This window comes from Tachysurus fulvidraco, chromosome 8, assembly GCF_022655615.1.
Source record: "Tachysurus fulvidraco isolate hzauxx_2018 chromosome 8, HZAU_PFXX_2.0, whole genome shotgun sequence".
Lineage (NCBI taxonomy): Eukaryota > Metazoa > Chordata > Actinopteri > Siluriformes > Bagridae > Tachysurus > Tachysurus fulvidraco.
In genome coordinates, this window is record NC_062525.1 from 19,714,915 (window position 1) to 20,003,272 (window position 288,358).

General features: G+C 39.1%; 10 protein-coding genes, 3 long non-coding RNA genes and 2 pseudogenes across 28 annotated transcripts; 3 read left to right on the plus strand and 12 right to left on the minus strand.

Annotated features, from left to right (window-relative positions):
• The first annotated feature begins 4,980 nt into the window (after positions 1–4,980).
• LOC113662193 lies at positions 4,981–140,171 on the plus strand (annotated as a pseudogene).
• On the minus strand, positions 37,472–49,423 carry LOC113662156 (kelch-like protein 10). Of its 2 annotated transcripts, XM_027176845.2 has the most exons (7): positions 49,140–49,419; positions 47,995–48,484; positions 47,034–47,630; positions 38,993–39,142; positions 38,578–38,694; positions 38,373–38,464; positions 37,472–38,178 (listed from the first exon to the last, which is right to left on the minus strand). In XM_027176845.2, exons 1-7 carry the CDS (start codon positions 49,289–49,291, stop codon positions 38,070–38,072), a joined length of 1,707 nt encoding a protein of 568 aa, XP_027032646.2. In that variant the 5' UTR covers positions 49,292–49,419; the 3' UTR covers positions 37,472–38,069. The 2 variants fall into 2 exon arrangements, with proteins under 2 accessions (XP_027032646.2, XP_047672921.1); XM_047816965.1 differs by lacking the exon at positions 38,993–39,142 and having other exon boundaries at positions 49,140–49,423.
• On the minus strand, positions 54,420–60,926 carry LOC113662205 (annotated as a pseudogene).
• Positions 85,728–91,744, minus strand: LOC113662203 (kelch-like protein 10). Of its 2 annotated transcripts, none has more exons than XM_047816962.1 (7): positions 91,472–91,744; positions 88,760–89,249; positions 87,523–88,134; positions 87,175–87,324; positions 86,774–86,890; positions 86,560–86,668; positions 85,728–86,417 (listed from the first exon to the last, which is right to left on the minus strand). In XM_047816962.1, exons 1-6 carry the CDS (start codon positions 91,621–91,623, stop codon positions 86,573–86,575), a joined length of 1,617 nt encoding a protein of 538 aa, XP_047672918.1. In that variant the 5' UTR covers positions 91,624–91,744; the 3' UTR covers positions 85,728–86,417; positions 86,560–86,572. The 2 variants fall into 2 exon arrangements, with proteins under 2 accessions (XP_047672918.1, XP_027032745.2); XM_027176944.2 differs by having other exon boundaries at positions 85,730–86,417; positions 86,577–86,668.
• Positions 108,044–112,216, minus strand: LOC113662204 (kelch-like protein 10). The gene is made up of 7 exons (XM_027176945.2): positions 111,934–112,216; positions 111,082–111,571; positions 110,119–110,715; positions 109,768–109,917; positions 109,340–109,456; positions 109,132–109,223; positions 108,044–108,934 (listed from the first exon to the last, which is right to left on the minus strand). The coding sequence occupies exons 1-7, from the start codon at positions 112,083–112,085 to the stop codon at positions 108,826–108,828; spliced, it is 1,707 nt and encodes a 568-aa protein (XP_027032746.2). The 5' UTR covers positions 112,086–112,216; the 3' UTR covers positions 108,044–108,825.
• Positions 122,364–123,997, minus strand: LOC125145294. Its single transcript, XR_007143638.1, has 3 exons — positions 123,651–123,997; positions 123,084–123,383; positions 122,364–122,860 (listed from the first exon to the last, which is right to left on the minus strand). It is a non-coding gene; the product is annotated as an uncharacterized LOC125145294 (long non-coding RNA).
• On the minus strand, positions 124,525–129,686 carry LOC113662202 (kelch-like protein 10). Of its 2 annotated transcripts, XM_027176943.2 has the most exons (7): positions 129,313–129,682; positions 127,686–128,175; positions 126,412–127,026; positions 126,066–126,215; positions 125,576–125,692; positions 125,364–125,455; positions 124,540–125,216 (listed from the first exon to the last, which is right to left on the minus strand). In XM_027176943.2, the coding sequence occupies exons 1-7, from the start codon at positions 129,462–129,464 to the stop codon at positions 125,108–125,110; spliced, it is 1,725 nt and encodes a 574-aa protein (XP_027032744.2). In that variant the 5' UTR covers positions 129,465–129,682; the 3' UTR covers positions 124,540–125,107. The 2 variants fall into 2 exon arrangements, with proteins under 2 accessions (XP_047672916.1, XP_027032744.2); XM_047816960.1 differs by lacking the exon at positions 126,066–126,215 and having other exon boundaries at positions 124,525–125,216; positions 129,313–129,686.
• A 5,946-nt stretch (positions 140,172–146,117) lies between the features above and the next one.
• LOC113662217 lies at positions 146,118–150,035 on the minus strand. The gene is made up of 3 exons (XR_007143637.1): positions 149,492–150,035; positions 147,590–149,286; positions 146,118–147,197 (listed from the first exon to the last, which is right to left on the minus strand). It is a non-coding gene; the product is annotated as an uncharacterized LOC113662217 (long non-coding RNA).
• Positions 150,036–151,062: 1,027 nt separating this feature from the next.
• On the minus strand, positions 151,063–169,707 carry LOC113648549 (kelch-like protein 10). The gene is made up of 8 exons (XM_047816961.1): positions 169,583–169,707; positions 155,680–155,933; positions 154,064–154,553; positions 152,817–153,431; positions 152,470–152,619; positions 151,968–152,084; positions 151,756–151,847; positions 151,063–151,608 (listed from the first exon to the last, which is right to left on the minus strand). Exons 2-8 carry the CDS (start codon positions 155,829–155,831, stop codon positions 151,500–151,502), a joined length of 1,725 nt encoding a protein of 574 aa, XP_047672917.1. The 5' UTR covers positions 155,832–155,933; positions 169,583–169,707; the 3' UTR covers positions 151,063–151,499.
• Positions 164,440–169,721, minus strand: LOC113648517 (kelch-like protein 10). The gene is made up of 8 exons (XM_047816964.1): positions 169,583–169,721; positions 168,146–168,399; positions 167,296–167,785; positions 166,328–166,924; positions 165,972–166,121; positions 165,583–165,699; positions 165,378–165,469; positions 164,440–165,182 (listed from the first exon to the last, which is right to left on the minus strand). The coding sequence occupies exons 2-8, from the start codon at positions 168,295–168,297 to the stop codon at positions 165,074–165,076; spliced, it is 1,707 nt and encodes a 568-aa protein (XP_047672920.1). The 5' UTR covers positions 168,298–168,399; positions 169,583–169,721; the 3' UTR covers positions 164,440–165,073.
• Positions 169,722–171,479: 1,758 nt separating this feature from the next.
• klhl11 (kelch-like family member 11) lies at positions 171,480–179,451 on the minus strand. 7 transcript variants are annotated; one of them, XR_003445208.2, is made up of 4 exons: positions 178,574–179,451; positions 175,753–177,485; positions 174,943–175,017; positions 171,480–174,760 (listed from the first exon to the last, which is right to left on the minus strand). XR_003445208.2 is itself a non-coding variant. In XM_027176908.2 (2 exons), the coding sequence occupies exons 1-2, from the start codon at positions 179,197–179,199 to the stop codon at positions 175,904–175,906; spliced, it is 2,208 nt and encodes a 735-aa protein (XP_027032709.2). In that variant the 5' UTR covers positions 179,200–179,451; the 3' UTR covers positions 171,480–175,903. The 7 variants fall into 7 exon arrangements, 1 of the variants encoding a protein (XP_027032709.2); XR_003445206.2 differs by having other exon boundaries at positions 175,646–177,485; XR_007143632.1 differs by lacking the exon at positions 174,943–175,017.
• A 2,642-nt stretch (positions 179,452–182,093) lies between these two features.
• LOC113662180 (ATP-citrate synthase-like) lies at positions 182,094–201,632 on the minus strand. 5 transcript variants are annotated; one of them, XM_047817434.1, is made up of 30 exons: positions 201,432–201,632; positions 197,319–197,485; positions 197,126–197,248; positions 196,937–196,999; positions 196,625–196,815; positions 196,305–196,384; positions 195,992–196,122; positions 195,795–195,913; positions 195,316–195,452; positions 195,116–195,177; positions 194,918–195,035; positions 194,609–194,763; positions 194,405–194,498; positions 193,572–193,628; positions 191,842–191,871; positions 190,679–190,820; positions 190,190–190,358; positions 188,269–188,373; positions 187,843–188,039; positions 187,328–187,409; positions 186,999–187,109; positions 186,779–186,906; positions 186,062–186,155; positions 185,780–185,934; positions 185,445–185,595; positions 184,899–185,042; positions 184,603–184,716; positions 184,287–184,369; positions 184,096–184,172; positions 182,094–183,880 (listed from the first exon to the last, which is right to left on the minus strand). In XM_047817434.1, exons 2-30 carry the CDS (start codon positions 197,475–197,477, stop codon positions 183,786–183,788), a joined length of 3,366 nt encoding a protein of 1,121 aa, XP_047673390.1. In that variant the 5' UTR covers positions 197,478–197,485; positions 201,432–201,632; the 3' UTR covers positions 182,094–183,785. The 5 variants fall into 5 exon arrangements, with proteins under 5 accessions (XP_047673390.1, XP_047673391.1, XP_027032705.1 ...); XM_047817435.1 differs by lacking the exon at positions 201,432–201,632 and adding an exon at positions 201,210–201,298; XM_027176904.2 differs by lacking the exon at positions 193,572–193,628.
• A 29,490-nt stretch (positions 201,633–231,122) lies between these two features.
• LOC113658478 lies at positions 231,123–235,844 on the minus strand. The gene is made up of 3 exons (XR_003444404.2): positions 235,733–235,844; positions 232,077–232,105; positions 231,123–231,744 (listed from the first exon to the last, which is right to left on the minus strand). It is a non-coding gene; the product is annotated as an uncharacterized LOC113658478 (long non-coding RNA).
• A 122-nt stretch (positions 235,845–235,966) lies between these two features.
• On the plus strand, positions 235,967–238,126 carry LOC113658482. Its single transcript, XM_027170984.2, has 4 exons — positions 235,967–236,233; positions 236,639–236,694; positions 236,874–236,918; positions 237,091–238,126. The coding sequence occupies exons 1-4, from the start codon at positions 235,988–235,990 to the stop codon at positions 238,088–238,090; spliced, it is 1,347 nt and encodes a 448-aa protein (XP_027026785.2). The 5' UTR covers positions 235,967–235,987; the 3' UTR covers positions 238,091–238,126.
• Positions 238,127–269,695: 31,569 nt separating this feature from the next.
• Positions 269,696–281,526, plus strand: LOC125145356. 3 transcript variants are annotated; one of them, XM_047817642.1, is made up of 4 exons: positions 269,696–270,802; positions 270,989–271,144; positions 272,465–272,560; positions 280,428–281,361. In XM_047817642.1, the coding sequence occupies exons 1-4, from the start codon at positions 270,659–270,661 to the stop codon at positions 280,473–280,475; spliced, it is 444 nt and encodes a 147-aa protein (XP_047673598.1). In that variant the 5' UTR covers positions 269,696–270,658; the 3' UTR covers positions 280,476–281,361. The 3 variants fall into 3 exon arrangements, with proteins under 3 accessions (XP_047673598.1, XP_047673597.1, XP_047673596.1); XM_047817640.1 differs by having other exon boundaries at positions 269,727–270,802; positions 280,428–281,526; XM_047817641.1 differs by lacking the exon at positions 280,428–281,361 and having other exon boundaries at positions 272,465–272,710.
• The last annotated feature ends 6,832 nt before the right edge of the window (positions 281,527–288,358 follow it).

Sequence of the window (288,358 nt, forward strand, 5' to 3'; positions counted from 1 at the left end):
AACCCACCACAAATCATTAATAATGCACCCTCAATATCAATACATCACACAATTAAGCACACAAAACCTGTTGGGGCTCTATCAATCCTCGTCTCTGATTCCCAAAGGGTACAGGAAGACACAGAAAATCAAATGTACTTAAAAAGAGAAAGGAAAAATAAAAATAAAAACAAAATCTCCTAGCCAACCATTAAACCAAATTACACAAACTTAATAATTCGAAAAGAAACAAAAACACCAGCTGGCTAGGGATTTACCATACATTCACCACAGGGAGCAGTCAATTTTACAAAAAAGAAAACCCAAAAGAGAACAGCGACTAGTCACTATCATCCAACAACCTTAACGAAACGAAACCAACCAGCCAACTGCACGGTGGTCCCGAACATCAAACCCACATTCTTGGCAAAACAAATCCACAATGATCCTGAGTTTCAAACTATCACATGCTAAAAACAGTAAAATACTTATACCGGGGGAAATATACCGGGACTAATGGTCCCACACAGCTACAAGCCGAGCACCGGGTAATTGCTAACAGGACCCCAGCCGCCCTTCGCTTTCGCCTGTCCTTTAAATAAGCGTGGCTTATTGGCAAACCGTAATAGGGTTAGAGACCCCGCCCCTCTTTGTTACCTTGCTACATATATATATATATATATATATATATATATATATATATATATATATGTATATATATATATACATATATATATATATATATATATATATATATATATATATATATATATATATATATATATAAACACCGTTGCCCTTGGGCGTTTATTCACGCAAATGTTCACACAATTTATTGCTTACACAAATACAGCATTTCATGTTGCTTGTTTTACTTTTATTTATTATTGTTACAAAAGATCATGTACTGGATCTATAATATATTCAGCCATATGAGTGTGGAGCTTCCTGGTTTGTTAGAATAATAATGAAACACAAATAAATTCATTAATATTGTCATCATCACTGTCTTTTTATCATTTTTGACTACATATATTTGTGTTTTGTTGTTCTACATTTATTCTGATTACAACCATGTTTTCTCTAAAGAAGGCCTCTAACACACTGATATTAGATTTATATTCAAATAATTCAGAAATATTTTTCTACATTTTTTTAAATTCTGAACAAAAACAATATTTTAGTGTGTCCTGTCTCCTGTGTCCCACAACACTCTTCTTTAGTCAGAAACCAGCTAAAGTGAAAGACAATAATCTTTAATGCAATTCTTTATGTATCAGAGACTACACTGAAGCTGAGAGTAGAAATAAAACTAAACACATGGATAATTATTTTCAGTACCTGAGCTTAGTTCTACTTTACAGTGTGATTTGTTTTGCTCACAGAAAACACTTTCTACATGGATCAACCTTAAGAAAACACGCAAACAAACAAATACAACAATAAAAATATAGCTGCAAGCAGCGATGGTGGGCCTTCGTATGTTTTTTTATCGCTATACGGTGCCTCCCAGAAAACAATGCACGGTGGGCAAGTGCATGAAGTTGGTAAATATCAGTGGACTATTTTATGTTGTTACTGACCCATTTGGGGACTGTAGTTAAATGAAACCCCACATTTTAGACAAATGGTGAAGCTATTGAGACACTTAAGAGACACACCTTTGTCTGACCTTTTTGTCCACACTTAACAGCCGACAAATGTGAAGTATTTGTCAAATTTCAAGTTAATCTAAGCACGCCAAAAGCCTTAAATATGCCTGAAATAAAAGTAAACTTTGACACGATGCCATGGCAACAGTGCTTGAGATATCAAAAATCCGTTCGCAATTTCACATTAGATTCAATTGCATGAATCCTGTAGGAGGAGTATTTAAAAGTTCATTGCATGCAACTGTGAAAAAATCCACCTTTGTGACTGACACATTTTCTGGTGCCTTTTGGTGGCGCTATACCCGGGACTCATAATAAGCACATCGATGTGATCGGAATCCTTGGCCGAACATACACACCGAGTGTCATCACAATAAGACATTTTTTGCTTTAGATATTAGACATTTCCTGTTTCTCTGAATGTGCCATAACTTAGTCTCCTCGCCATGGCAGCACTGTTCGAGATATCAAAAATCCCTTCGCAATTTAGCAAGTGCAATGTCTCGGCATCATGTTGACCACTTTCGGTGTCAATCGCATGTATTCCCGAGGAGGAGTATTTAAAACTTCACCACATGCAACTGTTGTGACTGACACACTTCCTGTCGCCTGTTGGTGGCGCTATACCCGGGACTCACATTAAGTACATCGATGCGATCGGAATCCTTGGGCGAACATACACACAGCGTGTCATCACAATAAGACATTATTTGCCCTAGATAGAAGACACTTCTTGTTTCTCTGAATTCACCATAACTTAGTCGCCTCACCATGGCAGCACCGTTCGAGATATCAAAAAGCCCTTCGCAATTTAGCAAGTGCAACGTCTCAGCATCATGTTCACCACGTTTGGTGTCAATCGCATGAATGTCCTAGGAGGAGTATTTAAAAGTTCACACATGCAACTGTTGGGACTGACACACTTCCTGGTGCCTGTTGGTGGCGCTATGTCCGAGATTCACATTAAGCACATCAATGCGACCGGAATCCTTGGCCGAACATAGCCACCGCGTGTCATCACAATAAGACATTTTTTGCTTTAGATATTAGACATTTAATGTTTCTCTGAATTCGCAATAACTTAGTCGCCTCGCCATGGCAGCACCGTTCGAGATATCAAAAATCCCTTCGCAATTTAGCAAGTGCAATGTCTCGGCATCATGTTCACCACGTTTGATGTCAATCGCATGAATTCCCTAGGAGGAGTATTTAAAAGTTCACCGCATGCACTTATAAAACAATCCAAAATGGCCGACTTCCTGTTGGGCGGAGCTCATAGTTTAGAGTGCAAAAGTTGTTCGGGTCGATGAGATCTATATGCGTACCAACTCTTGTACATGTGCGTACATAATTGCCCGATCTGTGCACAAATGTTTGTTTTTTCATTACATGGGGCGCAAGAGTTTTCGAGCATGTTAAGGGACCCCAATTGGCCAATGTGTGGAAAAAAATGTAAAGAAAAGAGTAGTTTCAATAACCAATATAGCTGCAAGCAGCGATGGTGGGCCCTCGTACGTTTTTTTATCGCTATACGGTGCCTCCCAGAAAACAATGCACGGTGGGCAAGTGCATGAAGTTGGTAAATATCAGTGGACTATTTTATGTTGTTACTGACCCATTTGGGGACTGTAGTTAAATGAAACCCCACATTTTAGACAAATGGTGAAGCTATTGAGACACTTAAGAGACACACCTTTGTCTGACCTTTTTGTCCACACTTAACAGCCGACAAATGTGAAGTATTTGTCAAATTTCAAGTTAATCTAAGCACGCCAAAAGCCTTAAATATGCCTGAAATAAAAGTAAACTTTGACACGATGCCATGGCAACAGTGTTTGAGATATCAAAAATCCGTTCGCAATTTCACATTAGATTCAATTGCATGAATCCTGTAGGAGGAGTATTTAAAAGTTCATTGCATGCAACTGTGAAAAAATCCACCTCTGTGACTGACACACTTCCTGGGACCTTTTGGTGGCGCTATACCCGGGACTCATAATAAGCACATCGATGCGATCGGAATCCTTGGCCGAACATACACACCGCGTGTCATCACAATTAGACATTTTTTGCCTTAGATAGAAGACACATCCTGTTTCTCTGAATGCGCCATAACTTTCGTCGCCTCGCCATGGCAGCACCGTTCGAGATATCAATAACCCCTTCGGAATTTAGCAAGTGCAATGTCTCGGCATCATGTTCACCACGTTTGATGTCAATCGCATGAATTCCCTAGGAGGACTACTTAAAAGTTCACCGCATGAAATTATGAAATAATCCAAAATGGCCGACTTCCTGTTGGGCGGAGCTCATAGTTTAGAGCACGAAAGTTGTTCGGTCGATGAGATCTATATGCGTACCAACTCTCGTACATGTGCGTACATAATTGCCCGATCTGTGCACAAATGTTTGTTTTTTCATTTCAGGGGGCGCTACAGAGCCCCCCTGCCACGCCCGTATTCCAGCCTTTGCCTGAGCCTGGCGTCATATGACTTTGACGTGTGTGTCAAATTTCAAGAGTTTTCGAGCATGTTAAGGGATCCCAATTGGCCAATGTGTGCTAATAAATAAATAAATAAATAAATAAATAAATAAATAAATAAATAAATAAAAAAACCCGAGCAAAAACAATAGGGCTTTGCACCATCGGTGCTCGGGCCCTAATAAATGCTGTAATGGATATTCATTTCTTTTTGTAACCAGACATACAGGAAGTGATTACTTCTGTGGAGGACGTTACTGTAGGCCTGTTTAGGTTCTTGAAATCACTTTGGAAAGGAAAAACAATGTTATTAAATAGTTAAGGACATTTTAAACAAAATAATACAAATTTTGCTTGAGCAATTTTAGTTGATTTTATTCAAATTAAAGTTTTCATTTTTGTTTCCTGTAGAGATTCTAATCCCTGATTCTAATCAAACAATAATTAACTTTATTAAGGCAGGGGAACAGGTTCCTGATCACTAAATTATGTCAATGTGATTGAATTGTGGAAACCAGATTATTAACTCAAAGCTAAGGTTTATTAATCCGAGGAAACGAGGTGATGTTGTTTGAGGCCAAAGCTTAGTGAAGTCATTTGGGGTTTATTTCCCATAGGTCTTAGATAAAAATAAAAAGCACAACAGTGCTATAAACATATACACACTGTTAAAAATATTTTTTTAAATCACACACTCTGAATTGCCATTTCTGCACATTTAGTGTTTTAAAAAGTGTTAAAACATATACAGCATGTCCAAGACCTTGCAATGAGCTGTTGTGATCTCAATCCGGACAACTGCTTAAGGATTTGGCAGTACGCTGTCACTGAATCAGGCCTACATGTACACCTTGCATCATTTGAAGGATGTCATCTGGAAGGGTCCTCGGGCTGACCGCGGAGCAGCTCAGTGACATCCAAGAGACTGATGAGCTGAACACCAATAAGGAGCAAACAACATTCCAGCTGTATTCCTGTGGATCAGGCATGAGCCCACCTTCTGAAAGCAGCACATAGTGAACCTGCTGCCAACACTGTAAGAAATGATTCTATGGTCATGTAGATTTGAATTAATGTTTTTGGTTAAAATGTATTCAATATAATTGTGTTTTTGATTTTGAGGTAAATATTTAATTTAATTTCAAATAAAAATGTTTTGAATAAAATCTACCCATTGCAGTTAAATACAACTTAAGCATTATATTTATCTAATCCCAAATAGAGAGAATATTGAGTGAATTCAAATGAATGTAATCAGGCAAATTTTAATTGAAAAGCACTTCCTGTCAAAATGCGCCTTTTTAAAAAAAAAAAAAAATGCAGCAGGCCTACAAGACATTTGAAGCGAGTAGGCTAGAGACAGTGAATATTCATTTTCTTCCACATTGCTCATCTTGCAAAATTTAACTGGTTGACAGGTAAGAAAACTTATTTTGTTATCACTGGGCTAAGAAGAACGCATGTAGTGGTATATTACAATATAAAATGAGTTATCACAGAAAAAGAGACTCAGCAGCAACACAAAGTTAGCTTGTGTTGGAAGGCTATAGTGTGATGTTGTTGCGCTATAATATGAACACAGCATCATACATTTTGGAAGAATTCTTATGTATCGAAGTCAAACTTTTATTTTGAAGGATGTCGGTTAGCATTTTCACTATCGTGGTTCCTAGGTTTTTTGCGTGTTTATATCATATCCTCAGTATGTTTTTATGAAATTACATAAATGAGTACATTGGGTTTTATTTTAAGGTTCCATAAAGAGCAATATTTGGGGTTATAGCTGGAAAAGCATCTTATATTTCAGACGGCACTTGACGCACTTTCGCTGGCTTTACTTCTCGTGTGTGGAGATCGTCTTCCCGAAACAGGTAATGTAACTTCTCTCTGTTGTTTCACTGTATTATTGCAACTTGCAAATGTGAAGTTAACTTAGCTAAATCGACGTGAAGTCAGTCTATTAGCAGCTAGCACTTTAAGTTAGTTAGCTTAACTTTAGCAGGAGGGGAGGAATTCAAATTCAAATGGAACAAACACTCTCATTTTACAGCTAAACAGTATACTAAAAGTATCTGAAAACATTTTAGTAACAGAATACTGTTTCATATCTGATTAGCGGTGTTTAGTTTGATATTTGGAGTTTTGTGAGGTGGTGTTGTGCCGAAGTCTGTTCCCCTATGTTTCCCTTTAGTTTAATGTTTCTTATAGCGTTTAAGAGGCTAAGAACCGATGTGATACCTTTGTCTCTTTTGTTGCCTTTGTGTTTCAGATCAATGCAGCATTTCAAAGAACAACTACTGTACTTCTGGAACCAAAATTTATGTCTGCGTTAGACTGTCACACTCCCAAGCTACTGCTATTTCGTGCCAAAGGTGGAGCACTTGGAAGAGACTGGAGATCATAATGGAACTGCTGCAGGTACAGTAATTTTCAAAATTAGAAGTAGCTTTGTTCCATAAGATTTCCAAATTATATGAATAAGGACATCAAACTGAATGATAGACAATTGTCCTCCAGAACTGCTGCCCTATTTTAGAAAAGGAAAAACTAATAACAGCTCATGCCTTTAAGATGCTGTTTTTTGTTTTGTTTTTTTGTTTTACAAATTAATCAGTGGCAAGGCAATTTTATTTGCATAGCCCAATTTACAAATATTTTGTCTCAAAGGGCTTTACATAGCATCATGACAACATCCTCTGCACTTAGACCCTCACATTGACTGAGGAAAAACTCCCAAGAAAACACTTTTTAACAGGGTTTACCCTTTTTAATACCTCCAATCGCTCACTCTGAATCCTCCGGATAATTCACTGTTGTATTCACACATTGGGTAATTCAGAAATGACACAGACTTTGTACTATAGAGCTGTCCAGGTTAAATCCATTTAATGTCAGATTCGAACATTTGTGTTCACACATTTATCTTCTTCAGGTGATGTCTTTAAAATTTCAGGCTTGCAGTGCTTGTGTGGAAGGGGTTAATGGATTATCACAAAATCATACATTTAATCGTACATTTTCTACTTTAAAGCCATTAAGAAGCTCTGCCTTGTGGTCTGACGAAGCTTTATACATTAAGTAAAGCAGGCATGTAAAGTACGATCAGAATTGATAGGTGTCGTGTGTTTACATTTCTAAATTACAGAAACATCCACCTTTTTTGTTTTTTTTTAGTGATTGACTTATCAGTTGTTGCATTCCTCCCCAGGACTCCGTGCACTCTTCGATTGAGAGGACCAGAAAGGTTGTTATTCTGTGTATTATAGAATACCTTGGAGAACAAGGGGGATAACATCAAAGAATTCAACGTAGGTGAACTTAATTTACATTAACTTAATTCAAGGACCAAATTTCCTTAATTCCTCAAGTAGGTGCTTGATCTAGATATGTGACTTTTATCTGTAAATTGAATTAATGATGACTTTTTTCAGAATTTCTTATATCTGAATATTTTTTGGAAATGCATCATGTAGGTCTTAAATTTACATCTTTATGGTCTTAAAATGTCTTAAAAAGGTGTTAAATTTGACTTATTGTAACCTGCATGAACCCTGTACAAAAACATCAAAATAGAGAAGAAAACAAAACAAAGAACAAGACAGGAAGCTGTGCAGTTTACTGAACGAGATGCGATCGGACGGGTCGCTGTGTGACGCGGTGTTCGGAGTGGACGAGGTGGACTTCGACGTCCACAAGAACATCCTCTCGGCGTACAGCCAGCACTTCAGGTAAAAAAAAAAAAAAAACTTTTCATCTTAAAATGTTATCTAAAGAGCAAAAAAAAAGGAGAGTATGTTAACCCTGAAATGAGGGAAACTCTGGGTTTTCCATTTCAGAAAGGGAGGTATGTTAAACCCGAGAAAGCAGGTTAAATTAAGCCCGTTTCTGAAAGAGAGCTAACTTATACTCAGAGTCAGTTACCATGGTAACCATAGTTACCATGGTAACTTACTCTATGAACCTAACCTGTCCAAGAGCAGGTTTTCTTCAGTAAACTCAGAGTTTCTGTCGGTCTCCTCCCCTTTTTTACACCTCATTCAATGCACACATTTCAGTTATGCAGAGAGCATCAAATGGAATGAAATGTCCTTTTATGGATGATCCTGTTGATGAAGATTCTGCATTGATTCGTAGGGAGTTACCTTTACATCAGGAGGATCTTGAGGCCCAGAGTGGATTTTTTGTCATATCCCTATGCATTTTTATTTTAAATAAAAAATAGCAGTTTTTCTTTACAGTTAATAAGATACATCCATAATCTCATCCAACCTTACATCAGAAATATCAGCCATGCTCTTACATTCGAGCAGATGCTTTGCGTTGCCTTACGTTTCTTTGCAAATTGTAGTTTTGTGTAGAACATCGGGGATGCAGAACATATTAGTAAGGCTACTGATTGCAGAGCGGTCAGGAAAGTGTGCCTCACGCTTGCTGACAATTTTTGTGTTGTTTCCTGATAAAGTAAAATACTGTTCTTCCGGTTTCACCTCTGATATTATAACCATTGGGAATTTACTCAAATAGTTCTTAATTACTAACGACAAATTACATCTTCAACAAGTCTAATTAGATTAATGTAATAATTACTATATCTAGAAAGTATTGGTCTACTTACTAATTTGGTCTACTTACTTATTAATTACTTTCTAAATCCCAAATCAACCTAAACCACTTGAACAATAAGGAGAGGCAAGAAGCTGCACTTCTACTGCTTTCAAATAAACAATATATATATATATATATATATATATATATATATATATATATATATATATATATATATATATATATATATATATATATTGCATGAATTATCCCTGAATTGACAAGTGTGTAACTATAGGGAGAATTTTACATTAAAAATATACATTTTAAATATATATATATATATATATATATATATATATATATATATATATATATATATATATATATATATATAATTTTTTTTTAATACACCTTTTAAATTTTGATGTTAAATCCACTATTGTTTTATACAGCAGTGTTGTTTTTTGTTTTTGTTTTTGTTTTTTTAAATACATGTTCAAATTCTCCATAAGCACTTCCAGTTCTGCTGGTGAGAAATATGCAGACTTTTTTTATATGACGCTGTTGCCATGGTGACTCGTTATATCTGCGCTCCATTGATAATGACTTTTTATAGTGGTGTACCTGCTTAACTCAGAGTTAGTCAATTTAGAGTTGATAAAACTAACTCTTTTCAGCTGTTCTGTAACCGAAAGCTCAGAGTTTCCCATCTCAGGGTTTGTCAACTCAGAGTTCAAGTTTAAACTCAGAGTTGGTTAAACCTCCTTTCTGAAAAAGGCCCATGATTTATTACTGGGCTTGTCTACATGTTACATGAGCTACACGTTTGATTGGCTAGCGTCACTCTCATTGACAGGCTAGAGGAACGCCCTCCGTTTAAATTCTAACTTCTGACTGAAAGATTCGAGTCTGTAGTAAAGTGAGTTATGGTTCACTTATCCACTACGTGGCAGCAGTAGGTAATTGTAATGTTATTTGTTATCTTTGGATATTGATATCTTCGTGTGTGTCAATAAAGACAAAAGTTGCAGAACTATCTGTTCGACATTATGGCGACGAGGATGGGATAACATAACTAGAATTATAATAAATATCAGTATATACCGATATTGCAAGAGTTACTTAGACAACATTAAGAGGTGTTTAAAAAGGAACTAGGCAGACTGAAAGGACTGCTAGCAAAGATCTATTTGGATAAAGAAGCAACACCATGATATTTTAAACCAAGACCAGTTCCAACCTTAAGAAATCGAATAATTATGTTCACTTCACATCACACAATCTGTACTGGCTGTTCACTTACAAGGATTTGCCTTTCGGGGTCTCTTCAAGTCCTGCTATATTTCCATGTACAATAATGGGAGTTGTGAATGTAATTCCAAATGTGGGCATTTATCTGGATGACATTTTAATAATGGGCAGTAATGACCAGGAGCATTTATAAACATTGGGAGTGGTGTTGCAGAGAATGCAGGGTGCTGGACTGTGGCAAATGCATGGGAGGTGAAGTGACATTCCTGGGTCACAAAGTGGACTTTACAGGTTTACATCCTGTATCGGAGAAGGTAAGAAAATGCACCAACTTCAAAAGTGACTGAGCACAATGATTATTTGAGACTTTTAACTTATTCTACTTTCTGCCTAACCTGGCAACTGTTTTAGCTCCTCTACATAAACTGCGTAAGGACACAAAGTGGAAATGGAAACAAGATCAAGATGCTGCATTCACATGTTCCAAGAGACTGTTGCAAGCTGCAGAAGTCTTAACCCATTATGGTGTGGGAGCAGTGCTATCTCACAAAAAACCTAAATAGAGAAGAGAGACCTATAGGTTTCATATCCCACACTCGAGTAAAGCAGCGAGAGGGCTTAGCGGTAATATTTGGAATTCAGAGGTTCCACAAGTATATATATGGTGGTAGATTAACCATTGTAATGGACCATAAACCACTGTTGTCTTTGTTTCTTGAATTGAAAGCAGTGCCACAGATCCATGTGAGTCCAGAGGTAGGCAGTGTTCCTGCGGGCATATGAATATGAGATAATCTACAAACCAGAGAGACATCATGAAAATACAGATGCTCTTAGTAGACTGCTTTTACCAGAGACTGAGGACAGAGGAAACAGAGGAGAGAGTGCTCATTATGGAGTATGCAGACATAACTGCAGGTGCGGGCATGTACAAACAAAGATTCAAGTTCTTCGACATCAAACACCACAATTGATTGTCAAGGGATTAGTTTCAGTAACCATGGTTTACCAGAACTTATAGCTTCAGATACTGGCACTTGTTTCAAGAGTGAGAGATTTGAGGTTTTTCTAAAAAGAAATGGAATACTTCATGTTACATCCGCTCCTTACCACACCTCTAGCAATGTCTTAGCAGAAAGGTAAAGACTTTTAAGGATATGTTGAGAAAATGCCCAGAGGTATCACTGAAAGCTAAAGTAGCCAGGATTTTATTCAGCTACAGACAGGCTTATCTCCAGCAGAGATGGCGGATGGCAGAGTAGTCAGGCAGAGTAGTCAGATGGCATGTGGACCAAATCCATTGGAATGGAATGGTTACAACGAGTTGTAGTTAATGTTAGATAATTGTTGTGGCTCAGTGGAGTACTTTGTGAAGGATGAGATGTATTAAAGTTAGTTTATGGTTCACCTATCCATTTGTCAGTGTGATCGCATGTTAAGAAGAGAGCACAAATTAAGCAGTGGATGTGGCAGAAAAAGGCTCGTTCTTTGTTATATTTGGTTAGTTGTTAATATCTTTGTGTGTGTCAATAAAGACATACGTTGCAGGACTGTCGGTTCGGTGTTTCTATAAGTCTATAGCACAGAGTCTATAACTCTCTGCTGTAAAGCCTAGATATTTTTCCTTATAGTCTTCTGTTCCTGATCTGCAGAGCTCTATTCACAAGATGGAGAAATCTGGATAAGAGAGTGTACAATATCACTGTTGTATCTCCAGAAATCATGGATCTTATAATCCATTACATGTACACACAGGACATTCAAATCACCACCGATAATGTGGAGACTCTCTTGGCCGCAGCCAGTTACCTGCTCATCCCAGACCTTGTACTGAGTTGCTGTGAATTTCTACAGGATCATCTCAGCCCGGATAACTGCTTAAGAATTTGCAGTATGCAGATGCTCAGTATGCAGATGCAACTTGCAAAACGAGCTGGGAGATCAGGCCTACATGTACACGTTGCATCACTTCGAGGATGTAATTTTTTCACCGTCCGTACAGGAGAAAACAGGGAGGAGAAAAGAGCGTTCCAGGCTATATTCCTGTGGATCAGGCATGAGCTCAGCATCAAAAAGCAGCACATACTGAACCTGCTGCCGAAGGTGAGTGTCAATACACACCAATACACTCAATAGACCATTTGTACAATACAAGTTTGAACGGAATTGAAACCAGACTAACAGTTAGGGTTCCAGTGATAGCTAGAATTAAGCTAATTTTGTTGTTGCGGGGAAAAAAATGCACAAGAAGATTCTTTGGTCACAACATAATCTGAGCAATTTAGTAGTGTTAAAATTGAAGAGAAAGTTTGATTAAATATTCACTTGTCTAAAATAATCAATAAGGCAGCAAACTCACTGGATAGCTATAAACACATAGTGGTGATGGTAATAAACAATACATGCTAATGGGCAGAAAAACCTCATTATTCTGATAACTTCTTGTTTTATAACAGGTATATATTTTATAACAGTCTGCTGTATAAATCAATTAGTATTTGGATTACGTTCAGCTTTAGGTGTGAAAAACAGTGAAAGAATTCCATTTCCATATTATTATATAACCATTCATAATTTTGACCTAGTTTCTATCGAAAACTTCTGACCTTTCAGGTGCGGCTGGCTCTGGTGACTATGGAATACTTCCTGGAATATATAAAGAAAAACCAGTTGGTCCGCAGCATGTGTGAGTGTCAACCCATCATCGCCCACGCCATGAAGGCCATGTACTACTCCGTATACCTGTCTACGGCTCCCATATTCCATCTTGTTTGCCATCGGCGACTTCAGTGGCCCAACTACAACAAACGTCGTGGAAGCATACAACTCGAGGCTGGACAACTGGATTTGCATCTCCAGTAGAGAAGAGCGAGCACAAGCATATCATGGCATAGTGTTCCTGTATGGTTTGGTGTATCTTATTGGTGGTTTAACAGCATGGAGTACTACAACACCATGTGCATATTTGATCACCTGGATGGGACGTGGAATGAGGCAGCGCCCATGCACTCGCACCGCTGCTATGTTAGCGTTGCTGTACTGGACGGATTCATCTATGCCATGGGAGGCTTCAACGGGACTGTGAGGCTTAACACAGCTGAGCGTTATAATCCAAGCACCAATCAGTGGAGTCTCATCCCATCCATGCACGAGAAGCGAAATGACGCCAGTGCTGCCACTTTAAATGGCAAGGAAAGTCTTCAATTCTCACATACACTACAGCACAGTGAATTGGGGTCAGAGGTCAGGATCACTCCCGATACAGAACACTAGTACAAAGAGGGTTGAGGTCCTTTGGTTAAAAAATAAATTCAAACCCTTATATTATTTAATGTTCCTGTCCCTAATGAGACCTGAAATCTGAACCTGGAGACACCAAGAACCTTGATTTATGTTTGTCTTTTTTGGTTCCTTTAGATCTACATCTGTGGAGGCTTCAATGGAAACGAGTGTCATTTCACAGCTGAGTGTTTTGACCCTCATCATGATCAGTGGACACTGATCGTGCGGATGCACATGCACAGGAGTGGCGTTGGCGTTATTGCGCTGAACAACCAATTATTTGCTGTAAGAATTGAAACACAAACACACACAACTACAAATTTAAAACGTGACCTATGTACTGATCTTAGGAGAGAAATTTTAAACGTAAACATAAATGACGTCTTAAAATGAGACTGTGGTAAATGTGAAATTACTTCTATGAAAACTTGAATGAAATGACATTTATGTCATTGTTCTGTAAGTGATGGGATGGAGACGTTTTCCTTTTTGTACTGTTTATGTTCATTTACTGCTTCATACTCACAGAAGGAAATCTGATGTTTTGTAGATCGGTGGTTTTGATAGAGACAGTCGTACGCAGAGCATCGAGGCCTTTAACCCTCGTACCAACTCCTGGAGGTTTCTTTCCCCCATGTTTAACCCACGCAGCAACTTTGGCATTAAGGTACCTGCCATTAATACAAGACCCAACTCCAAACTCTGGAGTAAATGAACTATAACACATCTACTGTCTACCTCTTCACCTTCTCTTTCTTCTTTCAGGTGATGGACGATCGCGTGTACGTGATTGGTGGCTACAGCGGTGAAGGCACAACCTCCAGATGCGAATACTACGACGTGTATAAAGACGAGTGGTATGAGACTCTTACTGTCAATTCCAGAGATCTGGGGTTCCGTAATTAAGCTTTTTATAGGAGAAACTAAACAAGTTGTGTGTGTATATCTTGTAATTCTTCAGTGTCTTAAACTGAACCCCAGGATAAATGTGATGTTGTGATGATAATTAAACACTGAAACATCACAAACGCGTTGATTTCCAGCAGCGCAGTCAGAACGTGAAGTTTTTCTCTAGATGCACAGCTTTTATCATTCACCTCTTCCACCGTAGCCCTTTTTTTAAGCCTCTTTTTTGAAAACGACATGCTCAATTATGAATGAATAATTTCAGTGTGTATTTGAATAATTCTGATACTAAAATAAAAGGAACACCTGAGATTAAAATAATTGTATATATTACCAGGTCAGAGTAAGAGAAGCTGGAATACAGCAAAAATTTTATTCTGCCTGACCACATTTTCCAATTCTAAAGAGAATATCTCTATGAATTCATTTATCTGAAGGCCTAAACACTCAATAAATCTATTTTATAGCATCTATTTTGTATCAGAGATATTATAGAGAGGTTTTTGTAGAAGGATGTCTAGCCAGACTCTCCTGTGTGCCATGATGGCACGTTGAAATTTTTGGTAACGCTTTATAATAACTGCACACTATTAAGCATTAGTAAATAATTCATAAATATTTCATGAGTCAGTAGTGAGTAATAGTTTATGATTAATTCAGCTAGTTAAAAACCAGCTCATCTAAAGCAAGGGCTATCTATGCATTGTAAAGCGTTTGTAAAGGAGTTTTAAAGGCTTAGTTAACTTCTCAACAACAAAAAAAGGAAACAAACACAGCACAGAGTGATACAGTACATAGAAACATTTATTCCAAGATAAAAACATGGAACTGTACTACTTTACATTTTAGATAAAAATGCAAAAATAAACCTCTTGTATAAAAATCTCATATAAAAATGAACAAAAATGAAATAAATAAGCTACACAAAAAAGAATATTAGCAAAATATCAGTACAGTGAATCACAAAAAGTACCTTAATGCAAACTTTTAAACAGTAAAGAACAGCACGGCATATTATGCATGAGTTTTAGTTCATTGTACACTTCAGATACAGTGCGAAAACCGTTCACTTTTGTTTTAATGGCAGCAGCTTTCCATAAGCCTTAAGGGCTGAGATTTTATCTGCTATAGCTGGATCCTCCTGAATTGCAGTAGCACATTGTATAGCAAATGCACTAATTTTAATTTGACTACTGTGGTTTTTGAGCAGTTCCTTATACTTAAAAGGTAAAGAAAAGAACAGCTCTGCGATTGGAGCATTAACTGCCACTGACTACCGAAGTGGTGAAGAATTTTTTTTGTATCGGACCACCACCTGTTGTGGGTGCTGAGCTGTAATTCAGAGAAAATAGAATGTGTTAGTATTTGCTTTTATTATTCTCATACCCATCTTTGACTTACATAAATGCTTAAGTTAAGCCATTAAGTAGGGGATTTTTACACCTATTCACTTCATGCATTGTCTGTGATCGGATAGCTATCTGATTGTAAAAAGACCAGGTCTAAATGCCCTCCGAAACATGTTCGAGACATATAAATCCGATTGTTCAGACCACTTCAGGAGGTGGTCTGGGACGCATTTCAGATGAAACTGGACAGGTGTAAATGAATGAGGTTGTTCAGAGAAACCACATGAAGTGACCAGGTATAAAAAGGCCCTTGGACATATATGCAACAGAGTTATGCAAATATAAATGTTTAATAATGTGATATATACTTTTCTTATATTTTGCTGACAGTTGTCTACAACTACAACCGTGAATTAATTAAGTAATCAGCAGTTTATGAAGTTACGATTTGAAACATAAAATTATCATTCTTACCTCTCATGTCTTTGCTTCAATATTCTTTGACGTCTTCCCATACTTTTCCCTTTCCCTTCCTTTTCATCCTCTTATTCTTTCTGTTCCCTTTTGATGAGGATGTCGTAGAGGAGGATTTAGACATAGTATCAGAGAATGATTCATCTGAGCTGTCACTAGAGGGATTTGAAGACAAGGGTGTCACCTGGACTAAACTTGTGCCCCCTCTGTTAAGAGCTGTTAAAATAGATACAAATACATACATAAGACCTGCAGCTAGCAGCACATGGCACACCGGAACACAAAGCTAAACTCACATATAATAAGGACACTGTATTCTAATTTCAATGCATGTTGTCTGTAGGTAGACTTATATGATGCCAATTGCTCTTTTAGATAGTCTCTCTCTTTGGTCAGCTCATCGATCTCCTTTTACCACTCTACTCTGAGCTTACACATCTCTAACTGGGATTTGCAATCAATTTTAGTTCAGAACTGAATTTCAAAACTGAAATGTGTTTAGAATCATGTAAATTAGTGAAAATTGTAAATTCAGTAGAATGTCTAGCTATATCGTCTGGTTAACTCAACAGTTTAAGCCTGGATATAGCGCGCATATAATTTTTAATTAATTTTTTTTGTCATGGACAGCACACAAGGATTGTAAAAATGTTTAGGAATTTGTTTTAGGTTGTGTAATACATTATTAACTGTTGTGTAATATCATTACATGTTATCCACCTGCATGGATTTTAAATTATCCTACTTTTTGTGGACTCAAAATATAATCATATGGTCATGAATTCTCACTCACTCACTCATTTTCTACCACTTATCCGAACTACCTCGGGTCACGGGGAGCCTGTGCCTATCTCAGGCATCATTGGGCATCAAGGCTGGTCATGAATTTATATTCATAATTTAATTTATAGGAGGCACGGTGGCTTAGTGGTTAGCACGTTCGACTCACACCTCCAGGGTTGTGGGTTCGATTCCCGCCACCGCCTTGTGTGTGTGTGTGTGGAGTCCAAAGACATGCGTGGTAGTTTGATTGGTATCTCTGGAAAATTTTCCGTAGTGTGTGAGTGAATGAGAGTGTGTGTGTGCCCTGCGACAGGTTGGCACTCCGTCCAGGGTGTATCCTGCCTTGATGCCCGATGACGCCTGAGGTAGGCACAGGCTCCCCGTGACCCGAGGTAGTCCGGATAAGCGGTAGAAAATGAATGAATGAATTTAATTTATAATGTAAAATAGGTAAGTATTATGTATTACGGCATGATGTACGAGAACAAAAATACAAATCAATGCTAAGAGTGGAAACACTAACACAGTCAAATTAACTGGAAGACAGAGAATAATTCCAGAAATATAGAACTTTTGCTTGCAAAGTTTCAGTTTTCAAGCTAAAAATAATTATTTTGTTTGTAATTATGTTATTGAAGCTAATATCGTTGATTGTAGACACACTTCCAACTCAGCACACATATACACAACTAAAACTGTATTATCACATGATTAATCTGATTATATGGTATGTAATTTAGTAGGTCTGCACATGAGGCTACAAAATATGAAAATATCTTTAAAATACTTAAAATTATGTTAAATAAAATACTGTATGCATGCATTCAAAACGTTAAATAAACATTAAATAACCTCCAATACTGGGGGAAATATATTACATTTAATAATTACATTAAAGTACATAAATCAAGTGTAACATAATGTGCAAAAAGCTTTTGCAGATTCTGTAGCTCTGTAACTGTCTGAAAGATTTTATTTACAGCAATATCTTTCTGGAAAACAAAAGATATATTAAAAGGTTATTTCAGAGGTTTAAAAGAAAATGTAATAAAGCCCATGGCTATTTTTATGCTGCAGTTCCCTTATTTTAGCAAAGGGACCTTTATAACTGTGATGTGTTAATACACAGCAAATTTTAAGATTCTTTTACATCTGATTAATTATTACAGAACTGAACCATTACCTTAAATAAAAAATAATGTATAATGTTGTCCACAACACTAGAGCTGATTCAGTAGGACTGAGAAACAGAAAATAACAGGAATTCATACAGGCGAGGATAACAGTTTTACAGGATTAATTATATACTATTTCATGTTGTTTAAACTTCAATAACTGCTATTAAAGTCAATTTATTTCAAAATAAAAAAGTTGTAATGAAAGTGAAATTTCAAAAAGGGCATTTTCACTTATTCAGTACTTTTATTATTATTATTACATATTGTCACGCTGTGACACGGTGAGACAAAAGGCGAGCGGGGATCCAAATGCAGTTATCCGTTTAATGAACAAAACACAGATGAACAGGCAGACAACACAAGGCAGAACACGGAACAAAAAATGAACAGGCGGGCAACCAGGTCAGAACAGAGAACAGGAGCAGAGAACAGAGAACTGGAACAGAGAACAGCATAAACCAAACACCAACAACGACCAACCCCAGGGAAGTGAACAGACAGAGTAAATGTAGTAGACAGGAGCCAATCACAAAGCAGAGACAATCAGAGACAAAGACAAGACACCTGGGGAAGAGATGGAATGTAATTAGTGTCCATGGTGAGCAATGAGTGGGCGGAGCAAACAATTAACATCAGGGGGAGACGGCAGACCGAAACAAGGGGAAAACACAGACAGACACGTTACATATATAATAATGCATATAAAGCCAAATAAAGAACATATATAACATCCCTTTGCTTTTTAATTTATAATTATAAAGGCAGTATTTTTTAATTGACTAATACTTTAAACAGTACTGACTATTTTTCTGTAGTTAAAGTCAAGTCAAGTCCAGAAGCTTTTATTGTCAATTCAACCATATATAGCTGTTGCAGTACATAGTGAAGTGAGACAACTTTTCTCCAGGATCGGGGTGCTACATAAAACAAAGACAGGGCTAAGGACTCAGTAAGTAAGTCCTAGCCACATAAAGTGCAACTGTGCAACCTGGTGCAAACAGTGCAGGACAAGACAGGCAAGACAGTGCAAGACAAAAATTACAAGACAATACAAAAAAAATACACAAAAGACAATAAACAGAAACAGTGCCGACCAGTGTAAATACTGTATGTTCAACAATATTGTGTGCAGTCATACTATAATGAACACAGTTTCATAGCAGCAGTTCCCTGAGATAATGTAAAGAATTGTGCAAAACAGCAAACAGCTGAAATGTTAGACAGTATGTGCAAAAAGCAAAAAAGTGTGCAAAAACAGCATGTAAACAGGTTGATGGATATAAACAGCATGTAAACAGAAGGATTTATATTGGAAGTGTGTGTATTTGGTGTAGGTCTATGCAGTCCATACAGGTGATGTGCGTGTGTATGTTGTGCTCAGTACAGTTCCGTTTCAGTTATTGAGGAGTCCGATGGCTTGTGGAAAGAAACTGTTACACAGACTGGTCGTGAGGGCCTGAATGCTTCGGTACCTTTTCCTAGACGGCAGTAGAATGAAGAGTGTGTGTGAGGGGTGTGTGGGGAAGTAGAGATGCTGCTGGGCTCTCTTGGTGATGGAGCTGGTGTTGAGTGACCAGGTGAAGTTCTCCGCTAGATGAACAAAAATAAATTTTGTGCTCTTGATGATCTCTACAGATGATCTGTCGATGGTAAGAGGAGAGTGGTCGCTCTGTGCTCTTCTGAAGTCAACAACCATCTCTTGTTGAGACAGGTTGTTGGCTCTACACCAGCTGTTGCACCTCCTCCCTGTATGCTGACTTGTCGTTCTTGCTGATGAGACCCACCATGATTGTGTCATTGGCGAACTTGATGATATGGTTCGATCTGTGCATTGCACCAACTTAAAGTGCCCTTAAGGCAGACATTGAGTCATACCTTACAGGCCGCACTCAACTGAAAAGATGAAGGCAGAACTCTCTCTCAATATATTGCTGGGGCTAACACTCAAACTGTCCTCCACAACCATTCTCATTCTTTAAGAGAGACTTATCTATGCCCTACCCTCCTGAAACCATACAACTTGAGAATTACCCGTTTGTCTCCAGAAAAACAGGGACACTGCATGCGCCCACAGGTCTGCTTCTACTGCTGGTCCTACAACTGTCTCAAGAGGAGGTTTAACCTGCCCTGTCTCACCATGAAGTTAGAGAACCCTGAACCTACCTAGACTGTTCATGTTTTGCCAAATTACCATGAGGTTTTTTGTAAAGAACATCCCTCCAGGCTACCCCTTAACCATCACATTATCCTAAATTCTTAGCTCAAAAAAGCATAAATAAAGCTGATGCCCTCACCCAGACCCTGTAAGCCAAGATACAGACCCATATCCCATTCTAACCTCAATGGCTCTTCTGGACACTGTGGAAGCACAGACACAGAGAGGTCTGTGACCACAACAGTGCTGGGCTCTGTGAGGCTTTCATTTCTTCCTCTGGTTCTGCTAGAAAGAAAGCCACTAGGAGGCATTCATGGATATGACAGATATGACCACTTCTTTGTAGCATTTCTTAGTCATAGAGAACTGAAGACAATTGACTTTGGATGGAAGGATAGAGCACCCCACAGTCATGGAGGGTCACACACACACACACACACACACACACACACACACACACACACACACACACACACACACACACACACACACACACACACACTTACATACATACAGCCATGAGAAATAATTAGGACATGACAATAAATATTAAGTGTTTTATTAAGAAATGTCAACATGTCAATTTCTTATCTTGTTTTAATTTTAAACCATAAATGAAAGTGATGTAATTGTTTGTAAACAACAAAAAATGCACTTTATTTTCAATTATTAAACAACAGTAATCAACAAAAATTAATATTTTAACTAAAGAAAAAGTTAGGACTTTCAGGACATTGTTTGGACATTCTCTTCCAGAACATTAGGGGCATTTAGGCAGCAGGTTGTGTCATGTATGTTCTCATTTTTACTCACCTGTTCCTAACTGACTGTTGATTACCATTGTAAGAAAAAAATGTGTAGTGTAAAAATAAGACGATGATGTTGAAATCTTAATAAAGAACAAGAAGTTTATTCCAGCATAGCAGTGACAAAATACATGGCGTACTTTGGGTTCGTCGGAGTCGGTCAGAACACGAACCCAGAGCAAATTCTGCTCAAACCTTATATACAGTTTTCCCTTTTGGTAATTTAAATGAAGTTTCGCTTTGAATGTGTATTGAGGGTAAGAATGGAATGTCTCCCGAATGGCTGGGCTACACCTTGTTGCCTAGCTGATGTCTTTAAATGTTAATCATGGTCACGTACACCTTGTCTTGGTATTGTTACAATTGCTAGCACCCAAGTGGTTACTTTAAATGGTAATCGTGGCCACATAGACCTTGGCTTGGTATTATCATCAACCAAGTGGTCACTTCAAATGGTAATCGCGGTCACGTAGACCCTTTGTTCGTGGTGATCCCTAATATCCTGCCGCCGTCCCCATATTTATAATTGAATCACATTTATTTATTTATTTATTTATTACCTTATGATACTTCTTAGGAATGAGCTCTTTTTAGATGTGTACCTTGGAGTGGAATTTGGGTGCCATTTCTGTAATTTCTTACAGTCCCCCCCTTTGATGCTTTTGGCCCTCAAGCATCACATCACTTCCTTAATACAGATCACACCTCCCATTTTTTTGGGCCGGTGCCCAGTGTCGGCGAAGCCCTGCCTTAGGTCGTTCCCCTTCGTCCCTCAGAGAATCTTACCCGTCATCGGAACTTCACCTCACGCACACTGGTTTTAGCTCCATTCCATAAGGCAAACATATCATAGGTTTTCTTCTTAAAATTTGGTTCTATGTAAAATATTACTTGGGTTTGGAGCAGAGACATTCAGAAACCATCACAGCCAACGGGAACGTCCCACATTGATCATTGAATTATCTGCAATTTGCCGTTTCAATATGGTACACATACAGCATAACATAATGCATTGACAAAGAATGAGAAAGATGCATACAACAACAGCAGTTTTGAAAGTTATATCCCAAATCAGATCAGAATAGGCAATAACCAAATCACCACCATGCATTTGTTTAGTCAAGACATTATCTTTTCCCACAAGACCTTGTTGAGCTTTAACAATATGGTCGTCTTTTCTCTGCATTAGCGACATTAGCATATTATCCAACTTTGGTAACTCAAAATCAAATTCTGGTATATCCTCCACAAAACCTAGTTGTTCCTCTGGATTCAATGACAGCGTTTGTTGGGTGATATTCACATATGGGAAGTAATACTGTCCTGTTGACCAAGCTGTATCTGGTGTTATACAAAATGAGGTATCGTTAATCTGACAAAGTGTCTGGTTATCATTAACAAAGACAGAGAAGTGATCAAGACACGTTTTCCTGTTTGAAACTATTACTCTTGTAAAATTATTGTGGACATGTGTTAGATTGATTTCACAAGCCTCATAATTAGTTTGGGGTGCCCCACATAATGGTTGTTTTTCCAAGGCATCACACTCACAAATAAAACCAAATGGAGTTTTGTCACAACACTCTGTGTTCAATCCTCGCCATTCTCCTGATGGTAACTGTGTGATAAACCTAAAAGTCCTTAAAGTCCATTCTTTAATACATTCTTCTGTAATATTCCCAAATTGTCCATGCTTAGAATCCTTTCAAACAATTCTTCAAATCCTTTCCAATCCTTGAGATTATTTACTTGAAGATGTTCTCTGAGGAGGTGATGAACTGTTCCAACTTCACTCCGATACCTCAGGAACACTGTTGTCAAGAAGACCTAATACATTCCTGTTACACTGTTCATGTGGGTCTGGAGATCATGCTGTAAGGTTCACCAAGACCCAAAACCTGGATCCATTGTAGATAAGCACTTTAGGACAGCGTTGGGCACTGCTGTCACGATAGCTGCCTTCCTAGTCCATCCCTCACATCTATTTCTTTTTGACCTGAAAAACACTTGAAAAACATAATGAATTTATACCCCCCCCCCCTTTTTTTAACACAGCACACAAAAAAAAACATTACAAACACATACAACATAAACTTGCCTATTTACATGGCCCTGATGACTGCCATCAGCTTTTTATGATATTAATGGATCTATGTGGAATGATCTCTTACCAGGTTGATGATTTTTAGTTTTTTGATGTGAACCTCTGCATGGTCTCTCCCGGTGAGCAGACCATGGGCCCTCATTTTGGTAATTCTTTACCACAACGTCATCACTACTTTCAAATTTGTGATGGTACACATTCTGACCAGAATGCATTTTGTTTTTCTGACTTTGCCAAATTTGTTGAGTAGTTTGGTGAAAAATACCAGGCAAGGAGTTCCACAGATTTTTGAGCTCCTTTCTCAGTCTGTTTACTGTAGCCTGTAACTGGTGTAAATCTGTTTTGGGGCCTGATCTCTTAAGGGAAAATTTGCATTCCCTTGAAATATGTCCCTCTTTGCCACATGAATAACACACCAGGGGGTTATCAGGGTTACGAGGGGGTAGTCTTTCCTTTCTATCTCCAGTAGTGTAGGTCTCTTTTTTCCAGGAAACATTGCTGGATCTATTCTTATTGAGATTTTTAAACACCTACTGCGGATACAGGATGGGACCTCTTTGAGTTAGCATTGTTAGCATCTTTGAGTGTCATTTTAGCAATGATGTCGTTATAATCAGAAAGATGGGTTACAAACATCGACACAGCAGAACGGGTGAGTGAGTCACATTTGTTAATCAAAGCAGATTTAAAACTGACATCATTCGGTGTGATGTTAGGATTGCCACTGAAAGTTTTAAATGTCTCCAATAATCGCTCTGAAAATGCCATGGGGTGCTCCCCTGTCCTCATGTGCACATCCGACATTTTATCCCAGTCAACTGACATTACACCTAGGACTTCAAGCAGTGCTCGTTTCCTCTCTAACTTATTGGCTGTTCTAGTTTTGACTTTCTCATTTAATGCTCCAGACAAAGTGTCAGGCGCAAACACACAGTTAACAACACACACGCATCACCATCTGTGAATTTGTAAATGTCAGCATATAGCTCGAAAACCTTTAGAAAGTCTAATGGATCTTGTTTGGCAGGATTAAATTTACCAATACTTTTAATCACAGCTTCTAGCTCATTGGGTTTAAACCCTCTGACCATAGTAGAGGTCATTGGTTCCTCCGCTCTTTCACTAGCACACATAGTTGTAGTCAAGTGAACTGGAGCCATGGGGAACTTAACTGTACAGTCACAGTATTGATTCCTGACTGACTGAGAATCTCTTTCTGAGTTCTCATCACTGTCTAAAATTTCAGGAACCTCATTACTCCACATGCCACATACAGATGTCTTACTGCTGCTAGTTTCAGATGTGCCATTTTTTTATCAGGAATTGACAAGCAGACTTTGCTTCCTCTAAATCATTGAACAATGTTTCCACAGATGAACTAAGCATGCTGTTGTTAGTTTTAAGGCATGCAATCTCACTCTGCATCCTAATCTTTTCTTCTTTCCAGAGTATTTCACTCATCTAGTTATCTCTTTTAGACATTATCCCATCATCTAGTCTAGATTGCAGTTGCTCGTTTTCAGCCTTCAATGCATTTAAAGCCTTTCTAGTGACTTTGTACGATGCAAGAACTGCTTGCAGTGCATTGGCAATCTGTCCTTTTTTGTTCTTGGCCAATTTAGGGTCATTTTCAAACTTAGAAATATCCCACTCATACGGTTTATCAACAATGTTCTCTATTCCATCAAACATTCCCTGAGAACCGTGTTTAGCGATGTACTTAACAATCAGCTGTTCCATTTTTACAGACTCACAGCTTTCCTTAAATCTGAGTATTTAAACTTTACACAGTTTGTGACTATAAGCTATCTAGTTAACCATTAGTCTATTTATTCACAGCCAGCTCCAGTACTTCGGACGCAAATGAACAAAACAGCCACAATACGTCGGGCTTTTAAACTCAAAGGTCTCACTGCTTCGGACACAGACACACTCTGTCTGGCCTCGAGGTCAACTACAGTAACACTTAACACTCACAAACAGTCACAAACAGTCACAAACAGTAACTCTCACAAACTCACAAACAGTTTAAAACATAACACAGTCACAGTACGTCAGAGAAAAACCACAGTACGTCGGGTTTTTGTTATATTTTAAAACAGTCTTCTTAGCCACAGCACTTTTGGACTTAAAACGTTAGTTTAACACTGTCACAGTACGTCGGACAAAACCACCGTACGTCGGGTTTCTTTGCGGTAAAGCCTAACCGTTTACTTAACCACAGTATATGGACTTAAAACGTAAGTTTAAAACACTGTTACAGTCTGTCAGACAACACCACACTACCTCGGGTTATTGCTTTAAACTCTACAGAGCCGCGGTGCGTCGGGCTCTTTACACTATTACTGTTTCAGTTACTTTAGAAACACTTTTAGCTATAATTCAACTGCCACACTGCTTCGGGCTGATTCAGTTACTTTAGAATCTTATCAGAATTATAGCAAACACACAAGAAGTTTCAGTTACTTTAGAAACCTATCAGCTTAAGCACTTTGCTTCAGTTACTTTAGAAACAACAATTCACAAACAACTCTGTCACCACACTGCGTCGGGTTAATTCAGTTTCGTTAGAATCTTAAACAGAAATGTACAGAATAGGCTTAACAATAATAACTCCTCCTGCTTATAATCAGTAAACTATACTCTATGTTCTATTCTACACTAAAACATTTCTTTTCTAGGTTTTTAAACGAGGGGGTTCCCTGAATAAAAAAAAAAACAGTGTAAAAGAAGAAAATACCGCTTTTATCACCTTTTCCCCACTTTTTTGCTGGGTGGCTCGCCAATGTAAGAAATAAAAATGCGTAGTGTAAAAATAAGACGATGATGTTGAAGATCTTAATGAAGAACAAGAAGTTTATTCCAGCAAAGCAGTGACAAAATACATGACATACTTTGGGTTCATCGGAGTCAGTAAGAACCCCGAGCAAATTCTGCTCAAGCATTTTATACAGTTTTCCCTTAAATGAAGTTCCACTTTGAATGTATATTGAGTGTAAGAACTGAATGTCTCCCAAATGGCTGGGCTACACCTTGTTGACTAGCTGATTGTCTTTAAATGTTAATCATGGTCACGTACACCTTGTCTTGGTATTGTTACAGTTGTTATCAACCAAGTGATCACTTTAAATGGTAATCGCGTTCACGTAGACCCTTTGTTCATGGTGATCCTTAATATCCTGCTGCCGCTCCCATATTTATTATTGAATCAAGTTTATATGTTTAGAGTCCTAAATGTATTACCTTATGATACTAAATGTATTACTTTATGATACTAAAGGAATGAGCTCTTTTAGATGTGTACCTTGGAGTAGAATTTGGGTGCAATTTCTGTAATTTCTTGCACGGATGAACACTTGTCACATGAGACCCCTACTGGACAGACAGAACAGACTTCCTTCTCCTGGAGTGACTCCTTGTCATCTCTGTTATGGTAGGCTTTCAACATATTAATATGACATACCCGTTTTTGACGTTTTCTGACTTACGCAATACATAATCTGTCTCTCCCTTCTTCTCCAAGATCTCATAAGGTCCCAAAAAACGTGCCGTTAATGCAGACCCCGGAACAGGAAGTAGAAACTGTAAAACTGTAAAAGACCTGTTGACAGCAGATTTATCATACCAAGTTTTCATCTTTCCCTGAGTCTTAGACAATGACATCATGGAATTTACTGACATAGTCTAACACCTTTGTTTTCTTCGAGACCTCCATGCCTAATGTTCTCTCTTTTAGAACTTTCAATGGTCCTCTCAATGTAATGCCAAAGACCAGGTCTGATGGGCTGAACTTAAGGGACTCCTGCACAGTTTCACGGATTGAAAATTACAGCAAGGGAACACCTTCATCCCACTCAGACCCTGTCTCAATGTATTTTCAAAGCATTGCTTTCAATGGACTCTATATTACCAAGAGGAGATCTGAACTCCATGTGATCATTACACTGTATATTTGTAATCACACCCTCCAGTTTTTTCCAGCTCTATGATAACTTCAGTACCTGTATGTCCTGCAGGAGTCTGCGATGTTGCTCAGGCAATGGTGCTAGAAACTGATGGAATCTGATGGAATCTTTCCAATGACCCCTGACTCTCTGGGTGATAAGCACTGGATATACGATGTGTGATATGGAGTGATTTAAAAAATCTTCAAGTAACACGAGCTCTCTAAGTGACGTAAAATCCTCTGCTCTACTCGAAGCACTCCATCGATCAAAAAGAATTCCCTTATCTCGGGCGAATTCAATGTATGTTTGGCTTGAGATTTTCCTACGAGCACGAAACTGCTGCCAATAGACCTCTGCGGCTAACTTATAAGCTTTGAGTACTGCTAGCTTAACCACATCATACTTTAGACTGTCCTCCAAAGACAGGGTTGAATAAACCTCTAAAGCTTTCCCAGCTAATTTGCACTGCAACAACAAGGACCATACGTCTTTAGGCCAACCCAAAGAAGTTGAAATTCTTTCAAAAGCGTTAAAATAGCTATCCACTTCTGATTCACAAAAACTTGGCACTAAAGCAATGTGCTTGCCCACATCAAAAGTGGCTGAACTCGAATTAGCTGAATTGTCACTTACCACTGAGGAGTTCTGAGGGACAGCGGAAACAGCTGCAGCCTTCGCCGCCTTGATGTCCAACTGTCGAAGCTTAACTTCCTTATCGGCTTCAATTTCGAACTTGCGCACCTGTAGATGCAGATTTAAATCTGCCTAGCGGATTTGTGCCCTCTCATGAGCCTCCATCCGGAGCCGTGCGATCCAAACTCTCAACTGTGACTCCTGACCTGGGAGTGCTTGGTGAAAAGGGTACGAAAGGTGGAAGAGTTGCCCCAGCTTTACCCTCAGCCTCTGCTGTGACTAACTCGCCCTCACCTTCACCAAATTCCCCAGCATCCTGCTCCTCACCAGCAAGATCCGCCAATCTGTCTACATTAGGCAAGCTTAAAACTCCGGAATTAACTAAGCAGTCAATTAATTTAGTTTTAATATTCTTTTTAAAAGTTTGTTTTGGGATCGCAATTTGGAAGTGTTTAGCTATTATTAACAACTCATCCTTCCTGCATTTATCAATCACCTCTTACGAGGGATTATCAACAAAACTCTGCAAAAAAGAGCAAGTCTTTATACCTGGCCAGTAACACCGGATTGGCTCTTGGAGTGGTTTGTGAAATGATGACTGGCGGACGAATCGTCCAATCACAGGACCTGCAAGGTGGTACAGTGGAAAGAGAGAGAGAAAACAATAGGGGACGTAAAAAGAGACAAAAAAAGGAGAATAATTAAAACTAGTACAGTAGTTGATGATAGTGTGATGACTCAATATCAGTCTGTGTGTCCCACTGACCTTTGACCCTTAGCTTATTCCTGTTTGGGCAGTGGCTGGGATGCTGGTGTCCCTTTAGCTGAGGAACATTTCTGACAGTGAGACGTCTCAACACGCGTGTCCTCGGGCAGGTGATGTTTCTGACAGTGAGATGTCTCAACACGTGTGTCCTCGGGCAGGTCAAGTTTCTGACAGTGAGTTATTTTAATTAGTTATATATTCATTCGTTCACTACCACTTTATCCGAACTTCTCGGGTCACGGGGAGCCTTCACAGGGCAACCCATCACAGGGCAGACACACACACTCTCATTCACTCACACAATCACACACTACGGACAATTTTCCAGAGATGCCGATCAACCTACCATGCATGTCTTTGGACCGGGGGAGGAAACCGGAGTACCCGGAGGAAACCCCCGAGGCACGGCACACAAGGCGGAGGCGGGAATCGAACCCCGACCCTGGCGGTGTGAGGCGAATGTGCTAACCACTAAGCCACCGTGCCCCCTAGTTATATATTTATTTGTTTAATTTAACATAGTTACAAAATAGAACGTTTTTGTTCATAACACAACAAAATTAAAAAGTGGTTCCTTTTTATGCCTTTTTTTTTTAATTTTGCTTTGTAAGTTTTTAATAAACACTGATTTGGTCATGATGAGTTTCAATGTTTTGTGGGCATGTCCTGTGGGCCTGTCACCTTGTCATTGAGGTAGCTGATGCACAGGAGGTTTTTGAGGTCCTGCACGCCGTCAGCCATGTCTAGGTCTCACAGTGAGTCTCACAGCAGCAGCACATTGTACAAACTGGTGTGTGCTCTGCAGAGCTCCCTCTCTTTTATTAAACGCGTGGATCAACTCACCCTTAAATGCACATGCAAAACCCTGACACACACACACGCACACACAAGTGTCTGAGCTGAAGAGTGATTACGTCTTTGTCGTAGTCCATGTAGTTGGAGAAGACGCGCACGTTCGGGGAGAAGACACCATGTCCGATTATCACTTCCTCTAAAATATCTCCGACTCCAGCCGAGAAGATCAGCAGAGTGGGGTAAGATGCTTGGTGCAGTGGCTAACTGGCAGCAAAAGAAATGGCAAAACTCTGGAAAAATCCAAGAAAGTGTCTTTTTTATTTATGTGAGCCACCATTCTCAAACAGGTGTGAAAGAAGCCAATCTCCATTGAAAATTCAAAATTTACCAAAAAAATGAAGAAATAAAAAAAAACTATTCAAAGTACAACTCAACACTTAACAAAACACAAAAGGGAATAAATAAATTGTTGGTTACTGTTCCAACAAACACCCCTCTCTCCCTCTGCAACATTTCCTTTCTTCTTTATCATCCTGGTCCCCTCCCTTCAGATTGAAAAGGACCAATCATAACACTCCATTTGTTAGCAACACTATATTTTACACTTCACAGATCACACCACAATAATGTCTACCTGTAATCAAAGTCATTATCCTTTAACAAATCACCGAAATATCTACATACAAGAGATTTTTAATCTTTGCATGCTTGATCAGACGACTCCTCCCCTTCAGGATGCTATAAAACTGGCTTCCTGTTCACGGGACACTCCCTTTTAGGCCTTTCCTGAATCGGTAAGACAAACATTCACATTAATACAAACATTTATTGATTTCGCCATACTTTGGATGTTACTAGCAGTCACCATGGAATGTGCACCTTTCATGTAACTGCTTCAAAAGTAAAACAAACAAAATAAAGAACTTACCGAACTGTATTGTGTCTTTATTTAACCTGAACTGTGTGTGCCACATCACACAAAGGGACAGAGTTCTCCTTCAGCATGTCAAAGAAAAACCTTTAGCCTTCTCTAATACAGACACACACAGAGCATGATGTGAAGACGTAAACACACAGAGAAGTGCACTAACTATATTATATGGAACATGGTGCATTGTGGGTAAAATACCTCAACATGGCACCCGAATCTCTAACAGCCTGAGCCAGCTGGTCTTTCCTAATTCGCTGCTTGATAAACAAAGCGTGAGCTTACATCCACCTGACACACACACAGTTTTTCAAAGGCTGGTGTGTCACAATTCTGTTGAATGAGTAAGAAATAAAATGTAGCAGACTGAATCTGAGTGTTAATGATGGCATGATCACTGACCACTCATCCATGTGAGGAATTTTCTCCTCCACAGACTTCGAGCTGTCGATCTCAATGGGATAATTGTAAGCCACCAAATCTGACATCTGCGGAGTGAAAAATTAATGAATTTTCAGTGAAGGAAATCAGGTCTCAAACAGTATCACTTAAGCAACATAAAAAAAATCTGATTCCTCTTCTGTCTGCTTTTCTCTGTCAATGTTTTGTATTGAAACATCATACACGTCATGAACACTGGTGGGTTTTTATCTTTACTTTACACTTCTCACTAATCAGAGTGGTGTTGTGAAGAAGAATATCTGAGGAGGAAAAATAAAAATAATAAACCATATGAACAGCTGATTTAAGAGGCGTGCTGGTGGCCGCAGGTTTGCCTGAAAGACACCCATGAAGTTACAGTAACAGGGTGGAGCTTTGTATTAATTGGCAGCAACTAAAGGGCAAGCTCAAGGAGTAAAACAAAAAATACTTCTAAAATTCTTTAAAATCGCACCCAATGCATCTGTAAGTAATTAACAAGAATTTTAATCTATTAGGAATGGAAGCAGGTGTGTCTGTGTATGTTTGTGAGTGTGTGACAGTTCTGAGCTTTGTCTTGGTGAGACTCACGAGGTGAACAGCAGAGTGCCGTCCAACAGTGTGCAGTTGCAGTGATACTGAATGTAGGCTGGTCTCATTACACACCTGCGGCCTGAACATTATGTCCACCTGCACCGAGTTTTTCGGTTTGTGGAAGTCTATCACCTGAATATCAAACACCAGCACGGCTGAGATGGGGATTTTCTTTACTTGAAAAAAGATAACAGGAATAGATCATAAGAAACAATAAGACAGAAAGGTAATCTAGTCTGGCAGGAATGTCTGACAGATGTGTAAGTGTTATTAGGTGTGTGTACGTGTTGTACCTACTGTTATGATTGTAACTAGAAAATAAAACATTTACAGCAAATGTTTTGCTACAATGTGGGAAACAAATACATTAATAAAATACATAATCCTGACTTTCTTCAGAAGCAGCATAAATATACACAGCTTTAGAAAACATCTAATGTACAGTATTTTCCGCACTATAAGGCGCACCGGATTATAAGGCGCAGTCTCAATTACGGGTCTATTTCTGTACTTAACCCATGCATAAGGCGCACCGTATTATAAGGCGCATGCTAAAACATACGGTCTACAAAAATGGTAACGGAAGCAAAACAGTGAGTTTAGTTTAACTTTATTCTACTATTTAACAACACACACACGTTATTTTTTTAATCAATCTTCTCCCACAAATCCCACAAAAAAAAGAATAAAAGATTGAACAGTCTTTGGCACCTCAACTATATAACTTTCACATTATGTTCCTCTCAAATTTGTGATTTGTTTCCACCCTCAAATTGCTTTGTGTATCATATTTAATAAACCAACACAATTTAAATGATTAAATTAACATGTATAGTCACACCACTGTAGCAGTGTTACATGCAGTAGGCTATAAGGTAAGGTAATATATATGTGTGTGTGTGTTTATATATGTGTGTGTATACACACACACCATTGTAGCAGTGTTACATGCAGTAAGCTATAAGGTAAGTAGTGATTGTTCATTTGAAGTTTACACAAGTGGAAGAATGTAAGTAAAACTTACACCTACCAGCACTATGCATTATATTGTGAAAAAGTAGATTATCTTAATATCAAAACCTTAAATTTTCTCTGGACTTAATGATAAATACATGTCTGACCTTTGGAACGAACCAAAAAAACTAGAAATCGCATTCATGACGATTTATGGTGATTTTATTTCTTTGCCTATTGACGCATTAAGAGGAGGGGGTCCCCCGTAAGAAGATGGCGGGTCATTCGTTCCAATGTACTGCCCTATGCAAGGCGACATCTAGTGTGTATATCTATGAGGAAGAAACAAATGTTTTGCAACATACCGGTAGTATACCTACCGGAGGCGTGGTGGAGGTAAGCGTACGTACTGTTTATCGCTTTTGGTTTATCGCTGCCAGCGTACGTAGTGTACGTATTACGTCCCTGTGTCAGCGGGAAATAGTCCGACAGTCAATCAAGCGGAGCGCTTACCAAAGTCACACAACATTTTTACAGATTTTTGGAACTCGGTGCACACATAAGGCGCACCGGATTATAAGGCGCACGGCCGATTTTTGAGAAAATTTAAGGCTTTTAGGTGCGCCTTATAGTGCGGAAAATACTGTATTTACAATTAGTATCTACACAAATTAATTATTTAATGTGTGAATATTTTTTATAACAAATGCTATGTTTTCAGTTTTTGATTCATTTAACATATACAATATCTAGAATACTGATTTGTATCAATTATAATTTTATTATAATATGTAATTATTAATTTTGAATAAATAATTCATTCCAGTTTATAATGATTTTTTGTAATTACTCACTAATATTGTAGTAAAATCTGGAAATTTGCTTTTATTCTTTGTTATACTGTTTATTTATTATAAAACTATTTTCACTTTTAAAAATTCATGAATTTAATGAAAGGTTTCAGTGCTTATTTAAAAACAATTATAAAAATTTTCAATGTGATCACAAATAATGTTTATAAATATTATAAACATAAAATATTGTATTAATAAATAATTAATGAATCCATACTTTATCTGTAAACCTTAGTGATTAAAATATGTTTCATATAAATATGCAAACTTTTAGTTTCTAGTAATTTCATTATTTTTGAGAAAAAAGAAAACTAAATGAAAAAGTAAAATGTTTAGAACAACAGATATTATACTTTTTACAGAAATTGAAGTGAATTTTTTTCTGTTTTTATACTTCTGTAAAACTGCTTTGAGGCAATGTGAATTGTTAAAAACCTATGCTGTAGAAATAAACTGAATTGAATTGAATTAAAGCTGAAAGATTGATTGATTTCTACAGCAGACTGTGAGATAACATTAAAGATCCTTGAACAACAACAGCATCAGCTTCCATCATGAATCAGCAAAAACAGACTGCTATAATACAAGAGGTTCACCATTATGTATTTTTAGTTGTCCAATGAGTTTGCTGCCTTCCTATTTCTTAATTTAGTCAAGTGAGAATTTAATCAAACTTTCCCTTCAGTTTTAACGCCACTAAATTTCTTAGATTATGTGTCTAAAATCTAAAGTCATGACCAAAGAATCTTTTTTAAACAACAAAATCAGCTTAACTTAACTCAGAGCTATCACTGGAACTATGCCTTTTAGTCAGCTTTCAATTCAGTTCAAACTCTACTGGAGGAACGATCAGGAGGGTCTGAGTCTAGTGTATTGACACACCCTTTTCAGCAGATTCAGTATGTGCTGCTTTCGGACGCTGGACTTATGTCTGATCCACAGGAATACAGCTGAACATCAAGGAGGAGATGCAAAGTGTACATGTAGGCATGATACCGCAGCTCGTAGTCTGAGTGAGTGACAGCGTACTACGTAGGAATTCACAACAGCTCAATGCAAGGTCTCGGACATGGTGTATATGTTTTAAAACTTTTTAAAACACCTTTTTTTCTGGAGGAACCTAAATGTGCAGAAATGGCAACTCAGAGTGTGTGATTCATAAAAATCTTGTTAACAGTGTGTATATGTTTATGACACTGTTGTGCTGTTTATTTATTAAAGACTTTTGGGAAATAAACCCCCGTGGCCCCAAACCACATCACCTCGTTTCCTCAGATTAATAAATCAAAACTTTAAGTTAATAATCTGGTTTCAACAATTCAATCACATTGACATAATTTAGTGATTAGGAACCTGTTCCCCTGTCTTAATAAAGTTTATTATTGTTTGATTAGAATCAGGGATTAGAATCTCTACAGGGAACAAAAATTAAAACTTATTAAATTAAATTAAAATTAATTTGAATAAAATCAACTAAAATTGTTCAAGCTAAGTTTTAATTATTTTGTTAAAAATGTCCTTAACTGTTTAATCTGTCCACTTGCAGGAGGAACCGTAAGGGGCTGATGCAATGTGGATTGGGTGGCAATCGAAGGTGGGGGCCTCAGCGACCCAGGCCCCGGACACGGAATCTGGCTCTAGGGACATGGAATGTCTAGAGATATTTGGGCTCGCCTCCACGCACAGCTTGGGCTCTGGAACCCAACTCCTTGAGAGAGGCTGGACTCTCTACTACTCTGGAGTTACCCGCGATGAGAGGCGGCGGGCTGGTTTTGGCTTGCTCATAACCGCCCAGCTCAGCAACCATGTGTTGGAGTTCACCCCGGTGAATGAGAGGGTCGTTTCCCTGCGCCTTCGGGTCAGGGAAAGGTCTCTCACTGTTATTTGCGATTACGGGCCCAATGGTAGTGTAGAGTACCCGACCTTCTTGTCGTCTCTGGAAGGGGTGCTGGAAAGTGCTCCGACTGGGGACTCCGTCATTCTACTGGGGGACTTCAATGCTCACGTGGGCAGTGACAGTGACACCTGGAAAGGAATGCCCCCCACACCCCCCTCCCCGACCAGAACCCGAGTGGTGTTCTGTTATTGGACTTCTGTGTTAGTCACAGTTTGTCCATAATGAACACCATGTTCAAGCATAAGGGTGTCCATCAGTACATGTGGCACCAGGACACCCTAGGTCAGAGGTCGATGATCGACTTGGTGGTTGTTTCATCTGACCTCCGGCCGTAAGTCTTGGACACTCGGGTAAAGAGAGGGGCGGAGCTGTCAACTGATCACCACCTGGTGGTGAGTTGGATCCGATGGCGGGGGAGGAAGTTGGACAGACTTGGCAGACCCAAACATACTGTGAGGGTCTGCTGGGAACTTTTGACAGAGTCGCCGGTCAGAGAGATCTTCAACTCCCACCTTCGGCAGAGCTTCAACCAGATTGGGAAGGGAGGTTGGGGACATTGAGTCCGAGTGGACCATGTTCTACACCTCCATTGTTGACGCGACCGTTCAGAGCTGTGGCCGTAAGGTCTCCGGTGCCTGTCGTAGCGGCAATCCCCGAACCCGGTGGTGGACCCCGGAAGTAAGGGATGCCTTCAAGCTGAAGGAGTCCTATCCAGCCTGGTTGGCTCGGGGGACTCTGGAGGCAGCTGATAGGTACCGGAGGGCCAAGCGAGCTTCAGCCCGGGTGGATGCGGAGGCAAAAACTCGGGTCTGGGAGGAGTTCGGTGATGCCATGCAGAAGGACTATTGGTTGGCCTCAAAGAAATTCTGGCAAACCGTCCGGCACCTCAGGAAGGGGAAGCAGTGCCTGGCCACACTGTTTACAGTGGGAGTGGGAATCTGCTGACTGGGGACATCCTAGGATGGTGGAAGAAGTACTTTGAGGTTCGACACAACCCCACAGACATGTTTTACACTGAGGAAGCAGAGGCCGAGGGCTCAGTTGTGGACTCTTTGATCCTCCAAGCTGAGGTCACTGAGGTAGTTGAGGAGCTCCTCAGTGGCAAGGCACCGGGGGTGGATGAGATCCTCCCTGAGTACCTCAAGTCTCTGGATGTTGTGGGGCTGTCTTGGTTGACACGCCTCGGCAACATCACGTGGAGGTTGGGGACAGTGCCTCTGGACTGGCAGACTGGGGTGGTGGTCCCTCAGCCTCCCCGGAAAAGTCTATGCCAGGGTACTGGAGAGGAGAATTCGGCCGATAGTCGAACCTCGGATTCAGGAGGAACAATGCGGGTTTTGTCCCGGTCGTGGAACACTGGACCATCTCTATACCCTCGCTAGGTTGCTGGAGGGTTCATGGGAGTTTGCCCAACCAGTTCACATGTGCTTTGTGGATCTGGAGAAGGCATTCAACTGTGTCCCTCGTGGTGACCTGTGGGGGGTGCTCTAGGAGTATGGGGTCTGGGGCCCTCTGTTAAGGGCCGTCTGGTCCCTATATGACCGGAGCAGGAGTTTGGTTCGCATTTCCGGCAGTAAGTCAGACTTGTTCCCAGTGCATATTGGACTCCGACAGGGCTGCCCTTTGTCACCGGTCCTGTTCATTATTTATATGGTCAGGATTTCTAGGCGCAGTCTGGGGCCAGAGGGAATCCGAGACCATGTTTTCCTGTTGGCTTCCACAAATCAGGACCTTCAGCGTGCACTGGGATGGTTTGCAGCCGAGTGTGAAGCGGCGGGGATGAGAATCAGCACCTCCAAGTCCGAGGCCATGGTTCTCAGTCGGAAAAGGGTTGCTTCAGGTTGGTGGAGAGCTCCTGCCTCAAGTGGAGGAGTTTAAGTATCTTGGGGAGTGAGGGAAGGATGGAGCGGGAGATCGACAGGTGGATCGGTGTATCTTCTGCAGTGATGCGGTTGATATACCGGTCTGTTGTGGTGAAGAAAGAGCTGAGCGAAGCTCTCTATTTACAGTCGACCTACGTTCCTACCCTCACCTATGGTCATGAGCTTTGGGTCATGACTGAAAGGACAAGATCCCGGATACAAAAGGACAAGATCCCGGATAATTTGCTCCGCAGAGTGGCTGGGCGCTCCCTTAGAGATAGGATGAGGAGCTCAGTCACTCGGGAGGAGCTAAGAGTAGAGCTGCTGCTCCTCCACATCGAGAGGAGTCAGCTGAGGTGGGTCGGGCATCTGTTCCGGATGCCTCCTGCACGCCTCCCAGAGGAAGTGTTCCGGGCATGTCCAACTGGGAGAAGGCCCCGGGGAAGACCTAGGACACGCTGGAGGGACTATGTATCTCGGCTGGCCTGGGAATGCCTCGGTATTCCCCCAGAAGAGCTGGAGGAAGTGTCTGGGGAGAGGGAAGTCTGGGTGTCCCTGCTCAGACTGCTGCCCCCACGACCCAGCCCCGGATAAGCGGTAGAAGATGGATGGATGGATGGATGTTTAATAACATTATTTTTCTTTTCCAAAGTGATTTCAAGAACCTAAACAGGCCTAACGTCCTGCATAGAAGTAATCACTTCCTGTATGTCTGGTTACAAAAAAAAAAAGAATATCCATTACAGCATTTTTTTATTGTTGTATTTGTTTCTTTGTTGTTGTTTTTTAAGGTTGATCCATGTAGAAAGTGTTTTCTGTGAGCAAAACATATCACACTGTAAAGTAGAACTAAGCTCAGGTACTGAAAATAATTATCCATGTGTTTGGTTTTATTTCTACTCTCAGCTTCAGTGTAGTCTCTGATACATAAAGAATTGTATTAAACATTATATTATATATAACATGTATTAAAAATATACAATAAGAACAGATCCTGCTTCAAATCAATGCATTGTTATATTCATGTATATTCATTTTAAAATATTTAATATTTATTGACACACACCTGAGTAGTTTAAAAGGTATAAAGTAACATTTCCTGTAATGAACGTTATGCACAATTATAGAAATAAGATTTTTTTTTACTTTTCGTGTCTTTTACTCATCAGTCTAACATACTTCATACGTAATCTGGTTGATTTGTTCTGTATATAAATATAAACTCTGAGCTCCAAAGATGCAATAAATAAAAAAACATTGTTATCCCTGAATATTTATTTACAGATTTCTGATAGCAGTCAAACATACTGTAGGTGAATTAGGCAGATGATTAAACAATAAAATAAATGTTTTAAATGACAGATAGAGTTTTAATCCTAATCTGTATTCAATGTCTTAAAATAGGCAATTAATTAATAATACCATGACATATAATAATAAAATATAATAAAAATAATAAAAGCTGTGCATCTAGAGTAAACCATCACGTTCTGTGATGTAGTCTGTGATGTTGGGAAGCCCTGAAACCACACAGCAGCCGACTGCACTGCGGGAAATGTTTGTGTTCTGGACATGGAACCTGCAGGAAATCAAATTTTTGTCATGTTTGTAATGTTTCTGTGTTTAATTATCAACATAACATCACATTTACCCTAAGGTTCAGTTTAACACAGTAAAAAATTACAAGATACACACACACACTGTACGAGTTTCTAAGATAAATTTAACTACATAACCCCAGATCTCTGGAAGTGACAGTAACCCTGCTCTTACCACTCATCTTTATACACATCGTAGTACTCGCATCTGGAGGTTGTGCCTTCATCATTGCAGCCACCAATCACATACAAGCGACCGTCCATCACCTAGAAGAAGAAGATGATCACATGGTGAAGAGGTAGACAATAGATGGATTATAGTTCATTCACTCCAGGTTTTGGAGTTGGGTCTAATCTTGTATTAACACCAGGTTCGTTACCTCGATGCCAAAGTTGCTGCGTGGGTTAAGCATGGGGGAAAGAAACCTCCAGGAGTTGGTACGTGGGTTAAAGGCCTCGATGCTCTGCATCCGACTGAATCCACCAAAACCTCCGATCTATAAAACATCAGATTTCTCTGTGTGAGTGAACATAAACAGTGCGAATAGAAACATGTTTCCATACTGCCACTTACAATACAATGATATGATCTTCAAAAATTAAGTTTTCATAGAATTATTTTCACATTTGCCACATAGTCTCATTTTAAGATGTCATTTTTGTTTAAAGTTTGAAATTTCTATCCTTATATCAGTCCATATTCATATGGTTTAAATTTCATATGGTTCATATGGTGTGTTTGTGTGTGTGTGTGTGTGTGTGTGTGTTTGTGTGTGTGTTACTTTCAGTTCTTACAGCAAACAATTGGTTGTTCAGCACAATGACACCTAGGCCACTCCTGGGCATGAGCATCCGCTTCATCAGTGTCCACTGATTAGAATAAGGGTCAAAACACTCAGCCGTGAAATGATGCTTGTTGTCATTGAAGCCTCCACAGATGTAGATCTAAAGGAACCAAAAAAAAAAGACAAAAAGAAATCAAGGTTCTGAGTGTCTCTAGGTTCCGCTTTAAGGCCCTCGACCCTTTTTGTACCAGGGCACTGTATCAGGAGTGATCCTGACCTCTGACCTAGGGCTGGGCGATAAGACGATAACAATATGTATCGCGATAGACACGTGAACGATAGCGATTAAAGAATGTGCTCGATAAAACGTTTGATATTTTTTATCCTTCGTCGAAAGAAAACAGAGGTTGCAAAGCAAGTTTGGTCGCATTAACAAAGTCAATCACTCTCTGGTAACCTAGCAATGTAGGGAGCGAAACGGTAACAGCCAATCAGGTAACAGTAGCATGTTTGGTTGCTCCATATTGTTGTCTCGTGCTGGTCTGCTAGATTCCGCTTCAGTAACCGGCGACTGACAAGCAGAAAATGAGCGCCGGAGCCAGCGAGGAAATTGTAAATAAAAGAATGTCAGCTATTTTTTCATATTTCTGCAGGTTTTATATTTCAAACAATGTTACTGTGCTGTTTCAGGTTTGTTATTTATATTACAGATGTATCTTAGTTAGAGCAGAAACGATTCCTCGAGTAACTCGATTACAAAAATTTATCGGGCCAAATTCATCTGCCTCGAAGCCTCTTTTAATTCATTTTAAAGCTCACGTCACATGCTTGTGCAATTATTGTGTGTGTGTGTGTGTGTGTGTGTGTGTGTGTGTGTGTGTGTGAGCGTGTGACAACGCGCTTACGTCAAAGCGGAAGGAGATGCGAGGAGTGAGGGGTCTTTTGATTTCAGGGCATGGGGGCGTGCTAGTGCGGGCTGCAAATGGAAGGGCGTTATAACAATGGCAATGAGCATAGAGAAGAAACAAACAAGTGAAAATGACAGAAAATGTCCAGGGTTTGGGATCATTTTAAATTGAAAAGTAAAAGAAAACGCCATTTTTGTTTTGTTATTATTATTATTATTATTATTATTATTATTATTATTATTATTATTATTTATTTTAATGTATGCCTTAATTTTGATACTTTAAAAAGTAATTTGAAAATATTTTTTTTGTTTTTGCGTCTCAGAAAAGGGTTCATTTAAAACCCAGAATGTATGGCACTTAGACCCCTTTTCCACCGGAAAGAACCGGGTGCTGGTTCAGAGCTAGCACTGGTGCTGGTTCAAAGTTGGTTCCACTGCCTTTCCGCCGGCTAGAGAGCCATCACAGCGCAGAGTGTGAAGTCACTGTATAGGTGTCACATGTCCCAGCAACATTAGCGCAGCAGCAGCAAACACAAACACATCAACAATGGCGGATGTTGCTTTACTGTTAATGCTCATGGCTTTGCAAACCTACATTGGCATACAAACGCGGCGAATAAAACGTGTGCGTGCAGCTCCGTGTAATCTGTACAAATGGAGGTTGTAATCGATTAAGTACATAACGTTATTTTATCATTAACACAGAAAAAAAGTTAGCCTTATCATGTAGCTACCTACTATCATGTGTGCTGATAATGTATCATATTGCGGTAAAGTAAAAGTGTATTAAACACTAGTAAACTTAAGGTACATTATCAAATGCGCTAACAGTAGCCCCGCCCACAGCCCCGGACTCAAGCGGTTCTTAAGTCTAGACCAGCAACGTTTTGGTGCTACTTAAGAACCACTTTTCCTGGTTCAGAGCCAGTGCTTTGGCTGTCGAAACAGAAAGAACTGGTTCTAAATTAGGCTCTGGCTCCGAACCAGCACTCAAACCAACTGCCTCGGTGGAAAAGGGGCATGAATCCATCCAGCATGGTAACACTAACATAGCCACGGCGCGAGTGCATGGGCATTAAATGTATTAAATGCATGGGCATTAAATGTACTTAATTCTTCTCAGTCAACTTTGTCATTGTTCACAGTACAAGTACAGACAGAGAAACAATGGGTAATATCTAAATGTTTATTTGTGATAGAAAATTTTTTGTATGCATTGCATACTATGCATTTAAAAAATAAAAGTTAATTTTTCAAAAAAAAGGAAACTGTCATGAGCAACGAACCACCGCGGGAGCGTCGCCCTAGAGACGCGTCTCCGGAGTACTAGCGCACTTCCGCACTACACTCCCCATCAGCCACCTCGCCTCCTGATTACTCCACCACCTGTCTCTCATTCCCATTCACATAAATACCACGCTTCTAGTCCATACCGGTGCGAGGTCTCGACTTGTGTTACTACAGTCATTCTGAGCGTTTTCTGTGTTCTGTTTTTCCGGTTATTACTTCTGCTCTCTCTTCCTGACTCTTCTGACTGTTTGCCGCCTCCCCCGACCTTTTGCCTGTCCCCGATTCAGATTCTGCTCTCTCTTTGCTATTGTGTTTTGCCGGTTCTGACCCCCGCCTGTTTGACTCCGATCTGTGTTTGTACTTAAATAAACTCTGCTGCAAATGGATCCCCAACAGTACGCCTCCTCGTCATTACAGGAGACCTCGCCAATCGAGGATCTAGCAGCCGTCGCTCAGCTCGCCACTCAGATCACCGGACAGGCCCAGCAGCTCGCCGGTCATCACCAGCAGCTGACACGCCTCACTCAGCTTACACAGGAGCTTGCCGCGGCTCTACAAGGGCTACAAGGAGCCGCAGCCGCACCAACTCCCCCAACCCCAGCAGCGGCTCCCCAGGCCGTGCCGTATCCCGCTCCTGCTGTCACCGGACCCCGTCTCGCCTTCCCGGAGAAGTTTAGCGGCGAACCCGGAGGGTGCCGGGGCTTTCTGATGCAGTGCTCGCTGTTCGTTGCGCAGTAACCAACCCTGTACGCTACAGAAAACAGCCGTATAGCCTTCGTCTGCTCCCTGCTCACGGGTAAGGCCTTGGATTGGGCCACCGCGGTGTGGAGAGAGAACGCCTTCCCCTCGTTCGCGGCATTCCTCACCCAGTTTCGCACGGTCTTTGACCACTCCGCCTCTGGGGAGAGCGCGGAGGAACGCCTGCTGGCCGTGTCACAGGGCGATCGCACCGCTGCGGAGTATGCCCTAGCGTTTCGCACCCTCGCCGCCGAAGCAGGCTGGGAGGAACGCCCACTGCGACTGCTCTACCGCAAGGGTTTAAATCCCAACCTCCAAGCTGAACTGGCCTGTCGAGATGAGGGACGGAGCCTATCTGAGTTCGTGGATCTCTCCATCCAACTGGATAATCTCATGCGCTCCCGGCAAGCCTGAACCCCTCTGCGCACCGTCACACGCCCCGCGCGCACCGAATACCCCGAGCCCATGCTGGTCGACTACAGGCGCCTCACGCCGGAGGAACGAGAGCGCCGCTTCCGCCTCCGCCTCCACCTCTGCCTCTACTGCGGAGCACCGGGACACCGACTGCCAACCTGCCCAACCCGACCACCGCGACGACGGGATAACCCGGTGAGTTCACACTCCGTCACCCCCCGATCGTCGAACTGCGCGCAAATTAGTGTACGGCTCGAGATTCACGGGCAGAGTGTCGAAGCCCTTGCACTCGTTGACTCAGGTGCAGCATGTCTTGGGATTTTGTTCATACTCACAACGTTCCGATAGTTCCTTCTGTGTTTCCCTTAGCAGTGGAGGCGATAGACGGACGACCATTAAAAGAAGGACGCATCACACACCGCACCAAAAATCTCATCCTGCAGGTGGGGGACCAGCATCATGAGCGTCTCTTCTTCCACCTCATCCACTCCCCCCGGCACGCCCTCATTCTCGGCCTACCATGGCTTCGACTCCACAACCCGACCATCTCCTGGACCGATCTGCGCATCACCGGCTGGAGCAGCACTTGTGACACACACCGCCGGGACCCAATGGAGCCGTGCCAGCTTAACACCACAGGCACCACGCCAATCACCTCTGACATCTCCAATCTCCCCGACGAGTTCCTAGACCTTGCGGAGGCGTTTAGTAAAGTCAAGGCCACGGAGCTGCCCCCACATCGCACCTGTGACTGCGCCATCGACCTACTGCCAGGAGCTACACCACCCAGGGGAAGAATTTTCCCCCTTTCACAAACGGAGTCTGCGGCCATGAACGAATATATCCAGGAAGAACTAAAGAAGGGTTTCATTCGCACTTCCGTGTGCCCGGCGTCATCAGGGTACTTCTTGGTTAAGAAAAAAGACGGGGGGCTCCGACCCTGCATTGACTACAGAGCCCTCAACGACATGACCGTGAAGTTTCGGTACCCCCTGCCGCTCGTGCCGTCAGCTCTGGAGCAACTCCGCCGCGTGCGGTATTTCACCAAGCTCGACCTCCGCTGCGCGTATAACCTCATCCGCATCAGACAGGGGGACGAGTGGAAAACCACCTTCTTGACCCAATCAGCCCACTATGAATATTTGGTCATGCCGTTCGACCTATCGAACAGCCCAGCGGTCTTCCAATCATTCATTAACGATGTGTTCCGGGACATGCTCGACCGCTGGGTAATTGTCTACATCGACGACATTCTCATCTACTCGGAAAGCAAAGAGGAACACATCAGACACGTGAGGCAGTATTGCAGCGTCTCATTTAGCACCATCTGTACGCCAAGGCGGAGAAGTGTGAGTTCCATCAGACCTCAACATCCTTCCTGGGGTACATCATCTCGGCAGAGGGGGTCGCCATGGATGACACTAAAGTGCAAGCAGTGCTGCGGTGGCCCAAGCCACGGACGATCAAGGAACTACAACACTTCCTAGGGTTCGCCAATTTCTACCGCGGCTTTATCCGTGGCTTCAGCACCATCGCGGCACCTCTCACCTTGATGACAAGACAAGGACCCGCTCAACTCACCTGGTCACCCGAGGCGCACTTGGCATTCAGGCAGCTGAAGAAGAGTTTCACCTTAGCCCCAATCCTCCACCACCCGGATCCGAACCGGCCATTCACCGTCGAGTTGGACGCCTCCAACACGGGAATCGGCACCATCCTTTCCCAGCGTCAGGGACCCACCGACAAAATGTTCCCATGCGCCTACTTCTCCCGTAAACTGACCCCAGCAGAACGGAACTACGACGTGGGAGATTGCGAACTTCTGGCAATAAAAGCAGCGTTTAAGGAGTGGCGGCATTGGCTGGAAGGCGCACAGCACCCATTCACAGTCCTCACGGATCATCGTAATCTGGAGTACCTGTGTTCTGTCAAATGCATGAACACACGCCAGGCCCGGTGGGCTATGTTCTTCACCCGGTTCCAATTCACCGTGACGTACCGACCGGGGAGTAAGAATGTCAAAGCCGACGCCCTGTCACGCATGCACCGAGAGTCGGTCCAACACAACCCCACCGAACCGATCCTACCCGAGACTCGCATCCTAGCAACCGTTCAGTGGGACATTATGACCGAGATCACCGACACCAACGCCCAAACGCAACCTCCGATCGAATGCCGGCCGGCAAAACGTACGTGCCGGAGCACCTGCGTACTCCGCTCCTGACCCTACTACACACGAGTCCGGCCACCCCGGCGTAACCGCAACAACCCACCTGGTCCAGAATGAGTTCTGGTGGCCTTCGCTAAACGCAGACACACGCAATTATGTTCACGGCTGCGCGGCGTGCCACGCCTCCAAGGCTTTTCATCAGTTACCTGCGGGCTTGCTGCAACCTCTGCCCATCCCCCAGCATCCCTGGTCCCACATCGCGTTGGACTTTATCACAGATCTGCCTCGATCCAACAACTACACCACCATTCTGACCGTTATCGACCGATTCTCGAAAGCCTGCCGGTTAATCCCACTAACCAAACTTCCCACCGCCTTCGAGACCGCGGAGCTGCTATTTAACCAAGTCTTCCGCTTTTATGGCCTTCCAGAAGACATCGTCTCGGACCGAGGTCCTCAGTTCACCTCACGGGTCTGGAGGGCCTTCTTCAAGCGACTCGACATTAACATCAGTCTCACTTCGGGGTACCACCCCCAATCTAACGGTCAGACGGAGCGCCTCAACCAGGAGATCGTCCGTTTTCTCCGAACGTACTGTCACCACAGTCAGAACGAGTGGAGCCGGTATCTGATGTGGGCAGAATACGCGCAAAACTCCCTCATTAAACCCACCACCGGCCTGACACCCTTTCAGTGCGTCCTCAGGTACCAACCTCCCTTATTCCCCTGGTCCGACACGCCTACCGACCTACCAGCTGTGAACGACTGGTTCCGACGGAGCGAAGAAACGTGGGCTGCGGCCCACCGACAACTACGGAGAGCCGTCCGAACTCAAAAAGCCCAGGCTGACAGACACCGCCGGGAACACCCTGAGTACCAACCCGGCCGGTGGGTTTGGCTCTCGACCCGCGACATCCGGCTCCGTCTACCCTGCCGTAAGCTCAGTCCCAGGTACGTGGGCCCGTTCCGAGTCCTCAAACGCATTAACCCCGTCGCATACCGCCTCTCACTACCAACCTCCTACCGCATCTCACCCACCTTCCATGTTTCGCTGCTGAAACCGGCCGTTGAGCCGAGGGAGGATCCGGAATCCACCACTGCTCCGCCCGCGCCGCCACCGCTGATGGTTGATGGCGAAGAAGCGTATCAGGTCCGCGAACTGCTCGACTCCAGACGCTGAGGGGGCCACTTAGAATACCTGGTCGATTGGGAGGGGTTCGGCCCGGAGGAACGCTCATGGGAGAAGGCGAGGGACATGTTGGACCCGTCGCTCGCCACCGAATTCCACCAACGGCACCCAGAGAAACCAGCGCCCCGTCCACGGGGCCGACCCCAGCGTCCCGAACGTTTTCGCGTCGGGAGCCGTTCGCAGGGGAGGGGCTCTGTCATGAGCAACGAACCACCACGGGAGCGTCGCCCTAGAGACGCGTCTCCGGAGTACTAGCGCACTTCCGCACTACACTCCCCATCAGCCACCTCGCCTCCTGATTACTCCACCACCTGTCTCTCATTCCCATTCACATAAATACCACGCTTCTACTCCATACCGGTGCGAGGTCTCGACTTGTGTTACTACAGTCATTCTGAGCGTTTTCTGTGTTCTGTTTTTCTGGTTATTACTTCTGCTCTCTCTTCCTGACTCTTCTGACTGTTTGCCGCCTGCCCCGACCTTTTGCCTGTCCCCGATTCAGATTCTGCTCTCTCTTTGCTATTGTGTTTTGCCGGTTCTGACCCCCGCCTGTTTGACTCCGATCTGTGTTTGTACTTAAATAAACTCTGCTGCAAATGGATCCCCAACAGTACGCCTCCTCGTCATTACAGAAACCAATTAGTTGTTCATTTTAAGAGACCTGTCATATTTTTTTCTTGTATATTTAATATTGCTCTTTAATTGAGCAAAAATACATTTTGTCCGATTACTCGATTAATCGAATAAATTTTTGGTGGAATACTCGATTACAAAAATATTCGATAGCTACAGCCCTAATCTCAGTCTACCTCAGTTTTATTTATGTTTACAAAACACTGCACGTATTTTAAAACACTTTATTCACCAGAAGGTGGACAGCTAGTGAACTTCCGAGCACTAAACTTGCACTAAATTCTCAGGTTTCTCGATGTTTATATTTAACACTTTGCACTATTTTATTACACTTTATTAAGCATTTCTTACATTTTCTTTCATTTTGCACCTTAAATGTTAAGAGATAATTGTTAAGTGTTCATTGTGACTTTAGACTTATGTTTACATTTTAATTATTTGAGTTTTCCATGGTTGTTGCCATTTCTGTCTTAATAACTGAGGGGATTATGATCAGAGGAAGGTTAAGTTTAAAATAAAAATGTTTAAATGTAATATATTTTTCTCCTGGTCCTTATTTTAATAAGGTCATAAAAAATATCAATAATTATCGATATCGACCGATATGAAACACTGATATAGTGATACAGTTTTCAGCCATATCACCCAGCCATACTCTTACCCCAATTCACTGTGCTGAAGAGTGTGTGTAAGAATTGAAATCTTACCTTGCCATTTAAAGTGGCAGCGCTGGCGTCACTTCGCTGCTCGAGCATGGATGGGATGAGGCTCCACTGGTTGGTGCTTGGTTGATAACGCTCAGCTGTGTTAAGACTCATGGTGCCATCGAAGCCTCCCATGGCATAGATGAATCCATCCAGCATGGTAACGCTAACATAGCCACGGCGTGAGTGCATGGGCGCTGCCTCGTTCCACGTTCCATCCAGGGGATCAAATTTGCACATGGTGTTTAAGTACTTCACAATGTTAGAGCCACCAATAACATACAACAAACCATCCAAGAACACTGTGCCGTGATATACTCGAACTTGCTCTTCTCTACTGGAGATGCACATCCAGCTGTCCAGCCTCGAGTCGTACGTTTCCACTATGTTCTTAGAAGATTCCGCGCTGAAGCCGATGGCAAACAAGATGGAATACGGGAGCCGTGGACGGGTAAACAGATGTGAGTGTCTGGTGTTGGAGATGTACATGGCCTTCATGGCGTTGGCGATGATGGGTTGACACTCACACACACTGCTGACCACCGGGTTTTTCTTTATATTTTCCAGGAAGTATTCCTGAGTCACCAGAGCCAGCCGCACCTGACCTCACAGCACAGACAACACAATATGAAAGGTCAGAACTTTTGGTTAGAAAGTGAAGCAAAAATGTGGAAGGTTGTAGGATAATATGGAAATGGATATCTGACTGATTTCTACAGGAGACTGTGAGATAATTGTTGTACATTTAAGATCGTATTATATAACAAAAAAGACTTATTATTAAACAAGAAGTTCTCAGAATAATGAGTTTTTTCCTGCCCATTAGCATGTATTGTTTATTACCATCATTACCTAATTAAATTAATTCAGAGCTATCACTGGAACCCTAACTTAATCTACTGTCTGGTTTCTGTCCCAATCAAACTCATAAGGTAGGAACAATCATGAGGGTCTTGACACTCACCTTCGGAAGCAGGTTGACTATGTGCTGCGTTCGGACACTGGGATCATACCTGATCCACAGGATTACAGCTTGGAAGGCTGTTTTCTCCTCCTTGATGTTCAGCTCATCCTTCTCCAGGATGTCACTGAGCTGCTCCACGGTCAGCTCTAGGAATTTTCCAGACTGTGAAAAAACAACGTCCTCGAAGTGATGCAACGTGTACATGTAGGCCTGATCCCGTAGCTCGTAGCACGAGTGAGTGTCAGCGTACTGCCAAATCCTTAAGCAGTTATGCGGGTTTAAATGTTCCTGTATGAATTCACAGCAGCTCATTACAAGGTCTTGGATAAGCAGGTAATTGGCCGTGGCCAAGAGGGTCGCCACTTCATCAGTGGTGACTTGAATGTCCTGCGTGTACATGTAGTGGATTATAAGATCCATGATTTCTGGAGACACACCATTGATGTTGTACACTCTCTGATCCAGATTGCTCCACCTTGTGAATAGAGCTCTGCAGATCAGGAAGAGAAGAACATGTATTAGGAAAAATATCTCCACACAATAGACTGGAGTCCTGATGATGTGGAAGCTACAGTCAGGAATAGAGAGTTTAAACGGAGGGCGTTCCTCTAACCTGTCAATCAGAGCGACGCTAGCCAATCAAACGTGTAGCTCATGTAACATGTAGACAAGTCCAGTAATAAATACATTTTAATTGACACTATAATGAATCATTCAGCATATCTAGAATATTAAAAATAAATAAATCTATCACTATATAAATATTCTTCCATGAAGATAAGATGAAGACGGTGTAGACAAAGAAAACTAAACTCGAGCTAAATATCAGCGAAAAAAACAAACACTTCACAGTTTATTTACAGCCCAGTTGTCACCTCATGTGTTTTACACAGTACACACACTGGACATGCGCTCCTTAACATTCTGACACTTGTTTTATTACAATATCGTGTAACAGGGTAGATTTCAGTCAGATGGCTGTGAGGAAACGTCGGCGTTAAGAAATCATCATTAAATCAGACTCGCGGAGTTGTGACTATGGATCTGTTCATTTAATACTAATGTAAATACCATTTCATCTTCGGTATAGTTTTTGCTCATTATGAAACATTTTAAGATGAAAAGTTGTGTTTGTTTTTTTTTACCTGAAATGCAGACTGTACGCCGAGAGGATGTTCTTGTGGACCTTGAAGTCCACCTCGTCCACTCTGAGCACCGCGTCACACAGCGACCCGTCCAATCGCATCTCGTTCAGTAAACCGCACAGCTTCCTGTCTTTACTCATCTCTCTCTCCATACTCGTAAACAAGTCGTGTAATTCCTACTTTTCCGTGTTATAGGGCGTGATAAGAGCGCTGATAGTGAGTTTGTACAGAAGCGTCTTTTAAATCGCAGTTTTCTGGAACAGCGCCGAATTTGAGGCGCCGCGTCATAGTGACGCCATGACGTCATTAATCTGTGGCCTCAAACCATATCACGTCTTTCCTGCCACTAATAAACTATAGTTTTAATTTAATGATCAATTAATTAATTATAAATGTGTAGTCAGAAATGAGAAAAAAAATAAAACAAACCAAAGAAAAGTAATGAATTTTTCAGTCACTTCAGTCTCATACACGGGTCTAGTTTTAAAGAAACACAAAATGTTTTAACTAATAGCAATGTACAATATTACACAAAACCTTTTCAGCATCACTCACATAAAATGTGTCATAATATGTAACTTTATTTAAATGCAAAGTTTATAAATATAAACGATAAGCTCCAAAACATTAATTAAAATAATTAATTAAAAATTAAAAATAAAAATCTTTCCTGAATAGTTCAGACTTCAACCTCACTGGAATGCTGTGCCGTGAATTAAAGCCATGTTGTAAAGAAGACTGGACAATAGTTTCCCAAAATGATGTAAGAGATTGATGAACTCCTGCAGAAAACATTTACTTCATATTAGTGTTGATTTAAAGGTGTTTGTAACTGGTACTGAATTATCAGATGCACTTTATTCCCTCCTGGTATAAGAATGCTGGTTCATTTTCAGTGACAAAATGACTACATATTTAAATCTCTGGTGTTCTCCCCTGAGTTTGTTTATAGAGGTTGTTGATGATCAAACAATTGTTCCTTACTTAATTCCTGATAAATAAAAAGACTTTGTGGACTTTTGTCTTTCCTGATGACTGCCTATCACAACAAGAAAACGGATATTTTTATCTTCAGAGTTGCATATACTAATCAATTAATACACTCACTAATGGCTTCTGTCGAGATGTCAGCTATAGTCAGGTGACAGTGCAGAAGCAGGAAATTTTGCTAAAATCATAAGGATAACGTTTATTCTGGAGTAAAGAATATAGGAAACTTTATAGGAAAATGTATCACTGTCTATTCTTATGAACATACGGAGATACTGTATACAGCTGAACATAAGCATAAATAAATAAAATGTGGATCAGATTTTATTGTTTTCAATTCAATTCAATTCAAGTTTATTTGTATAGTGCTTTTTACAATTGACATTGTCTCAAAGCAGCTTTACAGAACATAAACATAGAACGAAGGGTTATTATAAGACTAATATAAAGCTTAATAGAATACAAAATTCAAGATTAATATTAGATAGATTTAGTTCACAATGTGTATGTATATATCCCTAATGAGCAAGTCTGAGGTGACTCAGGCAGCAGTGGCAAGGAAAAACTCCCTTAGATGGTAAGGAAGAAACCTTGAGAGGAACCAGGCTCAAGGGGAACCCATCCTCATATGGGTGACACTAGAGGGTGTGATTATAAATATACAGTCTAACAAATGTTGTATAGATGCAAAATATCACATGGAGTTCACATCTTTTTATAGCAGAATCTGTAGTGTAGCTGGTAGATCTCTGGATGCCTCAGGGTTTGCTGGGTCGGCCTCATCTCACTGGTCCAAAATCTTCATCGCACGGACGACGTTCAGGGCTGGAATAAATTCTGGATGCCTCAGGATGGGTAGAAGAGAGAAGCAATTGAGAGGGATTAACATATCTGCTGTTCACAAAATTTGCAATTCTGATACAATAGTGCACAGTATTATGGGATGTATTATGTGTACGCCTGACTAAAGAGGTGAGTTTTTAATCTACATTTAAACTGGGAAAGTGTGTCTGAGCCCCGAACACTATCAGGAAGACTATTCCAAAGTTTGGGAGCTAAATAAGAAAACGCTCTACCACCTTTAGTGGACTTTGATATTCTGGGAACTACCAGAAGTCCTGAGTTTTGTGATCTCAGAGAGCGTGAAGGATTGTAACGTGTTAGAAGACTAGTTAGATACATGGGAGCTAAACCATTAAGAGCCTTGTACATAAGTAGCAGCAGTTTGTATTCAAAAAACACATAGTGATAGAAGCAAAAGTTTCATGTCATTATCTCTACACAAGGTGGAATATCAGTGCAGCTGCTTCTGAATTGGGGACGTCGCTACTCAAGAGGATTAAATTCCCTCTTATTTGTCAGAATTACAGATTAATTCAAAATGAATTTCTAAATGTAACTTGTTTCTACAATATTAACATATCAGCAGTGGTGTAGTCTAGTTTTTTGTAGTGAGTATACTGTGATTTTTTTCCCTACCATCCTAGAGCGACACCCCATAGGCACCACCACACTCACTAATGCATAAAATAAGCATCTACATGTCATTTAGAACATTATTAAAGACTGCTTATGTGTTATCAACATTCCAATTTATTATAAGCAACAATTATAAGCTGGAATTGCTCACCAGTTCAGCACTGAACAGGGTAAGGATCTGTCTTGTCATACAGTGTCTCGACGTTTAAGAGCATTTGGACTGAAAGCCCACTCTGCAGTGATCAAACCTCTCATTAGCAGAAAGAATCAAAAGGCTAGACTAAGATTTGCTGAGGAACATGTTGTGTGGACAGAGGAGAACTGGTCCAAAGTTCACTTCAGTGATGAAAGCAAGTTTCATTTATTTGGGTCCGATGGGAAACATTATGTTCGGCGACAAACTGGAGAAAGACTGAACCCAAAGTGTGTAAAGAAGCCAGTGAAAAGTGGAGGAGGAAGTGTCATTTTTTGGGGCATGTTTTCTGCAGCAGGAGTTGGGCCTCTTATACAGCTACATGGCAGAGTGAATGCAAATGTTTATCAGAACCTTCTTCAACAACATATGGTTCCTTCCCTGCGTTCATCACCCAATCAGCCCGCAGTGCAGGACAACACTCCATGTCATACAGCAAAATGGGTAAAGCAGTTCCTTGAAATTGAAAACATTGAAATAATGACATGGCCTGCCCAGAGTCCTGATCTCAACCCAATGGAGAACCTCCGGAAAATCCTTGGCAACAAAGTTATGGCCAAGAAACACACTACAGTCACCGAACTGTGGAGGAGACTGGAAGAAGAGTGGACCAAAATCACACCAGAGCAGTGTGAGAGACTAGTGCTCTCCTGTGGCCGCAGATGTGCTGAAGTCATTCAGAGCAGAGGCCTGTACACTTACTGATTTCTAATTGCTGACTGTTGTAACCTTCAGAAAATTTTGTTGTAATCTTTTTCCATGCTATAGTCATTGTTGTTCTCTAATTTTGATCAGTGTGTTTTCTGCAAAATAAGGGTTTTTGTTGAAATGCCTTAGTTATTTAGTGGAAAAGGTGTTCTGGTAGCATGGTATACAGTGGTGTAGTCTAGTTTTTTGTAGTTAGTATACTGTGAATTTTTTTTTTCCCCTCCCATCCTCATATGCACCCATCCTAGAGCGACACCCCATAGGCACCACCACACTCACTAATGCATAAAATATGCATCTATGTGTAATTTAGAGCATTATTAAAGACTGCTTATGTGTTATCAACATTCCAATTTATTATAAGCAACAAAAGACAGTCAGCTGATAAAACCTGTGCTCCAGGTCCCATATTCATATAACATTTAAGGCTAAATGTAAAGGTATAGTTCACCCAAAAATGAAAATTGTGTTATTTCCTCACCCTCAATTTGTTCCAAAACTATGAGTTTCTTTCTTCTGTTTAACACAAAAGATGATATTTAGAAAAATAACACAATTTTAATTTTTTGGTTAACTATACCTTTAAGAGCTACATTTAGCATTAAATTTTATATGAATATGGGACCTGGAGCACAGGTTTTATCAGCTGTCAATTTTCAATGTACATTTAAGAGTGAACAATAAACATTTGTTCAGTTTTATCACCAACACTCTTTCATTGCAGAATATTTTGAACTGAATGAACTGGTAGTTTACAAAGCTTTCCAAATACATTTGTACTCGGGCTGTATGTGAAATGTCACCCGAAGCTGCTGTAGCTTTATGCGCAGGCTTCCGAACTACAAAGAGTGTAGTTTGAGTCTGCTTTCATTTCATATCTTCTTTTACATTAGTTAGTTAATTTCAAATTTGCACCAAAAAAACGCCAAGCAACTGATTTTCCTCCTTGGTGGGTGACGTCAGATCAATCACTGCTGATTGGCCAAGGCCCGGGTTAACAACAACTGCCAGCAGCACTGTTGACCTAGACGGTGCAGGTGGAAATTGGGCTACTGTTGTTCGAGGAAGAAGAGGAGGAAGAAAGGAGAGAGCAAAGTGGAAAGGTGGGAGTATAGGACTGAGAATAGGAACGGAGATAGATACAATGACAGAGAAACTGGTGGACATGATGGAGAAATTAAAGGAGGATATACTGTGTGCGCAGGAGATCAGGTGGAAGGGGAGCAAAGTATGTAGTATTGGAAGGGGATACAAACTGTTTTATTATTGTGTAGCTAGAAAGAGAAATGGGCCAGGAATAATCCTGATGCAGGAGTTTATCCATTACAGCATTTTTTATTGTTGTATTTGTTGTTTTTTTAAGGTTGATCCATGTAGAAAGTGTGAGCAAAACATATCACACTGTAAAGTAAAACTACCTCAGGTACCGAAAATAATTATCCATGTGTTTGGATTTATTTCTACTCTCAGCTTCAGTGTAGTCTCTGATACATAAAGAATTGTATTAAACATTAATGTCTTTCACTTTAGCTGGTTTCTGACTAAAGATGAGTGTTGTGGGACACAGGAGACAGGAAACAATAAAAATGTAGAAAAATCTTTCTTGATTATTTTAATATAAATCTAATCTCAGATTTATTGTTAGAAGCCTTCTTTACATGGTTTTAATCAAAATAATTATAAAACAATAAAAGACTAACATATGTAGTCAAAAATGATTAATAAAAAAATATTAAAGAATTTGTGTTTCATTATTATTATTATCACAAACCAGGAAGCTCCACACTCATATGGCTGAATATATTATAGATCCAGTACATGAGATTTAGTGACAATAAAATAAAGTGAGACAATTTTTTTATTCTGTACACTTTGATTCATATAGAAAGTAAAAAAACAACAACTCTATATACATATAATACACATTTTATATTAAACAGTGTGTCTTAACACCCAGCACATTACAATTTTTTTTTTTTTGAAATTTTTGGAAATGCAAAACAACCAAAAACAAAATTAAAAATACAATTAGAACATATCCTGCTTCTATCAATGCACTGTTATATTAATGTATATTCATTTTAAAACATTTGATATTCATTGACACACACCTGAGTAGTTTTAAAGGTATAAAGTAACATTTCCTTTAATGAACGTTACATACAATTATAGAAATAGATTTTTTTTACTTTTTGTACCTTTCACTCATTACACTTACATGAAACACTTCATACGTAATCTGATTGATTTGTTCTGTATATAAATATAAACTCTAAGCTCCCAAAGATGCATTAAATAAATAAAAACATTGTTATCCCTGAATATTTATACACAGATTTCCGATAACAGACTATTGTGTTATAAACATAGGTGAATAAGGCAGATGATTAAAACAATAAAATAAATGTTTTAAATAACAGATAGTTTAAATCCTTACAATATGTCAATAAATAGGCAATTAATTAATAAATCCATTCACAATGCCTGCCAATTAAATAATACAAATGATTCTATGTGAGAAGCAAATATGAAGACAGATGAAGAAAGAGCTAGAGAGCAGAGGTTCTGCCAATGACTTGTGCTTAAATAGTTGATAATAAAAGCTGTGCATCTAGTGAAAAAGATCACGTTTTGTGGTGTAGTCTGTGATGTTGGGAAGCCCAGAAACCACACAGCAGCTGACTGCACTGTGGCAAATGTTCATGTTCTGGACCTTGAACCTGCAGGAAATCAAACTTTTGTGGTGTTTCTGTGTTTAATTATCATCATAACATCACATTTATCCTGGGGTTGAGTTTAATACAATAAATACACACAAACAAGTTTCTAGGATAAACTTAACTACATACAGTAACCCTGCTCTTACCACTCATCTTTATACACATCGTAGTACTCGCATCTGTAGGTTGTGCCTTCATCATTGCAGCCACCAATCACATACAAGCAACCGTCCATCACCTGGAAAAAGAAGAAAATGATCACATGGTGAAGTCAGACAGTACATGGATTATAGTTCATTCACTTCAGGTTTTGGAGTTGGACAACACAATATAAAAAGGTCAGAACTTTTGGTTAGAAAGTGGACAAAAATTTGGACAGTTGTAGGATGATGTGGAAATGGACACGTATTATTTCCTATTTTTCCACACTGTGTGATTTCACTGTACTTTGACATTATTACATGTAAAGCTAAACGAGATCCCAATAAAATTCTAACTGATTTCTACAGCAGACTGTGAGATAATATGATTTTTCAATAAAGATCCTCCAACAATAACTGCATCAGATAAAGTCATAAATCAGCAAAAAAGACTTGTTATAAAACAAGAAGTTTTGGAATAACAAGGTTTTTCTGCCCATCACCACTATGTATTTATAGTTGTCCAGTGAGTTTGCTGCCTTGTTTAGTTTACACAAGTGAGAATTTAACCAATCTTTCCCTTCAGTTTTAACACTATTAAATTGCTCAGATTACGTTGTGTCTAAAAATTTATGAGCAAAGAATCTTCTACAACATGTTTTTTTTCCTGCAACAATATAATTAGCTTAAATTAAGTCAGAGCTATCACTGGAACCCTAACTGTTATTCTACTGTCTGGGTTCAGTTCCATTCAAACTTGTACTGTAGGAATGGTCTGGTTGAGTGTATTGACACTCACATTTGGCATTATGTTCACTATTTGCTGCGTTCGGACGCTCGGATCATGCCTGATCCACAGGAATACAGCTTGGAAGTCTGTTTTCTCCTCCTTGATGTTCAGCTCATCATTCTCCAGGATGTCACTGAGCTATTCCACAGTCAGCTCTAGGAATTTTCCAGACTGTGAAAAAACAACGTCCTCAAATTGATGCAACGTGTACATGTAGGCCTGATCCTGCAGCTCATAGTACGCATTAGCGTCAGCGCACTGCCAAATCCTTACCCAGTCTGGGTTTAGATGATCCTTTAGGAATTCACAGCAGCTCAAGTGCAAGGTCATGGATGAGCAGGTGATTGGCTGCGTGCAAGAGAGTCTCCACTTTATCGGTGGTGACTTGAATGTCCTGCGTGTACATGTATTGGATTATAAGATCCATGATTTCTGGAGATACACCAGTGATGCTGTACACTCTTTGATCCAGATTGCTACATCTTGTGAATAGAGCTCTGCAGATCAGGAAGAGAAGAACATATATTAGGACCAAGGTTTTTCCTACAATGAAAATTTGTTGTCCTGCCAAAGCCTTAATTGATGTGTAATTGGGTTTTGTGAGTGAAGCAGGCTACTGACGGAGTGCACAGCGCCCCCTCCCCCGTGCGCGCACTCTCCGTCTTCAGTTCTGTTTTTGCTCTCTCCCTCGCATCAAAATCAACTGATCCTAAAGGTCGGAAGACAGAATCCATGTTTCACGTGGTGCATTCGGAGAATATTTTTTGCTGAATTACCGCTGGGTGTAAACTGCAGTCAAAAAAAAAGTTGCTTTATCTTCTCTTACAACTTGTGACAAGCATTTCGCACATGACATAACTTTAAATAAACTCAAAAAAAAAAACTATCTAGTTATGAAGTTTTTGTGTGTGTGTGTGTGTGTGTGTGTGTGTGTGTGTGTGTGTGTGTGTGTGTGTGTGTGTGTGTGTGTGTGTGTGTGTTTTGACAAATCTTTCGCGATTTGTCAGCCAGGATTCCCACACAACACGTCCGCTAAAGTCCGATTCGCGACCTAATGATTCATTTGAGCCGATTCATTATAATGATCAGTTAAAGCAATTGGTCTGCCCGTCAGTGTCTGAATAGGTGTATAACAAATCATTACTTCTTAGAAGAACTTACACATTTGAAATGAGAAAGTAAGTGTGCTTACCCCATTTAGCAAGAGTGTTTAGTAACATTTAGCCTTAATAATCCACAGTATGTATAAGGCCTATGACAATGTGTAGTAAATTACCTATAAAATCATTTAGTTTAAAGTTAGACTGGAGTGAGATGAAACTAGATCAAAGCATAAAGCAAGCTGTTGCTAGCTAGCTGCTAATTTTATTACATTTTATATGGTAAAAAAATTACACTATTACACCCTTTAACACTACGTTTTTAATCCTACTTTTTAATTGATATGATTATACTAAAATAATTATCAGGTGTATCAAAAAAGGATTTTATCTTTCAAAACTATGAAACCCAGTTGTGAAAAAATCACAGCTTTTTTTTGCAAAGAGGGCAAGAAAGGATGACAGTGAGAGTGACAGGTAATATCTGTGTCTGATAATTACATAGTCTATATATAATTTGGAATTTATAATTTTGACATTTCAAATATACTTTGGTATCGATGATGTTTACAAGTAAAATAAGTAGTGATGCTCCGATTGATCGGCCACCAATCCTGATCGGCCGATATTGGCTAAAAATAGCTTGATTGGCGAACCCCAAAAGCGCAGATCAAAAAAGCCGATCATGTGACGTAAATTACTCGCGCGACTTTTTCACCGTGCATGCATGGCGCATAGGTAAACAACAGCAGAGCGGAGCTTAACACTGGCAACGAGTTCTCCCGTCTGGAAGTTTTTCAAAGTGTCCGATCAAGACGTAAAATTAGCCGTTTGCAATGTATGTTGTGATGAAATCCCTCGAGGTGGAAGCAAGCAACGGCATTTTAATACCACTAACATGATTAGGCATCTTAGAACACGCCATACAACTGAATATGCCGAGTATAAGAAACTAAACCAGCCGAAGCCAACATCCCCATCCCTCAACCAGCCGACTGTGAGTGATGCATTTAAACAACATGAACCATACAGCAGGGATAGTACGAGGTGGAAAGACATCACGTTAAAAATTATGGAATTCATTTGCCTCGACGAACAACCTCTATCCGTTGTGGAGGATAAAGGGTTCCGTCACCTGATAAGCTGCCTTGATCCTCATTACGATCCCCCAGGCAGGAAATACCTAACTGATGTGTGTCTCCCCACACTGTACCAAACAGTGAACACAAACATTGACAGGCTTCTGAAGGATAGTGTATATATTAGCTTCACAAAAATATATATATTAAAATAAATTTAATATAAATATATTTTATATTTATAAAAAATTACACATTAATAAATATATAAAAAATTGTATTTACATTTTACAAGTAGCCTGGGCCTATGTAACCTCATACCATCCCAAGTTCCATCTGGTTGATATCTGCTTGTCCTCCTTGTTTCTCTGCCTTGTTATTTAGAAAGGATGGCATTGGCTTACGGTAGCTCCAAAAATGCTGATCGGAGCATCTCTAAAAATAAGTTGTAATTGCTTTCTTTTACTATCTGACAGTGATCGTTTTTTCATGAATAAATAGGATAAGGAAAAAATTACAAACTGTTTCTTTGTATTTATTTTAAATTTAACATTTATTGTCAATATTGGGCTTGCGGATCATGTGGGTACTAGGGTACTCTTTGCTGTGTGTGGATGACAGCCACCACCGAATCAGCCACCACTGAAGGCCAATTTTGACCCAGGAAAAACCCTGAGGACAAATATCTCCACACAATAGACTGGAGTCCTGATGATGTGGAAGCTGCAGTCAGGAGTTAGAGAGAGTAGTGATGGCCAGTTTGTGAATGAAATCGTTCTTTTGAACCCGTTATTTTTAGTGAACTGGATTAACCGGTTCACCAAATCGGACTGATTCGTTCTAAACAGTTCGCGTCTTGAGTCAGCGCTGATCCACAAGTTACTAAAGTTACTCACTTTCGGTCATGCCTGACAGTCGGTCCGACTCTAAATAAACTAATATCCCGGAGTATATGTAACTCCTGTACACTGAGACATGTTGTGCTGAGAGAACTGTGAGCTCGAGCTGTTGATACTGCGCATGCTTGAATCACTGAACTGATACAGCGAATCATCAGTACACTGAACTAAAAACTGTTTCTTTCCGAGAACAAATGAGCTGTTGATACTTCGCATGCTTGAAACACTGAATTGATACAGCGAAGCATCAGTACGCTGAACTGAGAACTGTTTCTTTCGGACGCGTCTGACATACTGAGAACGGATTAGCTGTTGATACTGCGCATGCGTGAACCTTCAGAGCAAATTATACATATTGGGATATGCATAGTAAGTAGTCATAAGCTATTAAACATTTTTATAAAAAAAAAAAATCATACAACTGTTCACTCAATATATGTCAGTAAATTTTACTATTGACTATTGTGCAGGTCAGTCTGTATTTTTATATGCCGCTTTTTGATGAAGATTAGTTTATTAACTTTATATCTTTAAGACATGTAAAAGATCCACGATTGCACATCAATGCCTGTACTGAGTGTTTTAGTTGCAAAACTTAAATGTAAGAAACGTATTCAACTAAAGTTATGATTACAAAGAACTTTTCGAATGTGATAAATAGATTGTATTAATATCTGCCGGCAGCGGGATGATGGAATTTGCGTCATTACGTCATTGTGAATGACTTCATTACGTCAGGACGTAAAAGAACTGGTGAACTGGCTTTTTGAACTGGTACATTAAATCTGAGAGTGTTTAAACGGAGGGCGTTCCTCCAACCTGTCAATCAGAGCGACGCTAGCCAATCAAACGTGTAGCTCATGTAAAGTGTAGACAATTCCAGTAATAAATACATTTTAATTGTACTTCAGACACTATAATGAAACATTCAGCAAACCCAGAATATTAAAAAGAAATAAATCTATCACTATATAAATATTCTTCCATGAAGATAAGATGAAGACGGTGTAGACGAAGAAAACTAAACTCGAGTTAGTTTTAATTATCATACTAAATATCAGCGAAAAAAAAACAAATACTTCACAGTTTATTTACAGCCCAGTTGTCACCTCATGTGTTTTACACAGTACACACACTGGACATGCGCTCCTTAACATCCTGACACTTGTTTTATTACAATATCGTGTAACAGGGTAGATTTCAGTCAGATGGCTGTGAGGAAACGTCGGCGTTAAGAAATCATCATTAAATCAGACTCGCGTAGTTGTGACTATGGATCTGTTTATTTAATACTAATGTAAATACCATTTCATCTTCGGTATAGTTTTTGCTCATTAGGTAACATTTTAAGATGAAAAGTTGTGTTTGGTTTTTTACCTGAAATACGGGCTGTACGCCGAGAGGATGTTCTTGTGGACCTTGAAGTCCACCTCGTCCACTCTGAGCACCGCGTCACACAGCGACCCGTCCAATCGCATCTCGTTCAGTAAACCGCACAGCTTCCTGTCTTCACTCATCTCTCTCTCCATACTCGTAAACAAGTCGTCTAATTCCTACTTTTCCGTGTTACAGGGAGTGATAAGAGCGCTGATAGCGAGTTTGTACAGAAACGTCTTTTAAATCGCAGCTCTTCTGGAACAGTGCCGAATTCGAGGCGCCGCGTCATAGTGACACCATGACGTCAATAAGCTGTGGCCGCAAACCATAGATATATACACTAGATGTCGCCTTGGGTACGGCGGTACATTGGAATGAATGCGTCGATAGAGCCGCCATCTTGGTAAAGGGGACCCCCTCCTCTTAATGCATCTGCATCAATGTAGGCAAAGAAATAAAATCACCATAAATCGTCATGAATGCGATTTTCTAGTTTTTTTGGTTCGTTCCAAAAGGTCAGACATGTATTTGTCATTAAGTCCAGAAAAAAAATAAGGTTTTGATATTAAGATAATCTACTTTTTCAAAATATAATGCATAGTGTTAGTAGGTCTAAGTTTATTACTTACATTCTTCCATTTGAGTAAACTTCAAATGAACAATCACTACTTACCTTATAGCATACTGCATGCAACACTGCTACAATGGTGTGACTAAAGGTTTACTAAAGTCACATAAACCAAAAAAAAGAAGTTTTACTTTGAGGCTGGGCTTGTGAGTTACACTGCCAAACTAACTGGTGACATTCTTTCCAGGACTGAGTTAACCATTTTTAAAACTAAGTGTTTAGTATTCCTGCAACAACAACATGACCTTACACAGTTTCTTCCTGACACTTTTGCTCTGCAGTTGCAGACTATGAACCTTTGCGACACGGTGTTGTCTTAACTTATGAAAGACATAGACAACTAGTGAAATTAAGCTAAAGCGATGGTTGGTTGTCTATGCTATCTTGAGTCTCATGTGATCACAAAGACCAAATATGTCATATTATACTATTTTTTTGATTAACATTAGGCATAATGTCATTAAATATGTCCTTAAGTGAAGTAACTTGATAAAAGAGCATTCTGCTTGTGTTAAATACAAGACAACCTAATAAAATGTGTTTGACAGATAAGGGAATCTTACAAAACATACATAAAGTAGGGTCTTCACCTTTAAGCAAAAAAAAGCATGGGTCAATTTTTAATTTTCTTATTAAGAGCTTCGGAATCTACAAACATTGTCGGTTTAACTAACTGTCAAAAACGAATGGGTACAGGTAACTAGCATGGATTACCTGCAGTCGTTAACCAAGGACTGAAACAAACCAATGTAACCAGAAATATAATTTCCTAACATTCAATATCATAAAAAATCCCTTGCTGTCTGGTTTTTAGATTTTGTTTGTTTGAACAACCAAATGCAGCACAGAAGTCCGGCATCGCCCATGAATTTGAAGTACAAGACACCTGTGCAAAGATGGTGGCAGTTTTGACGCATTTTTAGGACCCCAAGGCAACATCTAGTATAGATATCCATGGCATCAAACCACATCACCTCGTTTCCTAGCACTAATAAACCATAGTTTTAATTTAATGATCAATTAATTCATTATAATACACAGAAATTTGTAGTCGGAAATGGAAAAAAAATAAGAAAAGAAAAGAAAAAGTAATGCATTTTATATACACTGCTCAAAAAAATAAAGGGAACACTTAAACAACACAATGTAACTCCAAGTCAATTGAAGGCATTGATGCTATGGACTGGCCCGCCCGTTCCCCAGACCTGAATCCAATTGAGCACATCTGGGACATCATGTCTCGCTCCATCCACCAATGTCTGAGAGGAAATCCCTCAGGAGACCATCTGCCACCTCATCAGGAGCATGCCCAGGCGTTGTAGGGAGGTCATACAGGCATGTGGTGGCCACACACACTACTGAGCCTCATTTTGACTTGTTTTACGTACATTACATCAAAGTTGGATCAGTCGGGTCTAGTTTTATAGATACACAAAATGTTTTACAAAAAGCAATGTACAATGTTATACAAAACCTTTTAAGCATCACTTATTATGTGTCATAATATGTAATCTTATTTAAATGCACAGTTTATAAATATAAACAATGAGCTCCAAAAGATGCAAAAATTTAAAATAATTTTTTTCCCTGAATAGTTTTATACAGAATACGGTCAGAGTTTAAATCCTAAACGTTATCCTACAATAAGACTGTTTACATGTGGGGAAAACCTTCAATACAGTTGCTCTGTACTTTCATAAGTGAGTGTCCCAGCAAATTCAGTCCAAGGTCAGATTGTAATGTTCAGACTTATAAACCCAAGTGAGACAGTGAAAACCCAGGTGAGACATGAAATCCTCATTATTACTAGAATATTACTGAGACAAATGTGAGACTTTCTGTCCAAAGGTTAATCTGAGCTGGAATCAGGTCATACATCAAGACAATGATGCTGGACATCAACACCAAAATGGCAAAGAAGAAAATATGAAGCTGCTGTAATAGCAGATTTAAAGTCCAGACCTCAACATCATTTGAATGCTGTGCTGTGAATTAAAGTCATGTTGTAAATAAGACTGGACAATAGTTTCCCAAAATGATGCAAGAGATTGATGAACTACTGCACAAAACATTTTATTGTTGCTAAAGGTGTTTGTAACTGGTACTGAATTATCGGATGCACTTTTTCCCCCCACCTGGCATCAGAATGCTGGTTCATTTTTAGCGAAAAAATGACTACATATTTAAATCTCTGGTGTTCTCACCTGAGTTTGTTTATAGAGGCTGTTGAGGATCAAACAATTGTTACTTAATTAATCCCTTATAGATAAAAAGGACAGCTTATGTACTGTGGACTTGTCTTTACTGATGACTTCATATCACAGCAAGAAAACAGATCTTTTTATCTTCAGAGTTGCATATATTAATCAACTAATACAATCACTAATGGCTTCTGTGGAGATGTCAGCTAGTCAGGTGACTGCAGATACCAAGAAATTTTGCTAAAAACATAAGGAGGAAGTTTATTCTGGAGTAAAAATATATGATAAGAGCAACGTAATAAGAAAATGTATCACTCTCTCTATTCTTATTAACATAGAGAGGTACTGTATACAGCTGAACATATAAGTATAAATATTATTTTTCCATTCAAAGACAGGTCTTTTATACAGATTTTAACTTCGATACATGTTGATTGAGACGTGGAAGTGTAGTGTGACAATAAAATAATTTCACACTCACATCAGTGTGTTCCTGAGTTCCAGAACTGTGAATAATAAAGCAAAAATCACTGAGTTTATATAAAAAGGTACCAAATCTGTATGTCAGGAAACGGGGTGTCTTCTTGGATTTGTTGGGTTTAAGGGGGGGGGGGGGGCAAACGGCTAGAAACACAAGGACACTAAAGACAACAAACAAAGAGACAAAGACTCAGCAAAGAATAAACACAAGACAACTGGTATAGAACAATCATTGAAACACAAGGACAGGTGTGCAGAATCAGGGATAAGGATATTGTGGGGCAAACACATGATAGACAAAACAAAAACAAAAGGAAATAGTCCAGACAGAAACTCTAAAACCTTTTCTACTGAAACCTTGTAAAATAGCTCTTTAAATTAATTGGCCTCATAAAATAACCTTCTGTGGTCATTAGGCGCAGGACAGTCCAGCAAACCATGCTTGACAGTAAGGGGAATGCTGCAGTACAAGCACAGAATGGGGTCTTCTCCTTTCAGCAAGTATTCATGTGTGTCAGGACTCAACCCGGACTTTTGGCCACGTGCTGTTTTTGTTTACCTTCTTCGTCACGTGTCTGCCCCGCCTTCGTCTGCCCCTCCCTGTCTCCACAGCTGATCCTTATTGTGTCATCGTGTCTTTTTATTTAAGTGAGCCGCGTTGCCGAGTGCAACGCGGAATCATTAGTTACGTTTACCCCTCGTCATGTCTAGTCTATGTTACGTGTCTTCATTTGTATTGCTTTTGTTATCGTCTTTATGTCGTGGTCTTTATTATTTATTAAACCCCTTTCCTTTGAAGCTATCCTGCATACGGGTCTGTCTCTTTCCGCTTCCGGTTGTGACAGAATGATTCCGCCTAAGAACTGTGACCCAGCAGGATAGCTTCCAGCTCGGACCGGTTTTTTTTCTTCTCCCCCTGGACTGTTCCGGCAGTCCTTCTGACCCTTTTTTCTTTTTTCGGTGGCATCGCTCCGCACTTTTTCCGGTAGTTTTTTAAAGCTAGTCGTAACCCTTGATGATGCACTGTATCAATTATTTGTTTATATGACTTCCTGGCAGAGTCATAAATTATACTGCCATAGTCCAAACGAGATCGAATGAGAACTCTATACAGTCTCAGAAGAACGATGTAATCTGCAATCCATTTTATTTTGGCCAGGACTTTGATAATATTCATAGCTTTCAGGCACTTGATATTTAACCATTTTAAATGTGGGATAAAAGTCATTTTGTTATCAAGAAGAACACCTAAATACTTGATTTCCTTAACAACTTCAATCTGATCTTCCTTGATAAAAAGTTCTGGGTCATGATGCCGAGTTCGCTGAAGACAGAAATGAATATAAACAAACAGTTTTGGTTTTGGAGAACTTAAAACCATTTACAATGGTCCACTGGCTAAGTTTGTTAATACATAATTGCAAATGTCTTTCGATCATACTCATATTTCTCCCTCTATAACAGATGCTCAAATCATCCACATAAAGGCTGCAGAATATGTCCGATCCAGTAACTTCCACAATGCTATTAATCTTGACACTGAACAGAGTGACAGAGAGAATGCTTCCTTGAGGAAATCTAAGTTCTTGTCTGTGAATATTTGATAGAAAGTTTCCTACTTGGACTTTGAAGTACCTACTGGTTAAAAAGTTTGAAATGAAGATAGGTAGTCTTCCTCTAAAGCCCATACGATGAAGATCTCTCAAAATCCTATACCTCCATGCTGTATCATATGCTTTTTCTAGATAAAAAACATACAGCAACAACATGCTCTTTCCTGATGAAACCATCCCTGATGTACGTCTCCAGTCGATTTAGTTGGTCCAGTGTGCCCTTACCACGCCTAAATCCACACTGGTAGTCAGTTAATTGTTTCTTTGATTCCAGTATCCAAACAAGGCGGTTGTTAATCATTCTCTCCATGGTTTTGCATAAGCAACTGGTCAGGGCAATGGGTCTATAGTTATTTGGGTCAGTGTGATCTTTCTCTGGTTTAGGTATAGGAATCACTGTTGCTTCCTTCCAAGAATCCGGTAGTTTCCCAGAGATCCATACAGTGTTGAAATTATCTAATAAAAGAGATAAAGCACAGTAAGGTAAGTGCTTTAAAAATTGGTAGTGAATCATATCTGGGCCAAGAGCAGTATCATGTGAACATTTTAATGAGTTTATTAATTCTTCCATCTTGAAGGGTTGATTATATACTTCCATGTTATCAGAACAAAAATTCAGTTCTTTACATTAGTTGAAATTCAGGGAGGCAATTCTCCATTGATGAGTTCAGAAGTATTCAGCTAATGTATTTGCTATATCCATCTCCCTTGTCCGAAGTGTCCCCTGTTCTTTAATATGCTGTACTGTATATAAGATTCACTCTCCATGCCCTTCATTCTACGAATCATATTCCAAATCCTCTTCGCGGGAGTATAACAGGTTAAACTTGACACAAATTGTCTCCAACTTTTTTTCCAACTTTGCTTGATTTATGACTCTACCAGCTTGAGCTCTGCAAATCTTGAAACGTAACAAGTTAGTTTCTGATGGGTGTTTATTAAAAGAGCGCTCTGCCTTTTTCCGTGTTTTAATAGCATTCTTACATTGCTCAGTGAACCATGGATTAGCTTTATTGTGAGACTTTGCTGATGTTTTCGGAACTGTCTCATTTGCAATTTCAGTTAACTGTTGGGAGAAGGATTCTATGGAGCATTGATTGTACCGGTTTGCAAGAACCAATTTTTCCCAGCACATAGTCTGAAACGAAGGCCAGTCTGCATGCTTAAGTTGCGACCATGAAGGCCTAATTTGGATACTTACTTGTGGAAATGTGATGATAACTGGAAAGTGAGCACTTCCGCAGAGGTCATCCCAGACCCTCCATGAGCAGTCAAGGTAGATATCGGCACTGCATATTGTCAAATCAATGGCTGAATAGGTACCAAGACCTGGGTGAAGATGTTTTTGTCCCGTCATTTAGCAAACACAAATCATTATTCTCTATAAAAGTTTCCAATCTTTTCCCTTTAACATCACATCGGTCTTCTCCCCATAAAGTATTATGACTGTTAAAGTCACCCATGAGTATATATGGCATTGGCAGTTGTGAAACAAGCTTATCCATTTCCTGCGGTAAAATACTTTCATACGGGGGAAATGTAAATAGAGCATACTGTTACTACTCTGTGGAGAGTAATTTGAACCGCTACTGTGTGAAATTGGGTATCCAACGCTATATGACTGTGAATTAAATTGTTTTTTCACCAAGACCGCTGCTCCTCCCGAAGGCCGGTGCAGATTCGGTCCATAAGCACTGTACATTTTTAAATTTTTAAACCTCCATGCATCTTCTGGAGATAAGTGGGTCTCTTGAATACAACAGACAAGTGGATTCAAATCCGCAGTTAATTGTTGTAATTCCGCAGCATTAGATTTTATCCCTCGACAATTCCACTGGATTATAAGGTTACTTATCCTGAAGTGGGGAAGAAGGGAGCAGGTCCTTTGTCTTTACACTTAGGGGAGAGACTGCGGCTGCGACTAAGCATAGTCTCAGTCATTTCGATGTCTTTCGGATTATCATTCTCCTGAGATTGACGTACGTCTTGACTTGAATGTGGAGCTACTGTGCTTTGGGATTTTTTCTTCACTTTTGAACCGCTTTGTTTCAGTTGTACAACTTGAAATTGCTTGGTTTGAATGTAAATGTTCCTTGTTTTTTGAGAATTCAACTTCTTTGTGCTGCTTACGTCTTTGGGCTTATCTGTGGATATCCAAGTTAGATCTGGCTGACAACTACTGGTATGTGTCTTCGGTATAACAGGAGCAGAATAAGACTCCTTCATAGTAAAAGAAGGGAGTCCTTCAACCAATTTGTGAGCTTCAACATAGCTTACCTTCCTTGTGTGTTTCATTCTTTGCATTTCCTTCTCTATAACCCACATGGGACAATTCTTTGATGAAGCTGCATGATCTCCAAGTCAGTTTTTGCATTTAGAGGGTTTTGTACAGTCTACTTCCTGATGCTCTTCACCACAATCCCTGCAAACCGGCTTATTCCTACATCCTGCAGAACCATGACCGAATTTCTGACATTTAAAGCATCTCAGTGGATTTGGTATAAATATATCCACAATGACACTTAGATATCCAAGTTTGATTCTTTCGGGTGGTTGATTTTTGTTTAAAATTAGGATGTACAGTATGTTCCTGTTTTGATCATTTGTCCATCCTTTTTGATAATAATTCTTTTGGTATCAAACTTTCCGAGGTTATATCAGCTTCATCCATGTCCTGCAGCTCTCTGGTGCAGATAACACCTTTGCTATTGTTCAAAGAAGGATGACAGAAGGCTTTCATATCTATACCAGCCAAGGTCGCAGTAAATTGTCTGAGTTTGCTTTCCTAGCACAATCCACCAAGATCTGTCCAGACCGCAGCTTCTTGATATCTCTGACTGCTCCCACAATTCCAGTTATTCCTTTTTGGATTGCAAAAGGAGACAATTTGGTAAGGGGCATGTCTTTAGTCAGTGACTCCAGTAAAATAAATCTTTGCCAGTTTTCATTGTCAGAGGAGAAAATAAGATCACTCTTTAGTTCAACCTCCAAATCCTGGTCCAGTAATCGTTTTTTGGTGTTTTGTTTGTTCGCCATGTTAGAAGAATATTTGTTCATCATCTCTGCTCCTCACCCACCTCGGAGACCTACAAGGGGATGTTCAGAGCCACGGACATCCACCGGATGTACATCAAGGATATAGAAATGGTATACTTGAGCATATAGACACTAGGTCCACAATACCCTTTGCCAGCGTCTTCTGGAAGAAGTGAGTTTTACAGATGTTTGCGAGTCCTGGCAAGCCGATTGATTGTGCCTTCCCAACCTCTCGTCTGGTTGAAGTAGAAAGTGATGTGTTGGTTAAGTGGAATTCACAACTAACCACAATCCTCAAGCACCAGGACCTCTTCCCCCAACAACACGAGTCGCAACTCATGGCCAACGATTCGCCCCATTTGTCGCCTCTTACGATCAGCAAGGGGGTGCTGACTTATTCTACCCCGGGTCCCCACGGGGCCGTAGAGCAAACAAAGCCAAATCATAATCCAAATAACAAGGTCAAGAACAGGCAATAACACATACACGTAGCAAACAAGGCAGGATGTAGGAAAGTGCTCGGTAAAGAGAGTGGTAAGCTGGCAATACTTCGCAACATGTTACACACTTCAGATGGCTTTTATCAGGTGGCTACAGGAAGTAGAGAGAGAGGAAGAGCAAAGTCCTCTTGCGCCCTCTTGGGGTCGGATGAATGGATGGCCGATGTTACAGTTACTGAGGTAACATCCTATATCTTGATTCACTTTCTCCACTCACCCCTTAGCTTGGGGATGGTAGCCTGATGTTAAGCTTACATTGATATCCAGCTGTTTACAAAAAGCTTGCCATACTCAAGACATGATTTGTGGGCCCCTGCCTGAAACTATATCTTCGGGTATACCATAGACTTGAAACACTTGATGAAACAGGACTTGTGCAGTCTCCATAGCAGTGGGTAACCCCTTTAGTGGAACCAGACGACAGGCTTTAGAAAATCGATTCACTATTACCAGAATTGTGGTGTAACCCTCAGAGCTATGAAGATCAGTGATGAAATCCACCACCAGATGGGACCAAGGTCACTGAGGGGTAGGTAGAGGTTCCAACAGACCAGCAGGGAGTTTGTGGTGTCTTGGATTGAGCACACACACTGCAAAACTTAACATACATAGAGACATCATTAGACAAATTTGGCCACCAGAAAGAATTATGCATTAGTTACTCCATTCGGTGAATACCTGGGTGTTCCGAGCTCAGAGACATATGCACCCATTGCATTATGCGTTGACAAAGAGATTCAGGAACATATTGGTGTGATAGGGGACATTCTGGTGGCGTTGGTTCAGTTTGCTGCTCTCTTTGTATCTCTTCCATCATGTCCCAGCGAATGGGTGCCACAATTACTGATGAAGGTAAAATTGATCCTTGGCAACAGGAATTTTCCTCAGACTCGTATCTTTTTGACATTGAATCCGCTTTACCATTTTTACATTGCCTGGGCAATATGTGACTGTAAACTGAAATCTTGTAAAAAAAAAAAAAAAAAAAAAAAAATAGTGATCATCTTGCTTGTCTTTGATTCAGACGTTTGCACTCTTAATATATTCCAAGTTTTTGTGATCAGTAATCACCTGAAATGGACAACCAGCTACCTCCAACCAGTGTCTCCATTCTGACAGTGCTTCCTTAATGAATAGTTCCATGTTCCCCACATCATAGTTTTTCTCAGCCGTGGATAATTTTCTAGAAAAGAAAGCACATGGATAGAGTTTACCAGGGTTACCATGCCTCTGAGACAGAACTGCTCCGATGCCCACATCATAAGCAACTACTTCCACTATGAATGGTTGGTCTGGATCTGGGTGTTTCAGAATTGGAGCAGTAGTAAAGCTGGTCTTCAAGCTATCAAATGTGGTCTGGGCTTGTGGTGTCCATAATGGAGCTGTAGTTTCTGATGAATCGCTTTTAGAAATTTGCGTATCCCAGGAATGTCTGTAATTCTTTGATCGTAGTTGGATGGGGCCACTCTGTAACTGCTTTGACCTTCCTAGTGTACATCTCCACTCCATGATGACTGATTCTGTAGCCTAGGAAAGTGCTACTTGAAACATGAAATTCACATTTCTCTGCTTTAACATACAACTGATTAGCCAATAGGCGGGAAAGAACTTCCTTCACAAGATGGATGTGTTGCTCATGTGCCTTTGGATGTCATCAATGTAAGCAATAACATGATGGTTTATAATGTCTCTGAAGATCTCATTGATGAATGACTGAAATACAGATGGTGCATTAGAAAGGCCATACGACATCACTAAGTATTCATAGTGCCCCCTAGTGGTAACAAATGCAGTCTTCCACTCATCACCCTCTCTGATCCTGATTAAGTTATATGCATTACAAAGATCAAGTTTGGTAAAAATGGTAGCTTCACATAATTGTTCTAATGCTGAAGGAACTAATGGAAGTGGGTACCTGTTCTTTATTGTCACAGAATTAAGACCACGATAATCAATGCAAGGGCGGTGACCACCATCCTTTTTTTCGATGAAAAAGAATCCTGATGCTGCTGGTGATGTTGATGGACGGATGAAACCAGATTCCAAAGCCTCTTCAATGTACTGTTCCATGACGTGTGTTTCTGGTATGGATAGACCTTACTTTTGGGAGGTGCAGTGTTGGGTAGAAGGTCTATGGCACAGTCCCAAGGGCAATGTGGCAGTAACTTAGCAGACTTCCTTGAATTCTAGGTACTCTGTGGGAATATTAAATGATTCGTTAGTGATCGGGCTCTCAATACTCGTAGATAAACATGGAAGTGGTACATGACTTTGTAAACATTTGTTATAGCAGTATGGTGACCATTTGGTAATTTCCCTGAAACCCCAAGAGATTTGCAGGTTGTGGATGGTTAGCCATTGATTTCCTAGAACCACTGGATGCTGAGATGTAGTTGTGACATAAAATTATATGGTTTCTGAGTGGAACAGACCGATCTTGACTGAAATGTGAATAGTTTGATTTATGATACCCTTGCCAAATCCAGTAACTGCATAGAAACATCGTGCCCCCCTGCGGGGTACTCAAAAACTTCACGAATTTGCTTGCGGAAATACGTGAATGATGTACGTAACAGATCGTCTTGATCCCACACAGCAGAGGCCCATTCGAGAGCTTTCCCAGTACACAAAGATATCATGAAAGAATATTTGATGGTCTCGTGATCAAAGGCCTCAGGTTGGTGATCAAAATAGATGTTTTAAAATAGACATATAAACCCTTTGCATTTTTCAGCTGTACCATCAAATTTATCAGGTAATGAAAATCTTACCACCTCAGGTCAAGTGGAGGGAAGAGATTGTATATACCGGGTGAGATTTACGAACCGTAATGACAAGAGCTGTGCATGGAAATCCGAAATCATCTCGTTCTGGGAAGCAAATGCGGCCTGCAGTTGAGAAATCTCCGCTGAATTCTGATCAGGCTTAGTATTCTGTAATGGAGACTGACTTGGTTGTTTGTTAGAATCCATATGCAGAGATTTATTAAGAAGCAGCAGTACAAACAAAGGGGTAGGCTGAGAATCGTGGTCAGATAAACAGGCAGTGGTTCAATAACAGGTTGGTGTTCCGTAGAGCAAACAAATCCAAAAAAAAAAAAAAAAGTGAAATATATGGAGAATATGAAGAAATAATGTATAAAACTTTCATTATTTTTGAGAAAAAAGAAAACTAAATGAAAAATTAAAATGTTTAGAACAACAGATATTATACTTTAACTGCTTTGTGGCAATGTGAATTGTTAAAAACTTATGCTGTACAAAATAAACTGAAGGGAAGTGAATTGAATTAAAGCTGAATGAGATCCCAATAAAATCCTGATTGATTTCTACAGCAGACTGTGAGATAACATTAAAGATCCTTGAACAACAACAGCATCAGCTTCCATCATGAATCAGCAAAAACAGACTGCTATAATACAAGAGGTTCACCATTATGTATTTTTAGTTGTCCAATGAGTTTGCTGCCCTCCAATTTCTTAACTTAGTCAAGCGAGAATTTAATCAAACTTTCCTTCAGTTTTCACACCACTAAATTTCTCAGATTATGTGTCTAAAATCATGACAAAAATATCTTTTTTTTAACCTTCCTGTTTTCCTCAGGACAATTTTGACCTCTGCTGGAAACTTAATTTGTTATAACTTGGGTTTTCTTACACATATTTGCCTGAAATTTACCAGGATTGTTCCAAATGATGAACTTTGCAAGTAAAATGAATTTGGCCTATTTTCGTTTAACTATGTGTTCGTAAAATAAAAACTTTCCTTCTCAATAGCACTGGGTCAACTTGACCCAGCCATAGGGCAATAGGTCAAACTTTTGCTGTTTTCAGCACAATGGACATAAAGACACAAAAATGCACACATAAAATGTCCATTAACACACGCACCCAAAACACACACTCACACACCACGCACACACACACGCACACACACACACACACACACACACACACACACACACACACACACACACACACACACACACACAAGCAGTGGGCATTGCTTTTCATTGGGTCTCCAAAAAAAAAACAATCATTTATAAATATTTCACACTTGACACGTGACATCCTGGAGAAGTATGAGCTGAACATCAAGGAGGAGATGCACAGTGTTCATGTAGTCCTGATCCCGCAGCTTTTGAAGTCTGAGTGAGTGACAGTGTACTACGTAGGAATTCACAACAGCTCAATGCAAGGTCTAGGACATGGTGTATATGTTTTAACACTTTTTAAAACACCTTTTTTTTCTAGAGGAATCTAAATGTGCAGAAATGGCAACTCAGAGTATGTGATTTATAAAAAATTTTGTTAACAATGTTGTAAGAGCCATTTGTCTTTGTAAAGGTGTCCACTATTAATGAGTGTATATAGGTAGGAACCTTCCTTCTGGTGGCAGGTGTTGCTGGAGGAAGGTGTGCACACAGCTTTTGACCGTATCACGAGGCAGTGCTGTTACCAACCATGCAACCCATTAAATATATAAATAAAACGTTAAATAAAATGAAAGGATTCAATGGTGAGTGGACATTGATTTAATGAAAGTTGATGAAAACCAAGTGAGAGCACACAAACATACACCATCCAGGAACCCTCAGCTGCGTCAAGTGTAGACTTAGCTGCTTACAATTAGTCAAAAACTTTGTTTACCTAAAAGAACTGTGTTATTTGGAGTTCATCATTTGTTGAGCAAGATTAAGTGGATTAACTGTGCATCGACCTAATTTACATCTGAAATCAGCTGAAAATACGATAAGAGGACAATGCAGATATGTGGAGTATACACGAATGTCTTTTTATCTGGAATAAGGACCATCTAACAGCGCAAGGACATCGGCAGGGGCGGTTCTAGAGGCGTGGCCACAGGGGCGTTGGCCCCTGATGAAATCTGATTTGCCCCTGATTGGCCCCCGTTCCATCAATTGTCGACGAGAAGAGCAAGCAGAGAATTTTTCATAACGATCACAGATGCAATTCCACCCCGAAACAATTGGCGGCACTTGCGGCAGTAATGTGTCGATGCAACTTGGGAGAAGAAGCAGAAGTCTTGGCCAGTGGCAGAGCCAGAGGGGTGTTCGGGGATTTTTTATTTGATAGCATTGGAAGTTTGGCGCTGATTTGACATCTCATTTCACCTATCAAAAGAAGTCTTCTTTTGATGTTTCAAATTAATCAATCAATGACAAGAAAGAGTTGAGAGGTAGAGAGGAATACTGTGACATCAAATTTTGGTTGGTTTTGAGATTAAATATCAGGATTAAGTTTTAAAGAAAAATATTTTCGCTATATAAATTGACGTTAGACGCTATTAACAGATTAATCAGACAAGAGAGATCGGTTCGTTTCCCAGTTTAGCCATAATATACATAATATACATAAAATACATAATATACATAATATACCTAAAGTTGCCTTTGCCACCCCCTTGCCACCCCATGTATAAAACTCTACTTTCCCCACTGGTCTTGGCTTGGCTATGGGGGTGTGTACAGTATGTGTGAATAAGCAGGTGAAAGAAATTGAGTGAGAGAAAGATAAAGAGAGAGAGATGTTTAAGCTGGGAGGTGCAAGTTGTTGCTCCTACAGAAATCACAACTTGATGCAGATCTTGATTTTTACCGAACACTTCTTGTCAAGTTCTCCTCAGATGTGACTTCTGCCAAGACTTCCTTCTACAAGGAAAAGTTTGAAGCTTCCTCACATGACCCTCGGAAATTCCACAACATCATCTCTTCTCTGCTCAACCCCCCGGCTCCACCTTCTTCATCATCCCTGACTGCAGAAGACTTTGCTTCTTTCTACCAGGAGAAGATTGAGGAAATCTGCCAGACCTTCACTTCAGCCACGAGTGCACTTACATCTCAGAGTATGCATTCCCCTACACCTTCGTTGTCACATTTCTCAACTGTGGCAGCAGAAGAGATTTTACAACTCATCCAGTCCTGCAATCCTACCACCTGCCCATTAGATCCACTCCCTACCACTATGATCCAGACCATCTCACAAGACCTCTTGCCCTTCATTTCCACTATCGTCAATAGATCCATAGCATCTGGTCAGGTACCAACTAGTTTCAAGAGAGCAAGGGTTATTCCCATCCTAAAGAAACCTGCTCTGGATCCATCAGACATCAGTAACTACAGACCGGTATCACTTCTCTCATTTCTTTCAAAAATTCTTGAACGCATTGTCTATAATCAACTGTCTGTCTATCTCTCACAGAACAACCTCCAAGATCCCAACCAGTCTGGCTTTAAAGCAGCTCACTCTACAGAGACAGCCCTTTTGGATGTCTCTGAGAAACTACATGCTGCTAGATCAGCCAAACTGTCATCCGTCCTTATCCTCCTTGACCTCTCAGCAGCGTTTGATACAGTCAACCACAAGACTTTCTTATCCACCCTCAAGAGTCTTGGGATTTGCGGATCAGCTTGGGAATGGTTTGCTTCCTACCTGGAAGGACGCTCGTATCAGGTAACATGGACGGGAGTGACATCTGCTCCACGCAGACTCTCCACTGGCGTCCCACAGGGCTCAGTACTCAGTCCTCTTCTTTTCTCCCTGTATACTCACTCTCTTGGTGAAGTTATTTCATCACATGGGTTCTCTTACCACTGCTATGCTGATGATACACAACTTATCTTCTCTTTCCCACCCTCAGATGCCACAGCTTCTGCTCGACTGGTTCCACCATCTCTCAGGGTAAGAGGCAAGTATACTACAAGACTCTTCTCTGTTCTGGCACCAAGGTGGTGGAATGAACTTCCCCTAAAGGTCCGGACAGCTGAGTCACTGGCTATTTTCAAGCGGCGGTTGAAGACCTACTTATTCAGGAAACACTTCAACTAGCACTTCTTTCATTATCTTTTGCATTTAAAAAAAAAAAAAAAAACTTTGACACTTTTTCATTGTAACTTTGAACAAATGTTTTAAACTCATGGTATCTTAAGTATGTAACCTAGTGAACCAGCATTAATGCATTCAATGTTAGAGATTTAAGCACTTATGTACGTCGCTCTGGATATGCTGTAAATGTAAATATAAATGTATGTTAATGCTGCTTTGCATGTTCAAAATTGTTTATCTCCTCAAAAAAGTGCTTAAATTGCAATTTGTTTTTCTGACAATATGTGAAAAAGATGAGAAATAAGAAATAAATGTTTAGGTAAATATATCCACACTGTAAATTATCTTGTATTTGGAAACAGTGTTATGGTAACATACACACATGTTAAAATACCTCTTTGTTTGATCTGAATTTGCTCTGCTGCACTTTACCTTATTAGAGTGTACTGTACAGTATGAGATGTTTAAGCTGGGAGGTATAAATATATCCACACTGTAAATTGTATTGTTTAATTGTATTAATTGACTAATTAATCGCTGTGCTGTACTTTAGTTTGTGTGTGTGTGATGCATTGTGTCCTTTATGCAGAGTATAAATAAATGAAATAAATCATTAAGAATTTTACTGGCTCATAATTTTTTATCAGAGAAAGGAATGACTGCCGAAATGTATTTGCACCGTGCTGAATAAATTACTTTGTGTGCTTGAATGTACCCTGTACTTGGCCTCTGAATGTAACATGTGGCCCCGTTACAGAAAAATCCTAAAGAACCGCCACTGGATATCAGAGTAGATATAGCAAACAGGAAACAATCACTAAGCGGAGACAATCAGAGACTAAGACAACACACCTGGAGGAAAGCTTGAGTTCAGTTAGTGTCCATGGTAACAAATGAGTGGGTGGAGCAACAATTAACAGCAGGGCAAGACAGCAGACAGAAACAGGGCAAAACACAGACAGACTCATTACAAGAGGTATGTCTAGTAGTGCTACTTATTGTTGACAGCCCATTTAACTATGTGTATACATTATGGGACATAAATCCATTGCATTGGTTGTCAAAGAAAATAATTAACTTTACAAACTATAGTTGTTAATTGTTTACATCATGTTTTGAACATTCTGTGGATTATGGAGACAGCTGAAGCTGAGCATGGGCAAATGGAAGCGCTTCAGTTGAACAATAGTGTTTGTATTGACATTGATGTTCCAATGGACAAACAAAAACGTGTTGTTTAAAAACGTGTTGAATTAACTCCTAAAGAATTTGCTGAAAAGGTTGAAAGGTTGTACAGTAATAGAAAATCTGTACTAATTAAAATTGCTAATTTAAGAAAAAAGGTACAGTACAAGGTCTGATGCAACAAAGACATACAAAGTGGGTGCAAAGTGTTTTTGATGATTTCTTAAAATTGTGTGATGAAGCAAAATGTATTCATCATTCTTTGTTGGGTATTTTACCTGAAAGTGAAGGAGAAAAACATGACATATGGTTTAAAGCCAAAATGATTGTAACCATGATTTTATTTCTGAGGTCAAATTGTGGGTATCATGTAATGAAAATGATGAACTTACTATGAATGAGGTAATGAATGATAAGGTTGATGGTGTTAATCCAGAAGATAGTATTACAAATGTTGGAAGTAAACATTCAAGTAAAGCAAGTACATGCAAGAGTGTTTCTTCTGCCAGAATCATAGCTGAGGCAAATAAGGCTGCACTGCACGCTCATATGGCAGCATTAAAGGAGAGGCATGCCTTGGAGGAGCAAGAGCAGATAATTAAGAGGAAAAAGGAGCAACTGGAGCTAAAAGATATGCTAGCAGAATCCACTGCCAAACTCACCGTTCTACAGGCCTCTGACAATCGCAGTGTTTTGCAAGTCTCAATTCACAAATGGAAAAGGAACAAAGAAATACATCCACAACTATCCTAAATCCAATGGCAGAAGAGTTTGAACTTGATGTTCATTGCAAAACTGCATATCAAACAGTAGCAGTGGATCTGCCTTTGGTATCTTCTGAGCCATATCAGGAAATATGGCAGCAGCCTTGGCAGGAATGTACAGACTCAGGAAGGCAGAATTCACAGCATATACCAGGACACACATCAGTGCAACCTCATGGACCTCTTACATCGGATAGGATTTCTCGGCCAAACGTTGAAAGTCAGTATGGTGACATTGTCACTGTAATGCAAAAACAAAATGAAATAACAGCAACTCTTGTTAAACATGTAAGAAATAAAAAATATGTAGTGTAAAAATCAGATGATGATGTTGAAGATCTTAATAAAGAACAAGAAGTTTATTCCAGCATAGCAGTGACAAAATACATGGCGTACTTTGCGTTCGTCGGAGTCGGTAAGAACCCAGAGCAAATCCTGCTCACGCATTTTATACTGTTTTCCTCTTTGTAGTTTAAATGAGGTTCTGCTTAGAATGTGTATTGAGTGTAAGATCTGAGTGTCTCCTGTGGGAAAATAATTTTTAAGTCATTGTTTTATTTCCTTTTAGTTCTAGCATATGTCTGTGGATAATATAGAAGCCCAATCAAGTTACAATGCTAGTTAAATTCAAACTTTACATTAGACTTGTGGTTCCTGTATTTCATTAATATGAAAGGAAAAGGGGCAAGGTAACTCAGGTTATCATTTGTCTCTTTGTGCCATTTGTCCCGTTGTTTAAGGTGGCCATTTGATTCAAGGTCCGAGTCAAGAAGGAATGCCAAGCATTAGAGGTGAACTTGTTTCTATGTTAATGAAGGGGTCTGAGAAAGACTGTTATGTTAATGGGATTAAGGGTGAAAGTCCAGGATCTGGTGTGAGGGCTGTTACATCCTTTCATGTTTTGATTGTCACCCGAGTGTTTTGTCGCTATCTGATTGGACTGCCCCCTAAAATGTGTATATTTACCATGTATTACAACTGTAAGTCAGACTTGATGACTGCAGTGCCCGTGCCAGTACGCTCTGACTTGCAGACTCGTTTCATCGTGTATCTACAATAAAGACTACTGCACAAGGATATCCAAGTCTCCTGGTCTTCTCTGGAAAAAGTTTACAACACTCCCAAATGGCTGGGTCACACCTTGTTATTTAGCCAGATGTGTTTAAATGTTAATCACGGTCACGTATACCTTGTCTTGTTATTGTTACAACTGATATCGGTCAAATAGTCCCTTTAAATGGTAATCGCGGTCACGTAAACCCTTTGTTCCTGGTGATCCTTGATGTCCTGCTGCCGTTCCCATATTTATTATTGAATCAGGTTTAGAGTCCTAAACGTATTACCTTACAGTATGATACTTAAACCTTTTTAGGAATGAGCTCTTTTAGATGTGTACCTTGGAGTGGAATTTGTGTGCAATTTCTGTAATTTCTTACAAACAGCAATGTTCTGCATCTTTACCATCAAGAGAGATCCCTTTATTTGATAGAGATCCTCTTCAGTATGTTTCATTCATCAGGACATTTGAAAAGGGAATTGAGGAAAAGGCAAGCAATAGTGATTGCTTATACTATTTGGAACAGTTCACTAGGGGGCAGCCAAGGGAGCCAAAAGGCATCTAGAAGGCAGAGCTAAAGGAAACATCTTCGCCACTAATATTGCACCTGTGAAGTCTCTAGAATTGTCTAATAATATAAGAACAGAATTGCCAGAAAACAATCCCAAAGTGAATTCATTATGTGTGTATTGTGCTAAGCATCATGTATTGGAGACCTGTATGCATTTTAAGAAGAAGAAACATACGGAAAGGATTGACTTTCTAAAGGAGAAAGAGCTTTGCTTTGGTTGCTTAAGTGCTGGGCACATGAGTCTCAACTGTGGTAAGTGGTTGACTTGTAAGATACAGTATGTAATCAGCCCCATCGCACTGTGCTTCATATTGACAGAAATTCAGACATAATTTCCAATGAGTCAGGTGCATGAAGACCTTAGGAACTACTGAAACATGTGGTCATACAGGGGCCAGAAAAGATTGCTGTCTACTTTCTAGCTTACCAAATCAAGTTAAAGTAAAGGAGATCAGATAATACAGACATATGCATTCCTAGATCCTGGCAGCTCAGCAACATTTTGTTCTGAAAGCCTTATGCAGCACCTTAATCTTCCTGGGAGAAAAACTGTTTTTGCTACAGAACAAACTATGGGACAGGAAAGGGTTGTACCAGCCTATGTACTCTCAAGTTTGGAAGTCTCTGCTATTGATGGTAACATCTTCTATCAGCTTCCACAAACACTTACACATAAACAAATGCCGGTAAGTTCTGACAACATTGTGTCTAAGGAAGACTTGTATACTTGGGAAGTCATAAACAGCCATGGAGATGGCCCTTATGCCTTAAGAGCAGCTTTGGGTTGGGTCGTTAATGGTCCTTTGCATGCAGGCAACTTTGAGGATGAAGACTGTTCTGCAGTGGTCAACAGGATTTCTGTGTGTAGATTGGAGGAGATGTTGTCTAAACAATACAACCATGATTTCATCGAGCAAGTTGCAGAAGAGCAAGCATTATCAAGAGAGGATATTAGATTCTTGGAGATTGCAGAAAGTTATGCCAAGCTTGAGGATAATCATTACACCTTGAAGTTGCCATTGAAAAGGGAAAATGTGCATCTTCCTAACAACTTTTCTGTTGCAAAACAACATATACTTGGCTTGATGAGGAGATTCCAGAGAGTTGAGCAATTGTATCACGAGTATGTAGCATTTGTCAATGAGATGCTCAACAATGGATATGCAGAGCAAGTTCCCACTCAACAGCTAAAAGGTGAAAATGGCAAGGTGTGGTACTGTACATTCCTCACCACGGTGTACGTCATCCCAGGAAGAGAAACCTTAGAGTAAAGAATAACAACAATGACATCCATGTTGCCTTTCTTTTGGGAAAAGCTAGAGTAACACCTTTAAATGCCACCACTGTTCCCCATTTAAAGCTAACTGCTGCTGTGCTTGCTGTCCGTGTAGACCTAATGTTAAAGAATAAGCTGAGGCTCCAGCTGCAAGAATCTGTTTTCTCGACAGACAACACGTCTGTGCTCATGTATGTCATGAATGAAGACAAGCGTTTTCATACCTTTGTTGCAAACCGTGTTTCCATCATCAGGGAGGCCACAAAGACGGCACAATGGTGATATGTTGGCACAAAGGAGAATCCAGCGGATGATGCATCCAGAGGAAAGAGGGCTGGAGATTTTATTAAGGAGACAGATGGATAGAAGACCACAAGTTCCTGTATAAACCAGAAGAGGATTGGCCCGAAAACATTGTGCATACTTCAGTATTGGTTGCTGACATCGAGGTCAAGAAAGAAACCTTTGTGAATGCGGTAAATACCCAAGATGCAATGGAGCACAAATCTGCTGGTGGAGACTTCGAGTGGCAGTTGCCTGGTTGCTTAGGTTGAAAAGAATATTATTAACAAGGACTCACATGAGGAGGGAGTCTGATGCCATTGATATTAATAAGCAGAATGCCTTGGCACAAGAAAATCTGATAGCTAAAGGTACAACAGGAGGACAAATCCTGTCGGTAGAGGATCTTATGGAAGCAGAGTTGGCTATAATCTGCTACTGCCAACAGCAAAGATTTCCTGAGGATATTGCTGATTTGTCTTCCTGAAAGAATACAGTAAGCAAACACAATACCATCTATAAGCTGGACCCATGGTTGGATAATGGGTTTCTCAGAGTTGGAGGGAGGATGGCAGAAGACACAAAGTATCCACTACTCCTCACTAAAGGTCAGCATGTGGCTACCCTTTTATTGAAGGATTTATATCAACGGCTTGGCCATAGTGGGCGTAACCATATGTTGTCAACATTAAGGAAAAAATATTGGATTACAGGTGCTACCACATCTGTAAGGAAGATCAGAGCAGAGTGCTGATTCTGTAAAAAATATAATGTGAGGATGATGGGGCAGAAAATGGCTGACTTGCCCAAGGAGAGAATCCTGCCAGACCATCCGCCATTCACTAATACAGGTGTTGACTATTTTGGACCAGTAGAGGTGAAGTGAGGAAGAGGCACAGTAAAACCTTATGGTGTCATATTTACCTGCTTAGCCAGCAGAGCAGTTCACCTTGAAATGGCCAATTCCCTTGACACAGATGTTTGTATTAATGCTCTGTGCCGATTTATCAGTAGAAGAGGGCAGGTGGAATGTCTTCTATCATATAATGCCTCGAATTTCATAGGGGCTGAGAGAGAGCTCAGGGTGGCTCTTTCGTCACTGATTCAAGTTAAGATTCAAGGAGCTTTATGTCAGAAGGGCATTAAGTTTCAATCCTCCAGCTGGATCCCATTAAGGTGGGGTTTGAGAGCGAGTCATCCGGATGCTGAGAAAGTCCTCACTGCAGTTCTTCAACAGCAGACACTTGATGACGATAGTTTACATGCAATCTTCTGTGAAGCTGAAGCCATCTTGAATGTTCGACCAATCACCAAGTTGTCTGATGTTCCAATGGATCTTGAAGCTTTTCAAGAGAGTTTTTCCTGGGTCAAAATTGGTCTTCGGTGGTGGCTGACCGGCATGGTCATCCACACACAGCATAATTTTAGTGTAATTTTTTATCATATAAAATTTAATAAAATTAGCAGCTAGCTAGCAAAAGCTTGCTTTGTGCTTTGATCTAGTTTCATCTCACTCCAGTCTAACTTTTAACTAAATGATTTTATACTGTAGGTAATTTACTACACATTGTCATAGGCCTACACATACTGTGGATTATTAAGGCTAAATTTTACTAAACACTCTTGCTAAATGGGGTAAGCACACTTACTGTCTCATTTCAGATGTGTATGTTCCTCTAAGAAGTAATGATTTGACATACTGTACACCGATTCAGACACTGACAGGCACTAACTGCTTTAACAATTCATTATAATGAATCGGCTCAAAGGAGTTATTAGGTCACGAATTAGACTTTAGCGGACGTGTTGTGTGGGAATCCTGGCTGATAGGACATCAGGAAAGCTGTGCTCATTCTCTCCATCACTCCTTCAGTAGCCTGCTTCACTCACAAAACCCAATTACAGATCAAATAAGGCTTTGGCGGGACAAAAAATCATTTTGGCGGCCACCAAAAATTTTCAATGTAGGAAAAACCCTGGACTCTCAATCATATCTTGTTGCTGAAAGGAAAACCTTCCTTATGTCCTGGATTATTCGATGTGCATAATTTGTACATAAAGAGCAGGTTCAATACATTTCAGACCTATTTTGGAAGAGATGAATGAGAGAATATCTACCTTTGCCCCAGGAGAGGCATAACCTTAAGCCTGGGGACATTGTGGTCATTATGGATCCAATGGCTCCTAGAGGCTCCTGGACACTTGGAAGAATTTTGGAAACATTCCCTGATAAGAAAGGGCTGGTGCGCTCTGTGCGTTTACAAACGACCAATGTTATTGACAGGCCAATAGCAAAGCTTTGTTTCTTGCATGAGTCTATGGGCTAAGAGATTTCATTATACATGTTTATTGTGCTCACAATTTGTATTTATTTTATGGTTCTTTTGTATGTGTTGAGAATTGGTATGTGTCCCAATTAGGGGCCGGTATGTAAGAGACATTTGTCTTTGTAAAGGTGTCCACTAGGGGTCACTGTTCTATTAATGAGAGTATATAGATAGGAACCTTCCTTCAGGTGACAGGTGTTGCTGGAGGAAGGTGCGCACACAGTTTTTGGCCGTATCATGAGGCATTGCTGTTACCAACCATGCAACCCAACACATTAAATAAAATAAATACTATGAGCATTCAATGGTGAGTGGACATTGATTTAATGAAAGTTAATGAAAGCCAAGTGAGCGCATACAAACATACACCGTCCAGCAACCCTCAGCTGCTTCAAGTGTAGACTTAGCTGCTTACAAATGTGTATATGTTTATGCCACTGTTATGCTGTTTATTTATTAAAGAGTTCTGGGAAATAAACCCCACATGACATGTCCTGTATGTCTGGTTACAAAAAGAAATTAATATCCATTACAGCATTTTTTTTATTGTTCTATTTGTTTGATTGATTTTTTAAGGTTGATCCATGCAGAAAGTGTTTTCTGTGAGCAAAACATATCACACTGTAAAGTAGAACTAAGCTCAGGTACTGAAAATAATTATCCATATGTTTAGTTTTATTTCTACTCTCAGCTTCAGTGCAGTCTCTGATACATAAAGAATTGTATTAAACATTAATGTCTTTCACTTTAGCTCGTTTCTGACTAAAGATGAGTGTTGTGGGACACAGGAGACAGGAAACACTAAAATATTGTTTCTGTTCAGAATTAAATCCTTCTGAATGATTTAAATATAAATCTCAGATTTATTGTGTTAGAAGCCTTCTTTACATGGTTTTAATCAAAATAACTGTAAAACAGTAAAATACATGTAGTCAAAAATGATTAAAAAAAAGACTGTGATGAAACAATATTAATTAATTTAGAAAGATGAGTCTAGAGAAACGGAGCACGACTACGCGATGGAGGTTACTGTGTTAAATAAAAGAGAATGAGGTGCTGGCTCCCTTTCTTCGAAGCCATGTAAAACTCCGGCGGAAAAAGAGTGAAGTCAACAGTCGAAAGAGAGAAGGTTGAGAGTTCTAACGAAACTATTCTGGAGGCAGTTTTAAATTTGGAAAAGAGGGTGGATGAGAAGTTGGCGAATTTATGTGAAGAAGCCAAGCAGAGTAGCGCCATGATTGTAAGCTTAACGAAGGTGATTCAGTTCAACACGGAAGAGGTAAATGAGTGCAAGAAAAGAGTTAAGGACTTGGAGACACAGAATGAACGTCTGTGCAAGGACAATTGTGTTCTTAAGGAGAGAGTGAGAGAATAAGAAAGATATAGAATGAAGTGGTGTCTCCGTATCAAAGGCATAGAAGAGAAAAAGACGAAGATATCAGGTCACATGTCATCCCGTTACTCAGTAAAATTGCAACTGAGATGAACGTGAAAATGGATGAGGCTGTTGACATTGTCCATAGGCTGGGCAGAAGGATAGACAATAAAAACAGAAATGACATTGTGCTGTTCACTAAAAGTGGGTAAAAGATGAAATATATATATTTACTAATTAGTATTATTTTGTTTTATTTATTTATTTATTTATTTTGTCAGTTTGTTTTATTGTGATCTGTTATACGTTTGTTATTGGCTATGCTCAACCTATGGCTGATTATTGTAATGTTCCTTGTGATTTGATTATGTACCTTGTTTGTTTGTTTGCTTATGTTTGGTTACAATAAAAAAAAAACTTAAACAAAAACAAATTAGCATATCGTGATGTCACAGACTGGGTCCTCAACCCATGCCTTCGGGCGCATCATTGCAAACCTTATTTTGATGCTGCACAGTTTTTCAGTACTTCGTGCCATATTAAAGCGGTATCGAGCTGTTTTAATGAATTTTTTAGATATATTATGGTGCCCAAACCCATTAATATTATTTTATTGCTTTTGTATTAGTTGTTTGAAGAGTAAAAAAAATAGGGTCGGTCTTACGCAAATTTACAACCGGCAAGTCGGTCGGACTTAAAGCAAAAAATAAAAAATTGTCGGTGCTAAATTGACAGGGTCGGTCGGGTTATGGCAAACAAGAATATTTTTAAGGATGGCTCGAGATTTAGTAACAATAATAAAGGGAGACATTTTTTTATTCTGTACATTTATTCATAAAGAAAGTTAAAAAAAAAAACTCTATATACATATAAGAAACATTTTATATTAAACAGTGTGTTTTAACACCCAGCACATTATGATTTATTTTTTATTTTTTTGAAATGCAAAAGAACAAAAAAATATATAGATACAATGAGAACATATCCTGCTTCTATCAATGCACTGTTATATTAATGTATATTCATTTTAAAACATTTAATATTCATTGACACACACCTGAGTAGTTTTAAAGGTATAAAGTAACATTTCCTGTAATGAACATGATACAAAATTATAGAAATAGATTTTTTTACTTTTCGTGTCTTTCACTCATCACACTTAAATGAAATACTTCATACGTAATCTGATTAATTTGTTCTATATATAAATATAAACTCTGAGCTCCCAAAGATGCAATAAATAAATAAAAACATTGTTATCCCTGAATATTTATACACAGATTTCTGATTAAAAAAACTATTGAGTCATAAACATAGGTGAATTAGGCAGATGATTAAAACAATAAAATAAATGTTTAAAATGACAGAGTTTAAATCCTTACAATATTTCAATAAATAGGCAATTGATTAATAAATCCATTCATAATACCTGGCAATTAAATAATACAAATGATTCTATATGAGAAGCAAATATGAAGACAGATGAAGAAAGAGCTAGAGACAGAGGTTCTGCCAATGACTTGTGCTTAAATAGTTGATAATAAAAGCTATGCATCTAGCGAAAAAGATCACGTTTTGTGGTGTAGTCTGTGATGTTGGGAAGCCCAGAAACCACACAGCAGCTGACCGCACTGTGGCAAATGTTCATGTTCTGGATCTTGAACCTGCAGAAAATCAAACTTTTGTCATGTTTGTTGTGTTTCTGTGTTTAATTATCATCATAATATCACATTTATCCTGGGGTTGAGTTTAATACAATAAATACTCACAAACAAACAAGTTTATAGGATAAACTTAACTACATACAGTAACCCTGCTCTTACCACTCATCTTTATACACATCGTAGTACTCGCATCTGGAGGTTGTGCCTTCATCATTGCAGCCACCAATCACGTACAAGTGACCGTCCATCACCTGGAAGAAGAAGACGATCACATGGTGAAGTCAGACAATAGATGGATTATAGTTCATTCACTCCAGGTTTTGTTGTTAATCTTGTATTAACACCAGGTTCATTACCTCGATGCCAAAGTTGCTGCGTGGGTTAAGCATGGGGGAAAGAAACCTCCAGGAGTTGGTATGAGGGTTAAAGGCCTCGATGCTCCGCATCGGAGTGACTCCATCAAAACCTCCGATCTATAAAATATCATAGAATTCATAGAATTATTTTCACATTTGCCACCTCATTTTTGTTTAACCTTTGAAATTTCTATCCTAATATCAGTACAAAGGGTTCTTACAGCAAACACTAAACCACACCTACCACACTAAACCAAACGACTAAACCACACCTACGCATATGCATCGGTTCGATCAGTATCCACTGACCATGATGAAATTTCTATCCTTATATCAGTACATAGGTCATATGGTTTAAATTTTTAGTGTGTGTGAGAGTGTATGTGACTTTGAGTTCTTACAGCAAACAATTGGTTGTTCAGCGCAATGACACCTAGGCCACTCCTGGGCATGTGCATCGGCTCAATCAGAGTCCACTGATTAGAAGAAGGGTCAAAACACTCAGCCGTGAAATGACACTCATTTCTATGGCAACCTCCACAGATGTAGATCTAAAGGAACCAAAAAAAAGACAAAAATATATCAAGGCTCTGGGTGTCTCCAGTTTCAGCTTCAAGGTCTCTTCAGGGTCAGGAACATTAAATAATGATCGGGTTTGTTTTTATATTCTAACCAAAAGCAATCAACCCTCTTTGTACCACTGCACTGTATCAAGGCTGACTCTCTGTGTGTGAAAATTGAAGCCTTACCTTGCCATTTAAAGTGGCAGCGCTGGCATCACTTCGCCGCTCGTGCATGGATGGGATGAGGCTCCACTGGTTGGTGTTTGGTTGATAACACTCAGCTGTTTTAAGACTCCTGGTGCCGTCAAAGCCTCCCATGGCATAGATGAATCCGTCAAGCACAGTAACGCTAACATAGCCACGGGGCGAGTGCATGGGCGCCACATCTTTCCACGTTCCATCTAGAGGATTGAATGTGCACGTGGAGTTAACGTACATGATGTCATATCCACCAATGACGTACACCAAACCGTCCAGGAACACTGTGCCATGATATGCTCGAGCACGCTCTGCTCTGCTGGAGATGCACATCCAGCTGTCCAGCTTCGAGTCGTATGTTTCCATGATGTTCGTAGGAGATTCGTCACTGAAGCCACCGATGGCAAACAAGACGGAATACGGGAGACGTGGACGGGTAAAAGGATCCAAGAGTCTGGTGTTTGGTTCAGCCATTTTGGAGTCGTTCATGGCCTTCATGGCGTGAGTGATGATGGGTTGACACTCACATACACTGCTGACCACCGGGTTTTTCTTTATATTTTCCAGGAAGTATTCCCGAGTCAACAGAGCCAGCCGCACCTGACATCACAGCACAAACAACACAATATAAAAGGTCAGAACTTTTGGTTAGAAAGTGGACAAAAATTTGGACGGTTGTAGGATGATGTGGAAATGGACACGGATTATTATCACTGAACTTTGACATTATTACATGTAAAGCTGAATGAGATCCCAATAAAATCCTAACTGATTTCTACAGCAGACTGTGAGATAATATGTTTTTTTCAATAAAGATCCTCCAACAATAACAGCATCAGATTACATCATAAATCAGCAAAAGAGACTTGTTATAAAACAAGAAGTTTTGGAATAACAAGATTTTTCTGCCCATCACCACTATGTATTTATAGTTGTCCAGTGAGTTTGCTGCCTTGTTGTTTATTTTACACAAGTGAGAATTTAATCAAACTTTCCCTTCAGTTTTAACACTACTAAATTGCTCAGATTAGGTTGTGTCTAAAAATTTATGAGCAAAGAATCTTCTACAACGTGTGTTTTTTTCCTACAACAACATAAATAGCTTAAATTAAGTCAGAGCTATCACTGGAACCCTAACTGTTATTCTACTGTCTGGGTTCAGTTCCATTCAAACTTGTATTGTAGGAATGGTCTGGATGGTCTGGTCGAGTGTATTGACACTCACCTTTGGCAGCAGGTTGACTATGTGCTGCGTTCGGACGCTGGGTTCATGCCTGATCCACAGGAATACAGCTTGGAAGGCTGTTTTCTCCTCCTTGATGTTCAGCTCATCATTCTCCAGGATGTCACTGAGCTGCTCCATTGTCAGCTCTAGGAATTTCCCAGATTGTGAAAAAACGACGTCCTCGAAGTGATGCAACGTGTACATGTAGGCCTGATCCCGCAGCTCGTAGTATGCATTAGCGTCAGCATACTGCCAAATCCTTACACAGTTATCTGGGTTTAGATGATCCTTTAGGAATTCACAGCAGCTCATTACAAGGTCATGGATGAGCAGGTGATTGGCTGCATCCAAGAGAGTCTCCACTTTATCGGTGGTGACTTGAATGTCCTGCGTGTACATGTAGTGGATCATAAGATCCATGATTTCTGGAGATACACCATTGATGTTGTACACTCTCTGATCCAGATTGCTACATCTTCTGAATAGATCTCTGCAGATCAGGAAGAGAAGAACATGTATTGGGAAAAATATCTCCACACAATAGAGTCCTGATGATGGAAGCTGCAGTCAGGAGTTAGAGAGAGTTTAAACGGAGGGCGTTCCTCCAACCTGTCAATCAGAGCGACGCTAGCCAATCAGACGTATATCTCATGTAACGTATAGACAAGTCCAGTAATAAATACATTTTAATTGTACTTCAGACACTATAATGAATCATTCAGCAAATCCAGAATATTTATTATAATATAATATAATTTAAATTAAATTAAATTTAAGATGAAGACGGTGTAGCCGAAGAAAACTAAACTCGAGCTAAATATCAGCGAAAAAAACAAACACTTCATAGTTTATTTACAGCCCAGTTGTCACCTCATGTGTTTTACACAGTACACACACCGGACATGTGCTCCTTAACATCCTGACACTTGTTTTATTACAATATCGTGTAACAGGGTAGATTTCAGTCAGATGGCTGTGAGGAAACGTCGGCGTTAAGAAATCATCATTAAATCAGACTTGTGGAGTTGTGACTATGGATCTGTTCATTTAATACCAGAGGTGGCAAAAGTACACCCATCCTTTACTCAAGTAGAAGTACAGATACTCACTTTTTAAAAGACTCCAGTAAAAGTAGAAGTAGTGACTACACTCTTTTACTCAAGTTAAAGTAAAGAAGCATGGGCTCTGACATATACTTAAGTAAAAAGCCGCCGACACTACTACCTGTTTAGTGTCATGCTGGTAACTGGACGTCATGTGCGCGCGCGTGTGTGTGTGTGTGTGTGTGTGTGTATGTGTATGTATATATATTTTGGAGTGTGCTGATGGCTATTTGTTTTCATCAGCCACAAGAGTGTTACGAAAGGCAGGCAATGATGTAGGTGATGTAGGGTGGAGTCAGCGTTCACATTCATCCCAAAGGTGTTCAGTAGGGATGAGATCAGAAAACAACCACATATAGCAGGAAAGGTCAGGTGACCCAATACTTTTGGAAATATAATGTATACCGTGTATCACCAAGGCCATATCCCAAACTGTAGGGAGATTCCAGCTCTGTCCTTAAAAACAACTCAAAATTATTGTGATGTTTTAAAAATGACAAAATTTATGTTAATTAAATTAAGCACTTCGTGTTTTTTGGGTTGACACCTGGGGCGGTTCTAGGGTTTCATCTTTAGGTGGGGTTTAGCCCTCAGTGAGAATTTAAAACAAGAAGAGTTTCATATATTATATGACAACTCTGGTAATAAGAATAGTGAAATTTCACTGCTTTTGGTTGCCGTCTTTGCGTCTTTCCGCCGATTAACGTTATAGATAAACGAGCTCCAGCTCTGACTGCGCGTGCACGCTGCGCGTACCTGTGCTTTTCAGTTCAAATAAAGCAGACAGCTGAAGACGCACTTTTGAAAGACTACAACACACGCGTGTAAAAGCAAAGTAAAAAAAAATCGCTTTTGGTTCAAACTGATAAATAATTTTCTTTCCCATCGACGACATGTCCTGCATTTTAATGTAACTTTTATTGTTTATTTACGAAAGTAAAAATTATACTTAAAGTTTTAGGGTGGCTGGGATTACAGACAGGGGGCTGAAGCCACCCTATAAAAAAGGACTAAAGGACACAAAAGGACTAAAAGGACAAAATTCGCAACGCATTCGCCAGGAATCCTTTTGACCCCGATTAATTCAAACATCTCCCTCATATATGGCCATGTGTGTTCAGGAAGGTCCTCGTTGTTAGTTATTTTAACATCGGTGACTCCCTCTGAATTAACATTAGCCATTCCTTGTAGGCGTGCTGCTCATTGTTAGCTCCGCTATCCTTAGTCTATGTCTGATAGCCAGTAAATAATACAGTACACCAGTCACATGGGGAAAAAGCCGCACAATGATAGGATGATAGGCTGGAAACAGCGCTCAATGAGAAGAAATAATACTAAAAGTAACGAGTCCGTTTTGAAAATGTAAGAAGTAAAAAGTACATATATTTGTGTAAAAATGTAATGAGTAAAAGTAAAAAGTTGTCCGAAAAATAAATAGTGGAGTAAAGTACTGATACCAGAAAAATGTACTTAAGTACAGTAACGAAGTATTTTTACTCCCTTACTTCGCACCTCTGTTTAATACAAATGTAAATACCGTTTCATCTTCGGTATAGTTTTTGCTCATTAGGTAACATTTTAAGATGAAAAGTTGTGTTTGGTTTTTTACCTGAAATACGGGCTGTACGCCGAGAGGATGTTCTTGTGGACCTTGAAGTCCACCTCGTCCACTCTGAGCACCGCGTCACACAGCGACCCGTCCAATCGCATCTCGTTCAGTAAACCGCACAGCTTCCTGTCTTCACTCATCTCTCTCTCCATACTCGTAAACAAGTCGTCTAATTCCTACTTTTCCGTGTTATAGGGAGTGATAAGAGCGCTGATAGCGAGTTTGTACAAAAGCGTCTTTTAAATCGCAGTTTTCTGGAACAGCGCCGAATTTGACGCCGTGACGTCATTAATCTGTGGCCTCAAACCACATCACGTCGTTTTCTGCCACTAATAAATCATAGTTTTAATTTAATAATCAATTAATTAATCATAATACACCGAAATTTGTAGTCAGAAATGAAAAAAAAGAAAGAAACGTATTGAATTTTATATAATCAATACATGAGATTTAGCAACAATAAGAAAGTAAAACAAAACATTTTAACATGCAGCATGCCATCATTCTTTGTTCTGTCTTAACTTATGAAAGGCAAAAGTAACAAAATACAGATTAGCTGTCCTGCTGATTCCCCACCTGGTGTCAGAATGGTGGTTCATTTATTGTGAAAAAAAAAAAGACTACATATTTAAATCTCTGATGTTCTCACCTGAGTTTGTTTATAGATGTTGTTCAGGATCAAAAAATTGTCATTTAATTAATCCCTGATCAATAAAAAAGACAGTTTATGGACTGTGGACTTTTGTCTTTCCTGATGACTTCATATCACAGCAAGAAAACAGATCTTTTTATCTTTAGAGTTACTAATAGAATCACTAATGGTTTTTGTGGAGATGTCAGCTAGTCTGGTGTCAGTGCATAAACCAGGTAAATGTAGTTTGTCAATCTTCTGGCTTTTTGTTTGAGAATTTTGCTAAAAACAAAAGGAGTAAGTTTATTCTGGAGTAGAAATATATGATAAGCTTAACGTAATAAGAAAATGTATCTATTCTTATTAACATAGGAAGATACTGTATACACCTGAACATATCATAAGTCTTAATAAACTGTGGATCAGATTTTATTGTTTTCTTATTTTTCAATCTCTATGTAGTTATATACACAATTACTGTAGAATAAAAGTATGTGAGATTTCTCTTACCTACAGAAGAGTATTGCATTCACTTGAGGAAAAAAATCTACTCTGTTTTTCTGAATTAATGAATTAATTATCTCAGAATTGTGAGAATAATCTTCATGAAAAAAATTATTTTGCTGTGTTTTTCTGAGTTATCGAGATCCCACAAAAATCCTGCGAGAAGCTCTCACCTGCACAAAGTAACGTCAGGCCACAGTTGGTGATGCTAATCAACCTGATCCTCCAACAACAACAACAGTGCCAGGCCTACATGGGTTCAGTGCAGGTAAGATAGTTAAGTTATTATAGTTAGGCTACATGTTAATGCCAAATAATGTCTGCTTACTTTTCACGTTACGACATGTAAAACGAGGTTAGAATAGCTGTTTATAAACGTATGTTAACGATAATGTTACGGGCATATTTTTTTACTAACTACGTTACATTAAGTTACACCATCAACTGCAGTTGATAGGCTAACTTATGTAATGTTAAGCTAATATTTACCATTAGTCAGCCAATGGAACCTTAACTTTTAAGGTCGAGGGGATAATAACGTGTGATTTTTAGGAGGAATATTACGTTAACCACCTTTCTTTCTGTTTGTTGGCTAAGATACATAAACCACGCTATTTGCTGTAACTTTAGTGCTTAATTTGTAAATCAAGAGGTCCTCGAACACAGTGAGGCTGCTGTCAGGGGGAGTGAAAAAGTCACGTCAGAAATCCCCAGTGCATGCAACACGTTGGACATCGTGACATTACATAACAGTAAACAAACATTAGAACTTTGCCAGTTTCAAAGCTAGCAGGGATACTATTTCGATTAAGTTTTGCACGGACGTTTAGCATAGTGTTCAGCGTGCTACACCAATAATAATGTTGAATATATTCTGACTGCTTCGGTTTCTTTAGTTGTGCCCTCTCTTTTGGTTTATCACTATGCCATGAGTGTCCTGTAACTGTTTTATTTTTGATATTCTTCTAAACTGTGTACTTGATGCATTTAATAATTTAGAAACAAAGCTAGCTTTTTGAAGCTTTCCAAAGCAAGTTGTATATATTTTTCAGAAACTAGATTCCAGTTGTGCAGTGAATCACAAATAAATGAGTACATATAGCCTGTGTCTCAACACTATTGACCTTGAGTCTAGCCTTCTCTACGATTTGAGTAATGTCACTGTTAAAGGTGATCACATTCAAATGCTTAAGCCAGTTTGACTTCCAAGTGATAAGAAAGGCCTATATTTGCCTACCTATACAGTTGATACATGAAACATCCATTTTTAACGTTATCACACTCTTGGCTGAAAGACATTTTTGAGATATTTAAAGCAATTACACTTTTGAGGGTACAGTCCTAAATCTGTTTACATTTGTGGGGCAACACATATTTACATAAATGCTGCCTTTTTCCGACATTTGTTCAGGGCCAGCTATGGCTACGTCTTCAAATACCCCCGTCCCACAAGACGATGGTATGTGGATGTTTCCTCAGAGCCGAGGGATTCCTGAGAAAAATATTCAGAAAATGCAGCAAGATCATGTAGGTGACAGCACATTCATTCCTGCAATATATTAATTTTAATTGTTTTACATTTTCCTGAATCTCTGAAGATTATACAAGTAATCATCATAAATTGTAACCCTATCACATTTGGTGCCAGTGCTTCCGATTTCTTTTTTATGCCAAGCACACCTGTCTCTCCCAACAATGCATTCATGTCTTCCCTATTTTAGCCCTGTAAAATAAGGTTTATATGTATCTTTAGGAGTCAATTCACACTATATTTTGGTCTCTACCCTACATAAATAGTAGTTGTGCAGTAGCATCACCATTATACATTCAGGCAAAGTGCTGACTTATATGTTTGAAATTATAAATAAATACACAAAATAAATATTTTGCCCTTTTTGAAAATGGAATTACTGCTTTCCATTTTGTTGTGATTTGATACTGTTTTAAAAGGATGGAGTAATGTTTAGATGCCAGCACAGGCCTTGGTTGGGAGCTGAAGTATGGAATCAATATGGAATAGCAATATTATGGAGTACATAATAGCAGTAATATAAGGGAGGAGTGCTTTTTTTGTAATTGAGGTAAATAGTTATGTAATTAAAGAGGAATACATGAAAGTAATCAGTCCCCTGATTAACTTTGATGTCAAGGATTTTCACTGTTAATACACTTTATTTTCAGCATCATTATGTCACTCAAACTTCATTGTTATGGTTACAACCATTTTTTAGACAGCAGTTTTTGTGTTAAATTACTTAATATTTTAGCTCCTTTTTATTCCAATGCGAAAAGAAAAACAAGCAAGTGAAGAGAAATAGAAATAAATTGCTGATTTGTAGCTACTGCTAAGAAATTAATTTTCACTCATATGGAAATATAGCCATCTCTTAGATTTAAGATAACCAATATATCTTACTGTATTGTTTTGTTTTTATTACAGATTGACAGCTCGGTAGTTGGAGAAATAGATGATGCCACTTTGACTGCTTACATTCCAGCATATGGTGATAGGATTGCTACAGTACAAGGTGTTTCTGTATGGAAAACCAGAAAAGGTGGTGATGATCTAAAAAGACAGTCCTTATTTGAAAAACTTAAAAGAAAGATGGGCACATTGACAAGCAATAATGACACAGATCAAGATTTTGAGGAGGAGCGTTCTATGCAGCCACAAAGATACATCTGAGAAATAACAAAAGGGCCGTGAAGATGACAAGGAAAATAGAACCAGGATGGATACACAACAAGAAACAAGTGAGAAAACGCAATGGTGGAGGAACCAGAGTTCTTGATATTTCCAAGAAAGGCACAAAAACAGAGATTCTATCACAAGCTAAAAAGCTATTTTTCCTCAATGAGAAATCAAGAAAGGGAAATTGGGAAGAGTTCAGTCACAACATTGTTGACTTTCAGGAAGCATACCTTGATGAGGGTGTTAGTGTGAGAGAGACCATTTTTAGAAGATCTTGATGAAGATCTATAGAAGAGGCACAGATAAACATCAACGCCTACAGCTCAACTCCTGTCCATTCTGACACAGTGCCCGCTGGCCCATTAAGTCCTACTTCTGAATCTTTGCATGTGACAGTGAAACTCCACAGAGTCAATCTCTTGGAGGAACTGATTACCCAATTCAAGGATGAAGTGATTATGTCCTACTCTGTGAAATACAGCTTCATTCATGAAATGGGGGCAGATGCTGGTGGCGTGTCCAGGGATGTATATGCTGCCTTCTGGACAGAGTTTTTAGACTGTGCAGCAGGGGGTGCAGATGTGAGAGTGCCATCACTATCCCCAAAATGGCAAGAGGAAGAATGGAAATCTGTTGGTAGGATCTTGGTCAAGGGATTAAAGGAACATGGATATTTTCCTTCTCGGCTGGCTCAAGCCTTTACAGCAGCAATCACATTTGGTGAACACACTGGCTCACCTGATTTATTGTTTGACTCACTCATGTTGTATCTTAGTCAGACTGAGTGCGATCTCTTGTCCACTGCTATGCTCTTGATGCTGATGATAAAGATGAGCTTCTTGATCTTATGGATCGCATGGGAGTAAGAACAATACCAACACAAGAGAACTTGAAAGCTGTGCTTCTCCAAGTGGCCCACAAGCAAATAATCCAGCAACCAAAATATTCACTGGATAACATTGCAGCAGTCGCAGGACCAACTCTCAGGGAGTTCTTCCCCAGTGTGCTGGATATGCAGAAGATGTATGAGAACATTAAACCATCCGGAAGGTTTTAAAGTCGATCACGGCCTCTCCAGCTACTCCAGCAGAGAACCAAAATTTGCAATTTTTACATCAGTACATCAGGGGATTGGATGAGATAGGCCTCCGTAAGATGTTGAGATTCATGACAGGGTCTGATGTCATCTGTGTTAAAGACATTCAAGTCATCTTCACCCCTTTGGAAGTGTTATCAAGAGTGTTATCACACTCTTCCCTCTGGCCAAGTTATAGCCTTATCAGTGCCATCTGTTTACCTTTAGATAGTGTGTGAATGTAAGACAGAGCACATAGGGGAAGTAATTAACTCAGGTGGTGCATTATGAGCGCAGGGTGATTTATTTTTTATTTAGTTTTTCAGTTTCAGTTTTATCCAAAATGTCATTACCAAACTTACTGTGGAAACATGTTTACTAGCTGATGAGCATTTTGTTGATGGACTCCGAATATATCCAGCCCATAGAAACATTTACACATGATAAGTTTTAATAAAAAGTTTGATTTATTGATAATGATACAGGACCATTTAAATGCCATTTAGGTTGCCCTGTTTGCAGTGGGCCCAAAGTGTGTCAAATCACATTTTGACAATCGCAACATGTTTTGCAACGTTTCATATGCAGTTGCTGTTATTACCAGACTTAAAGTGTCTGTAGAAACATATTGAGTGGCTGAACATTTTGTTAGTATACTTTAAGGTCCATTTATCCAAAAAACAATTATAAGCCTTTTACACAATGTATGTTATAAATGCAATTTCATTTTTAAGTGATTTAGATACATGTACCAATATTTGAAATGTACTTTTATGTAAGCCATCATTTCTGTTAGCAGTTTAGGAGCATACGTTTTGGGACAATTTAAAAGAAATGTTGCCCTGTTTACAATGAGCCCAAAGTGTGTCAGGCCACATCTGGTGACGCGAAATAGTTCCACCATAAGGACAAATGTGCCATTTTTGACAATGGCAGCATGTGATACCTTTCATTTGCAGGTACAGGATTGTTCCCAGTTCTGTGGATGAGATGTACTTTTTACATAATGATGAATAAAAAGAGATGATATGGAGCTCAGTTGGGAGATGTCCATTATGAAAGAGTTGTCTATTATCGATTGCTTAAACACAGTACTTCTGTCAAACATTTACAGTGAACGTCATGGTATATATCCTTTTCCGTCCAAACTGCAATTCTGTTGTTTTTTTTTGGCTATGAGTGGGTGCTCACATTCAGTCATTTGATCCAGTAGAACAACTTGTGATTATTAAATTTGTGTACATATGTAAGCATGTAAGAACATGTAAAGATCAATGGCTTCCTCTGGTGAGGTTGGTGGATGAAGACTGTTTTCTGCCATGGCAAGGCAACAAATGTCAAACACTGTATTATCACAGGGATATGGTTCTCTCTCACGACATTCCTCCCTACAAACCTGTATCTTCTGTTGGGATGCCTCTTTAAGGTACTCCCTAGCACCAAAAGGTTCATCACTGGACGTCCACATTGAGACACAACATTTCTGGATGGGAGAATTCTGTGTGTGTTCCAGAGGTGACCAGCATCCTGCAGTTCTCTCTAAATATAAAGAAAAGGAGTGGGAAAATTAGTACACACCGTTGCAATACCACCTGCAGGCAAAATAAATGCTTATGGTCCAATATGATACAGTAGAGCCATTTCTCAAACAGATTCATGCATGTTAAATTCTATATTTGAAAACAATAAATCTCTGTATGTTAAGATTTGTGTTATATGATCAGGGTCAGATAAGTCATATATGTACATAAAAGTACCAGAATGAAATTAATAAAAGTAGGCTACTCATAGTGCGGTAAATTTTCTTTGTCAGTGTTTTATATTATGATGTTTTTGGGTTAATATTAGATAGCAGTTTGTCTAACATACACATAACAGGATTAATATTACAGCTGCATTAATGTTTGTGTTGCATTTTGTTGTTGTAGATGTAGGCTGCTGCTAATTCTAACTACTTATACTGAGATCCATCTCTTAAAAAGTCTATATGGGAAAAAGTGAAAAATTGTGATCTACAAATTAATTTAATAATCTAATTAAATAACTAATGGTTATCACCCATTTGCTTCTGTTATGGAACAGTTGTTAGACCTATGAAATGACATAATTATGCTGCATGTCACAACATTTTGGCGTATTGACAAAATCTATAGCTGAATAACATATCACAATTTACATGTCTAAAGCACATTTCTTACCTCTATTATTTCAAGAGAACTGTATTAGACTTTTGTCTAGGAAGTCACCGGAGAAGTCGTCAGAATCTTTTAGATCTTGAAATAGGTTGATCCAGAACTGTGCATGCTGTTTCCTCAAAAATCCGCACCAATGTTCTATCCATTGGTTATGATTGCTTGAACCATACAAATAGCAATTTCTCAAAAAGTCGTCCGTATGATCATGTCTCATGCGCATCTGTTCCATGTTACAGTTCTCTGTCCCTAAGAAAGAGCAAATTCGGGTGGCTGTCCCATTCCTTGATAACACCACATCAATAAAGTATCCAGCGATGACCTTGGGATCACTACTTGTAGAGTATGCATGTAGCCATATGAAAACCTGTCGATTGCACCATTGATGCAGATCCCATATGGTTTGAGTTTATCATATGAATCAACATGCCATAAAAAGTTCGGGCTGGGATTATGATACAAACGTCGCCGGAGATGATTCCGGCGCCTCAGTTGCACTCCAGGGGGATCCAGTATTTTCAACAATTGCCTGAATGTCTCTTGTGTCACCACATAGCCAGCCTGAATGCATTTCAGGGGCATCATCTTACAGTATATCCGTGAAGCATACCATATCGGTTCAAGCAAACGTCAAGCAGATCAGAATGTTCTTTTCGTCTGAACAGGCGCAAAGTCTTGAGGTGTCTGCGCAAAGTTGACGCACTAATAACAATACCACTTATATTACTTAAAGACAGCAGTATCTCCCAATGTCTCAAACCCAAAGTAAAATAAAACCGGATTAAACTCGAAAGCCAGGACATGTTTACTTCCATGCAATCCACCTAAAATAGAGCTCCTAGCAGGATTTTGAGGGATCTCATTAATTCAGAAAAACAGAACAATTAATTTTTTTTGTGAAAAATGATCTCATAATTCTGAGAAAATTAACTCAATAAATCAGAAAAACAGCAAATACATTTAATTTCAAGAAAAAATTATCTCATAATTCTGAGATTATTAAGTTTAAGTTGTTAATTCAGAAAAACAGAGTAGATTTTTTTTCCTCAGGCCACGGGCTGCCTCCACACCATGGGTGTGTTGCAGGCATACCAGGCTGACCTGCTACGTGATTTGGATGAGGGACTTAGCTCCGGGACGGCTGATATTGAGGAGTTGCGTCGCACTGCCAACTTGGCTCTTCGGGCCCTGGTGGCCACAGAAAGGCATCTGTGGCTCACCTTGTCCGACCTCCCGGACAAGGACCGAGCTGTGCTACTGGACACACCGATGGCTCCTCCTGGACTGTTTGGCGACGCTGTAACGGCAGTCATACACAAGTTCCAGGAGTCTAAAAAGCAGTCGGCTGCGTTTCAGCAGTACCTCCCTCGGCGATCTCATGGGGCTGTTCGGCGGCAGCTCCAGCCTGGTCCTTCCAGGCACCGCGAAGCCTAGAGAGAGAGCGTGGCCACCCGATCTCCACGGGCGGGGCCTAAGGGCTCAAGGCGATGCTCTAGGCCCAGGAAGGAGCAGGGTGACCTGAGGGTCACCCTCACGTCCGACAAACGGGCAGTGGTGCATAGATCCTGATGATCTATGGTTGGGGGGATGGGGCACACCTCACGTGACGGTGCCCATCCCTCCCCTGCACCACTGGGGCGCTAGGCCGTTGGCTCTACCACAGGATGTGCTTCAGAGCACGGCCCCCCTCCAGCGGGCACCTCCCTCCACTTCCGCCCAAAGTCTTTGTACGGATGGGGGAGGCCCGCCGCCTCTCAGGAGGTCTCAACGTCCGCAGCACGTGGCTCCGGCCGTTCGGGTCATGGAGGCTGGTCTGTCTGCCCTGCCAGAAGATGTGCTTCAGGGCGCGGCTTCCCTCCAGCGGTTCGCTCCCCACCTTTCCAGCCGAAGGTTCGTTGTGGAGTGGGAGGGTCCGCCGCCTCTCGCGAGGCGCCATCAGCTGCAGGGCTTAGCCCCAGCTGCTCTGAATGGGTCAGAGGCCAGCCCTGAGGGGCTGGTTCTCCTGAGGAACTTTCTGACAGCTTGGGAGGAGCTGCCAGGAGTCTCCCGGTGGATCCTGCGGACCATAGAGGACAGCTACACGGTTCAGTTCGCGTCCTCTCTTCCCTGTTTCAACGGGATGTGTCCCACCCTGGTGGGACCCGAGCAGGCTCTGGTCCTGTAACAAGAAGTGCACACACTCCTGAGAAAAGGAGCCATCGAGGTGGTCCCCCCTTCGGTTCGAGAGTCAGGCTTTTCAGGCCGTACTTTGTCGTTCCGAAGAAGGATGGCGGGTTGCGTCCCATTCTAGATCTACGCTCCCAGGTTCATGATGCTCACCCTCAGGGAGGTCGTGACTCAGATCAGGTCACTGGACTGGTTCGTCACAATTGATTCGGAAGACGCGTACTTTCACGTTTCCATCCTTCCTGCACACAGGAGGTTCCTGAGGTTTGCTTTCAGGGGCAAAGCTTACCAATATCGGGTCCTCCTGTTCGGCCTAGCACTCTCGCCCCGCACCTTCACAAAATGCGTCGACGTGGCACTGACCCCGCTGCGGCTCCAGGGCATCCGCATTTTAAACTACCTCGATGACTGGTTGATTCTGGCTCAGTCGGAGCACCAGGCATTGCGTCATCGAGATGTCGTTCTCGCCTGCATTAAGGTGCTTGGGTTTCGGCTAAACGCTCTCTCCAGCATAATGAACCACCTTTTTGGGCGTGATATGGGACTCGGCCAGGATGCAGGCACGGTTGTCACCTGCTCGGGTCGTAGTAATCCTCACCTCGGTCAGCAGAGTGCGGGAAGGCCAGCCACTCACTGTGAAGCAGTTCCAGAGGCTGCTAGGGCTCATGGCTGTGGCGTCCAGCGTAATCCCGCTCGGCCCTCTGCACATGAGGCCCCTCCAGTGGTGGCTCCGGGGCAGGGGGTTTTCTCTCAGGGAAAACCCATATCGTTCCATCAAGGTCTCGTGGCGTGCCATTCGAGCCTTGGATGTTTGGAAAGACCGAACGTTTCTGTCCCAAGGCCCCGTGTTGGGGGCTCCTTGTCACCGCGTGACGCTAACGATGGACGCCTCCCTCACGGGGTGGGGTGCGGTCATGAGTGGCCACTCCGCCCAAGGTCTGTGGAGCGGCCCACGTCTCTCGTAGCACATAAATTGCCTGGAGATGATGGCGGTGTTTTTGGGGTTAAAACACTTCCTCCCAGACATGAGAGATCGCCATGTATTGGTCCGCACGGACAACACTGCGGTGGTCTCCTACATCAACCACCAAGGGGGCCTCCAATCTCGCCCTTTGTACAAGTTAGCACGAGCAGTCCTCTTGTGGTCTTGGGACAGACTCCTCTTTTTGAGGGCCATTTATATCCCAGGATGGTTGAATGTCAGAGCAGATGCCCTGTCGAGGCAGGGGCCGAGGCCTGGGGAATGGCGTCTCCACCCCGCGGAGGTTCTACAGAGCCCAGGTGGATCTGTTTCCGACCCGGGAATCCTCGCACTGTCCCCTCTGGTTCTCTCTCTCTCACATAGCCCCGTTAGGTCTGGATGCCATGGTGCAGACATGGCCGAGGCTACGCCTGTACGCCTTTCCTCCGATTGCACTGCTCCCTGGAGTTCTGGAGAGAGTTCGCCGGGATGGAGTCCGTCTCCTCCTAGTAGCACCTCGATGGCTGGGCAAGCCATGGTTTGCGGATCTGGTGTCCCTACTCGAGGGCCCTCCGTGGGAAATTCCTCCCAGGAGGGATCTCCTCTCACAGGCGGGCGGAACCCTGGTGCACTCCCGCCCAGAGGAGGCTGTGGCCCCTGAGGGGGCAAAGTTCATAGCGGCTGGTCTCTCTAACGAGGTAGGAGAGACCCTTCTCCGCTCCAGAGCTTCCTCCATTTACAGCCCCCGAACAGACGCGACAGAACCGACTGTGTCCAGTGCAAGCACTGGTCACTTACCTCCGCAGGACGAGTCCGTGGATCGGTGCAGCTGCTCGTCTGCTTCGGCCCTAACAGGAAGGGTTTCCTGGCCGCATTGCAGATGTTGAGCAGATGGGTAGTGGATGCGATTGTCGGCTCACAAGCCCTCTGGCTTCCCCGCACCGTTCGGGGTCCGAGCTCACTCCACCCGGAGTGTGGCGGCCTTTACGGCCTGGTCCGCTGGAGTGGCACTCCAAGACATCTGTGACGCTGCGGGTTGGTCCACCCCGCTGACCTTTGTCAGGTTCTATGACCTTGACCTCAGAGCCACCCCGGGCTCCTCTGTCCTACGTGCAGGTGCCGAGGCCCTCACTCTCTAAGCAGGGTCTGGTCAGTGTGGTGTGATTGGACACTCGTTCCCATAGCGTTTCGACGCAGCTCGAGTTCCGAAAGGGAACGTCTCTAGGTTACCACCGTAACCCTAGTTCCCTGAGGAACGAGACGCTGCATCGAAACGCTATGGGAACACCCTCTGCGTGACCCTCTGAACCACGTGTGTAATCTGACCAATAGGCGTTGGGACGTGACGTCGTTGGCGGGTGATGTCGCGTAAACAGGAAGCTACAAATGGCTGCGAGATGGACAAGACGCTAGCTCCTGTGAGAGAAGGTAAGCGCCGCAGGGATGCAGGGAGTGTGGCACGGAGACGCAGCGTCTCGTTCCTCAGGGAACTAGGGTTACGGTCGTAACCTAGAGATGTTCCCTTTCGGAACTCGAGCTGCTCAACCTATTCCCACAGAGGGAAATGAGAATTTTTTAGGCTAGTAAGATAGAAATGAACATAGATCAAAATAAACAATATTCATGCACTAAAGAAGAAAACTATTGGTGTAACGGTTTGGACATTGGACTCTCACTACAAAAACCCTAGTTCAATTCCCACAGAGGGAAATGAGAAAATTCTTTGAGGCTAATAACAGAGAAATAAACATAGATCAAAATGAACTTAATATCCATGCACTAAAGAAGTAAACTACTGGTGTAATGGTTAGGTTAGTTTAATTTTAAGTCTATAATAGCAAAGTGTAGTAATCTACTGTTTAAGGATTGGGACATTAACTTTAAAATTAAAATGACATTAAATTAAAATGACATTAAAATGTTTTTGCACATTCAGTCTTGGATGTCCAATTAAGAACATACACCTTTAGTGTTTACATAAATACTTGTAGTCCTGTCTCTTTTTAGGCTAATAGATTGGGACAATTAAATCATTCATCTTTCTGTGTTCGGAGTAACAAGCAGTGAAAATCAATACTGCATGTGCCCAGAGAAAGGAGAAGTTACAATCACTATAGAATAGACTGCATCCTATATGGTATTTAATTTTAAAATTATAAAATTACAAATAAAAAAATAATTGATATTACATTTCAGAAAACACACAGTGACTGATTATGTTTATGTTTATGATCAAATATGTGCTCTTCTCTGATATCTATACTCATATCAAGACAAGTCAAATCAAGAAGCTTTTATTGTCATTTCAACTAAATTAAGGTGATGCAGAAAATGTTTAATGAAACAGTATTTCTCCATACAAACTTACTCTCTCTCTCTCTCTTTCTCTCTCTCTCTCTCTCTCTCTCTCTCTCTCTCTCTCTCTCTCTCTCTCTCTCTCACACACACACACACACACACACACACACATACACACACTCACACACACATACAGAAAGGAATAATATGCAGCAGTAGCCATATTATCACAGCCACTTTCAGTGTACAGAAGTGTGCTCTATAAAATAATGTTGGTGGCATGAGTATGGAGTGTTTGCACTGTCCCTTAAAAGCAATATTCCATTACATCTGGGACTCACTGGCAAGATGATGTGTGCATCATGGACAACCTCTAACTTAACCCTGCAACATCTATTTAAGGGAAGTATGCATCAAAACACGTCTCTGTTCTGGCTCTAGTAGTGTAGTTTTTGACAGAGCTGCAGATCAATGCAAGGGCTTTCTACAGCAATTTAAGATTTTCTCCCTGGCATGAGGTTTACCACAACAATTCAACAATTCAATGTGCATTCATCATGATACTGATCTTTATGGACTGTGGGAGCTGAAGGCGATGAGCCACAGGGTCACAGTAATTCCCTTGGAGCAAAGCAGGCCGATGATGATGTTGGAAATGTGTGACCATGGGCGGGACGGTATAGGAAAAGGCCTAATCAACCCCTGTGGGTGTGTCTGGGGCTTTTAGTTTCAGGCGCACGTCTCGATTCAAAGCGGGCCACCAGAAACTCCAAGGTTCTCACGGCTCATGAGTGCCCCGTGAAATGTGAGGAGTGGCCCCAGGCAAGAACCTGTGGTCGGAAGCAGCTCTGGGTGCACTGAGAGCCCCAGACTGTCACTGACTACATGGCCTAGTCTATTTGTGGATTATGCAGCCGCAACCAGGGGAAGCCTAAGATAAGCCGAGTGACATACAGTAGCTACAGACGCTCTGTATGAGGGACAATGCACAAGGTGAGCCTATATGTCTGCATGTTTATGGGCCCTGCAGCCAATGGGTGCCCGTCAAGGGCACGAACTGGTATGGGTTGTGGGAGTGCCTCCAAACGCTTCAATCTGTGGGCCAAACTTTCATCAATAAAATCACACACACACACACACACACACACCCACCTTAGGGTAGTCAGCTAGGTGGCCCTGCCAAATGGCCATAGCCCAAGCCAGTGCTCTGCCTGATAAAAGGGGCAATCACATTGGAAATATGATAAATGTGATAAATGCATTGCGTGTTCCACAAACTTGCTGAACATTGTTGAAACACTGGGCCAATGCCTGCTCATGATTGACCAGCACTAAGCCCTATGGCTGGCTGACGGTCTGGCGTGGACATACTGTTATGGGTGTTACTATTCCCATTCCACTCAATATAATATAAATAATGGGAAAGTGCAGGTGGTTAGCTTATGATTGTAAATATATTTATTTATACATATATTTGTGACCAGAAAATAATGAGGGAAGATAAAATGCCTAAAGCGGGTTCGATCTGCAGAGGCTAAGCTCCCTGAATTGTGCGACTGAAGCTCTACCACTACACGGTGTGATATGTATTCCCGCTCTACTCTCACAGACTAGGCGCAAATAACGGCATGCACAGGTGTTGCTAGTTTGTCTGAAAGGCACTCGCGACGTTTCAGTAACAGGTGGAGCTTTGTATAAATTGGCATCAAGATAAAACAAAAATACCTCTAAAATTCTAAAATCCTAAAACTTTTTCAAATCGTACCCAATGTATCTGTAAGTCATTAAAAAGAATATAAATCTATTATCTATCTAAATCAAACATCTATGAATGTTTGTGAGTGTGTGAGACAGTTCTGAGCTCTGTCCTGGTGAGACTCATGACGGCCTGAACGTCATGTCCACCTGCACCGAGTCTTTCGGTTTGTGGAAGTCGATCACGTGAATCTCAAACACCAGCATGGCTGAGACAGGGATTTTCTTACAACAAGAATAGATACATAACAGAATAGATAACAGATAGATAAAAGAATAGATAACAAGAATAGATCATAAGAAACAATAAAACTGAAGGATTATGTAGTCAGGCAGGAATGTCTGACAGATGTTTAAGTGTGATTAGGTGTGTATTGGGGTTCGAGCATTAGCACTATGTCCTTAAATTCATCAAACAATTACATTAATAGAATACATAAATCTGAGTTTCTTCAGAAGCAGCACAAATAATGTGCATGCCGGGGATTGGTCTGCATGGTCAGCCAGTGACTTATGGGATCATTAGTGACGTGACGTATGGCTAAGTATGGTGACCCATACTCAGAATTTGTTGTCTGCATTTAACCCATCCAAAGTGCACACACACAGCAGGGAACACACACACACCCTGAACACATACCCGGTGCAGTGGGCAGCCATTTATGCTGTGGCGCCCGGGAAGCAGTTGGGGGGTTTGGTGCCTTACTCAAGGGCACCTCAGTCGCGGCCGGCCCGAGACTCGAACCCACAACCTTTTGGGTTACGAATCAGACTAACCATTAGGCCACGACTGCCCAATTATGGCTGGGGCCGTCTGGACACGTCATGCTTTGTACCATTGTTGCATCAGTCAGCGGTATTTTCTGGTCTTTATCAGCACCTATTTGAATACTTTGGCAGGAAGGAATTAGTGTTGGGTTTATGGTGTACTCAGAGTTTGCACTAACCCATTAGTGTTTTCGTGCCACCGTCTTCTCTGGCTTCCTAATTATTTATTTATTTTAAAGATAAATAGTAACTCAACTTAATCTTCACATGTATTAAATTATTAATTGTTTTTATTCTTATTTTTATAGATTTTTCTATTTCTATAAATCTGTAAAACAGTGTTTGAGACAATATGAATCCTTAAAAAACCTATTCTATAGAAATAAATTGAATTTAATTGAATTTAATTAAAGCTGAACAAGATCACAATAAAATCCTGATGATATCCACAATCCTTAGACAACAACGGCGTCAGCTTCCGTCATGAATCAGCGGAGGAACGGTCAGGAAGTTCTGAGTCAAGTTTATGGACACATCCTTGGCAGCAGGTTCACTATGTGCTGCTTTCGGACGCTGGGCTCGTGCCTGATCCACAGGAATACAGCTGGAATTCTGTTTTCTGTATCCCGCAGCACATAGTCTGAGTGAGTGTCAGCGTACTGCCAAATCTTAAGCACTTATCCGGGTTGAAAGTTCCTGTAGGAATTCACAACAGTGTGTGATTTATAAGAACCTTTTTAACAGTGTGTATATGTTTATAGCACTGTTGTGCTTTTTATTTATTAAAGACTTCTGGGAAATAAACCCCACAACACATCATTAAGCTGCATCACATCACCTTGTTTCCTGGGATTAATAAATCATAGCTTTGATTTAATAATCTGGTTTCCACAATTCAATCACATTGACATAATTTAGTGATTAGGAACGTGTTCCCCTGCCTTAATAAAGTTAATTATTGTTTGATTAGAATCAGGGAATAGAATCTCAACTGAGAATGAAAATTTAATTTGAATAAAATCAACTAAAATTGCTCAAGCTACAAATAATCACTTTCTGTATGTCTGGTTACAAAAAGGAAACGAATATCCATTACAGCATTTTTTTTTTTATTGTATTTGTTTTGGTTTTAAGGTTGATCCATGTAGAAAGTGTTTTCTGTGAGCAAAACATATCACACTGTAAAATAGAACTAAGCTCGGGTACTGAAAATAATTATCCATGTGTTTGGTTTTATTTCTACTCTCAGTTTCAGTGTAGTCTCTGATACATAAAGAATTGTATTAAACATTAATATCTTTCACTTTAGCTGGCTTCTGACTACAGAGGTGTGTTGTGGGACACAGGAGATAGGAAACACTAAAATATTGTTTCTGTTCAGAATTTTAAAAAATTTGAAAAATCTTTCTAAATTATTTTAATATAAATCTCAGATTTATTGTGTTAGAAGCCTTCTTTACATGGTTTTAATCAAAATAATTATAAAACAATAAAATATATGTAGTCAAAAATGATAGAAAAAGACAGTGATGAAGCAATATTAATGAATTTATTTGTGTTTCATTATTATTATAACAAACCAGGAAGCTCCACATTCATATGGCTGAATATATTATAGATCCACTACATGAGATTTAGTAACAATAATAAAGTGAGACAATTTTTGTATTCTGTACACTTTGATTCATATAAAAAGGGAAAAAAACAAACTCGGTATACATATAAGACACATTTTATATTAAACAGTGTGTTTTGACACCCAGCACATTATGATTTTTTTATTTATTTGAAATGCAAAAGAACCAAAAAAAAAACACAATTATAACAGATTCTGCTTCTATCAATGCACTTTTATATGAATGTATATTCATTTTAAAACATTTAATATTCATTGACACACACCTGAGTAGATTTAAAGGTATAAAGTTACATTTCCTGTAATGAACATTACACACAATTCTAGAATTTTTTTTTTTTTATCTTTCACTCATCACTCTTACATGAAATACTTTATACGTAATCTGATTGATTTGTTCTGTATATAAATATAAACTCTGAGCTCACAAAAATGCAATAAATGAATAAAAAATGAATGAATTATTCCTGAATATTTATACACAGATTTCCAATAACAGACTATTGTGTCCTAAACACAGGTGAATTAGGCAGATGATTAAAACACTAAAAAATATGTTAAAAATGACAGATAGAGTTCAAATCATTATCTGTACTCTATGTCTTAAAACAGGCAATTAATTAATAATACGATGACATATAATAAAATATAATAAAAAATAATAAAAGCTGTGCATCTAGAGTAAACCATCACGTTCTGTGGTGTAGTCAGTGACGTTGGGAAGCCCAGAAACCACACAGCAGCCGACTGCACTGCGGGAAATGTTCATGTTCTGGACATGGAACCTGCAGGAAATCAAATTTTTGTCAAGTTTGTAATGTTTCTGTTTTTAATTATCATCATAACATCACATTTACCCTAAGGTTCAGTTTAATACAGTAAAGAATGACAAGATACTCACACTCCCTACAGTACGAGTTTCTAGGATAAACTTAACTACATAACCCCAGATCTCTGGAAGTGACAGTAACCCTGCTCTTACCACTCATCTTTATACACATCGTAGTACTCGCATCTGGAGGTTGTGCCTTTATTATTGCAGCCACCAATCACATACAAGTGACCGTCCATCACCTGGAAGAAGAAGAAGACGATCACATGGTGAAGAGGTAGACAATAGATGGATTATAGTTCATTCACTCCAGGTTTTGGAGTTGGGTCTAATCTTGTATTAACACCAGGTTCGTTACCTCGATGCCAAAGTTGCTGCGTGGGTTAAACATGGGGGAAAGAAACCTCCAGGAGTTGGTACGAGGGTTAAAGACCTCGATGCTCTGCATCCGACTGAATCCACCAAAACCTCCGATCTATAAAACATCAGATTTCTCTGTGTGAATGAACAAAAACAGTGCGAATAGAAACATGTTTCCATACTGCCACTTACAATACAATGATATGATCTTCAAAAATTAAGTTTTCATAGAATTATTTTCACATCTATCACATAGTCTCATTTTAAGATGTCATTTTTGTTTAAAGTTTTAAATTTCTATCCTTATACAGAGGTCATATGGTTTAAATTTTGAGTGTGTGCGTGTGTGTGTGTGTGTGTGTGTGTGTGTGTGTGTGTGTGTGTGTGTGTGTGTGTGTGTGTGTGTGTGTTACTTTCAGTTCTTACAGCAAACAATTGGTTGTTCAGCGCAATGACGCCTAGGCCACTCCTGGGCATGAGCATCCGCTCAATCAGAGTCCACTGCTTAGAATAAGGGTCAAAACACTCAGCCGTGAAATGATGCTTGTTGTCATTGAAGCCTCCACAGATGTAGATCTAAAGGAATCAAAAAAAAGACAAAAGGAAATCAAGCTTCTGGGTGTCTCCAAGCAGGTCTCATCAGGCACAGGAACATTAAATAAGGGTTAAATTTATTTTTTAGCCAAAGGCCCTCGACCCTTTTTGTATCAGAAGTGATAATGACCTCTAACCCTAATTCACTGTGCTGAAGTGTGTGTGTGAGAATTGAAGGCTTACCTTTCCATTTAAAGTGGCAGCGCTGGCGTCACTTCGCCGCACGTGCATGGGTGGGATGAGGCTCCACTGGTTGGTGCTTGGTTGATAACGCTCAGCTGTGTTAAGACTCACGTTGCCGTCAAAGCCTCCCATGGCATAGATGAATCCGTCCAGCACGGTAACGCTAACATAGCCACGGCGCAAGTGCATGGGCGCTGCCTTGTTCCACGTTCCATCCAGGGGATCAAATGTGCACATGGTGTTTAAGTACTTTACAAGGTCAGAGCCACCAATAACGTACACCAAACCATCCAAGAACACTGTGCCGTGGTAGACTCGAACTTGCTCTTCTCTACTGGAGATGCTCATCCAGCTGTCCAGCCTCGAGTCGTACGTTTCCACTATGTTCTTAGAAGATTCCTCATTGAAGCCGATGGCAAACAGGATGGAATACGGGAGCCGTGGACGGGTAAACAGATGTGAGTGTCTGGTGTTGGAGATGTACATGGCCTTCATGGCATGGGCGATGATGGGTTGACACTCACACACACTGCTGACCACCGGGTTTTTCTTTATATTTTCCAGGAAGTATTCCTGAGTCACCAGAGCCAGCCGCACCTGACCTCACAGCACAGACAACACAATATGAAAGGTCAGAACTTTTGGTTAGAAAGTGGAGCAAAAATGTGGAAGGTTGTAGGATAATATGGAAATGGATATCTGACTGATTTCTACAGGAGACCGTGAGATAAGTGTTGTACGATTAAGATCGTATTATAAAACAAAAAAGACTTATTAATAAACAAGAAGTTCACAAAATAAAGAGATTTTTCCTGCCCATTAGCATGTATTGTTTATTACCATCACTACCTAATTCAATTAATTCAGAGCTATCACTGGAGCCCTAACTGTTAGTCTATTGTCTGGTTTCTGGTCCATTCAAATTCATTAGGTAGGAACAATCATGAGGGTCTTGACACTCACCTTCGGCAGCAGGTTGACTATGTGCTGCGTTCGGACGCTGGGATCATACCTGATCCACAGGAATACAGCTTGGAAGGCTGTTTTCTCCTCCTTGATGTTCAGCTCATCCTGCTCCAGGATGTCACTGAGCTGCTCCATGGTCAGCTCTAGGAATTTTCCAGACTGTGAAAAAACAACGTCCTCGAAGTGATGCAACGTATACATGTAGGCCTGATCCCGCAGCTCGTAGCACGAGTGAGTGTCAGCGTACTGCCAAACCCTTAAGCAGTTATCTGGGTTTAGATGTTCCTGTATGAATTCACAGCAGCTCATTACAAGGTCTTGGATAAGCAGGTAATTTGCTGTCACCAAGAGGGTCTCCACTTCATCAGTGCTGACTTGAATGTCCTGCGTGTACATGTAGTGGATTATAAAATCCATGATTTCTGGAGATACACCATTGATGTTGTATATGCTCTGATCCAGATTGCTCCATCTTGTGAATAGAGCTCTGCAGATCAGGAAGAGAAGAACATGTATTAGTTAAAACATACAGTATATTAAAAATATCTCCACACAACAGACTGGAGTCCTGATGATGTGGAAGCTGCAGTTACACAGTACACACACTGGACATGCGCTCCTTAACATCCTGACACTTGTTTTATTACAATACCGTGTAACAGGGTAGATTTCAGTCAGATGGCTGTGAGGAAACGTCGGCGTTAAGAAATCATCATTAAATCAGACTCGCGGAGTTGTGACTATGGATCTGTTTATTTAATACTAATGTAAATACCGTTTCATCTTCGGTATAGTTTTTGCTCATTAGGTAACATTTTAAGATGAAAAGTTGTGTTTGTTTTTTTTTACCTGAAATACGGGCTGTACGCCGAGAGGATGTTCTTGTGGACCTTGAAGTCCACCTCGTCCACTCTGAGCACCGCGTCACACAGCGACCCGTCCAATCGCATCTCGTTCAGTAAACCGCACAGCTTCCTGTCTTCACTCATCTCTCTCTCCATACTCGTAAACAAGTCGTCTAATTCCTACTTTTCCGTGTTATAGGGAGTGATAAGAGCGCTGATAGCGAGTTTGTACAGAAACGTCTTTTAAATCGCAGCTTTCTGGAACAGCGCCAAATTCAAAAGAGGCGCCGCGTCATAGTGACGCCGTGACGTCATTAATCTGTGGCCTCAAACCACATCACGTCGTTTTCTGCCATTAATAAATCATAGTTTTAATTTAATAATCAATCAATTAATCATAATATACCGAAATTTGTAGTCAGAAATGAGAAGAAAAAAAATAACAAGAAAAAAAAACAAAGAAAATTAATGAATTTTTCAGTCACTTCAGTCTCACACACGGGTCTAGTTTTAAAGATACACAAAATGTTTTACAAAAAGCAATGTACAATGTTATACAAAGCATCACTCACATAAAATGTATCATAATATGTAACATTATTTAAATGCACAGTTTATAAATATAAACAAAGCTCCAAAAGATGCAAAATTAAAAATAAAAAGTTTTACTGAATAGTTTAATACAGATTTCTGCCATAGTTTAAATCCTAGACTTTATCCTACAATAGCACAGTTTACATGTGGGGAAAACCTTCAATACAGCTGCTCTGTACATTTCATTAGTGAGCGTCACAGCAAATTCAGTCCAAGGTCAGACTGTAATGTTCAGACTTATAAACCTATGTGAGACAGTCGATGAAATCCACTTTATTACTAGAATAATCCTGACACAAATGTGAGACTCTGTCCAGAGGTTAATCTGAGCTGGAATCAGGTCATAAAACAGGACGATGATGCTGGACATCATTACCAGAATGGCAAAGAAGAAAATATGAAGGTGTCGGAATAGCAGATTTAAAGTCCAGACCTCAACCTCACTGGAATGCTGTGCTGTGAATTAAAGCCATGTTGTAAAGAAGACTGGACAATAGTTTCCCAAAATGATGTAAGAGACTGATGAAATCCTGCACAAAACATTTAATTCATATTATTGTTGCTAAAGGTGTTTAACTGGTACTGAATTATCAGATGCACTTTTTTCCCCACCTGGTGTCAGAATGCTGGTTCATTTTTTGTGAAAAAATGACTACATATTTAAGTCTCTGGTGTTCTCACCTGAGTTTGTTTATAGAGGGTGTTGAGGATCAAACAATTGTTATTTAATTAATGCCTGATAAATAAAAAGACTTTGTGGGCTTTTGTCTTTCCTCATGACTTCATATCACAGCAAGACAGCAGATTGTTTTATCTTCAGAGTTGCATATACTAATCAACTAATACAATCACTAATGGCTTCTGTGGAGATGTCAACTAGTCAGGTGTCAGTGCAGAAACCAGGAAATGTTGGTAAAAACATAAGTAGGAAGTTTATTCTGGAAAAAAAAAATATATGATAAGCTCAACATAATATAAAAATGTATCACTCTGTCTATTCTTATTAACATACAGAGATACTGTATCTAGCTGAACATATAATAAGTATAAGTAAATAAAATGTGGATCAGATTTTATTGTTTCCTTATTTTTCAATTAAAAGACAAGAGAATTCAATTTCAGTTATTGTTTTTAGTATAGTATAAAGGACTTTTATGGTCTGATTTTAACTCAGATACATACACGTGGCAGTGTAGTGTGACAATAAAATTATTTCACACTCACATCACTGTGTTCCTGAGTTTTTGTACTGTAAATAATAAAGCAAAATAGAAACACAAGGACACTAAAGACAACAAACAAAGGGACAAAGATTCAGCAAAAAACAAACACTATACAACTGGTATAAATGAGGAGAACAATCATTGAAACACAAGGAACAGGTGTGCAGAGGCGGGATTAAGGATATTGTGGGGCAAACACATGATAGACAAAACAAAAAAAAAGCACAATGTGCAAATCACAAAAAATGCTTAAATGTCCATCTAGTGTCCAGGTAGGAAATAGTCCCAGCCATTCCTGACACTGTAATCATAGAAAAAAATCTCTTCCCTGTTCACTTCAAAATGATGAAATATTTATGTATGTTAAGTATTTCATTAGTAACCTGCCTGCTAATGTCTCTTGTATTGACTGTGGATGTAGGAAGGGTCTGCTTATTTTTAAATCTATTTCCTGAATGTTGGTTAATGTTTAGGGGAAAAAATGTGTACATATTAAAATCTGCGAGGGTTTTTTTGTTGTTGTTGTTGTTGTTGTTGTTGTTGTTTTCACCTGAGGTAATTTTTATTTTAGTGAAGTCGAAGAAAACAACTGTTATGTAGGCCCTGATAAATAAAAACATACAGTCTATTTAGTGGAAGTAGTCTATTTATTGTTACTATAATTTCTTATAAAATAAAAAATATTATTTATTACTAATTATTTCTATATTATTGTTATTTATTACTAATAGTTAACAGTGCACTCTGTATGTATGTCTTAATATTCCAACACTCCAAAAGTGTTGTGTCCAAAAGTGCTATGTTTATAGTCCAAACGGTTAACAGAGCAGTTTTTTGAAGATAGTACAGCATGACCTATAATGGTATTTTGTGGGCTAAATGCAAGTCAGTAGCAGAGAGTTTAAACGTGGTAATTTAATGGGCGATCAGAAAATTTGTGTTTCTTTACTGTACTGTAAGTAATGTTAGCGCAGTGTTAGCAAACTACTTTGCTATTAATCAAATACCCAAATCTGACAGAATGTATGGAATGATTTTGTTCATCATTAACATTAAGGTACTCAGGCAATAGAAAGTTACCTTTCAGTTAACCTTTGGTTAACCTTTTACACTGTGCTTTGTGTTTACGTGTATGTTTAAGAAATTCAATTTAAACTAAATTTGCAATCAATTTAAGTTTAGTATATCATGAGTTTTTGAAATGGAATCAAAACTGAAATGTATTTAGAGTCAGGTAAATTTGTGAAAATTGCATATTCAATATAATGTCTAGTTCTAGCCTCTGTTTTACTCAACAGTTTAAGTCTGAATATAGCATGCATACAATTTCTACTTTTTTTTCATGGCCAGCACACACGGATTGTAAAAATGTTTAAGAATTGTTTTTAGATTGTGTAATGCATTATTAATTGTTGTGTAATATCATTGTGTTTTCTAAGTGCATTTATGTTTAATTAACCTCATTTCTGTGGACTCACTATAATCATATGCTTATGAATTTATATTGAATTAAATGTAACCTAATGTTTGTTTTACATAAATAAATAATGTAAAATAAGTAAGTATTACATGATGTACATGATCGAATATATAAATCAGTGCCAAGAGTGGAAACACTAACACAGCCAAATTAACTGGAAGACAGAGAATAATTCTAGAAAATATAGAACTTTGCTTGCAACGGTTCAGTTTTTAAGCTAATAATAATTATAATTTTGTTTGTAATTATATTATTGAAGCTAATATGGTTTATTGTATACAAACTCAGCACACACATACACAACTGAATCTGAAATATCACATGATTAATCTGATTATATGAAAATATTTTTAAAAATACTTGAAATGATATGAAATTTCAATATGCATGCATTCTAAACTTTATATAAACTTTAAATAACCCTCAGTGCTGGGGAAAATATATTTTATTTAATACATAAATCCAAAGTAACATAACCTGCAAAAAATGGGCAATTGGACTATGTCCATATTCCAGTATAGTAACAAACATGTGTGGTATATTGCTGGATTCTGTAGCTCTGTAATTGTCTTGAAGATTTTTTACAGCAATCTCTTTTAAAAGAAAACGTAATAAAGCCCATGGTCATTTTTATGCTGCAAAATGACCTATTTAATGCAGTACTCTTTCAGCTGTGTAATGTTTGAGGGGCTTCATGCATGCACAGTCTGTTACAAAGCACTCCACAGAATCTCAATAGGATTTAGATTTGATTTAGATCTAAAAAGCTGTATATGGTTAACACCAAATATGCCCTGTGTTATGGTCTCCAAATAATTACATTTTAGACTCATTTGTCCAAAGCACATTAGGTTGATCTGAAGTTTTCAAAAACCAAACAAAAAACGCTGCATTTTTACTCCATTTTAGCTTTTATAAATAAAAGCAAATTCACAGAGCATCAACAAGCAAAAAAAAAAAATATTTACATTACCGTCACAGATATAAACTAACACCAACAAATAAAAGTAAAAAAAAAAAAAATTCAGAGCAGTCTCCAATTCTGTGAAGAAAACACCTTTATCTTTCACTTTTCGGATCACGTGTATCTCTGTGAACCCTCCCACACCCACCTCACCCTCTGATATACTGTATATATATAATTAAATAAAATAATGTACAGAACTTGACCTTGTGTATTTAGGAATTATCTAAGCTTTAATGTTAGAACTCGAGTAGTAGATAGAAAATCAGACAATCAGAAAATCAAAAAATCAGAAAATCAGATGCTATGCGCTCTGATACATATAACCACGCTGGAACTCAATCGGAAACTCTTTTCCTAACTCCTGTGGTATATATGTTACCTCTCAGAGTGCTACGCGCTCTGATAAGTATTACAGCTGTACTCTGGCACATAAAGGCCGGGCTCCATCGACGAGATGGGGTGGGGGTGGGGCCTGGTCAACAGGGGGCGCTAGAGGGCTACAGAGGACCGGTTTCAGTCTGGCAACATGGAATGTAGGGTTGATCCTCATGGTCTGGGGGAGTTGCAGGTGTTAAACCATGGGATTAATCAGCCGCAGGATCTTGAACGGCCCGATGTAGCGTGGCGCCAACTTCTTGGACTCAATGCACAACAATGGACAGATCTTTGTCACCAGCCAGACCCTCTGACCTTGGCGCGGGATTGGAGGTGGAGGATTGGAGGTTTTCTACAGCACACTGTGAGATAATATTAAAGATCCTTGAACAACAACAGCATCAGCTTCCATCATGAATCAGCAGAAACAGACTGCTATAATACAAGAGGTTCACCATTATGTATTTATACAGTAGCTGTCCAGTGAGATTGCTGCTTTCCAACTTCTTAATTTAGTCAAGTGAGAAGTTAATCAAACTTTCCCTTCAGTTTTAACACCACTACATTTCTCAGATTACTGTATGTGTATAAAATCTAAAGTCATAACCAAATAATCATTTTTAAGCAACAAAATCAGCTTAACTTAACTCAGAGCTATCACTGGAACTATGCTTTTTAGTCTGCTTTCAATTCAGTTCAAACTCGTACTGGAGGAACGGTCAGGAGGGTCTGAGTCAAGTGTATTGACACTCACCCTTGGGAGCAGGTTCACTATGTGCTGCTTTCGGACACTGGGCACATGTCTGATCCACAGGAATACAGCAGGAATGCTGTTTTCTCCTCCCTGATGAGCAACTCAGTGAAATCCTAGAGAAGTATGAGCTGAACATCAAGAAGGAGATGCAAAGTGTTTATGTAGGCCTGATCCCTCAGCTCGTAGTCTGAGTGAGCGACAGCGTACTACGTAGGAATTCACAACAGCTCAATGCACGGTCTCTGACATGGTTTATATGTTTTAACCCTTTTTAAAACACCTTTTTTCTAGAGGAACCTAAATGTGCAGAAATGGCAACCTGTTCCCCTGCTGTCAGGGAGCTCTCTGACTCTTCTCCCGTGCGTGCCCTGCCCGCATGGAGCGGCTCGCCTGCTTACTAATTGCTCACACCTGACTCTCATCAACCACCATATACAATCCCCTCTCTCACTCCCACTCACCGTCAGGCTAGGGGCAGTCCTCTCACAAGAGCAACATGGTAAGGTGCGTCCCATAGCTTATGGTAGCCGAGGTCTGAGGCCCACTGAGCGCAATACTTCAAACTACAGTTCTATGAAGCTGGAGTTTCTTGCGCTCAAGTGGGCCATGACCAAGAAGTTCCGGGAGTACCTGCTGGGACACAAGTGTGTAGTCTACACCGATAATAATCCTCTTAGCTACCTGACCTCTGCTAAGCTGGGTGCCATGGAACAGCGCTGGGCTGCCCAGTTGGCGGCCTTTGATTTTGAGCTCAAGTATAGATCAGGCAAGAGCAACCGCAATGCTGATGCCTTATCATGCCAGAATCCATCTGTGGTGGAGGTTCAGGATTTGTGCCCAGGGGTAGCTGTTCCTGCTGCGTTGCGTCAAGTCGACCAGGGCAGATTGGTGACAGGGGTAAACCAGATCGTATCCTTTCCTGGTTATTCCATCAGTTATATGTCTGCTCAGCAGCAGGCCGATCCAGTTATTGGAGAGCTGCTGGTGTTTTGGAGGTGGAAATCGCCACCTAGCTCTGAGGAGCGTAAGAAATTCTCTAGGTCTGCTGTGCTTTTGTTTTGGCAGTGGGATCGCCTGGTGGAGAAGGAGGGGGTGCTTTATCGTCGGGTGTTTCGCCCGGATGGTGGAGAGGAGGTTCTCCAAGTGTTATTGCCGGTGGCCATGAAGCCTGAGGTGTTGACACAATTACACCAACTGCACGGGCACCAGGGGTGGAGCGCACCTCTCAGCTGGTGTGGCAACGATGTTATTGGCCAGGGATGTCTGCTGACATTGCCCAGTGATGCCATGAGTGTGAGAGGTGCCAGTGTGCCAAGGGTGTCCAGCCTGCCCCTGTTAGTTTCATGGGACACCTGCTGGCCGCACGGCCAAATGAGATTCTGGCCTTGGACTTTACTGTGTTAGAACCCTCAAGTTCAGGTCTGGAGAATGTGTTGGTCATGACTGATATTTTCACCAAATACACCTTGGCTGTACTCACTAGAAATCAACAAGCTGAGACTGTGGCACAGGTTCTGGTTGTCGAGTGGTTCTGTAAATTTGGGGTGCCTGGCCGTATCCATTCGGACCAAGGTCGTAACTTTGAGTCGGCTCTTATCCATCAGTTGTGTTGCTTATATGGAGTTGAAAAGTCACGCACTACTCCATATCACCCTGCTGGAAACGGCCAGTGCGACCGTTTCAACAGGACATTGCACAACCTCTTGCGCACCTAGCCTGTGTCAAGGAAGAGGGACTGGCCATCTGGTCTCCCTCAGGTACTGTTCGCCTACAACACTACCCCTCACCAAGCTACAGGGGAATGCCCGTATTTTTTGATGTTTGGGCAGGAGCCTAGACTTCCAGTTGACTTCTTGCTTGGTAGAGTTGAAGAACCATGGCTGGTAGTGTTCATCGTTGGGTTATGGAACATCAGGATCGGTTGCAGGTGGCTTTTGAGGGCGCTCGTGAGTGGTTGGGGGCCGCTGCTGATCGCCGAAAGGCCAGGCATGATCTGCAGGTCCGAGAGTCACCACTGAAGGAGGGTCAGTTGGTATATCTCCGTGATTATAGCGTGAGAGGTCGACATAAAATACATGACCTGTGGAGCTCAGTGGTGTACCGGATTGTGAAGGCACTTAAGGAAGGAGGTGTGGTGTATACAATTGCCCCCACCACAGATCTAAGTAAGTTAAAGCATGTGCACCGATCTTTGCTGAAACCTCAGATTGGTAGGAAATCCCCCCCCCATATTGCAGGACACTTCAATAGCGGAACCGGTGCAGCCTCGGGAAGAGGAGTTGGACGAGGGAGATTTGTTTGTCCTGGTACCTGAAACATCACAGGTTAATAGTAGGCAATCACCTCGGGGTACTGTTCAGTCGGAACCTTCAGGTTCCGGTGAGGACCAAGGATTAGAAGTCCCTGAGGCAGGAGTGAATGTGCAGCCAGCAGTGAACCTTCCTTTATCCTCTGCTTCTGTGGGTGAGAGTGTGGTGAGAAGGACCGGAAGGAGTACTGCTGGGCAGCACTCTAATGTACATCATCTTCCACGATCACTGGGGCCAGGTACGGTGTCTAGTACAGTGGATAGTACAGCTGGGGCCTTGTTCCGTTCTTGGGACTGAAGGTTAAGAGTGTGGGCTTTTGGGTTAGTTCACCGTCGGGGCGACGATGCAGAAGCTGGGGGTGGATTGTGACCGTATGAACGAGGTACGAGTGGTGATTGACACTCATGACCACCAATCAGTGTCGAGCAGGCACTATTTAGAGCGGGTTGGTTTTGAGCTTGGGATGCGTCACGTCCGTATCCTCCCAGTTTTCGTTTACTCTAGCGATTTCAGGTATGTGCGGTTAGCATGTAGCGTTGGCTAATTTGTTTTTAGTTATCTTGTTGCATTAATGGCTCGTTTATTGCACCCTTAGCCTGTCTTTTCATCACTGTGTGTGTCCCTGTCGGATGCTGTTCGGATCTGTTTACTGCCCACCTTTCAGGTATGAGGAAGTTGCATTATAGATCATGTCTAGCTTTAATGAGGGTCGGGTGGCGTGAGTAATGTGCAGTCCTTGTACTTCGGTTTAACAGGGGGTTATTTGAGGGTTGCGTATCCTGAGCGGCGAATTGATCCTCGTGAACTCCTTTATCCGCACTTGGTAAGTTGTCGGTTTTGGTAAGGGGAATTTCGGCGTGTAATTGTGCAATTACTATTAATTCTGTTTTTGTACTATTTGTTATAGGATTCTCCCTCTCGTTTCGTCCTGGCTATTATCACTGCAGTTGACTTTTTCCTCCACTGCGCGCCAAGTGACCTAATATTGGCCTACAATCATTTAAAGGGACTTCTGCTGCTACCATCTGGTTTCTGGGATAGTTTTAACTGACCTGCTCTGGTCTACTTTGGGGTGGACGATCGGGTATTTCTTTGGGTCGGCCTAAGAACGACGTGGCCGCCCCTTTTTGAGTCCTGTCTCCCTCAAACTTTTTATAAAGTTTTCGGTTGCATTGAATCGTGACTTCTATTTGCTTTTCATTCATTCTGTTTCTGTTTTATATGTATTTATTTTGGTTTTGATTTCTTTCAGGAGCTTTCCCACGGGTGAAAGACCTATTGGTGGTGGTGCTATTCCAACGTGTGCTGTGCGACATTCTTGAAGTGTACGAGTGCGTGCTCTGAGTTCATGGTGAGGTGTGTGTGTGTGTGTGGAAGTGTGCGGTTGGATAACTAACCCTGGTGATCGCCTCGGTGGATAACCCCAGCCCTGGATTTAATTGTGATATTTTGTTTTGTCTGTTTAGAAGTTGCGTAAAGTGGTTGTTTATTATTTCTTTCCTTTGATCGTCGTTATTTGTGTATTTGTATGTCACTGCACCTTTTTTAACAGTGAAGACATCTTTCTTTTTGTTGTTTTTGTAATGTTGGTTTGGGCCGTTATTAAGGGCTCTTTAGATTGAGCATAATAAGGGAGTTTTTATTTTAACTGTAAGTATTTAATAAACGTTGTACTTTTTATGATGCCCATGTTTTCTTGCCTACACTTATTTTAAGAGAACCGAACTTGTGTGATCTGATAACAAACACTGAGTTTTACTTCTATTTCCTGGGTTTAACCCTCCGAGGTGGCGTAGTCAAACTGGTTCCAAATAGATAAACTTGGGTTTGTGTGTGATAAGCTGTACGGCTCTCACGCGTACCTCCTAACACACCACACGGCTCCCGCCACACATGGTTTGGCTGTTCATGTTCAGCTCCGTGCTTCTCCTAAGCGCTCACCTGGTTAGTACACCGACTGCCTTGCAGCACCAATACTCTGGATTTTGTTGGCCGCGCTTCCACCGTGCATCACCGGTATACACAGACTGCATTTTTTACTCTGGACCTTTGTGGGCCGCGCTTTCCCGCGCACCACCGAATTACTCTACTTCCGTGTTTTTGCAAATAAACTCTGTTTGCTAACACTCCGGCTTCCTCCTCTGTGTCTCGCATAACACCTGCCTTAATAAAGTAAATTATTGTTTGATTAGAATCAGGGATTAGAATCTCTACAGGGAATGAAATGAAAACTTTAATTTGAATAAAATAAACTAAAATTGCTCAAGCTAAGTTTTTCTTACTTTGTTTAAAATGTCATTAACTGTTTAATAACATTATTAAAGTGATTTCAAGAACCTAAACAGGCCAGAAGTAAACACTTCCTGTATGTCTGGTTACAAAAAAAAAATAAAAATCAAGGCCATCCTTAAAAATATTTTGGTTTGCAGTAACAGTAAAAAAAAAAAAAAAAGAGTCAGTAGGTAGGTCTATATTTTTTTCAAGTTTCAATATAAAAAAAAAAAAGTACAATTTTGGTGATGGTGATTACGTAGGTATGACTTTAAATAAATTAGCATATCGTGACGTCACGGACTGGGTCTTCAACCCGTGCCTTCGGGCGCATCGTTGCAAACCTTATGTTGATGCTGCACACAGTTTTTCCAGAACTTCGTGCCAAATTAAAGCGGTGTCGAGCTGTTTTAATGAACCCGTTAATATTAGGGGAGACCGGGTATGATTGTAACACTTTTTTCTTCAGCACCTAAAACTACCTTTTTTTTAGGCTACACGTCTGAAACATTTAGGCAAAGTACCCACATTTGTCTACTACAAATGGCAACAATTTAAATTTATTCAACTGTGTCACAGACTTTGTGAGATGATGACAAATACAAGGTGGTCCTTTGTTACAACCTATCCCACTACTGGGGTAGGTTGTAACACATACTGGGGTAAGTTGTAACAGGTAGACAAAATGCACAAAAACTAAGGGTTTCGTCGACATTCCATATGTCACTGCCATCAAACCCATTTTTATCAATCACCTCTCCCAGTCGACTGAAGAAGAGTTCCACATTAGCATGATTAAAACTGGTAGCTCTTGAAAGGCTAGTCACTGAAAGTCTGGGGTTCCGATTCATAAACAAGCCAAAACAATCAGGCCCCGCCATTTTCTTCTCATCCCAGGTTTGTGGATGCTGTACTGTATGTTGAATTCCACCACGAGTTGATAGGCAAACTTTCTGACCTAAAAGAAATCATAACATGATGTCTGAGTAGGGACACACATTTTTTAGAAATTGTCTAAATGTATGTGTTGGTATTTATTTTACTTTTACTTGATTTTAAATATTTTATTCATCATTCACAAACATTCAATTGAGTTTGCATGAAAGGTCTAATACACATTAAGAGGTCTTGAATCTTGCCTTTTCTACACTGTTCTCAAGACGCTTATCCATCATGCTCACCTCATGTGGAGTTAGCCCATAGTATATATCGGCTGCCTGGCTTATATACTGTGACAAAGTCTCCTCCTTCTCCCTGGTGAAGACCTGGTGAGGACTGTAGTATCCTACACAAGGAAGGTCCCTCGATCCCTGATCTTTCAGTTCTTTATATTTCTGCCAATATCTGTTCAAGGTTACATGGCAGATTCCATGGGATTTTGCCTCTGCCCTAACAGACTTTACTTTCCTACCTTCCTCTGCTGCTCTTTTTAAAAGACTGGCATCGACTCCACGATCTGTTTTTCTCAAGTTCTAGGCATTCTGTAAAATGATCACAAAAATGTTCTTAGTTGTATATAAGGGGATGATTGTAACACTTTTAAAACACATGTTACAACCTACCCCACCACTGTCACCCATTGTTTAGCTAGCTGTATTAGCATGGTGCTTTGAAATTGGCAGGAGGTTGATACACGATTCTTTACTAGAGAAACTAGAGTTTGACCTGATATAACTCGTACAACATTATCTACAACGGTAGAAGTACTAAACAAAATATTATCTTGTTTTTTTTTTTTACTTTCTTACCTCAGAATTAGATTTTCTGCTGTAGCTTCAGGAGTTAGCAGCACAGACTGGAAAACCTCCATGTGGGATCGTAAAGGAAGCCTGATGAGACTGAAACTGTCACATGACTCCTATGTTATCCTTGATTCGTGGAATTGGTAGTGTTACAACTATAATCGGTCTCCCCAATTTTACTGCTTTTGTATTAGTTGTTTGAAGAGTAAAAAAAAAAAAAAAAGTCGGTCTTAACGCAAATTTACAACCGGCAAGTCGGTCGGATATCACGCTGTAAAGTAGAACTAAGCTCAGGTACTGAAAATAATTATCCATGTGTTTGGTTTTATTTCTACTCTCAGTTTCAGTGTAGTCTCTAATACATAAAGAATTGTATTAAACATTATTGCCTTTCACTTTAGCTGGTTTCTGACTAAAGATGAGTGTTGTGGGACACAGGAGACAGGAGACACTAAAATATTGTTTCTGTTCAGAATGTAAAAAAAATGTAGAAAAATCTTTCTGAATTATTTTAATATAAATCTAATATCCGATTTATTGTGTTAGAAGCCTTCTTTACATGGTTTTAGTCAAAATAAGTATAAAACAATAAAAGACCAACATATGTATTCGAAAAGGATGAAAAATAGACAGTGATGAAACAATATTGAAGAATTTATGTTTCATTATTATTCTAACAAACCAGGAAGCTCCACACTCATATGGCTGAATATATTATAGCTCCAGTACGTGAGATTTAGTAACAATAATAAAGTGAGACAAGTTTTTTATTCTGTACACATTGATTCATATAGAAAGTAAAAAAAACAACAACTCTATATACATATAAGATACATTTTATTTTAAACATTGTCTTTTAACACTCAGCACATTATGTTTTTTTTTGTTTGTTTTTTGGAAATGCAAAAGAACCAAAAAAAAGAAAAGAATTACAATTAGAACAGATCCTGCTTCTATCAATGCACTACATTATAATATATACATTAATACATAAGTAATACATTATATTAATGTATATTAATTTTAAAACATTTAATATTCATAGATAGGTTTAAAGGTATAGGTATAGATTTTTTTACTTTTTGTACCTTTCACTCATCACTCTTACATGAAATACTTCATACATAATCTGATTGGTTCTGTATAAAAATATAAACTCTGAGCTCCCAAAGATGCAATAAAAAAATAAAAACACTATTGTGTCATAAACATAGGTGAATTAGGCAGATGATTAAGAATAAAAATAAATGTTTAAAATGACAGAGTTTGAATCCTAATCTGTAATCTATAATAGGTCAATAAACAGGCAATTATTTAATAAATCCATTCATAATACCTGGCAATTAAATAATACAAATGATTCTATATGAGAAGCAAATATGAAGACAGATGAAGAAAGAGCTAGAGAGCAGAGGTTCTGCCAATGACTTGTGCTTAAATAGTTGATAATAAAAGCTGTGCATCTAGCGAAAAAGATCACGTTTTGTGGTGTAGTCTGTGACGTTGGGAAGCCCAGAAACCACACAGCAGCTGACCGCACTGTGGCAAATATTCATGTTCTGGATCTTGAACCTGCAAGAAATCAAACTGTTTGTGGTGTTTCTTTGTTTAATTATCATCATAACATCACATTTATCCTGGGGTTGAGTTTAATACAATAAATACTCACAAACAAGTTTCTAGGATAAAATTAACTACATACAGGAATCCTGCTCTTACCACTCATCTTTATACACATCGTAGTACTCGCATCTGGAGGTTGTGCCTTCATCATTGCAGCCACCAATCACATACAAGTGACCGTCCATCACCTGGAAGAAGAAGAAGAAGAAGACGATCACATGGTGAAGTCAGACAATAGATGGATTATAGTTCATTAACTCCAGGTTTTGGAGTTGGGCCTAATCTTGTATTAACACCAGGTTCGTTACCTCGATGCCAAAGTTGCTGCGTGGGTTAAACATGGGTGAAAGAAACCTCCAGGAGTTGGTACGAGGGTTAAAGGCCTCGATGCTCTGCATCGGAGTGACTCCATCAAAACCTCCGATCTATAAAACATCATAGAATTCATAGAATTATTTTCACATTTACCACTTTCACATTTATCATTTTTGTTTAACGTTTGAAATTTCTATCCTAATATCAGTACAAAGGTCACATGGTTTCATTTGTGTGTGTGTGTGTGTGTGTGAGAGAGAGTGTATGTGACTTTCAGTTCTCACAGCAAACAATTGGTTGATAAGCGCAATGGCGATTAGACCTCACCTACTGTACGCATGTGCATCGGCTCGATCAGTGTCCACTGATCAGGATGAAATTTCTATCCTTATCAGTACATAGGTCATATGGTTTAAAATTGTTTACATGTTCAGTGTGTGTGTGTGTGTGTGTGTGTGTGTGTGTGTTATTTTCAGTTCTTACAGCAAACAATTGGTTGTTCAGCGCAACGACACCTAGGCCACTCCTGGACATGTGCATCGGCTCAATCAGAGTCCACTGATTAGAATACGGGTCAAAACACTCAGCTGTGAAATGACACTCATTTTCATTGCAACCTCCACAGATGTAGATCTAAAGGAACCAAAAGAGACAAAAATAAATCAAGGCCCTGGGTGTCTCCAGTTTCAGTTTCAAGGTCTCTTCGGGGACTGAAACATTAAATAATGTTTGGGTTTGTTATTATATTCTAACCAAAAGCAATCAACCCTCTTTGTACCACTGCACTGTATCAAGGCTGACTCTCTGTGTGTGAGAATTGAAGCCTTACCTTGCCATTTAAAGTGGCAGCGCTGGCATCACTTCGCCGCTCGTGCATGGATGGGATGAGGCTCCATTGGTTGGTGCTTGGTTGATAACACTCAGCTGAGTTAAGACTCACGGTGCCGTCGAAGCCTCCCATGGCATAGATGTATCCGTCAAGCACGGTAACGCTAACATAGCCACGGGGCGAGTGCATGGGCGCCACATCTTTCCACGTTCCATCCAGAGGATTGAATGTGCACGTGGAGTTAAAGTACTCAATGATGTCATATCCACCAATAACGTACACCAAACCGTCCAGGAACACTGTGCCATGATATGCTCGAGCACGCTCTGCTCTGCTGGAGATGCACATCCAGCTGTCCAGTTTCGAGTCGTACGTTTCCACGATGTTCGTAGGAGATGTGCCACTGAAGCCGCCGATGGCAAACAAGATGGAATACGGGAGACGTGGACGGGTAAAAGGATCCAAGAGTCTGGTGTTTGGTTCAGCCATTTTGGAGTCTTTCATGGCCTTCATGGCATGGGCGATGATGGGTTGACACTCACACACACTGCTGACCACCGGGTTTTTCTTTATATTTTCCAGGAAGTATTCCCGAGTCACCAGAGCCAGCCGCACCTGACATCACAGCACAGACAACACAATATAAAAAGGTGAGAAAGTTTTGGTAGATAGTGGACAAAAATTTGGACGGTTGTAGGATGATGTGGAAATGGACACGGATTAATTTTCCTGTTTTTCACACTATGTGATTTCACTGAACTTTGACATTATTACATGTAAAGCTGAATGAGATCCCAATAAAATCCTAACTGATTTCTACAGCAGACTGTGAAATAATATGATTTTTCGATAAAGATCCTCCAACAATAACTGCATCAGATTATGTCATAAATCAGCAAAAGAGACTTGTTATAAAACAAGAAGTTTTGGAATAACAAGGTTTTTCTGCCCATCACCACTATATATTTATAGTTGTCCATTGAGTTTGCTGCCTTGTTGTTTATTTTACACAAGTGAGAATTTAATCAAACTTTCCCTTCAGTTTTTTCCCAACAAATTGCTAAATTGCTCAGATTAGGTTGTGTCTAAAAATTTATGAGCAAAGAATCTTCTACAACGTGTGTTTTTTTTTTCTACAACAACATAATTAGCTTAAATTAAGTCAGAAGTATCACTGGTACCCTAACTGTTATTCTACTGTCTGGGTTCAGTTCCATTCAAACTTGTATTGTAGGAATGGTCTGGATGGTCTGGTCGAGTGTATTGACACTCACCTTTGGCAGCAGGTTGACTATGTGCTGCGTTCGGACGCTGGGTTCATGCCTGATCCACAGGAATACAGCTTGGAAGGCTGTTTTCTCCTCCTTGATGTTCAGCTCATCATTCTCCAGGATGTCACTGAGCTGCTCCACGGTCAGCTCTAGGAATTTTCCAGATTGTGAAAAAACGACGTCCTCGAAGTGATGCAACGTGTACATGTAGGCCCGATCCCGCAGCTCGTAGTACGCATTAGCGTCAGCATACTGCCAAATCCTTACGCAGTTATCCGGTTTTAGGTTATCCTTTAGGAATTCACAGCAGCTCATTACAAGGTCATGGATGAGCAGGTGATTGGCTGCATCCAAGAGAGTCTCCACTTTATCGGTGGTGACTTGAATGTCCTGCGTGTACATGTAGTGGATCATAAGATCCATTATTTTTGGAGATACACCAGTGATGTTGTACACTCTCTGATCCAGATTGCTACATCTTCTGAATAGATCTCTGCAGATCAGGAAGAGAAAAACATGTATTAGGAAAAATATCTCCACACAATAGAGTCCTGATGATGGAAGCTACAGTCAGGAGTTAGAGAGTTTAAATGGAGGGCGTTCCTCCAACCTGTCAATCAGAGCGACGCTAGCCAATCAAACGTGTAGCTCATGTAACGTGTAAAGTCCAGTAATAAATACATTTTAATTGTACTTCAGACACTATAAAGATTGATTCAGCAAACCCAGAATATTAAAAAGAAATAAATCTATCACTATATAAATATTCTTCCATGAAGATAAGATGAAGATGGTGTAGCCGAAGAAAACTAAACTCAAGCTAAATATCAGCGAAAAAAACAAACACTTCATAGTTTATTTACAGCCCAGTTGTCACCTCATGTGTTTTACACAGTAGACACACTGGACATGCGCTCCTTAACATCCTGACACTTGTTTTATTACAATATCGTGTAACAGAGTGACAGAAAATCCATATGAAACGATGGCATCTCCAGATACCCCCCCCCCCCCCGCGCGCGCGTGTTCAGCTCTGAAAGTTTCATAAATCCACTGATGTTATTATGTTCATGGAAGATCTTTTGCAAGTTTGCGAGTTATAATTACTAAGTTATGGATCTGTTAATTTAATAACAAGTTAATAAAATATGGTTCACATCTCACAAGTTCCTCCAAAAGCTTATTTTTTGTGTTCTCAGTCACACTTTGTTGGCGTACATTTATTATTGTCATAGCTGTGTATTCAATATGACCACTTAAGTTGTGATAGTGAGAGTCTGAGCGCATCTGTTCACACTGATTTCAATAGCATATATCTTATTATAATGCCCATTGGTATCAATCTTAGTATATTTATGAATACATGTTTTAAGTTATGATATACCACCACTGGCACGCCATCGGGACTGTGATCATCGTGGCCCCGAGGGTTGTGGCCCCCGCTGCGGCAGGCGTCCCTTATTTTTCTGTATTGAAGGTGGCAACACTAAAATCATCATTAAATCAGACTCGCGGAGTTGTGACTATGGATCTGTTTATTTAATACTAATGTAAATACCGTTTCATCTTCGGTATAGTTTTTGCTCATTAGGTAACATTTTAAGATGAAAAGTTGTGTTTGGTTTTTTACCTGAAATACGGGCTGTACGCCGAGAGGATGTTCTTGTGGACCTTGAAGTCCACCTCGTCCACTCTGAGCACCGCGTCACACAGCGACCCGTCCAATCGCATCTCGTTCAGTAAACCGCACAGCTTCCTGTCTTCACTCATCTCTCTCTCCATACTCGTAAACAAGTCGTCTAATTCCTACTTTTCCGTGTTACAGGGAGTGATAAGAGCGCTGATAGCGAGTTTGTACAGAAGCGTCTTTTAAATCGCAGCTTTCTGGAACAGCGCCGAATTTGAGGCGCCGCGTCATAGTGACGCCGTGACGTCATTAATCTGTGGCCTCAAACCACATCACGTCGTTTCCTGGCACCATACACCATATAATAATACACCAAAATTTGTAGTCAGAAATGAAAAAAAAGAAAAAAACGTAATGAATTTTATATAATCAATACATGAGATTTAGCAACAATAAGAAAGTAAAACAAAACATTTTAACATGCAGCATGCCATTATTCCTCTTTCTTTGTTCTGTCTTAACTTATGAAAGGCAAAAGTAACAAAATACAAACCACATCACGTCGTTTCCTGGCACTAATAAACCATAGATTTAATTTAATGATCAATTAATTAATTATAATACACCGAAATTTGTAGTCAGAAATGAGAACAAAATAAAGAAAGAAAAGTGAATTTTATATATTTTATATAGACAATACATGAGATTTGTCAATAAGAAAGAAAAACAAAACATTTTAACATGCAGCATGCCATCATTCCTCTTTCTGTGGTCTGTCTTAACTTAAGCAAAAGAAACAAAAACAAAATACAGATAGCTGTCCTGCTGATTTCCCATCAGAATGCTTTTTCATTTATTGTGAAAAAAAAAAAAAAGAAAGACTACATATTTAAATCTCTGATGTTCTCACCTGAGTTTGTTCATAGAGGTTGTTGAGGATCAAAGAATTGTTATTTAATTAATCCCTGATAAATAAAAAGAACAGCTGATGGACTGGACTTTTGTCTTTCCTGATGACTTCATATCACAGCAAGAAATCAGATCTTTTTATCTTCAGAGTTGCATAAACTAATCAACTAATACAATCTCTAATGGTTTTTGTGGAGTTGTCAACTAGTCAGGTGACAGTGCATAAACCAGGTAAATGTAGTTTGTCAATCTTCTGGCTTTTTGTTTGAGAAAAGTTTGCTAAAAACAAAAGCAGGAAGTTTATTCTGGAGTAAAAATATGATAAGCCCAATGTAATAAGAAAATATAACACTTTGTCTATTCTTATTAACATAGGGAGATATTGTAGTAGTAGTAGTAGCCTTTATTGTCACTTTATTGTACTCTATGTAGTTATATACACAATTACTCTAGAATAAAAGAATGTTTGATTTGTCTTATCTGCTAAGTCCTCGAGAACTGAGGAACAGAAGCCAGATTCTCCAGTTCATTTTCATTACGTTGTGGAGGTGAATCCTGTGTAAAAGTGTGGAAACTGCACAAATCCTAGTTCTATTCACACAGAGGGAAATTACAAAATTATTTTAGGCTAGGGGGGCAGGGGGGCTCCGTGCCTTATCCTATATTTCATTTTATAAGTACTGTATAAAATTACAAATAAAATAATAATTGATATTACATTTCAGAAAGCACAAAGTGACTGATTATGTTTATGATCAAATATGTGCTCTTCTCTGATATCTATACTCAATTCAAGACAAGTCAAATCAAGAAGCTTTTATTGTCATTTCAACTAAATTAAGCTGATGCAGAAAATGTTTAAAGAAACAGTATTTCTTACTCTCTCTCTCTCTCTCTCTCTCTCTCTCTCTCTCACACACACACACACACACACACACACACACACAGAGAGAGAGAGAGAGAGAGAGAGAGAGAGAGAGAGAGAGAGAGAGAGAGAGAGAGAGAGAGAGAGAGAGAGAGAGAGAGAGAGAGAGAGAGAGAGAGAGAAAGGAATAATATGCCGCAGTAGCCATATTATCGCAGCCACTTTTAGTGTACAGAAGTGTGCTCAATAAAATAATGTTGATGGAGATGGAGAAGACAAAAAAGTGTTAGTGGCATGAGTATGGAGTGTTTGCACTGTCCCTTATTACATCTTGGACTCGCTGGCAAGATGATGTGTGCATCATGGACTTACCTCTAACTTAATCGTGCAACATCTATTTAAGGAAAGTATGCATCAAAAATCTTCTCTGTTCTGGCACTAGTAGTGTAGTAGTGGAATGAATGATATGTAGTGGAATTAATTTACCCATGATGTCTGAACAGCTGTCTTTAACTTATAACTAAAGACCTACCTGTTTCTGAAATAAACTAAAGTGGAAGTAGTTTAACACCTAGAAGAAAAGAGTAAAATACTTAAAATAGTAGTTCACCATGGAGATTTGTGACAGCTTAACACCTGACCCACACTGTCCTCGGTATGCCTGCACCCAGGACCAAATCAGTACAAATAACCTGAAATTTTTGACAGAGCTGCAGATCAATGCAAGGGCTTTCTACGGCAATTAGAGATTTTCTTCCCGGCCTGAGGTTTACCACAACAAATCGACCAAATGTGCATTCATCATGATACTGATCTTTATGGACTGTGGGAGCTGAAGGCGGTAAGCCACAGGATTAATCCACCGCAAGATCTTGAACGGCCCGACGTAGCGTGGCGCCAAATTCTTGGACTAAACCCGCAAGCACAGGCCAGACAACAGAGGGAGCGATCCAAGTCAGGGTTTACCCTCTCTGTCTGACCGTTTGACTTGGGGTGGAAACACTATGAGAGGCTGGCAGTGGCACCTATTAGGCGGCAGAAAGTCCCCCGAAACACGCTAGCAAATTGGGGCCCCTATCAGAGACAGAGGGGAAGCGTGTGTCTGTATAAAGTGCTGAAACATGAGTTCTGCCGTCTCTTTGGCTGAGGGGAGTTTTTGCAGTGGGGCAAAATTTGCCTGCCTTAGAGAACCAGTCCACTACCACCAGATTCACAGTAATTTCCTGGGAGCAAGGCAGGCCGATGATGAAGTCCAGGGAACTGTGTGACCATGGGCGGGACGATATAGGCAAGGGCCTGATGAACCCCTGTGGGTGTGTCTTTGGCTTTTAGTTTTCAGGCGCACATCTGGCAGGCAGCCACAAAAGCCCGAACATCTCGATTCAAAGAGGGCCACCAGAAACTCCAAGGTTCTCACGGCTCATGGGTGCCCCATGAAATGTGAGGAGTGGCCCCAGGCAAGAAACTGTGGTCGGAAGCAGCTCTGGGTGCACTGAGAGCCCCAGACTGTCACTGACTTCATGGCCTAGTCTATTTGTGGATTATGCTGCTGCAACCAGGGGAAGCCCAAGATAAGCCGAGTGACATAGCTACAGATGCTCTGTAAGAGGGACAATGCGCAAGGTGAGCCTATATGTCTGCATGGTTATGGGCCCTGCAGCCAATGGGTGCCTTAGGGTAGTCAGCTAGGCTACCAGTCCTTTAATCAATCAGCCATCTCCAATTACATTATCCTGTGTCTGAGAGCGATCGTAACTGAAACAAATGCACACAATGGTATAAAAATATTTAATTCTTTACATTTTATTGTATATGATGATGAGACCTTCATCATAGACCTTGTATGTGGCAGTTGTAATGAATAGGGTATCTGGTTTGGGACACGTTCACAGCAGACTCATAATTGTGTTTATGTGCTTTTTAATGATTGGTACACAATGATCTATAGCACCAGTAAAAAATCAGCTTGTATTAAACATTATTGTCTTCCACATTAGCTGGTTTCTGTCTAAAGAGGAGTGTTGTGGGATACAGGAGACAGGAAACACTAAAATATTGTTTCTGTTCAGAATTTAAAAAATGTAGAAAAATCTTTATGAATTATTTTAATATAAATCTAATATCAGTGTGTTAGAGGCCATCTTTAGAGAAAACATCCTTTTAATCAGAATAATTGTAGAACGACAAAACACACCAACATCTGTAGTCAAAAATAATAGAAAAACACAGTGATGAAACAATATTAATGAATTTATTTGTGTTTCATTATTATTATAACAAACCAGGAAGCTCCACATTCATAGGGCTGAATATATTATAGATTTCAGTACATGAGATTTGGTAACAATAATAAAGCAGAACAAGCAACATGAAATACTGTATTTCTGTTACATGAAATATTATTTTGTACACTTTGATTCATATATTTATACACGGAATTCTGATATTATTGTGTCATAAATACAGGTGAATGTGGCAGATGATTAAAACAATAAAATAAATGTTTATAATGGCAGATAGAGTTGAAATCTTTATCTATATTCTATAATATGTCTCAAAGTCTCAAAATAGGCAATTAATTAATAAATCAAGCCATAATTCCTGGAAATTAAATAATAAAAACAATTATATTGGAGAAACAAGGGGGCACTGTGGCTTAGTGGTTAGCACGTTCGCCTCACACCTCCAGGGTCGGGGGTTCGATTCCCGCCTCCGCCTTGTGTGTGTGGAGTTTGCATGTTCTCCCCGTGCCTCGGGGGTTTCCTCCGGGTACTTCGGTTTCCTCCCCCGGTCCAAAGACATGCATGGTAGGTTGATTGGCATCTCTGGAAAATTGTCCGTAGTGTGTGAGTGAATGAGAGTGTGTGTGTGCCCTGTGATGGGTTGGCACTCCGTCCAGGGTGTATCCTGCCTCGATGCCCTATGACGCCTGAGATAGGCACAGGCTCCCCGTGACCTGAGAAGTTCGGATAAGCGGTAGAAAATGAATGAATGAATGAATGAATATTGGAGAAACAAACATGAAAGCAAGAGTTTCACATTTAAGCATCACACTAAGGATTGTAAAAATAAATAAATGTATAAATAAACTAATACAAAAATTCAATATAAAAATATAACATTACAGGCATCTCAAAAAAAAAAAAAACTTTGAGGTGATAAAACCAGTGAATTCAGAGTTATGGGGAAAATGACACCTTTCTTCCATATTTTTATGTAATTAGCAGGCATTTTTATATAAGAGTAATTAGCAGGCAGGTTACGAATGAAATCCACAACATTATTTCATCATCAGTGAGGTGTGACTAAGTTTATTAAAGCAGAACTTTGGTCAGTTTGGTGTTCTGGAGCACTCGGGTGTGTGTCTACATCATACCAAGGAGAAAAGGACAACAGCCAGAAGTCAGGATTCACCATTCTACAGTCAGAAGGACTGTTTACATGTGAGGAGAACCTTTAAACATAAATGCACTTACTGTAGATAACACAATGATATTACACAACAATTAATAATGCATTACACAATCTAAAACCAATTCTTAAACATTTTTACAATCTTTGTGTGTTGGCCATGAAAAAAAAAGTAGAAATTGTATGCATGCTATATTCAGACTTAAACTGTTAAGTAAAACAGAGGCTAGAGCCAGACATCATATTGAATATACAATTTTCACAAATTTACATGACTATAAATACATTTCAGTTTTGATTCCAATAAAAAATACTCATGATATACTGAACTTAAATTGATTGCAAATTTAGTTTAAATTGAATTTCTTTAACATACAGGTAAACACAAAGCACAGTGTAAAAGGTTAACCAAAGGTTAACTAAAAGGTAACTTTCTATTGCCTGAGTACCTTAATGTTAATGATGAACAAAATCATTCCAAACATTCTGTCAGATTTGGGTATTTGATTAACAGTAAAAGTAGTTTGCTAACACTGCGCTAACATTACTTACAGTACAGTAAAGAAACACAAATTTTCTGATCGCCCATTAATTTACCAGGTTTAAACTCTCTGCTACTGACTTGCATTTAGCCCACAAAATACCATTATAGGTCATGCTTTACTATCTTCAAAAAACTGCTCTGTTAATCGTTTGGACTATAAACACAGCACTTTGGACACAACACTTTTGGAGTGCTGGAATATTAAGACATACATACAGAGTACACTGTTAACTATTAGTAAAAAATAACAATTAAAAATATTTTTTATTTTATAAGAAATTATAGTAACAATAAATAGACTACTTCTACTAAATAGACTGTATGTTTTTATTTATCAGGGCCTACATAACAGTTGTTTTCTTCGAATTCACTAAAATAAAAATTACCTCAGGTGAAAACAACAACAACAACAACAAAAAAACCCCCGCAGATTTTAATATGTACACATTTTTTCCCCTAAACATTAACCAAAATTCAGGAAATAGATTTATAAATAAGCAGACCCTTCCTACATCCACAGTCAATACAAGAGACATTAGCAGGCAGGTTACTAATGAAATACTTAACATACATAAATATTTCATCATTTTGAAGTGAACAGGGAAGGGAACATTTTCTATGATTACAGTGTCAGGAATGGCTGGGACTATTTCCTACCAGGACACTAGATGGACATTTTAGCATTTTTTGTGATTTGCACATTGTGCTTTTTTTTTTTTTTTTTTTGTCTATCATGTGTTTGCCCCACACTATCCTTAATACTGCCTCTGCACACCTGTTCCTTGTGTTTCAATGATTGTTCTCCTCATTTATACCAGTTGTATAGTGTTTGTTTTTTGCTGAATCTTTGTCCCTTTGTTTGTTGTCTTTAGTGTCCTTGTGTTTCTATTTTGCTTTATTATTTACAGTACCGAAACTCAGGAACACAGTGATGTGGGTGTGAAATGATTTTATTGTCACACTACACTGCCACGTCTCAATCAACATGTATCTGAGTTAAAATCAGACCATAAAAGTCCTTTATACTATACTAAAAACAATAATTGAAATTGAATTCTCTTGTCTTTTAATTGAAAAATAAGGAAACAATAAAATCTGATCCACATTTTATTTACTTATACTTATTATATGTTCAGCTAGATACAGTATCTCTGTATGTTAATAAGAATAGACAGAGTGATACATTTTTATATTATGTTGAGCTTATCATATATTTTTTTTTCCAGAATAAACTTCCTACTTATGTTTTTAGCAACATTTCCTGGTTTCTGCACTGACACCTGACTAGTTGACATCTCCACAGAAGCCATTAGTGATTGTATTAGTTGATTAGTATATGCAACTCTGAAGATAAAACAATCTGCTGTCTTGCTGTGATATGAAGTCATCAGGAAAGACAAAAGCCCACAAAGTCTTTTTATTTATCAGGGATTAATTAAATAACAATTGTTTGATCCTCAACACGCTTTATAAACAAACTCAGGTGAGAAAACCAGAGATTTAAATATGTAGTCATTTTTTCACAACAAATGAACCAGCATTCTGACAGCAGGTGGGGAAAAAAGTGCATCTGATAATTCAGTACCAGTTAAACACCTTTAGCAACAATAATATGAATTAAATGTTTTGTGCAGGAGTTCATCAGTCTCTTACATCATTTTGGGAAACTATTGTCCAGTCTTCTTTACAACATGGCTTTAATTCACAGCACAGCATTCCAGTGAGGTTGAGGTCTGGACTTTAAATCTGCTATTCCGACACCTTCATATTTTCTTCTTTGCCATTCTGGTGATGATGTCCAGCATCATCGTCCTGTTTTATGACCTGATTCCAGCTCAGATTAACCTCTGGACAGAGTCTCACATTTGTGTCAGGATTATTCTAGTAATAAAGTGGATTTCATCGACTGTCTCACATAGGTTTATAAGACTGAACATTACAGTCTGACCTTGGACTGAATTTGCTGTGACGCTCACTAATGAAATGTACAGAGCAGCTGTATTGAAAGTTTTCCCCACATGTAAACTGTGCTATTGTAGGATAAAGTCTAGGATTTAAACTATGGCAGAAATCTGTATAAAACTATTCAGTAAAACTTTTTATTTTTAATTTTGCATCTTTTGGAGCTTTGTTTATATTTATAAACTGTGCATTTAAATAAGGTTACATATTATGATACATTTTATGTGAGTGATGCTTTGTATAACATTGTACATTGCTTTTTGTAAAACATTTTGTGTATCTTTAAAACTAGACCCGTGTGTGAGACTGAAGTGACTGAAAAATTCATTAATTTTCTTTGTTTGTTTTTTCTTGTTTTTTTTTCTCATTTCTGACTACAAATTTCGGTGTATTATGATTAATTGATTGATTATTAAATTAAAACTATGATTTATTGGTGGCAGGAAACGACGTGATGTGGTTTGAGGCCACAGATTAATGACGTCACGGCGTCACTATGACGCGGCGCCTCTTTTGAATTCGGCGCTGTTCCAGAAAGCTGCGATTTAAAAGACGTTTCTGTACAAACTCGCTATCAGCGCTCTTATCACTCCCTGTAACACGGAAAAGTAGGAATTAGACGACTTGTTTACGAGTATGGAGAGAGAGATGAGTGAAGACAGGAAGCTGTGCGGTTTACTGAACGAGATGCGATTGGACGGGTCGCTGTGTGACGCGGTGCTCAGAGTGGACGAGGTGGACTTCAAGGTCCACAAGAACATCCTCTCGGCGTACAGCCCGTATTTCAGGTAAAAAACCAAACACAACTTTTCGTCTTAAAATGTTACCTAATGAGCAAAAACTATACCGGAGATGAAACGGTATTTACATTAGTATTAAATAAACAGATCCATAGTCACAACTACGCGAGTCTGATTTAATGATGATTTCTTAACGCCGACGTTTCCTCACAGCCATCTGACTGAAATCTACCCTGTTACACGGTATTGTAATAAAACAAGTGTCAGGATGTTAAGGAGCGCATGTCCAGTGTGTGTACTGTGTAACTGCAGCTTCCACATCTTCAGGACTCCAGTCTGTTGTGGGGAGATATTTTTAATATACTGTATGTTTTAACTAATACATGTTCTTCTCTTCCTGATCTGCAGAGCTCTATTCACAAGATGGAGCAATCTGGATCAGAGCATATACAACATCAATGGTGTATCTCCAGAAATCATGGATTTTATAATCCACTACATGTACACGCAGGACATTCAAGTCAGCACTGATGAAGTGGAGACCCTCTTGGCCACGGCAAATTACCTGCTTATCCAAGACCTTGTAATGAGCTGCTGTGAATTCATACAGGAACATCTAAACCCAGATAACTGCTTAAGGGTTTGGCAGTACGCTGACACTCACTCGTGCTACGAGCTGCGGGATCAGGCCTACATGTATACGTTGTATCACTTCGAGGACGTTGTTTTTTCACAGTCTGGAAAATTCCTAGAGCTGACCATGGAGCAGCTCAGTGACATCCTGGAGCAGGATGAGCTGAACATCAAGGAGGAGAAAACAGCCTTCCAAGCTGTATTCCTGTGGATCAGGTATGATCCCAGCGTCCGAACGCAGCACATAGTCAACCTGCTGCCGAAGGTGAGTGTCAAGACCCTCATGATTGTTCCTATCTAATGAATTTGAATAGAACAGAAACCAGACAATAGACTAACAGTTAGGGCTCCAGTGATAGCTCTGAATTAATTGAAGTAGGTAGTGATGGTAATAAACAATACATGCTAATGGGCAGGAAAAATCTCTTTATTTTGAGAACTTCTTGTTTAATAATAAGTCTTTTTTGTTATGTAATATGATCTTAATCGTACAACACTTATCTCACGGTCTCCTGCTATACTACGATGTGTATAAAGATGAGTGGTAAGAGCAGGGTTACTGTCACTTCCAGAGATCTGGGGTTATGTAGTTAAGTTTATCCTAGAAACTCGTACTGTAGGGAGTGTGAGTATCTTGTCATTCTTTACTGTATTAAACTGAACCTTAGGGTACATGTGATGTTATGATGATAATTAAAAACAGAAACATTACAAACTTGACAAAAATTTGATTTCCTGCAGGTTCCATGTCCAGAACATGAACATTTCCCGCAGTGCAGTCGGCTGCTGTGTGGTTTCTGGGCTTCCCAACGTCACTGACTACACCACAGAACGTGATGGTTTACTCTAGATGCACAGCTTTTATTAATTTTATTATATTTTATTTATTATTATATGTATTATTAATTAATTGCCTGTTTTAAGACATAGAGTATAGATAAGGATTTGAACTCTATCTGTCATTTTAAACATATTTTTTAGTGTTTTAATCATCTGCCTAATTGATGAGTGAAAGTTACGAAAAGTAAAAAAAAATTTCTACAATTGTGTGTAACGTTCATTACAGGAAATGTAACTTTATACCTTTAAAACTACTCAGGTGTGTGTCAATGAATTTTAAATGTTTTAAAATGAATATACATTAATATAACAGTGCATTGATAGAAGCAGGATCTGTTCTCATTGTATTTTTTTTGTTCTTTTGTATTTCAAATAAATAAAAAAAATCATAATGTGCTGGGTGTTAAAACACACTGTTTAATATAAAATGTATCTTATATGTATATAGAGTTGTTTTTTCCCCCTTTTTATATGAATCAGAGTGTATAGAATACAAAAAATGTCTCACTTTATTATTGTTACTAAATCTCATGTAGTGGATCTATAATATATTCAGCCATGAATGTGGAGCTTCTTGGTTTGTTATAATAATAATGAAACACAAATAAATTCCTTAATATTGCTTCATCGCTGTCTTTTTCTATCATTTTTGACTACATATATTTTATTGTTTTATAATTAGGCTTCTAACACAATAAATCTGAGATTTATATTTAAATAATTCAGAAAGATTTTTCAAATTTTTTAAAATTCTGAACAGAAACAATATTTTAGTGTGTCCTGTCTCCTGTGTCCCACAACACACTTCTGTAGTCAGAAACCAGCTAAAGTGAAAGACAATAATGTTTAATACAATTTTTTATGTATCAGAGACTACACTGAAACTGAGAGTAGAAATAAAACCATCCATCCATCCATCCATTTTCTACCGCTTATCCGGGGCCGGGTAGCGGGGGCAGCAGTCTAAGCAGGGATGCCCAGACTTCCCTCTCCCCAGACACTTCCTCCAGCTCTTCCAGGGGAATACCGAGGCGTTCCCAGGCCAGCCGAGAGACATAGTCCCTCCAGCGTGTCCTAGGTCTTCCCCGGGGCCTCCTCCCGGTTGGACATGCCCGGAACACCTCCCCAGGGAGGCGTCCAGGAGGCATCCGAAACAGATGCCCGAGCCACCTCAGCTGACCCCTCTCAATGTTGAGGAGCAGCGGCTCTACTCTGAGCTCCTCCCGAGTGGCTGAGCTCCTCACCCTATCTCTAAGGGTGCGCCCAGCCACTCTGCGGAGGAAACTCATTTTGGCCGCCTGTATCCGGGATCTTGTCCTTTCGGTCATGACCCAAAGCTCATGGCCATAGGTGAGGGAAGGAATGTAGATCGACTGGTAAATAGAGAGCTTCGCCTTGCGGCTCAGCTCTTTCTTCACCACAACAGATCGGTATATCGACCGCATCACTGCAGAAGATACACCGATCCGCCTGTCGATCTCCCGCTCCATCCTTCCCTCACTCGTGAACAGGACCCCAAGATACTTAAACTCCTCCACTTGAGGCAGGAACTCTCCACCAAACTGAAGAGGGCAAGCCACCCTTTTCCGGCTGAGAACCATGGCCTCGGACTTGGAGGTGCTGATTCTCATCCCCGCCGCTTCACACTCGCCTGCAAACCGTCCCAGTGCATGCTGAAGGTCCTGCTTTGAAGAAGCCAACAGGACAACATCATCTGCAAAAAGCAGAGACGAAATCCTGTGGTCCCCAAACCTGACTCCCTCCGGCCCCCGACTGCGCCTAGAAATCCTGTCCATATAAATAATGAACAGGACCGGTGACAAAGGGCAGCCCTGCCAGAGTCCAACATGCACCGGGAACAAGTCTGACTTACACCCGGCAATGAGAACCAAACTCCTGCTCCGGTCATATAGGGACCGGACAGCCCTTAACGGAGGGCCCCGGACCCCATACTCCCACAGCACCCCCACAGGCCATCACGAGGGACACAGTCAAATGCCTTCTCCAGATCCACAAAACACATGTGGACTGGTTGGGCAAACTCCCATGAACCCTCCAGCAACCTGGTGAGGGTATAGAGATGGTCCAGTGTTCCACGACCAGGACGAAACCCGCATTGTTCCTCCTGAATCCAAGGTTCGACTATCGGCTGAATTCTCCTCTCCAGTACCCTGGCATAGACTTTTCTGGGGAGGCTGAGGAGTGTGATCCCCCTATAGTTGGAACACACCCTCCGGTCCCCCTTCTTAAACAGAGGGACCACCACCCCAGTCTGCCAGTCCAGAGGCACTGTCCCCAACCGCCACGCGATGTTGCAGAGGCGTGTCAGCCAAGACAGCCCCACAACATCCAGAGACTTAAGGTACTCAGGGTGGATCTCATCCACCCCCGGTGCCATACCACTGAGGAGATTCTCAACTACCTCAGTGACCTCAGCTTGGGGGATCGACGAGTCCACAACCGAGCCCTCCGCCTCTGCTTCCTCAATGGAAGACATGTTGGTGGGGTTGAGGAGATCCTCGAAGTACTCCTTCCACCGTCCAAGGATGTCACCAGTCGAAGACAGCAGATTCCCACTCCCACTGTAAACAGTGTGAGCAGGGCACTGCTTCCCCCTCCTGAGACGCCGGACGGTTTGCCAGAATTTCTTCGAGGCCAACCGATAGTCCTTCTCCATAGCCTCACCGAACTCCTCCCAGACCCGAGTTTTTGCCTCTGCAACCACCCGGGCTGAAGCTCGCTTGGCCCTCCGGTAACTATCAGCTGCCTCCGGAGTCCCCCGAGCCAACCAGGCTCGATAGGACTCCTTCTTCAGCTTGACGGCATCCCTTACTTCCGGGGTCCACCACCGGGTTCGGGGATTGCCGCCACGACAGGCACCGGAGACCTTACGGCCACAGCTCCGTGCAGCTGCATCAACAATGGAGGTGGAGAACATGGTCCACTCGGACTCAATGTCTCCAACTTCCCTCGGGATCTGGTTGAAGCTCTGCCGGAGGTGAGAGTTGAAGATCTCTCTGACAGGAGACTCTGCCAAACGTTCCCAACGGACCCTCACAGTACGTTTGGGTCTGCCAAGTCTGTCCAACTTCCTCCCCTGCCATCGGACCCAACTCACCACCAGGTGGTGATCAGTTGACAGCTCCGCCCCTCTCTTTACCCGAGTGTCCAAGACATACGGCCGGAGGTCAGATGAAACAACCACAAAGTCGATCATCGACTTCCGACCTAGGGTGTCCTGGTGCCATGTGTACTGATGGACACCCTTATGCTTGAACATGGTGTTTGTTATGGACAAACTGTGACTAGCACAGAAGTCCAATAACAGAACACCACTCGGGTTCAGTTCGGGGGGGCCGTTCCTCCCAATCACACCCCTCCAGGTGTCACTGTCGCTGCCCACGTGAGCGTTGAAGTCCCCCAGTAGAACGACGGAGTCCCCAGTCGGGGCACTTTCTAGCACCCCTCCCAGAGACGCCAAGAAGGTCGGGTACTCTACACTGCCATTTGGCCCATAAGCACAAATAACAGTGAGAGACCTCTCCCCGACCCGAAGGCGCAGGGAAACGACCCTCTCGTTCACCGGGGTGAACTCCAACACATGGCTGCTGAGCTGGGGGGCTATGAGCAAGCCCACACCAGCCCGCCGCCTCTCACCGCGGGCAACTCCAGAGTAGTAGAGAGTCCAGCCTCTCTCGAGGAGTTGGGTTCCAGAGCCCAAGCTGTGCGTGGAGGCGAGCCCAACTATCCCTAGTTGGTATCTCTCAACCTCCCGCACCAGCTCAGGCTCCTTCCCCCCCAGCGAGGTGACATTCCATGTCCCTAGAGTCAGATTCCGTGTCCGGAGATTGGGTCGCCGAGGCTCCCGCCTTCGACTGCCACCCAAACCACATTGCACCGGCCCCTTACGGTTTCTCCTGCTGGTGGTGGGCCCACAGGACATCGGCCCCACGTCGCTCCTTCGGGCTGAACCCGGCCGGGCCCCGTGGGGTAAGACCCAGCCACCAGGCGCTCGCATGCGAGCCCCAACCCCGGGCCTGGCTCCAGGGTGGGGCCCAGTTGCGCCATACCGGGCGACGTCACGGACCTTGTTATAATTTTCTTCATAAAGGGTTTTTGAACCGCTCTTTGTCTGGCCTGTCACCTAGGACCTGTTTGCCTTGGGAGACCCTACCAGGGGCAGAAAGACCCAGACAACATAGCTCCTAGGATCATTCAGGCATGCAAACCCCTCCACCACAATAAGGTGGCGGTTCAAGGAGGGGGAAATAAAACCAAACACATGGATAATTATTTTCAGTACCTGAGCTTAGTTCTATTTTACAGCGTGATATGTTTTGCTCACAGAAAACACTTTCTACATGGATCAACCTTAAAATCAAACAACAACAAAAAAAAACAAATACAACAATAAAAAAATGCTGTAATGGATATTCATTTCCTTTTTTTAACCAGACATACATTCAATTCAATTCAAGTTCAAGTCATCTCAAAGCAGCTTTATAGACCATAAACATAGAACAGAAGTTGAACATAAGGAGAAAAAAGAATTACAGTTTTTTTGGATTGCTTAAGCACGATTTTCAAAACAGGGCCCATGTTTTCAAAACACTACACACAACTACATTTGTCAGATTCGGTCCTCTTTGAGCACCTTTTTGTCTTCCTCTTCCTCTTCCTCTTCCTCTTCCTCTACCTCTACCTCCAGCATGGCCTCCATCTCTTCCTCTGTTGATTCCTCCTCCTCCTCCTCCTCCTCCTCCTCCTCCAGCATGGCCTCCATCTCTTCCTCTTCCTCTGTTGATTCCTCCTCCAGCATGGCCTCCATCTCTTCTTCTTCTTCTTCTTCTTCTTCCTCCTCCTCCTCCTCCTCGTCCTCCTAGTCCTCCTCGTCCTCCTCGTGGGCTGATGTTTTGCCTCTTGAGTGTAAGGTTTTGCTAATAGTGTACCACTTTTAATTTTAGTGTGTAAGCAATCCAAAAAAACTGTAATATAGTAAAAAATTGAGATATATATAGTTCACAATGTGTATGAATGTATGTATGTATGTATGTATGTATGTATGTATGTATGTAAGTATTTATTTATCCCCAATGAGCAAGTCTGATGTGACTCAGGCAGCAGTGGCAAGGAAAAACTCCCTTAAATTGGTAAGGAAGAAACCTACAGTAATTGTGTATATAACAATAAAAATTTGATCCATAATTTATATATTTAGCCGCCTTATGATATGTTCAGTTGTTTCTCCCTATATTAATAAGAATAGACAGAGTGATACATTTTCTTATTGGTCTCACATTTGTCTCAGGAATATTCTAGTAATAAAGTGGACATCGTCTGTCTCAACAAACCCAAACCATCACCCCTCTACCACCACGCTTCACACTTGGTTTAATCTGCTTAAAGAGCTCTATAGGTGACATGATGTTGCTTTTGGGGTTTTATTTATATAACTGAACATTAAACAGTCTGACATTGGACTGAATTTGCTGAGACACTCACTAATGAAACATACAGAGCATCTGTATTACATGTAAACAGTCCTTCTGACTGTAGAATGGTGAATCCTGACTTCTGGCTGTTGTCCTTTTCTCCTTGGTATGATGTAGACACACACCCGAGTGCTCCAGAACACCAAACTGACCAAAGTTCTGCTTTAATAAACTTAGTCACACCTCACTGATGATGAAATAATGTTGTGGATTTCATTCGTAACCTGCCTGCTAATTACTCTTATATAAAAATGCCTGCTAATTACATAAAAATATGGAAGAAAGGTGTCATTTTCCCCATAACTCTGAATTCACTGGTTTTATCACCTCAAAGTTGTTGTTTTTTTTTTTAGATGCCTGTAATGTTATATTTTTATATTGAATTTTTGTATTAGTTTATTTATACATTTATTTATTTTTACAATCCTTAGTGTGATGCTTAAATGTGAAACTCTTGCTTTCATGTTTGTTTCTCCAATATTCATTCATTCATTCATTCATTTTCTACCGCTTATCCGAACTTCTCAGGTCACGGGGAGCCTGTGCCTATCTCAGGCGTCATCGGGCATCGAGGCAGGATACACCCTGGACGGAGTGCCAACCCATCACAGGGCACACACACACTCTCATTCACTCAAATTGTATATTCAATATGATGTCTGGCTCTAGCTTCTGTTTTACTTAACAGTTTAAGTCTGAATATAGCATGCATACAATTTCTACTTTTTTTTTCATGGCCAACACACAAGGATTGTAAAAATGTTTAAGAATTGGTTTTAGATTGTGTAATGCATTATTAATTGTTGTGTAATATCATTGTGTTATCTACAGTAAGTGCATTTATGTTTAATTAACCTCATTTCTGTGACTCAATATAATCATATGCTTATGAATTTATATTGAATTAAATGTAATCTAATGTTTGTTTGGCAGAAATAAATAATGTAAAATAGGTAAGTATTACATGATGGACATGATCGAATATATAAATCAGTGCCAAGAGTGGAAACACTAACACAGCCAAATTAACTGGAAGACAGAGAATAATTCTAGAAAATATAGAACTTTTGCTTGCAAAGGTTCAGTTTTTAAGCTAATAATAATTATAATTTTGTTTGTAATTATGTTATTGAAGCTAATATGGTTTATTGTATACAAACTCAGCACACGCATACACAACTGAATCTGAATTATCACATGATTAATCTGATTATATGAAAATATTTTAAAAATACTTAAAATGAAATGAAATTTCAATATGTATGCATTCTAAACTGTATATAAACTTTAAATAACCCTCAGTGCTGGGGAAAATTTTATTTAATACATAAATTCAAAGTAACATAACCTGCAAAAAGTGGGCAATTGGACTAGGTCCATATTCCAGTATAGTAACAAACATGTGTTTGTCTTGAAGAGTTTTTACAGCAATCTCTTTTAAAAGAAAACGTAATAAAGCCCATGGTCATTTTTATGCTGCAAAATGACCTTTTAGTATTCTTTCTTTGTGTAATGTTTGAGGGGTTTCGTGCATGCACAGTCTGTTACAAAGCACTCCACAGAATCTCAATAGGATTTAGATTTGATTTAGATCTAAAAAGCTGTATTTGGTTAACACCACATATGCCGTGTGTTACGGTCTCCAAATAATTACATTTTAGAATCATTTGTCCAAAAAAACACATTAGGTTGATCTGAAGTTTTCCAAAAGCAAACAAAAAATGCTGCATTTTGACTCCATTTTAGCAAAAAAAAAATATTTACATTACCGTCACAGATATAAACTAACACCAACAAATAAAAGTAAAAAAAATTCAGAGCAGTCTCCAATTCTGTGAAGAAAACACCTTTATCTTTCATCTTTCGAATCACGTGTATCTCTGTGAACCCTCCCACACCCACCTCACCCTCTGATATACTGTATATATATATAATTAAATAAAATAATGTACAGTACTTGACCTTGTGTATTTAGGAATTGTCTAAGCTTTAATGTTAGAACTCGAGTAGTAGATAGAAAATCAGACAATCAGAATATCAAAAAATCAGAAAATCAGATGCTATGCGCTCTGATACATATAACCACGCTGGAACTCAATCGGAAACTCTTTTCCTAACTCCTGTGGTATATATGTTACCTCTCAGAGTGCTACACGCTCTGATAAGTATTACCGCTGTACTCTGGCACGTAAAGGCCGGGGCTCCATCGACGAGATGGGGGTGGGGCTTGGTCAACAGGGGGCGCTAGAGAGCTACAGAGGACAGGTTTCAGTCTAGCAACATGGAATGTAGGGTTGATCCTCATGGTCTGGGGGAGTTGCAGGTGGTAAACCATGGGATTATTCAGCCGCAGGATCTTGAACGGGCCAATGTAGCATGGCGCCAACTTCTTGGACTCAATGCACAACAATGGACAGATCTTTGTCACCAGCCCGACCCTCTGACCTTGGCGCGGGATTGGAGGTGGAGGATTGGAGGTTTTCTAAAGCAGACTGTGAGATAATATTAAAGATCCTTGAACAACAACAGCATCAGCTTCCATCATGAATCAGCAAAAACAGACTGCTATAATACAAGAGGTTCACCATTATGTATTTATACAGTAGCTGTCCAGTGAGATTGCTGCTCTTCAACTTCTTAATTTAGTCAAGTGAGAAGTTAATCAAACTTTCCCTTCAGTTTTAACGCCACTACATTTCTCAGATTACTGTATGTGTATAAAATCTAAAGTCATGACCAAATAATCTTTTTTAAGCAACAAAATCAGCTTAACTTAACTCAGAGCTATCACTGGAACTATGCCTTTTAGTCTGCTTTCAATTCAGTTCAATCTCGTACTGGAGGAACGGTCAGGAGGGTCTGAGTCAAGTGTATTGACACTCACCCTTGGGAGCAGGTTCACTATGTGCTGCTTTCAGACACCGGGCACATGTCTGATCCACAGGAATACAGCAGGAATGCTGTTTTCTCCTCCCTGATGAGCAGCTCAGTGAAATCCTGGAGATGTATGAGCTGAACAGCAAGGAGGAGATGCAAAGTGTTTATGTAGGCCTGATCCCTCAGCTCGAAGTCTGAGTGAGCGACAGCGTACTACGTAGGAATTCACAACAGCTCAATGCACTTTTAAAAACACCTTCTTTCTAGAGGAACCTAAATGTGCAGAAATGGCAACTCAGAGTGTGTGATTTATAATAATCTTGTTAACAATGTGTACTGTATATGTTTATGACACTGTTGTGCTGTTTACTTATTAAAGACTTCTGGGAAATAAACCCCTGTGGCCCCAAAACACATCACCTCGTTTCCTGGGATTAATAAATCATAGTGTAACGGGATAAATATTACAGAGGGTTCTTTAAATAAATCCTGCTGTAAGGTCACAATAGCTTTGAGTTAATAATCTGGTTTCAACAATTCAATCACATTGACATAATTTAGTGATTAGGAACCTGTTCCCCTGCCTTAATAAAGTTAATTATTGTTTGGTTAGAATCAGGGATTAGAATCTCTACAGAGAATGAAAACGAAAATAAAACGAAAATAGTTTTAATAAAATCAACTAAAATTGCTCAAGCTAAGTTTTTCCTACTTTGTTTAAAATGTCCTTAACTGTTTAATAACATTATTAAAGTGATTTCAAGAACCTAAACAGGCCTAACGTCTTGCACAGAAGTAATCACTTCCTGTATGTCTGGTTACAAAAAAAAAAAAAAAAAAAGAATATCCAGGCCATCCTTAAAAATATTTTGGTTTGCAGTAACAGTAAAAAAAAAAAAAAGAGTCGGTAGGTAGGTCTATATATTTTTTTCAAGTTTCAATGTAAAAAAACAGTACAATTTTGGTGATGGTGATTACGTAGGTATGACTTTAAATAAATTAGCATATCGTGACGTCACGGACTGGGTCTTCAACCCGTCCCTTCGGGCGCATCGTTGCAAACCTCATGTTGATGCTGGACACAGTTTTTCCAGAACTTCGTGCAAAATTAAATCGGTGTCGAGCTGTTTTAATGAATTTTTTAGATGTATTATGGTGCCAGAACCCGTTAATATTAGGGGAGACCGGGTATGGTTGTAACACTTTTTTCTTCAGCACCTAAAACTACCTTTTTTTTAGGCTACACGTCTGAAACATTTAGGCAAAGTACCCACATTTGTCTACTACAAATGGCAACAATTTAAATTTATTCAACTATGTTACAGACTTTGTGAGATGATGACAAATACAAGGTGGTCCTTTGTTTCAACCTATCCCACTACTGGGGTAGGTTGTAACACATACTGGGGTAAGTTGTAACAGGTAGACAAAATGCACAAAAACTAAGGGTTTCGTCGACATTCCATATGTCACTGCCATCAAACCCATTTTTATCAATCACCTCCCCCAGTCGACTGAAGAAGAGTTCCACATTAGCATGATTAAAACTGGTAGCTCTTGAAAGGCTAGTCACTGAAAGTCTGGGGTTCCGATACATAAACATGCCAAAACAATCAGGCCCCGCCATTTTCTTCTCATCCCAGGTTTGTGGATGCTGCACTGTATGTTGAATTCCACCACGAGTTGATAGGCAAACTTTCTGACCTAAAAGAAATCATAACATGATGTCTGAGTAGGGACACACATTTTTTAGAAATTGTCTAAATGTATGTGTTGGTATTTATTTAACTTTTTATTCATCATTCACAAACATTAAATTGAGTTTGCATGAAAGGTCTAATACACATTAAGAGGTCTTGAATCTTGCCTTTTCTACACTGTTCTCAAGACGCTTATCCATCATGCTCACCTCATGTGGAGTTAGCCCATAGTATATATCGGCTGCCTGGCTTATATACTGTGACAAAGTCTCCTCCTTCTCCCTGGTGAAGACCTGGTGAGGACTGTAGTATCCTACACAAGGAAGGTCCCTCGATCCCTGATCTTTCAGTTCTTTATATTTCTGCCAATATCTGTTCAAGGTTACATGGCAGATTCCATGGGATTTTGCCTCTGCCCTAACAGACTTTACTTTCCTACCTTCCTCTGCTGCTCTTTTTAAAAGACTGGCATCGACTCCACGATCTGTTTTTCTCAAGTTCTAGGCATTCTGTAAAATGATCACAAAAATGTTCTTAGTTGTATATAAGGGGATGATTGTAACACTTTTAAAACACATGTTACAACCTACCCCACCACTGTCACCCATTGTTTAGCTAGCTGTATTAGCATGGTGCTTTGAAATTGGCAGGAGGTTGATACACGATTCTTTACTAGAGAAACTAGAGTTTGACCTGATATAACTCGTACAACATTATCTACAACGGTAGAAGTACTAAACAAAATATTATCTTGTTTTTTTTTTTACTTTCTTAGATTTTCTGCTGTAGCTTCAGGAGTTAGCAGCACAGACTGGAAAACCTCCATGTGGGATCGTAAAGGAAGCCTGATGAGACTGAAACTGTCACATGACTCCTATGTTATCCTTGATTCGTGGAATTGGTAGTGTTACAACTATAATCGGTCTCCCCAATTTTACTGCTTTTGTATTAGTTGTTTGAAGAGTAAAAAAAAAAAAAAGTCGGTCTTAACGCAAATTTACAACCGGCAAGTCGGTCGGATATCACGCTGTAAAGTAGAACTAAGCTCAGGTACTGAAAATAATTATCCATGTGTTTGGTTTTATTTCTACTCTCAGTTTCAGTGTAGTCTCTAATACATAAAGAATTGTATTAAACATTATTGCCTTTCACTTTAGCTGGTTTCTGACTAAAGAGGAGTGTTGTGGGACACAGGAGACAGGAGACACTAAAATATTGTTTCTGTTCAGAATTTAAAAAATGTAGAAAAATCTTTCTGAATTATTTTAATATAAATCTAATATCCGATTTATTGTGTTAGAAGCCTTCTTTACATGGTTTTAGTCAAAATAAGTAGAAAACAATAAAAGATCAACATATGTATCCGAAAAGGATGAAAAATAGACAGTGATGAAACAATATTGAAGAATTTATTTATGTTTCATTATTGTTCTAACAAACCAGGAAGCTCCACACTCATATGGCTGAATATATTATAGCTCCAGTACGTGAGATTTAGTAACAATAATAAAGTGAGACAAGTTTTTTATTCTGTACACATTGATTCATATAGAAAGTAAAAAAAAACAACTCTATATACATATAAGATACATTTTATTTTAAACATTGTCTTTTAACACTCAGCACATTATGTTTTTTTTTTTTTTGGAAATGCAAAAGAACCAAAAAAAAAAAAAAAAAGAATTACAATTAGAACAGATCCTGCTTCTATCAATGCACTACATTATAATATATACATTAATACATAAGTAATACATTATATTAATGTATAATAATTTTAAAACATTTAATATTCATTGATAGGTTTAAAGGTATAGGTATAGATTTTTTTACTTTTTGTACCTTTCACTCATCACTCTTACATGAAATACTTCATACATAATCTGATTGGTTCTGTATAAAAATATAAACTCTGAGCTCCCAAAGATGCAATAAAAAAATAAAAACACTATTGTGTCATAAACATAGGTGAATTAGGCAGATGATTAAGAATAAAAATAAATGTTTAAAATGACAGAGTTTGAATCCTAATCTGTAATCTATAATAGGTCAATAAACAGGCAATTATTTAATAAATCCATTCATAATACCTGGCAATTAAATAATACAAATGATTCTATATGAGAAGCAAATATGAAGACAGATGAAGAAAGAGCTAGAGAGCAGAGGTTCTGCCAATGACTTGTGCTTAAATAGTTGATAATAAAAGCTGTGCATCTAGCGAAAAAGATCACGTTTTGTGGTGTAGTCTGTGATGTTGGGAAGCCCAGAAACCACACAGCAGCTGACCGCACTGTGGCAAATATTCATGTTCTGGATCTTGAACCTGCAAGAAATCAAACTGTTTGTGGTGTTTCTGTGTTTAATTATCATCATAACATCACATTTATCCTGGGGTTGAGTTTAATACAATAAATACTCACAAACAAGTTTCTAGGATAAAATTAACTACATACAGGAATCCTGCTCTTACCACTCATCTTTATACACATCGTAGTACTCGCATCTGGAGGTTGTGCCTTCATCATTGCAGCCACCAATCACATACAAGTGACCGTCCATCACCTGGAAGAAGAAGAAGAAGAAGACGATCACATGGTGAAGTCAGACAATAGATGGATTATAGTTCATTAACTCCAGGTTTTGGAGTTGGGCCTAATCTTGTATTAACACCAGGTTCGTTACCTCGATGCCAAAGTTGCTGCGTGGGTTAAACATGGGTGAAAGAAACCTCCAGGAGTTGGTACGAGGGTTAAAGGCCTCGATGCTCTGCATCGGAGTGACTCCATCAAAACCTCCGATCTATAAAACATCATAGAATTCATAGAATTATTTTCACATTTACCACTTTCACATTTATCATTTTTGTTTAACGTTTGAAATTTCTATCCTAATATCAGTACAAAGGTCACATGGTTTCATTTGTGTGTGTGTGTGTGTGTGTGTGTGTGAGAGAGAGTGTATGTGACTTTCAGTTCTCACAGCAAACAATTGGTTGATAAGCGCAATGACGATTAGACCTCACCTACTGTACGCATGTGCATCGGCTCGATCAGTGTCCACTGATCAGGATGAAATTTCTATCCTTATCAGTACATAGGTCATATGGTTTAAAATTGTTTACATGTTCAGTGTGTGTGTGTGTGTGTGTGTGTGTGTGTGTGTGTGTGTTATTTTCAGTTCTTACAGCAAACAATTGGTTGTTCAGCGCAACGACACCTAGGCCACTCCTGGACATGTGCATCGGCTCAATCAGAGTCCACTGATTAGAATACGGGTCAAAACACTCAGCCGTGAAATGACACTCATTTTCATTGCAACCTCCACAGATGTAGATCTAAAGGAACCAAAAAAAGACAAAAATAAATCAAGGCACTGAGTGTCTCCAGTTTCAGCTTCAAGGTCTCTTCGGGGACTGAAACATTAAATAATGTTTGGGTTTGTTATTATATTCTAACCAAAAGCAATCAACCCTCTTTGTACCACTGCACTGTATCAAGGCTGACTCTCTGTGTGTGAGAATTGAAGCCTTACCTTGCCATTTAAAGTGGCAGCGCTGGCATCACTTCGCCGCTCGTGCATGGATGGGATGAGGCTCCATTGGTTGGTGCTTGGTTGATAACACTCAGCTGAGTTAAGACTCACGGTGCCGTCGAAGCCTCCCATGGCATAGATGTATCCGTCAAGCACGGTAACGCTAACATAGCCACGGGGCGAGTGCATGGGCGCCACATCTTTCCACGTTCCATCCAGAGGATTGAATGTGCACGTGGAGTTAAAGTACTCAATGATGTCATATCCACCAATAACGTACACCAAACCGTCCAGGAACACTGTGCCATGATATGCTCGAGCACGCTCTGCTCTGCTGGAGATGCACATCCAGCTGTCCAGCTTAGAGTCGTACGTTTCCACGATGTTTGTAGGAGATGTGCCACTGAAGCCGCCGATGGCAAACAAGATGGAATACGGGAGACGTGGACGGGTAAAAGGATCCAAGAGTCTGGTGTTTGGTTCAGCCATTTTGGAGTCGTTCATGGCCTTCATGGCATGGGCGATGATGGGTTGACACTCACACACACTGCTGACCACCGGGTTTTTCTTTATATTTTCCAGGAAGTATTCCCGAGTCACCAGAGACAGCCGCACCTGACATCACAGCACAGACAACACAATATAAAAGGTGAGAAAGTTTTGGTTAGATAGTGGACAAAAATTTGGACGGTTGTAGGATGATGTGGAAATGGACACGGATTAATTTTCCTGTTTTTCACACTATGTGATTTCACTGAACTTTGACATTATTACATGTAAAGCTGAATGAGATCCCAATAAAATCCTAAATGATTTCTACAGCAGACTGTGAGATAATATGATTTTTCAATAAAGATCCTCCAACAATAACTGCTGAGACTTGTTATAAAACAAGAAGTTTTGGAATAACAAGGTTTTTCTGCCCATCACCACTATGTATTTATAGTTGTCCATTGAGTTTGCTGCCTTGTTGTTTATTTTACACAAGTGAGAATTTAATCAAACTTTCCCTTCAGTTTTTTCCCAACAAATTGCTAAATTGCTCAGATTAGGTTGTGTCTAAAAATTTATGAGCAAAGAATCTTCTACAATGTGTGTTTTTTTTTCTACAACAACATAATTTGCTTAAATTAAGTCAGAGGTATCACTGGTACCCTAACTGTTATTCTACTGTCTGGGTTCAGTTCCATTCAAACTTGTATTGTAGGAATGGTCTGGATGGTCTGGTCGAGTGTATTGACACTCACCTTTGGCAGCAGGTTGACTATGTGCTGCGTTCGGACGCTGGGTTCATGCCTGATCCACAGGAATACAGCTTGGAAGGCTGTTTTCTCCTCCTTGATGTTCAGCTCATCATTCTCCAGGATGTCACTGAGCTGCTCCATGGTCAGCTCTAGAAATTTTCCAGATTGTGAAAAAACGACGTCCTCGAAGTGATGCAACGTGTACATGTAGGCCTGATCCCGCAGCTCGTAGTACGCATTAGCGTCAGCATACTGCCAAATCCTTACGCAGTTATCCGGGTTTAGGTGATCCTTTAGGAATTCACAGCAGCTCATTACAAGTTCATGGATGAGCAGGTGATTGGCTGCATCCAAGAGAGTCTCCACTTTATCGGTGGTGACTTGAATGTCCTGCGTGTACATGTAGTGGATTATAAGATCCATTATTTTTGGAGATACACCAGTGATGTTGTACACTCTCTGATCCAGATTGCTCCATCTTCTGAATAGATCTCTGCAGATCAGGAAGAGAAAAACATGTATTAGGAAAAATATCTCCACACAATAGAGTCCTGATGATGGAAGCTACAGTCAGGAGTTAGAGAGAGTTTAAATGGAGGGCGTTCCTCCAACCTGTCAATCAGAGCGACGCTAGCCAATCAAACGTTTAAAGTCCAGTAATAAATACATTTTAATTGTACTTCAGACACTATAAGGAATCATTCAGCAAACCCAGAATATTAGAAAGAAATAAATCCATCACTATATAAATATTCTTCCATGAAGATAAGATGAAGACGGTGTAGCCGAAGAAAACTGAACTCGAGCTAAATATCAGCAAAAAAGACAAACACTTCACAGTTTATTTACAGCACAGTTGTCACCTCATGTGTTTTACACAGTACACACACACTGGACATGCGCTCCTTAACATCCTGACACTTGTTTTATTACAATAAAGAGTAACAGAGTTACAGAAAATCCATATGAAACGATGGCATCTCCAGACACCCCCCCCCCCCCCCCCGCGCGCATGTTCAGCTCTGAAAGTTTCATAAATCCACTGATGTTATTATGTTCATGGAAGATCTTTTGCAAGTTTGCGAGTTATAATTACTAAGTTATGGATCTGTTAATTTAATAACAAGTTAATAAAATGAGGTTCACATCTCACAAGTTCCTCCAAAAGCTTATTTTTTGTGTTCTCAGTCACACTTTGTTGGCGTACATTTATTATTATCATAGCTGTGTATTCAATATGACCACTTAAGTTGTGATAGTGAGAGACTGAGCGCATCTGTTCACACTGATTTCAATAGCAGATATCTTATTATAATTCCCATTGGTGTCAATCTTAGTATATTTATGAATACATGTTTTAAGTTATGATATACCACCACTGGCACGCCATCGGGACTGTGATCATCGTGGCCCCGAGGGTTGTGGCCCCCGCTGCGGCAGGCGTCCCTTATTTTTCTGTATTGAAGGTGGCAACCCTAAAATCATCATTAAATCAGGCTCGCGGAGTTGTGACTATGGATCTGTTTATTTAATACTAATGTAAATACCGTTTCATCTTCGGTATAGTTTTTGCTCATTAGGTAACATTTTAAGATGAAAAGTTGTGTTTGGTTTTTTACCTGAAATACGGGCTGTACGCCGAGAGGATGTTCTTGTGGACCTTGAAGTCCACCTCGTCCACTCTGAGCACCGCGTCACACAGCGACCCGTCCAATCGCATCTCGTTCAGTAAACCGCACAGCTTCCTGTCTTCACTCATCTCTCTCTCCATACTCGTAAACAAGTCGTCTAATTCCTACTTTTCCGTGTTACAGGGCGTGATAAGAGCGCTGATAGTGAGTTTGTACAGAAGCGTCTTTTAAATCGCAGCTTTCTGGAACAGCGCCGAATTTGAGGCGCCGCGTCATAGTGACGCCGTGACGTCATTAATCTGTGGCCTCAAACCACATCACGTCGTTTCCTGGCACTAATAAACCATATAATAATACACCAAAATTTGAAATGAAAAAAAAGAAAAAAAAAACGTAATGAATTTTATATAATCAATACATGAGATTTAGCAACAATAAGAAAGTAAAACAAAACATTTTAACATGCAGCATGCCATCATTCCTCTTTCTTTGTTCTGTCTTAACTTATGAAAGGCAAAAGTAACAAAATACAAACCACATCACGTCGTTTCCTGGCACTAATAAACCATAGATTTAATTTAATGATCAATTAATTAATTATAATACACCGAAATTTGTAGTCAGAAATGAGAACAAAAGAAAGAAAGAAAGAAAAGTGAATTTTATATATTTTATATAGACAATACATGAGATTTGTCAATAAGAAAGAAAAACAAAACATTTAACATGCAGCATGCCATCATTCCTCTTTTTGTGGTCTGTCTTAACACCGCATAGAGAACAGCGTTCCATATGTGGAACACTACCGCTAGGGGCTGAAGCTGCATCAGGAGGCAGTACTTCATTGTAACCTTTAAGCATTAAATCCTCTAAAAACACGAAAAAACTTATGTTTCTAGTAAAGTTTATACTCTCAAGATTTTTTAAGCCCACACACAAAGCATAATATGATTCATAGCCGTCATACTATTAGAAAATTTTTTTGGAGTAAACTGACCTAGGTGGCGCTAGACCAGTTTTCCCCTTACATTTAGACGCTTCCCTTTCTTCACTGGGGTAATATTTTCCAAAACAAATATTCCACAAAAATCCCCAAAGGTCCAAGGAACTGGAATTTGTAAGCCTTTTAATCCAAAACGCTTTGGTCGCCTCGCAAATATTCCGAAAAACTGGAAACAGTAGTGCGCCACCATCTTTGTTTCGGCTCTAACTTCTCATTGGGGGTTTCAAAAGTTCTAAATTAACGTCATATTTATAGCCCAGGGCCTAACGAATCAAACAAGCCCTCACTTGAGCCAATCGGTGCTTGTATTCAGAGATAGTCGGCTGAGAAGCCAATGAGGTCATGACATAATTTTTGGGAACCCTCCCTTGACTGACAATTACTCCTTCCAATAGCAATGAAATGGGCCGGGACCTCTACAGCTCTTTAGCCAATAAGGAGACGATTCCAAAGATATGCAGCAACCCCCCTCTCTGCTGCCTGGATCTGCGTGAAACAGCTGCGCACAAGATTTATTGCGCAATCCTTGACCTTTTCACAGTCTCACAGCTCAGGGTGTCAGGTTACAGGCCTTTTTTCACAGCAGACTTGTAGACAGAGAGGCTCTGTGTGTTTTAGGCCTTTAAACTGAGCATGCAGTCTTTTAATTCAAAGTTATACAGTAAACAAGTACACAAGAAACACATGACCGGACGGACATGTCCGTAGAAAAATAGTTTTATTGAAGCCATTTTTGGGTCTTTTGACTTGATTTTTTTTGGTGAAAGCCAAGACATGTGGCTATGACCCTCAGTTGTTAAATGTTACCTAACATGTTCCAGAGAAATAAGATTAATCAGTTTATCAGAAAAAATCTCAGGCGGAAATCAAAACCTTCCATTCTAGCCTCTGTAACTTGGTGCCAGTAAGGTCTAGAATCAATCTGACACTTGTATCTGAAACTAGAGAATCTCTTCTTTCCAATGAGACCAGGCCTGTGTGTCAAAATATGTGGGAGCTGTATCACTTTTTGTTTGTATATAAAATTTCGGGTGTTCCTTAACAGGTTTTAAGCAAAAGAAACAAAAACAAAATACAGATAGCTGTCCTGCTGATTTCCCACCTGGTATCAGAATGCTGGTTCATTTATTGTGGGAAAAAAAAAAAGAAAGACTACATATTTAAATCTCTGGTGTTCTCACCTGAGTTTGTTCATAGAGGTTGTTGAGGATCAAAGAATTGTTATTTAATTAATCCCTGATAAATAAAAAGGACAGCTGATGGACTGAACTTTTGTCTTTCCTGATGACTTCATATCACAGCAAGAAATCAGATCTTTTTATCTTCAGAGTTGCATGAACTAATCAACTAATACAATCACTAATGGTTTTTGTGGAGTTGTCAACTAGTCAGGTGACAGTGCATAAACCAGGTAAATGTAGTTTGTCAATCTTCTGGCTTTTTGTTTGAGAAAGGTTTGCTAAAATCAAAAGCAGGAAGTTTATTCTGGAGTAAAAATATATGATAAGCCCAACGTAATAAGAAAATGTATCACTTTGTCTATTCTTATTAACATAGGGAGATATTGTAGTAGTAGTAGCCTTTATTGTCACTTTATTGTACTCTATGTACTTATATACACAATTACTGTAGAATAAAAGAATGTTTGATTTGTCTTATCTTCTGAGTCCCCGAGAACTGAGGAACTGAGGAACTGAAGCCAGATTCTCCAGTTCATTTTCATTACATTGTGGAGGTGAATCCTGTGTTAAAGTGTGGAAACTGCACAAATCCTAGTTCTATTCACACAGAGGGAAATTACAAAATTATTTTAGGCTAGGGGGGCAGGGGGGCTCCGTGCCTTATCCTATATTTCATTTTATAAGTACTGTATAAAATTACAAATAAAATAATAATTGATATTACATTTCAGAAAACACAGAGTGACTGATTATGTTTATGATCAAATATGTGCTCTTCTCTGATATCTATACTCAATTCAAGACAAGTCAAATCAAGAAGCTTTTATTGTCATTTCAACTAAATTAAGCTGATGCAGAAAATGTTTAAAGAAACAGTATTTCTTACTCTCTCTCTCTCTCTCTCTCTCTCTCTCTCTCTCTCTCACACACACACACACACACACACACACACACACACACACATTCACACACACACACACACACACACACACACACACACACACACACACACACACACACACACACACACACACACACACACACATTCACACAGAGAGAGAGAGAGAGAGAGAGAGAGAGAGAGAGAGAGAGAGAGAGAGAGAGAGAGAGGGGAATAATATGCAGCAGTAGCCATATTATCACAGCCACTTTTAGTGTACAGAAGTGTGCTCAATAAAATAATGTTGATGGAGATGGAGAAGACAAAAAAGTGTTAGTGGCATGAGTATGGAGTGTTTGCACTGTCCCTTATTACATCTTGGACTCGCTGGCAAGATGATGTGTGCATCATGGACTTACCTCTAACTTAATCCTGCAACATCTATTTAAGGGAAGTATGCATGAAAAATCTTCTCTGTTCTGGCACTAGTAGTGTAGTAGTGGAATGAATGATATGTAGTGGAATTAATTTACCCATGATGTCTGAACAGCTGTCTTTAACTTATAACTAAAGACCTACCTGTTTCTGAAATAAACTAAAGTGGAAGTAGTTTAACACCTAGAAGAAAAGAGTAAAATACTTAAAATAGTAGTTCACCATGGAGATTTGTGACAGCTTAACACCTGACCCACACTCTCCTCGGTATGCCTGCACCCAGGACCAAATCAGTACAAATAACCTGAAAATTTTGACAGAGCTGCAGATCAATGCAAGGGCTTTCTACGGCAATTTAAGATTTTCTTCCCGGCCTGAGGTTTACCACAACAATTCAACCAAATGTGCATTCATCATGATACTGATCTTTATGGACTGTGGGAGCTGAAGGCGGTAAGCCACAGGATTAATCCACCACAAGATCTTGAACGGCCCGACGTAGGACTTCTTGGACTAAACCCGCAAGCGCAGGCCAGACATCAGAGGGAGCGATCCAAGTCAGGGTTTAGCCTCTCGGTCTGACCGTTTGACTCGGGGTGGAAACACGATGAGAGGCTGGCAGTGGCACCTATTAGGCGGCAGAACGTCCCCCAAAACACGCTAGCGAATTGGGGCCCCCTATCAGAGACAGAAGGGAAGCCGTGTGTCTGTATAAAGTGCTGAAACATGAGTTCTGCCGTCTCTTTGGCTGAGGGGAGTTTTTTGCAGTATGACAAAATTTACCTGCCTTAGAGAACCGGTCCACTACCACCAGATTCACAGTAATTCCCTGGGAGCAAGGCAGGCCGTTGATGAAGTCCAGGGAAATGTGTGACCATGGGCGGGACGATATAGGCAAGGGCCTGATCAACCCCTGTGGGTGTGTCTGGGGCTTTTAGCTTCAGGCGCACATCTGGCAGGCAGCCACAAAAGCCCGAACATCTCGATTCAAAGAGGGCCACCAGAAACTCCAAGGTTCTCACGGCTCATGGGTGCCCCATGAAATGTGAGGAGTAGCCCCAGGCAAGAACCTGTGGTCGGAAGCAGCTCTGGGTGCACTGAGAGCCCCAGACTATGACTGACTGCATGGCCTAGTCTATTTGTGGATTATGCTGCTGCAACCAGGGGAAGCCCAAGATAAGCCGAGTGACATAGCTACAGACGCTCTGTATGAGGGACAATGCGCAAGGTGAGCCTATATGTCTGCATGGTTATGGGCCCTGCAGCCAATGGGTGCCCGTCAAGGGCATGAACTGGTACGGGTTGTGGGAGTGCCTCCCCCACAACCTTAGGGTAGTCAGCTAGGCGGCCCTGCCAAATGGCTGTAGCCCAAGCCATTGCTCTGCCTGATAAAAGGGCGATCACATTGGAAATATGATTAATGTGATAAATGCATTGCGTGTTTAACAAACTTCCTGAACCTTGGTGAAACGCTGGGCCAATGCCTGCTCATGATTGAGCTGAGCCACAACCTGCCCTATGGCTGGCTGACGGTCTGGTGTGGACATACTGTTACGGGTGTTTCTATTCCCGTTCCACTCAATATAAAATAAATAAGGGGAAAGTGCAGTGGGGTAGCTTATGTAAATATATTTATTTATACATATATTTGTGACCAGAAAATAATGAGGGAAGATAAAATGCCTAAAGCGGGTTCGATCTGCAGAGGCTAAGCTCCCTGAATTGTGCGACTGAAGCTCTACCACTACACGGTGTGATATGTATTACCATAACATCCAATTTATTGACAATTTAGTAACTAAACAAATAAATTGTTTAATGTGTGAATATTTTTATGACATAAATGCTACTATATTTTCTTTTTTTGATTAATTTAACAATTACAATATCTAGAATATTGTTTTGTCTGAATTATAATTTAATTATAATATGTAATTATTAATATTGAATGAAATAATCAATTCCACTTTAAAATTATTTTCTGTAAAAGTTAGAGATTATGACGGTAGTGGACATGACAATCGGAGTTATTAAAAATAGATTTATATGTGCTGTCTTTCTATTGTCTTTAGACAATAATATTCCATCTTGAATTGTCAGATTACTTTTTAATTAACAGTCAAAAAGTTTTAGTTTTGTGAATCTGCTTACAGCCATTGATTATTTGATCATTTTAAAAAAAATCATTGTTTTGAAATCTTTTTGTGCTTCATGTGTTTTAATAGTTAATAATAAAGGCTCTGCATCTAGAGAACATCACCACATTCGGTCTTGTAGTGATGTTGGGGAGCCCAGAAACCACACAGCAGCTGACTGTGCTAAGGTAAATTTTCATGTTCTGGACATCGAACCTGCAGGAAATCAGGTTCTGATTTCTAGTCTGATTATCTGTTCTTACAGGACACCCTGCCGGGGATTGATCTGCAGGGTCAGCCTGTGACTTGGGGTCAGCCAGTGACTATGGGATCGTTGTGGATGGGGCCAAAGTAATTAGTGTTGGGTTTATGGTGTACTCAGAGTTTGCATTACATGCATGACCCATTAGTGTTTTCGTGCCATCGTCTTCTCTGGCTTCCTCATTATTTATTTATTTTAAAGATAAATAGTAACTTAACTTTAAACATCAAATTTATTAATTTCTTAATTTTTTTATTCTTTTTTTATAGATTTTTCTGTTTCTATAAATCTGTAAAACTGCTTTGAGACAATATGAATCCTTAAAAACCTATTCTATGGAAATAAATTTAATTGAATTTAATTAAAGCTGAACAAGATCACAATAAAATCCTGATTGATATCCACAGAAAACTGTGATATCATATTAGATAGAGATCCTTAGACAACAACAGCTTCAGCTTCCTTCATGAATCAGCAAAAACAGACTGTTATGATACAAGAGGTTCACCACTATGTATTTATAGCTGTCCAGTGAGTTGCTGCCTCCCAATTTCTTATTTTAGACATGTGGGAAATTAATAAAATCTTAGGTCATGAACAAAATTTCATTTTTAAACAACAAAAGCAGCTTAACTTAACTCAGAGCTATCTCTGGAACTGACTGTTAGTCTTCTTTCAGTTCCGTTCAAACTCGTACTGGAGGAACGGTCAGGAAGTTCTGAGTCAAGTTTATGGACACACCCTTGGCAGCAGGTTCACTATGTGCTGCTTTCGGACGCTGGGCTCGTGCCTGATCCACAGGAATACAGTTAGAATTCTGTTCCTGTAGAATTCACAACAGCTCAATACGAGGTCTCGGAAATGTATAAAATATATGCTTTAACACTTTTTAAAACACCTTTTTTTTCTACAGGAACCTAAATGTGCAGAAATGGCAACTCAGAGTGTGAGATTTATGAGAACCTTTTTAACAGTGTGTATATGTTTATAGCACTGTCGTGTTTTTTATTTATTAAAGACTTCTGTGAAATAAACCCCACAACACATCACTATACTGGAGCCTCAAACCACATCATCTCGTTTCCTCAGATTAATAAATCATAGCTTTGAGTTAATAATCTGGTTTCCACAATTCAATCACATTGACATAATTTAGTGATTAGGAACCTGTTCCCCTGCCTTAATAAAGTTCATTATTGTTTGATTCGAATCAGGGAATAGAATCTCAACAGGGAACGAAAATGAAAACTTTAATTTGAATAAAATCATCTAAAATTGCTCAAGCTAAATTTTTATTATTTTGTTTAAAATGTCCTGAACTGTTTAATAACATTATTTTTCCTTTCCAAAGTGATTTCAAGAACCTAAACAGGCCTAAAGTCCTGCACAGAAGTAATCACTTCCTGTATGGTTGGTTACAAAAAGAAATGAATATCCATTGCAGCATTTTTTTAAAATTATTTTTTATTCTGTTTTCCTATTTAATCTCTCACTCTCACTCATTTTCTACCGCTTATCCGAAATTCTCGGGTCACGGGGAGCCTGTGCCTATCTCAGGCATCATCGGGCATGAAGGCAGGATACACCCTAGATGGAGGGCAAACCCATTGCAGGGCACACACACACACACTCTCATCCAAAGGAAACCCCCGAGGCACGGGGAGATCATGCAAACTCCGCACACAGAAGGTGGAGGCGGGAATTAAACCCTGACCCTGGAGGTGTGAGGCGAACGTGCTAACCACTAAGCCACTAAGCAACTGAAGTTGGTTGCTATTACTTTTCTAAGTGATCGGAATTTCATTATAAACTTTGGAGATTTATAACTCGGCAAGTTTTCGAGCGATTTACACCAAACTCGGACAGGATCTTTAGGACCTTACTCCGGACGAAGTTCTGACGGAACTTTCGGTTTTCCCGTAGTCAACGATCGAACATCCCATAGACTTGAATGGGGAATTCTTAAAATTTCTCTAAGCTCTCACACTCGCATCATGCACAGAGCTCAGGCACGGCTTCTCTTCTGTGTTCTATGCAGTATAATAATAAGTAGAATCCCATAATGACTGCAGTATTGACATGAAATGTCCAAACCCTCAGGAACCACTTTTTGCCAAAAGTATTGGCACCCCACCGGTGACGTCACATGTAGCCCGGCCCCAAAATAAGCGAAATCAAAAATTAGCACAACATGGACATGTCATATATCAAAACACTCAGCACAATGAGGGGAACTGCTTCACGGGTATTTGGATCATGGCACATGCTCATGTCCGCTCACCTCCAAAAGTATTGGCACCCTAGCAGTCCAGTAGCTTTCACAATCTTTCTGTCCACTTGCCTCCAAAAGTAACACTGACCCTTATGTCTACTCACCTCCAAAAAGCACCGGCCTTTTCGAATACTTGCACCGTCAAAGCCAACATCAAAGTTTGTCGTGACAAACTTTACAAATCTAGTTGTATTACATATATCTAGTCTAATACATAAAGAATTGTATTGTAAAGAAACCTTTTCTTTTGCTTTAGCTGGTTTCTGACTAAAGAGGAGTGCTATGGGACACAGGAGACAGGACACAGTAAAATATTGTTTCTGTTCAGAATTTTAAAAAAATGAAGAAAAAGTCTTTCTGAATTATTTTAATATAAATCTGTTTTCATTGTGTTAGAAGCCTTCTTTACATGATTTTAATCATGTAAAGCAGTAAAATGTATGTAGTCAGAAATGATAAAAACGACACTGATGAAACAATATTAATGAATTTATTTGTTTCATTATTATTATAACAAACCAGGAAGCTCAAATTCATATAGCTGAATATATTATAGATCCAGTAAATGCGATTTAGAGACAATAATAAAGAGACAATTTTTATTATTCTGTACACTTTGATTCATATAGAAAGTAAAAAAACAACTATATACATATAAGACATATAAAACACATTGTGTTTAAACACCCAGCACATTATTTTTTTGAAATGCAAAAGAACCCCCCCAAAAAATACAATTAGAACAGATCCTGCTTCTATCAATGCACTGTTATATTAATGTATATTCATTTTAAAACATTTAATATTCATTGACACACACCTGAGTAGATTTAAAGGTATAAAGTAACATTTCCTGTAATGAACATTATACACAATTCTAGAAATAGATTTTTTTACTTTTTGTACCTTTCACTCATTACACTTACATGAAATACTTCATACGTAATCTGATTGATTTGTTCTGTGTATAAATATAAACCCTGAGCTCCCAAAGATGCAATAAATAAATAAAAAATTGTTATCCCTGAATATTTATACACAGATTGCCGATAACAGAGTCATGTCATAAACACAGGTGAATTAGGCAGATTAAAACAATAAAATAAATGTTTAAAATGACAGAGTTTAAATCCTTATCTGTACACTATGTCTTAAAATAGGCAATTAATTAATAACATTAATAAAATATAATAAAAATAATAAAAGCTGTGCATCTAGAGTAAACCATCACGTTCTGTGGTGTAGTCGGTGACGTTGGGAAGCCCAGAAACCACACAGCAGCCGACTGCACTGCGGGAAATGTTCGTGTTCTGGACATGGAACCTGTAGGAAATCAAATTTGTCATGTTTGTAATGTTTCTTGTTTAATTATAATCATAACATCACATTTACCCTGGGGTTCAGTTTAATACAGTAAAGAATTACAAGATACACACACACACACACCGTACGAGTTTCTAGGATAAACTTAACTACATAACCCCAGATCTCTGGAAGTGACAGTAACCCTGCTCTTACCACTCATCTTTATACACATCGTAGTACTCGCATCTGGAGGTTGTGCCTTCATCATTGCAGCCACCAATCACATACAAGTGACCGTCCATCACCTGGAAGAAGAAGAAGATTACATGGTGAAGAGGTAGACAATAGATGGATTATAGTTCATTCACTCCAGGTTTTGGAGTTGGGTCTAATCTTGTATTAACACCAGGTTCGTTACCTCGATGCCAAAGTTGCTGCGTGGGTTAAACATGGGGGAACGAAACCTCCAGGAGTTGGTACGAGGGTTAAAGGCCTCGATGCTCTGCATCCGACTGACTCCATCAAAACCTCCGATCTATAAAACATCAGATTTCTGTGTGAGTGAACATAAATAGTGCGAATAGAAACATGTTTCCATACTGCCACTTACAAAACAAAGATATGATCTTCATTTATTTCTTTAAAAATTAAGTTTTGATAGAATAATATTCACATTTACCACTTAGTCCCATTTTAAGACATCATTTTGTTTTGAAAGTTCTATCCTTATATCAGTACATAGGTAATATGGTTTCAAATTTCAGTGTGTGTGTGTGTGTGTGTGTGTGTGTTACTTTCAGTTCTTACAGCAAACAATTGGTTGTTCAGCGCAATGACACCTAGGCCACTCCTGGGCATGAGCATCGGCTCAATCAGGGTCCACTGATTAGAATAAGGGTCAAAACACTCAGCCGTGAAATGATCCTTGTTTTCATTGAAGCCTCCACAGATGTAGATCTAAAGGAACCAAAAAAAGACAAAAAGAAATCAAGCTTCTGGGTGTCTCCAGGTTCTGCTTTCAGGTCTCATCAGGGACAAGAACATTAAATAATGTTTGGGTTTAATTTATTTTTAGCCAAAGGCCCTCGACCCTTTTTGTATCAGGAGTGATAATGACCCTAATTCACTGTGCTAAAGTGTGTGTGTGAGAATTGAAGTCTTACCTTGCCATTTAAAGTGGCAGCGCTGGCGTCACTTCGCCGCACGTGCATGGATGGGATGAGGCTCCACTGGTTGGTGCTTGGTTGATAACGCTCAGCTGAGTTAAGACTCACAATGCCGTCAAAGCCTCCCATTGCATAGATGAATCCGTCCAGCACAGTAACGCTAACATAGCCTCGGCGCAAGTGCATGGGCGCTGCCTTGTTCCACGTTCCATCAAGGGGATCAAAGGTGCACACGGTGTTGTAGTAGTCCACAAGGTCAGAGCCACCAATAACGTACACTAAACCATCCAAGAACACTGTGCCGTGATAAACACGAACTTGCTCTTCTCTACTGGAGATGCACATCCAGCTTTCCAGCCTCGAGTCGTATGTTTCCACTACGTTCTTAGAAGATTCCTCACTGAAGCCGATGGCAAACAGGATGGAATACGGGAGCCGTGGACGGGTAAACAGATGTGAGTGTCTGGTGTTGGAGATGTACATGGCCTTCATGGCGTTGGCGATGATGGGTTGACACTCACACACACTGCTGACCACCGGGTTTTTCTTTATATTTTCCAGGAAGTATTCCTGAGTCACCAGAGCCAGCCGCACCTGACCTCACAGCACAGACAACACAATATGAAAGGTCAGAACCTTTGGTTAGAAAGTGGAGCAAAAATGTGGAAGGTTGTAGGATAATATGGAAATAAATATCTGACTGATTTCTACAGGAGACCGTGAGATAAGTGTTGTACGATTAAGATCATATTACATAACAAAAAAGACTTATTATTAAACAAGTTCTCAAAATAATGAGATTTTTCCTGCCCATTAGCATCTATTGTTTATTACCATCACTACCAAATTCAATTAATTCAGAGCTATCACTGGAGCCCTGACTGTTAATCTGTAATAAAATTGTCTGGTTTCTGGTCCATTCAAATTCATAGGGTAGGAACAATCATGAGGGTCTTGACACTCACCTTCGGCAGCAGGTTGACTATGTGCTGCGTTCGGACGCTGGGATCATACCTGATCCACAGGAATACAGCTTGGAAGGCTGTTTTCTCCTCCTTGATGTTCAGCTCATCCTTCTCCAGGATGTCACTGAGCTGCTCCATGGTCAGCTCTAGGAATTTTCCAGATTGTGAAAAAACGACGTCCTCGAAGTGATGCAACGTGTACATGTAGGCCTGATCCCGCAGCTCGTAGCACGAGTGAGTGTCAGCGTACTGCCAAACCCTTAAGCAGTTATCTGGGTTTAGATGTTCCTGTATGAATTCACAGCAGCTCATTACAAGGTCTTGGATAAGCAGGTAATTTGCCGTGGCCAAGAGGGTCTCCACTTCATCAGTGGTGACTTGAATGTCCTGCGTGTACATGTAGTGGATTATAAAATCCATGATTTCTGGAGATACACCATTGATGTTGTATATGCTCTGATCCAGATTGCTCCATCTTGTGAATAGAGCTCTGCAGATCAGGAAGAGAAGAACATGTATTAGTTAAAACATACAGTATATTAAAAATATCTCCACACAACAGACTGGAGTCCTGAAGATGTGGAAGCTGCAGTTACACAGTACACACACTGGACATGCGCTCCTTAACATCCTGACACTTGTTTTATTACAATATCGTGTAACAGGGTAGATTTCAGTCAGATGGCTGTGAGGAAACGTCGGCGTTAAGAAATCATCATTAAATCAGGCTCGCGTAGTTGTGACTATGGATCTGTTTATTTAATACTAATGTAAATACCGTTTCATCTTCGGTATAGTTTTTGCTCATTAGGTAACATTTTAAGATGAAAAGTTGTGTTTGGTTTTTTACCTGAAATACGGGCTGTACGCCGAGAGGATGTTCTTGTGGACCTTGAAGTCCACCTCGTCCACTCTGAGCACCGCGTCACACAGCGACCCGTCCAATCGCATCTCGTTCAGTAAACCGCACAGCTTCCTGTCTTCACTCATCTCTCTCTCCATACTCGTAAACAAGTCGTCTAATTCCTACTTTTCCGTGTTATAGGGCGTGATAAGAGCGCTGATAGCGAGTTTGTACAAAAGCGTCTTTTAAATCGCAGCTTTCTGGAACAGTGCCGAATTTGAGGCGCCGCGTCATAGTGACGCCGTGACGTCATTAATCTGTGGCCTCAAACCACATCACGTCGTTTCCTGGCACTAATAAACCATAGATTTAATTTAATGATCAATTAATTAATTATAATACACCGAAATTTGTAGTCAGAAATTAAAAAAAAAAAAAAACCAAACCAAAGTAATGAATTTTCAGTCCCAGACACGGATCTAGTTTTAAAAGATACACAAAAAGCAATGTACAATGTTATACAAAACCTTTTAAGCATCACTCACATAAAATGTATCATAATATGTAACCTTATTTAAATGCACAGTTTATAAATATAAACTATAAGCTCCAAAAGTTAAAAATAAAAATCTTTCCTGAATAGTTCAGACCTCAACCTCATTGGAATTTAAAGCCATGTTGTAAAGAAGACTGGACAATAGTTTCCCAAAATGATGTAAGAGACTGATGAACTCCTGCACAAAACATTTATTTCATATTATTGTTGCTAAAGGTGTTTAACTGGTACTGAATTATCGGATGCACTTTTCTCCCCACCTGGTGTCAGAATGCTGTTAATTTTCAGTGACAAAAAGACTACATATAAATCTCTGGTGTTCTCACCTGAGTTTGTTTATAGAGGGTTTTGAGGATCAAACAATTGTTTTTTAATTAATCCCTGATAAATAAAAAGACTTTGTGGACTTTTGTCTTTCCTGCCGACTTCATAGCACAACAAGAAAACAGATCTTTTTATCTTCAGAGTTGCATAAACTAATCAACTAATACAATCACTAATGGCTTCTGTGGAGATGTCGGCTAGTCAGGTGACAGTGCAGAAACCAGGAAATGTTGCTAAAAACATAAGTAGGAAATTTATTCTGGAGTAAAGAATATATGATAAGCCCAACTTAATAAAATGCATCACTGTCTATTCTTATTAACATACGGAGATACTGTATACAGCTGAATATATAAGTATAAATAAATAAATAAAATGTGGATCAGATTTTTATTGTTTTTTTTATTTTTCAATACAAAGACCAGTTAATTATTAATTATTTATATGTTAATTATATGTAATCATTGTTTTTAGTTTAGTATAAAAGGTCTTTTATGGCCTGATTTTAACTGTTAATTGAGACGTGGCAGTGTAGTGTGCCAATAAAATTATTTCACACTCACATCACTGTGTTCCTGAGTTTCTGGACTGTAAATGAAAAAGCAAAATCACTGAATTTATATAAAAAGGTACCAAATCTGTATGTCAGGGAACAGGGTCTTCTTGGAAAAAACACACAAAGGGACAGAAACACAAGGACACTAAGGACAACAAAGAGACAGTCAGCGAAAAACAAAAACAAGACTGGTATAAATAAGGAGAACAATCATTGAAACACAAGGAACAGGTGTGCAGAGATGGGATTAAGGATATTGTGGGGCAAACACGTGATAGACAAAACAAAAACAAAAGCACAATGCACAAAATCACAAAAAATGCCAGAATGTCCACCTAGTGTCCTCATAATGATGAAATAATTATGCATGTTAAGTATTTCATTAGTAACCTGCTTGCTAATGTCTCTTGTATTGACTGTGGATGTAGGAAGGGTCTGTTTATTTTTAAATCTATTTCCTGAATGTTGGTTTAGGTTTAGGTTTTGTTTTCACCTGAGTTAATTTTTATTTTATTGAAATTGTAGCTAAATAACTGTTATTTAGGCCCTGATAAATAAAAACACACAGTCTATTTAGTAGAAGTAGTCTATTTATTGTAACTATAATTTCTTTTAATTGTTATTTATTAATAATAGATAACAGTGCATGCTGTATGTATGTCTTAATATTCCAGCACTCTAAATGTGCTGTGTCCAAAAGTGCTGTGTTAATGGTCCAAACGGTTCAGTATCTGTATGTGATATAAACTACATTGATAAAAATAGTCTGTGATAAAATGCAGACAGAAGCACAAGTTTCATGTCATTATCTCTACACAAGGTGGAATATCAGTGCAGCTGCTTCTGAATTTGGGGACATCACTACTCAAGAGGTTTAAATTCCCTCTTATTTGTCAGAATTACAATTACAATTCATTAAACATGAATTTCTAAATGTAACTTGTTTCTACAATATTAACATATCAGTTTATTTTGTTGACATAATCATTGACATCAACAGACACCAACAATATTGTTTATACTATGTTTACACTTTTAAATCATCTGTTAAAAATACAATGATTAAAAAACTCTTTCACTCCTGCTGAACTTAAATGTATTAGTTTTTTAAAATATGCTATCAAAATAAAAGCGATTTGAAAAAGGTTTGAAAAGTAAAGAACCCCCTTTGAAGAGTCTAGACATGTAAACAGTGTAATCACAGTGTAATGTTTAAGCTTGATTGTAGATTTGATTTCTTCATCAATCTCTTTGTGTCTCAACATTTTTTAAATTATGATCATGTGTAATATTTGAACTGCTTCTGTATTTTATATTAATGCTTCTACTCTGAACAAGATAAAGTGGTTACTCGATAATTAACTAATAAATTAATAAATCTGATGTTTTTTTCTCCATGTTTGTAGCTTCATATTTATATTAAAAAAGACACAAACACAAACCTAAACTCACATATAATAAGGACACTGTACTATAATTTCAATACATGTTGCTCTTTCCCTGAGAATGCATTTAAAAAAGCTGCTAGCTAGCTAGCCCTTATCCATAATGTGTAACACACTCACCACTAGTGCCACTTATGGACATTTCATCTAATGTCTCCATCTCCATGCGGGAATTCATTTTAGCTGTGCGTGCCCTTTTGATTTAGTTCAGAGGTTTCCATGTCCTAAACGCACGGCTGTATCATTCCTTCCTTCCATTGATGATGTTTGAAAGTCAGACTTTGATTACATAAAATAGCGAGAGCTTGGTATCTCCCACCAACAGATCACAAACTACCTGGATGTCAATAACTACCATCCAAATATTTCATTAAAATAAAAATGAGCAAAACTCGGATAAAGAAGCTATGTTTCTATGTACTATATCACTCGGTATCGCTGTTTTTCCTTTTTTTTTTGTTGAGAAGTTAACTAAGGATTTAAATCTCCTTTACAAGGCATAGATAGTCATTTAAACGAACTTTAAACTTTGTTTTGTTCCAACAGCGATTGTGCGATATCAGCTTTGTGTATTTCTTATTTTTAGAATATAGAATCGAATGGAAAATTTACATAATTTGAAGCATAATCAAATAGTATAGTTAGTGTGTCAGGAATGATGGCCAGTGGATGTCTTGGTTTTGTAAGTCTCTCATAGAAACAGGAAGTAACAATAATCAGCAGACTGATTAAATTTTATAATCCAACTGAATTTTTCTTTTGGAATATGATTTATAATTCTTGAACACCAAAAGTAAGAGCAAATTTCAGGCTTTCGGGTTGAAGAGTTTTACCTATTGAAGCAACTATGATCTCATTGGCAGTACCTCTCTCTCCAGGTTTTTATTTCAAATGAGCTGGGGGGTTTTTTCTGGGGCCATTTGGACAGGTCCATTGAAGGATCATTGAACAAACAAGGGAATAGACTATTTCTCTTAGGTTCTGCTGGGACTTAAAGTTAATTATATGAATTAAATCTCTCTCTCTCTCTCTCTCTCTCTCACACACACACACACACACACACACACACACACACACACACACACACACACACACACACACACACACACACACACACACACAAGAAAATCAAATGTTTTTTGTATTTTTTTATCTTTTTATTGCAATCCACATCTTGCTGTGCAATCCTGCTAACACATGCAAAGCAAAATATATAATGCAATATACTGAGACTTATAGACTTCAATATATTATAGATTATGATCTTTACAGACTTTAAATTATTTCACAAAAGCATCAACATGATCAATTTCCCTTTTTTTTTTTTTAAACATATCTGGCACATTTAGGCTGGCTTCAGACACAAACACACACACAGTCTCACATACATACTCTCTCTCTCTCTCTCTCTCTCTCTCTCTCACACACACACACACACATTCTCAGTCACAGTCTCACACACTCTTGCACACAGGCAGGAACTTCTTTGGACTTGTTCACTGTAGCAGAAGACAGACATCTCAAAAACGCTTCAAGGTGGTTTAGCACCAGAACTGTAAGCTGAATATCGTCCCCATAAGCTAGTTTCTTTCATTTGGAGTGTAAAAGGATTTCGAACGAAATTTGACGTATGATTTTTTCAACTGTAGCTCACAGTATCAACACATGGCGATCTGAAGGACTGAAATGCAGCTGCTTATTATTAATATATATAATAGCAACACTCCTGAAATCTTCAGAAGTCACAAGTTCCTATTCTGTTCATTTGATCTCAGTATAAACATTTTACTGGTGCAGCAATCTGTACATTTTTGCTCACAAAGGTAGATTTTGCGATAAATCATTTTTACATCTACTCTCACCATCCGTTTGATGATCACATGATCAGGCGCTAGTGCTGCTCTCGCTCGCTTCTCTGTGTAACACTGACTCATTTAACATGTGATCGATTTCATTTAATCATAATGGCAATGCTTTTGTTGGAACACAGACGTTTAACATGTTGAGTCGTCATATTGTTGGAAAAAAATACAGACGCTGAACTCATTTTGTGCTGAAATCTGAAGAACAAACAGTAAATCTCGAGCCTAAGATTTAAGGACAGAAGAAAAAAAAACTAAGAAATGCCTGAGAAGTTTCTCAAGTCACATCATTATTATTATTATTTTTTTATCAGAACCTCCATAAATTCACAGCTGTTTAAAATCAGATGCTAAAAAAAAACAGAAATCAAATGACTGGATTAAAAATACTTCTTTGATGCTCATGAATTATATGAAATATTTAAGTGACAGTAGTGTGAGTGCACTACACACTCCGCACCGCTCACACACTCACTTTGTCACACACTCGGCAACACTCCCTCCGCAACACCCACATGCACACACTCGCTCAGACACACAGAAGGAATGTCGTGTTTACAGTCACTCAGATCACTAGCAGGTGACCAATTGCTTGGAATTGATACTAGCAATTAATCATTTGATGAGTATGAACACATCTGTACAACAGAATAAAGCTGTTTCTCACACATTCATGTGCAGTTTGAAAAAAAAAAAAAGAAAACCAAGAACAAGAATTGCATACAAAAGTGTAGTTTTGCTACACAGGGGGGGAAAAAGTGAGAGTGTTAGCATCTCATTATTATCAGCAATAAAGCTTAATTACAAGAGAAACAGCTCGCTACGCTTTAAAAAAAAATCAAAACATGTTTTCACAAGAAAATCAATGCATTACTGCAGGAAAACATCGGATTCTCATGAGAAATTCTCCTACACATCACTATAAAAACTATAACGTTTTCTCAACAGATTTCTCTCTCTCATAATAACCTGCTTTCTGATAACAACATGTTTTCTTGCAGTAGTGAGATGTGTTCTTGTAATAACATGAATCTCAGAATGATGAGACAATGGGGATTTCTTCTCCTTGTGTGGCAGTGATGCGTTCAAGGTAACAATGTAACACAAACCGCCGCTAACACACATTGTGAGGTAGAACCTAAAAGCTGACTCATGTAATGCTGTAAGACATAATAATTGTTTAACATTGTGTGTCATAATTGTGTTCTGTACTGTAATTACCGCATCCGCCACGTCAACCGACTTCCTCCTCACAGACCTGTGTTGTGTTAAAGAGCGGACAATAAAGAAAGCAATGAGTACGGTAATGTCACCTAAGTCTGTTACTTAAATACCACAAATCTATCGGTAGGTTTTTAAAATGGTGATTTGCAAGAACAGGAACAAAACCAGCTCACGTGACATCTGAAGTGTGAATAGAAAATTGAAAGTAACGAAACTGCCATTGACACAAATGAGGAGACGTAAACAAAAAAGGTTTGATAAGGTCACATAGAAACACAGCCATAGCAGCAATAATGATTAAGACGCCAAGAAGACAAGTAAAATTCTCTACAGGTTTCAAGTGCAGGACCCAATGAGTAGCAAAAATATGCAAATCAGGAATGTGGCAAAGTGCAAGACATCTGATTAAGTAAAAAAAAAAAAAGGTATAAATTCTAACATTTTAGTCATCCCTCCTAAGATGATATAAATTAAGATACAGGACACTCGTAGTCAAGTCAAGTGCGCAGCAGATCATTACAGACCATGATGCTGGTTCTTCATCTGATGCTAAATTAAGGCAAAAAGCTGAAGCTGGTAAAGTGATGCTTCACTGACACCATGTACAGCTACGTATATGGGCGGTACACATGAGCTTGGGGAAATCGGACGTTCCTGTACAAAAAGAAGAACAAAAAGAAATAAATATGAAATATTCAGACCTGCTGACTATTAGAGGAATAGCGTGTAGCATTACACTGGACGATTTGATAAGACTGCTTCACAAATCACTTGTTCAAACGTGGTGTTTCTACACAAAATGTGAAAAGGTTGTCGGGTCTGAACACGTAGCTCACCATGTATTGGGTAATGACTAAATGTTGTTCGCTCTTTATTGCCCTCTATTGGCCGGGTGGAGCATCAGACAAAAACTATACAAGAAAATAATAGAGAGTAAACAATGAAACGTTTCACTATACATTATAAAATATACACAAACTCACATTCTTAGCTGAAACTGAAAAAGCTACAGCCTGACTGTTAGATCAGAGCATTTCATGGGCTTCATGGACATTTTCATTTTTTTTTAGCATGAAAATTCACAGAGGTGATGCTATTTCAAACAGCCAATCAAACACGGTACAGGCACGAAGTAATGCTGTACATCAATAAAGGTGGACGACAGTGACAACATCAGGATTTAAACTCACCATCTCTTGACATTTAACTATGTTTAGAGGTTGTTATTGATTTTTATGAGGTTACCTAACAATCTAAAGGGTTCTTGAGTAAATTTAGAGAATTTTCAGCTTCTTAAAGCGATGGCTTCCATAAAAAGCTTGACAAATATTGTACACGAAACACAACATGAAACCCGTAATGGTGGAATGTAATTGATAGCTCAGCGTTTGTTGTCGCCCCCCAGTGGCACTAATTAAAAACACGCGATTATCACTGACTGCAACAGTCCAGCCTGCTCATGATGCTCTCACTGTGGCTTCCATTTCATTCCCAGAATCCAAAATGTTACCAAATAAATATACACAGAACTGTTAATACACTGAAAATGGCAGGACTCTCCTCGTTCATCTGTGCCTCGGTGTGGAGGACATTTTCCAGCATCTGGCACCATCACTTTCAACACAATCACAATCAAGGTTGCTGACCTCTGTTTCCTCGGTGAAAAGATGAAAGCTGGACCAAAAAGATGTTAAAAGTATTCACGAACTCATAGCAGCTCCTCATCACTACCGGGCGGCCCGGAGGACTTTCTACCTTCAGCTTGGACACAAAACACCACCATAATTGTTTGTTACTTCAGCATTCAATCTGGGACTGCAGCTGCCTGCGCAGGGTAAGCGTGCGCCGATGAAGCTGCTGCATCTGCTGCATCCGGTCACGCTGTCTCGCTAAATTCTGAGGCATCGGATACCTCTGGCACCCATACAGGAAGCGGTAGGGGATCCGGACATGGCATGCGGTCGCCCGGCAACGAGGCTGTGGCATCGGAGGAAGCAGCATCCATCGTTTCCTCTCAGCACAGTACCGGTAAGCCTCTTTTCGGTACTGCTTGTCCACGTCGTCACTGTTTTTCCAGCCGCCAATGACAAACACATCGTCTCCGAGGAAGCACACGGCAGCTCCTTCAACACTGGTCACCTCCGGAGGCAGGCTTTCAAGGATCTCGTCTGAGATTCGAGCACTAATTTTCTGCCGTGCAACTTCATCTCGAACATTAGTGTAACTTCTCGGGCAGCAGGACGCGGTGTGGTAAAAATTAGTGGATGACACCGCCATCTGGAAGAGGCAATAATTGTCAATCAGGGGCAAAGAATCAACCTCCTGCCACTGACGGCTCTCAGTGTCGTAGCGCGTTGTCACTGTTTTCAGCCCATCATCGTTGTCTGTATCAACAGGTGTCCTTGCCGTTACATAAACGTATCGATCTTCGACACTAATCGCTTTAACGTCTCGCAAGATTTTTGGTGCAGATTCCAGGTTGTGCCATTTGTCCTGCTCTGGTTCATAAACACTTACATCCTTAAATCCTGGGCTGAAATTCCCGTGCCCTCCGATGCTGTAGAGGATATTTTTGACACATGTCAATCCGAATGAGTGCTTACGAGTCGTGAGATTGCTCACTTGTTCCCAAGTGTTGCGATTCGGGTTGTATCTTTCCACCGTTTTGGCGAATCCAGGCTCCATCGATCCTGCGACATAGACATACGAATCCGTAACTGCGATCGCGTGGCCATCAAGGTGATTATGGATGTGTGGAAGGTTCACCCAACGATCTTCATACACGAAATACCCAACACACTCGCTCAGATAGTCGCCTCCTTCCGAAACGCCCCCGACCACCATGATGACGTCCATGTTTTGTCCGAATCGAGGCTGGAAAGCAGCCCAGAATTCTGAGTCGGACGATGACTTTTTATGGTTCTCAAAACGGATAGCGTGACTCTCCACGGCATCCGAGACGAGTTTGAGACATCCCTCGTTCCGCGCCACGAGCGGTTCATTCTTCACCACCCTTGTCAGGTAAGTGGGCTTGATCTGAGGCAGCCTAAGGAGGCGGAAAAGCTCCTCGAAGTGCCTCTCTCTGTCCTCATTGCCCCGACGCACCCACTTGACAACAGCATCAAATAAAACCTCCTCTGAGTCAACGGTAATCTCAGCATCACTCAGCCAGTCACGCACCAAGTGGAACGGGAGCGTGTAGAACTCGTCGTCTTGGATCACCCTGTGGAAGTTGCGGCGTATCATTTCCGCAGCACGTAACGCCAGCTGATCTAGCGTGTACATGTGCGCCAGGCTGTGCACGGCTACGCAGTTTGCCAAGCTCAGCTTCCGCTTCAGGAAATCGCCACAGAACTCCTTCAGCTGCACCAGCAGAAACCTGGTGGACCAAAAGAAAAAAATTTCAGAATCAAAACAAAATGGGATCATCAGCGTCCACCAGCACAGGGACCCTTGGATCTAAACGGCCCCTTAAGTAAGCATTTTTGTCTGGACATTGGTGCTTGGACAACTAAATATAGTGTTTTTGATGATGTGGGTCAATTATAATTATCAATTATAATGAAAAACAAATGACGATGATCTTGCTATGGCAACAAAACATACTGTCTTGGAATTGATATATTAATATTATATTCTTGTATCTTCCAGTCTGGATGGTTGATATTCTCAGCAATTGGTCATTTTATTGGAAGGTAAAAGACTTGTGCTTGTGCTAATTAAGAGATGTAATCTGTAGTTATAACTCAGCACTATCACAGCTTTATATTTTCTACACTCTTTGTAATATGTAATCGTTACTATAGTAACAGCACATTCACAGGAGCTTGTGGTGTAAAACTAGGAAAATGGTGAATCCTTCTCTGGTTAGAAACATGTATGTTTATCAATTATGGAAGACGTCTACAGACTCTGAGGTGAAGCGATAACTTTAAGGTGTGTTAACTCAATCATTTTCACAGATCTACACTCAGATACGCTCACTGACCACTTTGTTAGGAACTCCTGATTCATGCAGTTATCTAATCAGCCAATGAGGAAGCAGGAGGATTATGTATTAAGACCAAACAGATACAAGTAAAGAGTTTCAGTTAACATTCACAACTAATTGAAAAATGAGAAGAAACGTGTTCAACGTGGTTTAAAAGTTGCCAGGAACACAGTAAAGCAAGTAATCATACAATGCTGAGCAGAAAAACATCTCATAAAACACGACACACTGAAGCATGAGGCGGATGAGCTACAAGAGCAGAAGTGGCAGTCTGTCAGTTACTACTAAGAAGATTGGAAACAGCAGGTGAACGATTTCTGATCTTTTACTGTAACCTATGAGCACGGGTGACATGATGATGATGATGATGATGATGATGATGGCAGTGATATGTACAGCTTTGACAACGCACTGCACCTTTAAAGCAGATAAGCAGCAGATTCTATACAACAAGGTTATACAGGTTCAGTTCTCACCTGTCCGCGAGCTCCAGAACCTCGTGCACGTTGCTCGTGCTGACGCGGATCTCTCCGGTGTACATGAACTGCACGACGCTCTCGACGGTCTCGCGCTCGGGCCCCGCCTCGCTGCTCCACTCCTTCATCTCCACGCGCCGCGACACGGACTCCGCGAACTGACCCCCGAGCAGCGGTGTGAAGTAATCAGTGGCAGCTGCGAGCACGGAGCGGTGCGCACCGAGCTCGTACCCACCGCCCGCACCTTCTCCTCCTCCTTCTCCTCCTCTTCCTCCGCCGCCACTAAACGCTAACGTGACGTCGCAGAACAGTCCTAGCTTCCGCTGCTCGTTCTGTCGCCGCACGAGCTCCGAGCAGTGCAGCGCTGAAGAGAATTGCTCGGCATCCTCGGGTTCACCGTCACTTGCCAGAGCCGCCGCCGCCGCCGCCGCTGCCGCCGCGGGCCGGTGCGCCTCCTCCGCGCTCGTGCATGAACTCGAACCTGAGCTCCGGCCTGGATTCGAGTTCGTGCTCGGGCTCGAGTTTGGTGCCGCCGCAGCCATGTCGCGCGCCTCAGCGGGTCGGAACCGTAACAAACGCGCTAACTCGGTTCGGTAAAGCAGACTCAAACACACGCACACAAACATTAAACGCCGTAGACAGGCGGAAAAAAGCGCACGCGCATACGCAACACGGGTGACGTTGCCATAGAGCTGAAACTGGCTACTTCCGGAAGTGAAAGTGACAGGTCATGAATTAGCCCTATATTTAATAATTTCTTTAACCATAATGCAACCTGTCGTTAGCGTGACTTTTAAGTAATATTTATACAATTAAAATAATAATAAAAAAAAGAAAGAAGAAGAATTATACAATTTGATCAATGACTACTCTACCCACAATCCTCCAGTGGGTCCCGTTGCGTTACTATGGAAATGTCACTCTAGAATGTTATGGGCAAAATAAAAGCTGAGCCAACAAACAAACAAACAAACAGACAGACAATAAATAAATATTGTGAAAATAAATATATTACATTTTGTAAATGAGATCAAGTCGCCGTGTATGACGTTTCAATATTAATAAGCCACCATTACTTTTTAATTTCACAAATAAAAACCATGTCTATTTTGAAGGTTTATAAACAGGGTTTATTAAGTAGTATTAAAGTGCTTTTTTAACATTTGTCAATAATAATAATAATAATAATAATAATAATAATAATAATAATAATAATAATAATAATAATAATAATAAGCTGGCACTATTAGGAAAGGAGTAGTTTGTTAACGAACAAATTCAAAATTCCACTTCCGGTATCAGTGTGACGAGATCCGCTTCACAACTTTTTTCATCATTCAATGTTCTTTATTTTGTTAAAGAAAAAAAAATTCCAGAAGAGCAAACACAAATTTTATACAGAAATTAGTATTACTAAATCGTTCATCTTTTCTGACAAAAAAAAAAACATTTGTGCCTTTATCACTGAACTATAATGAAGAGGATTTTATGTTTATGTTTAGTCTCCTCAGTGTGTATTAAATGTTAAGCCTGATATTAGGTCCAAAATAATAAAAAAAAAAAGATAAGTCATTAGTAAAGCAAGGAGTTAAGAAAAAGCTAGTCTCAAATAGTTTTTAGGTCAAATATTTCGTACTTTTCACACTTCTGTTATGTTCGATCAAAATGACCCAGTCATGCTAAAAAGAAAAGCGATATTAGATGACTAAATGTCTCCTAAATTACTTTTCTACACACCACCTTTAACAAGCAATGGCTATAAAGATCAACACTATTATTAGATTTTTTGGTTTGAGTTATGAGACACACACATCTCCATGCCATTCATACGAACATTCATACGGGGTCTCCCCCTCCTGTCTCAAAGCATGTGCCGACCAACTGGCTCCTATCTTCACCCATATCTTCAACAGATCACTGGAGCTGTGTGAAGTCCCCTCCTGTTTTAAACTCTCCACAATCATCCCGGTCCCCAAGAAACCCTCCATCAGTGGACTGAATGACTACAGGCCTGTCGCTGTTGTCATGAAGACCTTTGAACAGCTGGTATATGCCCACCTAAAGACTGAAACAGAACAGATTCTGGATCCCCTACAGTTTGCCTACTGTGCAAACAGATCAGTGAACAATGCAGTGAACATCGGGCTTCACTACATTCTGCAACACCTGGACTGCCCAGGGACATATGCCCGGATTCTGTTTGTTGACTTCAGTTCGGCCTTTAATACTATAATTCTGGAAATTCTCCACTCCAAACTCCTAAGGCTCACTATACCCCCTTCCATCTGTCAGTGGATCACCAGCTTCCTGACAGACAGGAAACAACAAGTGAGACTGGGAGGTGTCAGCTCCAGCATTTGGACAATCAGCACTGGCGTTCCACAGGGATGTGTCCTCTCCCAACTGCTATTCTCCCTCTACACCAATGACTGCACTTCAAGTGACCAAACTGTTAAACTCCTGAAATTTGCAGATGATACAGTCTCATCCAAGATGGCGATGAGTCTGCATACCGGCAGGAGGCGAAGTGGCTGGTGCTATGGTGCAGTCAGAACAGTCTAGAGCTAAACACCCTCAAAACTGTGGAGATGATAGTGGACTTTAGGAAAGACCCCCCAACACTATACCCCCTCACAATATCCAACAGCCCGGTGTCATCTGTGGAGGCCTTCAAGTTTCTGGGCACTACCATTTCCCAAGACCTGAAATGGGAGTGCAACTTAAACTCCATCATCAAAAAGGCCCAGCAGATGTACTGTACTTTCTACGCCAACTAAGGAAGTACGGTCTGTCACAGGAGCTGTTGATGTTGTTCTACCCTGCAGTTATTGAAACTGTCCTGTGCACATCCATCACCATCTGGTTTTTAGCAGCAACAAAACAGGACAGGAACAGACTGCAATGCACAGTAAAAACAGCAGAAAAATAATTGGTGCCCCACTGCCCACTCCCCAGGACCTGTACAACACAAGAAGCAGAAACCAGGCAGGAAAAATCACCACTGACCCTTCACACCCTGGACACAACCTCTTTCAGCTCCTCCCCTCTGGCAGGCACTACAGAACTTTGCTTACTAAAACTGCCAGACACAGGGACAGTTTCTTTGCCCAGGCAATCACCCTGATCAACAACTCACTATAATTATATTCACTGCTTCTTATCATAAGTACTGCATTATCAGGACTGTCAGTCATCAAATCATCTGTATATATTAGACACACTACTGCTGCTATATATATTGTACAAAAAACATATTGCACAAAATTATTTGCACTCCCACACTTTATGTACATAACTGATCAGTCATGTTCTGTATTCATATTTAATACTCATTCATATTTAATACTCATTCTGTCTATATTGTATCTCACCATCTGCATTGTCTTGTATATTGTAATTTATGTCTGTACTTTTGAGAGTCACAAACAGCTGGAACCAAATTCCTTGTGTGATCCACATTCTGATCTCTTATCCTGTGTGAATTGATCAGAATTACAATACACATGCAGACACTGAGAGATAACCAAGAATGACTTTATTATACTACAATATTACAGTTTTAGGCATAAATTAAAAAAAAAAATTAAGAAAGTAAATGTAACATAGCAAAAGCAGCTCGATTTCACATTTAAATACAGAAACATAAAAACAGTCTTAATGAAGAATTTCCCCCAAAAACCAAAACCCACAGGAAGTGATGTGTGTGATTAGAGAAGGATGCAGGTCATGCGGTCAGGCTGGCGAATGAGAAACAGCGATAACCGAGGCATAGATTGAGGCTGTAACACACACACACACACTCTCACACACACACACACTCTCCCTCTCTCTATCACACACACACACAAATAGTAAAAGCAAACATCAAATTGTCTTCAGTTTCTGTAATGAGCGCAAACTGACCTGACAGAAACAACCTGAACAGCTTTCATTAGTGAGTAAAGCAGGTTTGTGTGTGCCAGTGTTAACATAATCTGTCCTTCATTACAATACCTCTGTGTGTATGTGTGTGAGTGAAGGTCGCACTATTCCCAAGTTAAAATAAACAAAAAAGTGCTCTCTCTCAACAAGAGTAATCATTCCCGCATTTAACGCAACCCTCGTCCACTTCCGCTTAAAGTGACTTTAAGAGCAAAAATGACCAACAATGCTTGACACCGATCTGGAAAAATTTATAACACTAAAGATTTATAAAACTAACTAGCTATCACAGTATACTAACTAATAGGTAGCTAGTCACCAAGCCTGCTTAGTTATCATAGTTGGTTAGTAAGAGTACTAGTCATCAAAGTTACCGTCATGCTATAAGCTAGTGTAATTACTAACAGGTTTCATGACCAATTGTTTTCATGAACTAGAACTCCTGCTAACAAGCTACTGTGAAAACTAGCCAGCTTGGTAACTAGCTTCCTATCAGCTAATGGAATACAAAACAGTAGTTAGTTATGGAACCAGCTAGGTATTATACAAGATGAGAGAAAGCTTGGTAGCAAGATCGCTAGATATCAAGGAAGGTAATTAGTTCTGAAATTGCAACATAATCACACTAGCCAATGTGATAACTAGCTTCCAACTAAGTAGTCCGATCTGCAAAACTAGCTTGTTATGAAACCAGCTAATAAGGTAGTTATCAAGCTTTTAAGGTACTCTTCTAGATCTCAAGCTAAATAGTCAGGAACATAAACAGTTTATTATGAAACCGGCAGGTAGTTATCAAGATGGCTAGTTGTAATGGTTTATATATGATGATTGCTAGTCAATCAGAAAAACACTTAGTTATGAAACCAGCTACTGATCACACTAGAAGGTAATCATCGAGCTGGGTAGTTATTTAGTGGTCTGGTAAGACAACTAATTATCAGATTAGCTAGACAGTTAGTTATGAAACCAGCTGATTGTTACAGTAGCCAACTGGAAGGTAGTTAGTAAACCAATCAGCTAAAATGCTAGCATGCCATCATGACACTGCAGTGTTCTTGCTGTTGGAGTGTGTGTGTGTGATGTTGCTGAAGCACACTTAAAAAGGTGCTAGGGGAAGTTGACTAGTGTGTGTAAGACGCAGCAGAGAGACACAGCGACAGATGTTTAATAAGTGTTCCCCAATCTTCACGTGAACGTAAACAGGGCATTTCATTTACCCTCCACCTCCAGTTTATACTTAAATATTAAACACAGCCTTCAGGGTAAAGACAGAACACGGTGGCCATGACGGTCACATGGACATGTGCTCAGGAAGCACGTAGGAGATATCGTCCCACGGGTGGCGGTACAGGCCCTGTTTCAATCGCTTCTGGTCCAGGTAGTGACCTAGGGAACATGTGCAAATAGATGTTACCACACTAGCCTGAAGGCTGCATCCCAAATCACAAGCTAAACAGTGCATTAGCTTCTTCTGTGCAGTAATCTCATGTGTGCACTACTTAGGGTGTTATCATTGTACACTTAAGTGTTATTTTGTTACACTACTAAGTATATTAACAATGCAGTGTGACAGCCATGTTGTGTTGTGTACACTGCTGTACCGATGAAGCCCATGCTGCGTCCCAGAACAAAAATCCCGTTCAGGGCACCGATTTCCACAAACTCGTCCGCTTCGTCTCTGAGACACACACACACACACACACACACACACACACACACACACGTTACAAACAATGACCTCATTGGCACTCATAGGAAGCACAGTGGTCATAGGAAGTGTTTTAGTGTTTACCGAGTGAATCCTCCACATGTTCGCAACAAGTCCACAAAAGCCACGCCAATAAAACCATCCACGTTCAGGATCAGATTCGGCTTCTGTTACAGACACACACAAGCAAACAAGAGGGAGAGAGAATGCAAGCATAAAGAAACGTTATCATTTGTTCTAGAGATTATAAAAAATTGTGTATTCATTTAAAATAATTGTAAGTATCATTTTTAATATTGAACAAAAATGTTTGAAGCATTCAGAATAAAATCAAAACTAAAATGCTAGATTTAAAATAAACCTGCGGGCAATTGATCCAGACAGACAGACACACACACACCTTGGAGGTGGTGATCTTCTCAACATCAAGGGCGTAGTCCAGCAGCTGTGTGGCAGGAAAGTGCTGCTTCACAAAGTCCTTTAGGATCTGCACTCTCATATCTGGGTTATTAATCTGACAGCAAAAAGCAAAGAGGTGTTTACATTTACAGAATAAAATAAGGTCATATTTAATATTAATAAAGATTTCACTTCAATCCCAGTACACCAGAATTCAAGTTATTTGTGATAATTAAAGATTAAAGCATGCATGCATGCGTGTGTGTGTGTGTGTGTGTGTGCACATGCATGACTCACTGATTTGACACGATGTCCTATGCCCATAATGAGTTTGCCGTCCTTCTTCATCTTGTTGACGAACTCCATGGGCAGCATGCCGCTGTCAAACGCTTTACTGAACTGTTTAGCAGCTGCATCCAGAGCACCACCGAACCGATCACCCTGCCACACACACAGATGTTAAATGGTGCCATAATTTTAAAGAATGGATCTGAATCTTATCATACAATATGACAAATTAAATTCATTTCTTGATATATTCGTTGCTTAAGATTTCAAAATCCACTTTTGTATGTCGCTCTGGATTAGGGCATCTGCCAGATGCTGTAAATGTAAATTCCTGAGCGAGCTTGCTAACTTTAGCTAGGTAGCTAGTAAGAGAGACCCACATTACGATGGAATTAAGATCACTGCTCTACACACCATATAGTAATCTAACAGAGAACAACGCAAAACAGAGCATCAGATTGTTCCCTTCTGATATGGTTATAAAATGATGCACCACCTGTAACCATGTGAATGTGTGGCACAGTAGAACTGTGTAGTGTGTTGTGCAGGACGTACGATGGTGAGCAAGCCGGATGTGAGGCTGGAGACGAGGTCTTTCCCAGCACGGGCGCATACGATGGTGTTATGAGCTCCGGATACAGCGGGGCCGTGATCCGCTGTCACCATAAGACACATCTCAATGAACTGACACGCATAACGGGGCAACCTGCCATGACACACACACACACGCACACACAAATGCATAAATCTTCACAGAAATATGAGCTTCTATTCTTTATTCTGAGGCTGTAATTATCTAAAAACTGATGGGCTGATTATGATGTGGCCTATACAGTAAATACAGCATGTGGTTAAACTGATTCCTACAAGAGATCGCAGGGATACCGTACCTCCTTTGGAACCAGAGCAGGCCGAGAACCCCGCCTAAACCCATCTCCTCCTTAAAGACCTCAGTGATGGGCATGCCAGCGTAGATCAGCTCCTGTCCCCGCTCATCACAGATACTAGTCATGAAGGAGGCTGGCTTACGGATCAGACCCAGCTCCTACACAGACACAGAATTAAAAATATAACAGGTATAATATGGTACACTGAAGTCTGTCATGTTCACAGAGACTGAACTCTACACTGCTGTATGATTGTTTAATGAATAAAGATGTGAAAGGAGTCACCCTGGCCCAGGAATAGTCCATTGGCACGGTAGGAGGGGGAACTTCCTGTGCTGGAACAATGACTCCACTCGCCACTAGATCATCATACACCGTCCTGACCAACACACAACACAACAGCTGTAGTCTAATATTTCATGAGATCGTGGTTCAAGAATCCTAATGTGATTCCAGCACAAATTCTGAAAATGAGTATAATTTCCTGATTTTACAGTGTTTTAAGTATTGATGAAAAAAAATCTTATTTAATCGACCTGTCACTAAATGCCATTTAAATACTTTAAGCTATTTCATGTAGTAAAGACAATATAATAACAGTTTAATAACAATATGTAAACCTTTTTTTTTTTTTTTTTAGAAATATTCGAGAATTATTATTTATTTAAACTATTTTTCCACAATTGTGTACGTTTGTACACAATTTTATTGTTAACATAATTTTTACATAATTATTTATTATTATAGTGGGGACAAATACAAAAAAAATTAATACAAGTCCAATATTAAATGTTGAATTTTGTGTTCCACATTCCTTATATTCTGTAAAGCTGCTTTGAGATGTGCATTAAAAGCACTATAAAAATAAAATTGAATTGAAAACTGAATTAGATTTATCATTAATTTAGAATTAAATTTAAACTTAAAAAATTAGAAAACTTGAAATAATTGTTAATCAGAAATTCTTCAAATAGCCTGCTGTAACACTAAAGGTTTTTGTACCTAATGACATCTCCAAGCTCATCAAAGCTCCTGGGAACATAAACACCAGCCTCCTGCAATGCCACGTTCTTCGCCACAGCAGTCTCAGAGGTCTGATGAGCACATGCACCCGCGTGACCAAACTGCACCTGAAACACAGATTACATGTATAGATGCATGTATATACACATACATACATACATACATACACACACAGACAGTAGAGATGTGTAATACTAACCTCAGAGGAGAAGAGTGTAGCACAGGTACCAATACACCAGCAGACCACAGGTTTAGTGATCCTGCCCTCTCTAATACCATCACAGATCTTATACTCCTCTGTACCGCCGATCTACACGCACACACACACACAGACACACACAGACAGAGACACACACAGAGCAAGATTATTTAACTAGAGACAGAGAGCGGGATCATTTCAGCAGTTTGCATACAGTCACACATTTGATCCAGAGGCATCATTAAAGCAATAGTGTGTGAGCATGTGTGCTTACATAAGTACAACACTATGTAATCCTGTAACTGGTACAGCAGGTAAAACTGTCTCACCTCTCCCAGAACCACAATCATCTTCACCCCGGGCGTGTCCTGATAACGCAGCACGTGGTCCATGAATGTAGAGCCGGGATACCTGTGTTAATACAGGAACATGAGTTGTACCACTGCACTGCTGAATTCTGCATCCCGATTGGTCAGAAGGTGGTGATTAATTCTCTAGAACAGCAGCAGCTATGGTTTTTATAGTAACAGCACATTCGCTGCGTAATCATTGATATTGTGACATTATGGACGATTTAGGAAAGGAGTCTCCAGTGCCCATGCTTTGTAACACACACACACACACACACACACACGTTTAGTTCCTACTGAAGAACAAACATGAGAGTTAACCCGAATCCCTAATTTAAAAGAATTGTTGCCATGGTTACCTGAGAGCCATTAACTTGCAGAGATTATCTAGTAAGGTTCTTTTACTAAACGTAAGCATGTCCTTTGATTTTTACACAACATTAAAAGATTGTTCATGCTGATGAAAGCTCAGGATCTTCTCATGAGCATCTTACCTGTCTCCTCCGATGGCCACGCCCTCGTACACGCCGTCAGTGGAGCGAGATATGATGTTGTTGAGCTCGTTAGACATGCCGCCAGAGCGGGACACGTATGCCACGCTGCCTGGGCGATACAGCTTTGATGCCAAGATATTGTCCAGCATCCCACCAGTGTTCCCAATCTTAAAGCAGCCTGGCTTTATCCCACCCACCTTGAATAGAGCAAATTAGAAAAAGAACAAGCTAAGTGCTGATATTCTGCACATAAATCAGGCACTATATATATATATATATATAAAGTAGATAAATAAATAAAAAAATAAAACTGAGACTACCATAGCCAGGGCATACATGAACATGACAGCCAGGCATACTGATGTATGCACTATTTAAAAGGCAGCACATGAATCACATGTCATGAGGAATGATGAGTAAGTTTACCGTAGCTGGGCCGATGATGGTGACCCCCTTCTCGTCTGCTGTTTTGATAAGTTTCCTTGTAAGCGCTTCAGGAATTCCCTCAGCTATGATTGCTATAGTGTGGATCTAATAAATCATAACATAACACACACATACACACAAATTAGTTTAAAGCACAGAGGAGCAAGCTTTTTACTATTTGTTTTACGATTTTGTTTTTTTCCCCCCTCAGTGCTGATCACTTTACTGCAAACCTTTGTGAGATGTTCTATACGTTCTCAGACCTGCCAACCTTGGAAATAAATTTTTGAGTAGCAACTTAATGCAGCGACACTGCGCGAGGTCAGGCACATTTGCTGGTCAGTGTTGATTAAGTTCACATGCTCACTCATCACAACTTTTTACTTAGCACATAGTTCTCACTCACCACCATATCTAGTTATTCAACATACAAGTAGACCATGAAGAACTCTTTTATTGAAAAGGCAACATAAAAACAAAAACATGTCTTAAACATTACTTAAATACAAATAAATATAAATAACAGAAAAAACAAAGGGCTTTCAAAAGATCTTTTAAACTTTATAAATAACTGAAAACCGCTATGTCCCTTGAACACACATCAGACAACAAAATAAATAAAATCTCAAAACGTGTGACATTTTCACATGAACAATACCTGGCTGCTACTAAAATAAAGAGTATAACGTTATGTGCATGATCGTTTGTGTATAATATCTGCATACTATTTTAACAACTCTATGTATTGCCATAAATTAGATCTAATGAACTAAACAGTAACTTCATATCTGACAACACATACATGTGTTAATTTTCTCAGCAATAATGCAAGACTCTAGACTTCACTATGGTTTTGACTGGCTGATCATATAATAATACCTCCCTCATCATTTCTACTTTCTGCTTCTATTTCCCTGCTTTTCACAAAAAAATCTGATGTCCATCAGATGTGATCTACAGGAGCCAATAACAATCGAGTCAGAAACGATTGATATTTAAAAAATTACATTAGTTTCGTCATGTTATAGCATGACTGCGTGCTATAAAAAGGATACAGACGCTCGCGGATATTGATTTCTGCGTGCTCACGCCAGTTTGTCTTTATAATTAAAGTACGACGGCAATGCGTTTACAGGCATGACTTACGTTTCCTATATAAATACTGGCAAATAAAGTAAAACTTGATCTGTGCGTAAAACTGGCACTATGATTGGTCGAATTATTATTTTCCCAGGTTGCTGCCCAATGCGGTTACACCCATAGGCGCATTGCCATTTGCGCAAATGCACGGACAGTTATACTCAAAGGCATCAATAGTTTTTTACAATGCGTATTTTGAAGTGACAAATCGTAGCAGCGTACTTTGATGTCTAAATGCATAGCTGCTACACAAAATGCGTAAAGGTTGGCAGGTCTGCGTTCTGCATGTTCTGTTTTTTGTGCCCGTTACTCTCACACAAAAACACACTGTGCTGTCATTCAAAGCCTGAAAGTTGTCACACAGTATAACGAAGTTTAAATTTGAATGAAGAATGCTACTTCCATGGTTATTACTGAAGGTGACTGTGTGTGCCGATGAGGGTGGGGCTGGAAAACAGGTGTTGCAGGTGTGACATTTAAAACCCAGTTTTCCAACAAAGTTCAGTCCGAAGTTGATCTCAGGTCTCTTATTTACAACTTATTTCAAACCTCAATGTTAACTTATCGTGAATACTACAGAGCGACAAACAGTTACGAGGCATTAAAGCTACAAAATGTCACTGTATCTTTCCCATACAATCCTTTCACAATTGACTACTGAGGTGGCAGGTGAAAGGGTAGTAAACACCAGCCACACAAGATTAAGATCCTCCAGCAAAACTGAAAGATACTAGCGCTGTGAGATTAGGTACAGAGGTCTGTGGATTGGGACAGCCCTCACCTGCGGGTAGTTCATGGTCTCCATCGTGCTGTCAAAGGCCGAGCGCAGAGATGCAAAGCTGATCAGGACGTCCACTTCTGGGTGCTTCTTCATTGCGTCAGCCATGTTTTTGTACACGGGTAACAGGATCTCCTTATGACCCCAATAGAACTTCTGCTTGTGGTCTCCACTAAACCACATAAACAAACAGGAAAAGATTGATTTAATCGGCAAATGTTGTTGAACCCTGGATTCTGATTGGTCAGAAGGTGTTGACACTATTTTTGTACAATAACAGCTCGTTCGGTTCACGTGAGGTTTTGTGAAAGGATTTAGGGTTTATGGAGGGAGTCTCCAGTGTCAAAGATAAAGCTGCAGGTTTCTATCAAATCTTCAGGACAGAGGAGTTTAGGATTTGCAGTTTCTCCCTAATGTGATAACAAGCTACATCTTATTAACTTCGAGAGACAAAAGTTAGTTAAAACCAAAATTAGGAATCATCATACTTACGTAAAAGGATAAACCATGGCGGCTACTGAGGGCTCATCACGAGAACAAACATAGTCGAAGTCCATCATTCCCTGAACCGCTCGCGTCTGCATCCCCCACACTATGGACTTAGTGTGCTGACTGAACAGAGTGGTAGCTTTGGCTAGAGAGAAACAGAGAGAAAGAAATCTCACATTCCACTAGTCCAGGTTGCTGCTCAAAATTGGCACAAACAGGAACTAATGGTACTCCAGGGTAAGATTATCATCATGTTAACTCCTGATTGGTCAGACTTACTGGACATCATGTACTGTAGAAATGTCTCAAGTATAATATATTTTTGTCATATAAATTCAAACCCCATCAGTACCAACAGCTTCTGCTTGGATCAGTTTGAATGTTACAATAACACACCCATAACTATATGCCTTTAATACCCCAGTGTACCAACCATTATTGCAACCTATTCATCCTCCCAATAAAAAAAAGGCAGGTTTATAAGGTGAAATGTATAAACTTGCTGTAAGCAGAATCAAAATGATCCCTCATACGCTAGTGGAATCTCACGGGAAGTTTAAATGATTTTTAAATCACATCACCATGGGGTTTCCCAACACAGCTTTGATTTTGATCTAGAAATTCGCCACTGCTTTTAACACACCCCCATCACCTTTATCAATAAAGTGTGCACTCGCATCGCAACTGGTGGGGCACCTGAATTCAGGAGTAAGTTATAACTCTTGCCTCTAAGAATATCGTCATTTAGGAAAGAAATGCTCAACTCAATGCAAAACTCTTCAAATTCATTTGCTTAGGGAGTTTTAATACTATGCCAATTAGCAAGCCTGTTGAGCTGGAAGTGCAACACAAAACCCATATACACACACACACACACACACAAAAAAAAACATTCATGTACACTTTCATGTTACATGTAAACATTTACGTCTACATCTTAATGAAAACAGTTGAGGGATTAGAAGGTCTGGGACAGGAGAGTGTTATATAACAGTATTGGAACAAGGCCCACACTGATTTGCAACACCAATCAGTTCATCATGCTCACACCACAGAGCCACAGCAATTCCAGGGGCAAAACAAGAGGGGAGAAAGAGAGACAGACAGACAAATAGAGAGAGACAGAGGCAGAGAGACAGTGCAGCAGCTAGCACACTCGTCCCTACCTCCGCTCTGCTTTGCTGTGCTCTTGTGCTCTGTTCACCACACAACAACACAAATAAATAAAAATAAACATATTACAAATTCAACAAACTTGTTTAAAACTGTGATCACACTTTTAACTGCACCATCATACACACAACCTTTAGAATATAAACATAAGTGTAAGATTCACTTCAGGTTAGTAAAGTCACCCACAACATGCTCCAGTTTACAACAATTAAACACCTTCATTCAGCACATTTGCGTCTGTAACAAGATAAAAACTCAGGGCACTTTCACACGAATTCGTTTGGTTTCATGCTGCATAGTCCCAAGTTCTAATTATATAAATAAGCGCTAATTTGACATTTTTCTTTGCCAAATTGTCACAACACAAGGCATTTCTGTCTGACCACACCATGTTGGATTCCCTTCTTCGATTCAGAGTTGATTCCCTTTCACAAAGCATTCAAGGAGAAGTGTACTGAGATCACTAGTGCCCCTTTTCCACCAGAAAGAACCGGGTGCTGGTTCAGAGCTAGTGCTGGTTCGATGTTGGTTCCACTGGCGATCCTTCTAAGAACCAGTTTGCCTTTCCATCGGCTAGAGAGCAATCACAAAGCCGAGTCTGACATCACGTATACGTCTCATCTTGCCCAGCAACGTTAGCGCAGCAGCGGCAAACACCAACACAACATCAACAATGGCGGATATCGCTTTACTGTTAATACTCATGGCTTTGTGAACCTACACTGGCATCCAAACATGGAGAATCCAACGTGTACGTGCAGCTCCATGTAATTTGTATAAACGGAGGTTGCAATCCAGAAAGTACATAACATTCTTTTATCATTAACACAGAAAAAAGTTAGCCTTAGCATGTAGCTACCTACTATCATGTGTGCTGATAATTGATCATATTGCGGTAAAGTAAAAGTGTATTAAACTTTGCTATACTATGGGTACATTATCAAAGGTGCTAACAGTAACCCCGCCCCAAGTCCCTACTTAAGGAACATTATCAAAGGCGCTAAGTGTAACCCCGCCCCCAGTCCCTACTTAAGGTACATTATCAAAGGCACTAAGTGTAACCCCGCCCCCAGTCCCTACTTAAGGTACATTATCAAAGGCGCTACCAGTAACCCCGCCCCCAGTCCCTACTTAAAATACATTATCAAAGGCGCTACCAGTAACCCCGCCCCCAGTCCCTACTTAAAATACATTATCAAAGGCGCTAAGTGTAACCCCGCCCACAGTCCCTACTCAAGGTACATTATCAAATGTGCTAACAGTAACCCTGCCCTTAAGTTTAGACCAGCAACGTACTTTTTCTGGTTCAGAGCCGGTGCTTTGGGTGTCGAAAAAGAAAGAACTGGTTCTAAATTAGGCGCTGGCTCCGAACCAGCACTCAAACTGCCTCGGTGGAAAAGGGGCATACTACACTCTCTGACCAGAGTGTGATCTTCCTACAGAACCTCAACATTCAAATTACTTAACTCTTCATGTGTGAAAGCACCCTATAAACTGAAACCAGGCATGTGCTGAGAACTGCTTATAAAGCATATCATGATTATTCAGTATTGAGCTTATAGATCCCGGTTTCCCAGAAGAAAATTTGGCACATAAGGGCACATGCCTAGCTAAAAATCTTATCTTAACCTGAATCAAGCAAAATAAATAATCATTTAGCCACTGGGGGAGAAGAGTGCCAGGGAGGAAGAAACAGGAAGTGGCATGACCCGTGATGTCTTACCTTTGACAGCGGTGCTGCATGCACTCTTCACTGACCATGTTTGGCAGAAAGAGGACACTTAAGAGGCGTTGATGTATTTGAAAAAGGAGGAAAGAAAAGAGGGAGAGGGTCATACAAAGGAATGGAAGAAAAGAGGATGAGGGCAAAAATATTAAATCATGAAATAAGAGGAACAGAAATGTTAAAAAGGATGAACAAAAACAGACAAGTAAGGAGAATAAGCAGATGAGGAAGAGGAGCGTGTGTGTTTTGAGAAAGTGTGGCATCTTCAATTCCGGTGAAGGAAGATAAGAATCTTTTGGGTCTCTTGTATTCACTAGATGTTAGATAGTCAAACCGCTAAATTGGGCTGACTGTTCATAAAGAGAGCACAGAAAATACCCAGGGTTCACCCCTTGCAGATTCCCAGACTACCTCCACTCAACAAGGCCAAGCAACTGCTCTACTCTCTATTTCTTCTAGACTGCTGAGAAACGAGTGCCTTTGAGTATTTATTCTTTCAGAAACTACCTAAACCTCATCATTGTAAATAAGGGTAAGCATTACTGACAGTCTTATGGATCACCACTACAGTCAGCTAGTGTGACCTGCCAAAATGCTTCATAACCTGCGGTCAATCTTGCACATCCTTTTCCCATTACTAATAAATGATCCCTCACCAAAAATCACTCCAGTGAGCACCCGGAATTACACAGTACCCCTTCTAAGTGCTCTATGGTCCACACATATGGTCCACTTATATCCTCGCCTGCTCAAGTTGAGCCTCACCCCCTGGAGTTTGGCTGCCAGTGCTACCTCTTTAATGTCACTTTTCTCAGTAGCTTTCTAATTACCTGGTGGAACTCCAGGTTTAGGTTTTTTAGCTGGTGTGATATCGTTGCTAGGTCTGGGTTCAGAAAATGAAGCCGTTCTGGTTGCTGCTGGTGTCTGAAAAGGAAAAAAGAAATCCATAACCAATAAGTATGAAATACATACATAAGTGCACAAATGTATATGAAATTGCCATCAGTATAAATTGCATGATATATCTCACTTACCGCAGCACTGCTACTCGAATTAAGCAGGAAGTTGGCTGTGTGGGCAGCAACCGGAGGCTGATTCGGGATTGGGCGATGTCCAAGTGCCATACCCACAATGGCGGTCATGTGAGTCTCTGTGCCGAACACGTGGATGGGTATCCCAGTGGTCTTTCCTACAAACACATTTAATAAAAGCTCTTAAAGTCTTTTTGAAAAATCAACAGCAGCGGTATTAAACGATTTGGTGAGTGTATTTGAAAATGAAAAATGCTAGACTTAAATCCGTTGAGGAAAAGAAAACACTCAGTTCTTCCATCCTACACTTACCAACTTCTCCCATCACCCTGAGGCCTTCTTGGTAATTCGGTCCTCCTCGACGTACAAATATAGTGACCTCATGCTCCTTCAGAGGAATCTGATAGTCCTTAATGGCTCTCACTATGCCCTAAATATAAAACACGGCCACGGTCCTCAATTATATGCAAAGAACCGGCAAGTGATTGACAGAGTGAGGAAGACTCTTACCTTAAATGTAGCTGCTACGTTGGTGAAGTTAGCGATGCTTCCGCCAATGATCAGAACTTTACCTGTCGGAGAATCAGAGAAACCACCGTGATGAGTAAAGAGTTATTACATGCACCCACTGAAGGCTGTTTCACTAAAGTATTTCTTTAGTAGCAGATCATGCAAGTACCCATCACCCACACCATTGCAGTCACACTCACCATTATTGTGTTTCTCACGAGTCATGAGTGAGAGGATGGTCTTGGCGTAGTCATAGGTCTGCTGTTCACTTGGAGCACCAGAGTACTCGCCGTAGTTCGCCAGCTCGTCCACTCCGCCCAGATCACAAATAGTATCACTGAGACAAAACACACATAATTGAGTATGAAGGTAAAATGAACACATTGTCTATCTTACACATCTTTTTTCCCTCTCGTGGATGAAGAGGAAAGAGAGATTTATTCCACATTAATGAACTTGAAACTTTTTGCAGGACACCAAGTCATATACCAAGCAGTTAAATCGAGAGATTACTACTGAGAGACTGAGGGAAGAAGGCATGATTTACATTGGGAAGGTGTACATAACTGTCCATGAATCCAGATGCTGAGAGGCTCACATTCTGTAGTTTTTATTTTAGGTCATTAATACGAGAGGTGGTGGTGTAAATGTGTTTGTTATCGCTTTTAATTGATCTTACCTGTAGACGACAGAGGCTCCTCCTCCCGCCACCATGGTCCAGATACGCCCTCTGGGGTTCAGTATGGTGAGTTTGAGACTTGCACCGCTCTTAGCATCCAGATCTGCTATGTAGGCTTCCTACACACACACACACCAATAGAGTTTTATTGCTAAACAGGTGATAGATACCCAGAAATGTAGGAATTTCCTACAAACCTCAGGGTAGGCCTCTCTGCCAAAGGGAGGAGGAAACTCCACATCACCCCACTTTGGCTTGCAGATGAAATCGGCCGTGGCGTCTATTTTGGCCGCCATGTCCAGAATGTACGCACCTTCCTGCGTAACGACTGATTAAAAAATTAATTATTTACTATTGCTACAGCACCTCGTTCATCCTGTTTGCATGTAAGGAATAAAATAGTACAGGTTGAGCTGTTACAGAAATCAAATCATTGCCTTTAAGTCAGTAATGTTAAGTAATGTCACTCCAGACCTCAGTGCAATGCACTAGAACATCGGGAGAACATACCGAGAGGGTTGATCTCCAGGTAGGTGAAGTACAAATCCTCGTACAGGTTAAAGAGTCCTACGATAAAACTGGCCAGAAGTCTGTGAACAAAAATAAACATACACTAATACTCAGATTTATTTTGTGACTGTTCAATTCTGGATGGTTGGGAATGTGCTGGATTTTTAACTTTGAAGTAAAGCAGCTACAAATCAAAGGTTTAGGTCAACACCATGCTTGGTTTTAATATGTTATGGCTTCTATAGTAACATAGTACACAGGGACATGTATTAAGGACATGCAGAACAGAATTAAATGTGTGTTTGTGGGTGAACACTCACTCCTTCTTCTCATCGGGGACGTTTGTGAGCAGTTGCTCAGTCACAGAATCAGCAGCAAGTTTCTCATCCACACCGACCATCAGACGCTGGGCCTTGGAGTCGACATCCCCGATGTCCACACCTCCTTCATGATGGAAAAGCACATGATCGCCATCGCGTGTGGCATAGATGCACACATAAAACTCCTCCTCCTGCGAAACAATTCACAGATACACATACACACACACACACTAATGTCACATAAATAACACTGTAATAGTAAACATTATGTAGCAATATATGAATTCTATGTAATGCTGTGTGTGGTATCACCTGTGAGTGTGACACAAATGGCTCGATAAGGAATTTCTTCAGGATCCCCTTCGTCTTTCCAACCTGCATTGTTACAATAATTGACAGACGTTTAAAATCATTTTAAACACTTACACGATTATCTAGCCAGTATGAATTTATTCTAAAAAATGATATATTCTGACAGATACATTTCACCATAGGACTTACTGTGGTTTCTTTCATCATATGTGACTTCAGCCAAACACGAACACCCTGGAGGTCAAGGTTAATGCCCACCAGTCCCAGCTTCCCCCTGCGCTTGATCAGCTGATCGGGCTTCACAACTAATCGCTACGTGAAAGAACAGTTGTGTGAGCATGGCTATACGATACGGTCATAAAAGACACACAAACACACTTACATGAGTCAGGAGCCATGGGTGATCCTGTGTGAGTCGGTCCCAGTCAGTTTCGGCAGTGACGGTGGCGTACAGGAAGCGGTTCTGGACAGCCACTGTCGTACATATGTGTTTATACAGGAACTCCTTCCCTGTCTGCTCAGAGATGGCTTTAGCAGACATTTCGTCACCTACACACAGACACACAGACATCATGAGAAAGAAGCTAGTACAAAATCAATCATGTAAATCAAAATTGTTTAAACTCTACAGCAGGCTGTATGCTATACATGTAGATTTGCATTAAGGGCATTTAGCAGGCAACTTTACCCCGGGCAACATACAAAAGTGCTTCGAAGTCTCCATCAGTGAGTACATCAATACTGGTCACAAACTAAAAATACCATCAGTCAAAACTCTGTTGTGAGGTAACATTTTTTACATTTTAGAAAAGGGCTGATATTTTGGGAAGATGTCCATCTTTACCCATTGTTTGAAGACAGCGTTTCAGCTGTTTTCACATCATTGGAAGGTTCGATCTTCCACTCAGATGCCAGAAAAGAGACGAGTTTTGGTGCCTACCTTGTACCCTGATTGATGGTGGGAGCAGCACTGGAGGATCTGAGGAAGTGTGGTGTAGTGCAAAGACTGATATGAGCTTTGAGAGAAGAGGGAGTTTTGAATCTGTGCAGGTCACTATTGGAAGCCAGTGGAGGGAAATGCAGCAGTGAGTTAGTGTGAGAACTTTGGAAGGTTGAAAACAAGCTTTGCAGCTGTGTATTGGATCAGATGCTGAAGTTGAATTGCACTCAGAGGTAGACCTTCCAGCATTGAGTAGCAGTAGCCCAGTCTCAAAATGACAAGAAACTGAACAAGCTCCTGAGTGGCCTGTGTTGATAAAAAAAAATGGCAAAAAGCTTTTTTACATGCGAGGAGGACAATTGTTTGTCCACGGTTGCCCCAAGGTTGTGAGCAGTTGCAAAAGAAAAGATATATATGAGATTCACTTTTAGGGCATGAGGCAGATCCACAATGACTTACATTTATCTCATTTATACAACTGAGCAAATGATGGTTAAGGGCCTTGCACAGAAGTTGCAGGTTGGTAGTCCTGAGATTTGGGGAAAGTCACGACCTTCCAATCACTAGGCCAACATCTTAACCACTGAACCACCAAGTCCTGCAGGAAATCCAGGGATATCACAAAATCCTGACATGAGAACGAATCATCTGGGATGGCAAGCAGTTAGTTTTTGCTAGGCTAGAGTTAAGGAGAGTTCATCACCTGATGCCCTTTATAATGATATGTCCGCCAGACGTGCTAAGATTAGAGCAGAAGCTGTAGTATTAAAACTCCAGTGAGGATATAACTAACTAAAAGAGAGTATAGAGGTATAAAAGAAGAGGGCCAAGTCCTGAGCCTTGTGGGAAACCAGTGGAGAGTCTGTGTGGAACAGATGTCAAGGAAGCAAACCATTCCCATGCTGCTTTGCAATTTCCAAGACTCCTGAGAGTGGACAAGAGAGTCTTGTGGTGGACTGTGTCAATTGTTTTCAAAAGGTCATGGAGGATGAGGACGAATTGTCAAATGGGTACGGTCAGGACCAGTAGAGAAAACACTAAAGAGTAGGTCCATTTTTTTCCTGTGACAAATGCAGACCTGTGCCAACAGCCCTGCCTGTTGAATCCAGGTCTTATTTAGTGCCAGAAAATCAAAGATGTACAGGGAAGTTAAAGTGGGATGAAATCAGCTTTCCTTACAGCAGACTGGCAATTCCAGAGCCCATCTACCACCACTGTTTGAAATTCTGACAACAGGAAAGGGTGGTTGAGACAACAGAGATGAGTTTGAGGAACATGTCTGTAGTCTAGACAGAGTGAAATTAAGTTTTAAATAAGGTTTACAAATGGGAACAGGACCAGAACCGTACTTGTTTTGACCTCCTAATTAAAATTATGTTTTAAGCCTTAGCAAAATGTCCTTTTAACCTCTGTACATTAGGGCAGTCACATTTAGGGAAGGTGACACTGTACAGCAACACCACAAGAAACAAAAAAATAAATAAACAAACAAACAAACAAACAACTAAATAAAAACAAAGTGGTTTTCAGCAGCATACATGTTCACAATATTCTGAGGTTAAACCTGCTTATCCTGCGCAGCTGAGTCAGTGAACCGTCCACATACACATACACCCAAATAACCAGAGCAGCACTGTTCACACCCCTTACTTTTACACAATACTTTGGTGCTCCTGGAAGAAGAAAACCACAAATATGTCACCTATATATAGTGCTTAGTCCAGCAGTACACTGTAATAATAAAGTAACCATGACAAGAGGTCAAGGAGCAGGGCGCTATATTTGTACTGGCCGAGCCTTTAGTCAACACGCAGCTGATGTTTGCGTTGTAAAAACAAATACATAAGTGGATTATTTCATGAGAATATAATTTTCACTTTTGTGAAATATATCAAACAAGTCCGACAAATAAACAGGTTAAACAACCAGGACAACTCGTCCTGCCACACACACACGCGCGCACACACGCTCACACACGTACACAAAAATGCACAACCTTCTCTCTCTGTGTGCTTGTGAGAACAGTGGAATCAGCTGTATTATTAATGCCAACTGTAAGAATGATGCACATGGAAGTGACAACTCTGTGGTTAAGGCTTCCGATCGGAAGGCTGCGAGTTCAAATCCCAGAACCTCTAAGCTGCCACTGCTGGGTATTTGAATAATGTCCTTAAACCATAACTGCTTAATTGAGACTAATAATTGTCTCCCAAATGTCATAAATGTAAATGTCCACAGGGATGATTTTAAAATATTAAATTATGCCATCATGTTTGCATGTTCATGCACACACATTCTACTCTCAGGATAACTGTATAAAAAGCTAAACAAAGTGTGTAAACAAAGATATTATGGACCACCAATGATTTTACACAAAATTCATTTCAAGGTACTCTGCACATTAGAATTTCATCAATTCCAGAAAATAAACTGCATTTCAACTGCGATAGATAGATAGATAGATAGATAGATAGATAGATAGATAGATAGAAACACTAGATCCAGTGTATCATAGCTTTGGCAAATATTGATGTACGTGTTAAAACTAATTCCAAATTCTAAAGTAAGGAAGTTCGTCTTTATTTAGAGCAGTTCAAGGGCTCACGAGGTGCCCAAAATAAAAGTGCCACAGAGATCGTAAGGTCGATTTCTGATGATCCCACAGACGTCCAAGAGAGCAACAGCAACTGGCTATGCTCTCGGAGTAGGAGGGGCATTCACTCTCCCCTGTCAATCACAGAGATACTAACCAATCAGGGGCTTCAGTGTGGTCATGTATATGGAAGAGGGCAGATAGTGAGTCCCTCCATCTTTACAGGCTTCTTTCTTCCTTACAAAAACGCTTCAATGAAATGAGGTTAACGATTTATAATATTTGTAAGACTTAAAATACTGACAGATACGGCAAAACGTATATAATATTAATAGGATCAGCTGAAAAGTGCAGTTATTTTAATAAATAAATCCAAAACATTGTAAGCTATAATAGTTGTATACAAACACACAACATCCAAAAAAACAACAACAAAAATGTAATAAATGTCTACAATAAGGCTGCTGTATTTATTAAAAGTGGTCGTCAGAAGGCGAAGCTAACTAGCTAGCTCACTTCACTAGAAAAGAAGGCAGTAATGACAACAGCAAAGAACGTGCTAACAGCTAACAAGCTAAACTACAGCTAAAGAGAACGTTTTTACAACGACAACAAAAAAGGACAACAAAGCTGCAAGGACTTAATTAAATAAGCTAATCGAGCTTAGCCTGCAAATCTCCTACACATTAATTCATTGTTTTTTGTTAGTTTTTTTTTTTCACATTAACAAAACCACCTACTGTCAAAGTTGGTCAGTGTTACTTTTGCTAACCGGAACGGGTCACATCTTAAACGGCTCTCTGTTCCCTATGTAGTGTGTAGGGTCTAACTCACTATGTAGTGTGTAGGGACTACTTTCGTGTCCTACATAGTGCACACGTGTACACTACACGGCGCAAATTGAGACACGACCAGGCTAGGGCTAAATATAACGTTAAGTCGTCAACCTTGGTAAGTCTTACCGTGCAGATGAAGAACCGCGCGGATAAGCTAACACCACGAGAGCTTGTTGTGTTCCTGCCGAGAGGTGCGCTAATGCTAACACGGCTAAACCGTACACAGGCAGGCACCGACAGCACGAAAGCTCACTCACTGCCGGTACACTTCAGCTTGTGTCGCCAGACTCTCGCCTCATCATCTCGCCACAGCGTTACTCCACTCTGATTGGCACGAAAGTTGCACCACGTGACCGTAGACGCCAACGCACAGCGTTTTTTCACCTTCCAACCGATTCACCAAAATGTTTTCAATAAAATGGTTAAGTGAACTAAACGAAACGCCATAAAGAATTAGCCGTATGATCATCTGTTATTTTGTTCTGTGGATACCATTAGGGTTAAATTGTTTTGTTAAGTTAATCTTGCTTTATGTTTCATCGTGTTTTGTTGACTCATCCTGTACTAATCTCGTGTTTGTCCAATTAAATGGCAGTATGTATGTATGCCCCTCCCCATGCACGTGACTTTATCTACTGTAGAATAAACACACACACACACACACACACACACACACACACACACACACACACACACACATATATTCCCTGACTTATGAATAATTCCAAGTCAGTGATATTTTATCTACTACTCAGACGCGTCAAAGTCTCTCTCGTAAATGCTAACGCTCGAGCTCACCTCAAACACGTACTTCATAACTCTAAAAACATGGCGTCTCATCATCTAGGATTAAAGTCACTCTGGATAAAGTGGACAGGTGTTGGTGAAGGAGGCACTGAGAAATCCTCCACATCATCCTTCTCCATGTTTAGTGACAGGTGTGTTTAGGTTAGGAGGATGCTAACACTATTGGCTGTTGTATAAATCAGTGATGCTCTGTCACTCAATCGTAAGTGATAATACAGAGGAAATACTTTTGTGACTACAGAAGTAAACAAAAAGTAAAACAAATAACGAAAATGTCTAATTATTCTAAATGAAGATTCTCTTCTAAGTTGTGTATTGTTCTTATTTAATTTTTAAAATGAAAACTACTGGCAATTCATGTCTTGATTAAATATACTCAGGCACTTTTACTGTACAATAAATATCAGTTTTATTTACTAAGTAAACATGACATTTTCATACAGTAAAAGTGCCTGTATATTTAATCAAGACATGAATATGGAACCTGGGCTCTGATCGCCATGTGAGACAGTATCATAAATAAACAGGCTACAGTATTTACTGAACATTTCAATGTCAGACTGATCTATTTATATAAAGTCAATCAACATTGCTGGGAAATAACACATCTTTGATAAATGCACAGAATTATTGAGATACAATAAGAATTAGGTATAATGTTTAGTTTACCACTGCTTCAAATATCTGTCTATATTTAAGTTCACAGAAGATTTAAGTGGGGATGATGCTAATTTTTTTGTTTCTACCTGCCCACAAATTTTGTTGGTTCTGGTTTTGAAAATGTACACAAACAGGTATGAAAATGACCAAGCAGTTACTAATGAATTACTAATGAATTAATGAGTAACTATGAATAGACTGAATAGTACATATTAATGTAAATTATTATATGCCTATATTTATCCTGTGAGCTTGAGAAATGTTGACTAATCTCCCCACACCTTTTAAAATGAACAATGCTTCTTTGTCTTTTCTTTTATTTAGAACAAATGATCTTTTCATTTCATTTGATATTTTTCTTGCACTTAATGTTTTGGAAAGTTGGCAGTTGATGTATTTCTCATTGAAAATTATCACAACCAGTAATATTATTATGGTTTATTAGAAAATGACAATTAAACCAGAATAAAAATATTAGAAAAAGATGCACAATTCAGATAAACCCAAAATTATAAGATTCACAGCCTATGTTGTGTATTCTGGAGGAGAAAGAAAAACAGTGAAAGGTTTCTTTCTCCTCCAGAATACACAACATAAGCTGTGAATCTTATAATTAAGCTGATGTACTTAAAGTGTAAAATGTGGTTATATTTCATATACAGTTATATTTTAAATGTTATATATCACACACACAACATGTACATTTATATTTACAGCATTTGGCAGATGCCCTTATCCAGAGCGATGTACAAAAGTGCTTTATCATTTAATACATTAGCTTTGGTTCACTAGGTTACAGACTTAAGATACCATGAGCCTAAAATACTATTCAAAGTATTTAATTTTTTTTTTTTTTTTTTTAATACACACATACAACAAACAGGGGAGAAAGTGTTAGTTCAAGTATTTCATGAAGAAGTATGTCTTCAACCGTTGTTTGAAGATAGCCAGTGACTCAGCTGTCCGGACCCGTAGTGAAAGTTCATAACACCACCTTGGTGCCAGAACAGGAAAGAGACTTCTTGTGTACTTACCTCGTACCCTGAGAGATGGTGGGACCAGTCGAGCAGTGCTTGTAGCTCTGAGGGTGCGAGGTGCAGTGTGAGGAGTGATGAGGGCTTTGAGGTAAGAGGGAGCAGGTCTGTTTTTGGCTTTGTAGGCCAGCATCAGTGTTTTGACTCTGATGTGTGCAGCTAGTGGAGGAAGCGCAGCAGCAACTTGGTATGCGAGAACTTGGTATGTGAAAACTATGAGAGGCCGTTTAGGACATAATACATACTTCCTCATCCACATTCTGTAATAATCTCGCACACATACAACTATACTCACATACATACAGTCATACTCTTGCACACATACTGTACAACTATACTCTCACATGCTCACACACAATATCATACCCTCGCACACATACAATCATACTCTCACACACACAATATCATACCCTCGCATACACTGTATGCAATTGCTGTTAATTTACAGCCAATTTTCACCACTAAAATACTGTTTTCATGTTAAACAGTTTAGTACTGTAGTTAGCAATGCATTGTGGGCTGCTTAAATTGGAGCAACAAGACAGAGACCCTAAACAGTACGCTGATGTTTTAAATTACAGGGAACTGTTTTTTGTGTACAAAAAAACGTATGTTGTTGCAACCCCAGTCTGATCTTAGACCTCTGATCTTTTGATTTCAGGCGCTTCATTGGTAGAGAGGGCCAAAGGCGAAAAGGGGAAAGGTTGTCTCCAAGAAGAAAGGTGTAATCGTCCAGAAGAAGTCTTCTGCAGTCAATACACATGTCGCTATTCTACTGAAGAATCTCCTTGACTTTGAATGGAACTTCATATAGATCGGTGAGCTCTTTAATCTTTCTCTTTTGTTTTGACAGTCTGGCATTGCCACATTAACTTTATAAGCATTAGCTTGGAGTGTATACTGATTGTGTAGTTTATTTAATATTATGATTATGATTGGTTGTTGTTGTTTGACAGTGGCAGCACTGGAATAATGCCGCAGAGAGGGACAGCGGCTACCAAAGTGATGGTCATCTCTCCTGGATCCACAAGAACTAAAATCAGATGTAAAAACACAAGCCTACCTCAAAGAACAATTTTAAGAGGTAACCTGCAAGTCTAGCTTGCAGTGGCACAGGTGCTTACCTTATGGTTTCATCCCTAAATGTTTTTATTGATGCATATTATTGATACATCGTGTCAAAATGTTATATAATAGTTTCAAAATGTGCTTAAGTATGTTTTCAAAATGTTGCCAATTCTGCATATATTCACATGTTATTATGAAAGTATTTTTTTACAGACCGCAGAGAATATATTGCAGATTACATATATAAATATTTTAAGTTGACTTTTGAGGAAATATTAATCTAACTCACAGGAATATGTTGAGAGGAAAAACACGAGTCTTTGGGCTTTTTTCCCCAAAATGTGCCAAAGATGCTTGCATGCTGAATGTTTCTACTAATGTTATAAAAAAGGTCTTAATGTTCCTTAAATAGTCTTAATAGTGTAGTTTTCCAAATATGTGTATTTCTTGGTTCTTTTCTTATACCTATTGTGTTATTCAAGGTAAAGCTTAAATTACTGTAGATAGGATAAATCACTTATTACAATAATTTGGTAAGTGTTTAAACTTATGTCTTAAATAAAAAAAGTCAACTAAAGGTTATGCCCTTCACATATGGTTAGGATTAGGGTCAGTATCTGACGGGCAATTTAAGAATGTAAATTTATTGCCATAGTCTAAAGCAGACACTACTGTTTCTGTTTGTCCAACAGGGTTTATTTTCTTTTTTTTTATTTCTTTTTTTCATGTTGACATTGACATTGCTTTTTAAAATAAAGGTATTTGATTTTAAAGTGTTCATTGCTTATTTTGCATAATATTCACAATAATGCATATCTTAAGCAATTGTCTTAAGCCCTGGGAATATTGAAGTTCATAATCAAGACAGATATTTTAGGAAACTGCTAAATTTGTTATTTCTAATACAGTAAAAAAATGCAGCATATTTCTGTGATTATTTGGAAACTAAAATAATATTGTTTAGGTTGTTACTTTAACTTCTCACAGTTTACTGTAGACAGACACATCTGTTTTCAAATAAATCACAGAAATATGCTGCATTTATTTTTTACTGTATTCGACTGTGAAATCATCATCAAATCATGATTTCACAGTCGAATACAGTAAAAAAAAATGCAGCATATTTCTGTGATTATTTGGAAACTAAAATAATATTGTTTAGGTTGTTACTTTAACTTCTCACAGTTTACTGTAGACAGACACATCTGTTTTCAAATAAATCACAGAAATATGCTGCATTTATTTTTTACTGTATTCGACTGTGAAATCATTTAACAGTGTGACTACAGAAATATACTGTATCACATGAATGGTTTGAAACTGAATATCCAAATACACACAATGATAAGCTGCATGATCTCTAACAATTACTATATTACGCATAAGCATAACCAGTGTTTATGGTGACTACATATATACTGTATAGGCTACTGTATATATAACTTATATATAAAATAATAGCACCCTTTTGGCAAGCATAAACATGCCATTCTAAAAAACATCAAACATGCATTTTTAACTACACAAAATGCACTGAACACAATCAGGAATGATGACAAACAAGATGACCTGTCTGTGACTGTCTCTTTGTAATGACATCACTAAGACTATAGTCTTTTACTGATACTGATACTTACTTTTACTTTCTTGCGATACCTCATGTGACCACAAGAGGTCACTTGGCAACATTATGTTACACCTGGAAATGCCAGGACAGGGTATATATGTTTTAGATCAGGAATTTATTACTGTTGATTTTTTTGCCCATCTTTTTTGCGAGTGTGTTTGTGGTTTTGTTCTTGCTACGTAGTATTTTCCTAACAGTAAAGACACTTTTGGGAAGTGAAGACATTCTAATCAGTCCTCACAACTTCAAAGTTATGCATTTAATTGTGATTGTTAGGTTAAGCGGCTAAGGAATGCATTAAGGAATGCATTATGCTAACAATTGTCCTCACAAAGATGGAGCAACAATTATGTGTGTTAAATTATTAACATTTTTGTTTTGTTTTAGTTCGACAGCACTGACTTAGAAGACAGTTGTGTTGAGGTTGACGCTACAACTGACAGTCACACCAGTGACTATATGACTACAAGGGACAGGGGAAAACAAATTGCATCAAAACAGTAGATTTCTACTTATAGTGGGCTGGTTCACTCCAATGACACAATGAACAGAGTGAACCATCCAACTACAACGCTGCTGGCGTCCACAGCCGTCGATTTGGATGACACAGTGAACCAGATTCCATTAACTAGCAATGATGACTATGCTGTCTACCTTTCCAAAATGGGTTCCACTTCTAATCTTTCTTCTGATGATGAGGAACTGAACCAGGCTGTAATGGCTAGTATTGAGAGTCATACGTAAGCAAATGGGAATTAATGATGTTTTTAAACAAGTGGGGTAATTGCAGATATAACTAGTGAACTTTTTCACAAATTTTGCTTATTGACAGGAACACCAGTCCGTGTTCCCAACATGCCTACGTACAGGGTATAATAGTTACGAACAATGAATAATTTAGATACAGTTGGTGCTGTTAGTTGTGTATTTATAACACATTGTCCACAAAGTGTGTATGTTATATATGTAATAAATTATATATAGTGTTATGTATATGTAATATAATGTTTTTACTTTTTACTGCAATAGTCCATCTGAATTCCAAGACACTACATCGGCACAGGAGTTACTGCTCAGTCTTGCATCCCAAATTGACAACAGCCAAAGATACAGTTTCAATATCAATCGATCTTCAGTTCTAGATGGTGCTTTGCGGGGCTTCAAGCGGGTGACCTACGATCCCAAATACCACATGTGCATCAAGTTTTCAGATGACTTGGGAATGGATGAAGAGGCTGTGGACCTTTGTGGCCCCAGGAGGTTTTACGGTTGCTCATGGAGGCTCTTGTGCTGTCATCTTTGTTTGAGGGAAGGGACAGCAAATTGAATTTGGCCCTGGACAGTTCTGGTATGTGCAATATAATGTATTTGCTCTCAATGTAATAATTTCTCAAGATTTAATATTATCTCAATCATAGTTTTGTGACAGGTATGGTGTGTTTAATTTAGTCCTCAGCTTTGTTTTCATCTCTATGTTTTTCCAGCTTTAAGAGAAGATTGGTATTTCCTTGCTGGTTGAGCTACTTTATCACTGTAAGCCTTGTTCATGGCAGTCCTCCACCAGGATTCTTTTCACTTTGTATTCTTGTCTAGTTGGTGGCAAGTCCTCAGTGAAGCCTGTCTTGGAAGTCATTGCTGATGCTGACCTCTTGTAGTGTGCAAATCTTTATTGCATTTTAAATTATTTTTTAGTCCCCACTTTACACACTTTACTTACTTTCACTAGTCTCGTGGGACTGATTTAGGTGAAGCCATAGCTTGACAAAGGGAGCCACACTTTGTTTGGATATTGTTGGACTAAAACGTGTGTATACAAAGGACCACTGGGCAAAAGGCAAATAGTTTATTTATTTATTTATTTTTACAGTTATTTAGTTTAGGTTCAATTGAAGCAGTGTGTGTGCGAGGTTATTACATACTGTAATGTGTGTAAGGAAGTAGGTACTGTATTATGGCCTAAACAGCCTCTTACAGAAAAACAAGTCATGCAGCTGCATTTTGGATCATTTGCAGAGGATGAATTGCATTCATAAGTAGACCTGCCAGTAAGGAGTTGCAGTAGTCCAGTCTTGTGATGACAAGTACCTGAGCAGCCTGTGTAGACAGAGATGTCCAAATAGCTCTAATGTTGTAGAGAAAGAACCAAAATGAGCGTATCACATTAGCAACATGTGAGGAAAAGGATGATTGTCCATAGTTACTCCAAGGTTGTGAGCTGTGAATGAAGGGAAGATCAGATCATTATGTAGGGATATTGCAGGATCATGACCTGGGGATGAATCACCTGGGGTCATCAGCAGTTCAGTTTTGCTAGGATTGAACTTCAACTGATGAGCCGTCATCATCTACGATGATATGTCTGGCAGAAATGCTGAGATCTGAACAGAAGCTGTGGTATCCGAGGATGGGAAAGAGAAGATAAGTTGTGTATCATTAGCATAGCAGTGGTAAGAGAACCCATGTGAGGAAAAAACTTTACCAAGAGAGTGAGAATACAGGGAGAAAAGAAGAGGACCAAGTACTGAAACTTGTGGGCCCTGTGTTACCTGATATGATTATGATTATGTAATCTATATTAACAAGTCTGATAAAGAGGTTTAAGACTTTATTCAAAATTATTTTAATAAACCATTACATGATAGAAAAGTTTTAAAAGATTTTTGCAAATGCTCAAAAACTACACTCAAAAAAAAAATGAAACACGGCTGTTGTTGGTTCATAGAATCTAAATAAATTTGAATAATAATTAAATTTTCAATACACTTACTTAAATGAATGAAATAAAGTGTATTGCTTCTGCAGTACCGCACGTTGATCAGCAGATGGAGCTATGTCTGCACATGGTTAAACGTTCTCTTCTGATTAACGCCATTTTGTGCAGTTCGTTTTGTGTTTATGCGGAGACACAGTTAAGATACTTTACTTACTTGCATTTATATTGAGATTTTCAATAGAATTGTGAATTACAGATTACATAATTTCCAGATTTATTTCACGTGTGTAATTTACTTTTTCACATCATTATTATTAGTCACTCTGCATTCCATTTTTGTTCCTATGTAATATTTTTCACTTTTTGCACTTTGATATGATATAAATTATCTCATAAAGAAGAAAAATTACTTTTTTCAATTGTTAATTAGTAGTTAGTTTCCCCATTTATGTGTAAACAGATAGCCGGGGGGAGGGGGGGGCATGAAGTGGTCGAAGATTTGCCTTTCATTGGTGAATTTAAGAACAGATGTCCAGCCATCTTTAATGAGCCAGAGGTAAGTCTCTGTAACATCAGCATAATTACTTACATGGTTGTTGTAATTTTGAATTTTGAAGGATTATTCACGTTTATTTGGTTGGATCATTTGTTGTAATGTTGTATGCGATTTGTAAGTGTTGGTGAAGACATGCTGTTAGTATATTATAACACTGTAAGGACTGTCGCAAATGTAACACTAACTATAGCGATTTGTTGTTTTAAAACTGTATTAGGTGTCTGTGAAATTCAGTGGGATTACAACGATCCCTTTGATGTCCAAATTCATGAGTCACGTCGGTCATTTCTTAACTCAGCTCCTCAGTGTTTTCAGAAAGAAAGGAGGAGGAGCAGGACAAGTGATCAACAATATCCTGTCAGTTATGGATCAGGTATGTTCTCCAAACTAAGCGTACATGAATATTTCAACAGACATGTAGTTCCATCATTTAGAACACATCCAGGGCCTTTATTCTAAACTGGAGTATTTCTAGGTTGATTTGGAGCAATGCTTGAATTTCCCTAATGAGGAATATTTGGAATAAATCTCATTAATGCTATTTGTCCCTTTGGGATTTATTGTTTCTTTAACAATATTGTTTCTGTAATGTTTACCAGTGTTTCTAGATCTAAAACATTATTACTCTTTAATAATTTTACATAAAATGTTTTATCCTACAAATAGGTTTACTGTAAGTGCTCAAATCTGAAGGTGAGCATTATTTTCAGAATAACAGCACAACAGGTTTATATTAATGCAGTTTGAAGTACTGCAGACACTCCAGACTAGAAATAAACAGATTTTTGTTATCGCTGATGAGGTGAAGTTTTTTGTTTGGATATGATTGTGTAACGTTTAGAAAAAGAAGAAGAAGAAGAAGAAGAAGAAGAAGAAGAAGAAGAAGAAGAAGAAGAAGAAGAAGAAGAAGAAGAAGAAGAAGAAGAAGAAGGATTCTAGGCTTGCTTAATGGAGCTAACACATGCATGGATCTTTCTGAAGTCACAGATGTCACTGGCCAAATAAGTGACAGTACACCAGATCCTGTAATGCACCCCACTGTAAGGGAACGTCATGCATGTCAGCGTTTCTTGGATTAGACATAGTCGGAGGCTACCCAAATTGCTTCAGGGCAGAATAATCCCCTAAGTGTAAGCTAGGGTTTGAGGTAGTCTACCCTCATTCCCAGCAATTTAGTTGTGTTTGCACACGTAAGGATTTTTCAGGAAATACTGAATGTTTTAAGTTGCACATTAAAATTTACTTCAAAGAAAAGAAAAGTATTAAGTTAAGTATTAAGTAAAATGTTGGTAAGAGGAATTACTGTTATGTAACTACTTGAGTTGTGATTCTAATCCTATTGTGCACAAAGAATAAGAGGGGATAAGATGTTGTGTATTATGTCTCTGGTGTTCATTCACTACATTACCCATAATGCATGTGCGGTGCATTGAAGCAGGATGTTCCGGTGTGTTACGTTGAATGTAAAGAACAGCCTTGAGAAAACATTACGCTCCACCTGTGTGTGTCAATTGCTTTAATAAGTGATTATACCAGTTTCAAGACACAATATTAGTATTCCCCTCCTATACTACATACTTTGTTCCCCTTCCACCTGGTCTCCTGCATACACAGTATACTGTATATACATTCCTTCTCTCCATTATATCTGCCAGCTCTCTACTTTTCCCTGTAATTATATCAAAGATAATAGTCCCTATTCACAGACATACACTTTAGCCTTTGCTCTTCTCTCTCTGTTTGCAAACCCTTCTCCCTCCTCTCCTTCCTTGACCAACAGTAGTCCAATTTCCACCTGCACAATATAGGTGGCGATCGTTGTTAACCTGGGCCTCGACCGATTCACACTGATGATTCATATGTTTAAGTTTGGCACGTTTTATGCTGTATGCCCTTACTGACCCAACCCACTCTATTTATCCGTACTTGGGACCGGCACAGAAGTCATTGGCTTGCAACACCTGTGGATAGATTAAATATATTAATATTACTTTAGTGGTATAAATGATTAGAGTGGATCAGAGGGACATAATTATCATATAAATTTATCAGGAATATGAATTCAACTGAATACATTTTTTGTAAACAATCGTTTATTGTTAATAAAACATATATAACTATACAGCGAATTCATTGTGAATGTGGATCACTTTTCATTGCTTTGACACAAAAATCAATGAATAAAATTTGAAGCATTAAAATATCATGATTTCTTTTCTCCCACAAACTTAACCTGCAACAAACCTCTGTAGCTTCTGCACACAGGTTTACATCCTGTTGTTAAAACCAATCTTTTTATGTTTAAAATCAGTTTTTTCCCACTCTTTTCCAGTTTTCCATCCCGTATCTGGGTGACATTCCTCAAAGGTTTCCTCTGGGTTCTTCAGTTCCCTCCATCTCCCAACACCAGGACATTTTCAGCATGTTCTCCTCGACTCTGCAGAAAAGTGACAAAAGATTCAAACCAGCACAATTCCACAGAAATAAAATATTATCATCAACATAATTATTTGAAAATTAAACAGAAGACATTGTTGATGTGGATTTAATACACTGTAGTGTTCCTGTAAGACTGAATGATCAACTCATTTCAATCAATTCAGCACATCGGTGTCTTTTTAAACTGTGTTGTCTTTGGAACTTTAGATGTTTTCAATATCTTTTTGAAATTACTGCAGAAATAAAACTGAAATATAATCTAGGATTCCTTATTTATTCCTGTAACAGATGCTGTCTTAGATTATGTGTAGTATAGTAGTAATAACCCTATTGGGTAACAATATATAACAGTTGAGGTGTTTTTTAGCTCGCTGTGTCATGAATAATGACATGTCCTTGCCCAGAGAGATCCTTTGCTAGAGTGTGGATAGTTTTTATTACAATTTGGTTATAACCAATTATTACAGGTGGCTTCTCCAGATTGTGATGTGATCAGTAAAGCATATCATCCTCAGTGAGATCCCTGAACTGCAGTCCACCTAAAGAAAGCAGTGCTGGACCAAGATAGTGATGGGGCTCAGACATTCGAACATCTCACTCCTCTTTCTGTTGTGGTCTGGGAAGCACTTCAGCTCCCTGAAGGCCAGAACAGAAATAAGTAGAAGGACAACCACAACAACAACAAAACCACAACAGATCTTGAACTTGTCAGCACACACAACCTCAGCCTGATTTTACACAGCATATATCACACAAACATCTGCCCACATCTGCACCATATGCAAAATAACAACATACTGTTTTTGCCACCATTCTCTGTGTTTCATAAATTAAAATTTTAGATTTTCTTTCCTGTATATAAGTAAAATTTTATTTATTTGTATTCTATTTTTATATCACGGACTCTCAAAAAATCATTTGATTGCTTGCGGTTCTGTGTATGGTGGTGTATGTGACCAATAATATATGGATTCGGATTTTATCTGTAACTTGCTTTGTTGAGCTGATGTTGCCAAAGAAGTTTTTGTAAGCAGTTTGGAAAAAATAAACTCAATAATAAGAAAATTGTCCTACAAATTAGTGATACATTTCTTTCCACATGCTTTTCCATAACTACCAAAACCCCTCAAACCCTGCAATCTGAAAACACAGCAAAGCGTCATCACTACAGTTCATAAAGTGAGAATATTTTAATATTCAACAGCACAATTACCTCAGAAACACCAACCACTAATGCCATCCATACAAGTAGTAAACAATGATTATTTTCATTGATTATTCTTTGAGTAATCATTCCAACAGAAACCATTTTCAAAGTTAAAGAATCTTTACAGGAATGAATAAATTGATAAATTAATAAAATATCCTTTATATTATCTGTAATTAATCAGTTTTATTTGTACAATAGAATTTGATAGAGCCGCAAAATAATTTCTTACAGCAGATTTTACAGAATATACAAAAATGCTAGACAAAAAAAAACCTTTAAAATAAATAGAAATAAATTCTTTATATATATTATTTATTTATATATATATAATATATATAAGAAATAAATATGTGTGATGTCTGTAGTAAAATAATAGTAAATAATGTGATAAATAATAATGTTTTCCTTCTAGGCTCCTGCCATCTAAAGAAATGATTGAAAAATGAAATTATTCACTTTTCATTAGATTTGTTCAAGTAAGTTCAGGATATATGGTGTGAATTTTGTACCTCTTCTTTTCAATAAATGCAAAATATTTTTGTCAAAACAATAAAAAAAATTATAAAAGGCTGATTTTCTGTTTGTTTCATATAGAGCAGTGTTGTGGGAAGAGATTTGTAAACAAACAAACAAACAAATAAATAAGTAAATAAATAATTTACAATATATTTTGTGTAATAATTTGATTAAAATAAAACTGGGTGAAAATAGCATATCAGCACACAAATACACACACTCCTGCCACGTACAGTACGGCTGTGACGCAGTAAGCAATTCTTTATAAGCTACAACCCAGTCTATAAATGCCGAAGAAGCACTTGAGGTGATTCAGGAGCGCTGAGAGTCTAAGAACTTTTTTCTTCATCAAAAACCAGAAATCAGGTGAGAAAATTAGATCTTTTTTATCTAGTTGGTGTGAGCCTCGATGGACTGTGATCATAAAGCTGCCATTTTGGACATAAGCGACGAGAAGGCAAAGATCGCCATTTTGAGACGAGCATGAGCTTTAGCGTTGGCTCATGCAACTTTAGCGTTGGCTCATGCAAATAGTAAATAGTAAAAAGTAAGCATTTAAAAGAAATTCAAAAAGATTTCTATGCGGTTAGAATGAAAGACTGTAACAGAATTAACGACTCGGTCAAAGATTTCCGTATGAACATGCTAGCTAATTCGTTAGCCACTACCAACATTGCTAAAAACATTGACCACCATTCCACAACACCGAACGGGAAGTTATAGGCCAAAAACAAATAGGCCACTAGAATCTAAACAAATTGATAAAGCAGAGAAGCAATACAGCAAATGTATATAATTATCAAACTGTAATCATCAAACATCAATTTTTCAACAATTAGGACACCAGAGCGAAGAAGGCAAAGAGCTGAAGGACGACAGCTCAGAGTCGGAAGACATGTTTGGCAGAGAAGCGGCTGACGAAGATTTAGCCATGGAGCAAGTGCAGAGGTAAGCCATTCGACATATTAAATGATAATTATAATTTTTATTATTAACAACAAAATTTATATTTTGTTGTTGTTATATAACTGCTTTTATTATTAAGATCAAAAGATCAATAGGTGAATATAAGATGATAGATGATTTGAATTTCAGTATTAATTTCCTGACATTTACATATAGACGTGTTAAACAGCTTAGAATTGGCACCTTTTGTTTGAAAGCACATTTCTCAAGTGATTAAAAGGACAGGGACATGTGAGTGAAAAGGTGTTTGTTGGTGTGTCCTGTTAGATTGGGTTTTTACACCATTTAAATAGTTCTGAATGTCTACTCAGCATCTGAGCTCCTTGGTTTCACTCCGAAGACCAATTTGTTGTCAAAAAGGAAAAAACCAACATGTCGTTTTTCATGAGTGGAAAAAAACAAGAAAGAGATAAAATCCACTACACAAACATCAGCAGTACAAAAATTTCACTATTGTGCAACTAACACCAAACAAATTGGCTGAGGCAAACAACAGCAGCGGATCACAGAAACATTGTGGGATTTGAAGAACCCAGAAACAACAGTAACATCACCACCAACCTCCACAGAGCAGTGTGAAGGTCTCACAATCCACCACTGGAAGAAGACTCTGATAGCAGAAATATCAAGGTCACAAGATACAAATTTCTCATCATCAATAAGAATCAGAAGCCCAGAGTGGAATTCAGAGACTGGAAATAAAAGTTCTGAAATCAAAATTAAACTTATGGAAAAATCTTAAGTGTAGAGAAGTTAACAATCTTCTTATAATTCGAATCTAGCTAGCTAGCTAGCATGTGCTTTCTGGAACATTCTCTCTCTTACTAATGAGGGAGCTCATGATGGTAGCAGCAGAACGAGATGTCTACAGAAACATTCTGTCTATCATTGTTCCAATAAATAAAAGTAAGAAACATCATGAAGCAAAACAATGATCCAAAACACACTGCAACTCAAAACAGGGCTTCATCAAGGGGAAAGGTAGGCTGGCCAAGTCAATCAGACCTTAACCCATATCCAGCAACATTCCACCTCCTTAAGAGCTGTATACATAAGCATAAACACTAACAGATGCAGGGGAAACAATGTTAGTGCCTTTGATAATGTACCTTAAGTATACCAATGTTTGATACACTTTTACTTTACCGCAATATGATCAATTATCAGCACACATGATAGTAGGTAGCTACATGCTAAGGCTACCTTTTTTCTGTGCTAATGATAAAATAATGTTATGTAATTTTTATGTTATTTAATAATTAATTGGATGCCAATGTAGGTTCACAAAGCCATGAGCATTAACAGTAAAGCAACATCTGCAATTGCTGATGTTGTGTTTGTGTTTGCTGCTGCTGCGCTAACGTTGCTGGGAAACATGACAAGTATGACATAACACTTGGACCCATGATTGCTCTCTAGCCCATGGAAAGGCAAACCGGATCTTAGAAGGTTCGCCAGTGGAACCAGCTTTGAACCAGCACCTGGTTCTTTCTGGTGGAAAAGGGGCACTAGTCGCCTCTTGGATTTGCCAATGCATAACTGATTCTGTCTCTTTCAGAAAAGATAATAAACAAGTTCTGTTGTGATGCATGTGGGGTGATGAGTAATAAAAACTGATCCTTTTACTAATGAAACCACTTTAAAGTAGGGACCATAGAGGCAATCCCCAGTTTAGCTGCCTTTTACACTGACTTCTCTCTTAATGTCTTTCCTATTCACAGAAAAGTCACTGGGTGCTGTTGGATGTTGTGGTTGGCCTGCTCCAGCTTCTCATGTTTCACTCTCGGGTAAGAGTAAAACAAACAAAAAGAAATATTCAACAAGTTTTATTCTTTTAACATTTCATTTTTTCTACCATTTATCAGTAAAATGGGAAATCTCATCCACACTAGAAAAAGTCAATGGCAGGTGTGTACCAGCAAATAATCAGTTCCACTGCTTACGATCCAAATCTAGCTAGCTAGCATGTGGTTTCTGGGACACTCTCTCTAATATTTACTGATGATGGAGCTCATGATGGTAGCAGCAGAATAAATTCAGATGTCTACAGAAACATCCAAACCTGTTAAGCCCTACAAATCTGTTCTTGTTTACTCTTGGAACAAAGGAGCCTCCACTCAATTTCCACATCTTGGTCCACCTCCACTACAGCACAACCTTTCTGTATTCAACTCTAATGCAGACTCAACGACTACAAACTCTGTCACATTCCCACATTCAAGTTCATTCTTTTCAAAAAGTTGGTCAGAAGTGAATTACCACTAAAATACCACTTGTCAGACCCAAAACCAGGGGCAACAGAAAAACAAAACAGAAATCAGGAGACACAACAACACACAAAACACAGAAACACAAACCAAACCAAAGACAAGGACTCAGCAAAAAACAGATGCAAGTCCATATGATTAAATAGGAGAGTAAATCATAGAAACACAAGGAACAGATGTGCAGAGGTAGGAATGAATTAACACATGTAATACGCAAAACAAAAAGCAAACAAAGCCTGCCAGAATGTCTCCCTAGTGGCCAGGCATGGAATAGTCCCTGCCATTCCTCTCACTCTCTCTCACTCATTTTCTACCGCTTATCCGAACTACCTCGGGTCACGTGGAGCCTGTGCCTATCTCAGGCGTCATCGGGCATCAACCCTGCCATTCCTGACTCCATTAAAATCACAAGCTGTGAAGAATCAGGTTCTGTTCATTGGCGTTTCTGTAAGAGACGTAATCAGCTGTACGTCGAAAAAAAAAGAAAGAGAAGGGTTTTAGTCGAGCACAAGGACAAATTTCTCCTTTTTCTATAGTGAGAGCCTTCAGCGGTGATGGACATAACATTAATTACATTTCTGTGTGCATCACCACGTTGTGTAATGGGAACAATGAGTTAAGAAAACATGATCAGAAGAAGCTTATCTATACTCTCTGAACTTTTTATAGCTTCACGGAATGAATGTCATGTCTTAACTATTACAACATCAAACATTTCGAATAAATGAGAGTGTGTGTGTGTGTGCCCTGCGATGGGTTGGCACTCTGTCCAGGGTGTATCCTGCCTTGATGCTGGATGACGCCTGAGATAGACACAGGCTCTACGTGACCCGAGGTCGTTCGGATAAGCGGTAGAAAATTAATGAATGAACGAATGAACATTTCAAATATCTACAGCCTCAGAAGCACTTCCACCACTGATGAAGAAGATGCTGGATGTGAGCGTACACAAATGATTCTTTTTTCCCCCAGTCAAACTTACAGTCAAATTTAAACTTCAACGTACAAACATCGTCCTTTTCCTTTCAACAGCTTCATTTGACTGGATAGGAACAGAGACAAATTGAAAGTCCTGTGATCGTCCTGCGTTTCCTTTGTGTTTTGACAGTCTTCGTTACGTACATACAGTACATACAACTCTTTTTGCAGCTGCTAAGCCTTTTTCACTATCGAACTCCAACTTCATACACAGCACTGACTGTGTGACCAGTCTTACAGGAAACTCACTGTGCATTATACTGAACGTTTACTTCATCTAATATTATAACTGATGTACACACAGTATACATTTTAGAAATGACTACCACACTAGAATAGATTCAACTTTATTGTCATTGTGGCAAGGTACTGTTCATGTACAGAGCCAATGAAATGCAGTATCGGTGCCGGACATGTCCGGTGCAATTAGAATTAAATGCAGTCTTAAATGCAATTAGAATGAAATTTATCACCATTTCTCAGCACTTGGACTCACCGTGACCTTGCTGTAGCATAAACACTCACACACACGGAGACAATAATGGATGTGGGCATACATGAAGAATCCTTCTTACCAAAATGAAAATAGACAAATTGTCATTTTCTTTCCAATGGCTGCATTTGACTAGATAGGAACAGAAATGAACTATAAGACCTGTGATTGTCCTGCGTTTCCTTTGTGTTTTGACAGTTTAGATTACAACTCTTTTTGCTGCTGCTTAGCCTTTTTCACTATCAAACTCCAACATCTAATCCGCACTCAAACTTTTAACAGAATGCTTTAAAAAAAAATGTACTATTTCTTTATTATTTTTCTATAATAACAGAAAAGAAATCTAAATCATATCAATATTTTGAGGTGACCACTTCAAACCAGCATCATGTCCTGGTGAGTCAGGAAGAGCTGTGGTACTGTAGCTTCTCCAATATGTTTGGTACAAACCACCTGCCGAGTTCCTTCAGAAACTGTCTACAAGTTTACATAGAAAAACTGATGCTGTTTTGCAGAAGTTGATCACACCAAATGTTGATTTGATATGGATTTCTCTTCTCTTCTCTTCATTTACTTTCCATTTTGTTAAACGATAAAAATAAACTATTAACGGCACTATTTTTGAAATTATTCGATAATATATATATAAATAAAACAATCCTTTATTCTTTCCACAGCAGGAAAATTTGTATATACTCACACACACACACACACACACACACACACACATATATATATATATATATATATATATATATATATATATATATATATATATATATATATATATATATATATATATATATATATATATATAGGAAATACAGTATTTTAATGTAATTAGCTTTAAAGATGTTTTAAAGATGGCTTACCTTTCCGATGGAGGCGCTGGCGATGACTGTGATGGTGGTTGTTGGTGGTGGTGATGATCGATGGTGGTTGTTGGTGGCGTAGGACGTTGACGGTTACTGTGACGGTGGTGGGGATGGGTTCGTAGGCGTACACACTGACAAACAAACCTTAGTCTTTATTCAAAACCATGAGTTGTTCTTTTCCTTTCAGTGGCTTCCTTAGTTAACCACGATGTCCTTTGCATCAAGCACTACAGTGCAGTCCTGCCCTCTGCCATTGTTTTTCTAATAGGTTTACATTTCTTGATAGTCAAAAACAGCCCTGAGCCACCAGAACAGCAGAACTGAGAATGTCAAAATGTAGTTTATTGTAGTAAAATGTAGTAAATGTAGTTTATAGTTCAGAATTTAATGCCATACTCCTCTCCATATTCACCTACAAGTTGGAGGTCTTGAGACTTAGAGTACTCCAATATGATGTCAGTGGATCTCTTATTTCCTACAGACCATAAGTAGTATGGGTGGGCAAACATGTCTTACTCTCTCTCACCCATAGTTGTGTTCTTAGTCTCTGCTCTACTCAGTGTACACCTACGACTGTGTGGCCCTTTCCAACTCCACCACCATTCTCAAGTATGCCAAAGACAACGTTTCAGTTTCTGGTACCTCGATGTTCACATCATGCAGGATCTGTCACGCTCCTGTTCAGTCAACAGCATTGTGAGGAAGATCTGCCATCATCTTTATCAACTCAGACAATTCAGAGACATTAAACTGTCCTCTCAATGCTTAAACTTTTACACCTGCACCATTAAGAGCATCCTGATGGGAAGCATCCTGATGGGAGCAGCAGCAAGCAGGACAGAAGGATCTCCAGGGGTTGATGCAATTAGCTGAGTTTACCATCTGCACTTAGCTCTCTCAACAGGCTCTCCTCTCTGTTACTGTTCACTTCAAGTCAAACTCAAACTCAAGTCAAAGAATGAGGAGGAGCTTTTTCATGCAGGACAACACATAATACTGGAACCTTGGAGATTTCTGCACTTTTCTACACAACACAGCTACCTTAGCCAGATTTCAACACATCTACACTTTATTCACAATTTTCAAACTGTTCTGCCTCAGATTCAATTCAATTCAATTCAATTCAGGTTTATTTGTATAGCGCTTTTTACAATAGGCATTGTCTCAGATCTATATTTATATACATATTTTTATATTTTTGATATATTTTTTCCTGTTCCTTAATTTTTATTAAAACTATTTGTAGTTTTCTATAGTTTTTCAGTTTACTTGTTATTTTATTCTACTTCATATGATGCATTTCTCTACATGTCGGACTGTGTATGGCTACGTATCAGCCAAAGAACATTGTTATTTGTTTTGAGTCTAAATTACAAATCTGTTTGCATATTTCTGTACTGTATGTGACTGAGTTCTGTTGTTATTTTTTTTTTTTTAGAAACACACCATCGCAGACGAACAACAAGAAAGAAAATGATCCAACCAACTGGCATTTATATATCCGAGAAGTAATAGTGTGTGACATTATATATATTTTACATTCCATACAAAAGGTATGTCAGTTACCAAATAAGCCATTCAATCCTACACTAGATTGCCATGGAAATTTTGATACTTTTAGAATGTTTTTGAATTCCTGTGTTGGCTTCCTGTTCAGGATCATCAAAACAGTTCCAATGCTGTGTTGTTTCCCTGCCAGAGGTCCAAACCTGTGGTGCAGCGATGACAGTATAAGATACAGGGAACTTGTTGCTATCTTTAGAGAAATGTTCAAAAATTCTTTAGCAGTAGATTCAGAGGAAAAAAGAAGAAAGCAACATGCAGTTGCATTTTTTAAAAAGAAAGATGAATCCCAACCTAAACTATTGGGTCCATATTTCCCATATAAGGATAAGCATAAGGATAAGCATAAGGATAAGGATAAGGATAAGGTTAAGCATAGTGAAGATTTTATTATTGAAGAAATTCCTAAGATGATAGAAACAAATGAGATCAATGATTATTCTGAAATTTGGATTTACACAGTAAATAGTCCTTGTCTAGGGAGAAAAGGTCAAAATCCCTGTATGTACAATTTAATTAAGTTATCACACAAATTAAGTAAGGACTACGGAATTAAAATGTACATTGGTTTCACTGAATTTTATGTATTTATCAAAAACATTGCTGATAAAATTAAAGACTCTGAAGAATTGAAAGATATTTGGAGAAAAATTACTGAATATTGTAATTCAAATATTCAAGAGATGTTTTGTGTTAATTTCAAGAAAATATCAAATGAACTTAAGAACATATCCATGAAAGGTATTTCCAAAAAAAATAAAAAAATAATCCGTAAAACTATAGATAATATATTTTCTGAATGTATTTCTGAAGAGAGGACTTATGAACAGTGGAGACCGAAAGGAACTGAAATAGAAGAAACACTTGTGCACAATCTACAGGACTGCAAGGATCTTTCTGATTGTACAATTACAGCTGTTAAAGATGAGTACAAAAAGGTGTGGACTAATGAATTAGACATAAATCTTCATAAAATAGTCAGTAAACAGGTGGTTTTACACGTCTTAAACCAAATTCAGGGCTCTGAACATGACCCTGAGTTTTTCCAGATTGACCCTTATGAATAAGATTTAAATTTGTTTAAGTATTGTGTTTGAATGAAGGATTGTAATACATTTTATCGATGAAAAGTAAATTCGCTTTGAATAAATTTTGGAGACGCTTATTTGTTCTTTTGTGATTTTCTTTTATGGTTTAATATTTTTTCCACACTGCACATCTTAATGAAAAAACAAACAAAGTCATATTTCATTGCTTAAATATTATTTGTTTTATTCCTTAAACGTACTGTAGATTCATTATATGTACATTTGTTTACAATTGAAAATGGATTCATGCAGTTGAACTCATCAAAACAGCTGTTAAAGGAAAATTTTCAACACCTGATTCTATAAATGATTTGTTCTTCCCATTTTTACACATGTGAACACTCAACTGCTCTGCTCGTGTAAAATGACCATTCTGCTGTTTTACCTGCCTTCAAAACAAGTTAAAACATATGTCTAGTTCACATGGTTAATAATAGTCTTTCTCAACTGTGTGTTTTGAATGTCATCAGATGCTTATGGTTGGCTTTTAGAGTCTCCGATTCTGACTTTAGTCATACCTCACACCTCCCTCCATTCTGTTATAATCCTCCTCCTCCAGGTTTCCATCGCCTCACCAATGTCTCTGCCCCTCTGCCTTTTTGAAGAGTTCATGCAGCTTTTCCCCAGTCCATGAAATAAAATGTAGTTTTTTGGTTCCCGGTATAACACATGGCTTTTCCATGATATTAGCAAAACACATAATGCTCCTGTCGACCCAGGTCTAGGTTTAAAATTGTAATGGTTTTTATACTTGAACCTTTCACTTACATTTTGAGAAACAGAAGCAAAAAAAAAAGAAAGACAGTACAGTCTGGGGGAGGAAATTGGAGTAGATGGAGGAACCCCCCAAAGCACATGCAAACTCCACATGCAAACAGTGTAGAGATTGGAATCAAAGCCCTAAGCCCATATCTGCAAGGCAATTGTGTTATAAAACAGTCTATCTATGTTAACCTGTCTCAGGTTTTACTCTCAGGTAAGAGTAAAACAAACAAACAAACAAAAAAACACACAAGAAAAAGTCAGCAGGAGCAAATAGGAGGCTTTGAACAGAAAGTTTTGGCAGGTGTAGGAAATGCAAATGGCAGGTGCGCACTGAATAATCAGTGTCTGAAACGATCCTACAGGATCATCCTGAGACTGCTTCCCGGTCTAAGAAGCCTCCACTCATTTTCCACATCTTGGCCCACCTCCAACTCCACTACAGCACAACACGTCTATATTCAACTCTAACTCAGACTCAAAGGTTACACACTCTGTCACATTCCCACATCGAAAGCTCATTGTGGTCATAAAGTTGGTTAGAAGTTAATTACTATCGGACTCTGTTCATTGTTGTTTCTGTAAGAGATGTAATCATCTGTACATTGAAGAACCAAAGAGGAGGGTTTTAGTCGGACACAAGGATGAATTTCTCCTTTTTCTATAGTGAGAGGCTTCAGCAGTGATAACATTAATAATTACATTTCTGTGTACATTACCCCTTGCTGTAATGGGAGCAATGAATTAAGCAAAATGACCAGAAGAAGCTCATCTATACTCTCTGAACTTTTTATACATTCACATAACGAATGTCATGTCTTAACTATTACAACATCAAACATTTCAAATATCAACAGCCTCAGCTGATGAAGAAGATTGTCTGAAACATCCATCCAGTTTTACAGGAAACACTGTGCATTTCTCACTGTGTATTTCTCACTGTGCATTTCTCACTGTGTATTTCTCACTGTGCATTTCTCACTGTGTATTTCTCACTGTGTATTTCTCACTGTGCATTTCTCACTGTGTATTTCTCACTGTGCATTTCTCACTGTGTATTTCTCACTGTGCATTTCTCACTGTGTATTTCTCACTGTGTATTTCTCACTGTGCATTTCTCACTGTGTATTTCTCACTGTGCATTTCTCACTGTGTATTTCAGACAATGCTGGATGTGAGCGTACACAAATGATTCATTTTTCCCAGTCAAACTTACAGTCAAATTTAAACTTCAACGTACAAACATCGTCCTTTTCCTTTCAACAGCTTCATTTGATTGGATAGGAACAGAGACGAATTGAAAGACCTGTGATCGTCCTGCGTTTCCTTTGTGTTTTGACAGTCTTCGTTACGTACATACAGTACATACAACTCTTTTTGCAGCTGCTGAGCCATTTTTCACTATCGAACTCCAACTTCACACACAGCACCAGTGTTGTATAAAGTACTAGAAAGCAATACTTAAAAGTAAAAGTACAAGTACAAGTATCGTACTAGAAAAAGACTTTGGTGGAAGTGAAAGTCACCTTTTAGAATATTACTCTAAGTAAAGTAAAAGTCTTAAAGTATCTGATATATACTGTACTTAAGTATCAAGAGTAATTTTCTGATATTTAATGTACTTAAGTATTTGCAGTAAAAGTAAAAAATTAAAATTTCAGTGATTTTCGGTAGGGATAAGAGCAGGGGAGGTTCTAAGGTTTCATCTTTAGGGGGTTTTAGCCCTCAGTGAGAATTTAAAACAAGAAGAGTTTTATATTATATATTATATGACTATATAGTAAGCCAAAAGTTATGGTATTATTAAATGGCAAAAGTAAACACCAAAATTTTATGCATGATGTAATGATGCCAGTCTTGAATCAAATCAGTTCATGTATATGTGCATTCTCTACAAACAGTGTGTCCAATGAATGCAGTCATTAATAAACAAATATTCACAAGACAAAGACCAAATCAATAAATGTTATTTTTATTTAGTATTGATATTGCATTAGGGGGGCACGGTGGCTTAGGGTCGGGGTTCGATTCCCACCTCCGCGTTGTGTGTGGAGTTTGCATGTTTTCCCCGTGCTTCGGGGGTTTCCTCCGGGTACTCCGGTTTCCTCCCCCGGTCCAAAGACATGCATGGTAGGTTGATTGGCATCTCTGGAAAATTGTACGTAGTGTGTGAGTCTGTGAGTGAATGAGAGTGTGTGTGTGCCCTGCGATGGGTTGGCACTCCGTCCAGGGTGTATCCTGCCTTGATGCCCGATGACGCCTGAGATAGGCACAGGCTTCCCGTGACCCGAGGTAGTTCGGATAAAGCGGTAGAAAATGAGTGAGTGAGAGTGAGTGATATTGCATTAATATTTTGTTTGTGCTATCAACTCTGGTAATAAGAATAGTGACATTTCACTGCTTTTGGTTGCTTTTGGTTGCCGTCGTTATAGATAAACGACGATAAACGTAGAGCGTGCGGAGGACGTGCAGTGATTCGTGCGGACGTGCAGTGACACTCTAGGAGCAGTGATTCGCCATACCAGTCAGAACTTTGAAAACATTAAGATTGTTTAAAGTCTCTTATGTATATACATCAAAAATATAGTAAAAACAGAAATGTTGTGAAATCTGTTATCTGATAAAGTAAAGTGTCATTTATTCCTGTGATCAAAGCTGAATGTATTAGATCATAAATACAATAAAACAGTGTAATATTATATCAATGTAAAAGCTGTTTTCTATGTGAATATATAGTAAAGTGCCATTTATTCCTGTGATTTCAACATCATTATTGCGATGTTTCATTATTGCGACTTGTTCCAGCTGCTACAGCAGCCCCCAACCTCCAAACCCTGGATTAAAACACTAGGAAAGACCAAAAATAAAATGGAAATAATATTAATTTATTGACCAAGGCAAGGTTATTTCCATCACCAACTGGCCCAATCCATCGACCATCAAAAAGCTGCAGCAATTCATATGGCAGAGATGCATAAAGAGATGCATTTTTACTGGAGCTTAGAACTTTTTATTAGAGTTTGATCAAGTCAGTAAAGTTGTTCAAGTCAGTTCAATACAGTCTCCAGTCTTTGTATTTGTGCTCCAATACAAAGTTGGTAACCTGAACCTGTATAAATACTAAATATATAAATATAAAATATATGTGGTTTAGTTTTACATCCTCTGCTTCGTTCTGTGTAGAGTGTAGTGCCCTGTGCTTTGTTATTCATTGTTGCGCATGCTGTATACTGTGTATGGTTACAGTAAATGATTTATAAAACACATTCACATACTGTACTGTAGATGAGAATGGCCTCCTTCCTGGCCTGGTTCCTCTCGTTTTCTTCTTCATCTGCATCATCTCAGGGAGTTTTAACTTACCACAATCACGTCTGGCTTGGGCTTTAGGGATCAAGTAATATTTAAATTGTTTCTTTGTGACAAAAAAGGCCCTGTAACCTTTTAATCTGATGTATGAACGTAGAGGTTTCTTGGCATACAGTGATCCAGTGAAGAGATGCGAGAACTGAGGTAATCTAATCACATTTTTGGTACCAGTCAACAGTCTTGCAACTGCATTTTGGACCTTCTGCAAAGTGTTTTAGTGACTGGGGAACACCTACATATAGGGAATTCATAAAGACCAGTCCTTACTGTATGTAATACAGGTGTGGATGACTTGCAGATGACTATTCACAGAAACACAGAAATGATTGGGTTTGGAAAAATTCTTAGCTGCTAGTAGCAACAGCCTAACTGATTTGTTTAGCAAATAACACAGAGATTTTCATCAAAGTAGATGCAAAGTTGCAAAGTTGCATAAGGTGACCTAATTTGCTGGTAAGGTCTGGACTGGGAAGGACCAAAGATGATTACTTCAGTCCTGTAGCTAATAAGCTGGAGGAAATTATTTGCCATCAACCATTTAATGTTCTCCAAGCTGTGTAGGAGAGTCTACAGGGAATACCTGGGGTTTACTGGAAGATATAGCTGGATTCTGAGCTGGACTCTGATCCAAAAACATCCTTGTGTGTGTGTGCGTGTGTGTGTCTGCGTGTGTTTGAGTGTGTGTGTGTGTGTGTATGTGTGTGAGTGTGTGTTTGTGTGTGTGTTTGTGTTTGTGTGTGTTTGTGTGTGTTACGAACGAAGCAGCATTGTAAGTTCAGGGTATAACAAAAATGACTGTCATAAAGAGTGACTGAAAGTTAGCTCAAACAAGGAGAGAGAGGGGGGAGTGATGGTGAAGAAAGGGGGAAGGGGGGGTAGTTAAATTGTTAAAGAAATGTTTTGTTCTGTTCCTATTTCTGAATCAGGATTCTGTGGAACGTTGTTCCAATTCTTTACCACCAGAGGGCGGTCCAACACCACCGTAAGCTCGAATTATTATATTATATTTATATGTTTATCTTAGTATCTTAAAAGTATTATTATTATTATTATTATTATTATTATTATTATTATTATTATTATTATTATTATTATTGTGCTAACATAGATTAAGGTGTGTACATAGCGAGGTAAAGTGAGTATTAAAATATGTGAATATTTCAGTATTAATTTCAGTGTGTGTGTGTGTGTGTGTGTGTGTGTGTGTGTGTGTGTGTGTGTGTGTGTGTGTGTGTGTGTGTGTGTGTGTCTGATCTGACTGCCTAATTATTAAGAACAAAACCATTTGTGTTCATACAGAACTGCTCCATCAACAAACCCAGACAGGACAAAAGGCCTGAACAATAAAGGGGTGTGGAAGTTCATCAATGAAGATGTACATGGTTATGTAACTAATAAGTCTGATAAAGAGGTTTTAGATTTAATTAAAAAGATTTTAATTTTATAAATTTTAATAAACCATTATGAAACCATAATAGAAAATATGATAAAGAGGTTTTAGATTTTACGAAAAAAAATTCTAATAAACCATTATGTGATAGAAAAGATTTAAAAGATACATTTTTGCAAATGCTCAAAAACCAACTCTTTAGACCAACTCTCAAGTCTTTAATGGAAAACAAATATAATCAACAAGCATTTGCTATTTAAAAAAAGACAAACAATGAAGTAAATAATGTACAATGTGATTTAATTACTGAAACAAAAAAAGAAAAAAGTAGGAATAATGAGATTGAATTAATCAGTCCCCTTGGTCCAGATGATGAAAAACACAGTGAGGACCTCTTAATTAAACAACTTAAAGAAAGAAATAATTTTTCTGAAGTTTGGATATACACAACAAATAGTCCTTGTTTAGGTAGAAAATCTCATTCCCCTGAATCTCGTCAGCCCTGTTTGTATAATTGAATCAATTATGCAAAAAAATCATAAAATAAAAATATACATTGGTTTCTCAAAATATTATATCTTTATCAAACACATATAAAATATTTTATATGCTGTAAGTTATATATAGTATAATTTTATTAAAAATCTGGAAGAATTAAGAAACTGGAATCCTGACCATAAATTTCAGGTTAAATTCAATATTACAGAATTCAAATTTAACTGTAAAGCAGCCCAAATATAATAAAGAACATTGTTGTTGAATAGTCATCCTTAGAAATGACATACAACGAGTGGCATCAGACAGGATCAGAAACATCAGCAATGTTTGAGTCCACACTGAGAGAAGAAATGAAGAAGATGATGGAGAGCTCTGATGAAGAGTTTAATAAGATTACAGAGAAGTATAAGAGCTGGTGGACTCTAAGTGTAGATGAAAATCTAAACAGACATGTACTTCCATCCATTTTTGAACACATCCAGGGCCTTTATCCTAATCTGGAGTTTTTCCAGGTTGATTTGGAGCAATGCCTAATTTGGCTAATGAGGAATAATTGGAATATAATTGGAATAAATTATTATTATTTCTTTAATGTCTACTACTGGGGATGTGGTAGCCCAGTGGTTAAGGTGTTGGGCTACTGATCGGAAGGTCATGGGTTCGAACCCACCAAGCTGCCACTGCTGGGCCCCTGAGCAAGACCCTTAACCCTCAGTTGCTCAGTTGTAGGTCACTCTGGATACAGGTGTCTGCTAAATGCCGTAAATGTACTGTTTCTGGATATACACACACACCATCATTATTTGATTCCTTAATAACATCTTAGTTATAATTTTACATAAAATGTTTTATCCCACAGAGAGGCTTAAGTGCTCAAATCTGACTGGTCAGGAGGTCTTGGCTTTAAGCGATCTCAGTGTCATTGTCATTTATCAGCTTTGGTGTTGCATCCTGTTACCCCAACATGCATTCGTGCATTATTTCTTACATATAATTCTGGAGTGGTTTCCTTCCCAGATAGAAAAAAGAGGCATGATCTCATTGTTGCTTACTGTTGAACTATTTTTTATTTATTTCAATTCAATTTTATTTGTATAGTGCTTTGAACAATGAACATAGCCTTAGAACTTAGTACAAAAAGATCAAGATTAATATTAGACTTATTGTAAAATCACAGTGGCCTTTCAGCCTCTTTATAGGCTCTCGGTCACGTAGCTGCAATTAGCACAACACGTGACATCTGTGCACTTTATAGGCTCTCGGTCACATAGCTGCAGTTAGCAATTAGAAAGGTTTTGATTGAGTCTCAGAGCGGTTATATATTATATAATAGGTAATTTCCCTTATATGCTCTTCAACTGCCTCTTCTGGACCCTTCTGATGTAGGTAGACGATCGGGGAGCTTAGCCTCTGTGGATCAAACCCTGCTTTGGGCAGTCCATGTCATCACAAGCATTTCACCTTCCCTTATTATTTTGGGTCATAAATATATACATATTGTCATGACCAGAAGCAGGAAGACAGACCCATACACAGGATAGCTTCAAATGAATAGGGTTTAATAAATAATATGACATAAAACAGAAACAGACAAAAACTAAACAGAACAAAAGGAAGAGGAAACAAAGATGTTACATGGACATTACATTGATGAATTTGGTCTGTTATCCAGGAGGGGGACCAATGGAAAACATTTAAAATCAAAAAATTCTTGTTTTTCTTCTTCTTCTTCTTCTTCTTCTTCTTCTTCTTCTTCTTCTTCTTCTTCTTCTTCTTCTTCTTCTTCTTCTTCTTCCTCCTCCTCCTCTTCTTCTCCATCTTCTTCTTCGTCATTTTCTTCTTTTCTTCCTCTTCTTCTTCTTCTTCTTCTTCTTTTACTTCTTCTTCTTATTATTATTATTATAAGCAAAGGTGTGGTGCACATTGTTTGAAAGCTAATGTTGACATTTGAAATAATAAAAAAAAAAAACATGCCCCTAATCCAAATGGGTGTCAGCCCCATTTTGATAGCTCCGCCCCACACATACATATGCAACCCAGGCAACTATTATGGAGGAACCTGCTGAGGCAGCTGGCCGAAGGGATATTTTTATCAATAAATGAACTCAATGAGTAATACTATGGTAATGCAAATGTGTTTCTGTAGTACTGTGTGTTGTACCATGAAAGGTTAAGCTCCGTTTCATGTGGAAGACGTTCAGTTCTCTCCAGCGCTTGAGAGCTGATCCTATATTAACACGGGTCCTGCTTCTTGCCTTATCGTAAGCCTTTATTCGCTTTCGTTTTATCTGCCATGTCAATGTTTCAATAGCTTTCTGCTAATGTCAGACATGCGCACTGAACATTTCATTTGTCGGCCCGATCCAGTTTTCTGAAGCATTTCTCAAACAACGTGCCCCACTGTTAATATTTATTAGTGCAAAGAGACAGCATGGTGCAGTGGTGTGTTTACAACCATTAAATTTAACTATATATTATTTTGTTTAAATTATTATTGTGAGTAGCATCCCGTTTTAACAGAACAAAAGATTTGTGAGAATATGATGGGTCCTGCCTGAAGTTATTAAATTATTTTTAAATATAAAATATAATCATTAAATAACATGATATTAAATCTGTCATCAACCAACACTGACAAAGATGACCATGATGCTTTCTATAGTAGCCATCCCTAGAAGGAAGTTTTGGCACATAGTTATAAAGAATATTCAACTTTGTTCATTTTTTCCAGAAATAAACCATCGCCGAACTCAAAGGAAGCAGAAAAAGTCTGGAATTTCTGTACGATTAACATCAATAATGCAGAGGTTTTAGGTTTTATTCTAAAAAAAACTAGCACAAGAACCAAAGGAAGAAGTTTGTAATTCTGATATATCTAATCAGTTTTTAGTAATGTTTAAAGAATCTTAAGTCAAAGATTTAGTAAGGATGACATGTAGACAACATGCATATCCAATCATGAAATGTAACTCCTGTCCTAAAGAAACTGAGTCATTTTACCCAAACAATGCCCACAGTGAGGATTTTATAATAAAAAAATTGAAAATATGATAGAAACAAAGGAAATTAATGATGTTTCTGAAACTTTTATTTAGGTCAATATAGGGAGAAAAAAAATCGTACACCATGTATAACTTAATCTATTTACAGTGTACAGTGTAATGTTGGAGACTGACTCGGTTGTGTGTTAGAATCCATATGCAGAGATTTATTAAGAAACAGCAGTACAAACAAAGGGGAAGGCTGAGAATCGTGGTTAGATAAACAGACAGTGGTTCAATAACAGGTAGATATTCCGTAGAGCAAACAAATCCAAATCGTAATCCAATTGACGAGGTCAAGAACAGGCAATAACACATACACGAGGCAAACAAGGCAAGATGAACGAAAATGCTCAGTAGGGACAGTGGTAAGCTGGCAATACTTCACAACATGATACACGTTTCAGATGGCTTTTAACAGGTGGCTACAGGAAGTAGAGATATAGGAAGAGCAAAGTCCAAAACTCAGGTGATGGCGCCCTCTTGGGGTGGGATAAACAGATGGCCGATGTAACTTTACTAAAAAAAATAAAAAAAATGAAAATATACTTAATCTCAGACCTTTCAATATATACAGTAGATGACTTTGTTTCTTCATCTAAAACTTTTTGGAGAAATTTAACATTACTTGCTCACAAATTTATCCCCCGTAGCGAACAAATGCTATATGAGTCCAAAAACAAACATATTGATTACTTGTGCATTATTGTGAAGTTTTTATCAGTTGTTTGGTCTGTTTGTACAGCATTTGTTCACTACAGAGGAAAGTTAGTTTTTGTATGACCACCATGTTTCAACAATAATGTCTGAAAAGTTCCCCACTTTTTGCAGTTAAAAAAAGTAATACTTACATTTCCACATGTCCTTGTCTTATGTTCACCTGTAACAGAAAAAGTTTAAAATAGTAAGTTTAACAAAGCCAAGAAAATTACATTATAATTTTATCCAAAATACACCTAAACAAGCAAATAAAGGACCCTGGCTATAAAAAAGCAATGACCATCCTGTAAGGTACATCAAATAGATGTGGGGACACTTTAAGGACACTTTAACTCTGGACATGCCCAGCACAGTGCCACTTTATACACTTTATACACTATATACACACCATACTGCACCTGGACACTTTAAGGACAATCTTTTAAAAAACCATACACATTTATGTATATATGCATATGTATATGTATATACATTATTTCAATTTCTCCACTTATATTTTCATATTTTATTTTATATATTTCATTTTCATATTTAATATAGTTTTATATATATATATATATATATTTTTTTAAATATAGTATATACTTTTTTTATTTATCTCCTTTTGTTTTTTTTGTTTTTTTTATCCTAAATTGCATTCCTTTTTATTCTTATACCGGACAGTTGCATAAAGCGTTTCACTGCATGTCGTACCCTGTATGTATGTGTATGTGACAAATAAAATTGGATTTGATTTGATTGGGTATTAAATAAGGAAATCTCTTTGTAGAAAATTACTAGTGACCAGTGTGAAGATGGACTGTAATTTTACCACCTACAAAAGATCACAAGCCTATTTTGTCTCAGCTAATGTAGCAATGTTCTTATAACACACAATTAAATTATAATTTATACTTTACAAATGTGCTGTACAGATGTGGCTATTAAGAATTTTCATGCAGATTCACGGGAAACATAACAGAATTTCACGTGGATTCCTGATGCCAAGTTTTTAAGAGTTTAAATATATGTGTTGTGCTTCACACAATATCCACCAGCTAGCGCAGAATCCACTGTCCTACATACTGTAGACCAGATTGTCTAGGGACTCCAGACCTCTAATTTTTTCATATTAAAATATAAAATGTGAAGCTCTGAATGAATAATCAGCTGTTGAAAACTCTTCTGAGTGTCTGCATTACAGATATATAATTCAGTCTATACAGTTTACGAAGTTGTTTATTGTTCATGGTGTAAAACATAGATTCATTTCACTGAGTAATTAATTAATTATTAATTGAATGAGTGGTTATTTTGGGCATGTTTTTCGACGCATGATCTCACAACATGCCATTGTCAACTTTAGTCACATAAAATACTTTCCTAAAAACAAAACTGATGAAAAGCTGGCTGCTAGTGTAAGGAAGGCCGGAGAGAGAGAACATACATAAAAATGACTTCAAGATGCTTTCTATCGACAGACGCTTAGTGTCATCATTAAGAGCCCATCTCAGGTACCGGACCTGTGATGGTTCTATGTCCACTCGGAGCTGGTCGAATAGGATTAGTTAGTCTTATCCTTTTGGGAAACCACTAGCCACAGTATCAAGCCCTGTTTACAGGTATAAGTTTACCATTTGTTAACTTTAATATTTCTTATATTATTTAACATTTATAGCATTTATTGGTAATATTAAGTGTTAATAGTAGTTATACTGTATGCTACTGGTACTTATATATAGTGGCAGATACTATTTGCACCTCAGGACTGTTGTGCATTAAAAATCATGCAATGATAACTGTGTGTAAATGAATAAAATAAATAAATGTATAAAATCTACAGAGACCTTAAAGTATACAACCATTCGAATAAAACAAACAAAGCCTTTACATATAACAGAGGCTTCTGCCCGATATTTATTGCCAGCAAAAATAAGGTTAAATCTAATAAAGAAGAAGGGCAAAAAGTCATATTGTCACGGATACGCCAGGTTCTCACGACACTTCCTTCAGATCTCAATCACCGGAGTTCTGATAATCACCACCTGGTGTCACTCAACACTAATTGCTCACAGACTATTTAATAAGCCACGCTCTCGCCTTCATTCACCGTCCAGTCTCGTATGCTATGCTTACTAACTCGACTTTCTCATTCTTCTTCTCAGTAGCGTTTCCAGATCCTGATCTACACGTTACCAGATTCAACTCCTTATCGAGCGTGTGTTTATCGGCGCACGGGCGAAGCGTCCTTCACCATGTCTCCAAGCCTTGCAGCTTTACCTCAGACCTGAACTATCAATAAACACTGGTTTTGATTTCATCTGTTCGTTCATTGTCTTCTGTACGTTACACATATGGTAATTAAGGATTTTATTTTTTTTTAAATGGTAGTAGTAGTAGTAGTAGTAGTAGTAGTAGCCTTTATTGTCACTGGTCACAAGTACCGTGAAATTAGCCATCAACCTGTCCAACATACAATATGACAAGGGGGGGACAGGACAGGAAGACAGTGAATTGAAAAGAAATACAGCATAACATGAGGGAAGGGAGGAGAAAAAAAAACAACCCCCAGACTATACTCCAGAGGAAGTACAGTGTGGGAACAGGAAAAACACCTCAGCACATAAACAGTACGCCATAAACACACGACTTTCTACAGGGGAGGGGAGGGGAGTGGGGGGTGGAAGTAATCCAGCACAGGCAAGCAGCCATCAGGTCCTGCAGCCTTTCTACGGCGCTGGTCGCAGACCCGCTTATCAGACTGGCAGTACGAAGCGGCGAAGGCGTGGGGTGGGGGTTGAGTGCATATCTTTATATACGTGTGTGTATATAAAGATATGCACTCACCCCAACTCAACCCACTATGACTCAAATGGTCATATGTAGACATTTTTTATTTCATTACACTTAGGTTTATGCACTGTACGGTATTCTATATTCCCATGTATCCACCCTGATTTTTCAGTACAGCAGGAGGAACTTTAAACAGCCTATTTATGTATTTGTTGCAAACGGATTGTGTAAGTTCCCCAAACCAGAATTTATGTACGGCAGCAACTAAGTCGGATTTTGTAGTCGGGTTTTGCTACTTTCTGGGTATGGTCTTTAAGAGCATGCCACACCATCTCAATGGGATCCGGGGACTCTGGTGGAGAACAGATGAAATATGAACAAACATCCTCCACATCTTGCTCTATGTCCCTCTATGTTACTCTCTCACTCAAACTGTTTACTACCAATTCAGAGAGCACAAATAAATGGAATGCTAGTTCTATCTCAACTCTAATGGCTCTGGTGCTGCTGGAAACTTCTACAACAGCACTTCAGCCACCACTTCAGCTGTTACAGCAGCTTCCAACATCCAAACCTTGGATAGAGACACCAGGAAAGACCAGAAGTCAAATAGAAAGAATATTCATTTATGGACCAGCTGGCCAAATCCATCAACCGTCAAATAGCTGTAGCAATTAAGATGGCAAAGAATTTATTTTTTACTTTAGTGTCACCCATAACAGTTTTTAGTCACATTCTTCTCTTCCCATTCTTGACATTTTACCTAGCCCAGCCTATCCTGTGCATTAGCCTATCATATGATAGGCTAACCCTATCCTGTGCATCAGCCCATCATATGATCATAACCTATTCTCTTGTGGGAGTTTTGAGAGATGTAAAGTATAAAGTGACACTGGAAAGCATGGGCAAGAGTAAAATTTGTGTACTGTGCTGTGCAACAGGACCAACACACCTTGTGTAGCATGAGGGAGGACAATTCAAACACAGAATCTGAAGAAAAGATAACATCATCTACCCTTGGCTAGATGGACAACGCCTGATCATCTCCTGATGCTCGTCCTTCTTAGTAAAACTTTCCATCACAGACTCTGTGTGTGTGTGTGTGTGTGTGTGTGTGTGTGTGTGTGTGTGTGTGTGTGCTGAGACATTGAAGGGAAATGCTTTGAATTACAGTGTAGAAGAAATGGATTTCCAGTAAAGTCTCCACCCAGATTTTCTGTGCTGATGTCATAGTATAAAAACCCAAATCTCACTTCCTGTTCCACATTCAATGACACTTCCTACACTAGAAAACGAACAAGAAAATTTAACTATAGAAAAAACAACAGAGGGCAGGGATACGGTTGAGCCCAGAAACGCTACTGATCCAGACGAACCTGCAGGACTCACGAACAGCGTTACAGGCCGTCATGTAGCGCCGGAATCCCTGCAGGACTCTGATCCTAAAACATCCGCGTTTCCGGATGAGCTCCCTAATCCCTGCCCTCCATCTGGGGCAAAAGTAACACACCTAAAGGTAAGCTTTAACTCTTTAAGCGTATGTTTGTGTGTGCGCGCTTGTGTGTGTGTGTGTGTGTGTGTGTGTGTGTGTGTGTGTGTGTGTGTGTGTGTGTGTGTGTGTGTGTGTGTGCGCGCGCGTGCGTGTGTGTGTGTGTGTTTATGTGTTATGAACGAAGCGGCGTTGTAAGTTCGGGGTATAACAAAAATAACTGTAACACAAATAATAACACAAACAAGTAAAGAGATTACCAAAGAGAGAGAGAGAGAGAGAGAGAGAGAGAGAGAGAGAGAGAGAGAGAGAGAGAGAGAGAGAGAAGGGGAGGGTGGGGGTGAAGATAGGGGAGGGGAAAGGGGAGGGGGGGAAGTTTTTTTAGTTCAGTTGTTAAAGAAATGTTTTGTTCTGTTCCTATTTCCTAAACAGGATTCTATGAAACGTTGTTCCGATTCTTTACCACTAGAGGGCGGTCCAACACCACCGTAAGCTCGAATTATATTATATTATATTATATTATATTATATTATACAATTATCTTAGTATCTTAAAGTAATTGCAAATGAGTATAAATTCATTGTGTGTCTTTGATAATGTTGATGATGATGATTATGATGATGATGACGATGATGATGATGATTATTATTCTGTGATTGATCTTCAGGAAAAAGGGACATCTCAGCACTGATAGTTTACATAGTGAGATAAAGTGAGTATTACATTATATGATTATTTCAATATTAATTTAAGTGTGTGTGTGTGTGTGTGTGTGTGTGTGTGTGTGTGTGTGTGTGTGTGTGTGTGTGCGCGCGCGCGTGTGCGTGCGTGTGTCTGATCTGGCTGAATAATTATTAAGAACATAACCATTTGTGTTCATACAGAACTGCTCCATCAACAAACCCAGAAAGGACAAAAGGCCAGAACAATAAAAGAGTGTGGAATTTCATCAATGAAGATGGTTATGTAACCTATACTAATAAGTCTGATAAAGAGGTTTTAGATTTAATTAAAAATAATTTTAATAAACCATTACGTGATAGAAAACATTTAGCAGATAAGTTTTTGCAAATGCTTAAAAACCAAACAAAGTCTTTAATGGAAAACAAATATAATCAACAAGCATTTGCTATTTTAAAAAATAATAATAATAATGAACAACGTGATTTAATTACTGAAACAAATGAAGAAGAATGTATGAATAATGAGATTGAATTAATCGGTCCATTTGTTCCAAAGGGTAAAAAACACAGTGAGGACTTTTTAATCAAACAACTTAAAGAAAGGAATAATTTTTCTGAAGTTTGGATATACACAACAAATAGTCCTTGTTTAGGTAGAATATCTCATTCCCTCCAGTTTCATCTTCCCTGTTTGTATAATTTAATCAATTTAGCAATAAATCATAACATTAAAATGTACATCGGTTTCTCAAAATATTATATCTTTATCAAAAACATGTATGAATTTATTCAAAATCTGGAAGATGATGGACTGAGAAACTGGAATCCTGACCATAAATTTCAGGTTAAATTCACTATTACAGAATTCAAATTTAACTGTAAAGCAGCCAGTAATATAATAAAGAACATTGTTTCTGAATGTTCAGACTTAGAAATGACATACAGGAAGTGGCATCAGAAAGGATCGGAAACATCAGTAGAGTTTGAGTCCACACTGAGAAAAGAGATGATGGAGAGCTCTGATGAAGAGTTCAATAAGATTACAAAGGAGTATAAGATATGGTGGGATCTAAGTGTAGATGAAAATCTAAACAGACACATAGTTCCATCCATTTTTGAACACATCCAGGGCCTTTATCCTAATCTGGAGTTTTTCCAGGTTGATTTGGAGCAATGCTTGAATTTGGCTAATGAGGAATAATTGGAATATAATTGAAATAAATCTCGCTAATGCTAATTTGTCCTTTTGTGATTTATTGTTTCTTTAATGTCTACTACTGTTTCTAGATATAAACACACACACACACACACACACACACACACACACACACACACACACACACACACACACACACACACACACACACACACCACTGTCATTATTTGATTAATTAATAACATCATTGTTATAATTTTACATAAAAATTTTTATCTCACAGAGATTTTTAAGTGCTCAAATCTGATTGGTCATGAGGTCTTCGCTTTAAGCGATCTCAGTCACATTGTCATTTATCAGCTTTGGTGTTGCATCCCATTACCTTCCCAGATAGAAAATGTAATTATCTTATTGTTGCTTACTGTGCACTATTTTTTATTCAATTCAATTAAATTTTATTTGTTATTTTATTTGCTTTGAACAATGAACATAGTCTCAAAGCATGAAGTACAACTGAAATATAATCTAGGATTTCTGATTTATTCCTGTAACAGATGCTGTAGTAGATTATGTGTAATATAGTAGTAATATGTGTAGTGTAACAATATATCGCAGTTGAGGTGTTTTTTAGCTCACTGTGTCATGAATAATGAAATGTTCTTGCACAGAGAGATCCTTTACTAGAGTTTGGAAAGTTTTTATTACATTTTGGACATGAGGATCCTTACAGGCAGGACAGGTGGCTTCTCCAGAGGGTGATGTGATCAGCTATGCAGATCATCCTCACTGAGCTCCCAGAAAATAGTGCTGGACAAAGATATTGATGGACCTCAGACATCCGAACATCTCACTCCTCTCCCTGTTGTGGTCTGGGTAGCACTTCTGCTCACTGAAAGCCAAAACGGAGAGAATGAGGAGCATCTCATTCCCACAGGATGATCGGTTCTGGTCCTCAACCACAATATGTAGAGCTTGAACTTGTCTGATACAGCACACACAACCTCAGCCTGGTTTTAGACAACATACATCACACAAGCATCTGCCCACATCTGCACTATCTGCACAATTCAAAATAACATCACACGGTTGGTACCACCATTCTCTTTATTTCTTATATTATATTTTTATATTTATATACCTGTATAGAAGTACATCAAATTTTTGGTCATTTTATTCAGTTTTATTCTATTTTTATTTTGAGTCATATTTATCGGAATGAAATAGCTCTTTTATTACCTTTATCTGCAGGATTATAAACAGAGGATTGAGGATGAGGTTCAGTCATGACTTCAGTTACCCCCAAGAGCAGGGGGGTCTGAGTTTGCCAAATATTAAAACCCACTAATTTGATGCAATTCTTCTATTCAATACATGGAGCTCTCTTAAATTTCAGCTGCTCAGAATGTTATAATACACTAACAGACACTGCAAGTTGTACCAGTAGATTTCTAAGAAACTGTCTCTAATGATGCAGTAGATTAAAAGTGTATTACACATTGCACAATTGGAAGCTCTTTAGGTTTTTTTTCCTTAATAGCACACCATTTCAGTTTTACAAAATTTGGAATTCTGTTTTATTCCACCTGGCAGACAAATAAAAGACACAAATACATACACTGTCACGTACACATGCACGGATGTGACGTTAAAACTTAAATATAAGATTTTCTTACTGTACACACTCCCGGCCACTCCCTGGAAGGCGGACTTTCTTCCGTATGGGTATTTAAGCAACGTGCACTAAGCACACCAGGCAAACTATCATCACTGTAAATATGGAAAAATTATATGGATCAGCTGATTGCAGTTAGGATTTTCTCCATCAATGTGATAGATTTTTTTAACCACCAGCCAGATGCTTATAAAGAGGACACAGTAAAGTGTGCTTCCCTAATGTCTCGCCTCACCGGGAAAGCCCTGGACTGGGCCGCTACTACATGTGACACGGATGAATAGGTGCACTCTTCCTATGCTTACTTTTCCCACCAGAGGAAGAGACGAGGGGCTGATTCCATGGCCAATTACGCCATAAAATTCCGCATATTAGCACCGCAAAATGGCGGGAATGACGTAGCTCTCATATCTATGTTCCACGTAGGCTTAAACCTTTCCCTTAAGGCTGAACTTACCTGTCGGGATCAAAACACTCCTTTGCTGCAGTATATCTTACTAGCCATATAGTTAGACAACCTCATCCGTAACCAGTTATCCAGCTTGTGACTTACACAGGAGCTTCCTGCTGAGCTTCCTAGGTATGTTAAACCGGTAGAAATGTGTTAACCAGCAGAGATTTTGGACTATCGTCTCTATTGAGATTACGCGCCCACTTTGCCAACCTTTCAACATCGCATCGCATCTTTTACGCCAGTCTATATTTCCGCTATTATTACTTACTCCACACAAGTACCTCTTTGAGAAGGAGTTTGGACAGAGTGGAATCCCAGCCTCTGTTGTTACACGCTGGAATTCCACACTGAGGCAACTGAAAGCAGTGCTCAACTGTGAAGACCTAAGACTATGTACATTTCTTGAAAAGGTGGGACACAAAGAGACAATATTCACAGCTAGAGAGTGAAATCAGATGCAGGAACTGGTACAAGTCCTTCAACCCTTTGCAGAAGCCACAGATCTTACACAAGGTGAAAAACGTGACCATAAGTGCTGTGTGGTTACCTGTGTCCTTTCTCTAAATCGCCACCTGGAAAATCAAAATGAGAGGATGTGCTACTTGGGCAGTTTGATCTGTAGCCTGCAAACATCTCTCAAAAGAAGTTTCAGAAGTATCTTTGTTAATGTGAAGATGGCAGATGGAGAGAGTGATGGGCCCTTATTGCCATTCTCTGACCCTCTATACCTAAAAGCTGCTCTGCTGGATCCTTCATGTGCCTCAATGTGGATAAGCCATGATGTCTTGGTCCCCGAAAATTTTGGTTGCATAGAAACCATTGTACTTTTTTAATATAGAATTTTCCATGGTCTTCTGCCATGTTTGAAGCATATTGAAACTTTTCATGCTTTTATGTTGGCCTTATTTCAGTTACATTTACATCTTATGCTTTGTGGTTTTGATTTTTATTCATTTTTAGATTCTTCTTGTATTTACAACTAACCTGTATGTGGACACATTTTAAAAATAAATGCATATAATAATTTTTGTTGCAAATAAAACTCTCATAGTCCAAAATACTGTATATTTAACTTTGTTTAATATATACAGTACATTTAGTTAAATCATCAAACATCTGTATGACTTACCAGTGACTTGCTTGACTCGAGCTACGACTTGACTTGAATTGCTTGACATAAAGCAGTGACTTGACTTGACTCTCACAAAAATTGTCTCGGACTTGCTTGAGACTTGAAGGTTAAGACTTGAGACTTACTTGTGACTTGCACATGTGTGACTTACTCCCAACTCTGGTTTGTAGTATTAATAAACCATTATTAAAACATAATATAAAATATGATGAAGAGGTTTTAGATTTTGCGAAAAATAATTCTAATAAACCATTATACATGTTTGAAAATGCTCAAACTAAATCAGTTCTTTGAACCAATTCACAAATCTTTAAAGTCTTTAAAATACAAATATAAACAACAAGCATTTGCTATTTTACAAAAGACAAACAATGCAGTATATAATGTACAACGTGATTTAAATGCTGAAACAAATGAAGAAGAAAGTAGGAATAATAAGATTGAAATAATCGTTCCCTTTGGTCGAAAGGGTAAAAAACACAGTGAGGGTCTCAATTAAAAAACTTAAAAGAACAGGAAAAATATTTATAAACTTTGGATATACACAACAAATAGTCCTTGTTTAGGTAAAAAAAAATCTAATTACCCTGAATCTCATTATCCCTTTTTATATAATTTATGCAAAAATATCATAACATTAAAAAGTACATCGTTTTCTCAAAATATTATATCTTTAGCAAAGTCATATATAAATGTATTAAAAATCTGGAAGAATTTAGAAACTGGAATCCTGATCATTAATTTCATGTTAATTCAATATTACAGAATTCAAATTTAAAGCAGCCAGTAATATGATAAAGAACATTGCATCTGAATATTCACCCTTAGAAATGACATACAGCAAGTGGCATCAGACAGGATCAGAAACAGAAAAGATGATGAGAGAAAAGATGATGGAGAGCTTTGATGAAGAGTTTAATAAGATTGCAAAGGAGTTTAAGAGCTGGTGGACTCTAAGTGTAGATGAAAAACTAAACAGACATGTTGTCATGCACCTGAAACAGGTTAGATCCAAATGCTGGTTTATTAGGCGATATCTAAAACAGGCAAGGTTCAAACATCAGGCAAACAACATCAAAGGAAATCCAAAAACAGTAGTCAATAATCCAGTTGTAGGTAAGGGCAGGTAGCAAACATTCACAAACACGATAAACAAGCAAGGTCAAAAAAGGCAATGGACAGAACCGATAATACACTCAGAATGCTGACAATGCTAACAATACTTCGCGACATCCAAGAGTTCTGAGTGAGCTTAAATAGACCAGGTGATTGCAAATAGGAAACAGGTGTGCTGAGTTGGTGATGCAATGATTTGTGGGAAATAGAGTCCTGATGCTAAAGTGCATGAAATCCTCTGCAGGCCAGCAGAGGGAGCACTCAATGCTCTCATAACACATGTACTTCCATCTGTTTTAGAACAAATCCAAGGTCTTCATTCTAATCTGGAGTTTTTCCAGGTTGATTTGGAGCAAATCTTAAATTTGGCTAATAAGTGAATAATTGGAATATAATTGGAATAAATCTCGCTAATGCTAATTTGTCCTTTTGTTATTTATTGTTTCTTTAATGTCTACTACTGTTTCTAGATATAAACACACACACACCACTGTCATTATTTGATTCATTAATAAAATCTTCATTGTTATAATTTTAAATAAAATGTTTTATTCCACAGAGAGGCTTAAGTGCTCAAATCTGATTGGTCAGGAGGTCTTGGCTTTAAGCGATCTCAGTCTCATTGTCATTTATCAGGTTTCGTGTTGCATCCTGTTACCCCAAAATGCATTTGTGCATTATTTCTTACTGATAAATCTGGAACAGTTTCCTTCTTAGATAGAAAAAGGAGGCATAATCTCATTGTTGCTTACTGTTGCACTATTTTTTTATTCAATTGCATTACATTTAATTTGTATAGTGCTTCAAACAATGAACATAGTCTCAAAGCATGAAGTAGAAAAAGAAAAAGATTAATATTAGACTTATTGTAACATTGCAGGTGCCTTTCAGTCTCTTTATAGGCTCTCGGTTACGTAGCTGCAATTAGCACAACATGTGACACCTGTGCACACCGCTATTTAAGACCCTGATGTTTGGCGCTCGGCGTGCGGATAAAGTCTGTGCCAGAGTAGTGCTGTAATATGTATCAGACCGCGTAGAGCTCTAAGATGTAATATATATATATTATTGTAACATTGCAGGTGCCTTTCAATATATATATATATCCATAGGAGTTAGAAAGGAAAAGTTTCGATTGAGTCTCAGAGCGGTAATATATATTATATAATAGCTAATTTCCCTTACAGTATATGCTCGTCAACTGCCTCTTCTGGGCCTTTCTAATGTAACGGTAGAGCTTCAGCGGCACAATCGGGGAGCTTAGCCTCTGTGGATCAAACCCTGCTTCGGGTGGTCCATGTCATCACAAGCATTTCAACTTCCCTTATTATTTTGGGTCATAAATATATAAATAATATTTACAGTCACAAGCTTCCCCCCACACTTACCCCTTATTTATTGTCCTACTGATTTTTATACCTCTCCTGTCATCACTCTTTATCTAGCCAAGTAGGCTGGATCTGGTACCCCCTCCTCCGAAAGGAAACCGGCGTGCCTCCGTAACAAAATGTTCACACCAGACCGTCACAGCCAAGATCTACTAGATCTACTAGCAGTCATGTGTATGTCATGATTATTTTATACTGATGATGTAGTTTAACAAACAGGGCCCACCGATTTTTACCACAAACTGGTAAACATCACACAAGATAATCGGGAATCACCTCAAAACATCTTGTTCAGGGCCATAGAACTGAAAGAGAGATTTCTGATTGCATCCAGAGACGGAGAGGCAGAGGAGCAGTATAGTGTTGAGCTCATTCATAAGAAGTTCTTACAAGAAGAAGGTCTTATAAAAAGGTCTGTCAGTACTGGCCTCATAAGTGACCACAAAGGAAGATAAAAAAAAATTGTTGAATTTTTTGTTGATCCCGTTTAATCAGACATGATGATGGTATACTGGTAAGAGTATGGCAATAGATAGTCTTGAGCAGGAGTAAGATCTGGAAGAAGTGCCATAAGAGATTGAATTGCGATGAAACCTGCCAAATACCAGTGATTAATCTATTAGGGTTGTTTGAGTTGATGAATTGTTTGTGATTTTGGGTAAACCAACATTGTATCCTTGCATATCAATAACTGATTCCTGTGGCTTACCCTACATGTCTCAGACGTCGGGATCAAACAGGATAGGATGACTGGATAATATAATTTTTTGGAGCCCTCACAGATTAGATTTAATTACAAGAATTTTAATAAACCATTATTAAACCATAATAGAAAATATGATGAAGAGTTTTTAGAATTCTAATAAACCATTATGTGATAGAAAAGATTTAAAAGATAAATTTGTTCAAATGCTCAAAAACCAACTCTCAAGTCTTTAATGGAAAACAAATATAATCAACAAGCATTTGCTATTTTAAAAAAGACAAATAATGAAGTAAATAATGTACAATGTGATTTAATTACTGAAACAAAAGAAGAAGAATGTATGACCAATGAGATTGAATTAATCGGTCCCATTGGTCTATAGGATAAAAAACACAGTATTTCCTATCTGCTCCGGACGCCGGTCTTATTTCCTATCCACTACTCAAGTGCATAACAGGCCACATCTGACACCCCTCCTCCGAATAGAATCGGCTTTCCCCGGTAAAAGTATGTCAGACCGTCCGTCAGCCATTCAGTCTTGAGGGGATAGGGCTGGTTGTGGCTTTGGGCAAGCATGAGCATTGATCTTCGCTAAGGTTCAGCAAGTTTCTGATCAGCTTGAGCAGATCCAGCTTTACTGCAGCCTAATGGGACCCACACCATCAGGTGATGCTCCTCAGGCCAGCAGCTTGGATCCTCATGTCATATTTGTCCCCCCACAGCTCTATGTGGGGCAGCCAGAGGACTGCAAAGCATTTATCATACAGTGTTTGTTGGTGTTTGAGATGCAGCTTTGATGCAGGATGTTCCGGTGTGTTACATTGAATGTAAAGAAAAGCCATGAGAAAACATAAGTTTTCCAACTGTGTGTGTTCCAATTGCTTAAATAAGTGATTGTACCCCAATAAGAGACACAATATTTGTATTCCTCTCTGATGCTATGCACTTTGCTTCCCTTCCACCTGGTCTCCTGCACACACAGTATATATACCTTCTTTCTCTCCATCATGTCTGCCAGCTCTCTACCTTTCCGTGTCATTGTACCAAGGATAACAGTCCCTATTCTTGACATATATTCTTACCTTTCCTCTTCTCACTCTGTCTATGATACCCTTCTTCACTCTCATCTTACTACTGCACACGGGTTTACATCCTGTTGTTAAAACCAATCTTATCTCATTTCTCACCAATATGTTTAAAATAAGTTTTTCCCTACACTTTTCCAGTTTTCCATCCCGCATCCTGGTAACATTCCTCATAGGTTTCCTCTGGGTTCCTCGATTCCCTCCATCTCCCAACACCAGGACATTTTCAGCATGTTATTCACGACTATGAAGAAAAGTGACAAAAGATTCACACCAGAACAATTCCACAAAAATATTATCATCAACAGAATTATTTGCAAAAAAACGGAATTACTTAAGAACTGAACACATACAGTAGTAGTGCTGTAGCTGTAATGCCAAACTAAGTGCTGAAAGGCCAGTGCCATTTTGGCACCCTCAATCTTATAGACCGCAGCGACAGACATGGCCACAGGGTGGAGAGGCAAATCCGTGGGGCAGCAAATACTCTTCACCCTCCGGGGGATAGTCTGTTGGGGTCATCAAGCAGTAAAGTAAACATGTTTGTATTTCTCATTCACAGTGGAAGAAACAGAAGACGATATTCCCTTATACTGCTGCACCCCATCAGCCTCCTGGGTCACACCTCTTCACCGCTCCTTCACTGCACTGATCACCCCCTCCATGCCAAGACTGTCTGTGTTAAGCTGCTGCTTAGTATCTTAATCTTTAACTGAGTTGCTACAAGTAATATTCTTTAGATCAATTCTGCAGCAAAATTTTTTAGAAATCAACAAGTTAGAACATCGGCTTTGGCTATACATTAAAAAGTGATTCAGAAGTTAATATTATAGTGATGAAAATGAACACAGTACTAAGTCCTATACTCAGGCTTAAGTACTCTAGTGCTCAATTTGCATATGGGTCTGAGAAACTTTTAAACTAATTACATTTTTTAGCATTATGAAAGTTTAGGTTGTTTTATTATTATTATTATTATTATTATTATTATTATTATTATTATTATTATTATTATTATTATTATTATTATTATTATTATTACGATAAGCTTGTTCAGCCTACCATATCTCAGCATATGGACACACACATTGAGTTCTGAAAACAGAGAAACACATTGTTCCTTACTGAATTGCCCAATGTTCTAAAGTAAACAGACATGGCTTTGGAGAGATATAAATAAGAGCACAATTTTCAAAGCCAACTTTTCTAATGTCTTAATAGCTAGTAGTATGAGCTAGCAACAGAGCTTAATCAGTATTACACTACAAAACCCTGTATGTCAACAATGTAGTCAAACAAGATTCCAAGACATTTGACGTATACCTCTTTATAGCATAATGACAGCTCATCTCCTGCTTTGAGAATTTGAGAACAGCAGATAATATTTTCTCAATACTGAAATGTCACCTGATTTCTTCTGTATAGCTACAACATTTTGGAATGTGGGTGTAAGCATTAATGAGGTGGAGCACTGATCGTAGCCTGGCATGCATCAATGTGCGAGACAAAGTAAAGGCAATACAAATAAGACTTATATCTACTCTCATTACATTAGTCTTATTTGCATTTCTTTCTGTTTGTCTCACACTTTGATGCATGCCAAGATGTTGTGAAAAGTTTCTGAGAAGAGTCTCTTTTCTCAGAAGTGTGGAGAATGCTCCTATCAGCAATAGAAGACCAACTCATTAGAAAATGCTGTAATAATTCTGCAATAATCCTGTAATAGTGCTGAAAAATCATGTTTTAATGCTGCAACAATGATGTCAATAATGGTGTAATAATTATCTTAATCGCTAAGTACAATTATGTTCTATTAAATGTCTTATAATGCTGTAGTTATGAACTATCAATTATACTATTATAAAGTTATAAGAGTAGCAGTATGCTAATTGGGCTACAACTGTAGTAACACAATTCCTCCTTCTGATACCTTTGAGGTTCCTTATGATACCTTTGAGTTGCATTGGTTCAGTGGGGTGTATTCCTTATTCCTCCCTGATTGTTAAGCATGATATCAGAGAAACAGACGTGTTGCTGAGGAAGTCAAGGGTCATTCTGGCCGGCCAGCTCTGAGTCTATCAGCATTGATTCGCTCCCTTGTGAGCCAGTTCACACAAATTGCTTCTAGCTAATGTGGACGAGTTCCACAGCACTCAGATTCCCCTGCCTTGGCTTGAGGACTGTCACCCCAATTCCATTGGACTCAAACAGAAGTCAAAAACCTGTAAGAAGTATCTGTGGCCCACACAAGCGTCTTGTCAATAGGTTGGTTAACTGGGTGATCTTTGTTCTTTGAGCCTCCTTGACCTTATAAGCAGAGTAAACATTAAAGCCTGAAGCCCTCGAGTCCTCCTGGATCACCAGCATAATTTTCTGGGCATGCAATTAGCCAAAAATCCGGTGAGGATCTGCTAGCAGTTATGTGTATGGAACTGATGTCATGATTATTTTATACTGATGTAGGTTAACAAACACCACATAAACTGTATATTCACTATATTACATATAAGCATGTGCTTGTTGAACATACCTGTACTGCTATAAACACCTCCACCCTTCTGAGAAAGCTTTCACAACATTTTGGGAGTTGGGTGTGGGCATTGCTGAGTTCGAGCATCATTGTCACACGTAGTACTCATGTAACAGAAAGTGAAGCTAATAAGTATAATGTTAGGAGAATATGTAGAAGTAATATAGTGTAGAAGTAAGAAGAGTAGTTGTCTTTTGTTACTTTTTACCATGCTCTGGAAAATTTTTCAACCCCCTTATTTTTCTTTATGTTTTAGCTATCCATCCACACCAAAATGGCTCTCCAATGTGAATCAGTTTCAATTTAGTCTTTTAATCCATTTAACTAGAAACAATCCCAACATTGTACTCTCCAGTATAATAGCATTGTTAAGGGGGACTTGTTGTTCACTTGCAATGTCTTTGTGACGTGTGTGTGTGTGTGCGTGTGTGTGTGTGGGTGTGTGTGCTGGGACATTGATTGGAAATGCTTTGAAATACAGTGTAAAAGAAATGGATTTCCAGCAATGTCTCCACCCAGTTTCGGTTTGCTGATGTCACAGGATAAAATCCGAATCTCCCAGCAAATCTCACTGTACCGCATTCAATGATACTTCCTACACTAGAAAACTTACAAGAAAGATTAAATAAAGAAAAAACAAGAGAGGGCAGGGGTAAGTTTGAGCCCAGAAACGCTACTGATCCAGACGAACCTGCAGGACTGATGAACAGCGTTACAGGTCGTCATGTAGCGCCGAAATCCCTGCAGGACTCTGATCCAAAACCATTCTTGTGTCCATGTGCGTTTGTTTGTGTATGTGTGTGTTTGTTTGTGTGTGAGTGTTTGTGCATGTGTGTTTGACTGTGTGTGTGTGTGTGTGTGTGTGTGTGTGTGTGTGTGTGTGTGTGTGTGTGTGTGTGTGTGTGTGTGTGTGTGTGTGGCATCGGAAGTTTAGGGTAAAACAAAAATAACTGTGTTATAAAGAGTGACTTGAAACTGAAAGTTAACACAAAGAGATTGCAAAAGAGAGAGATAGAAAGAGAGAGAGAGAGAGAGAGAGGGGGGGGGAGGGTGAGGGTGAAGAAAGGGGAGCGGGAAAGGGGAAGGGGGGAGTTTTTTTTTTTGTTAAATTGTTAAAGAAATGTTTTGTTCTGTTCCTAATTTTGAATCGGTATTCTATGGAACCACTGTAAGTGTAAGGGAATAAGCCCCCCCCCCCCCAAATGTTTTGTTTATTTTTAATGCTTATAATTGTTAACTAAATGTATTGTTCCTGTTGATGACACTTGTTTCTTCTGAGTTTTGTAATGTTTTTTTTTTCTTTGTTGAGCATGTTTATGTCTGTGTCTTTAAAAACACTGAGCTGGACAGATAGGTGTTATTAGAGAACAAGTGAGAGAGTGCGAGATGCAGAAGTGCTGTATGACACTGATTCACGTTTTTGCTTACTGAGTTTTGAAATAAACTTACCATATATCTTATAGAATTGGCGAGCCAGCCAGGAGATTTCATGCTGCAATAGTGTGTGCTTGAGTGAAAGCAGAGATGGTGTACAGGCACCACAAAGAATGGATAGACAGGTAAAAGCAACAGATAATGGACATAAACTCTGGGACAGGGCAGGGCTAGAGGGAAAGAACAGAAGAGTCAGAGCGCCTCCTCTAAATGAGAAGCTGGGTTGTTTGAACTTGTCAAACAGTTAAAAGAGGAGATAGCGGAAATCAAAAAGAGCATCCATGAATCACAACCATCCTTTTGTTATGGTAGTCCATCCTCTAGAATGATATGTAAATCATGTCAAGACAGTGGGAAGAGTGAGCAATGTAATCACTGTTTTAAATGTGGTCAGCAGGGACACTTTTCAAAGGGTTGTAGGGCACAAAGAAATTGCAGTTGATCAAAGATCCAGAGACGGGATGAACCATGCAACATTGTTGTTGGGCTGCTTTACGAAAGCATATAACAGCTTGAACAGCAACTAAAGGCAAAGCAACAACTTTCACGTGCAAACAGGTGAGAAGGATCCATCTACATAGCCCCATCTCTCTTCTAAGCATAAAGCTCAAATGCTGAACTTGGTGGGAAAGAAATGTACTGTCAAGTGCTTGTTGGATGGGGCTCCTGCTCAAGCATTGCGGGATACAGGCTCACAGGTCTGTCTGATTAATGAACAGTGACGTAAAGAACACATAGGCTGTGTAACCAAGGCCCTATGTTTCCAGTCAAAAGAACACACTCTGTGGATGTCCAGTAACTATTGAGACAGCACTGTGTGAGTCAAGGGTTGACCCATTGCCTTTCAGCTGGACAACATTGAGAGAAGCCCAAGAAGAGGATCCAGTTATCAGCAAAGTGCTGGGTTGCATAGAGAAAGGCAAATGGCCAAAAGATGGTCATGATGGCCGGTGAGTACTGATGAGAGAGGAAAAAGTTGATCCTGGACGAGCATGGAGTTTTGTACAGGAAAAGAGCAAGCCGTTCACAGCTTGTGCTGCCCAAGAAATTTCACAGTTTGCTTTTAAGGAGTTGCATGAGAACATGGGTCATCTGGGTGTAGATTGGATGCTTCACCTGATGAGAGACAGATTTTACTGGCCGCATCTGCAAAAGAATGTTGAACATCATGTCTTAAGATTGTGTCGTTGTTTGAAGACAAAACGCCACATACAATTGCACACGCAACAGGATTTGCACCTTACTTATCAATGTATATTGATACTTGACTCCTGGAGACCAATCAAAATCTCATCATGAATATGTGAAAAATTGGAGGAAATGAATGAAGCAGGCCTATCAGCTAGCTTCAGACGCATCAAAAGTGGAGGGTGTAAAAGGTCTGACAATAAGATCTATGGAGCAGAGTTACAGCCTACAGTTCTCATTAGGAATATGATGGAAAGAGTGGGCAAGAAAACTTAGATCATATTGGGAGGAACATGTACATGTGGTCCAGAAAAAGAGATTATTCACGTGCATCCTGAAACAGGACAAGGGCGAGTCAGGGTCACTGTGACATGCTCCTTCCTTGTGAATTCCTGCCAGTAGAAGATGTTAAAGTCATTCATAAAAAGCAAGTAAAATTGAAAAACAGCAAACATAACACCAAGCAGCAGGCTATAGAACGTAGCTCTGAGGATGAGAGTGACTGGATGGTATTTCAAGGAACTTTTAGTGCTGGTCAGTTCCCCAAACATCTCTGTCCTGATGCTAAAGAGTTCTACCCATGAACAATAAATGAACCTGCAGAAAAGGACAGCCCATCCACAGAACCAGCTGAGCATCATGTGAAAGGGATGGATGAAGGACAAGAGGAAGGAACAAGTGTATCTGAAGAATAACAGTCCACAGAGACAGAGGAAGTGGTGAGATTTGAGAGGAAACCAGAGCTGCCAAGGACTGAATCAAATGAAGACACCTGTGAGCTAGATGGAGATGGGGTCCTGAGGCTAGAACCTGCATTGAAACAAAGATCATATCCTTTCAGAAAAAGAAAGCAAAAGCAGACATTTACCTACCACACACTAGGACAACCTACACTAGAATAGTCTAAATCACAAGCATTGCAGACATACCCTTACAAGCAGGCACACACATTCATCCATACTGACTAACACATACAAACATATACATGCATACACATTTTCAGGAAGGGATACAGTACATGTAGAGAATTGTTGAATTTTTTGTTGATCCCGCTTAATCAGATATGATGATTTACTGGTAAGAGTATGGCAATAGAAAGTCTTGAGCAGGAGCAAGATCTGGAAGAAGTGCCTAAATTGAGACTACTGTAAATTGCGTTGAAACGTGCCAAATACCGGTGATTAATCTAGGAGCATTGTTTGAGTTGATGGTATAAAAGACCTGCAGAAGGAATTTGTATATGTTTAAACATAGACAATGTAGCTGATTTCATGGTACACAAAGATGTGAGCTACAGACACATTTCAAGAACACAAGAGATATTTGTATTTGTGATTTTGGGTAAACCAACATTGTAATCTTGCATATCTATAACTGATTCCTGTGGCTTACCCTACATGTCTCAGACGTTGGGATTAAACAGGGGGTGACGGGACGACATAATTTTTTGGAGGCTAGAGTGTAAGGGACTAAGCCCCCACAGATTAGTTTTAACTACAAGAATTTTAATAAACCATTATTAAACCATAATAGAAAATATGATGAAGAGGTTTTAAATTTTACGAAAAATAATTCTAATAAACCATTATGTGATAGAAAAGATTTAAGATACATTTTTGCAAATGCTCAAAAAACAACTCTTTAAACCAACTCTCAACTCTTTAAGGGAAAACAAACATAATCAACAAGCATTTGCTATTTAAAAAAAAGTCCTACAATGAAGTAAATAATGTACAATGTGATTTAATTACTGAAACAAAAAAAGAAGAATGTATGAATAATGAGATTGAATTAATCGGTCCCTTTGGTCTAGAGGGGAAAAAACACAGTGAGGACCTCTTAATTAAAGAACTTAAAGAAAGAAATAATTTTTCTGAAGTTTGGATATACACAACAAGTGTAGTCCTTGTTTAGGTAGAAAATCTCATTCCCCTGAGTCTCATCTTCCCTGTTTGTATAATTTAATCAATTTAGCAAAAAAAATCATAACATTAAAATGTACATCGGTTTCTCAAAATATTATATCTTTAACTGTTTTTTATTCAATTTAATTCAATTTTAAAAAGCACGTTTGCCTCACACCTCCAGGGTTGGGGGTTCAATTATGGCCTCTGCCTTGTGTGTGTGGAGTTTGCATGTTCTCCCCGTGCCTCTGGGGTTTCCTCCGGGTACTCCGGTTTCCTCCCCCGGTCCAAAGACCTGCATGGTAGGTTGATTGGCAGCTCTAAATTGTCCGTGTGACTGCATGAGTGAATGAGAGTGTGTGTGTGTGCCCTGCGATGGGTTGGCACTCCATCTAGGGTGTATCCTGCCTTGATGCCCAATGACCCTAGTTCGGTAGCGATAGAAAATGAATGAATGAATTTTATTTGTATAGTGCTTTGAACAATGAACATATTCTCAAAGCATGAAGTACAAAAAGTTCAAGATTAATATTAGACTTATAGTAACATCACGGTTGCCTTTCAGCCTCTTTATAGGCTCTCGGTCATGTAGCTGCAATTAGTATAACACGTGACACCTGTGCATTTTATACGATCTCGGTCACATAGCTGCAATTAGCACAACAGGCGACAAAGTCTGTGCCAGAGTAGTGCAGTTATACGCATCAGACCACGTAGAGCTCTAAAGCTCTATAAATATAGATTTATATCCATAAGAGTTAGAAAGGAAAAGTTTCGATTGAGTCTCAGAGCGGTAATATATATTATATAATAGGTAATTTCCCTTACAGTATATTCTCTTCAACTGCCTCTTCTGGGCCCTTCCGATGCCACGGTAGAGCTTCAGGTGCACGATCGGGGAGCTTAGAGTCTGTGGATCAAATCGTTCTCTGGGCAGTCCATGTCATCACAAGCATTTCAACTTCGCTTATTATTTTAGGTCATAAATATATACATATATATTTACAGTCACAAGCTTCCCCCTGCACTTACCCCTTATTTATTGTCACACAGATTTTTATACCTCTCCTGTCATCACTCCCTATGCAGCCAAACACATTTTCTTTCTGCCCCTGTACGCCGGTCTTATTTCCTATCCACTACTCAAGTGGATAACGGGCCGGATCTGGTACCCCCTCCTCCAAATAGAATCGGCGTTCCCCAGTAAAGGTATGTCCGCACCAGACTGTCAGCCATTCAGTCTTGAGGGGATAGGGCTGGTTGTGGCTGTGCACAGCACTGGGCAAGCATGAGCAGGCCTTGGCCACGATCTTCGCTAAGGTTCAGCAAGTTTCTGATCAGCTAGAGCAGATCCAGCTTTACTGCAGCCTAATGGGGCCCACACCATCAGGTGATGCTCCTCAGGCCAGCAGCTTGGAGCCGGTCACGTCCATGGTTCCAGAAACATATTTGTCCCCCCACAGCTCTATGTGGGGCAGCCAGGGGACTGCAACACATATATCATGCTGTGTTTGTTGGTGTTTGAGATGCAGCTTTGATGCAGGATTTTCCGGTGTGTTACATTGAATGTAAAGAAAAGCCATGAGAAAACATAAGTTACGCTCCACCTGTGTGTGTTCCAATTGCTTAAATAAGTGATTGTACCCCAATAAGAGACACAATATTTCTATTCCGCTCTGATGCTATGCACTTTGCTTCCCTTCAGGTATGGAATTCACACTGAATTACTATGTTTAAGTTTGGCATGTGTTATGCTGGATGCCCTTACTGATGCAACCCTCTCTATTTATTTGGCCTTGGACTGGCACAGAAGGCATTGGCCTGCAACACCTGTGGCTAAATCAAATATTTTAATTTTAATATAGTGGTATAAATGATTAGCGTGGATTAGAGGGACATATTTATCATATAATGTTTTCTAAATAAACAGGAAAATGAATTCAACTGAATTAACTGAATATTTTGTAAACAAATGTTTGTTGTTACTAACACGTATATAACTATACAGTGAGTTCATTGTGAATGTGGATCAATGCATTGGCATAAAAATCAATGAATAAAAGCATTGAAATATCATGTATTCTTTTCTTCCACAAACTCAACCTGCAACAAAACTCTGTAACTACTGCACACAGGTTTACATCCTATTATTAAAACCAATCTTATCTTATGTCTCACTAATATTTTTAACATCAGTTTTTTTAGATGCTTTTTCAGTTTTCCAACCTGTTTCTGAGTGACATTCCTCATAGGTTTCCTCTGGGTTCTTCGGTTCCCTCCATCTCCCTACACCAGGACATTTTCAGCATGTTATTCACGACTCAGAAGAAAAGTGACAAAAGATTCAAACCAGAACAATTCGACATAAATATGATGAGAATTATTTGCTAAATAAACTTAAAGACTTAAGACAAAATAAATTGAAAGACTTCTTAACTGACTTAGGAACTGAACACATAGTAGTGCTGTAGCTGTAATGCCAAACTAAGTGCTGAAAGGCCAGTGCCATTTTGGCACCCTCAATCTTATAGACCGCAGCGACAGACATGGCCACAGGGTGGAGAGGCAAATCCGTGGGGCAGCAAATACTCTTCACCCTCCGGGGGATAGTCTGTTGGGGTCATCAAGCAGTAAAGTAAACATGTTTGTATTTCTCATTCACAGTGGAAGAAACAGAAGACGATATTCCCTTATACTGCTGCACCCCATCAGCCTCCTGGGTCACACCTCTTCACCGCTCCTTCACTGCACTGATCACCCCCTCCATGCTAAGACTGTCTGTGTTAAGCTGCTGCTTAGTATCTTAATCTTTAACTGAGTTGCTACAAGTAATATTCTTTAGATCAATTCTGCAGCAAAATTTTTTAGAAATCAACAAGTTAGAACATCGGCTTTGGCTATACATTAAAAAGTGATTCAGAAGTTAATATTATAGTGATGAAAATGAACACAGTACTAAGTCCTATACTCAGGCGTTAGTACTCTAGTGCTCAATTTGCATATGGGTCTGAGAAACTTTTAAACTAATTACATTTTTTAGCATTATGAAAGTTTAGGTTGTTTTTTATGTTTCATTATTATTATTATTATTATTATTATTATTATTATTATTATTATTATTATTATTATTATTATTATTATTGAGTTCTGAAAACAGAGAAACACATTGCTCTTTTCTGAATTGCCCAATGTTCTAAAGTAATCAGACATGGCTTTGGAGAGATATAAATAAGAGCACTGATTATTTTAGCACTGATTATTTTAGTCACTGATTATTCTAGGCAAACAAGATTCCAAGACATTTGACGTATACCTCTTTATAGCACAATGACAGCTCATCTCCTGCTTTGAGAATTTGAGAACAGCAGATAATATTTCCTCAATACTGAAATGTCACCTGATTTCTTCTGTATAGCTACAACATTTTGGAATGTGGGTGTAAGCATTAGTGAGGTGGAGCACTGATCGTAGCCTGGCATGCATCAATGTGCGAGACAAAGAGAAAGCAAAACAAATAAGACGTATCTACTCTCATTACATTAGTCTTATTTTTCTCTCTTTGTCTCACATGTTGATGCATGCCAGGCTACGATCAGTGCTCCACCTCACTAATGCTTACACCCACATTCCAAAATGTTGTGAAAAGTTTCTGAGAAGAGTCTCTTTTCTCAGAAGTGTGGAGAATGCTCCTATCAGCAATAGAAGACCAACTCATTAACCAATCCTAAGTGCACACACACAGCAGTGAACACACGCACACCGTGAACACAAACCCGAAGCAGTGGGCAGCCATTTATGCTGGGGGGTTTGGTGCCTTGCTCAAAGACACCTCACTCGTGGCCGGCCCGAGACTCAAACCCACAACCTTAGGGTTAGGTTTCAGACTCTCTAACCATTTGGCCATGACTTCCCTGAGGCTCCTTGACCTGATAAGTAGAGCGAACATTAAAACTTGAGGCCCTCAAGTCCTGCAGGACCGCTAGCATAATTTTCTGCGTATGCAATTATCCAAGAGTCAGGTGAAGATCTGCTAGCAGTGATGTGTATGGAACTGATGTCATGATTATTTTATACTGATGATGTAGTTTAACAAACACCACATAAACTGTATATTCACTATATTACATATAAGCATGTGCTTGTTGAACATACATGTACTGCTACAAACACCTCCACCCTTCTGAGAAAGCTTTCACAACATTTTGGAAGTTGGGTGTGGGCATTGCTGAGTTCGAGCACCATTGTTACACGTAGTACTCATGTAACAGAAAGTGAAGCTAATAAGACTAATGTTAGGAGAAGTTATATAGTGTAGAAATAAGTTCTGCAAAAAGAGTAGACGTCTTTTCTTACTGTACTTTTCACCCTGCTTTTGAAAAAAATTGAAACCCTTTATCCAGCCACACCAAAAAGTCTCCCATGTGAATCAGTTTCAGTTTAGTCTTTTAATCTATTTAACTCGAAACAAACATAACATTGTACTATAGTACTTGGCTGCTCGCCGGTAATTAAGATTAATGTCACTTTGTACAATTTTCAGACTGCTTTTTCAAGGGGGTCTTGATGTTCACTTGCAATGACGTTGTGACATTTGTGTGTGTGTGTGTGTGTGTGTGTGTGTGTGTGTGTGTGTGTGTGTGTGTGTGTGTGTGTGTGTGTGTGTGTGTGTGTGTGTGTGTGTGCGCTGAAACATTGATTGGAAAATCTTTGAAATACAATGTTGAAGAATGGATTTCCAGCAATGTCTCCACCCAGTTTCCCTTTGCTGATGACACGGTTTAAAAACCCAACTCTCACTGTAGCACATTCAATAATACTAAACTACATCAGACTAATACTATACTACACTGGAAGACTCACAAGAACGTTTAAGGTTGAGCCCAGAAACACTGATCAGACTGATCCAGACGAACCTGCAGGACTGCACAATACCATCTACATTGGAAAATACACAACAGAGTTTAAATAAAGGAAAAAACTACAGAGGGCAGGGATATGATTCTGCCCAAAAACACTACTGATCCAGACGAACCTCCTGGACTGATGGACAGCGTTACAGGCCGTCATGTACCGCTGATATCCCTCCAGGACTCTGATCCAAAAACATCCTCATCTCTCCTGCACCCTTATCCCTGCCCTCCATCTGGGGGAAAAGAAAGACACCCAATGGTAAGCTTTAACTCTTTACACCATGTGTTTTTGTGTGTGTGTGTGTGTGTGTGTGTGTAAGTGTGTGTGTGTGTGTGTGTGTGTGTGTGTGTGTGTGTGTTTCTGTGTAAATATGTGTGAAACTGTGTGTGTGTGTCTTTGTGTGTAAGTGTGTGTGTCTGTGTACTGTATCTGTGTGTGTCTGTGTGTGTGCATGTAAGTGTGTGTGTGTTTGTGTGTAAATGTGTGTGTAAGTGTGTGTGTCTTTGTGTGTAAGTGTGTGTGTTGTGGACAAAAATTTCAACGAAGGCTAATTCAAAATAAATACATACAGATTTGTAGATTCATTCATTTTCTACCGCTTATCCGAACTACCTCAGGTGTCATTGGGCATCAAGGCAGGATACACCCTGGACGGAGTGCCAACCCATCGCAGGGCACACACACACTCTCATTCACTCACACACTCACACACTATGGACAATTTTCCAGAGATGCCAACCAACCTACCATGCAGGTCTTTGGACCGGGAGAGGAAACCGGAGTACCCGGAGGAAACCCCCGAGGTACTGGGAGAACATGCAAACTCCACACACACAAAGCAGAGGCGGTAATCAAACCCCCAACCCTGGAGGTGTAACGCAAATGTGCTAATCTCTAAGCCACCATGCCCTCCAGATTTGTAAATGATCAATTTTAATATTTTTTTTTAGGTTGTTTTGTTTGTTGTACTAAAACTGTAAGATGATTGGCCGAAAAAGACAAAGAGATAGATTTTTTAATGTGTGTAAAAACTGTCTCTGTATTTCATTGTTTGAATCAGGTTCACCAACCAGAAGAAAATACAAAGAAGTAAGTCTCATACACACACACACACACACACACACACACACACACACACACACACACACACACACACACACACACACACACACACACACACACACACACACACACACATATTTAACTTCTCTCCAAATTAAAATGATCAAGTCACCTGTTTCATGTAATATTTGAGGAAACTATTGTTAGTATTAATTAATCATTTTTATATAATATTTAATTATCATATAGAGGTAGATTCATTCACTTTAACAACTTTATTCTTGCTAGAGTTAGAGTGAATGATGTGTTTTGGTAGAAAGCTCACTCAGACACACTGTACATTGCAATGTAGTTTTCACTCATTTTTTTCTCATTTTATCTAAGAACTTTGCTGTAATTTGATATACAGTTGATGTGAGTTTGTATTGATTACTGTAATTTTGTGGTAAATAATTATACAGGCAAATTGTATTTTTACAGATTTTTTTTTAAACAGATCACTGTAAATAAGGACACAATTGCTGAAATTACAAATTTCAGTACTTTGCTGTAAATGGAAACTACAAATACTGTATTTTTGACTGCAAACACCACACCACAAAAAAAAACAAAAAAAACCTTGAAATTGTTTTATAATTTCAAACAACTTATTTTGGAACATCTTTTTAAAACAGCTTGAAAACAGTGTGAGAAAAATAAGCAATAGAAAAATAAAACAGTTTTGTTTTCATGATTTTATCCAACAACATAAGAACAAAAAACATAGGAGAGAGAAATTCTGTGTATGATAATTACTAAACAAGAGTGTTCCAACCTTCTATGTACTGTAGAAGGTTGAGGAGAGATGAGAGCTTAGAGGAGTGATGAAGACTAAAATTTGGTACAGATTTTTTGGTGACAAGTTCTTGGCAAAACCGGAACTCTTATATCCAATGCAGATCTAAGAAAATGAGCATAATATCAATTCCCAATCAATGCCCAATTCCTGACAGAAAATAAGACAAAAACTATCATAAAAATAATTTATTTGCAATAATAATAAATTACCATAACTACCATAGGAATTGTTGTAAGGATATAAATGGCTAGTCACAAAGTATGTATTACTATTAGTCACGCATAATAACATAACATTTATCTTTATATTCTTCACTCATTATTAATGCCACCTATCACTGGGTGGGATATATTAGACATCAAGTGAAACCTTGGGTTGTTCAAGTAATCCAAGTAAAGCACTTTTTTTGTTGTTGCTTAATGGCAGTGGCCTGTTTCACCAGGATCAGGCTCCCTGCCACTCGGCAAGAATGTGGCAATGGTTTGAGAAATACAGGTTTAGAAGTAAGAGATGTACATTTACATCTACATTTACAGCATTTAGCAGACACCCTTATACAGAGCAATACTTAGTGGTGAAAAAAATTAACAAGACCTCAACCGCTCTCGCAATTTACACATCACTCTCAGAGAGATGTGTAAATTGCGTGAGAACTATGTGAGAAGTAGTTACTGGCCCACCAGTAACTACTTGAACAAAAATTCAGTTAGTTTTCTTAAAGTTTTTCCTGGGACAAGCTACACTGTGTTCCACGTAGTGTTTTGTATTTATCCAAAGAGGAAAGTGGGCAAGGCCTTGTGTACACTGCTGCCGTTTGTTCACAGTTCCATGCAAAAGGAAACCTGTGACCAGTGATATTTTAGTTTTAAGTTCACATCACATGACCACTGACCAACTAAGAGAACCTCACATTTTTATAGTACCTTTTAGCTGAGGATATTGTTTCAAAGTCTATTGAAACACATTTTAATGTATCTTCATCTCTCTTCTCACCAACCATTATTACAATATCATTAGCATAGGCTCGCAGATAGGGGGGTTTGACAGCCAGGGACGGAGAAATCTTTTAGCTTAGCTCTCAGATTGTTTAGAAGAGGTTCAAAATAAGCACTGAACTAAAGCAGATTTTTTAAATTATACATTTTAGTTGCAAAATGTCACAATTGTATTTGCAGAGGCTTGAAAATTGTATGTTTTGTATTTTTTCTACTGTGGTAAGCTACATCTGACATATGATGTGCCTGGTCTTTTGCATACATTAGATATGAAAATATAATGCAATGAATACACAATTGAAGTCAGTAATTTAGTGTGCTTGTGTTCATTAATCTATGAATTGTGTTGTATTTTCATGTTTTGTAGTTTTGCTCCGGCTCCACATTTATAAAGAATAATTTTTTGTTGTTGTTTCTGTCTCAGTCACCTGACCAGAGGAGAACATATATCTTCAAATGACCAGGAGAAGAAAATGTTCAAAGTTATGTTAACACCTTTTACGATTATAACATGTATGCTAATTGTTTTAAACTGTTTTCAATCCAGAACAGCGATAAATAGTAAAGAAAATTATAACAATATTTACAGTTTTTGGTATTTTGATAGAAAAGAAATTAATATGACTATAGAATGTGAAATTCAAAATGTTTTAAACTTTTTTAAACCCATAATCTTTAGTGAAGTAAATTATAAAAATATTTACAGTTTTAATGAAAAAGAAACAGAATTTATAGCAAGGTATTTTGATAGAAAAGTACATTCTGATGATACAAATTTTAATAAACAATTTGCATATGCATATTTAACAAAGAAAGATGGTTCTGAACCAATTATAATTGGACCTTTTGACCCTGATGGGAAGCATAGTGAAGATTTTATTATTGAAAAAATTAATAAGATAAAAAAAAATGAGATGGAAAATTATTCAGAAATTTGGATTTACACAGTAAATAGTCCTTGTATAGCAAGAAAAGATTATAATCCCTGTATGGACAATTTAATTAAGTTATCATGCAAATTAAGTAAGGACTATGGAATTAAAATGTACATTGTCTTCAGTAAAAATTATGTTTTTATCAAATACATTTCTAGTATTATTAGAAAAAGTGAACAACTGAAAAAACTTTGGATGAAAATTATTCAATATTATAATTCAGAAGAAGTGAAGTTTTCTGTTAGAAATAAAAAAAATAACAACAAAAAAATCCCCAAAGAAACAAGAAACATTTTATCTCAAATTTTTGCTGAGTTGTCAAAAATGGGAGAAAAGACTTTAGAAGAGTGGACTCAGATAGTCCTGAGAAAAGTTGAGGAGAGCACTGTTACTCCTGATTTAATTGACACTGTTATAGAGGTGTTGACTATAGAATTAGGTGATAAAATCTCTATTAATGAAATTATTAATGGACAGGTTGTTAATTTCTACTTAAACCAGCTGCAGGGTATTAAGCACTACCCTGTGTTTGTCCCATTAGCTTATATTAGCACTAATACTACTACTACTACTACTACTACTACTGCTGCTGCTACTTGTTGTTGAGGTATTGTACACAAACTTGCAGTAATTATTTAAAAAATAAATTTTTAATTGTTACAAATGTTAAAAAATATATTTTATAGATTTTAATTACTATATTTTAATTATTTGTATAATTTTATATATATAACTTTTTATAATATATAATATAATATATTTGCATGCGACTGTTAGGGTTTGGCCTAAGGCTCTGCCTTAGGCCAAGAGGAGAAGTGAACTCCATGTGATCTTTTACATCAATACAATGTTAGACTTTATACTTATAATAGTTTTTCCTTGCCACTGCTGCCTAATAAATACATATACATTATGAACTAAATATATATAATATTAATCTTGAATTTTGTACTCGATTAATCTTTATATTATTCTTTATATTAACCTTTATATATATATATATATATTTTATTTTATATATATTTACTTTATATATAATTTTATTCTTCTAATTCTTTAACAATTATATTATTCTTTATATTAACCTTTTGTTCTATGTTTATGTTCTATAAAGCTGCTTTGAGACAATGTCAATTGTAAAAAGTGCTATACAAATAAACTTGAATTGAATTAAATTGCTATACCTGTGTTTGGGCCTGGCTTTTTATCCTGATTAAAACCACCTGTGTTGGCAGTGGCTTATAGTAACATTTCCTAATACTAGTACATTCAGATATATGTAATTTTCATTCATTAAATGTATAAAAAAAACTGTTTTATTAACAACCCATGTACAGTGAACTCTTGAGTTAATTCCTGTTATCAATTATATAGCAGCTATAAATAATTATTATCTCACAGCTTCATCGAGCCTGGATGATTGTGGCAGAAATAATTCATAGCAGAATCAACAGTAAATGATCATAAATGTACATATTTGCATTAAATTTCTTAAAAAAATCAAAATTTGGTTGTATAACTTTTCAATAAATAACAGATTCTTTTACACTTAAAAATAAATCATAAAAATAGCAAAACATTTGGCAGAAATTCAATTGATCAGTCAATTGATCAGTCAATCAAGATTTATGTATTTGCATATATACCCCTTGTCACAACTGGGAATGAGGGAGGCAGACCTGTACGCAGGATACCTTCAAAAGAATGGAGTTTAATAAATAATATATGTGAAACAGGAACACAGACAAAAACTAATCAAAACAAAGGATGATGGAATAAAAACGTTACACAAACATAACACTGATGGGACAAGGACGATGATTCCACGCTGCCATCGGCAACGCGGCACGATTGAATAGACATAATAATGACAATGGGAAACAGGTGTGTACAGTAGGGACAGGAGGAGCAGGCAAAGGCGGGGCAGACACGTGATGGGGAACATAAACAAAGGTACATGGCCAAAAGTCTGGTCTGAGTCCTGACACCCCTGTGTATATGTGTGTGTGTGTGTGTGTGTGTGTGTGTGTGTGTGTGTGTGTGTGTGTGTGTGTGTGTGTGTGTGTGTGTGTGTGTGTGTGTGTTTTAAGGTCTGTGCAGAGTTTTACAGAATAAAAATAATAAACAACATTATTTCTGAATATTCACTCTTAGAAATGACATACAGCGAGTTGCATCAGACAAGATCAGAAACATCAGTAAGAGTCCACACGGAGAGAAGAGATGATGGAGAGCTCTGATGAAGAGTTCAATAAGATTACAAAGGAGTAAAAGAGCTGTTGGACATCTAAGTGTAGATGAAAATCTAAACAGACATGTAGTTCCATCCGTTCTTGAACACATCCAGGGCCTTTATCCTACTCTGGAGTTTTTCCAGGCTGATCTTGAATATGGCTAATGAGGAATAATTGGAATAAATCTTGCTAATGCTAATTTACTCACTAATCCTGATTTGTCAAAAATGTGAGAAATGACTTTAGAAGAGTGGACTCAGATAGTCCTGAGAAAAGTTGAGGAGAGCACTGTTACTACTGATTTAACTGACACTGTTATAGAGGTGTTGACTATAGAATTAGGTGAAAAAATCACTATGAATTAAATTATTCATGAACAGGTTGTTAAATTCTACTTAAACCAGCTGCAGGGTATTGAGCACTACCCTGTATTTGTCCTATTAGCTTATATGAGCACTAATACTAATACTATTTATTGAGGCATTGTACACAAACGTGCAGTAATTATTTTAAAAAAAATATTTTAGATTGTTATAGATATATATTAAAAAATATATTTTTTAGCTTTTAATTAATATACTTTAATTGCTTGTATAATTATATATATATTTTATTGGATGTGTGGAGTGGCTTAATTGTATGTGACTGTTTGCCCAAAGGCTCTGCACTAGCCATAATTTCTTTCTGCCACTCCACATCTGTCCCTTTTGTGTCTGATTATTTCTTCTATATATTCAAATTCATGCTTTGTTTTGTCAATGTTTTCTGTTTGATTTTGTTCTGTTTTTAGTTATATAGTTTTGAGTTTTGATCTTATTTCTTGTCCAGTTATGTTTTATCCTATTTTTTTCTCATTGTTTCCTGTCTCTGTTCACTTCATAATACTAGTACATTCAGATATATGTCATTTTCATTCATTACATGAATATAATTTAAAGAAAAACACTTAAAAACCCATGTACAGTGAAATCTGAGTTAACTCCTGTTATCTATTATATAGCAGCTATAAATAGTTATTACCTCACGGCTTCATCAAGCCTGGATGATTGTGGCAGACATCATTCATAGCAGCATCAACAGTTGTCGTCACTTTGCGTGGTTGTCATGCTTATGTAAACAGAACCATAAAACATTGTGGTGATGAAGATGCTGGTGAGTTGTAAGGATTGCGTCAGTGTTAGGAAGCTGAGTTATTTTTTCTGAGTTCAGGTGCCCTTGAGAACAATCATCAACAATCTCTCAGTCTTATGTCCAAGAAGGAATAGTGCAAGATGGAGTCTTATTTTTATGTATGTAATCAGGAATCTCATGATGCTAACACACACACACACACACACACACACACACACACACACACACACACACACACACACACACACACAAGAAAAAGTTTCTGCTTGACTGTCAGAAAGTATGTTTTGAATACTTTTCATTAATGTTTTACAAAGCAGAAATCATCCCAACGGTGTCATCTCATCTGTACGATTTATTGTTCCTAAGAATAAAATTCACTGATAAAAGACGCCACAGACTCTCATTCTTTTCCTTTTTCTTTTAAAATCATTGTACAACTGTCAGAAACTGATTTTCAGTGACTGAAGAAAGCAGTCTCTTGGATGAGAAGGTAGAGGACACTGATAGACATGATCAGTAAAATGAAAAGAAGCTCTTGGCTCTTGTAAAAAAAAAAAAAAAACAGAGCCGTTTCAGGTAGATTCTCTTTGCTTCCTGCTCCATTCAGCTACTAAAATAAAATGTTCTAAAAGATTTTATTACAATATGACAATTCAAATGAAATTTTGTTAATTATCCATCTGACAGGTAAAGAGGGACTGGAGATCACTCAGGAGACCAAACAGGAAGAGGAAATGAATGTGTCCTGAATATCAAAATTCATCTAATCACTTGATACTGAAATTAATAAAACAAAAAAAGAAGGTATTGTTATAAACTTATTTAACTTTTCTCCAAATTAAAATGATCTAGTCACTCTCTCATGTGTGTGTGTGTGTGTGTGTGTGTGTGTGTGTGTGTGTGTGTGTGTGTGTGTGTGTGTGTGTGTGTGTGTGTGTGTGTGTGTGTGAGTTCATGAGTGCATCTGTGCGATGTACAGTAGGGCACTTAGAGAGATGGGACACGAAAGAAGTGGCACAGAAACGGGATTAGAGCAAGCACTGTCATGGTTTTATTTTTCTTTAGGTTTCTGGTGCAATTTTAGTGCAGCAGAATGTCAGTGATAAAGAGAAAATAACCAGTTCCAGAAATCCAGGTTCCAAACCTAGGCAGCAGGAGTTGGGGGACGGCAGTGAAAAGGTGAAAAGGTCCTCTCCAGGAGGCGTTGGCTCAGCCAGTAATCTGAAGTCCTTCTGAAAAAGAATATCAAAGGGATAACGTCCATTCATTCCATTAGCCACGCCCCCTTACCTCTCTCTAGCCGCTGAGCCTGGCTCTCCCTTGTGTTGCACAGCAGGAAGGTAAGTGCCACAGAGGCGCCACTGATTGGCTCTCCGCTTTTCGGCGGGAATTCTGCCGCCCAGCCTTGCACGCGTTGGTGCTGAATCCTTTTCCGCGCTTTGTCGGCGGCGCTGTCCATGGTGCTGAACCGCCGCCTTTTAGCACTTTTGTAGTCTTTCGGGGTCGAGGAGCGATATTTTGGCTGAATTAATGCAAGTCTCACACACACACACACACACACACACACACACACACACACACACACACACACACACACACACACACACACACACACACACACATTTAACTTCAAATTGTCTTTTTTCTACTGTGTCAAGCTACATCTAACATATAATGACTGGTCTTTTGCATACATTAGATATGAAAATACAGTGCAATTAATATACAATAATTTAGTCAATAATTTAGTGTGCTTGTTTTCAATTGTGTTGTGTTTTCAAGTTTTGTAGTTCTGCTCTGGCTACACATTTATAAAGAATAATTTTTTGCTGTAGTTTCATGTGTGTGTGTGTGTGTGTGTGTGTGTGTGTGTGGACAATATTTTCAATGAAGGCTAATTCAAAATAAATAAATACACTGTAAAAAATTTCAACTTGCAAATTGTTAGGTGGACAAATTTTTGAGCAGTGTTGAGTTTACACATAAAACAGATTTAACTGCATGTTTAGTACTATTTTGTCTAAAGAAAATAAACAATTAAGTTGGTAAAGCGTAATATTTTGATTTCATAATTCAAACGTTTAATTTCCTGTCATTGCGCATGCGCAGTCTGTTTCCGTAGCTTTTTGCACAGGGTTTCCCCTCATCAACTGCATTTTAGAAAGGGCTGAATGTGCTCTGGATCAGGTCAGCTATCTTTTAGTTTTATTATCGAAAATAACCTAAATAAATTACACAATGCTTAATGTATAATGTAAAGTTGTGTTTTGGAAAGGCTATTTTAAGGAATGTAATGATATTTTCCAATGAGCTCAGACAGCTAACGTGCTTCATTTGAAGGTCATGTTCAGTAAATTTTTAATGAAATGTATCAAATTACACAGTTTCATTGTGTAAGTTATAGTTATTACAATAAGCTGTATTTAAATGGATTGTGTGTTGTGGATGGAGTTAATAGACTAATGCCAATTACAAATGCTAAATTGAGAATGAATCTTTCTTTTTGGATACATCTTTGTTTGATTTGCATTAGAGGAAGGCTTTAGGACCCGGCAGAATCCTCTGCCAGCTGGTCAGTTTCATTTCATTGTCCATTTCATTGTTTCATTTCATTTCATCAGTTTAGGCTAACTTTAATGCTAAACACGTGATTATTGATCATCCAGCTACGCCACTAAACAGAGCACTACAGTACTTATGGGAAAAATGCGATCTACCTGAGTTAATACCATTACACGATCAACAAGGAAAGTCGTCATTATTGTAAGTTAGTATTGTTAAATAGAGGGGAAAAACAGCATTTTAGTAACAACCTGTACATATAAGCAAGCATGTAAGTAAGTTATAGGGTATTCTTAACCTTGTTAACCATGTGGTTATTTCTACAACATAATTATGTGATTTCAAAGATGTTTGTCAGCCATCCCAGTTTTTAAACCATCTCAGAAATCATTTGAGGAGGCATGACACAGTCAATTGTCCTTTTAAAGGTTGTGAGCTGACAACAAATGTTCTTTCAACTTTTAGTAGCCACATATCTCAGAAGCATAAATCTGAAGGTTTTGAAGATTTTAGCTCTTCTGTTACATTGCAATCTGGTTGTTTGGGAAGCAATGAAGAGACAGGGTCTGAAGAGTCAGGAGATTTTATGCAGAATCCGCAGTCAAATTTTACTGATGTCACTGTTCCTGCAGTTGCTTCTGAACATGAAACAAACTTTTATTTAGAGCTAAACTTGCATCATTGATCCTTTACATGCAGACAATTTTGCGTGTTTCAAAAAGTGCAATTCAGGATATATTAAGTTGGATGTGTGATATTGTTTCGTTGTCTACAGTAGGTATACAGCAAAACAATCAGGGATATTCTAAGAAAGTATGAAAGCCACATTGATGAGTCATTGGCAGAAGAGCTTGCTGAATTGTTATCAGCAGAAGTGCTCAAAACAAATCCTGTTTTTACAGCCACTGCAAAGAAGGGTACTCTCTCAACAGAATACAGATGGAATGCTTATTTTAAAGAGCATTTTCAAGTAATTGATCCTGTGGAGTAGCGATTTCATAGACTACATCAAAATAGCTTTGTGTATGTCCCAGTGTTGAGGGTTCTTGAAGTGTTGCTAAACCGAGCAGATGTCTTGGAAAAAGCAGTTTTTGTTGAGGAGGATTTACCAGGACAGTACACATCAACTCGTAATGGACAGTATTTAAAAAAAAAATTACTTGTAGGGGTACAAAGTGATTGCATTTCAGTGTCGATTCAGCTTCGAACAATTGAACAGCACAACTCCATTACAAATGAGCCGAGGGACCACCATGAGCTTCAGAGCAGACTGGGTGTAAAAAAAGAAATGTGTTCTCAGTAAGTGCTCAAAGACACATTCCCAAGCTTGAAATTGTCCACACCTGATTCGCTGTTTTGGGCCATTATTTGAGCTTTGGACATTCAGATTCGAGGCAAAGCAAAGCTATTTCAAAGGTGTTGTGCGTGATGTCCACAATTTCTAAAACATTCCGCTCACCTTGGCAACTACTGTAAGCATCAGCTTATGATGGCCCATTATCTCAATGGTCCAAGTCACTTTTCATCATCTTTGTCTGTGCAGAAGGTAAAAACTGTAAGAACTTGTACATTGGATGCAGAAGACTGCAGTTTGTAAAAAAATACCCGCACAAAGAAGTTTTGACACTTGCGTCTGATGTGCATTTGCATGGAATTCACTTCAGTGAAGGCATGATTTTGTCCTCAGGTCAATACCTGATTTTTTCAGAATACTCAGTGTACTTGTCAATGCTAACAAGGTAGCCTTCCTTTGCAAAAGGCTTTCATCATGGTACATTGAGCACTACAGGTGTTACGAGTTTTCTGAAACAAGTGCAATTGAAATACTTGAGCCAGAGGATCTAAATGATCCTCATCCTCTCGCATCATATACAGTTCAGGGAAGGAACATGATTGCACTAAAGAGGTTCCTTCTCCATGAATTGTTTTTCACTTTCCTGTTTTGAACCTTAACGTAACAAAGTATGTCACAGGTTGAAGGAACTGTTCTCCGAAATGTAAATTACATTTTAAACCTGTGTGACTTCCTAATGCAGAAGACAAAAGCGGGTGTCCAGTAATCCAGTAATTCCAAACTGGTAAGATCTTTGTTGGTTTTTGGAACACCAATTAAGATATTTTTAATTAAACCTGAGTGCTCTCTGACCTTCCTTAAACAACAAGGGTCTTCAACATTCATGCACTTGAGCCGGTCTTCTTTATAAAAGCACTAAGCCCCAAATAAATAGCTCAGGTGTGGCAGTGGGTTTCCATGTGACATCAGAGGTTCAACTGTAATTTTATGAAGCCATGAGAATACTTTTTTTGGTACTCTCCAAAATGCCACTAGGGTGATATGGAGGAGAAGAATTGTTGAATAAAGGTATTTTTCACACACAAAATATTCTTGCAGCAAATTTCCATAGTAAATTTTGAAAGTTGAAATTTTTTGAACTACTCCCCCTTTAAGTCACTTAAAATCATACCACATATAAAGCTTTGCTATATACTTAATGTACTTTTAATCAGAATTTTGTTTTACAGAATATGCGGCTCCGTGTTGTGTCGGCCCCTGATAATATTAGGAGGCTGGATATTTTGCAAAAACTCACTTCGGTTGAACATTTGAAAACAATTATTCAAGAAAGGCTTTCTGATTCAGTTTGAGGATCCTGAGTTCGGAAATGAACTCTGTATCTTGACCAATATAACAGAGCTTCCACCAGAAAGAGCAGTGCTGAAGATCACACAGAAAGTACCTGAAGAATCAGAACTAGAGACCTCGATTTCCTCTTTAGACACTGCCAGTATGTCCTCCCCATCTGATAGCGCAAACCAGAGTTTCCCCTTTGTGTCTGTGAGACAGCATGAAATGTCTTGGTGGCCATTTCATTTTCCGATGAACAAGTTCTCTTATGATGTTGAGTTGCGGCTTGAGAAAGGGAATGACAATTTTAAAGAAGTTGGAACACTGCTCACAGTACCAAGAGAAATGAAAATGGACATCCTGGATAGCATAGCTCAGGCAATATTTTCATTCAAAGCTTATCCAAACTATAAAAAGTTGGAGTCTGTGTCAGCTGCACTAATTGAAAAGTATCCATGTCTGAAGGACCCAAGCTCAGGAACAGGTTATCACAGCTGGACTATGAGCATCAAATATAACGTTGGGAACTACCTCCAGAAACTACGAACGGCAGGTTGCACTGAAGTCACTGTGAACCAAAAAAAAGTGAACAATGACTCTAGATGTTTAAAGAAAGCAAAGAGATGTGAGGTAAACTTCCTCCCAGACAACCCAGAAGGGCAGACAGATTGTTCCTTACAGAAGGAAAATATGTACTACAAGAGAAAATGAAGAAGAAACATTTCAGCATGGCAATTGTTGACTCCAAAATGGAACTGACATTCTCTCTAAGAAGGAACGAGATAGTTAGTGAAGAACCTCTTGTGGCTGAAGTCCTAAAACAATGGCCAGCACTGTTTTTGGAAGATCAGGTGAGTTTATGTATTTGAGATTATATATTTATGTAAAGATTAAATTAACTTGTGTAGTCTTAATTTTTACTGTTCACTGTGTGTGTGTGTGTGTGTGTGTGTGTGTGTGTGTGTGTGTGTGTGTGTGTGTGTGTGTGTGTGTGTGTGTGTGTGTGCGTGTGTGTGTGTGTGTGTGTATGTTTTAAGGTCTGTGCCGAGTTTTACAGAATTGCACAAATCAACTTGAAAAGTACCTTTTTGTCTTCTTTGGATGAATATGCACCAAAGATGATCATGTTGTGCCGATCATGTGGTGGAACCTATGGAGATGAAATGAAGACCCTCCTAGACCAACTTGACAAAGTAATTATTTAGCAGCTTTACGGCTCGAAGTCAAAATGACCACTAGGGGATGAGCCAGAAAGCATTAAGCATTAAATCCTCTAAATATATGGTTAAACTTATTTTTCTAGTAAAGCTTATACTCTCAATATTTTTTTAAGCCCACACACAAAGCATAATATGATTCATAGCCGTCATACTATTTGAAACAAAATTTGTAGTAAACTGACCTAGGTGGCGCTAGACCAGTTGTTCCCTTACCTTTTGATGCTTCCCTTTCTTCACTGGGGTAATATTTTCCAAAACAAATGTCCCAACTTCACAAGGTCCAAGGAACTGGAATCTGTAAGCCTTTTAATCCAAAACACTTTGGTCGCCTTGCAAATATTCCGTTTGTGTTCCGAAAACTGGAGACAGTAGTGCGCCACCATCTTGTTTTTCGGCTCTAACTTCTCATTGGGGGTTTCAAAAATTACACTACACACGTTGTATTGCAGAGATAGACGGCTGAGAAGCCAATGATGTCTTTACATCATTTGTGGGAACCCTCCTTTGACTGAAAATTGCTCCTTCCAATAGCAATGAAATGGGCCGGGACCTCTACAGCTCCTTAGCGATTCCAACGGTATGCAACATGCCATGTCTCCGAGGCCTCAAGCTGCACATAAAAGTTGCGCAAAGGATTTATTGCGCAATCCTCGACTTTTTCACACTCTCACAGCTCAGGGTGTCAGGTTACAGGCCTTTTTCACAGCAGACTTGTAGACAGAGAGGCTCTGTTTGTTTTAGGCCTTTTAAACTGAGCATGCAGTCTTTTAATTTAAAGTTATACAGTAAACAAGTAAACAAGAAACACATGACTGGACAGACATGTCCGTAGAAAAATAGTTTTATTGAAGCCATTTTTGGGACATTTGACTTGAATTTTTTTTTTGGTGAAAGCCAAGACATGTGGCTATGACCCTCAGTTGTTATTTGGTTCCTAACATGTTCCAGAGAAATAAGATTAATCAGTTTATCAGGTAAACAACTCAGGCGGAAATCAAAACCATTCTAGCCATTCTAGCCTCTGTAACTTTGTGCCAGTAAGGCCTAGCTGACACTTGTATCTGAAACTAGAGAATCTCTTCTTTCCAATGAGACCAGGCTCACCCCTGTGTGTCAAAGTATGTGGGGGGTACCACTTTTTGTTGGGTAGGTCATGTAGGCGAAAAACCTGCAATAGGGGGCGAGAGCCTTAGTGTCCCCTGTGAATGAGCATAATACTGGCCCCTTAAAAGGTGTAAGCCCTAAGCTTTTGGTTGAATATAACAAGCATAAAACCCTTTCTGTGTTTTTCAGGCTTCTGATGTGCTTGCTCAAAGAAAAGCTACAGCTCTCGAAGGTCTACCTTTGTTTATGAGGGAAAATTCTGGAAACTTCCTGAAGACTTGCCTGGTAAGTGTTTTATCAGCCTGTTATCAGCATATACTCTCATACCTGAGGTACAGATCGTGTAAAGAGAAAACAGTTTTGTCTGGTGTCCGAAACTAACCTGCTAACTGTTCTATAAGCTAAACAGCAGGGGAAAGAGTAGAATGGAGGAGGCAAAGTGTTGGCAAAAATGCATTTATTGTATAATCCTGGTTGAATACTTATGAGAAATGAGTCTGACAGCACAAATTTAAAAAAGTGTTACACTATATTGCCGAAAATATTGGGAAAATCCCCTTTAAGGAAAGGTTTGACTACTTTAGTAATTTCCATGAGTACAAATCTTAATGTATAAGCATATAATGATATTCTATGGAATTGTGTGCTTCTAATGTTTGTTACCATTTTTACGGGCCCCTTTTCTCTTCTAACATGAAAATGCCTCTGTGTATAAGGAAAGGTTCAAAAAGAATTGATTGATTCGGCCAGTGTTGAAGAACTTGACTGGTCTGCATAAAGCCAAGTCCTAATAACAGCTGAACACCTTTGATGTGACTTTAAATGCAGACCTTGAGCCAAAACCTCAAACCAAACACTAATGACTTGTCCATATGGGTAGTCAATTTAGACACTTCCAAAACTGTTGCAACAAAGATGGAAATACAATTTGTAAATACATTAATTATATTTTCATCTTTGTTGCCACAGTTTTGGAAGTGCCTTTTTTTTCTTTCCTGTTCTAAAGAAGGGTGTGTCCCACAAACTTTTGTCCATAAGTACAAGACATTGGTGTTTGGTGATGTTTTGGGCTCAAGGTCTGCATTTATATTCCCACCAGAGGTACTGTATTCAGCTGGGATTAAGCCTTTGCCTTCTGCAGAAAAGTCAAGTTCTTCCATACTGACTGAATCAGTCATTTCTTATATGCTTAAACATTAAGTTTTGTACTCATGGAAATTAGTAAAGTAGTCAAACCTGTTCATTAGAAGGGAGGTGTCCCAATACTTTTGGCAACAGGGTGTATATCCAAGAAAACAATGGAAAATCACAGCATGTGTGATTTTTGGTTGACCTATCTCAAACAATATAAAAATCTCTTTGTGGTAAAAGCAGAATTAAATAAATTATGGGTTATAATTGTCACAACCAGGGAAGGAAGGAGATGGACCCGTACACAGGATAGTTCAAAAGGATGGGGTTTAATAAATGATAAAGACAAATACAGTAAAATGATGAGGACTAAAATAATACAAACGACGACACTTAACAATGACTAGGGTAAGGTAACCAAGGATTAACGTAACCAATGAATGGGCTCACATTTATACAACAGACAATGATGACACAATATGGAACAGGTGTGATGACACAATATGGAACAGGTGTGGTGACAGGGAGGAGCAGACGAAGGCAGGGCAGACATGTGACGAGGAACAATAACAAACACACATGGCCGAAAGTCCGGGCTGATCCCTGACAGTACCCCCTTTGAGGCGCGGCTCCCAAAGCGCCAAATACCGACAACGTCGGGGGGGTGGGGGGTTGGGGGGGTGGCACATGGCGAGGTAGATGGGGGCAAGGACCACAATAAAGGCAGGTGACAGGAGCAAGGACCACGGCGAAGGCAGGCGAGGGTAGCAAGGACCACAGCGAAGGCAGGCGAGGGGAGCAAGGACCACAACGAAGGTAGGCGAGGGGAGCAAGGACCACGGCGAAGTAGGTGAGGGGAGCCAAGGCAAACAGCGAGGCAGGTGGGCGAGCACCTGCTTTTATGCTGCTTTTTACTTCAGGACACAGACCCAGAAGACACTCATACAAAAGGGATGAAGATGGGGGTCTTAACTGTCATTAAAGATGACGTTGCCACCATCCATTCAAACCCAAATGTAAGGTGCCTGTCTGTAGTTGTAGAGGAGCAAGTTGTGCTGGATAATGTGCAAGACTTCCCACAGCTGTTGCTCTCCTATTTGGATTGATTTATGCCATCAACATTAGCTATCCTAAAGAACTAAAATACACTTTTGAAACTATTCAGAAAGTGTTTATTGGCCTTGACCCCCAGTGCTCTGCAAGAGTCCAGTCCTTCAAAAACAAATTGTTAAAGTTGAAGTAGCTGCAGTTCATATGGCTAATCAAAAGTGAAAGTTCTGATTTGTTCCTGTTTGTTTTGTAACAACAAATGCCAAAGTCAGTTTTGAGTTTTAGTGTAAGGTTTTATGACTTTCATGTTACAACAGTTGTAATGCTTGATTGCTCTAGCACATGTGTTGAAACTCTGCTTGTTTATTGCTGCAGCATTTTAAGATTGTTATTCTGGCACTTTGAGAACATTTTTCTTTTTTTACTCCAGCACTTTAAAAGCATTTTTTTTTTTTTTGTATTTTCTTCAACAGTTTAAAAGCATTTGTGTTGGTTTACTCCAGCATTTTAAAGGCATTACAAGTTTGCCTTTTTTGCCTTTTATTTTATAACAATTTTATATATTTTTTATTTTTAATTATTTATTTTATTTTGATGACTGGAGTGGAACTATATCTGAGTCCAATTTTTGCAGTTAATGTTGACAGAAAATGTGTTGCTTTGGCAGGATTGTAAAATAAATATTTTTTAATACCCTAGTCTTTTTTATTGTGTTTACGGTATGGTTTGCAATCTCTGTGTTTGATTTTTAATGTGAATGCCATACAGGAATTTGTGGAAGAAGTTTGAATAGAAGATTTAAAGCTGTACATTAAAAGAAGAAAATTAAGTTGAGGTAATTTGCTGCAAAGCTTTTTTGAGTTTACCGAACTTCAGGGCTGTAGTTCTTCCTACTCGTTTCTTAAAGTTCACTCAACCCGCTTTTTAACTTTAAACGAACTCATGATGACTAGTTAGATGTACCGAGGAAGGTTGGATGTACCTACCGATGAAGGTTAGATACTGAGGAAGGTTAGATGTACCTACTGAGGAAGGTATACCTAACTTAAACTAGCACTTTCAATCCACTTTCTACAATGTTTTGGCATAACTTTTGGCATAAATTTGCAGCAAATTTACAAAATTTTTTAAGTTAACTCAACTTTTTATTTTTTTTACAGTGTACAAATTTGTACATAATTTATACAGATATATTTTAATATTTTTTTAGGCTGTTTTGTTTTTTGTTCCCTTCTGAAACCATTGTTGTACTAAAACTGTAAGATGATTGGCCGAAAAAGAGAAAGATAGAGAGTTTTAATGTGTGGAAAAACTGTCTCTATATTTCTTTGTTTGAATCAGGTCCACCAACCTGATCTACCACACCTGACCTCCTCTTCCTGTCCCGAAGAATATACAGGGGAATTAATGTAAGTCTCACACACACACACACACACACACACACACACACACACACACACACACACACACACACACACACACTGACTAGATCATTTTAATTTGGAGAAAAGTTAAATACGTTTATAACAATACCTTCTTTTTTGTTTTATTAATTTCAGTATGAAGTGATTAGAAGAATCCTGATATTCAAGACACCTTCATTGCTAGAATTAGAGTGAATAATGTGTTTTTGGTAGAAAGCTCACTCAGACACACTGTAAAGTACATTACAATGTAGTTTTCACTCATTTTTTCTACAGTACTTTACTGTAATTTGATATACAGTTGATGTGAGTTTGTATTAATCACTGTAATTTAGTGGTAAATAATTATTCAGACAAATTGTATTCGTAAAGCTTTTTTATTTTTAAAACAGATTACTACTGTAAATAAGGACACAATTGCTGAACTTACACATTTCAGTACCTTGCTGTAAATGCAAACTGCAAATACTGTATTTTTGACTGCAAACACCAAGTTTAAAAAAAAAAAAAAAAAAAAAAAAAACCTTGAAATTGTTTTATAATTTCAAACAACTTATTTTGGAACATATTTTTAAAACAGCTTGAAAACAGTGTGAAAAAAATAAGCAATAGAAAATTTTATCCCACAACATACTGTAAGAACAAAAAACATAGGAGAGAGAAATTTTGTGTGTGATAATTACTAAACAAGAGTGTGACAACTTTCGATGTAGTACTTGGCAAAACCGGAACTCTTATATCCAATGCAGATCTAAGAAAATTAGCATAATATCAATTCCCAATCAATGCCCAATTCCTGACAGAAAATAAGACAAAAACTATCATAAAAATAATTTATTTACAATAATAATAAATTACCATAACTACCATAGGAATTGTTGTAAGGATATAAATGGCTAGTCACAAAGTATGTATTACTATTAGTCACGCATAAAAACATAACACTTATCTTTATATTCTTCTCTCATTATTAATGCCACCTATCATTGGGTGGGATATATTAGACATCAAGTGAAACCTTGTGCGCCACCATCTTTGTTTCGGCACTAACTTCTCATTGGGGTATTCAAAAATTCTAAATTTACGTCATATTTATAGCCCAGGGCGTAACGAATCAAACAAGCCCTCACTTAAGCCAATCGGTGCTTGTATTGCAGAGATAGACGGCTGAGAAGCCAATGAGGTCAGACATCATTTTTGGGAACCCTCCCTTGACTGACAATTACTCCTTCCAATAGCAATGAAATTGGCCGGGACCTATACAGCTCTTTAGCCAATAAGGAGACGATTCCAACGGTATGCCACAACCCGCCTCTCTAATGCTGGCTTTTGCGCGAAAATCGTGCGCGATGGGTTTATTGCGCAATCCTTGAACTTTTCACACTCTCACAGCTCAGGGTGTCAGGTTACAGGCCTCTTTACACAACAGAATAGTAGAGAGAGAGGCTGTGTTTGTTTTTGGCCATTTAAACTGAGCATGCAGTCTTTTAATTCAACGTTATACAGTAAACTTAAGTAAACCAAGTAAAGCACTTTTTTTGCTGTTGCTTAATGGCAGTGGCCTGTTTCACCAGGATCAGGCTCCCTGCCACACGGCAAGAATGTGGCAATGGTTTGAGAAATACAGGTTTAGAAGTAAGAGATGTACAATTACATCTACATTTACAGCATTTAGCAGACGCCCTTATACAGAGCAATACTTAGTGGTGAAAAAAATTAACAAGACCTCAACCGCTCTCGCAATTTACACATCAATCTCAGAGAGAGATGTTTGTTCATATTTAATGATTGGCTACATACATAATCCCTACACGATATAGCTCAAATATCTTAGGATATTTATAATAGACCATTTTAAAAGTGTCAAAACTCTCAGGGGGGACTGTTTAAGAAAAGAGAAGGTTTTAAATATCTAGATGTGTTACTGGGAAATGACTCATTTGTACAAAAGAACTGGGAAGAAACAGTTAAAAAAAATAAAAGGAAGCCTAGGTAACTGGAAGTCGCTGGCACCCAAAATGTACTATAGGGGGCGCACACTTATAATTAACAATCAAGCAGCATCCTGCCTTTGGCACAAAATAGTCTGCATAGGCCCACCAGTAACTCCTTGAACAAAAATTCAGTCAGTTTTCTTAAAGTTTTTCCTGGGACAAGCTGCACTGTGTTCCACGTAGTGTTTTGCCAAAGAGGATTTTATCCAAACGATTTATCCAAAGAGGAAAGTGTGCAAGGCCTTGTGTACACTTACAGACCAGAACCGATGCCGTTTGTTCACAGTTCCCACAAAAGGAAACCTGTGACCAGTCATATTTTAGTTTTAAATTCACATCACATGACCACTGACCAACTAAGAGAACCTCACATTTTTCCAGTATATTTTAGCTGAGGATATTGTTCCAAAGTCTATCGAAACACATTTTAATGTATCTTCATCTCTCTTCTCACCAACCATTATTACAATATCATTAGCATAGGCTGGCAGATAGAATGGGTTTGACAGGCAGGGACTGAAACCTTTTAGCTTAGCTCTCAGATTGTTTAGAAGAGGTTCAAAATAAGCACTGAACTAAACTAAGCAGATTTTTTAAATTATACATTTAAGTTACAAAATGTCACAATTTTATTTGCAGAGGCTTGAAAAGTGTATGTTTTGTATTTTTTCTACTGTGGTAAGCTACATCTGACATATGATGTGTCTGGTATTTTGCATACATTAGATATGAAAATATAATGCAATGAATATACAATTGAAGTCAGTAATTTAGTGTGTTTGTGTTCACTAATCTATGAATTGTGTTGTATTTTCATGTTTTGTAGTTCTGCTCTGGCTACACGTTTATAAAGAATCATTTTTTGTTGTAGTTTCTATTTTTGTTTCAAACTCAGTCACCTGACCAGAGGAGAACATATATGTTCAGATCACCAGAAGATGGTAATCTTGGATATTATTTTAAATAAACACACCAAAGTGTGTGTGCATGTGCGTGTGCGTGTGTGTGTGTGAAGGTAGGTGTGTGTGTGTGTGTGTGTGTCTGTGTGTGTGCATGTGTGTGTGTGTGTACTGTAAGTGTGAGTGTGTGTGTATGTGTGTGTGTGTGTGTGTGTGTGTGTGTCTGTGTGTGTGTTTGTGTGTGTGTGTGTGTGTGTGTGTGTCTGTGTCTGTGTCTGTGTGTGAGTGTGTGTGTGTGTTGTGGACAATAATTTCAATGAAGGCTAATTCAAAATAAATAAATAAATACAGATTTGTAGTTGATATATTTTAATATTTTTTTAGATTATTTTGTTTTTTTGTTTCCTTCTGAAACCATTGTTGTACTAAAACTGTAAGATAATTGGCAGAAAAAGAGAAATAGAGAGAAATTTCTCTATTTTTACATTTCTTTGTTTGTAACAGGTCCAACAACCTGATCTATCACACCGGACCCCCTCCTCTTACTGTCCAGAAGAATTAATGTAAGTCTTGTAGTTTCTATTTTTGTTTCAAACTCAGTCACCTGACCAGAGGAGAACATATATGTTCAGATCACCAGAAGATGGAAATCTGGGATATTATTTTAAGTATGTTATGCCCTCCATCTGGGGCAAAAGAAACACACCAAATCGTAAGCTGTAACTCTTTAAACTGTGTGTGTGTGTGTGTGTGTGTGTGTGTGTGTGTGTGTGTGTGTGTGTGTGTGTGTGTGTGTGTGTGTGTGTGTGTGTGTGTGTGTGTGCGTGCGTGCGTGTGTGTGTGTGTGTGTGTGCGTGCGTGAATGTGTGTATGTCTGTGTTTGTGTGTGTGTGTGTGTTTGTCTGTGTTTATGTGTTATGAACAAAGTGGCCTCTTATGTTCAGGGTATAACACAAAAAAATAACTGTTATAAAAAGTGGCTTGAAACTGAAAGTTAACACAAACAAGAAAAGAGATTGTGGAGGAGAGATAGAGAGAGAGAGAGAGAGAGAGAGAGAGAGAGAGAGAGAGAGAGAGAGAGAGAGAGAGAGAGAGAGAGAGAGAGAGAGAGAGAGAGGAGGGTGGGGGTGAAGTAAGGGGAGTGTGGGATGGGGAATTGAAGGGGAAAGGGGGGAGAAAAAAGTTATTTAAATTTATAGACATGTTTTGTTCTATTCCTATTTCTGAATCAGGATTCTGTGGAACATTGTTCCAATTCTTTACCAGCAGAGGTCCAACACCACCGTAAGCTCGAATTATTATATTATATTTATATGTTTATCTTAGTATCTTAAAATTATGATGATTATCTTTATCATTATTATTATTATTATTATTATTATTATTATTATTATTATTATTATTATTATTATTATGGTGTTTACATAGATTAAGCTGTTTACATAGCGAAATTAATTTCAATGCGTGTGTGTGTGTGTGTCTCTGTCTGTCTGTCTGTCTGTCTGTCTGTGTCTGTCTGTCTGTGTCTGTCTGTCTGTGTCTGTCTGTCTGTCTGTCTGTGTCTGTCTGTCTGTGTCTGTCTGTCTGTGTCTGTCTGTGTCTGTCTGACCTGGCTGCCTAATTATTAAGAACAAAACCTTTTGTGTTCATACAGAACTGCTCCAACAACAAACCCAGAAAGAACCAAAGGCCAGAAGAATGACATGTGGAATTTCATCAATGAAGATGGTTATGTAACCTATACTAATACGCCTGATAAAGATGTTTTAGATTTAATTAAAAAGAATTTTAATAAACCAACATTAAAACATAATATAAAATATGATGAAGGGGTTTTAGATTTTACGAAAAATAATTCTAATAAACCATTAAGTGATAGAAAAGTTTTAAAAGATACATTTTTGCAAATTCTCAAACAAAATCTTCAACTCTTTGAACCAACTCTCAAGTCTTTAATGGAAAACAAATATAATCAACAAGCATTTGGTATTTTAAAAAAGACAAACAATGAAGTAAATAATGTGCAATGTGATTTAATTACTGAAACAAAAGAAGAAGAATGTATGACCAATGAGATTGAATTAATCGGTCCCTTTGGTCGAAAGCGTAAAAAACACAGTGAGGATCTCTTAATTAAAAAACTTAAGGAAAGGAAAAATATTTCTGAAGTTTGGATATACACAACAAATAGTCCTTGTTTAGGTAAAAAATCTCATTCCCCTGAATCTCATCATCCCTGTTTGTATAATTTTATCCATTATGCAAAAAATCATAACATTAAAATCTACATCGGTTTCTCAAAATATTATATCTTTAGCAAAGACATGTATAAATTTATTAAAAATCTGGAAGAATTTAGAAACTGGAATCCTGATCATCAATTACAGGTTAAATTCAATATTACAGAATTCAAATTTAAAGCAGCCCGTAATATAATAAAGAACATTATTTCTGAATATTCATCCTTAGAAATGACACACAGCGAGTGGCATCAGACAGGATCAGAAACATCAGTAAAGTTTGAGTCCACACTGAGAAAAGAGATGATGGAGAGCTCTGATGAAGAGTTCAATAAGATTACAGAGGAGTTTAAGATATGGTGGACTCTAAGTGTAGATGAAAATCTAAACAGACATGTACTCCCATCCGTTTTTAAACACATCCAGGGTCTTTATCCTAATCTAGAGTTTTTCCAGGTTGATTTGGAGCAAATCTTGAATTTTGCTAATGAGGAATAATTAGAATATAATTGGAATAAATCTCACTAATGCTAATTTACTCACTAATGCTGAGTTGTCAAAAATGGGAGAAATTACTTTAGAAGAGTGTCCTAATAGTGTGTGTCCAGGGTACAGTATTAACTACCCTGTGTTTGTCTCATTAGCTTATGTGCACTAATACTACTACTACTTATTGAGGCATTGTACACAAACTTGCAGTAATTATTTAAATTATTATTATTATTTATTTAAAGATGTTAAAAATAGATTTTATAGCTTTTAATAAATATATTTTAATGGTTTGTATAATTGTATATAATTATGTTCAGTATATATATATATATATATATATATATATATATATATATATATATATATATATATATATATATATATATATATATATATACAGTACAGACCAAAAGTTTGGACACACCTTCTCATTCAAAGAGAACATTTAGTTCATTGCCTTCACTCTGCGGTCCAGCTCACCCCAAACCATCTCCATTGGGTTCAGGTTTGGTGACTATGGAGACCAGGTCATCTGGCGCAGCACCCCATCACTCTACTTCATGGTCAAATAGCCCTTACACAGCCTGGAGGTGTGTTTGAGGTCATTTTTTTTCACACTTTTTTGTTATGTATATAATTCCACATGTGTTAATTCATAGTTTTGATCCCTTCTGTGTGAATCTACAATTTTCATAGTCATGAAAATAAAGAAAACTCTTTGAATGAGAAGATGTGTCCAAACTTTTGGTCTGTACTATATATATATATATATACATACATACAGGGCTGTCAAGTGTCATGCATTGAGAGTGACAGTCACGCATTTCGGGCTTTTGTCATACTCTCCCGCTACACATAGTATTTCTCATGCAGAGAAACGTTTTGACTGTTTGTCATATATTTAATAAGCTGCAGCGCCCAAAATGTATCATTGCTGTCTTTATGGAACCGGGCAGGAATCAAACACATCCCCCCGGAGTTCTTAGTGAAGCCTGACACTTATCAGCCAATCAAAAAAAGGAGACTACACAATAGCCAATCAGAAAATACCACTATTGTATATGGGTAAGATTTAACGCAACAACCAATGAAAAAAATAAACATATTCATTAGAGAGGGTATTTTCTATGGTCATCTCTCTCTCTCTCTCTCTCTCTCTCTCTCTCTCTCTCTCTCTCTCTCACTCACTCTCACACACACACACACACACACACACAAATTAATAAATGGAAATTAAATACAAATACTAAATACTTAAATACTTTGTATTTGGCTAAATTGCCGTCAGTAATCCTTACTCCCCCATTAATGTTAATATATATGCCTTATGGCAAACCCTAACAGTCAAATGCACATACGCCGCATAAATATATGTTTTTAACATAGTTTTGAGTTTTGATCTTATTTCTTGTCCAGTTATGTTTTTTCCTTTTTTTTTTTCTCATTGTTTCCTGTCTTTGTTACCTTGTCATTGTATAAATAAATCCTACTCTGCAATACTAAAGAGGAGAAGTAAACTACATGTGAGCTTTTACATCAATACATCTTTTGCATCAACTTTGGAATAGTCTTCCTGATAGTGTTCGGGGCTCAGACACACTTTCCCAGTTTAAATGTAGATTAAAAACTCATCTCTTTAGTCAGGCGTACACATAATACATCCCATAATATTGTGCACTATTACACCAGACTTGCAAATATCATGAACAGCAGCTACGTTAATTTCTCTCCACTGCTTCTTTCTTTCTACCCATCCCGAGGCATCTAGAAATTGTACCAGATCTGATTGTCTTCTGTGCGATGAAGATTTTGGACCTCCGCTGAGATGAGGCAGACTCTGAGAACCCTGAGGCATCTAGAGATCTACCAGCTCCAGTTGGACTCTGCGATACTAAAGAGGAGAAGTGAACACCATGTGAGCTTTTGCATCAATACATCTTTTGCATTGGAATAGTCTTCCTGATAGTCAGCAACGAAGTAGATTTTTATCTGGTAGATTAAAAACTCATCTCTTTAGTCAGGCGTACACATAATACATCCCATAATATTGTGCACTCTTACATCAGACTTACAAATATCATGAACAGCAGATATGTTAATCTCTCTCCTCTGCTTCTTTCTTTCTACTCATCACAAGGCATCCAGAAATTGTACCAGCATCTTCCGTGCAATGAAGATATTGGACCTCCGCTGAGATGAGGCTGACTCTGAGAATCCTGAGGCATCTAGAGATCTACCAGCTCCATTTGGACTCTGTGATACTATACATCGATACAACATTTGTCAGACTGTACAGTATATTTATAATCACACCCTCTAGTGTCACACCCCCCAGGGTTGTGTTCTGAGCCCCCTGCTGTACTCACTGTACATGTATGACTGTTTTTTTTATCCTAAATTGCATTCCTTTTTTATGCTTATATTCTGGACAGTTGCAAAAAGCATTTCACTCCATGTCATATGTCGTTCACTGCATTTCCCTGTACAGTATGTATGTGACAAATACAATTTGATTGATTTTTTGATTTGTCACCCATATGAGGATGGGTTCCCCTTTGAGTCTGGTTCCTCTCAAGGTTTCTTCCTTCCAACTAATGCCCCCTTTCCACCAGAAAGAACCGAGTGCTTGTTCAGAGCTAGTGTTGGTTCGTAGCTGTTTCCACTGGTGAACCTTCTAACTGAACCGGTTTGCCTTTCCATGCGAGTCTGACGTCACTGTATACGACTCTGGCTCCGAACCACACTCAAACTGCCTTGGTGGAAAAGGGGTATAAGGGAGTTTTTCCTTGCCACTGCTGCCTGAGTCACCTCAGACTTGCTCATTGGGGATAAATACATATACTGTACATTCTGAACTAAATTGATCTAATATTAATCTTGAATTTTGTCTTCTATTAATCTTTATATTATTCTTTATATTAAACTTTTGTTCTATGTTTATGTTCTGTAAAGCTGCTTTGAGACAATATCAATTGTAAAAAGCGCAATACAAATAAACTTGAATTGAATTGAATTGAATTAAATTGCTATACCTGCATTTTTGCCTGGCTTTTTATCCTGATAAACACCGCCTGTGTTGACAGTGACTTACAGTAACATCTCATAATACTAGTACATTCAGATATATGTACAGTAATTTTCATTCATTAAATGTATATAAAAAAAACACTTAAAAACCCATGTACAGTGAACCCTGGGTTAATTCCTGTTATCTATTATATAGCAGCTATAAATAGTTATTACCTCACGGCTTCATCAAGCCTGGATGATTGTGGCAGACATCATTCATAGCAGCATCAACAGTTGTCGTCACTTTGAGTGGTGGTCATGCTTAAGTAAACAGAACAACTTCCATGAAACATTGTGGTGATGAAGATGCTGGTGAGTTGTAAGGACTGCTTCAGTGTTAGGAAGCTGTTTTCTGAGTTCAGGTGCCCTTGAGAATGAGTGCAACTAACAATCATCAACAATCTCTCACTCTTCTGTCCAAGAAGGACCACACTTCTTAGGATAGCGCAAGACTTCAATGGAGTCTTCTTTTTATGTACGTCATTAGGAAACAATAATCTCATGATGCTAACACAAGGCTTCACTGTACGACTATTTAGTGGAAGTGAAGGAGACCGTCTAGGGCAGGGGTCGGCAACCTTACACACTCAAAGAGCCATTTGAACCCGTTTCCCACAGAAAAAAACCCCACAAGGAACAACCCCTTTTAGAAACTGGAATCCTGATCATTAATTTCATGTTAATTCAATATTACAGAATTCAAATTTAAAGCAGCCAGTAATATGATAAAGAACATTGCATCTGAATATTCACCCTTAGAAATGACATACAGCAAGTGGCATCAGACAGGATCAGAAACAGAAAAGATGATGAGAGAAAAGATGATGGAGAGCTTTGATGAAGAGTTTAATAAGATTGCAAAGGAGTTCAAGAGCTGGTGGACTCTAAGTGTAGATGAAAAACTAAACAGACATGTGCTTTAAAACACATCCAGGGCCTTTATCCTAATCTGGTGTTTTTCCAGTTTGATTTGGATCAAATCTTGAATTTGGCTAATGATGAATAATTGGAATATAATTGAAATAAATCTCGCTAATGCTAATTTGTTCTTTTGTGATTTATTGTTTCTTTAATGTCTACTACTGTTTCTATATATAAACTCACACACACCACTGTCATTATTTGATTGATTAATAACATCTTCATTGTTATAATTTGACAATAAAATGTTTTATTCCACAGAGCGGCTTAAGTGCTCAAATCTGATTGGTCAGGAGGTCTTGGCTTTAAGCGATCTCAGTCACATTGTCATTTATCAGCTTTGGTGTTCATCCCGTTACCCCAACATGCATTCTTGCATTATTTCTTACTGATAAATCTGGATCAGTTTCCTTCCAAGATAGAAAAAGGAGGCATGATCTTATTGTTGCCTTTCTGTTGCACTATTTTTTATTCAATTACATTTTATTTGTATAGTGCTTCAAACAATGAACATAGTCTCAAAGCATGAAGTACAAAAAGTTAAAGATTAATATTAGACATATTGTAACATTGCAGGTGCCTTTCAGTCTCTTTATAGGCTATCGGTCATGTAGCTGCAATTAGCACAACACGCGACACCTGTGCACTTTATAGGCTCTCGGTCACGTAGCTGCAATTAGCACAACACGCGACACCTGTGCACTTTATAGGCTCTCGGTCACGTAGCTGTAATTAGCACAACACGCGACCCCTGTGCACACTGCTATTGGTGTGTGGACAAAGTCTGGGCCAGAGTAGTGTGGTAATATGTATCAGACCACGTAAAGCTCTGAGGTAATATATATAGATTTATATCCAAAAGAGTTAGACAGGAAAAATTTCGATTGAGTCTCAGAGCGGTAATATATATTATATAATAAGTATATATAATTATATTATACATAAATATATTATAAATTTCCCTTATGCTCTTCAACTGCCTCTTCTGGGCCTTTCTAAGGTAACGGTAGAGCTTCAGGTGCAGATGGGGGAGCTTAGCCTCTTAGTCATTGGCTTGCAACACCTGGGGCTAGATTAAATATATTAATAATAATCTAGTGGTTTAACTGATTAGCTGTGGATCAGAGGGACATATTCATCATATAATCTTTTCTAAATAAACAGGAAAAACTGTATGTTTGTAAACAAATATCAAGTCATGAAGCTTTATTTGTCATTTCAACCATATATAGCTGTTGCAGTACACAGCAACATGTGACAACGTTTCTCCAGGACTATGGTGCTACATAAAACAGAGACAGGGCTAAGGACGTGTAAGTAGTCTTAGCCACATAAAGTGCAACTGTGGCAAACTTGGTGCAAACATTGCAGGACAAGACAAACAAGAGAGAAGAGACAGTGCAGGACAAACACTGTGCAGACAAAAAGTTACAAGACAATACAAAAAGTACAAAAAAATACAATACACATACAATACAATACACATAGACAATAAACAGTAAGAGAACAGCACCGATTGACCAGTGTATATACTGAATGTTCAAACAATATTTCGTGCAGTAACATTAGAATGAACACAGTTTCTTAGCAGCCTTGAGATAATATATAGAATTGTGCAAAAACAGCAAATGACTGAATATTGTATAGTATGTTGCAAAATGGCTGAGATATTGTAAAATATGTGCAAAATGACTGAAATGTCTTGTACAGAGCAATACTTAGCGGCGAAAAAATTGGCAAGACCCCAACCGCTCTCACGTAATTTATACATCACTCTCAGAGAGAGATGTTTGTTGATATTTACAGTTTTTTTCAGTTGCTAATAACATTGTTCACTACCGAAACCACAACATTTTCAAAACTCTTCACACAGTCTACATTACCAGCATGAATGTGTGCCAAACAGTTCATCTCACCTACAAAACTAACTCAGATCAAATAACACTGGCAACAATTCTCATTCAGAAAACACACATTTCATTCACAACACTAAAGTTTCAATGATTTTCCACATAAATCAGTTCTTCATATAGAATACTGTAACACAATTGTACTTTATTGAAAGCATTTGTAACACAAACGAATCAGACATTAAACAAAATTAAATTATTTATATGAATATATTACTTGAAAATTATAACCAAAAGGTGAAAAAGAGTGAAAAAGCTCCAGGGCTGCAATGATAATAACAAAAGAATAAATAAATACATTCTACGCATTACTGTAACATGTGTAGTTCAATGTGTTCATTGTAGTAAATTACAGTGATGGTTCTAGTCTGCTCTCTCTCTTGCATTTGGCCACAAGTTCTCATCAACATCATTTTCCCACCACACACGAATAAAAACTCCTCTATTGGGGTTTAAGAAAGGGGAGTATGGAGGCAGGTATAATATGGACATCCTGGGATGCAGAGTGGTGGAATGCCACATTATCCCACACAACAATGAAGGAAGGGGAGTTTGAAGCCCTTTGGCTTCTCTCCTCTGCTGGCACAAGTCGAATATGTTAGGTCGTTTAGAAATGGAATGAGCCTCTCTGTATTGTAGCTGCCAATGAGTGGTCTGTTGTAACAGCAAACCTTCATTGGACATTGCTGCACACATCGTGGGTTAGCTCCCCTTTTGGGACCTCCACAGTCGCTCTCTGTCCCATAATTTCTACTCCTCCGTCATGTTTTTCCCAGGTGAATCCAGCTTCATCCACAAAGATAAAAGTATGTGGAGTTCGTCTGACTTCCAGCTCCATTACCCTCTAAATTGCAAACAGTTTTCACAGTAATTGACATTATGCATCAATGTGTATGTACCCAGTTTGGTTACTGAACAGACATCTTCTGAACAGGAGTTTTAAAGGGTACAGT

What these genes read in the sequence shown, in the direction of transcription:
- LOC113658482 (XM_027170984.2), top strand. Translation starts at nt 235,988, where the DNA reads ATGACACTTCCTACACTAGAAAACGAACAAGAAAATTTAACTATAGAA. An exon ending in CAAAAGTAACACACCTAAAG is followed by an intron (nt 236,234 to 236,638) that starts GTAAGCTTTAAC and finishes TTTCCTAAACAG; the next exon opens with GATTCTATGAAACGTTGTTC. An exon ending in AGTTTACATAGTGAGATAAA is followed by an intron (nt 236,919 to 237,090) that starts GTGAGTATTACA and finishes GTGTTCATACAG; the next exon opens with AACTGCTCCATCAACAAACC.
- klhl11 (XM_027176908.2), bottom strand. Translation starts at nt 179,199, where the DNA reads ATGTTTGTGTGCGTGTGTTTGAGTCTGCTTTACCGAACCGAGTTAGCG. An exon ending in GTTCTGGAGCTCGCGGACAG is followed by an intron (nt 177,486 to 178,573) that starts GTGAGAACTGAA and finishes TTGGTCCACCAG; the next exon opens with GTTTCTGCTGGTGCAGCTGA.
- LOC113662204 (XM_027176945.2), bottom strand. Translation starts at nt 112,085, where the DNA reads ATGGAGAGAGAGATGAGTGAAGACAGGAAGCTGTGCGGTTTACTGAAC. An exon ending in TAGTCAACCTGCTGCCGAAG is followed by an intron (nt 110,716 to 111,081) that starts GTGAGTGTCAAG and finishes CTGTGAGGTCAG; the next exon opens with GTGCGGCTGGCTCTGGTGAC. An exon ending in CTGCCACTTTAAATGGAAAG is followed by an intron (nt 109,918 to 110,118) that starts GTAAGCCTTCAA and finishes TGATTCCTTTAG; the next exon opens with ATCTACATCTGTGGAGGCTT.
- LOC125145356 (XM_047817640.1), top strand. Translation starts at nt 280,477, where the DNA reads ATGTGGAATTTCATCAATGAAGATGGTTATGTAACCTATACTAATACG.
- LOC113662203 (XM_027176944.2), bottom strand. Translation starts at nt 91,623, where the DNA reads ATGGAGAGAGAGATGAGTGAAGACAGGAAGCTGTGCGGTTTACTGAAC. An exon ending in GCGTACAGCCCGTATTTCAG is followed by an intron (nt 89,250 to 91,471) that starts GTAAAAAACCAA and finishes CCTGATCTGCAG; the next exon opens with AGATCTATTCAGAAGATGTA. An exon ending in TAGTCAACCTGCTGCCAAAG is followed by an intron (nt 88,135 to 88,759) that starts GTGAGTGTCAAT and finishes CTGTGATGTCAG; the next exon opens with GTGCGGCTGGCTCTGTTGAC.
- LOC113648517 (XM_047816964.1), bottom strand. Translation starts at nt 168,297, where the DNA reads ATGGAGAGAGAGATGAGTGAAGACAGGAAGCTGTGCGGTTTACTGAAC. An exon ending in CTGCCACTTTAAATGGCAAG is followed by an intron (nt 166,122 to 166,327) that starts GTAAGACTTCAA and finishes TGGTTCCTTTAG; the next exon opens with ATCTACATCTGTGGAGGCTT. An exon ending in TGAACAACCAATTGTTTGCT is followed by an intron (nt 165,700 to 165,971) that starts GTAAGAACTGAA and finishes GATGTTTTATAG; the next exon opens with ATCGGAGGTTTTGATGGAGT.
- LOC113662180 (XM_047817434.1), bottom strand. Translation starts at nt 197,477, where the DNA reads ATGTCTGCTAAAGCCATCTCTGAGCAGACAGGGAAGGAGTTCCTGTAT. An exon ending in CCATCATCGGCCCAGCTACG is followed by an intron (nt 188,040 to 188,268) that starts GTAAACTTACTC and finishes GCTCTATTCAAG; the next exon opens with GTGGGTGGGATAAAGCCAGG. An exon ending in CATCCGGCTTGCTCACCATC is followed by an intron (nt 185,043 to 185,444) that starts GTACGTCCTGCA and finishes TGTGTGTGGCAG; the next exon opens with GGTGATCGGTTCGGTGGTGC.
- LOC113662156 (XM_027176845.2), bottom strand. Translation starts at nt 49,291, where the DNA reads ATGGAGAGAGAGATGAGTAAAGACAGGAAGCTGTGCGGTTTACTGAAC. An exon ending in GCGTACAGTCTGCATTTCAG is followed by an intron (nt 48,485 to 49,139) that starts GTAAAAAAAAAC and finishes CCTGATCTGCAG; the next exon opens with AGCTCTATTCACAAGGTGGA. An exon ending in GATGTGTATAAAGATGAGTG is followed by an intron (nt 38,179 to 38,372) that starts GTAAGAGCAGGG and finishes GATTTCCTGCAG; the next exon opens with GTTCCATGTCCAGAACACAA.
- LOC113662202 (XM_027176943.2), bottom strand. Translation starts at nt 129,464, where the DNA reads ATGGAGAGAGAGATGAGTGAAGACAGGAAGCTGTGCGGTTTACTGAAC. An exon ending in CTGCCACTTTAAATGGCAAG is followed by an intron (nt 126,216 to 126,411) that starts GTAAGGCTTCAA and finishes TGGTTCCTTTAG; the next exon opens with ATCTACATCTGTGGAGGTTG. An exon ending in GATGTGTATAAAGATGAGTG is followed by an intron (nt 125,217 to 125,363) that starts GTAAGAGCAGGA and finishes GATTTCTTGCAG; the next exon opens with GTTCAAGATCCAGAACATGA.
- LOC113648549 (XM_047816961.1), bottom strand. Translation starts at nt 155,831, where the DNA reads ATGGAGAGAGAGATGAGTGAAGACAGGAAGCTGTGCGGTTTACTGAAC. An exon ending in GCGTACAGCCCGTATTTCAG is followed by an intron (nt 154,554 to 155,679) that starts GTAAAAAACCAA and finishes CCTGATCTGCAG; the next exon opens with AGATCTATTCAGAAGATGGA. An exon ending in TAGTCAACCTGCTGCCAAAG is followed by an intron (nt 153,432 to 154,063) that starts GTGAGTGTCAAT and finishes CTGTGATGTCAG; the next exon opens with GTGCGGCTGTCTCTGGTGAC.